Here is a 288358-nt window from a genome sequence, read left to right as displayed (position 1 = left end):
GGGTTTGTTCTGAGCATAAAGTAAGATGTAGTGAGTACTTTTAATATATAATTTAATATATAATATATAAATTGCAACATTAAGATGGTGGTGGGATTGTTTTTAGTGAAATATGAGTCTTTTATTTTGCATTTCATGAAGTTAACTTAGACTGAAGTTAACTTGTCTGACCAAGGCTTCCCTGGTGGCTCAGATGGTAAAGAATCTGCCTGCAATGTGGGCGACCTGGGTTCGATCCCTGGGTCGGGAAGATCCCCTGAAGAAGGGGATGGCAACCGACTTCAGTATTCTTGCCTGGAGAATTCCATGGACAGAGGAGCCTGGCAGGCTACAGTCCCTGGGGTCACAATGAGTCAGACATGACTAAGTGATTAGTACTTTGACTTTTCAACTTGTCTGCGTATCTGCAGCATATCTAACACTCCAGGTGCTAAAGGACAGGTATCTCTGCCCTTTACAGAGTTGCAATCCAGCAGTGACATGGTGTGTCCATGCAGGAAGGTGACTGAGAGGCCAGATAAGTGCAGTAAAGCATTTTTATTTGTTGTCACTGAGAGGCCTCACAGACTTTGAGAACATTTTTAATGAAGTCCTTCAGAAGAATGGCAGATAGTTCTAAGTTTTCTTATACCAACTATACTGAGCACAGTGGATTTTTCTTGTTTATGTTTTCTACAATGAAGGTATCTAAATGAAATTGATAAATGGGCTTCATTGTCATCTAAATATGAGACATTTGATGTTTTCACAACATTTGACATACTTGTCCAATATCTCCTTGAAACATAATCCATTTACTTTTCATGAACTCGCACTCTTCTGGCCTTTCTCCTTGTTTTTATTGTTACATAACAAATTACCCCCCAAGACATATCATCCTAAAATAACAAATATTACTTCTCAGTTGCTGTGGGCCAGGTATCTGGGTGTGGCCTACCTGGGTAAGCTCTGGTTTAGGGTTTCCTGACGTTGGCTGGCGCTGCAGTCATCAGAAAGCTTGACTGAAGCCAGAGGATCCACTTCCAGGATCATCCATGTTACTGTGGGCAGGAGAACTCAGTTCCTCGGCATGTGAGCATCTCCGTAGGAGTCACTGTGTGACATCCTCATGACATGGCGACTGGCTTCCCCCTCAGAGCAGGCGATTCAAGAAAGCAAAGTGGAAGCTGCAGTGTCTTTCATGACTTGTCCTCAGATGTCACACAGTGCACTCCACACTATGTACGCTTTATACAAGTCAGTCCTTTTCCATGTGGTATTCAGTATGGATAATGGAGGAGGAGTGTTGGGGGTCTCATCTTGGAGGCTGACCTCCACCATCTGACTCATCCTTCCTCTTCCATGAAAGGTAGCCTATATTTACAGCTACATAATTTTCTCAGCCTGCTTCCCCTTGGTAGAATTTGAGGGGGTCCAAGCGAAGAACTGGCTCCTTGAAAAAGACCCTGATGCTGGGAAAGATCGAAGGCAGGAGGGGAAGGGGACAATAGAGGATATGGCTGGATGGCATCAGCAACTCAATGGACATGAGTTTGAGCAAGCTCCAGGAGTAGTTGATGGACAGGGAAGCCTGGTGTGCTGCAGTCCATGGGGTCTCAAAGAGTCAGATACGACTGAGTGAGTGAACTGAACTGAAAGGCCTCTTTCCCTTTTGTAGTGTATCCCTTTCAGTCCTAATTATTGTGAACACTTTATGTGTCTCCTAGGAATCTCACTGCAGTCACTCTATTAGGCCAAAGCTCCACCCACATATTTCTCTGAGATATATTCTATACTGTGGGTTTCTGCTGAGACTGTTGAGGGACAAATGCCCTCAAGCTTCTTAGAAACCTTACTGTTTGAACCAGAGGCACCAGTTTAGGTCTCTAAAGATTAGGTCTCGGAAGATTGTAGCCACCAGCGTGGTCATTGCCACAATCTATGGGCTGCCCTGACTAGCCACCTCCCAAGGGAGGAAACTCTAGGATGTGAAAACCAAGAGGTGGGGTCACTGGAGGCCAAGCTGGAGCCTGCTCCCACACTTCTGCATCTCAGCAGTTTTTCATGATCAGCTTCTTCCGTGCTCAGCACTAGGCCCTTGTCTAATACCACAGTTTCTCCCGAAGTGATCTCATCCAAGCTCTTGGCTTTAATTTCCATCTCTATTCCAAATACATTGATACAATACTAAATTTATAGTTCTAGCCCCACCCATCCAACCACCTCTGCACCTCCAGCTGGATATTTCACAAGCACTTTTCAGTCAACATATCGAACATGAAATTCACAATCCCTCCAAATTCTTACAGGGTTCCTCTCCTTAATAGATGTCACCAATGTTGAATTTCTCATGCCAGAAATCTGGGATAATCTTTGCTCCCAGCTGCCCTTAAGCTGGCACATCCGATCCACCTTTAGCCCTTGAGTTTCCCTTCTGCCCATTCCCAGGGTACAGTTGTCACTGCTCTCCCCTTGGCTCCAGTAACAGCCTCTTTTCTCTTTCATCTGCGTCCACCTCTGTGTCCCTTTAACCCATTCTCCACATGCTAAGCAGAGTGGTCTTATAAAGGTGTAAATCTGTGTCATTTCCCTACTCCAAGCTCTCTGGGTTTAGGTTGAGAATCCTTAATACAACCCAAGAGACTGCCTGATCTGACTCTGCCTGCCTCTCCCTGGGTCATCTCACACCATACTGCCTTCTCTGCCCGGCTACACCAGCTTCTTACAGGGTCCCAGTTCTGAGCTTCTCACACCCCCTCCCCAACTTCCTGACCTGTGTGTTTATTTCATATCTCAGCTTGATTTTCCTCCGGAGGCCTTCCATGATCCTGACAATTTAGGGTTGGCCCTCCAGCCACAAGCCCTCATAGCACCTGCTTCTCTTGTGTAGCCTTTCTCACAGCTGTCATAGTTTGAGTCATCATGTGTCGAATGCCTGTGAGTTCCACGAGGGCAGAACTTTTCCTTGCTTACTCTTGTACCCCAACACCTAGCACACTATGGGAATTCAATCATAAGTATTTGTTATAAAAATACTTACTGAATTGATGCCGTTTTTCCTTCCAAGGGTGAATACCCATTTCTTCGCGTACATCGCTTACTGTTTGTAATCTCTTGAAAACTGGGACAATATCCAACCTACAAGAATTGTGTGTCAACTAAGTCAAGAGTAGATGAAGTCTGGTAAATCAGTAAGCTCATTCTCCATATAAATTGGTCGCGCTCCGTCCACATCAGAGCCGAAAAACCAACCACTTAAAAGAACTCAATCTATTATCTGAAAGGCAGCTCCTTTCCTTTCTAAGGTCAGGAGATACTGCAGTTAAGAAATTCCATTATTATAGGGTTCTCAACTTCCCTCCCCTTCCCTCAACTGGGTGGAGCTTCCAAACCTGCATAGAGCTATGAAATGATGCTCAGCCTTGTGCATGGCTGGGGGACGGTGGAGGGGAATCTCCTAGATGCCTGCACATAAGCCACCCAGCACTGCCACCCAAAACACTGCCTCCAAGGAATGGGTGGGCAGTTATCCATAAGCCTGTTGGAGGGTCACACCATGGGACAAAGAGCCCTGTCATGGAACCCAAAGGACATGCCAACACTGCCGGAGTCTGCAGGAAGGAAGAGGGGCCCAGCAGGCCTGTTCAAATCCTGGATTTGCTTAGTGCTGCTCCAGTCGTAGGTGGCAGGGGATGCCACATTAAGAACCGTAGCAGTTACAGAAGGGCCAATTAACTAATTTGGGCACCAAATTACCTAGGTTATCATATTTCTCAAACTATAGAGTCAGCACAGGGATTCTTTTCAAGAGAAGGTTTTATTGTCCTAAATCACATAATATGCTGATTGTAAGAAGTCCAGTATCACTGTGTCATAGATTTAATTTGTTGGCTCACAACGTTGGGGCATCTTCTACCATGTATTCTTCCAAATCCCTACCAGTTCACTGAGCCTTACAGACAGGTTAGAAGAAATAGCCTACAGAATTCTACTCCTGGCCCCCAACACAGCCATGCACCCTAAAGTTAAGAATGCCCCCTGTTAGCTGGCATGGGAAGCCGACACCAGCAGTTCTTATTGAAATTGTCACTGTTGGCTACCATCATCTCTTGCTGTGGAAGGTGACACCCACCCCCTCCCATTTCGAAACAAGAAATCCAATCCCAGCCCTTCCTTAGGACTAACCCCACAAGCAAGACCTGGCCAATCAAAAAACTGCCCTCCTTCTGACTGCGGTCATTGGGCCAGAGTGGGCCAATCAGTGTCCTCTTCTCAACTTTCCCCGCGAATGTTCAGCTTTTGCGGAGGTTGCTTCTTTGCAGGGCGGTTGAGGGATTGTTGCTGGGCTTTGGGGCTGCCATGAACTGGCGTACCACAAAGGTGAGACTGAATTCTGACAATGTTTGAGCTCCTGGTTCCAGCTGTGAGTTGAGCACAATAGGGCCATGAAATGCAGAGAGAGGAGGAGGTCCTCAAAGCCAGCCCTGTGTCTTTGCCTCCCGCCCAAGGCTCACCTCTTCCTGGACCGTGCTGTCATGTGAGTCTCAGTATATTTTGTTTTCTGCTTAGTCTTTTGAGTTGGGTTTTTTCTCCGTGACTTGGAAAAGGTCTTGGTTTATAATCTCCACTGCCCGATCCTGGGCATAGATGAACATCCTCTGTAGTTTCCAAAGGCACTCACTCTCCATTCTCCTGTGTGCCCCCTTCCTTACAAAGAGGGCCTTTTTTTTTTTTTTAGCACCCCCAGCCCCCCACCCCCAGGGAACTGAACATTTGCTGGAGTTCTTCCATAACGGACTAATTTCCTTTTCTAGAATAGTGTGTGTTTGGACTGGGCACATATTTAAACACTGTTGTTCAAACTCTTTCTCCAGTGGACCACCTTGAATGTTGAACATGGTCCCCTGGAGAAGGAAATGGCAAACCGCTTCAGTATTCTTGCCTTGAGAACCCCATGAACAGTATGAAAAGGCAAAAAGTATGACACTGAAATATGAACTCCCCATGTTGGTAGGTGCCCAACATGGTACTAGAGAAGAGTGGAGAAATAACTCCAGAAAGATTAAAGAGAGAGAGTCAAAGTGAAAACAACACCCAGTTGTGGATGTGATTGGTGATGGAAGTAAAGTCTGATGCTGTAAAGAGCAATATTGCATAGGAACTTGGAATGTTAGGTCCATGAATCAAGGTAAATTAGAAGTGGTCAAACAGAAGATGGCAAGAGTGAACATTGATATTTTAGGAATCAGTGAACTAAAATGGACTGGAATGCTGCTGCTAAGTTGCTTCAGTCGAGTCTGATTCCGTGCAACCCCGTAGACGGCAGCCCACCAGGCTCCTCTGTCCCTGGGATTCTCCTGGCAAGAATACTGGACTGGGTTGCCATTTCCTTCTCCAGGACCGGAATAGTCAAATAATTCATATGACTGTTATATCTACTACTGTGGGCAAGAAACCTTTGGAACAAATGGAGTAGCCCTCATAGTCAACAAAAGAGTCCAAAATGCAGTACTTGGGTGCAGTCTCAAAAATGACAGAATGGTCTCTGTTCATTTTCAAGGCAAATCATTCAATATCATGGTAATCCAAGTCTATGCCCCAACCAGTAATGCTGAAGAAGCTAAAGTTGAATGGTTCTATGAAGACCTACAAGATCTAGAACTAACACCCAAAAAAGATGTCCTTTTCATTATAGGGGACTGGAATGCAAAAGGAGGAAGTCAAGAAACACCTGGAGTAACAGGCAAATTTGGCCTTGGAGTACAAAACAAAGCAGGTCAACAGCTTTGCCAAGAGAACGCACCGGTCATAGCAAACACCCTCTTCCGACAACACAAGAGAAGACTCTACACATGGACATCACCAGATGTCAACACCGAAATCAGATTGATTATATTCTTTGCAGCCAAAGATGGAGAAGCTCTATACAGTCAGCAAAAACAAGACCAGGAGCTGACTGTGGCCCAGATCATGAATTCCTTATTGCAAAATTCAGCCTTAAATTGAAAAAAGCAGGGAAAACTACTAGACCATTCACGTATGACCTAAATCAAATCCCTTACAATTATACAATGGAAGTGAGAAATAGATTCAAGGGATTAGATCTGATAGAGTGCCTGAAGAACTATGGATGGAGGTTTGTGACATTGTACAGGAGGCAGTGATCAAGACCATCCCCAAGAAAAAGAAATGCAAAAAGGCAAAATGGCTGTCTGAGGAGGCCTTACAAATAGCTGAGAAAAGAAGAGAAGCAAAAGGCAAAGGAGAAAAGGAAAGATATACTCATTTGAATGCAGAGTTCCAAAGAATAGCAAGGAGAGATAAGAAAGCCTTCCTCAGTGATCAGTGCAAAGAAATAGAGGAAAACAGTAGAATGGGAAAGACTAGAGATCTCTTTAAGAAAATTAGAGATACCAAGGGGACATTTCATGCAAAGATGGGCACAATAAAGGACAGATAAAGATGGGCACAATAAATGGTATGGACCTAACAGAAGCAGAAGATAATAATAAGAGGTGGCAAGAATACACAGAAGAACTATACAAAAATGATCTTCATGACCCAGATAACCACAATGGTGTGATCACTCACCTGGAGTCAGACATCCTGGAATGCAAAGTCAAGTGGGCCTTGGAAAGCATCACTACCAGCAAAGCTAGTGGAGGTGATGGAACGCCAGTTGAGCTATTTCAAATCCTAAAGGACGATGCTGTTAAAGTGTTGCACTCAATATACCAGCAAATTTGGAAAACTCAGCAGTGGCCACAGGACTGGAAAAGGTCAGATTTCATTCCAATCCTAAAGAAAGGCAATGCCAAAAAATGTTCAAACTACTGCATAATTGCAGTCCTCTGCACTCATCCCTAGAAAAGTAATGCTTAAAATTCTCCAAGTCAGGCTTCAACAGTACGTGAACCGTGAACTTCCAGATGTTCAAGCTGGATTTAGAAAAGGCAGAGGAACCAGAGATCAAATTGCCAACATCCGTTGGATCATAGAAAAAGCACAAGAGTTCCAGAAAACTATCTATTTCTGCTTTATTGACTACGCCAAAGCCTTTGACCGGAGGGGAAATGGGGCTCATAGAAGAACCTTAAACCAAGGTGACCTCTTGCCTCCTTTTTCAACCATAGGCCCCGTGGTCTGTTGACTCACAAGCACGCCACTTCCCAGTGCTGACTCCTCCAGGCCACCTGGAACTCGCTTCCTTTGGCCCAAGGGCTTCTTCTGCGATGTGTCTCTTGGGCCTGGTTACCTGATCTTTTGGGGCACAAAGTAGCTGTTTGCTGTTGAAAATCTAACCAGAAATGGAGTCAACCAGGCCACAGCACCCCTAAATTCTGCAGATTCATACAATGTTACCCAACTCCACACACAGGGAAGATACTTCTGTTACTGAACTCAAGTGCAACCATGACCAAGGCAAAATCTAGCTCACCCCAAGAAATCACATAAAACAGAGTGACCTGGGAAAGTGTCTTGCAGCCAACAAGGGGTTGATTTGCAGTAATTTGCAATGTTTATTTTTAACAGATCTGGTTGAAGCATGCAAGTAATTAAAACATTCTTCATTACTAATATGTGGTATTTTCATCCTGGCAAATATTCTAAATATATTTTTCTCTGGTCCTCCAGGGGAGCCATATTACAGATCTAAAAGTAAAATACTTTCTTACCAATACATATTTTTAGTTTGTGTTATGAGAATTGAGTTGCCATGTGCTGTTCACCATCTCTAGGATCTGGTGTCCTGAATAGCTAATAGGGCTCTGAAATGCTGCCCAGTTTTGAAGAGGAATTACTTGTGTTGCTGGGGCAATTGCAACACCCACACTTAAGTTGTCATCATGCAACTTCTTCAGGGTTTTTTTGCTTCTAGGTATGTTTATCACTGGGATAATGATGGATGTAATCCATCACCCTCATTAACTAAGTTATTCAAAGAAGGTCATTCTCACTAGTTAATTGCTACTATTTGTTGAACATTTACTGTGTGTAAGTCTCTCTATATTTCCTAAACTCATGTAATTCTCTCAGTGCTTTAAAAAGTGGGGACTTTTATTATCCCCAGTGTACATGTGAGGAATTGGTGGTGTTGGGAGGTAAAGCATCTGGCCCAGGTCACCCAAGTCACTCGACCAGGAAGTGGCAAAGCTTGGATTTGAGACACGTTCACTTGAATCCAGATACCAAACTCTTAAAAATCACAGTTGATTAACAATGTGTTAATTTCTGCTGTACAGCAAAGTGATTCAGTTTTATATATATATATATATATATATATATATATATATATATTCATATTCTTTTCCATTATAGTTTATCACAGGCTGTTGAATATAGTGCTGTGTGCTCTAAGAGTAAGACCTGGTTTATCCATTCTATAGATAATAGTTGACATTTGCTAATCCCAACCTCACAGTCCATCCCTTCTCCACCCCTCTTCTCCTTGTCAACCACAAGTTTGTTCTCTATGTCTGTGAGTCAGTTTCACAGATAAGTTCATTGTCGTATTTTAAATTGCATAAATATTTGATATTATTTGCCTTGCTCTTTCTGACTTCACTCAGTATGGTAATCTCTAGTTGCATCCATGTTGCTGCACATGGTGTGATCTGGGGTTTTCTCATGACTGAGTGGTATTCCATCGTGTATATATATGTACTACATCTTCTTTATCCATTCTTCTGTTGATGGGCAAGTTGCTTCCATGTCTTGGCTGTTGTGACTAGTGCTGCTGTGAACATAGGGGTGCATGTGTCTTTTTTAATGATAGTTTTGTCTGGATATATGCCCAGGAGTGGGATTGCTGGGTCATATGATAATTCTATTTTTAGTTTTTTTGAGGAACCTCCATACTGTTTTCCATAGTGGCTGCACCAATTTACATTCCCACCAACAGTGTAGGAGGGTTCTGTTTTCTCCATGCCCTCTCCAGCATTTGTTATTTGTAAGTTTTTTAATGATGGCCATTCTGACTGGTTTGAGGTGGTACCTCACTGTAGTTTTGATTTGTGTTTCTCTAATGATTAGCAATGTTAAGCATTTTTTCATGTGCCTGTTGACCATCTGTATGTCTTTGGAGAAATGTCTATTTAGTTGTTCCGCCTGTTCTTCAAATGGGTTGCTTGGGTTTTTGTTGTTGTTGCTGCTGTAGAGTTATATGAGCTGTTTGTGTATTTTGGAAATTAAGTGCTTGTTGGTCCTATTGTTTGTGGATATTTTCTCCCATTCTGTAAATTGTGTTTTTGTTTATTTCTTGGCTGTGTCAAAGTTTATAAATTTCATTAGGTCCTATTTGTTTGGTTTTGCTTTTATTTCTATTGTCTTGGGAGACTGACCTAAGAAAATCTTGATACAATTTATGTAAGAGAATATTTTGCCTATATTCTCTTCTAGGATATTTTATGGTGTCATGTCTTATGTTTAAGCCTTTAAACCATTTACAGTTTATTTTTGTCAGATACCAAACTCTTGATGACCATGTCTGAGGTGGCTGTATCATTTTAACATTACACTATACACTTGCCTGGAGAATCCCATGAACGGAGAAGCCTGGTAGGCTGCAGTCCATGGGGTCGCAGAGAGTTGGACACGACTGAAGCGACTTAGCAGCAGCAGCAGCAAGGCCAAACATCGCCTAAACTCCTTTTGCAATTAAAATAAATGGTTGTATTTATTTGCGGCAAAAAAAAGTTACTGTGCATAGTGACTTTTGCTGCACAAACCCTTAATAAGTCATAAGCGAAGCATTATTTTACAGATGAATGTGCTATGTGGTGGGCCTGGGGTGTGTGTGTGTGTGTGTGTGTAGGCAGGTTAATCTATTGAATCTCATTTATTTAGTAAAGAGTATGGCATGTTAGAGCCCTAATAATCCACAAGGCATCCTCCAAGAATAAATGACTTGCTCTTGCATCTAATTACCAGCATTGGTCACATTGTACATAACCTAATCTCCTCTCCTTATTGGTATCCGAGAGCAGCGCCTACATATTACTCACTGTTGATTGATATCTGCCTTCCTTGCAATCTCTTACACCATTTTGGACACAGAGCACAGGCCTAATAAATATCTGTCAGAATAATGAAAACACAAAGTCCAAGTTTTAGACATGAGACAGGAGGGAAAGGGGCAGGACGCACATTCTAATCAATATTTTTTTTACTGAAGTGCAGTTGATTTACAGTGTTGTTAATTTCTGTTGTACAGTAAAGTGACTCAGTTATACACATATATATGTTCCTTTTAATATTCTTTTCCAGTATTGCTTATCCCAGGATATTAAATGTACTTCCCTGTGCTGTATAATAGCACCTTGTTGTTTATCCATCCTATATGTAATAATTTGCATCTACTAACCCCAGACTCCCAGTCCATCCTTCTCCCACCCTGTCTTCCCTTTGACAACTGCCAAGTCTGTTCTCTATGTCCATGATTGTTCCATAGATATGTTCATTTGTGTCATAATTTAGATTCCACAAATAAATGATACCATATGTTGTTTGTCTTTCTGACTTCACTTAGTATGATGATCTCTTGGTCCATCCATGTTGCTGCAAAAGGCATTCTTTCATTCATTTTTATGGCTGAGTAATATTAATTCCATTGTGTACTTCCCAGCTGGCTCAGTGGTAAAGAATCTGCCTGCCAATGCAGGAGATGTGGGTTTGATCTTTGGGTTGTTAAGATTCCCTGGAGTAGGAAATGGCAACCTACTCCAGTATTCTTGCCTAGAAAACTCCATGGACAGAAAAGCCTAGTGGGCTGCAGTCCATGGGGTCACAAAAGAGTTGGGCATGACTGAGCAACTGCGCACGCATACACACAATATTGTATTGTCTGTATGGACCGCATCTTCTTTATCCATTCATCTATCAATGGACCTTTAGGTTTTTCCATGTCTTGGCTGTTGTGAATAGTGCTGCTGTGGACATAGGAGTGTGTGTATCTTTTTGAATTATAGTTTTGTCTGGATATATGCCTAGGAGTGGGATTGCTAGATGGTATGGTAATGTTATTTGTGGTTTTCTGAGGAACCTCCATACTATTTTCCACAGTGGCTTCACCAACTTATATTTCCACCAACAGTATAGGAGGGTTCCCTTTTCTCCACACCCTCTCCAGCATTTGTTATTTATAGATTTTTAATGATGGCTGTTCTGACTGGTGTAAGGTGGTACCTCATTGTGATTTTGATTTGCATTTCTCTAATATCAATGTTGAGCATCTTTTCATGTGTCTCTTGGCCATCTGTATGTCTTCTTTGGAGAAATATTTCTTTAGTTCTTCTGCCCATTTTTTGATTGGGTTCTTTTTCTGTTGTTGAGTTGTATGAGCTGTTGGTATATTTTAAAATTAAGCCTTTGTCTCATTGTCTGGAAATATTTTCCCCCAGTCCATACATTATTTTGTTTATGGTTTCCTTTGCTATGCAAAAGCTTGTAAGGTTAATTAGGTCCATTTGTTTATTTTTATTGCTGTTGTTGTCTTGGGATCAGATCAGATCAGATCAGATCAGTCGCTCAGTCGTGTCCAACTCTTTGAGACCCCATGAATCGCAGCACGCCAGGCCTCCCTGTCCATCACCAACTCCCAGAGTTCACTGAGACTCACGTCCATCAAGTCAGCGATGCCATCCAGCCATCTCATCCTCTGTCGTCCCCTTCTCCTCCTGCCCCCAATCCCTCCCAGCATCAGGGTCTTTTCCAATGAATCAACACTTCGCATGAGGAGGCCAAAGTACTGGAGTTTCAGCTTTAGCATCATTCCTTCCAAAGAAATCCCAGGGCTGATCTCCTTTAGAATGGATTGCTTGGATCTCCTTGCAGTCCAAGGCACTCTCAAGAGTCTTCTCCAACACCACAGTTCAAAAGCATCAATTCTTCAGCACTCAGCCTTCTTCACAGTCCAACTCTCACATCCATACATGACCACAGGAAAAACCATAGCTTTGACTAGACGGACCTTTGTTGGCAAAGTAATGTCTCTGCTTTTGAATATGCTATCTAGGTTGGTCATCACTTTCCTTCCAAGGAGTAAGCGTCTTTTAATTTCATGGCTGCAGTCACCATCTGCAGTGATTTTGGAGCCCAGAAAAATAAAGTCTGACACTGTTTCCACTGTTTCCCCATCTATTTCCCATGAAGTGATGGGACCGGATGTCATGATCTTCGTTTTCTGAAGGTTGAGCTTTAAGCCAACTTTTTCACTCTCCACTTTCACTTTGATCAAGAGGCTTTTGAGTTCCTCTTCACTTTCTGCCATAAGCATGGTGTCATCTGCATATCTGAGGTTATTGACATTTCTCCCAGCAATCTTGATTCCAGCTTGTGTTTCTTCCAGTCCAGCGTTTCTCATGATGTACTCTGCATAGAAGTTAAATAAACAGGGTGAAAATATACAGCCTTGATGAACTCCTTTTCGTATTTGGAACCAGTCTGTTGTTCCATGTCCAGTTCTAACTGTTGCTTCCTGACCTGCATACAAATTTCTCAAGAGGCAGATCAGGTGGTCTGGTATTCAGATCTCTTTCAGAATTTTCCACAGTTTATTGTGATCCACACAGTCAAAGGCTTTGGCGTAGTCAATAAAGCAGAAATAGATGTTTTTCTGGAACTCTCTTGCTTTTTCGGTGATCCAGCAGATGTTGGCAATTTGATCTCTGGTTCCTCTGCCTTTTCTAAAACCAGCTTGAACATCAGGAAGTTCACGGTTCACATATTGCTGAAGCCTGACTTGGAGAATTTTGAGCATTACTTTACTAGCGTGTGAGATGAGTGCAATTGTGCAGTAGTTTGAGCATTCTTTGGCATTGCCTTTCTTTGGGATTGGAATGAAAACTGACCTTTTTCAGTCCTGTGGCCACTGCTGAGTTTTCCAAATTTGCTGGCATATTGAGTGCAGCAGTTTCACAGCATCATCTTTCAGGATTTGAAATAGCTCAACTGGAATTCCATCACCTCCACTAGCTTTGTTCATAGTGATGCTTTCTAAGGCCCACTTGACTTCACATTCCAGGATGTCTGGCTTTAGGTCAGTGATCACACCATCGTGATTATCTGGGTCGTGAAGATCTTTTTTGTACAGTTCTTCTGTGTATTCTTGCCACCTCTTCTTAATATCTTCTGCTTCTGTTAGTTCCATACCATTTCTGTCCTTTATCGAGCTCATCTTTGCATGAAATGTTCCTTTGGTATCTCTGATTTTCTTGAAGAGATCTCTAGTCTTTCCCATTCTGTTGTTTTCCTCTATTTCTTTGCATTGATCGCTGAAGAAGGCTTTCTTATCTCTTCTTGCTATTCTTTGGAACTCTGCATTCAGATGTTTACATCTTTCCTTTTCTCCTTTGCTTTTCGCTTCACTTCTTTTCACAGCTATTTGTAAGGCCTCCCCAGACAGCCATTTTGCTTTTTTGCATTTCTTTTCTATGGGAATGGTCTTGATCCCTGTCTCCTGTACAATGTCACGAACCTCATTCCATAGTTCATCAGGCACTCTATCTATCAGATCTAGGCCCTTAAATCTATTTCTTATTTCCACTGTATAATCATAAGGGATTTGATTTAGGTCATACCTGAATGGTCTACTGGTTTTCCCCAGTTTATTCAATTTAAGTCTGAATTTGGCAATAAGGAGTTCATGGTCTGAGCCACAGTCAGCTCCTGGTCTTGTTTTTGCTGACTGTATAGAGCTTCTCCATCTTTGGCTACAAAGAATATAATCAATCTGATTTCCATCTTGACCATATGGTGATGTCCATGTATAGAGTCTTCTCTTGTGTTGTTGGAAGAGGGTGTTTGTTATGACCAGTGCATTTTCTTGGCAAAACTCTATTAGTCTTTGCCCTGCTTCATTCCGTCTTCCAAGGCCAAATTTGCCTGTTACTCCAGGTGTTTCCTGACTTCCTACTTTTGCATTCCAGTCCCCTATAATGAAAAGGACATTTTTTGGGTGTTAGTTCTAAAAGGTCTTGTAGGTCTTCATAGAACCGTTCAACTTCAGCTTCTTCAGCATTACTGGTTGGGGCATAAACTTGGATTACTGTGATATTGAATGGTTTGCCTTGGAAACGAACAGAGATCATTCTGTCGTTTTTGAGATTGCATCCAAGTACTGCATTTCAGACTCTTGTTGACCATGATGGCCACTCCATTTCTTCTGAGGGATTCCTGCCCACAGTAGTAGATATAATGGTCATCTGAGTTAAATTCACCCATTCTAGTCCATTTCAGTTCGCTGATTCCTAGAATGTCGACATTCACTCTTGCCATCTCTTGTTTGACCACTTCCAATTTGCCTTGATTCATGGACCTGTCATTCCAGGTTCCTATGCAATATTGCTCTTTACAGCATCGGACCTTGCTTCTATCACCAGTCACATCCACAACTGGGTATTGTTTTTGCTTTGGCTCCATCTCTTCATTCTTTCTGGAGTTATTTCTCCACTGATCTCCAGTAGCATATTGGGCACCTACTGACCTGGGGAGTTTCTCTCTCAGCATCTTATCATTTTGCCTTTTCATACTGTTCATGGGGTTCTCAAGGCAAGAATACTGAAGTGGTTTGCCATTCCCTTCTCCAGTGGGCCACATTCTGTCAAATCTCTCCACCATGACCCGCCCGTCTTGGGTGGCCCCAAGGGCATGGCTTAGTTTCATTGAGTTAGACAAGGCTGTGGTCCTAGTGTGATTAGATTGACTAGTTTTCTGTGAATATGGTTTCAGTGTGTTTGCCCTCTGATGCCCTCTTGCAACACCTACCGTCTTATTTGGCTTTCTCTTACCTTGGGCGTGGGGTATCTCTTCACGGCTGCTCCAGCAAAGCGCAGCCATTGCTCCTTATCTTGGACGAGGGGTATCTCCTCACCGCCGCCCTTCCTGACCTTCAATGTGGGATAGCTCCTCTAGGCCCTCCTGTGCCCACACAGCCACGGTCCAGGTAACTCCTCTCGTCGTAGCCCCTGGCCTTGGCCTGGGTTGCTCCTCCCGGCCACCGCCCCTGGCCTCGGGCTTAGGGTCGTGGGGTAGCTCCTCCCGGCAGCCGCCCCTGACCTCGGATGTGGGGTAACTCCTCTCGTCGCCGCCCCTGGCCTCGAGCATGGGTTGCTCCTCCTGGCTGCTGCCCCTGGCCTCGGGCTTAGGGGCGTGGGGTAGCTCCTCCCGGCCGCCGCCCCTGACCTCAGACGCTGGGTATCTCCTCTCGGCCACCCCCCCTGACCTTGGACACGGGGTAACTCCTCTTGGCTGCCGCCCTTCGGGCATGGGGTCCTCCCGGCTTCTGCCCCTGACCTCGGACGTGGGGTGGCTCCTCTCAGCCACACTGTGGCGTGCCCGTCGCAGCCGCCACTGACGATCTAAGCAAACCTAGGCACAATTTATGTCAGAATATTTTGCCCATAATTTCTTGTAGTAGTTTTATGGATGGACACACATTATAGATGATGAAAAAGAGACACAGCTGTTGGGGTGCAGTAAAGATTGGCTGGAGAGGACTTCTGGCAGTTTGGTGGTTAAGAACCTGCTCTTCTACTTTAGGGGCACAGGTTCAATCCCTGGTCGGGGAACTAAGATCCTGTATGTCTTGCAGTTCAGTAAAACAAATAAAAAAATAGGCTGAAACCAGGGCAGCTTTGAGAATACTCCGGTCATTGATCTTTAGCTAATTATGTTGTTTTTGTTCAGTCACTGAGTCGTGTTCAATTCTTTGCGACCCCTTGAACTGCAGCATCCCAGGGTTCTCTGTCCATCACTATCTCCTGGAGTTTACTCAGAGTCATGTCCATTGAGTCAGTGATGCCATCCAACCATCTCATCCTCTGTTGTCCCCTTCTCCTCCTGCCTTCAGTCTTTCCCAGCATCAGGGTCTTTTCCAATGAGTCGATTCTTTGCATCAGGTGGCCAAAATATTGGAGCCTCAGCTTCAGTCCTTCCAATGAATATTCAGGACTGATTTCCTTTAGGATTGACTGGTTTGACCTCCTTGCAGTCCAATGGACTCTCAAGAGTCTTCTCCAGCACCACAGTTCAAAACCATCAATTCTTTGGCACTCAGCTTTCTTTATGGTTCAAACTCTCACATCCATACATGACTACTGGAAAAAAACATAGCTTTGACTAGATGGACCTTTGTTGGCAAAGTAATGTCTCTGCTTTTTATTTGCTGTCTAGGTTGATCATAGCTTTTCTTCCAAGGAGCAAGCATTTTTTCATTTCATGGCTGCAGCCACCATCTGCAGTGATTTTGGAGCCCAAGAAAAAGTCTGTCACTGTTTCCATTGCTTCCCCATCTATTTGCCATGAAGTGATGGGACCGGATGCCATGATCTTAGTTTTTTTAATGTTGAGTTTTAAGCCAGCTTTTTCACTCTCCTCTTTTCCCCTTCATCAAGAGGCTCTTTAGTTCCTCTTTACTTTCTGCTGTAAGGGTGATATCATCTGCATATCTGAGCCGATTATACCTTCACTGTAATACTAAAATCCACTCCCCCTTACTCCGTGACAGTTCCAAGGCCGACCATAAAAGGCCAAAAAGTGGGCAGTGGCCCAATACCTGGGAAATCCCCACCCTTCCCTGAAATAGCACGAATATGCCTCCCACTCCTTAGCCTATCAAATTACTTAATGCATAAAAACCTACAACATCCACGCCCCAGCCGGCTCTCACTTTGAGATGTCTGCCTTCTGCAGATGGAACGTGTATCTCTCTAAGGAAACTTGCTTCCCCTTTACTGAGGCTCACTCTTGGATTCTTTCTTGCACAAAGTCAAGAACCCTCTCTTGGCAGTCTGACCTAAGGATTCCTGCAGGTCCCAGGATGTGACATTTTCCTCTACTGCAACAGAGAACTTGAATATCTCTGCAACAGAGATATTTAAATTCTCCCATAGAAAGATGAACTTTTCCCAAAGCCCCTCAGGACAGAAGTTTCTCTATGCACTGGGGTGACTTTAGATCTTTGGCCCAAGTGGGTGACAGTGGATCTTTGGTGACAGGTGATCTTGGCCCCCTTCAGTGCACAAGGGACTCACACACTTGTTAGCACTTCCTAAGGCAGGATCCATCTCTAGTTTGCAATGTGACCTCCAGCAAATCTGTCCCTCACCTGTAAGATGGAGATAAAACATTCCCTGCTCATCTCACAGAGCTTCCTAGGTGGTGCTAGTGGTAAAGAACCTGCTTGCCAGTGCAGGAGACATTAAGAGACACATTTTTGATCCCTCGGTTGGGAAGAGCCCCTGGAGGAGGGCGTGGCAACCCACTTCAGTTACTCTTTCCTGGAGAATCCCATGGACAGAGGACCCTGGCGGACTATGGTCCATAGGGTCACAAAGGATTGGACGTGACTGAAGTGACTTAGCATGGCCATCTCACAGGGATCCTTCAGTGGATGAAATGTCATGGAGGCCCTTTTGTAACCTGTAAAACACTATGCACATAGATCCTTAATTAATAGCGGTCCTTCTGGGAGAGGCAGAAGAGTTTGGAGAGGGAGCTGGTGGTATACAGGAGTAGATGTGAGACCTGACAGTTGAGTTTGAGTCATTCAAATAGAATGCTCAGTAAATGATTAGCGATGTCGGACTGAAGCTTCAGTGAGAAGAACTGTCTGATCAGGTGAGGATGGTAGTAGTGAAACTATTTCATTGATTCACTGCTACAAAATCGGTGCTCATTTGGTAACTATGATTTTAAGTACCTCAGTTCACTGATGTTTTGCATTCTAAACTGAAAATAAAGAGGGGATTTTTTTTAAAGTTGCAGAGTAGATGGCACCATGCTAGAGAAAAAATAATAACCTATGCCTCTCTGCTTTAAATTTCAACTTGTTTAAATGCTCACAGTGGTGTTGAAGACACATGGCTCAGATTGGGGCTCGAACCCAGAGTATTCTAATGGCACTCCTTTCAGATGGTACTCGAACACAGCCACTCTTCAGCTGGGACTCGACCCCACAATCTCCCAACAGAAACTATTTATCTGGGCACAGAATATAATGAAGCTCAGGTTCTTTATCCCACAGCACAGAAGGAATTCACCAAGAAGGAAGAAGTAGTTTTATTAACAACAACAACAACAACAAAACTATCCTATCCAGTCCCTAATAGTGTGTCTTGGTTTTAAAGGTGAAAAGGTCATTCTTAATTCTGTGTGCAGAATACTTCTTTTTAGTTTTAAAGGTAGCTGTCTGAATAATCCACCCATGGATTTTTCTTAGAAGTTAAAACTCTGCAGATCTGGGCAACGAACCCTTTTACCAGTGTATCCCCAATTCTGTATATGTAAGTGTTGTATAGAAAATTGGCCTGTAGGCTTCTTTTCTCTCCATAATGTTGCCTTCTACTTCACATTTGTTCTGCTAGTTGTTTCTCACTAAATTGTGCATCGTGGTGATCTACTGATATTTGAATATATTCCTTTCGATGCACAATACTGGATGCTTGGGGCTGGTGCACTGGGACGACCCAGAGGGATGGTATGGGGAGGGAGGAGGGTTCAGGATGGGGAACACTTGTATACCTGTGGCAGATTCATTTTGATATATGGCAAAACCAATACAATATTGTAAAGTTAAATAAAATAAAATTTAAAAAAAAAGAATATATTCCTTATTGGCTGACGGAGGAGGCATGCTGGTGTATGAAATGGTGACTATATGTTCCAGTTTGTCCAGGACAGTTCTGATTTTACGCTTGTCATCCCGTCTTAACTTTTAATTGTTCTCTTTTTTTTTTCACTCTCATATGTGTCCCATTTTGTATTTTGAATTGTATAGTCACTCTATGTAAGATGCTTAAGTTATAATAGAAAGGATGACATATTTTCCCATAATATCTGTGTTGTAAGTTGTGAAGTGGTTTTGAGGGGAAAATATCATTTTGAATGTGTATAGTAGAATCTAGTAGGGCATCCTAAATTCTGAGTATGCAGCAATATTCTGCCAGCACTGAAGTAATTTTATGAGTGCGTGTTATTGGCCATCATTTTATGTAATCGGCAGCAGAACACATTTACTGGTGGAAGAGAAGGTAATCCTACATCGGATGGTGTAAAAGTAGACGCCGGTACTCTGTTTCACTGAATGCTGCTAACTAAAAAAAGAAAAGTCACAATGTAAAATATATTTGAAGGAATTCCTCTACTGTGCATTCAAAATAAAGTGAACAAAAATTGGTCAAGCCACGTAGCAAGCCATAATACATTTGAATAAATTCCTATGCCAGTAGCCATTGTGCATATAGAAAAATTAATATCTCAGCCCAATATTGGTACAAATTATGCAGCATAATGATACACTTGAAAGAATTCCAATATCAACCTTGTCATTGCTGTAAAATAAATTTTCGCAGAATACTACAGTATTCAAGCAAAAAGAAAAGCATTTCAATTAACTCAAATGGAACTTGATATTTCAGTAAACATAGCAACCTGAGTCCAAAAGTATTTGTAAAATGCACTTTAAGTGTTTTACTCTTCATTTTCACAGAATGTTAAAAGCCATCTGTGCTGCCTGAGTGTAGGTAATTCTCTTTATAATTGACCATCACTGTGTTAGTAAGTTGAATCAGTAATCACCTCAGACAGTGCATTGTCATTCTCACTGTTACGGTAGTTAAGTCTCCTGATCCCATCGCTGTGTCAAATTTGCGAAAGCCCGGGCCAGCCTGATAGGAATGGGTGTTCAGGTGGCGCTGCCTCTCTGGGGCTCCCCAGGTGTTCTGTGTGCACACCAGAACTTTCCCAACTCTGCTGCAGTCCGTCTGCTCTCCCACTTCCCTGCTCCTCTCCCAAGGTCGTCAGCGCGACTCACCCAGCCCTGAGGGTGGAGTCTGTGAGCTGGGCGGTCTAACTCCTTGGGTGCCTTTCTGCTTCCCACTCTGGGAATACGTGCTGAGCAGCAACATGGCTTCAAAGGAGAAGACTCAGAATGTGAGCTTGGTAGCCCTCAGCCTCGATCTCACCATGGTAATATGGGGCCACTGGATGCGTGATGCTTTGTGAGATGATGATATTATGGAACATGTCTTATTTATGACCACCATAAGGTAGTTGCACCTAACTCTCTTTAATAGCTGCTTCATGTTCTGCACTGTAAACCCACCCCTGTTAATTTAGCCATTTCCTTACGGATGCTTGGTCGCGATTGTTTCTAATTTGCCACTTTATCAAACAGCGCAGCCATCAGTTCTCTTGTACACATCTCCCTGGATACACTGGCAAGTGGGTCTCTACAGTGGATCCCTAAAAGCAGGATTGGAACTTTAATAGTTCCAATTTTAATAGTTTCAACTATAATAGTTCCAACTTTAACAGTTCCAATGTCTGCTGTATCAGACATGCATTTAGCTTCTCATTTGTTAAAAATGAATTCAGAGCAGCTTAAAGTTACAGGGGTTTGTTTTTCTCGCGTAACAGAGAGTCACATAACAGAGGTCTGGGATGGTGATGTCAGGGACTGAGCCCTGGTAGAAGTTTTCCATAAAAATTATATGGAGTTGATGACACCTGGAGGGGGTGCAGATCTTTGGCCACTATTTTTTCTTTGATTATAACTGGAGTGGTCCAACTTCTAGATTTTTGGACATGTAATCATTTTTATTTTAATATAATATTGCCTAGTTTGTCTAGGTTCCCAGGTGTTTATATTAATAGACTTGAATGTCTTTTTTTAATCTCTACTTATGGATGCTCTTTTTTTCTTCTAGTACTGATAAAGTGCTTTCTTTCCTTTTTCCCTTTATATATTTTATTAGTCTTTTTTAGAGAACTGCTTTATCAATTTTATTTAAGTTCTCTTCATTCTCTATTTCTTCTATATTAATTTTATCTTTTACTTTTGAGGTTTTTTCCCCCTACCTTCTAAGTTAAAAGTTTAACTCATTTATTTTCACTTTTTCTTCTTTTGGAATGAATGCACTTAAAGGTTTGATGTTTTTGAGCGGAAGTTTTTTCCTTTCCTGATAACATAAAAATATTTCAGAAATAGATTGTAAAGTTTTCATGTGTAAGGACTTTGGGGGGATATCTTTATTTTGTGACTTTGTGAAACAGTGAATCTAGACTTCCTACTTTTGCATTCCAGTCCCCTATAATGAAAAGGACATCTTTTTTGGGTGTTAGTTCTAAAAGGTCTTGTAGGTCTTCATAGAACCATTCAACTTCAGCTTCTTCAGCATTACTGGTTGGGGCATAGACTTGGATTACTGTGATATTGAATGGTTTGCCTTGGAAACAAACAGAGATCATTCTGTCGTTTTTGAGATTGCATCCAAGTACTGCATTTTGGACTCTTTTGTTGACCATGATGGCTACTCCATTTCTTCTAAGGGATTCGTGCCCACAGGAGTAGATATAATGGTAATCTGAGTTAAATTCACCCATTCCAGTCCATTTTAGTTCACTGATTCCTAGAATGTCGACATTTACTCTTGCCATCTCCTGTTTGACCACTTCCAATTTGCCTTGATGTCATGGATCTGACATTCCAGGTTCCTATGCAAAATTGCTCTTTACAGCATCGGACCTTGCTTCTACCACCAGTCACATCCACAACTGGGTATTGTTTTTGCTTTGGCTCCATCCCTTCATTCTTTCTGGAGTTATTTCTCCACTGATCTCCAGTAGCACATTGGGCCCCTACTGACCGGGGGAGTTCCTCTTTCAGTATCCTATCATTTTGCCTTTTCATACTGTTCATGGGGTTCTCAAGGCAAGAATACTGAAGTGGTTTGCCATTCCCTTCTCCAGTGGACCACATTCTGTCAGAACTCTCCACCATGACCCGCCCGTCTTGGGTGGCCCCACACAGCATGGCTTAGTTTCATTGAGTTAGACAAGGCTGTGGTCCTAGTGTGATTAGATTGACTAGTTTTCTGTGAATATGGTTTCAGTGTGTTTGCCCTCTGATGCCCTCTTGCAACACCTACCGTTTTACTTGGGTTTCTCTTACCTTGGACTTGGCGTATCTCTTCACGGCTGCTCCAGCAAAGCATAGCCACTGCTCCTTACCTTGGATGAGGGGTATCTCCTCACCGCTGCCCCTCCTGACCTTGAACGTGGAATAGCTCCTCTAGGCCCTCCTGTGCCCTCCTCCTTTTCATTATAGGGGACTGGAATGCAAAAGTAGGAAGTCAAGAAACACCTGGAGTAACAGGAAGATTTGGCCTTGGAATACAGAATGAAGCAGGGCAAAGACTAATAGAGTTTTGCCAAGAAAATGCACTGGTCATAGCAAACACCCTCTTCCAACAACACAAGAGAAGACTCTACACATGGACATCACCAGATGGTCAACACGGAAATCAGATTGATTATATTCTTTGCACCCAAAGATGGAGAAGCGCTATACAGTCAGCAAAAACGAGACTGGGAGCTGACTGTGGCTCAGATCATTAACTCCTTATTGCCAAATTCAGACTTAAATTGAAGACAGTAGGGAAAACCACTAGACCATTCAGGTATGACCTAAATCAAATACCTTATGATTATACAGTGGAAGTGAGAAATAGATTTAAGGGACTACATCTGATAGATAGAGTGCCTGATGAACTATGGAATAAGGTTCGTGACATTGTACAGAAGACAGGGATCGAGACCATCCCCATGGAAAAGAAATGCAAAAAATCAAAATGGCTGTCTGAGAGGCCTTACAGATAGCTGTGAAAAGAAGAGAAGCGAAAAGCAAAGGAGAAAAGAAAAGATATAAGCATCTGAATGCAGAGTTCCAAAGAATAGTAAGGAGAGATAAGAAAGCCTTCCTCAGCAATCAATGGAAAGAAATAGAGGAAAACAACAGAATGGGAAAGACTAGAGATCTCTTCAAGAAAATTAGAGATACCAAGGGAACACTTCATGCAAAGATGGGCTCGATAAAGGACAGAAATGGTATGGACCTAACAGAAGCAGAAGATATTAAGAAGAGGTGGCAGGAATACACAGAAGAACTGTACAAAAAAGATCTTCATGACCAAGATAATCACGATGGTGTGATCACTCACCTAGAGCCAGACATCCTGGAATGTGAGGTCAAGTGGGCCTTAGAAGGCATCACTGTGAACAAAGCTAGTGGAGGTGACGGAATTCCAGTTGAGCTATTTCAAATCCTGAAAGATGATGCTGTGAAAGTGCTGCACTCAATATGCCAGCAAATTTGGAAAACTCAGCAGTGGCCACAGGACTGGAAAAGGTCAGTTTTCATTCTACTCCCAAAGAAAGGCAATGCCAAAGAATGCTCAAACTACCACACAATTGCACTCATCTCACACGTTAGTAAAGTAATGCTCAAAATTCTCCAAGCCAGGCTTCAGAAATACGTGAACTGTGAACATCCAGATGTTCAAGCTGGTTTTAGTAAAGGCAGAGGAACCAGAAATCAAATTGCCAACATCCGCTGGATCATGGAAAAAGCAAGAGAGTTCCAGAAAAACATCTATTTCTGCTTTATTGACTATGCCAAAGCCTTTGACTGTGTGGATCACAATAAACTGTGGAAAATTCTAAAAGAGATGGGAATACCAGACCACCTGACCTGCCTCTTGAGAAACCTATATGCAGGTCAGGAAGCAACAGTTAGAACTGGACATGGAACAACAGACTGGTTCCAAACAGGAAAAGGAGTACGTCAAGGCTGTCTGTGTATTGTCACCCTGCTTATTTAACTTCTATGCAGAGTACATCATGAGAAACGCTGGGCTGGAAGAAGCACAAGCTGGAATCAAGATTGCTGGGAGAAATATCAATAACCTCAGATATGCAGATGACACCACCCTGATGGCAGAAAGTGAAGAGGAACTAAAAAGCCTCTTGATGAAAGTGAAAGAGAAGAGTGAAAAAGTTGGCTTAAAGCTCAACATTCAGAAAATGAAGATCATGGCATCTGGTCCCATCACTTCATGGGAAATAGATGGGGAAACAGTGGAAACAGTGTCAGACTTTATTTTTGCGGGGCTCCAAAATCACTGCAGATGGTGATTGCAGCCATGAAATTAAAAGACACTTACTCCTTGGAAGGAAAGTGATGACCAACCTAGATAGCACATTGAAAAGGAGAGACATTACTTTGCCAACAAAGGTCCATCTAGTCGAGGCTATGGTTTTTCCAGTGGTCATGTATGGATGTGAGAGTTGGACTGTGAAGAAAGCTGAGCGCCGATGAATTGATGCTTTTGAACTGTGGTGTTGGAGAAGACTGTTGAGAGTCCCTTGGACTTCAAGGAGATCCAACCAGTCCATTCTGAAGGAGATCAGCCCTGGGATTTCTTTGGAAGGAATGATGCTGAAGCTGAAACTCCAGTACTTTGGCCACCTCATGGGAAGAGTTGACTCATTGGAAAAGACTCTGATGCTGGGAGGGATTGGGGGCAGGAGGAGAAGGGGACGACAGAGGATGAGATGGCTGGATGTCATCACTGACTCGATGGACGTGAGTCTGAGTGAACTCCAGGAGTTGGTGATGGGCAGGGAGGCCTGGAGTGCTGCGATTCATGGGGTTGCAAAGAGTCGGACACGACTGAGTGACTGAACTCAACTGAACTGAATTTGGACTTGTATTGAAGCAATTAAAATAGTTCATCCTTCCCTGACCCACCACCCCCTATGGCTTGGTGTCCTGTCAAACATTTGTGAATATGCTATGCTTGGGCGAAGCAAGTATCCTCTGTGTACAAATTTCTAGTGTTTGTAGGAGCATATCTGTGCACTTGATCAAACTTGGGACTTACACTATTCAGAGTCTCTGAGCTTTTTTCACTTCCTTTAATAAGAGAGTTCTGAGATAGGTGTGTCCCTCACTGTAATTAGAAATTTGTTTTCTTTCCTAGTCTACTTTATGTTCTTCAGAGCTATGCCATGAAAAGCACAAAAGTGTGTCTGTAACACTTTGGGGCAATGTTCTTGTTAGCAATATAAAATGTTGCCCTTAGTGGTACCTACCTTGCATTGTAATTTGTCTAATTTACCAATGCTGCGCCAGCTTAATTTTTATTCATATTTGCCAGGTACATCTTTTTATATAGCTTTTATCTTCTTTCCTTTCTTTTATTTTTTTAAGTTAAATTTTAAAATAGGAAACATGAAAAAGTAATGTAATGGCATCTTCTCACTACCCAGAACTATTAACTGCTAATAATAACTATTTCTTTTAGTCTCAGTCTCCCTCTGGCACTCTCATTCACTCTGATTCCCACCCCCACCCAAACCTTTCCTTCTTCCACCTTTATTTTCCATGGTTATATATTGTTCACTTTAGGTGGTCTGCTATGGACCAGAAAGACTGAACATGCCTGGATCTGCTTTTGGTAGAGAAACCCTGCTTTAAAAAAAAAAAAAAAAAAGTAATTTAGTCAGTGTACTGTTTAGGTGCCAATTCTTTTTTTATTTAAGTATAATTGATTTCTAATATTGTGTTAATTTCTTGTGTACAGCAAAGTGACTCAGTAATATATATACACATATATATACTCTTTTCCATTATGGTATGTCATAGAATATTGAGTGTAGTTCGCTATGCTATACAGTAAGACATTGTTGTTTATCCACTCTATATATAGTTGTTTGCCTCTGCTAATCCCAAGCTACCATTCCTTCTTTCCCTACCCCACCTCTCCCTCGGCAACCTCATATTTGTTCTTTTTATCTGTGAGTCTGTCTTTGTTTCCTAGACATGTTGATTTACATTGTATTTTAGATTCCACTTATAAGTGATATCGTGTGGTATTTGTCTTTGTCTGACTTAGTATGATAATCTCTAGGTCCACCCATGTTACTGCAAATGACATCATTTCATTCTTTTTGATGGCTGAGTAGTATTTCATTGTACATATGCATCACATCCTCTTTATCCATTTATCTATCGATGGACATTTTGGTCATTTCCCAGTCATAGCTATTGTAAATAGTGCAGCTCTGAACACAGAGGTGCATGTATCTTGTGGAATTGTAGCTTTGTCTGGATAGATGCACAAGAATGGGATTTCTCTATCAAATAGAAACTCTATTTTTAGTTTTTTGAGGAACCTCTGTACTGTTTTCAGTAGTGGCTGCACCAGCTTACATTCGCACCACCAGCGTAGGAGGGTTCCCTTGTCTCCCTGCCCTCTCTAGCATTTATATGTTTGTACATTTGTTCATAATGGACATCTTGGACTGCTGTGAGGTGATGCTTCATTATAGTTTTGCTTTGCATTACTCTGATAACTAGTGTTGTTGAACATCTTTCCACACGGTTTTTGGCCATCTGTATGTCTTTGGAGAAATGTTCACTTAGGTCTTCTGCCCCTTTTTCAATTTTTTGAGTTGTTTTTGTGTTGTTGAGTTGTATGAGCTGGTTCTATAATTTGAAAATTAAGCCCTTGTGGATTGCATCATTTGCAAGTATCTTCTCCCATTCTGTAGGTTTTTTGTTTTTGTTTTTTTAATTTTTTAATGGAAGAATAGCTGATTTACAGTGTTGCGCCCATCTTGGCAATACAGAAAAGTAACTCAGTTATATACATATAGACATTCTTTTTTAAACATCCTTTTCCATTATGGTTTACACAGGATATCAAATAGTTTCCCATGCTATACGGTAAGACTTTGTTGTTTATCCATCCTGTGTAGAATAATTTACATCTGCAGATCCCAAACTCCCAGGCCTTCCCTCCCTCCCTCCTCCCTCTTGGCACCACAATCTGTTCTTTATGTCTCTGAGTCTGTTTCTGCTTTGTAGATAGATTCATCTGTGCTATTAATATATTAGACTCCACATATAAGTGATATCATATAGTCTGTGTCTCTCTCTTTATGACTTCATCTAGTATGATAATCTTTAGTTGCATCCATGTGCCTGCAAATGACATTATTTTGTTCTTTTTTGTGGCTGAGTAATATCCCATTGCAGTATCCCAAAGAGCACCACATCTTCTTCATCCATTCATCTCTCGGTGGACGTTTAGGTTGTTTCCATGTCTTGGCTATTGTGGGTAGTGCTGTTATGAACATAAGGGCGCATGTATCTCTTTGATTTATATATGTTTCCTGAGCATGTTCCCAGGAGTGGGATTGAATCCTATGGTAATTCTGTTTTTAGTTTTTTGAGGAACCTGCACATTGTTTTCAGTGGTGGCTGCAGCAACTTACATTCCCACCAACAGTGTAGAAGGGTTTCCTTTCCTCTGTACCCTCTCCGGATTTGTTATTTGTAGTCATTTTATTGGAGTGTAGTTGATTTATAATGTTGTTAGTTTCAGATGTACAGTAAAGTGAGCCTGTTGTATAAATAATATCCATTCTTTTTTGGATTATTTCCCATCCAGGACATTACAGGGTATTAAGTAGTTTCCCTGTAGTATACGGTAGGTATTTAATACCTAACTATAAAATAGTGTCTATTTTATATATAGTAGTGTGTATATATCAGTCCCAGTCTTTCAGTTTATCCCTCTCCCTCCCTTACTCCCTGGAGTTTATTTTCTACATCTGTAACTCTTTTTCTGTTTTGTAGAGGAGTTCACTTGTACCCTTCTTTTCAGATTCCACATGTAAGCAATATCATATGATATTTGTCTTCGTCTGACTTACTTCACTCAACATGACAGTCTCTTAAGTCCATCCATGTTGCTGCAAATGGCATTATTTCATTCTTTGTAATGGCTGAGTGAGGAGGGCATGGCAATCCACTCCAGTATTCTTGCCTGGAGAATCCCCATGGACAGAGGAGCCTGGTGGGCTACAGTCCGTGGGGTCACTGAGAGTCGGACAAGACTGAGCAACTAAGCACAATGGCTGAGTAATATTTCACTGTATACATGTACCACATCTTCTTTATCCATTCATCTTTTGATGGACATTAAGGTTGCTTACATATCCTGACTACTGTAAGTAGTACTGCAGTGAACATTCGAGTCTGTGTATCTTTTCAAATTATGGTTTTCTCCGGATATATGAATGGGATTGCTGGATCATATGTTAGCTCTATTTTTAGTTTTATAAGGAACCTCCATACTGCTCTCCATTGTGGCTGTACCAGTTTATATCCAACATGTAGGTGCCTTTTCTCTATACCCTCTCCAGCATATTGTCATCTGTAGATTTTTAAGATGGCCCTTCTGACCAGTGTGAGGTGATACCTCGTTGTAGTTTTGATTTGCATCTTTCTAATAATTAGCGATGTTGAGCATCTTTTCATGTACCCACTGAATATCTGTACGTCTTCTTTGGAGAAATATCTACTAAGGTCTTCATTTTTCATTTGAGTTGTTGGTTATTTGTTTTTGTGTTGTTGAGTGGTATGAGCTGTTTATGTATTTTGGAGATTAAGCCCTTCTCTGTCACCTCATCTCCAAATATTTTCTCCCATTATATAGGTTGTCTTTTTGTTTTTTTTTTCATGGTTTCCTTTGCTGTGAAACAGCCTGTAGTTTGATTAGCTCCCATTATTGATTTTAGTTTTTTATTTTTATTGCCTTGGGAGACTGAAGAAATGCAACTGGTTTCTGAATGTTAACCTTGTATCCTGCTACCTTGCTGAATTTGTTTATCAGTCCTAGTGATTTTCTATATGTATATTAATGGTACCGTGTCATCTGCATATAATGAGTTTTACCTCTTCCCTACCAGTTTGAATACTTTCTCTTGTCTGATTGCTGTAGGTAGGACTTACAATAGTGTATTGAAGAGAAGTGATGAGAGTGGGCATCCTTGCTTGTCCCAGATTTTAGCAGGAAGCTTTCAGCATTGAGTATTATATTGGTTGTGGGTTTGTCATAAATATCTTTTATTATGTTGAGATGTGTTCCCTCTGTACCCACGCTGGTAAGAGTTGTGGTTTTTTTTTTTAATTGTAAATGGATGTTGCATTTTGTCAAACACTCCTGCATATGTTGAGATAATTATGAGGGAGGGTTTTGTCCTTTGTTCTGTCGTGTTGTGTATCACATTGGTTGATTTGCATATGTTGAAACATCTCTGTGACCCTGGGATGAATCTAACCTGGTCACGGTGTATGACTTTGTGTGTGTGTTGTTGGGTTTGGCTTCTTAATATTTGGGTGAGAATGTGGGGGTCTATATTCATCAGAAAGATTGGCCTGTAACTTGTTTTCTGATAGTGTCTGTGGTACTCTTGGTATCAGGATGATGGTGGCTTCGTAGAAAGTCTTTGGGAGTATTCCTTCCTCTTCAGACTTTAGGAGGAGTTTGAGATGGATCAGTGTAAATTCTTCTTTGTAAACAGTCCTGCTTTTATATTTGTACCAAGAAGAGCAACACTGCCAACATCTTAAAAGGATAAAACAGCCACAGAGCTAAACTTACCTTTCCCTGTCTCAGTCACTGCCTTCCCCACTGACTCGATCTTTGAACTTTTAGATGTTCCTTTCAGTCCATTTTTATACCTTACCCATCTCGCTATGTGTCTGTTAGGAGTACATAGCACTGTTTTGCATGTAGTTTTAAAAACGTGTATAAATGGTATCACTAGGTGTGCATTTTTCTGCATTTCAGCTTTTCTCAAACAGTATTGTTTAAATGTACCCATGTTGTGTATGTATGCTGTTCTCCATTTCATTTCACCTCCTTACACTGTTCCATCTTACAAACACCCTGTATACCTTCTCTTTATCTGTTGTATTCCATTTTTTCCTTTGCTGTATTTATGTGTATGTAGCTCCTTTCACTCAGAGTATCATTGTGAGATTCACCTGTGTTATTTCATGCAATAGCTCAGTCATTTGTAGTTGCTGTATGTGTTCTGTTGTATAAAGACACACAGTTTAACAGTTGTGCGGTAGACGGACAGTAGAACTCCTTTCTGGTTTTGCCTAGTGTGGATAATAGTGGATAATAGTGCTGTAGTGCTGTCTGTAGACAGTCTTGTACATGTCCTCAGGAGACACAGGTATGCATGTCTAGTAGGCATATGGTTATCCTTCGGTATCTATGGGGATTGCTTCCAGGAGCTGCTGTGGATACAAAAATCTGAGGATGTTTAAGACCCATAGCCAGCCCTCTGTATCCAAGGATTTGACATCTGTGGACTCATCCAGCTGTGCACTGCAAACATAGTGCATGATCTGGGGTTGGTTGAATCCACGGATGAAGAACCTGCAGATACAGAGGGTCAACTGTATTTAGGGGTGGAATTGCAAATGGTTAACTTTAAAAGAGAGAATGAAACATCTTTACAATGCACTGATAGTTTGGTACCGATTTACATAGCCACCATAGTGCCAAGTGCTCTACAGTCTTGCTAAAATCTCAAATTATGAGGAAGCATCTTTTCACTTGTTTATCAGTCATTTGGATGTACTCTTGGGAGGTGCTTCTTCATGGAATACACCTTTCCCACTAATGGATTATCTTAGTGACTTGGAGGGGTGGAATCACATTTTCACTGAGGTTCTTTGTCCGAAAGATCATTGCAAATACCTTCTTCTGGCCTGTGCTGCCTGCTTATCCCCCTCACTGTGCCTTCTGAGGAGCAGCCGCCGTGCGCTCTAGCAGAGTCTAGTGCAGCTGCCTTCCTTGCCAGGTAGTGCCTTTGGTGTTCTGTTGAAACAACTTCTCCCTACTCTGAGGTTGCGACTGCATTCTTGAATTGTATTGTTTTATTTTTTGTTTTACGTTTTACATTTTGATATGTAATCTAACCGGACACTTGATTTTTGTGTGTGGGGTAAGGTAGAGGTCAGATTTCTTGTTCATCTTTGTTGTAAAATAAGTTTGCTGAATAAGTTTAAAATTAACTGGCAAAACATGTCAATACTCACAGCTAATAATTAACTGAGTCTTCACTAAAGACTGATATGTCCAATGAGACCACCTTTTTATTTTTAAAAAACATGATACAGTCGTTTAATTTTCACGTTAACAAGAGCCAGCATTTGTGTGACACATTCACATGATTGTGTACACACAAGCACCCACTATTCATATAAAAGACAAATTAAACTCTAATAATGAAACATGCATTTACAAATGTAGCTTTGTAAAGTCTATGGAAAACAAGAAATACGACATTTCTGAGACAGGATCACTGTGGAATCTGACTCGTCAAGAAGGAAATATTTTGTGACTGAAGGGCCTGAGACAAATCACTGAGTCATTTTCAAATGCCAGTTTTGTAATTCGCATGTTTCCTAGATCTAATGATTTAACTTTCTTTTGGCAAGAATATAGCTTTTAGGGTTGTCTTCAAAAAGCTGGATGTCACCTAAGTTGAAAGTTCAGCTACATGCCTTCTGGGAATTAAAAGAACTAGAACCTCTTTTCACCATCCTTCTTATTTCCAAACATAACTCGTTCTTAGTGGCCCTCGATTAGCCAACTTAAAATTTTATGCTCCGAGACCTCATAAGTGAATTCTGAAAACCTGTGTGTCTCCTCTTACACATTTCTACATCAGTATCTAAAATTTTTCATCCTAAATAGTTGTAGAGGATCTATGTGCCAGCCTGTGGTAGATACAGCATGTTTGGATAAATGGACATTTCCTTATAAATTTAGCCAAGAGTATCTAAATATAATAGGTGGTAAACTCTATCATCCTTTCAAAAAATGACACCAAAAAAGGCAATTTTTAATGGAAGGGAATGCCACATTTTTTCTTTTTTACACATTGAATTTGTATTCTATTCTCCCCCTCAAAATTTCAGCTGAATTATTTATGTCTTTTATATTATTCAGTTGCATATCTGTGACAAAATTACATAGGATCCTAAACTTATAAGGCTCCACATATTTTAAATTTCTTCTGAATTGCACTTGTTTAATAAACAGAGTTCACAGTTTAATAAACCACTAAGTACAGTAAAATTTCAGTGGCAGCATGTCGCTTAATGAGTTGAAGAAGGCTTCTACCTTTGATTATTCCATCTCTGTGTAGGTTACTATTATCTTTGTTAGAATGGCCACAGTACAGTATCAGTTATATTCTCCCTTTTCCATTTCACGTAGGGAAATGTTGAAGATTCTTGTCACACAGATTCATGGAAACAGAAGTACTTAGGGTAAAGCCATCTCCTTCAGAAGTACATGCTAAAATAAAGAGTCAAAAATCTGGAGTGTTCTTTCAATCTTGTTGAAAGCAAAGAATTGGGAACCACCAGCATTGTGGGAGGATTTGTATCCTGTTAAGAGGCTTTCACTTTCCAAACACTGTATTTTGAAATAGTATCTTGAGTTCTGCTCTATTGTAAGACTGAACATGGAGAAAAGACCTCTTTTCCTCAGGCTGGTGAATCTTTGGAAAGAGTGCACATAGGAAGGTGAGGATACGAAAATTGATCCACTGAAACTATTTGAGTCTGTGACTCCTTGGAAAGCTCTGGTAGACTGCTTGGGGGTAAGGCTGGCCCAATTTAAAAACCACTGGCCTTGGTAGGATAAGTGTAGATTTTACTTGTATAATATAGCATATAAATTATTAGATTATGTTACTTTCTTAATAGAGTAGCAGGTCCTCAAATGTATTCCACAGTAACTAGTCCTGTAAGATACCTCTTGGCCAAAGGGTTCTGAGATCAAACTTGGGAAATGTGACATTCCACCCTCCTCTTCACTGTGTGCATTAGAATAGCCAGGTTTTACAGCAGAGGAATTCACATTCTATAACCTAAATTTCCCATACTCACATCTAATCAGCCTCCTCCATTTAGTTTTCCACATAATAACTAATGTTCACCATTTCCCTTATTCAGTAGAATAAAGACAGTTGTGCACACAGGCAGTTGTGGCCATCTTTCACAGTGTTCCTGTCACTCTCCTGCTTGATCTGAATTGGCTGTGCTCTTTATGTGCCTGTGAAAGCACAGTCTCAGCTACGTATTTATACTCAGGTTATGTGGCTTCCAGGCAGACTCGGGGAAGAGCAGCAATGTCCTCTGTGCCCGTCTCTTTCTCTCTGTGTGTTCTCATGGAGAGAATTCCACCACCACCCAGAACCCTAGGTAATTGTGGGGAGACTGTGGTGCCAAAACAGAATCTCTAATGATGTGTTGAAGTCACGTGTTGAAGCGCCTAGAAGGAGTAGCCAGCTTTAGGGCTGAGGGTGTTTCCTAGCACCATTTGGAGTATAGTCCCCTCATTGCCTGCTCTGTCCTGCAAGGGGGTGGCCGAGTATGGATTCTACAACATAGCAGCTGAAAAGATGCTGAGCTTCTGCCTTCTGTGCAGCAAATTCTTAAATTTTTTTGGTACGGTAACTGAAAATGCATGTCAGGCAGAAAGGGGATCTTGGTCTGAACTGTATGGCTTTAGAAGGCGGTGAGGTAGGAAGGCTTAGGTCTTTGTTCTACCCCTCACTAAAAACAGGTAATGACATCAACACCTGAGCTCGCAGAGGTAATGATGGACCCCAAAGGGACTTGCAGGTAGGGTTGCAATAATTAGGCTCCACTGGCTTCCTGTCCAACAGGTAATGAGGCACTGACTGTTGTCATTCTTGCTCAGTTGCCAAGTCCTGTCTTGACTCTGTGACCCATGGACTGCAGCACGCCAGGCTTCCCTGGAGTTTGCCCCAGTTCATGTCCACTGAATCGGTGATGCCATCTAACCATCTCATCCTCTGTCACCCTCTTCTGCTTCTGCCTTCAGTCTTTTCTAGCATCAGTCTTTTCCAGTGAGTTGGCTCTTCATATCAGGTTGCCAAAGTGTTGAAGCTTCAGCATCAGTCCTTCCAATGAATATTCAGGGTTGATTTCCTTTAGGATTGATTGGTTTGATCACCTTACTGTCCAAGGGACTCTTAAGTGCCTTCTCCAGCAGCATAGTTCAAAAACATGAATTCTTCAGCACTCTCCCTTCCTTATGGTCCAACTCTCAAATATCTATGCATGACTCCTGGAAAGACCAGAGCTTTGACTACATGGAACTTTGTCAGCTACAGTGTCAGAATTCCCTCCCTGCAGTGCTCAGCTCAGTGCCTTTTCCACCTAACCTTTCTTGAAAGGTGCTTTGAACGTTTTTACCAGCAGGAATATTCATCCCTCAGTTGCTGACTGCCAAGTAAAATAGCAACTCCAACTCAAGGAAAAACTAAGTAATAAAAGCCCCATCTTGGTCAGGCTGCTATTAATGTTAGGTGTACTCCTGGCTTCATGGGAGATAAAATGCATTTTTTTTAGAAGTACATGGAGAGGTTCCATGAGACCAGGATGACAGCTTTATTCCCCTTAATATTATAAAGGCATGGTCCCTCCCAACTTGAGTGCTTGGTGTGTGGAAGTATTTGATAAACTTGTGTGGAATGAAGGGAAGGGTCTTTTGATCGCACAGAGCGTGGCTGGCTTCAATGGACTCTTCCGCTGATACAGGCACGCTAAGCTCAGGATCATACGGGGAGTGGGTTTCTAGGACCCAGTTCCATCCAAGTAAAGCCCCTAGGCTGACTGCTAGTTTGTTCCTCCCAGCACTTTTTTTTTCCTCATAGGTAAACCGCTTTTCTCCTGAGTCAGTTCTCAGTTCATTCTGTGTTGTGCCTCTTCTGACCACCCCCGCCCCCAGCCCACTACTGTCCTCACCTTGAAAAAGCCTTCCTAAAGCATCACATGTACAAATCAGTAAACAGCATCCCAGGATGTAGACAAGTATCACCTTGTCCTCGGTGGGTCTGCCCCTTCGGGGGTGGCTGCACCTGAGATTTTCTGTCGTTCCCTAAAGCTTAGCTCACTGCTCCAGGAAACGGGGTCACCCAGGGAGCCCGCCCTGTCTCACCCCGTGTGAGCAGTGAGTGAGCCCACGGCCCGTGGCTGTGCAGACCAGGGAGTGGACAGGCCGGTGGTGGTGGCGGGTGGGGGGTGGGGGCGGCGGGTAAGAAGCTGGCCAGTCCTTCACGGGACTCTGCTCTTTGACAGGCTTGTAAGTCAGAAAGCCCCCAGCTTGCCACCCTTGACCCCACTCACCCAGCAAGTCCCTGTCCTAATGGACGGCCCACCCTACCCCTCATGTGCGGCTGCAGGCGGATCCAGCCGCCAGAGGGAGTTAAAGCGCTCTGAGCTGGGGCAGGACCGGGGCTCCTCTCCGGGCCTGGTGAAGTCCAAGGCCTTCAGTGTGAGATCATTTGCCTTTTAGTTCAGATCTTTTCAGAATCTAATGAGTTAGTTCCTTACAGACCCTGCTCATCTTCCATAGAAGTCAGTTACCTGGGTCTTTAGAGGCCAGAGAAGGAATCCTGCTCACTCTACAGCTCGTGCACAGAAGGTCACTGATCGAGTTTCACTGCATTTGTTCATGGGGGCTTGGGACGTGAGAGGCCTTCCTGGTGGCTCAGAGGTTAAAGCGTCTGCCTGCATCTGCCTGCAATGTGGGAGACCTGGGTTCGATTCCTGGGTCGGGAAGATATCCCCTGGAGAAGGAAATGGCAACCCACTCCAGTATTCTTGCCTGGAGAATCCCATGGACAGAGGAGCCTGGTGGGCTGCAGTCCACGGGGTCACAAAGAGTCGGACACGACTGAACGACTTCACTTTCACTTTCACTTTAGAGACTGTAAGTTAAGAAAGTGTACAAGATGAAAAAGTTAGCAGGAAATCATCCAAACTCATGCCACTTGGGTCTCCACATATGTCAACTCGGTGATAGGCTGGAGGAATGACGACCTCACACATGAGCATGTTCCCAGGGTCAGAACAGAGCACACGCTCCTCCATGCAAACACACGCACACACGACACCCTTACACATGGACCCAGCTTCCATGGGTAAACTTGCTGTTGCTGACTCTCTTTCTCTTAACCTGAAATAAGACAGACTTCACCGTCATCCATTAGCCTAGGATTCGGGTCATGTGCTGGACTCTCCCATTTCTGTCCACATGTTTGTGGATACTCAGGGCTGGGTGTACAGGGCAGAGCTGGGGAAGTAGGTCCCTGAGAGGGTGCATAACTTTCGTGATTCTGTTTTGTCGCTGGTCGTTGTGCGGCAGTCATTGTTGACGTGCAGGTGTTGTCAAGATAATCTGAGAAGAACATGGGTAAGGAGTCTCCATGCTGTGTCCTTGAGAAGTTGCTACTGGCATTTTCTTGGAGAATGTTCTTTGTGGAGCAGCCCTCTGGCATACCTGGCTATCCCTCCTTCCATGTCGTCATGCTCAGTCATGCCTGACTCTTTGCAACCTCATGGACTGTTGCCCGCCAAGATCCTTCTGTCTTTGGGTTTTGTCAGGCAAGAATACTGGACTGGGTTGCCAATTCCTCCTCCAGGGGATCTTCCCAACCCAGGAATCCAACCTGTATTTCGTATGTCTCCTGCTCTGCAGGTGGATGCTTTACCACTGAGCCATCATGGAAACCCCCGTAACAGTCTCTAGCACAATTCAAAGCATCCTACTCTGGAGAAGGGAGGTGGGGAGAGGGATTCCACTTCAGTTTAGGACCACTGGGCGAGCCCAGGCTTGGGAGGGCGAGAAGGGCTCCTTAAACAGTAGTGGTCATTGCTTATTTTCACTCTTTCCTGGGCGTGCTCAGGAGGACAGTTCAGCTCAGGGAAGGTGCAGATGCTTGAGCTCTTAGTATAAGTAATTGATGGAGCCAAGAGAAGAGGGGTCAGGGCTCAGGCTTTCTGAAGGGGGAGCCTTGCCCTCCGCCCTGGCCCAGGCCTGACCTCACAGTGGCTGCAGGCTGTGACCCACCTACGGTTGCACTTCTCCTGGTACAGCTGCAGCTGGTTCTCGTTAACGTTGAATTCTCTGGCCAGGGCATCGTAGTTGGCGCTGCGCAGGTTCTGGTGGGTGTCGTACAGAAAGAGCTGGTTGTTCAGTTCTTCTTGCCGCCTCCGCAGCTGGCAGCAGGAGGAATACAGCTCCTCTTCACTCTCCTGGAGAACAGACGGGATGACAGCCATGGGGGATGTGCCACCTGGAGGGGAGACTGCAGGGAGCACAGGGCAGACCTGATCGTCTGCGGGGTTCTTCCCAGAAGAGCCAGGATCTGTTTTAACCAAAGATAAACTCTCAATCATTTACTCCATGGACAGCAGCAGTCTAGAAAGCTATGGCTGCCAGTTAAGGGGAGCTTTATCGTGAAACACTGAAACAGCAGCTTCATTGCCCAGTGATTCTGTTTCTTAATCCAGTCTGGTTTTCCATGGGTCTATGTCGCCTTCTGGTTCTCATCCAAATACAGAGGGCCTGTGCTCGCAGTAGACGCAGCAGGTGAGGGAGAGGGCGGCCTGGACGGAAAGCAGACTGCTGGTGGCCTGGGGTGGAGTGAGTGGAGACAGATGAGGAGCAGGAGTGGCTCTCTGGGGTGATGGAAACGTTCCAGAATTGGTAATAGTGATGGTTACTCAACTCCAAAGGGGCTAAAAAACAGTGAATCGTACAAGTGGGTGAAATGTATGGTATAAGAATCATCTCAAGTAAATCTGTTACCCACTTCCCCCTGCTCCTGCCAGAAGACCCAGGGAAACATGGGTTACACCTCTAGGGATGGGCATGTGACTCCAGCTGGTAATGTTGACTTCCTCCCCTGGCACCACCACCTCCAGGCCCAAGACCCAGGTCAGGTTAGTGGGCGGTGTCCATGGGAGTTGTTTGGTGCTCTTGGTAAAGAGAAAGTTTCTTTTCTGGTGGATCGGTGGAGAGAGTGATGAGTGTCTTCAGTCGCTAGTGGTCCTTCTGCCATCGTGTGGAGAAAGAGGGAAACAGAGCCACTGGGAAAGCGCCTGGATCCAGCCATGACCGAAACAAGCCCTGCCCTAAACCGTGCCGTTGTCTGAGCCAAAACAGCACCCCCGTTATGCTGAAAACCTTACAGGATGAGGACTGTGGATTTTAGCATGGGAGGATGAGTGTGTGTTACCTCTGATGTTTGTAGAAGATCTCTATTGTGCAAAGGACGGCTCCTCGGGAGGTCAGTCTAGTGGCTGTTACCACTGATGCAGTGATTCCAGTGAGAGACTCCAGTGCTACAAAAACATCCACTGGTAATCACAAATGTGCTTCTTTGGTCCTTTATTTTTACAAAAACTGGGCTCAGACCATACCTTGGTCCAAATTTTTTTCCCAGCTTAATGACCTAACAAACCATTGTGGACATCCCCCATGACCACAGGTAGAACTCTGACTTTGGAGCTAGGGAGAGCCACGGTGAATGTTATTCTGTTCACTGGCCAAGGTGCAAAGGAGTAAAATGATTGTCTTTGCACAAGGAGTGAAGGTAAATGGATAGTCCTTGCTAACTGATTCAATGTATTGAGTGAGGCATTGGGAAGAATCAGTGATAACTTTGCCTAAATGTTTATTCTTCCTCAAGACCAGTTTCCCTTCCTGTTAATGCTAAAGCAAAACAAGAGCCATGTTGAAATCTTAACTCTCAGCTACTAATGGTCTCCTTTTACCTTCTGTCCACCAGGTAGAAAACACCTTCTGTTGCTTTCATATACGTAATGACTGTGATCAGTTAAGGTAAGAAATTCATCTTCTCTGCTAATGCTTCTATAATTGCCTTTATTTCTGAAACCCACAGCATTTATAACTGTTACATAATTTAGTACTTAGCAGTCCATATTATGTATGATTTAACAAACATCCAGGAAAGTACATAAAACATATATATAGTTTAGTGATTAACTATAAAGCAAACAGCTATGGGGCCACCAGCAAGTCAAGAAACAGAGCGTCATCTGGCTTTCTTTGGAGTCTGAGTTAATTACTAACATATTAGTTTGTTTTTCTATTCCAAGTAGATGGTTATTTCTATTTCATAATATCTTAATAATTATTCCCACCACTGCTTTTGTGTTACATTTCTTCTTCCGTACTGTGGTCATTCTTTTAGCAAAAAATGGCCATAGTAAGGCAGTGGTGGGGGTCTAGTTGCTAAGTTGTGTCCAACTTGCAACCCCATGGACTGTAACCCTCCAGGCTCCTCTGTCCATGGGATTCTCCAGGCAAGAATACTAGAGGGGGTTGCCATTTCCTTCTCCAGGGGATCTTCCCGACCCAGGAATTGAACCCAAGTCTCCTGCACTGCAGGCAAATTCTTTACCAACTGAGTTACAAAGGGAAGCCCATAGAGTAAGGAAGCTAGCACCTTAAATACCATATCTAGCTGAAGAGAAAAGAAGACGTCAGGGGAAATGCCACTCTGAGATGTTATTGGGAAGAGTACAGTAATCAAGGGTATTTTTTTTTTAATTTAATTGAAGTATAGTTGATTAAGAGTATGGTTTTTAATGCAGTTTTAAGTCCATGCCTTCTCCACTGACAAGAGTTTCTGGAGGTTTACACATCCCTCTCTTCCTGGTATAGAGATTTCCCTCACTCTTGATTGGTAACTATTAGGATGTTAATTATCTAGACCTACAGCTGTGTGTCTAAGGCATTTTGAAGGCATACCTTATTCTCAGGGGGCGCTAGTGGTAAAGAGCTCACCTGCCAGTGCAGAAGACGCAAGAGACGAGGGTTCGATCCCTGGGCTGAGAAGATCCCCTGGAGGAGGACTTGATAAGCCACTCCATGGACAGAGCAGCCTGGTGGGTCGCAAAGGGTCAGACACAAGTGACTTATTCCTTAGGCTGCTATTGCTGTACCTGGAGGCACTGCTGCTGTGTGTCAGGCCTCTGTAGGTAATCTGTAATCTGTCTTTTCTTCTTTTGTGATTTTTCTTTTTATCCTGCTATTTCTCCACTTCCGTAGAATATGCCTGTATGTGGGTCTCTATACTGCTCTGCTTAGAGTTGGGGAATGTTTGTCTCTTCAGCACTTGAAAATCATCAACCATGAATATTCAAGATATTTTACTATGGAGCTTCTCATTTTACCTTTTTTTTTTTTTTAACCTTTTTCATATTTTTACCATGTCTTGATGTATTGGAGCAAATTGTTCAGTACAGTCTTCACAGTTATTGTTAATTCTTTCCCTAACCATACCTATTCTGGAATATGTTCTTGATTAAGTTTAAGAAAGAGTTTTTCTTTTGCGTGTAACCCTTGGGTTCCCTTTGAAATTTTTTTTAAATTTCAAAGTTATTTTCAGATTTACTGGAGTGCATTTTCTTGCCTTTTTGCTTGTTAGCTGTATTAGCATTATATTCCTTGAGGTTTAAATATTCATGTGCAAGCTCATTTAGAATGGGAAGTTTCTTTCCTCCCTCTGTTTATACATTAGCATCTGGTTTTCTTTTTTTACTTTTTATTTTGTATCGTGATATATCCAATTAACAAACAATGTTGTGATAGTTTCAGCTGAACAGTGAAGGGACTCAGCCATACGTATATTTCTGTTTTGTAAGTTCCTTTGTATCATTTCTTTTTAGATCCCACATATAAGGGATGTCATACAATATTTCTCCTTCTCTGACTTCACTTGGAGAGAGAGAGTATGGCACTCTCTAGGTCCATCCATGTTGCTGCAAATGGCATTATTTCAGTCTTTTTGATGGCTGAGTGGTATCCCACTGTATGCATGTGCCACATCTTCTTTATCCATTCCTCTGTTGATGGACTTTTAGGTTGCTTCCACATCTTGGCCATTGTAAACAATGCTGCAGTGAACACGGATGCGTGTATCCTTTCGGATCATGCTTTTCTCCAGATACATGCGCAGGAGTGGGATTGCAGGGTCATGTGGTAGTTCTATTTTTTAGTTTTTTAAGGAATCTCCATAATATTATCCACGGTAGCAGTCCCAATTTACATTCCCACCAACAGTGTAGGAGGGGTCCCTTCTCTCCACACCTTCTCCAGTATTTATTGTTTGTGGATTTTTTGATGATAGCCATTCTGGTGGGTGTGAGGTGATACCGTATTGTGGTTTTGATTTGCATTTCTCTAATAATTAGCGATGTTGAACATCTTTTCGTGTGTCTATTGGCCATCATTATGTCTGCTTTATAGAAATGTCTATTTAGGTCTTCTGCCCATGTTTTGAGCATGTTGTTTGTTTTGATGCTGTTAAGCATCATGAGCTGTTTGTAAATTTTGGAGACTAATCCCTTATTGGTCACATCATTTGTAAATACTTTTTCCCAATCCATAAGGTTGTCTTTTTGTTTATTGTTTCCTTTGCTCTGGCATCAGGTTGTCTGAATGCTCTAAATGGGGGACTCAAGGGCGGGGCCAGCACTGTTTCCATGTTGCACTGGGGCTCTAGGTTCTCTGGATACCAGTAATCCTGTCTGAGTCCCAGCCACAGGGCTGTGTCCACTTTTACCCCATTGCCTCAAGCAAACAGCTGATCCCTGGCCTGAGTCCTGGGCGCCTGCCAGGTCTCTTTTCATAAGGGGTGTTTCAGAAGAGTGATGCCCACTAGCCCCAGGCCACCTATCTGTGTACATGTTCATGTGTGTTAGCACACAAAAATGAAATACAGAAATCACCTACATAAACACAAGCAATTATAAAAAGAACAAGAGGCTAAGGAAAGACAGAGTTACTGGAGATAAACACAGAAATGGCTGAACTGATACACCCAAATATCGAGTAAATGCAAGAGCTAGGTTATTTTCTGGGAAAAACAGAGTCGTGCAATAAATAATCAATTGTCTAAACTAATCGAGGAAAGTATGAAAGGCCAGTTAGCCAAGTAAAACATAATAGGTATAGAACTACAGGTAAGAAGATGCAGAAAGAACCTATGGAATAGAAAACCAAGTGATGATGAAAAGAATAAAAATATGTATATTTGTTGTAAGGATCATATCTCCAGTATATATTAAGGTAGGTATGTATGTATTTGCTATTATAGAAAAGTAGCCCATAAGAGAAAAAAATTTATCCCGGAAGAAAATGAGAAAATTCTTATATTAGGCCCAGAAAGCTTCACGAATGGTGTCTTAACATATGTTAAATGTTGGTAGCAGTTGCCTCCAGTTCTATTCAGAATGTGCCATTGTCCTGGAAGAGAAGGCTTCTGAGTAATTTTTATAAAGCCAGCACAACAAAACCTGACCCAAAACATCAGTGAATACCAGTGAGAAAGTCCTAAAGAAAATGTTAACACGCACAGTACAGAAACACGTTAAACAATACAAGCTTACTGTATTTCACCAAGAGATTCTATTTTCCTTCTCTTAACATGACTGTGTCACACCTCTGCTCTCCCTAACCCTCCCCAAGGTCAGCCGATGGCCTTGCTTTGTCTTTTGTTTAGAAGAAATTACACGGGAAATCTTCCCATCTCGGCCCCTTACCAGCGCCCACGGCTTCCCTCCTACACTCACCCTTTCTCTGCCCTGCTTCCCTTCTCCACTACGTCGTCTCCATCAGCAGCACAAGCACATCTTCAGAAGCGCTCCCTTCACCCACCAGCTCCTGACCCACCCCTCTCGTCACCTTCACAGCCAGTGTCCTTGAATAAAAGTCATCTGTCCCCATCAATGTATCATCTACTCACAGTTAGATTCTACATTTCCAGTTTTATTGATTACATATGCACAGGATTTAAAGATCCAGAAGTACTGCTAGAATTGTTACCAAACATCCCCCGCTGTCTCCTGCCCCTTGATTCCCTGCCCCTTGATCCCTGCTCCCCAAGGTCAGCAGTTGTTTCTTTTGATCATTAACTCCACAGTTCTAACAAAAACAAACATGCTTATACTGAAGGTTGTTGGTTTTTCAGTTTTTAGGGATTATCTCAGAGAGAAAGCATTGGTTGTTTTCTTACATCCTCTCTTTTATCTTCCCCCATGGAGATAAATTCATTTTTGGTTATATCAATGTATGTTTACGTTATAATTATTATTCCCACTTTGAACCCTTGAAGCTTCTTTAACCTCTTGTATTAGATGGATGTGTGTGTGCACATATATAATTTTAAATCCTTGAATTCTTGGAAAACAGCTTTCATAATAAGCTTTCTCTGGCCTGTGACAGAATCTTCATGGAATTCTCTACCTGTGGGTTGTTTCTGCTTGTTTTCGCCCCTACCAGTGCTTTTTACCTTTTAACTTTTTTCTGTTGACATTCTAAACTTACAGAAAAGTTGCCATAACAGTTCAGCAGTTTCCATACCCTGCACCACCCGGGTCCCCAGGGTTACCATCCTGTACGAACAACCTCAGTACAACGGTCAAAACTAAGAAATCAGCATTGGAGCATACGAGTTACTAAAGCACAGAGTCTCTGTGGTTTTCACTGGCTCTCCCATCCTTGTCCTTTTTCTGGTCCACGATCTAGTCCAGGCCCCACAGCACGCCGCTGCGGTGGCTCCCAGTCCTCCCGTCTCTGACTTTTCCTCAGGGCCCCATCCACCTTCCACTGTCCATGACCTTGACCCTTTGGAAGACTGCCGGTCACTCGCTTTGTAGAACGTGCTGCATTTCAAGGGTTTGTCTGGGTTTTTCTCGTGATTTGAGGTTCTGCAGCTTTGGCCCGCATGGCGCAGAAGTGAGGTGCCTTCTCGGGAGGCATGTGATGTCACACATCACTGCTGGTGACCCTGATCATCTGGGTTAAGATGTGTCTGCTGGGTTCATCCACTGTGCAGCCTCATTTTTTTTTTCTTTCCAATTGTATTTCTTAGAGGAAGGTATTTTGAGACTATGCAAATAGCCTGCTTCTCCTCAAAGTTTGACTAATTTTAGCATTTATTGGTAGATCTTGACAGTCATATTACAATAGTGATTTTCTATTTCCTTCTCTCTTGCATTGTCTTCAGTGTTTATTCTTAAATTTATTTTTGGAAGTATAGTTGATTTTAAAATGTGTTAATGTCTGCTGTACAGGAAAGTGACTCAGTTACACACATATATACATTCTTTTAAATGTCCTTTTCCAGTATGGTTTTATCCCAGGGTATTGAATATAGTTCCCTGTGCTCTGCACTAGGACCTTGCGTATCCATCCTGTGAGCAATAATTTGTGTCTACTAACCCTAGACTCCTAGTCCCTCCTTCCCCCACCCCACTTGGCAACCACAAGTCTGTTTTCTTATCTCTGAGTCTGCTCTGTTTCATAAATATATTCATTTGTGCCATATTTTAGATTCCACATATAAGTGATTTCATATGGCATTTGTCTTTCTCTTTCTGACGTACTTTACTTACCGTGTATCCAAATTGCTGCAAATGGCATTATTTCATTCTTTTTATGGCTGAGTAATATTCCATTGTATATATGTACCACATCTTATTCATCCATCATCTGTTGGTCAGTTATTTCCACAGCTTGGCTATTGTAAATAGTGCTGTTATGAACATACGGGTCCTTGTATCTTCTCAAATGATATTTTTGTCTGGGTATATGCTCAGGCGTGAGGTTGCTGGGTCAAATTTCAGCCCTATTAAGTTTCCTGGGAAACCTCCGTGCTGTTTTCCATAGTCGCTGCAGTTTAACTCCCACCGACGGCGCAGCAGGCTTCCCTTTTCTCTACTCCCTCTGCAGGGTTTGTCATCTGTAGAGTATTTAATGATGGCCATTCTGACGGGTGTGAGGTGGTGCCTTGTTGTGGTTTTGATTTACATTTCTCTGGTAATTTGTGATGTGAGCATCTTTTTGTGTGCCTATTGGCCATGTTTATCTCTTCTTTGGGGAAATGTCTATTTAAGTCTGCTGCCCATTTTTTGATTGAGTTGTTTTTGTGTTTTTGAGTTGTTTGTATGTTTTGGAAATTAAGTCCTTGTTGGTCACATCATTTGCAAATATTTTCTCCCATGCCATAGCTTGTCTTTTCATTTTATTTATAGTTTCCTTTGCTGGTGGCTCAAACTGTAAAGAATCTGCCTGCAATGTGGGAGATCCAGTTGCAATCACTGGGTTGGGAAGATCCCCTGTAGAAAGGAATGGCTACCTTCTCCAGTGTTCTTGCCTGGAGAATTCCATGGACAGAGGAGTCTGGTGGGCCACCATCCTTCGGGTCGCAAAGAGTCAGACACAACTGAGCGACTAACACTTTCACACTTGCCGTGCAAAGTTTGTAAGTTTGATTCAGTTCATAGGTCCCATTTATTTATTTTTATTTTTGTTTTTATTGCTATTGCCTTGGGAGAATGACCTAAGGAAGCATTAGTGCAATTTATTTCAGAGAATGTTTTGCCTATGATCTCTTCCAGAAGTTTTATGGTATCATATCTTATGTTTAAATCTTTAAGCCATTTTGAGGTTATTTTTGTGCATGGTGAGAGGGTATGTTTCAACTTCATCAATTTACATGCAACTGTCCAGCCTTCCCAGCACCACTTCCTGAAGTGACTGTCTTTTTCTCATTTCATATTTTTGCCTCCTTTGTGGAAGATTAGTTGACCATAGGTGTGTGGGTTCATTTCTGGGCTCTCTATGCTTTTCTGTTGATCTATGTGTCTGGTCTTCTTCCAGCATCACACTGTTTTGATTACAATAGCTTTGTAGTATTGTCTGAAGCCCGGGAGGTTTATACGCCCTGCTTTTTTGTTCTTCCTCAGGATTATTTGGCAATTCTGGGTCTATTATGGTTCCATATAAATACTAGGATTATATATTCTCATTCTGTGAAAAGTGTCATGGGTTATTTGGCAAAGGTCGCATTAAATCTGTAGACTGATTTGGATAGTAGTGGCATTTTGAAAATATTAGTCCTTCCAACCAAGATCATGGAATATCTTTCCATTTCTTTGAATTCTCTTTAATTTCCTTTACTAATGATTTCTCAGCACATAAGGCTTTCACCTCTTTGAGGTTTATTCATAAGCGGTTTTTTATGTGATTTTAAAAGGGATTGTTTATGTTTCTGTTATTTTGTTTTTAGTGTAAGGAAATTCAGCTCCTTTCTGTATCCTGCTACCTTGCTGAATTCGTGTATCAGTTCTAGTAGTTTTGTATGGAGTCTTTAGGGTTTTATAGAGAGAGTATTGTGTTCTCAGTGCATAACGCCAGTTTTAGCTCTTCCTTACCAATTTGCATTCTTTTTCTTTCTTTCTCTTATCTGATTGTTGTGGGCAGGGCTTCCAGTATTTGTTGAAGAGAAGTGGTAAGAGTGGGCATCATTGTCTTGGTCCAGATTTTAGCTCTTCATAAATAGCTTTTCTTATGTTGAGAGATGTTTTCTACATGCACTTTTGTAAGGGTTTTTATCATGAATGGATATTGAGTTTCATCAATGCTTTTTCTACATCTGTGGGATAATCGTGTGGCTTTTGTCCTTTTGTCAATGTGGTGGATCACATTTATTGATGTGCATTATATTGAAACATCCTTGTGACCCTGGGATGAATCCAACTTGGTCTCGGTGTATGACCTTTTTAATGTGTTTCTGGATTTGGTTTGCTGATGTTTGGTTGAGAGTTTGGGGGTCTCTATTCATCAAAGATATTGGCCTGTAATTTTCTTTTTTGGTAGCATTTTTGTCTTTGGTTCCGGTATCAGGGTGATGGTGGCTTCATAGACTGTCTTTGGGAGTTCCTTCCTCTTCAGTCTTTAGGAAGAGTCTGAGAAGGATCGATATATAGGTTCCCTATAAGCAGGCCTGCTTTTACACTTGTACCGGGCAGAGCAGCACTTCCAGTGTTTAAAAAAGAAAGGAAACACACAACGGAGTTAGCACTGCCTCCCCACTGACTCAGTCTTCATCTTGACTTTCAGATGTTCCTTTCAGTCCATTTTTATACTTCTAGCTATCTATCCATATGTCTGTTACAAGCAACATACAATATTGTTTTGTTTGGAGTTTTTAAGATGTATATAAATGGCATCTCTAACATGCATTTTTCTGCATTTCACTTTTCTCGTACTATAGTGTTTATATGTATCCATGTTGTGTATATGTGCTGAGCTCCATTCCATGTCATTTGTTTATACTAATCCATGTCTCAAGCGGGGCTTCCCAGGTGGTGCACTCGTGGTAAAGGACCCACCTGCCAATGCAGGAGATGAGGGTTTGATCCCTGGGTCAGGAAGATCCCTGGAAGGGGACATGGCAATCCACTCCAGTATTCTTGCCTAGAGAATCCCCATGGACAGAGGAGTCTGGGCCGGGGGGGGGGAGGGCCACAGAGTCTGTGTCACTATAGGGTCACACAGAGTTGGACGTGACTGAAGCAACTTAGCACGCATGCACATGTCTCTCGAATATCCTGCATTTTCCTTTATGTATTCCTACTAATTTGTGGTGTTCCTTTTCTTCCCCTTTGCTGTATTTGTGTTTTCAGCTCCCTTCACTCAAATTATACTTTGAGTGAGACCCATCCATGTTGTTACGGCTTGGTCAGTTGTAGCTGCTGTGTGTGCTCCATTGTGTAAAGACAGACAGTTAACACTTGTGCAGCGTGTAGACAGCAAGACTCTCTTTCTGGCTTTGCCTAGTGTGAAACAGTACTACACACTGCCTTGTACATGTCCTTAGGAGACTGTCTCCAGGATCTGCCGTGGATTCAACACTCTCAGGACGCTTAAGTCTCATAGCCTGCCCTCTGCACTCATGGATTCACCACCTGCTGATTCAGCCAGTGTGGACTGCAGACATGGTACACAATCTGAGGTTGGTTGAATCCACGAATGCGGAACTCACAGATTACAGAGGGCCAACTGTATGCAGGAGTAGAATGCTTGCTCATAGGCTATGCACGTGGTAAACATCAGTAGAGTCAAATGTCTTTACAATGTAATTTGCTACCAAATTACACAATCACCAGTTGCTCTGTGTTCTTGCTAACAATGGATAATACTGTTAGGTTTTTCAGTTTTTGTCACTTCAGTAAAAGTTTTTGTGGTATCTTCTTGTCATCTTAATTTGCATTTTCTCTTACAAATAATGGATAGCATTTTTTCATTTGCCTACTAGTCATTTGGATGTACTCTTGGGAGGTGCTTATTCATGGAATACACCTCTTCCACTAATGGATTACCGTAGTGTCTAGGAGGGATTCACATTTTCACCAAGATTCTTTGTCAGATAGGTTGTCACAAATACCTTCTTCCGGCCTGTGCTGCCTGCTTATCCCCCTCACTGTGCCTTCTGAGGAGCAGCTGCCGTGCACTCTAGCAGAGTCTAGTGCAGCTGCCTTCCTTGCCAGGTAGTGCCCTTGGTGTTCTGTTGAAACAACTTCTCCCTACTCTGAAGCTGTGAATTCCTTCTGGAACTGTTACTGTTTTGTCTTTTACATTTTGATGTGTAATCTAACTGGATTAATTTTTATGTGTGGTGTGTAAGGGCAGGGTCGGATTTCATGTCCATTGGTGATGCTAAAATAAATTTACCTAACTGACTTAAAAAATTGGTAAAATTGGTCAGTACTCACAGCCAGTGACCAATTGAGTCTGCATTGGACACAGTTTGCATTTATAGGGACAAGAATCATTTGAATTACTCCTAGCAGAAGGTGTAGAATCAGAGATTCTGGTACCCCAAACTTGTTGTTTAAATTCTACTTTTAACCAATTATAACATTTTATTTGTTTCATTGTGAATTAAGGGGTTAAATAAATTTTTGGATGTGTGTTCACTTTATGTCTTTATGAGAGTTATGATTTATTCATTTAAAAGAATGGTACTTTACAGTTGTAATTCTTTCTTTGCTTTTTTCTTCTCTGTGCTTACCTGCTAATGCAGGGGTCTGTCACGGACGCTCGGGTTTGGGGCCAGCGCGACTAGCCCAGGCATCCGCGGATGAGGACGGGGGTGGGGCAGCTCCAGGACACGTGATGTGGCCCCTGCGCAGGACTCGGTGACGGAAAATGCAGTAACTGGCAGCTCCAGTGCCCTGTTACTGAGTTGAGAAATACAGGTATTTTTTTAATAGCATTGCCTGTCTAGCTCAAAATATTTTTCCAGTGACTGACACATTGCTAGTGGTCATGAGTTAATTTTAAAAACTTGGGCTTCTACACAGAGTGAACTTTTGCTAAGAGTAAGACCAGTAACCCAGAGAATAGAGTAAACGATAGAAAAACACATAATTTGAAAAGAACTGTACCTGTACCTATCTTGTGACAGAAGCAGTTCTTGTTTTCATAGGACGATGAAAAATTGAATGGTATTTAAAAAGAACAACAAAACAAATTCCTGGACAAATTGCTATATCCAATGAGACCAAATTTTATTAATATTTTTTTAAAATGTGATACAGCCATTTAATTTTCACGTTAACAACTGCCAGCATTTGTATGTACACACAAGCATACACTATTTATATAAAAAAATAAGCTTTAATAATAAACAAGCCTTTACAAATGCAGCTTTCTAAAGCCTATTGAGAAATAAGTATGGACATTTCTGAGATAGGATCACTGTGGAATCCGGCTCTTCAGGAAGAATATTTTGAGAATAAAAAGCCTGACACAAATCACTAACTAGTTTTCAAATGCCAGTTTCGTAATTCTGTGTACTTCTTAGTCTAATTATTACCTTTCTGTTGGCTTTTAGGGTTGTCTCCAAACTGTTAGACGTCCCCTAAGTGAATGTTTATATCTATTCCTTCTGAAAATTAGAAGAACTGGAGCCCCTTTTCACTTCAGTTCAGTCGCTCAGTCATGTCCGACACTTTGCGACCCCATGAACCGCAGCACGCCAGGCCTCCCTGTCCATCGCCAACTCCTGGAGTTTACTCAGACTCACGTCCATCGAGGCAGTGATGCCATCCAACCATCTCATCCTCTATCGTCCCCTTCTCCTCCTGCCCCCAATCCCTCCCAGCATCAGAGTCTTTTCCAATGAGTCAACTCTTCGCATGAGGTGGCCAAAGTACTGGAGTTTCAGCTTTACATCATTCCCTCCAAAGAAATCCTAGGGCTGATCTCCTTCAGAATGGACTGGTTGGACCTCCTTGCAGTCCAAGGGACTCTCAAGAGTCTTCTCCAACACCACAGTTCAAAAGCATTAATTCTTCGGTGCTCAGCTTTCCTCACAGTCCAACTCTCACATCCATACATGACCACTGGAAAAACCATAACCTTGACTAGACACAGACCTTTGTTGGCAAAATAATGTCTCTGCTTTTGAATATGCTATCTAGGTTGGTCATAACTTTCCTTGCAAGGAGTAAGTGTCTTTTAATTTCATGGCTGCAGTCACCATCTGCAGTGATTTTGGAGCCCCCAAAAATAAAGTCTGACACTGTTTCCACTGTTTCCCATCTATTTCCCATGAAGTGATGGGACCAGATGCCATGATGTTCGTTTTCTGAATGTTGAGCCAATTTTTTCACTCTCCACTTTCACTTTCCTCAAGAGGCTTTTTAGTTCCTCTTCACTTTCTGCCATAAGGGTGGTGTCATCTGCATATCTGAGGTTATTGATATTTCTCCCAGCAATCTTGATTCCAGCTTGTGCTTTCTCCAGCCCAGCGTTTCTCATGATGTACTCTACATATAAGTTAAATAAGTAGGGTGACAATATACAGCCTTGACGTACTCCTTTTCCTATTTGAAACCAGTCTGTTGTTCCATGTCCAGTTCTAACTGTTGCTTCCTGACCTGCATACAGGTTTCTCAAGAGGCAGGTCAGGTGGTCTGGTATTCCCATCTCTTTTCAGAATTTTCCACATTTATTGTGATCCACACAGTCAAAGGCTTTAGCATAGTCAATAAAGCAGAAATAGATGTTTTTCTGGAACTCTCTTGCTTTTTCCATGATCCAGTAGATGTTGGCATTTGATCTCTGGTTCCTCTGCCTTTACTAAAACCAGCTTGAACATCTGGAAGTTCACAGTTCACATATTGCTGAAGCCTGGCTTGGAGAATTTTGAGCACTGCTTTACTAGCGTGTGAGATGAGTGCAATTGTGTGATAGTTTGAGCATTCTTTGGCATTGCCTTTCTTTGGGATTGGAATGAAAACTGACCTTTTCCAGTCCTGTGGCCACTGCTGAGTTTTCCAAATTTGCTAAAAGGAGCCCCTTTTAGCCATCCTTACTACAAAACACAACTATCCTTAGAGATCCTCAGTTAGCCAACATAAAATTTTATGCCCAGAGACCTCATAAGTGAAGTCTAAAATTTTTCATCTGAAATAGTTGCAAAGGATCTAAGTACTGGCATGCATAGATACTGCATCTTTGGGTAAAATGGCTACATTTCCCTTTAAATTTAGCCAAGAAATTCTAAATACAGTTGGTGCTAGACACTATCATCCTTTCAAAAAATTACACAAAGAAAACAAATTTTAATGGTAGGAAATGCCACACTTTTATTTTTTACTCCCTGAATTTGTATTTTGATTCTACTTCTCCCTCAAAATTTTAGCCTAATTATTCTTGGCTTACATATTGTTTAGTTGACTGTCTGTAACAAAATTCCATATCATCCTACCATCATAAGGCTCTACATATTTTAAATTTCTTATGGACTGAGTTTGTTCAATAGATAGAGGACAATTTTAATAAACTACTAAACACGTAAAATTTCATTAGCAGTGTATCACTTAATGAGTTGAAGTCTTCTCCTCCCAATTACTTCATCTCTGTATGTTACTATTATTTTTGTTAGAATGGCCACAGTACAGCATCAATTCTTTTCTCCCTTTTCAATTTTATGTATGGAAATGCTGATGACCCTACTTCAGACAGACAGATGGAAACAGAAGGAGTTAGTGATAGCAGGGTAAAGCCATCTCCTTCGGAATTACATGCTAAAATAAATACTCAGAAATTTTGATGTTCCTTCAATTTTGTTGTAAGCAAGGAATTGGGGACCAACCAGCATTGCAGGAGGATCTGTATCATGTTACTGTGCTTTAATTTCCAAACATTATGTTTGGAAATTGTATCTTGAGTCCTGCTCTACAGTAAGACGCATATGGGAAATGATCTGCTTTCATCTGTAATGGGAAAAAAGGGCATTTTCTCTGGCTGGTGAATCTTTGAAGAGTGCAATAGAGAGGTAAGGATCTAAAAATGTATCCCCTGAAACTGTTTGAGTCTCTGACTCATTGGAAAATGCTGGTAGATGTAAGGCTGCTGTTGTTGAGTTGCTAAGTTGTGACCAATTCTTTGCGACCCCCAAGGACTGCAGCACGCCAGGCTTCCCTGTCTTTCACCGTCTCACAGAGTTTGCTTAAGTCCATTGATTCGGTGATGCCATCCAACCATCTCATCCTCTGTCACCCCCTTCTACTCCTGCCCTCAATCTTTCCCAGCATCAGGGTCTTTTCCAATGAGTTGGCTCTTTGAATCCAGTGGCCAAAGTATAGGAGCTTCAGCACCAGTCCTTCCAAAGAATATTCAGGGTTGATTTCCTTTTGGGTTGACTGGTTTAATCTTGCAGTCCAAGGAACTCTCAGGAGTTTTCTCTAGCACCACAGTTTGAAAGCATCAGTTCGTCAGCCCTCAGCCTTCTTAATGATCCAACTCTTACATCCATATATGACTACTGGAAAAATCATAGCTGTGACTATATGGACCTTTGTTGGCAAAGTGATATCTGCTTTTTAATATGCTGTCTAGGTTGTCACAGCTTTGCTTCCAAGGAGCAAGCATCTTTTAATTTCATGGCTGCAGTCACAATCCATAGTGATTTTGGAGTCCAAAAAAATAAAATCTGTCACTGTTTCCACTTTTCCCCCATCTGTTTGCCATGAAGTGATAGGACCAAATGCCATGATCTTAGTTTTCTGAATGTTGAGTTTTAAGTTAGTTTTTTTTTTTTTTTCACTCTCCTCTTTCACCATCATCAAGAGGCTCTTTAGTTCCTCTTCACTTTCTGCCATTAGAGTGGTATCATCTGCATACCTGAGGTTGTTGATATTTCTCCAGGCAATCCTGATTCCAGCTTGTGTTTCACTTAAGTCTGACAGTTCGCATGATGTACTCCGCATATAAGTTAAATAAGCAGGCTGACCATCTACAGCTTGCCGTACTCCTTTCCTAATTTTGAACCAGTCTGTTGTTCGTGTCTGGTTCTAACTGCTGCTTTTTGACCTACATACAGGTTTCTCAGGAGACAGGTGAGGTGGTCTGGTATTCCCATCTCTTTAAGAATTTTCCATTTGTGATCCACATAGTCAAAGACTTTAGCATAGTCAATGAAGCAGAAGTAGATGTTCTTCTGGAATTCCCTTGGTTTTTCTGTGATCTAACAGATGCTGGCAATTCGATCTCTGGTTCCTCTGCCTTTTCTAAATCCAGCTTGTACATCTGGATATCCCAGTTTAAAAACTACTGGCTTCAGTGACTTAAGTTTAGATTTAACGATGCTTTCATAAATCATAGAAATTATTAGATTATGTCACCATCTTAATAGAGCCTCTTGTCCTTAAATGTACTCTGTTGTAACTAGTCCTGTAAGATGTTTCTTGGCAAATGGGTTCTGAGATCTGTCTGTGTCTTTTGGTTGGTGCATTTAATCCATTTACGTTTAAGATAATTATGGATATGAATAGACTGGGCAGATGAGAACATGTGCAAGTACGCACTTCCATTTAGCACGTCACTCTGCTTAACCCCCAAATTAAATGTAATTATTTTTTAGGTTAGTCATGTTTGGATTATGGCTTGCAATTGTAATTATCTTTTTTTTTTTAGTCAGGCTATTGATTGTGAAAACAGACATCTTTTACGATTGTAATTATGTAACTATTATTTGGAGAAGGCAATGGCACCCCACTCCAGTCCTCTTGCCTGGAAAATCCCATGGACGGAGGAGCCTGGTAGGCGGCAGTCCATGGGGTCGCTAAGAGCTGGACACGACTGAGCGACTTCACTTTCACTTTTCACCTTCATGCATTGGAGAAGGAAATGGCAACCCACTCCAGTGTTCTTGCTTGGAGAATCCCAGGGGCGGGGGAGCCTGGTGGGCTGCTGTCTATGGGGTCGCACAGAGTCGGACACGACTGAAGCGACTTAGCAGCAGCAGCAACTATTATTTAATACCATTGCATCATGATTTTTAGCAGAACCTTACTAGCATGGGAAATGAACACAATTGTCCAGTAGTTTAAACATTCTTTTGCACTTCCTTTCTTTTGGATTGGAATTAAAACTGACTTTTTCCAATCCTATAGCCACTGCTGAGTTTTCCAAATTTGTTGACATACTGAGTGCAGCACTTTAACAGCATCATCTTTTAGGATTTGAAATAGCTCAGCTGGAATTCCATCACCTCCACTAGCTTTGTTGGAAGTAATGCTTCCTAAGGCCCACTCGACTTCACACTCCAGGACGTCCGGCTCTCAGTGAGTGACCATACCACTGTGATCATTTGGGTCATTAAAACCTTTTTTGTACGATTCTGTGTATTCTTGCCACCTCATTTTAATCTCTTCTGCCTCTGTTAGGTCCTTACTGTTTCTGTCCTTTATTGTGCCCATTCTTGCATGAAATTTTCCTTTGATATCTCCAATTTTCTTGAGGAGATCTCTTGTCTTTCCCATTCTATTGTTTTCCTCTGTTTCTTTGCATTGCTCATTGAATAAGGCTTTCTTATTGCTTCTTGATATTCTCTAGAATTCTGCATTCAGTTGGGTTTATCTTTTCCTTTCTCCCCTACTTTTCACTTCTTTTCTTTCCTCAGCCTTGTAAAGCTTCCTCAGACAACCACTTTGCCATCTTGCATTTCTTTTTGGGGGGATGGTTTTGGTCAGTGCTTCCTATACAATGTTACAAATCTCCACCCACTCTATCACATCTAAGCCCTTGAATCTATTCATCACCTCCATTGTATAATCATAAGGGATTTGATTTAGGTTATACCTGAATGGCCTAGTGGTTTTTCCTTGCTTTCTTCAATTTAAGCCTGAATCTTGCAGTAAGGAGCTGATGATCTGAGCCACAGTCAGCTCCAGGTCTTGTTTTTGCTGACTGTATAGAGCTTCTCATACTGTTCATGGGGTTGTCAAGGCAAGAATACCGAAGTGGTTTGCCATTCCCTTCTGCAGTGGGCCACATTCTGTCAGAACTCTCCACCATGACCCATCCACCTTGGATGGCCCTACACAGCATGGCTCATAGATTCATTGCATTAGACCAGGCTGTGGTTCATGGGATCAGTTTGGTTAGTTTTCTGTGGTTGTAGTTTTAAGTCTGTCTTCCCTCTGATGGAGAAGGATAAGAGCCTTATGGAAGCTTCCTGATGGGAGAGACTGACTGAGGGGGAAACTGGGTCTTGTTCTGATGGGACGGGGCCATGCTCAGTTCAGGGCAGTTCAGTCACTCAGTCGTGTCCGACTCTTTGTGACTCCATGAATCGCAGCACGCCAGGCCTCCCCGTCCATCACCAACTCCCGGAGTTTACTCAAACTCACGTCCATTGAGTCGGTGATGCCATCCAGCCATCTCATCCTCTGTCGTCCCTTTCTCCTCCTGCCCCCAATCCCTCCCAGCATCAGAGTCTTTTCCAATGAGTCAACTCTTCGCATGAGGTGGCCAAAGTACTAGAGTTTCAGCTTTAGCATCAGTCCTTCCAAAGAAATCCCAGGGCTGATCTCCTTCAGAATGGACTGGTTGGACCTCCTTGCAGTCCAAGGGACTCTCAAGAGTCTTCTCCAACACCACACTTCAAAAGCATCAATTCTTCGGTGCTCAGCTTTCTTAACAGTCCAATTCTCACATCCATACATGACCACTGGAAAAACCATAGCCTTGACTAGACGGACCTTTGTTGGCAAAGTAATGTCTCTGCTTTTGAATATGCTATCTAGGTTGGTCATAACTTTCCTTGCAAGGAGTAAGTGTCTTTTAATTTCATGGCTGCAGTCACCATCTGCAGTGATTTGGGAGCCCAAAAAAATAAAGTCTGACACTGTTTCCACTGTTTTCCCATCTATTTCCCATGAAGTGATGGGACCAGATGCCATGATGTTCGTTTTCTGAATGTTCAACTTTAAGCCAACTTTTTCACTCTCCTCTTTCACTTTCATCAAGAGGCTTTTGAGTTCCTCTTCACTTTCTGCCATAAGGGTGGTGTTATCTGCGTATCTGAGGTTATTGATATTTCTCCCAGCAATCTTAATTCCAGCTTGTGGTTCTTCCAGCCCAGCGTTTCTCATGATGTACTCTGCATATAAGTTAAATAAGCAGGGTGACAATATACAGCCTTGACATACTCCTTTTCCTATTTGGAACCAGTCTCAGTAAATATTTAATACAATTTTATGTTGATGAATGGGGGGCTGTGTTCCCTCCCTGCTATTTACCTGGGGCTAACCAGTGGCTCAGAAGGTAAAGCGACTGCCTGCAATGCGGGAGATCCGGGTTCGATCCCTGGGTTGGGAAGATCCCCTGGAGAAGGAAATGGCAACCCACTCCAGTATTCTTGCCTGGAAAATCCCATGGATGGAGCCTGGTAGGCTACAGTCCATGGGGTTGCAAAGAGTCGGACACTACTGAGCCACTTCACTTCACTTCAAACTATGGTGGAGGTAATGAAGATAACGGCGACCTCCCTCAAAAGATCCCAGGCATGCACTGCTACACTCAGTGCCCCCAACCCTGCAGCAGGCCACCACTGACCCACGCCTCTGCCGGAGACACCTGGACACCCACAGGCAGGTCCGGGACAGTCTCTTGTGGGGTCACTGCTCCTTTCTCCTGGGTCCTGGTGCACAGGGTTCTGTTTGTGCCCTCTAAGAGTCTATTTCCCAGTCCTGTATAAGTTCTGGCAGCTCTATGGTGGGTTAATGGCAACCTCCTCCAAGAGGGCTTATGCCATACCCAGGTCTGCTGCACCCAGAGCCCCTGCCCCGCAGCAGTCCACTGCCGACTTATACCTCCTCAGGAGACACCCAAACACAGTCTGTCTCAGTCTCTGTGGGGTCCCTGGGTCCTGCACACAAGGTTTGTTTGAGCCCTCTGAGCACCTCTGGCAGAAATGGGGTTTGATTCTAAATGCAAATTCACCTCTCCTACCGTCTTTCTGGGGCTTCTCCTTTGTTCTTGGATGTGGGGTATCACCTCGCGGCCTTGCCAGTGCCACGCAGCCACTGCTCGCCGCTCCAGCGCATGCAAGTTGGACCATAAAGAAAGCTGAGCACCGAAGAATTGATGCTTTTGAACTGTGGTGTTGGAAAATACTCTTGAGGGCTCCTTGGACTGCAAGGAGATCAAACCAGTCCATCCAAAAGGAAATCAGTCCTGAGTATTCATTGGAAGGACTGATGCTGAAGCTGAAACTCCAATACTTTGGCTACCTGATGCAAAGAACTGACTCATCTGAAAAGACTGTGATGCTGGGAAAGATTGAAGGTGAGAGAAGAAGGGGACGACAGAGGATGAGATGGTTGGATGGCATCACTGACTAAATGGACATGAGTTTGAGTAAACTCCAGGAGTTGGTGATGGACAGGGAGGCCTGGCGTGCTGCAGTCCATGGGGTCACAAAGAGTCTGACACAACTGAGCGACTAAACTGATAAAGCTTCTCCATCTTGAGCTACAAAGACAAATAATCAACCTGATTTTGGTACTGACCATCTGGTGATGTCCGTGTATAGAGTCATCTCTTGTGTTGTGGGAAGAGGGTATTTGCTATGACCAGTGCATTCTCTTGGCAAAACTCCGTTAGCCTTTGCCCTGATTCATTTTTTTAAATTTAAATTTATTTATTTTAATTAGAAGCTAATTACTTTACAATGTTGTATTGGTTTTGCCATACATCAACATGAATCCGCCGTGGGTGTACACATGTTCCCAATCCTGAATCCCCTTCCCACATCCCTCCCCATACCATCCCTCTGGGTCATCTCAGTGCACCAGCCCCGAGCATCCTGTATCCTGCATCGAACCTGGACTGGCGATTTGTTTCATCTTAGAGGAGAACATAGGCAAAACACTCTCCGACATAAATCACAGCAGGATCCTCTATGACCCACCTCCCAGAATATTGGAAATAAAAGCAAAAATAAACAAATGGGATCTAATTAAAATTAAAAGCTTCTGCACAACAAAAGAAACTATAAGCAAGGTGAAAAGACAGCCTTCAGAATGGGAGAAAATAATAGCAAATGAAGCAACTGACAAACAACTAATCTCAAAAATATACAAGCAACTCCTGCAGCTCAATTCCAGAAAAATAAACGACCTGATTCATTTTTTAGTCCAAGGCCAAACTTGCCTGTTACTGCAGGTATCTCTTGGCTTCCTACTTTTTGAATTCCAATCCGCTATAATGAAAAGGACATCATTTTTGGTTTTAGTTCTAGAAGATCTTGTAGGTCCTTGAAGATCTTGTGGTTCTGTGAAGAACTAGTCAACTTCATCTTCTTTAGCATTACTGGTTGGGGCATAGACTTGGATTACTGTGATGTTGAATGGCCTGCCTTGGAAACGAACCAATATAATTCTGTCCTTTTTGAGACTGCACTCAAGTACTGCATTTTGGACTCTTTTGTTGACTATTTCTTCTCAGGGATTCTTGCCCACGGTAATAGATATAATGGTTGTCTGAATTAAATTTGCCCATTCCAGTCCATTTTAGTTCACTGATTCCTAAGATGTCAATTTTCACTCTTGCCATCTCCTGCTTGACCACTTCCAGTTTACGTTGATTCATGGACCTAACAGTCCAGGTGTTATGCAGTATTGTTCTTTTTTTCTTAATACATATATTTTACTGAAGGAGAGTTGACTTACAGTGTTTCAGGTGCACAGCAAGGTGACTCAGTTATCCACACACATGTACATTATTTTCAGATTGTTTCCCTTCATAGGTTATTACAAAATATTGACTGTAGTTCCTGGTGCTATACAGTAAACCTTTGTTGCTTATCTGTTTTTTTTAGTTAGAAATCGAGCATTCTATTCATGCTAAGTCAAACAAGTGGAATCAAAATGTCATAAAATTTTTAGTTAGGCAAAAATTCATAAGTTTTCTAAAATATATATATATATATTATGCTATGCTGTGCTAAGTCACTTCAGTCGTGTCCGACTCTGTGCGACCCCATAGACGGCAACCCACCAGGCTCCCCCATCCCTGAGATTCTCCAGGCAAGAACACTGGAGTGGGCTGCCATTTCCTTCTCCAATGCACGTATCACTTTTCACTTTCATGCATTGGAGAAGGAAATGGCAACCCACTCCAGTGTTCTTGCCTGGAGAATCCCAGGGACGGGGGAGCCTGGTGGGCTGCCGTCTATGGGGTCGCACAGAGTTGGACACAACTGAGGCGACTTAGCAGCAGCAGCAGCATATGTATACAAAAGTTTTTCTACTATGCTTGATAAAGGCTTGAGAAGGAACATAAAAAAAAAGAGATGGAGAAATTGGAGAACATAAGCTAAATGAAACGGGAGCACTGAATATGAAATAGAAAAAGTGAAAATAACCAGATAAAAGTAAAAGATGCTCATATAGTCCAGTTGTTTTTAAACACAGCTGCTCATTAGAAACACATTTGGAGCTCTGGAGAAAAAAAAGCGTTTTCTATTTTTCAAAAAATTCCAAGATAATTCTGATATGATCTGGATTTTAAAGTGATGACAGGATTTTCTATTAAATGTTAGTTTTCTTGATAAGTCTATTTTTTTGTTGTTGACAATCATGATACAATGCTATTGAGTGAGTAATAGTTACATAATCACAATGGTAAAAGATGTTTATCAGTTTTCACAATTGATAGCCAGACAAAAAATAAACGATAATTACAATTGCGAGCCATAATGGGAACATGATTAACCTAACAATATAAAATGCTGCTGCTGCTGCTGCTGCTAAGTCACTTCAGTCGTGTCCGACTCTGTGTGACCCCATAGACGGCAGCCCACCAGGTCCCCAGTCCCTGGGATTCTCCAGGCAAGAACACTGGAGTGGGTTGCCATTTCCTTCTCCAATGCATGAAAGTGAAAAGTGAAAGTGAAGTTGCTCGGTCGCGACCCCATGGGCTGCAGTATAAAATAATTGCATACAATTTGGGGGGGGGGGGATCAAGCAGAGTAATATGATAAGTGAAAGTGCATATATGCATATGTTTTCATCCGCCCAGCCAGTCAATGTCTTTTGGTTGGTGCATTTAACCTATTTACATTTAAGGTAATTATCGATACATATGATCCTATTAGGGCTTCCCTCACAGTTCAGTTGGTAAAGAATCTGCCTGCAATGCAGGAGACCTGGGTTTGATCCCTGAGTTGGGAAGATCCCCTGGAAAAGGGAAAGGCTACCCACTCCAGTATTCTGGCCTAGAGAATTCCATGGACTGTATAGTCGATGGGGTTGCAAAGAGGTGGACATGACTGAGTGACTTTCACTTTCACTTTCATTTTCATGATCCTATTACCATTTACTTATTTGTTTTGGGTTTATTTTCTGTAGGGCTTTTGCTTCTCTTGTGTTTCATGCCTAGAGAAGTTCCCTTAGCATTTGTTGTAAAGCTGGTTTGGTGGTGCTGAATTCTCTTAGCTTTTGCTTGTCTGAAAAGCTTTTGATTTCTCCATCAAATCTGAATGAGAGTCTTGCTGGGTAAAGAAGTCTTGGTTGTAGGCGTTTCTCTTTCATGAGTTTAAATATATGGTGCCATTCCCTTCTGGTTCATAGAGTTTCTGTTAAGAAGTCAGCTGATAACCTGATGAGACTTCCCTTGTATGTTGTTTGTTGTTTTTCCCTTGTTGCTTTTAATATTTTATCTGTCTTTAATTTTTGTCAGTTTGATTACTATGTGTCTCAGTGTATTCCTCCTTGGGTTTACCCTGCCTGGGACTCCATGTGCCTCCGGGACTCGGTTGACTATATCCTTTCACATGTTAGGGAAGTTTTCAGCTATTATCGCTTCAAATACTTTCTCAGGTCCTTTCTCTCTCTTCTACTTTGGGACCCGTATATCACGGATGCTGGTGTGTTTAATGTTGTCCTAGAGGTCTCTTAGTCTGTCTTCATTTCTTTTCATTTTTTTTTTTTTTCTATATTCTGTTCTGTGGTAGGGATTTCTGCCATCCTGTCCTTCAGGTTATGTATCTGTTCTTCTGCCTCAGTTATCCTATTGATTCCTTCTAGTGTATTATTTATCTCTGTTTGTTTGTTCTTTAGTTCTTCTAAGTCTTTGGTAAACATTTCTTGCATCTTCTCCACTGTTTTCCCAAGATCCTAGGTCATATTTACTACCATTATTTTGAATTATTTTTCTGGAAGGTTGCCTTTCTCCACTTCTTTTTGTTGATTTTCTGGGGTTTTATCTTGTCCCTTCATCTGAGACATAACTCTCTGCTTTTTCATGCTGATTCAGTCCAGTCCAGTTGCTCAGTCATGTCCGACTCTTTGCAACCCCATGGACTGCAGCACGCCAGGCTTCCCTGTCCATCACCAACTCCCAGAGCTTACTTATGTCCATTGAGCTGGTGATGCCATCCAACCATCTCATCCTCTGTCGTCACCTACTCCTCCCGCCTTCAATCTTTCCCAGCATCAGGGTCTTTTCAAATTAGTCAGTTCTTTGCATCAGGTGGCCAAAATATTGGAGCTTCAGCTTTAGCATCAGTCCTTCCAATGAATATTCAGGCCTGATTTCCTTTAGGATTGACTGGTTGGATCTCCTTGCAGTCCAAGGGACTCTCAAGGGTCTTCTCCATCACCACAGTTCAAAAGCATCAATTCTTTGGCACTCAGCTTTCTTTATAGTCCAACTCTCACATCCATACATGACCACTGGAAAAACCATGGCTTTGACTAGATGGACCTTTGTCAGCAAAGTAATGTCTCTGCTTTTTAATATGCTGTCTAGGTTTGTCATAGCTTTCCTTCCATGGAGTAAGTGTGTTTTAATTTCATGGCTGCAGTCACTGTCCACAGTGATTTTGGAGCCCAAGAAAATAAAGTCTGTCACTGTTGCCATTGTTTCCCAATCTATTTGCCATGAAGTGATGGCAAATACTGCCGTCATGCTGATTAACTTTCTGTAATGTGATTTTTGTTCTAGCTGCTGTGCGATTGTGATTCTTCTTGCTTATTCTGTCTGCCCTCAGATGGAGGAGGCTAAGAGGCTTGTGTAAGCTTCCTAATAGGAGGGACTGGAGGTGGGAAAAACTGGGTCTTGCTCTAGTAGGCAGGGCCTTGCTCAGTAAAGCTTTAATCCAGTTATATACTGATAGGTGGGGTTCCCTCCCTGTTAGTTGTTTGGCCTGAGGTGACCCAGCCCTGGAGTCTGCTGGGTCTATTGTAGGGATAATGGCACCTCCAAGGGGGACCTTCCGGGACTGCTGCTGCCAGCACCCCTGTCCCTGTGGTGAACCCCTGCTGACCCACGCCTCCACAGCAGGCCCTCCTACACTGGCAGGTGGTTTGGGGTCGGTCTCCTGTGGGGTCACTGCTCCTTTCCTCTGGGTCTTGGTGCATGCAACATTTTGTTTCTGGCCTCCAAGACTGGAGTCTCTCTTTCCCCCAGTCCTGTGGAAGTCCTGCAGTCAAATCCCACTGGACTTCAAGGTCTGATTCCCTGGGATTCCTAGTCCCTTTGTCAGATCCCCAGGCTGGGAAGCCTGACGTGGGGCTCAGGACCTTCACAACAGTGGGAGAACTTCTTTGGTATTACTGTCCTTCAGTTTGTGGGTCACCCACCCAGCAGGATGTGATCGGGATTTGATCTTATCATGATTGTGCCCCTGCTACTGTCTCGCTGCAGCTTCTTCTTTGTCTTCGGAGGTGGGTATCTGTTTCTGGTGGGTTCCAGCATTCTCCTGTCAATGGTTGTTCAACAGCTAGTTGCGATTTTGGTGCTCTCCACAATTGTTCTTTATAGCATTGGACATTATTTTCACCACCACACATATCCACAACTGGACATTGTTTTCGCTTTGGCCCAGCGGCTTCATTCTTTCTGGAGCTATTAGTAATTGCCCACTGCTTTCCCAGTGGCTGAGACAGTAAAAAAAAAAAAAAGCAACTGCAATGCAGGAGACCTGGATTCCATCCCTGGGTTGGGAAGATCCCCTGGAGCAGGGAATGGCTACCCACTCCAGTATTCTTGCCTGGAGAATTCCATGGACAGAGGAGCCTGGTGGGCTATAGTCTATGGGGTCACAAAGAGCTGCAGAGGACTGAGTGACTAACACTTTGACTTTCATACTTCCCCATTAGCACACTGGACACCTTCCAACCTGGGGGACACATCTTTCAGAGTCGTATCTTTTTGCCTTTTTATACTGTTCATAGGGTTATTGTGTCAAGAATACTGGAGTGGTTTGCTGTTCCCTCCTCCAGTGGACCACCTTTTGTCAGAACTCTTCACTGTGACCCATCCGTCTTGGGTAACCCTGCATGGCATGGCTCATAGCTTCACTGGGTTACACAAGCCCCTTCACCACGACAAGACTATGATCCAGGAAGGGACTTCGGGATAGAGTTTGGTGTATGGAAGTACTTGATAAACTTGTGTGGAATGGAAGGAGGGGGGTCTTCTGACCACACAGAGCTTGGCTGGCTTCAATGGACTCTTCTAATGATACAGGCACTTTAAGCCCAAGATAATAAGGGGAGGGAAGAATGCGTTTCTAGGACCCAGTTCCATCCAAGTAAAGCCACCAGGCTGACTGCCAGTTGGTTCCTCCCCAGCGCAGTCACTTTTTTCCCATAGTTAAACCTCCTCTCTCCTACGTCAATTCTCAATTCATTCTGACTATGTTGTGCCTCTGCTGACCACCCCCAACCTCATATTTTCGCTTTGAAAGAGCCTTACTAAAGCATCACACTGTAAATCACATCATCAGTCAGTAAATAGCATCCCAGGATGTAGACGAGTATCATCTTGTTCTTGGTGGCTCTGCCCCTTCGGGAGTGGCTGCACCTGAGATTTTCTGTCGTTCCCTAAAGCTTAGCTCACTGCTCCAGGAAACTGGGACATCCAGGGAGCTCACCCTGTCTCACCCCATGTGAGCAGTGAGTGAACCTGCAGCCCCATGGCTGTGCAGACCAGGGAGTGGACAGGCCAGGGTGGGTAAGAAGCTGGCCAAGCCTTCACGGGGCTCTGCTTTCTGATAGGCTTGTAAGTCAGAGAGCCCCCAGATTGCCACCCTTGACCCCACTCACCCAGCGAGTCCCTGTCCAAATGGACGGCCCCGCCCCGCCCCTCATGTGCAGCTGCAGGCGGGTCCAGCTGCCAGAGGGAGTTCAAGTACTCTGAGCTGGGGCAGGACCGGGGCTCCTCTCCCAGCCTGGTGAAGTCCAAGGCCTTCAGTGTGAGATCATTTACCTTTTAGTTCAGATCCTTTTCAGAATCTAATGAGTTAGTTCCTTACAGACCCAGCTCATCTTCTATAGAAATCAGTTACCTGGGTCTTTAGAGGCCAGAGAAGGAATCCTGCTCATTCTACAGCTCATGCACAGAAGGTCACTGATCGAGTTTCACTGCATTTATTCAGGGAGGTTTGGAACGTGAGAGGCCTTGTGTGAGCACATTTTGGGATCCTCTTTAGAGACTGTAAGTTAAGAAAGTGTCCAAGATGAAAAGGTTACCCCAACTCATGCCACTTGAGTCTCCACATACGTCATCTCAGTGACAGGCTGGAGGAGTGACGACCTCACACGTGAGCATGTTCCCAGGATCTGAACAGAGCACACACTCCTCCATGCAAACACACGCACACATGACACCCTTATACATGGACCCAGCTTCTATGAGTAAACTTGCTGTTGCTGACTCTCTTCTCTTAACCTGAAATAAGACAGACTTCACTGTCATCCATTAGCCTAGGATTTGGGCCACAAGCTGAATCTCACATTTCCCTGTGCTCACAGTTGCAGAATATTCAGGGCTGGAGGGTACAGGACAGAGTCAGAGAAGTGGGTCCCTGGCAAGATGGGTAACTTCTGCAAACCTGCCTCCTCACTGTCCATTGTCCTAGGCTCACTGCTACTGTGCAGCTGTCGCCAAGATGAAGTGGGAATAACGTGGGGAAGGCATCTCCACGCCGTCTCCCAAGGAGGTCACTACTGACATTTTCTTGCAGATGGTTTTGGTGGAGCAGGACTCTGGCATACCTGGCCATCTGTCCTATGTGTCGGTAGCACAACTCAGAGCACCCCTTGTTGGAGGTGGGGAGATTCTGGTCAATAGGACCCCTGGTCTAGTCCATGCTTGGGAAGGTGAGAAGGGCTCCTTAAAGAGTAATGGTGATTGCTTATTTTCACTCTTAACATGGACGTATCCTTCTCGTGAGGACAGTTCAGTCCAGGGAAGGTGCAGATTCCTAAGCCTGTGTGGGTGCTCAGTTGCTTCAGTAGTGTCCGACTCGTTGTGACCCTGTGGACTGTAGCCCATCAGGCTTCTCTGTCCTTGGGATTCTTGAGGCAAGAAGTGGGTTGCTGGGTCCTCCTCCAGGGGATCTTCCCAACCCAGGGATCGAACCTGCATCTCATGTCTCCAGCATTGGCAGGCAGGCTCTTTACCACTAGTACCACCTAAGCTCTTACTGTAAATAATTGATGGAGCCAAGAGAAGAGGGGTCAGGGCTCAGGCTTTCTGAAGGGGGAGCCTTGCCCTCCGCCCTGGCCCAGGCCTGACCTCACAGTGGCTGCAGGCTGTGACCCACCTGCTGTTGCACTTCTCCTGGTACAGCTGCAGCTGGTTCTCATTGACGTTGAATTCTCTGACCAGGGCATTGCGGTTGGCGCTGTGCAGGTTCTGGTGGGTGTCGTACAGAAAGAGCTGGTTGTTCAGTTCTTCTTGCCACCTCCGCAGCTGGTGGCAGGAGGAATACAGCTCCTCTTCGCTCTCCTGGAGAACAGACGGGACGACAGCCATGGAGGGATCTGCCACCTGGAGGGGAGACTGCAGGGAGCACGGGGCAGACCCGATCGTCTGCGGGGATCTTCCCAGAAGAGCCAGGATCTGTTTTAAGCAAAGATGAGCTCTAAATCATTTACTCCATGGACAGCAGCAGTCTAGAAAACTATGGCTGCCAGTTAAGGGGAGCTTTATCGTGAAACACTGAAACAGCAGCTGCATTGCCCAGTGATTCTGTTTCTTAATCCAGTCTGGTTTTCCATGGGTCTACATCACCTTCTGGTTCTCATCCAAATACAGAGGGCCTGTGCTCGCAGTAGACGCAGCAGGTGAGGGAGAGGGCAGCCTGGACGGAAAGCAGACTGCTGGTGGCCTGGGGTGGAGTGAGTGGAGACAGATGAGGAGCAGGAGTGGCTCTCTGGGGTGATGGAAATGTTCCAGAATTGGTAATAGTGATGGTTACTCAACTCCGAAGGGGCTAAAAAACAGTGAATCGTACAAGTGGGTGAAATGTATGGTATAAGAATCATCTCAAGTAAATCTGTTACCCACTTCCCCCCGCTCCTGCCAGAAGACCCAGGGAAACATGGGTTACACCCCCAGGGATGGGCATGTGACTCCAGCTGGTAATGTTGACTTCCTCCCCTGGCACCACCACCTCCAAGCACAAGACCCAGATCCGGTTAGTGAGCAGCGTCCATGGGAGTTGTTTGGTGCTCTTGGTAAAGAGAAAGTTTCTTTTCTGGTGGATCAGTGGAGAGAGTGATGAGTGTCTTCAGTCACTAGTGGTCCTTCTGCCATCGTGTGGAGAAAGAGGGAAACAGAGCCACTGGGAGAGCGCCTGGATCCAGCCATGACCGAAACAAGCCCTGCCCTAAACCGGGCCGTTGTCTGAGCCAAAACAGCACTCCCGTTATGCTGAAAACCTTACAGGGTGAGGACTGTGGATTTTAGCACGGGAGGATGAGTGTGTGTTACCTCTGATGTTTGTAGAAGATCTCTATTGTGCAAAGGATGGCTCCTCGGGAGGTCAGTCTAGTGGCTGTTACCACTGATGCAGTGATTCCAGTGAGAGACTCCAGTGCTACAAAAACATCCATTGGTAATCACAAATGTGCTTCTTTGGTTCTTTATTTTTACAAAAACTGGGCTCAGACTGTACTTTGGTCTGAAATTTTTTTCCCCAGCTTAACAACCTTAACAAACAATCATGGACATGCCCTGGGATAATGGGTTGAATGAACTCTGACTTTGGAGGTGGGGAAAGCCCTGGCAAAGGTTATTCTGACCACTGGCCAAGGTGCAGAGAAGTAAAACAATGACTGTCTTTGCGCAAGGAGCAGAGGTAAATGGACAGCCCTTGGTAACTGATTCCGTGCATTGAGTGAGCCACGGAGAAGAGTCAGTGGTCACCTGCCTTAAATGTTTGTTTTTCCGCAAGGAGACCAGCTTCCTTTTCTGTTAAGACTAAAGCAAACAAAACAAAAGTACGTAAAAGTCTTAACACTGTACTACGAATCACCTCTTTTCATCTTCTCTCCACCTAAAAGAAAACAACTTCTGTGGCTTTCATATATATAATGACTGTTTGTGATCTGGTTGGGGTAAAAAATTCACTGTTTCCACTAATGCTTCGATATAATTGGAGGCCTGTCCTCCTGTTCTGAATCCCAAATCATTTATAGCTGTTATATAGTTCAGTCTGTAGTACTGCATGTCTATATAGAAGAAACATTCAGATAAGTACATAAACATATATATAGTTTAGTGAATAACTATAAAGCAAGCAGCCATGGAATCATCAGCAAGTCTAGAAATAAAGCATTGTTCATGCTTCGTACCCCTCCCGATCAAGACTCCCTCTTCCCTTTTAGAATTTTGTGATAACTATTTCCTGGCTTTCTTTTGAGTCTGAATTGTTACCAAAAATTTTAGTTTTATTTTCTATTCCAAGTCCATGATTATTTCTGTTTTGTATATATATATATATATATATATATATATATATAACTAATTTTTCTTACCATTGCTTTTGTATTGCATTCTTTCTTGCTTACTATGATCATTCTTTAAGCAAAGTTTATTAGTACTAAATTATCTGTCTTTGGATGTCTGAAAATACTTCCATTCTTCCCTCTGTCTTAAAAAGCAGCTATTAGGATATAAAATACCTAGACCTACAGCTGTGTGTGCAAGGCATTTTGAAGGTATCCCTTACTCTTGAGGCTGCTCTTGCCGTACATAGAAGCACTTCTGTGTAGTGTCAGTCGCCTGTAGATAATCTGTCTTCTCTTCTTTTACAATTTTCTCTTTATCCTGATATTCTTCCACTTCAGTAGAATACGCATGTATGTGGGTCTCGATACTGCTGTGTTTATAGTTGGAGGATGCTTGTCTCTGCAGTGCTAGAAAATTCTCAGCCATGATTTCTTGTTGTTCAGTCAGTCGTGTATGACTCTTTGCAACCCCATGGACGGCAGCACACCAGACTTCCCTATCCTTCACTATCTCTCTGAGTTTGCTCAAACTCATGTCCATTGAGTTGATGATGCCATCCAGCCATCTCATCCTCTGTCACCCCTTCTCCTCCTGCCCTCAGTCTTTCCCAGCATCAGGGTCTTTTTCAGTGAGTTGGCTCTTTATATCAGGTGACCAAAGTATTGGAGCTCTAACTTCAGCATCAGTCCTTCCAATGAATACTGAGTGTTGATTTCCTTTAGGATTGACAGGTTTGATCTCCTTGCAGTCCAAGGGACTCTCAAGAGTCTTCTGCAACACCACAGTTCAAAAGCATCAATCCTTTGGTGTTCAGCCTTCTTTATGGTCCGACTTTCACATCTATACATGACTCCTGGAAAAACTCTAGCTTTGACTATATGGACCTTTGTCAGCAAAGTGATGTCTGATTTTTAATACTCTATGTTTGTTGTAGCTTTTCTTCCAAGGAGCAAGCGTGTTTTAATTTCATGGCTGCAGTTACCATCTGCAGTGATTTTGGAGCCCAAGAAAATAAAGTCTATCACTGTTTCCATTTTTTCCCCATCTGTTTGCCGTGAAGTGATGGAACCAGATGCCATGATCTTAGTTTTTTGAATGCTGAGTTTCAAGCCAGCTTTTTCACTCTCCTCTTTCACCTTCATCAAGAGGCTGTTTAATTCCTCTTTGCTTTCTGCCATTAGGGTGGTGTCATCTGCATAACTGAGGTTGCTGATATTTCTCCCACCAATCTTGATTCCAGCTTGTGCTTCTTCCAGCCTGGCATTTTGCATGATGTACTCTGCATATAAGTAAATCAGAAGGGTGACAATATACAAACTTGACATATTCCTTTCCCAATTTTGAACTAGTCTGTTGTTTCATGCCTGGTTCTAACTGTATCTTTTTGACCTGCTTCTCATGAGGCAGGTCAGGTGGTCTGGTATTCCCATCTCTTTAAGAATTTTCCAGTTGTTGTGATCCACACAGTCAAAGACTTTAGCATAGTCAATTAAGCAGAAGTAGATGTTTTTCTGGAATTCCCTTGCTTTTTCTATGAACCAGTGGATGTTGCAATTTGATCTCTGGTTTCTCTGCCTGTTCTAAATCCAGCTTGTATATCTGGAAGTTCTCAGTTCACGTACTGTTGAAGCCCAGCTTGAAGGATTTTGAGCATTACCTTGGTACCATGTGAAATACACACAACTGTGCAGTAGTTTGAACATTCTTTGGCATTGCCTTTCTTTGGGATTGGAATGAAAACTGACCTTTTTCAGTCCTGTGGCCACTGCTTTTTCCAACTTTGCTGGCATACTGAGTGCATCACTTTAATAACCTCATCTTTTAGGATTTGAAATAGCTCAACTGGAATTCCATCACCTCCACTAGCTTTGTTCGTACTGATGCTTCCTAAGGCCCACTTACTTTGCCTTCCAGGATGTCTGGCTCTAGGTGAGTGATCACATTGTTGTGGTTATCTGGGTCATTAAGACCTTTTCTGTGCAATTTTTCTGTGTACTCTTGCCACCTCCTCTTAGTATCTTCTGCTTCTGTAGGTCCATACTGTTTCTGTCCTTTATTATGCCCATCTTTGCATGGAACATTCCCTTGGTATCTCTAATTTTCTTGAAGAGTTCTTTCCCATTCTATTGTTTTCCTCTATTTCTTTGCATTGTTCACTTAAGGCTTTCTTATCTCTCCTTACATTGGCACATTATCTCCCTTATTTCTCCTTTTTTATCTCTCTTACATTAGAACTTCTCATTTTACTTTTTTTTACCATTTTAATATTTATTTTATCTTGCTATATTAAGACAAATTCTCCAAACACAATCTTCACATACATTAATCCTTTCCTTAACTGTACCCATTCTGGAACTTCCCACTTACTAAGGTCTAAAAAAATTGTTTCAAGACTTTTCAACTCAGAGTTCCAGAGATTTCTCTCCTGGTCCTTTCATTCCTGCATCTTGATTGGGTTTAAGGAAGGTTGATCTTTTTAAAATGTGTGTATCCAATTGGATTCTCTTTTTTTAAACTTTTTTGCAATTTCAGTGTTATTTCCTATGCACTGGAGTCAGTTCTCTTGCTTTTCTGCTCGCTAGATAGATTAGCCTTATAGTCCTTGAGGGTTAAAATTTCTGTGTGCAGCTCATCTGGAATGGAAGTGCCTTTCCACCTCTGTGTGTACAGCGGCATCTGGTTGTCTGGAAGCTCTCAATGGGGGACTCCCAAGGGCCAGGCCAGCAGTGTTACCGTGATGGACCGGGGCACTAAGTCCTCTGGATGCTACTAATCCTGTGTCCCAGCCGCACAGCTGTGTCCACTTTCTCCCATCCTGTCAAGAAGCAACTGACCGCTGGCCTGGATCCTAGGTATCTGCCAGGTGTCTTTTCTTGAAGGGTATTTCAGAAGAGTGATGCCCACTAGCCCCAGACAACCTAGCTGTGTACAGTTCCATGTGCATTAGCACACAAAAATGAAATAACAAAAATCACCTAACCAAACGCAAGCAATTATAAAAAGAACAGGAGGCTAAGGAAAGACTGAGTCACTGGAGATAAACGATAACCACAGAAAATGGCCGAATTGGTCAACCCAAATATCAAATAAATGCAAGAGTAGGTTGTTTTGTGGGAAAAGCACAAACACAGAATCAGGGAAGTAGATAATCCATTATCTAAACTAAACCAGGAAAGTGTGGAAGGTTAACTTGACAAATAAAACCTAACAGGTATAAACTAAAGATAAGGAGATGTGGCAGGAGTGTATGAAGTAGAAGACTGAGTGATGATGGAAAGAGTAAGTACCTGCGTGTAATTATTTTAAGGCTCTTATGTCTTCAATATATATTTTAGATATGCACATACATAATAGCTATTATAGAAAAGTAGCCCATAAGAGATAGTAAATTGTTTTATCCTAAAAGAAAATGAGAAAATTCTCAGGCCCCAGAAGCTTCACAAACGATGTCTTTGTTGTGTGTTGTAGGTAGGTAGCAGTTACCTCCAGTTCTAGTCAGAATGTGCCATCGCCCTGGGAAAGAAGGCTTCTGAGTAATTTTTATGAAACCAGCACAAAACCTGACCCCCCAAAAAAATCAAAGAATACCAGTGAGAAAGTCCTAAAAACACAATAACACATATGTTATAGAAACACGTCAAACCATACAATCCTACTGTATTTCACTAAGAAATTCTTTTCTCCTTCTCTTAAGATGATTGTGTCACACCTCCACCCTCCCTGAGTGTGCACGCTAAGTTGCTCAGGCGTGTCTGACTCTGTGTGACCCCATGGACTGTGGCCCGCCAGGCTCCTCTGCCCATGGGAGTCTCCAGGCAGCAACACTGGAGTGGGTTGCCATGTCCTCCTCCAGGGGATCGTCCCCTCTCAGGGATCAAACCCGCGTCTCTTAGGTCTCCTGCACTGGCAGGCAGGTTCTTCACCACTAGCGCCACCTGGGAAGCCCTAACCCTCCCCAGGGTCAGCCGATGGCCTTACTTTGTCTTTTGTGTAGAAGAAATTACATGGGAAATCTTCCCATCTCGGCCCCTTACCAGCGCCCACGGCTTCCCTCCTGCACTCACACTTTCTCTGCTTCCCTTCTCCACTACGTCGTCTCCATCAGCAGCACAAGCACATCTTCAGAAGCTCTCCCTTCACCCACCCCAGCTCCTGACCCACCCCTCTCGTCACCTTCACAGCCAGTGTCCTCGAATAAGTCATATGTTCCTCATCACTGTATCATGTACTCACGTTCTGCATTTTCAGTTTTTATTAATTATATATATACAGAGTTTAAAGAGCTACTAAATACTCCTTGGAAGAAAAGTTATGACCAACCTAGATAGCATATTCAAAAGCAGAGACGTTACTTTGCCAACAAAGGTTCGTCTAGTCAAGGCTATGGTTTTTCCAGTGGTCATGTATGGATGTGAGAGTTGGACTGTGAAGAAGGCTGAGCGCCAAAGAATTGATGCTTTTGAACTGTGGTGTTGGAGAAGACTGTTGAGAGTCCCTTGGACTGCAAGGAGATCCAACCAGTCCATTCTGAAGGAGATCAGCCCTGGGATTTCTTTGGAAGGAATGATGCTAAAGCTGAAACTCCAGTACTTTGGCCACCTCATGCAAAGAGTTGACTCATTGGAAAAGACTCTGATGCTGGGAGGGATTGGGGGCAGGAGAAGAAGGGGACGACAGAGGATGAGATGGCTGGATGGCATCACCGACTAGATGGATGTGAGTCTGAGTGAACTCCGGGAGTTGGTGATGGACAGGGAGGCCTGGTGTGCCGCAATTCATGGGGTTGCAAAGAGTTGGACACGACTGAGTGACTGAACTGAACTGAACTGAAGAGCTACTAGGATTATTACCAAAAATAACCCAGCTGTCTCCTGGGCACCACCCCCTGCCCCTTGACCCCTGCTCCCCAAGGTCAGCAGTTGTTCCTTTTGATTATTAACTCCACAGTTCTAACACAAAAGAAAAACCTGCATTTATACTATAAGTTCTTGGTTTTTTCGATGTTAGCAATTATCTTCAAAGAGAAAGATCTGACTATTTTCCCCACTATTTTCCCCCTCTTATCTTATTCCTTGGAGGTAAATCCATTTAGGTTATATCAATTCATGTTTACATTGTGATTTTATTATTATTACCAACTTTGAACTTGTGAATCTTCTTTGACCCCTCATTTTAGATTGAAATACAAAACAATCCTTGTGTTCTTAGAAAACACCTGTGGTGAGATGTTTGCTCTGGCCTGTGACAAAATCTTCGTGGAATTTGCCATCTTTGGTTTTTTTCTCTTTGTTCTCTAGCACCAATGCCTTTCCCTTTTAATTTTTTATGTTGACATTTTAAGCTTACAGAAAAGTTGCAGTAAGAGTTCGGCAAGTTCCATACCCTGGACCACCCAGAGTCCCCAGGGTTACCATCCTGCCCAACCACAGTCCAGCTGTCAAAGCTAAGATGGGGCATTGAAGCCATGTGAGTAACGTGCAGATTTTATTTGGTTTTCACTGGCTTGTCCACCCGTGTCCTCTTTCTCGTCCAAGCCCCAGTCCAGGATCCCACACAACACGCAGTTGCTACGGCTTCCAGTTTCCTCCAATCCGTGGCTTTGCTTCAGTGCCACTGCCACCGCTCCCCACCCCGCCGCCCCGCCATGTATGGCCTGAACACTTTTGAAGACTGCTGGTCATTTGCTTCGTAGAACATCTTGCATTTCAAGGGTTTGTCTGATGATTTGTTTGAAGTTGGTGGCTCATACAGTAAAGAATACACCTGCAATGCAGGAGACCTGGGTTCGATCCCCTGGAGAAGGGAGTGGCTATCCACTCCTGTATTCTTGCCTGGAGAATCCCATGGACAGAGGAGCCTGGCAGGCAACAGTCCATGGGGTCACAAAGAGTCGGACGTGACTGAGCGACTAACACTTGCACAGAAACGAGGTACCTTCTCAGGTGTGTGATGCCACGGCGGTGCCACTGATCATTTTTGGTGTGATGATATCTGCTAGGTCCATCCACTGAAAGCTCCTGATTTTCTTTTTACAATTTTATTTCCTAGAAGAAGGTATTTTGAGACTGCAAATAGCCTGCCCTCCTCAAACTTGAACTAATTTTAGCATCATGTGTAGACCTTGACAGTGGGGTTCTGGTGGTAATCTGTTTCCCTCACACCTGTGTTTATGCTTTTCAAGGTTTATTTTTTATTGTAGTTTATTCTTATGCAAGTGTAGTTGATTTATAATGTATCAATTTCTGCTGTACAGTAAAGTGGCTCAAATATACACACACATATATATTCTTTTCAGCACGGTTTTATCCCACGATATTGAACATAGTTCCCTGTACTGTAGGGATCTGGTTGTCTAGCCATCCCATATGTAATAATGTGCATCTACTAACCCCTAACGTCAACATCATCCCTCCTCACCCTCCTCCCTGCTTGGCAACCACAAGTCTTTCTGTTTCATAGCTGTGTTCATTTGTATTGTTTTTGATTCCACATGTAAGTGATGTCATATGGTATCTGTCTTTCTCTTCAACTTATTTCACTTAGTATAATAATTTATGGTTGCATCCATGTTGCTATAAATGGCATTATTTATCATTTTTAATGGCTAAGTAATATTCCACTGTATACATGAACCAGTGAAGTTGCTCAGTCATGTCCAACTCTTTGCGATCCCATGGACTGTAGCCTACCAGGCTCCTCCATCCATGGAATTTTCCAGGCAAAAGTACTGGAGTGGATTGCCATTTCCTTCTCCAGGGGATCTTCCCGACCCAGGAATTGAACCCAGGTTTCCCACATTGCAGGCAGATGGTTTACTGTCTGAGCCACCAGGGAAGCCCTTGTATACATGTACCACGTCTAATTTATCCATCTTCTGTTGATGGACATTTAGGTTTTTCCAAGAGTCATGTCTGACTCTTTGCAACCCCATGGACAGCAACATGCCAGGCTTCCCTGTCCTTCACTATAACCCAGAGTTGGTTCAATCTCTTGTCTATTGAGTCAGTGATTCCATCCAACCATCTCATCCTCTTTCAACTCCTCCTCCTCCTGCCATCAGTCTTTCCCAGCATCCAGGTCTTTTCCAATGAGCCAGCGCCAAAGTATTGGCACTTCAGCATCAGTCCTTCCAATGAATATTTAGGGTTGATTTCCTTTAGGACTGACTGGTTTGATCTCCTTGCTGTCCAAGGGACTCTCAAGAGTCTTCTCCAACACCAGAGTTTGAAAGCATCAACTTTGTGTCACTCAGCCTTTTTTATGGTCCAACTCTAACATCCATACATGACTACTGGAAAAGGCTCAGAGGTTAAAGCGTCTGCCTGCAATGCAGGAGACCTGGGTTTGATCCCTGGGTCAGGAAGATCCCCTGGAGAAGGAAATGGCAGCCCACTCCAGTATTCTTGCCCGGAGAATCCCATGGACGGAGGAGCCTGGTGGGCTGCAAGTCCACAGGATCGCAAACAGTTGGACACGACTTCACTTTCACTTTCACTTTTGACTGTATAGACCTTTGTCAGCAAAGTGATGTCTCTGCTTTTTAACATACTGTCTAGGTTTGTCATAACTTTTCTTCCAAGGATCAAGTGTCTTTTAATTTCATGGCTGCACTCACTGTCCATAGTGATTTTGGAGCCCAAGAAAATAAAGCCTGTCACTATTTTCACTTTTTCTCCTTTTATTTGCCATGAAGTGATGGGACCAGATGCCATGATCTTAGTTTTTTGAATGCTGAGTTTTAAGCTAGCTTTTTCATGCTCTTCTTTCACCTTCATCGAGATGCTCTTTAGTTCCTCTTTGCTTTCTGCCATTAGGGTGATGTTTTCTGCATATCTGAGGTTATTGATATTTGTCCTGGAAATCTTGATTCCAGCTTGTGCTTCATCCAGCTCAGTATTTCCCATGATGTACTCTGCATATAAGTTAAATAAGCAAGGTGACAATATACAGCCTTGATGTACTCCTTTCCCAATTTGTAACTGGTCCGTTGTTCCATGTTGGGTTCTGACTGTTGCCTCTTGTCCTGCGTGCAGGTCTCTCAGGAGGCAGGTCAGGTGGTCTGGCGTTCCCATTTCCAAGGCTGGGCTGTTGTAAATAGTGCTGCTGTGAACATAGGGCCACATGTATCTTTTCAATTTATAGTTTCGCCTGGGTATATGCCCAGGAGTAGGATTGCTGGATCAAATGGCAACTATTAGAGTTTTTTGAGAAACTTCAATACTGTTGTCCATAATAGCAGCACCAGTTTACATTCCCACCAACATTGTAAGAGGTTTCCCTTTACTCTACACCCTCTCCAGTGTTTTTTTGTGGAATATTAAACAATGGCCTTACTGACTGCTGTGAGGTGTTGCCTCATAGTCGGTTTGATTTGCATTTCTCTAAATAACTAGTGATGTTGGGCATCTTTTTGTGTGCCTGTTGGCCGCCTATATATCTTCTTTGGAGAAATGTCTATTTAAGTCTTCAGCCTGTTTTTCTACTGAGTTGTGTATTTTTGTGTTGTTGTGTGAGCTGTTTGTGTGTTGTGGAGATTAAGCCCTTGTGGGTCGCATCATTTTCAAATATTTTCTCCTGTTCCATAGATTGTCTTCTCATTTTGTTTGTATTTTTCTTTTGCTGTGAAAAAGCTTGCAAATTTGATTAGGTCCCATTTGTTTGTTTTTATTTCTATTGCCTTGGGAGACTGACCTAAGAAAACACTGGTATGATTTATATGAGATAATGTTTTGCCTGTGATCTCTTCTAGGAGTTTGATGGTGTCCTATCATAGGTTTCTAAGTCTCTAAGCCATTTTGAGTTGACTTTTGTGCAATGTGAAAGGTTGTGTTCCAACTTCACTAATTTACCTGCAGCTGTCCAGCTTTCCCAGCACCACTTCCTGAACTGACTTTTTCTCATTTTAAATTCTGCCTCCTTTGTGGAAGATGGATTGACTGTAGGTGTGTGGGTTTTTCTGAGCTTTCTGTTCTCTTCCATTGATTCATTTGTCTGCTTTTCTGTCGCATTGCACTGCTCTGATTACTGCAGGTTTGGAGTATCGTCTGAAGTCTGGTAGGGTTATCCCTCCCGCTTTGTTGTTCTTCCTCAGGATTACTTGGGCAATTCCGGGGCTGTTATGGTCCATATAAACATAAGGAGCATTTGTTCTAGTTCTGTGAAAAAAGTCATGGGTAATTTGACGGGGATAGTATTAAATCTATAGATTGATGTGGGTAGTACTGTCATTTTAAAAATATTGATTGTTACAATCCAAGAGCATGGGCTCTTTCCATTTTGGGAACCCTTTAATATCCTTCATTAATGTTTTGTGCTTCTCAGCATATTCATCTTTCACCTCCTTGGTGAGATTTACTCCTAAGTTTGTGTTTTTGTTTTGATGAGATTTTAAAAAGGATTGTTTGTTTACCTTCCCTTTATGATATTTCGTTTTTAGTATAAAGAAATGCAACTAATTTCTGTATGTTATTCTTATATTCTACTACCTTGCTGAATTCCTTCATCAGTTCTAGTATCTTTTTGTATGGCATCTTCAGCATTTTCTATCTATTATGATGTTGTCTGCATATTATGACGATTTTACTCTTTTCCTACCGATTTGAATAACTTTTACTTCTTTTTTCCTCCGATTACTGTGGGTAGGACTTCCAGTAGTGTGTTGACGAGCAGTGGTGAGAGTGGGCATCCACATCTTGGTCCAGATTTTAGCCAGAAAGCTTTCAGCTTCTCAAGGTTGAGTCTATTGCATATGGTTTTTGTCATAAATAGCTTTTCTTGTGTCGAGATATGTTCCCTCTGTACCCACTGTTGTAAGGGTTTTATTGTGAATGGATGAATTTTATCAAGTGCTTTTTCTGCATCTATGGAGAGAATCATGGGCTCTGGTTGATGTAGTTTATCACATTGGTTTACATATGTTGAACCATCCTTGTGACCCTGGGATGAATCCAAGTTGGTCATAGTGTATGACTTTTTTTGGCAGGAAAGTAGGGTTTATACAGGTGGGCATGAGTAAGGAGGGGACAGGCCCAAGGCTCTCATGAGTGAGTGCAGGGCCCACCATTTGTTCTGAGGGCATGATGAGGGATGGATGTGACCTCACCGCCATCTGGGATGAGCCGCTTTTCTGCACCATGTTTTCAAATTCATCCACATTAAACTTAGTAAATCTCCAGTTCTTGGAGATGTGGCTCTTCTGGAACTTGAACTTGGCCCCCTGTGGAGGGCCTCAATCACAGGTACCTTGTTCTGTAGCTTGGTGCAGATGGACATGATGAACTGGGCAATGTGGACCCTGGCCAGTGTGCCCTGGGGCTTTCCAGAGGCAGTGTGCACACCTGTCTGGAGTCCAGCCTGGGGACAGCATGCCAGTCATGCATGTCCACCAGAAAGGGCGGTCTCCAAGGCCCCTTAGGGCAACCGGAGCAGGCCATCAGGCTGCATGCCCTTCTGAGGCTGCCGTGTGCAGCCATCGCACACTGGGCCCCACGGGGAAAAGAGTACAGTCGGCTACATTGGCTGCCGTGGTTTATGGCCTTTTCTGTGTATTGTTGGATTCAGTTTGCTAATACTTGGTTGAGATTTGTTGGGTCTGTAGTCAACAAAATGACTATCCTGTAGTTTTCTCTTTTGGTGGAGTCTTTGGTTTTGGTATCAGGGTGATAGTGGCTTCACAGAAGGTCTTTGGGAGTGTTCCTTCCTCTTCAGTCTTTAGGAGGAGTTGGAGAAGGATCGGTATAAGTTCTCTGTAGGCAGGCCTGCTTTTACATTTGTACCGGCCAGACCAACACTTCCAGTGTTTAAAAAAGAAAGGAAACACACAACAGAGTTAACACTGCCTTTCCCTGTCTTGGTCACTGCCTCCCCACTGACTCAGTCTTTGTCTTGACTTTCAGATGTCCCTTTCAGTTGTTTTATACTTCCACTTCTCTGTTCCATGCAACATGCAATATTGTTTGTTTGCATTTTGTAAAATGTGTATAAATGGTGTCACTGAGTGCACTTTTCTGCATTTCACTTTTCTCACACTGCAGTGTTTGAATGTATCCATGTTGTATGTATGTGCTGAGCTCCATTCTGTGTCACCTTTTTATACTAATCCATCTCTCAAATATCCTACATTTTCCTGTATATCTGCCTAGTAATTTGTGGTTCTCCATTTTTTTTTCTTTGCTGTTTGTGCTGTTAGCTCCCTTCACTCAAATTATACTTGTGCGATCCATCCATGTTGCTTATAGCTCAGTCATTTGAGGTTGCTGTGTGTGCTCCATTGTGTAGACACAAGGTTAACACATACAGGAGAGGGACAGCAGGACCCTTCTGGTTTCGCCTGGTGTGAAACGGCACTACAGACAGTCTTGTACATGTCCTTAGGGGACGCAGGGATGCGCTTCTAGCAGGCACACTGGTGTCTCGCAGTATCTGTAGGGGACTGTCTCCAGGATCTGCCTTGGACTCAAAACTCTCAGGACGCTTGTCTCAGTCCGCCCTCCGCACTCATGGAGTCACCACCTGCTGATTCAGCCAGTGTGGATTGCAAACGTGGTACACGATCTGAGCTTGGTTGAATCCATGAATGCGGAACTCACAGATTACGGAGGGCCAACTGTATGCAGGAGTAGAATGCTTGCTCATAGGCTATGCACACGGTAAACATCAGTAGAGAGTCAAATGTCTTTACAATGTAATTTGCTACCAAATTACACAATTACCAGTACTGTTAAGACTTTGCAATTTTTGCCACTCCAGTAAGTGTGTTAGTGGTATCTTCTTGTGGTCTTAATTTGCATTTTCTCTTACAAATAATAAGCATCTTTTCATTTGCCTATCACCCATTTGGATGTACTCTTATGAGGTGGTTATTCATGAAATACCTTTTACCCTAAAGGATGATCTTAGTAGCTTGGAGGGGTGGAGTCACATTTTCAATGAGATTCTTTGTCAGATACGTTTATTGGAAATTCTTCTTCCACCCTGTGGTTTGCTTTTTTTATCATCCTTACTGTATCTTTTGAGGAGCAGCAGTCGTGAGCGCTAGCAGAGTCTAGTCTCGCTGCCTTCCTTGCCAGGTGAAGCCTTCGGTGTTTTGTTGAAACTTTTCCCTACTGTAAGGCTGTGATACTGTTTGATCTTTTACCTCTTGATCTGTAATCTAACTTTGGTTGATATTTGTGTGTGGTATAAGGTCAGGGTCAGATTTCATGCCTGTGGTGATGTTAAAATAAATTTGCTCAACAGATTAAAAAAAAAAAAAAACTAGGAAAACTGGTCAGTACTCAGAGCCAGTGACCATCCCGTCTTCACTGGACACAATCTGGGTTTCTAGGGATAAGAATCATCTGAACTTCTCACAATGAAAGGTGTAGAATTGTTAATCAGGACCACCAGGTAGCCTAACCACGTGTTCTTCTTTGAATTCTCCTTTGAACCAGTTATGACATTTTAATCATTCCATGGTTAATGAAGGGGTTAAATAAAATTAGACAGGTGTTCACTTAGTATCTTTATGAGAGTTATGACGTTATCCACTTTTAAAAAGTGACCTTTCAGCAGTTTTAATTCATCCTTTGTTCTTTTCTACTCTCCGCGTCTCTTCTGCAGGGCTTTGTCACGGACTCAGGTTTTTGGGCCAGGGTGACTAGTCCAGTCATCAGAGGATGAGGATCGGGGTGGGGCAGCTCTAGGCTGCACAGAGTGGCCTCCTGTGCACAGGACTTGATGACAAGAAAATACAATGATTGATAGTTCTGGCGCACCCTCATGCTTAGTTGAGAAATAACAGGTGTTTTTACTAACATCATTGCATGACTAACACAAAGCATTCTTCCAAAGACCAACAAACTGCAGAATTGTCACGTATTAACTTCAGAAACTTGGGTTTCTACATGGAGTGAGGTTTTGCTTAAAGAAAGACTAGTAACTGAGGGGGAAAAGGAAAGGATAGAAAAGCGTTATTATTATTTTTTATGGTAACTGTGTCATCGCTGGCAGGCCTATATCCTATAGAAGAACAAAAAATGTGAATAGTTTTTAACAAACAACAAAAAATGATTCCAGACAGACTGCTAGTAATCTGTTGAATGAGATAAAGTTTTATTTTTTCAAACTGTGATACAGCCATTTAATTCTCACATTAACAACAGCCAACATTTGTGTGATACATTCACATGATTCTGTGTACACACAAGCACACACTATTTATATAAAAAATAAATTAAGCTTTAATAATAAACACACGTTTACAAGTGCAGCTTTTTAAAGCCTAATGAGAAATAAGTATGGACATTTCTGAGACAGGATCACCATGGAACTGGTTCTTCAGGAAGAAAATATTTTGAGAATGAAAAGCCTAACACAAAATCAGTGAGTAGTTTTCAAATGCCAGTTTTATAATTCTGCATAGTTCTTAATCTAATGATCAGCTTTCTGTTGGTAAGCTTTTAGGGTTGTCTCCAAAAAGCTGGATATCACCTATATGGAAAGTTCATCTACACGTCTAGAAATTAAAAGAACTAGGCCCCCTTTAACCATCCTTCTTAAGTCCAAATAAAACTCACCCTTAGTGGCCCTGGATCAGTCTTCTTAAAATGTTATGCTCAGAAACCTCCTGACTTTGGAAAACTCGAGGGTCCCCTTACACATTTCTACACTGATGTCTAATAATTTCATCCTGAATAGCTGCAAAGGTGCGTGCGGTACATGGTAGATATTGCATCTTCCGGTAAAATATTTCCATTTCCCTTTAAATTTAGCCAAAGGTTCTAAATACAATTGGTGATAGACACTACCATCCTTTCAAAAAGTTCTACAAACAAGGGAATTTTTTAAAATGGTAGGAAATGCCACATTTTTTTTTTACTCATTGAGTTTATATTTTTATTCTACTTTATAAAATTGTAGCTTAATTATTCTTGGCTTATATATTGTTTAGTTACATATCTGTAACAAAATTACACATCATCCTACCTACACAATCATTTAAAAAGGCTCCACATATTTTAAATTTCTTCTGAACTCAGCTTGTTTAATAAACAGAGTACACATTTAATAAAGAACAAAACACAGTAAAATTCCACGGGCAACATAATGAGTCAAAGAAGGCTTCTACTTTGGTTCTTTACTCTCTGTGTAGATTACTATTATCTTTGGTAGAATGGTAATGGTACAGTATCGACTCTGTTCTCCATTTTCAGTTTTACAAATGGAAATGCGAATGATCCTTTTTCACACAGACAAATGAGAACAGAAGGAGTTAGTGGTAGCAGGGTAATCTCAGGATACTCAGAAATCTGGGTATTCCTTCAGTTTTATTGAAAGCAAGGAACTGGAAACCACCAGCACTGGAGGAGGACCCGTATCCTGTTAAGAGGCTTGCACTTTCCAGACACTATACTCAACTGTATCTTGAGTCCTGCTCTAGAGTAAGACTGAATGTGGGGAGAAGACCTACTTCCTTCTGTAAGGGGAGAAAAGGGCATTTTCTCACACTGATGAATCTTTGGATAGAGTGCAACAGGAAGTTGAGGATCTGAAAATTGATCCCCTGAAAAAATGAGTCTGTGACTCCTTAGAAAGCTCTGGTAGACTGCTAGGGGTAAGGCTGGCCCAGTTTAAAAACCACTGGCCTTGGCTTAAGTTCAGCTCTAACTACATCGTAAAGCATATAAATTATTAGATCATGTCACTGTCTTTAATAAAGAAGCAGGTCCTCAAATGTGTTCCTATGTAACTAGTCCTGTAAGATGTCTCTCGGCAAAAGGGTTCTCAGATCAAACTTAGGAAATGTGATATTCTAACCCCTCTTCAGTGTGCACGTTAGGATAGCCAAGTTTACAGCAGAGAAATTAACTTTCTCCAACCTAAATTTCCCAAACTCAAATGATCTAACCAGCTTCATCTATTTCGTTTTCCAACTAATGTTCACCATTTCCCTTACTCAGTAGAATAAAGACAGTTGTGCACACAGGCAGTCGTGGCCTGACTCCATCAGTGCTGCTGCCATCTTTCACAGCGTTCCTGTCACTCTTCTGCTTGATCTGAATTGGCTGTGCTCTTTACCTGGCTGTGAAAGCACAGTCTCAGCTAGGTATTTATACTCAGGTTACGTAGCTTCCAGGCAGACTCGGGGAAGAGCAGCGATGTCATCTGTGCCCCTCTTTCTCTCTCTGTGCATCCTCATGGAGAGACTCCTAACACCAACTTGACCAGATTCATGTGTTACCCTATCATGGGGAGAATGGTGGTACCAAGGCAAATACCCAGTGATGCTGAATCGACATCACTGTAGCACCTGGGAGGAGGAGCCAATCTTTTGGGGCAAGGGTTCTTCTCAGCATCGTGGAGAATGTCAGCACCCGCCTCAGCTGCTCTGCTCCACTCCGCTCTGCGAGGATGTGGCTGGGTGTGGATTCTACAACACAGCAGCTGAACAGATGCTGAGCCTTCTGTCTTCTATGCTGCTACTTCATCATTCCTTTGACAAAGTAGCAGATAAATGCATTTTAAGCAGAAAGGGGAGCCAGATCTTAGCTTTTGAGCTTTTAAATGGAGTGAAGTGGGAAAGTGTTATGTCCTTTACACACCCCAGGCTGCAAATAGGTAATGCCATCGACACCTGAGCTTGTAGGGAAAATGACGGAGCCAAAAGCAGCTTGAGCTGAGGCTCCACCGGCTGCCTGGCCAACAGCTAACAGGACACTGCGCACTGTGGCTGCCCTGCAGCGCCCAGCTCAGTGCCTTTTTCATCTGAGCGTTCTTGAAAGGTGCTTTGAACATTTTTATCACTGGGAATACTTGTCCCTCGGTTGCCAATGCCAAATAAACTAGGAGCTTCAACTCGGGAATAACTAAGAGCCCCACCTTGGTCAGTCTGCTCTCGGGTGTGTTCTCCTGGCTTCATGGGAGAAAAATGCATTTCTTTAGAAGCACATGGTGAGGTTCCGTGAGACCAGGATAATGGCTATTTTTTCCTTAACATTTTAAACACATGGTCTCCCCTGACTTTACTGCTTGCTGGGTGGAAGTCCTCAGTAAATTTGTGTGGAATGGAGGAGGGGGTCTTCTGATCACACAGGGCAGGGCTGTCTTTAATGGACTCTTCAGATAATACAGGCTCGCTAAACTCAGGATCATAAGGGGAGTGGGTTTCTAGGACCCAGTTCCATCCAAGTAAAGCCCCTAGGCTGACTGCTAGTTTGTTCCTCCCAGCACGATCACTTTTTCCCCATAAGTAAACCGCTTTTCTCCTGAGTCAGTTCTCAGTTCATTCTGTGTTGTGCCTCTGCTGACCACCCCGCCCCCAGCCCACTACTGTCCTCACCTTGAAAAAGCCTTCCTAAAGCATCACATGTACAAATCAGTAAACAGCATCCCAGGATGTAGACGAGTATCACCTTGTCTTCAGTGGGTCTGCCCCTTTGGGGGTGGCTGCACCTGAGATTTTCTGTCGTTCCCTAAAGCTTAGCTCACTGCTCCAGGAAACGGGGTCACCCAGGGAGCCTGCCCTGTCTCACCCCATGTGAGTAGTGAGTGAGCCCGCGGCCCTGTGGCTGTGCAGACCAGGGAGTGGACAGGCCAGGGGGGTAAGAAGCTGGCCAGTCCTTAACGGGGCTCTGCTCTTGGACAGGCTTGTAAATCAGAGAGCTCCCAGCTTGCCACCCTTGACCCCACTCACCCAGTAAGTCCCTGTCCTAATGAATGGCCCACCCCACCCCTCATTTGCGGCTGCAGGCAGGTCCAGCCACCAGAGGGAGTTCAAGTGCTCTGAGCTGGGGCAGGACCGGGGCTCCTCTCCGGGCCTGGTGAAGTCCGAGGCCTTCAGCGTGAGATCGTTTGCCTTTCAGTTCAGATCTTTTCAGAATTGAATGAGTTAGTTCCTTACAGACCCAGCTCGTCTTCTGTAGAAGTCAGTTACCTGGGTCTTTAGATGCCAGAGAAGGAATCCTGCTCACTCTACAGCTCGTGCACAGAAGGTCACTGATCGAGTTTCACTACATTTATTCAGGGAAGTTTGGAACGTGAGAGGCCTCATGTGAGCACATTTTGGGATCCTCTTTAGAGACTGTAAGTTAAGAAAGTGTCCAAGATGAAAAGGTTACCCCAACTCATGCCACTTGGGTCTCCACATATGTCATCTCAGTGACAGGCTGGAGGAGTGACGACCTCACACGTAAGCACGTTCCCAGGGTCTGAACAGAGCACACGTTCCTCCATGCAAACTCACACGCATACACGACACCCTTACACACGGACCCAGCTTCTATGAGTAAAACTTGCTGTTGCTGACTCTCTTCTCTCTTAACCTGAAATAAAACAGATTTCACTGTCATCCATTAGTCTAGAACTCAAGGATACATGGCAGACTTGGGGAAGTGGACCCCAGGCAAGAAACCTCTACAAATCTGTATCCTCACTGGTCTTTGTCCTGGGGTCACTGCTGCTGTGCAGTGTCGTCAAGATGAAATGAGAATAACATGGAGAAGGCATCTCCATGCTCTGTTCAGGGAGGTCACTACTGACATTTTCTTGGAGATAGTTTTGGTGGAGCAAGACTCTGGCATACCTGGCTGTCTGTCCTTATGTGTCTGTAGCACAACTCAGAGCACCCCTTGTTGGAAGTTGGGGGGATTCTGCTTTAATTTAGGACCCTGGACAAGCCCAGGCTTGGGAGGACAAGAAGGGCTCCTTAAACGGTAGTGGTCATTGCTTATTTTCACTCTTTCCTGGGCGTGCTCAGGAGGACAGTTCAGCTCAGGGAAGGTGCAGATGCTTGAGCTCTTAGTATAAGTAATTGATGGAGCCAAGAGAAGAGGGGTCAGGGCTCAGGCTTTCTGAAGGGGGAGCCTTGCCCTCCGCCCTGGCCCAGGCCTGACCTCACAGTGGCTGCAGGCTGTGACCCACCTGCGGTTGCACTTCTCCTGGTACAGCTGCAGCTGGTTCTCGTTAACGTTGAATTCTCTGACCAGGGCATCGCGGGTGGCGCTGCGCAGGTTCTGGTGGGTGTCGTACAGAAAGAGCTGGTTGTTCAGTTCTTCTTGCCGCCTCCGCAGCTGGCGGCAGGAGGAATACAGCTCCTCTTCGCTCTCCTGGAGGACAGAGGGGACGACAGCCATGGGGGATGTGCCACCTGGAGGGGAGACTGCAGGGAGCACAGGGCAGACCTGATCATCTGCGGGGATCTTCCCAGAAGAGCCAGGGCCTATCTTATTCAAAGCAAAAAATGGTGCTTTTAAAAGATCTCTAAGGGATAGCTACTTAGGAGGTCAGTCTAGTGCTGTTACACCGATGCAGTGGACCAAGTGAGAGACTCCAGTGCCTCCAAAGCGCGCGTGGATATACACAGGTGGGCTTCTGCTGATGCTGATTTCTACAACAAGTGGACTCTGACCATACATTGGTCTGAAATATTTTTCCCAGGTTAACGACCTAACAGACTGCTGTGGGCATCCCCGCGAGCAAACAGGCAGAACTCTAACTTTGGAGGTGGGGAGAGCGAGGGTGAAAGTTATCCTGACCACTGGCAAAGGTGCAGTGGAATGAAATGGTGATTGTCTTTGCACAAGGGGTAAGGATAAAAGGACAGTCCTTAACTGATGCAACGCAGCGAGTGAGGCACTGAGGAGAGTCAGGGACGACTTTGCCTAAGTGTCTACTCTTCCTCAAAGACACCAATCTTCCTTCCTGCTAATACTAAACCGAAACAAAGCAAGAGCCATGCTGACGTCGCAACACTCAGCTACAAATGGTCCCCTGTCAGCTTCTCTCCACCTGGCAGAAAACAACTTCTTGTGACTTCATATGTGTAATGACTTTTGTGATCTGTTTGTCAGAAATTCATCTTTTCTGCTAATGCTTATATAATTGGAGGCCTTAATCTCTGTTTCTGAATCCCAAAGGATTTGTAGATGTTACATAATTTAGTCATTAGTAGTCCATATATACGTGATATAACAAACATCCAGGAAAGTAAATAAAGCATATGTGCAGTTTAGTGAGGAACTTAAAGCACACAGCGGTGCAGCCACAAGCAAGTCAAAAAGTAGAGCGTCATCCACTCTGCGAGCCCCTCCCAATCAGGGCTCCCTCTTCCCTCTTAGAATTTTGTGACAACTCCTTCCTGGCTTTCTTTGGAGTCTGAGTTATTTCCAAAAAACTTAAGTTTTTATATTCTAAAGTGAAAGTGAAGTCGCTCAGTCGTGTCCGACTCTTTGCGACCCCATGGACTGTAGCCTACCAGGCTCCTCTGTCCATGGGATTTTCCAGTCAAGAGTACTGGAGTGGGTTTTCTCCAGTGGATCTTCCTGACCCAGGGATGGAACCCAGGTCTCCCACATTGCAGACAGACGCTTTACCGTCTGAGCCCCCAGGCAAGTCCATTGTATTCTCAGTCGATGGTTATTCTATTTTGCCATACATATATCTTGGTCACCAGTGTTTGCACTGCATTCCTTCTTCCTTACTATGGTCATTCTTTTTTTTGTTTTTGTTTTTTTTTTACTATGGTCATTCTTTTAGCAAAGTTTATTAGTAGTAAATCGAGTCTTTTTTATCTGAAAATACCTTCATTTTCCCCCCACTCTTGAATGGAAGCTGCTGGATGTAGAATCCCCGACCACAGCTGTGTCTCCGGCCTTGCGAAGGTGTCCCCTCAGCCCTTAGGCTGCTGCTGCTGCTCATGGAGGCACTGCTGCTCCGTGCCAGTCCTTGCAGGGATCTGTCTTTTCTCCTTTCCACACTGCTGTGTTTCTATTGGAGGATGTTTTTCTCTTCAGTGCTAGAAAATTCTCCACCCTGAATATTTCAAGTATTTTATGTTGGAGCCTCTCATTTTACCCTATTTTTTCCCCTTTTAATATACTTTTCTTGTTTTGCTGTATTAAAGCAAATTCCCCAAACACAATCTTTACATTTATTGTTTCCCTTAAAGGTACCCATTCTGGAATTTCCCACTTACTAAGTTTTAAAGATTCCCCCCAACCCAGGATTTTTCAATTTGTATGTTCCAGGATTTCTTTTTTCCCCCAAACTTGAACCTTTTTATTTTGTATTGGGGTCTAGCTGATGAACAATGTTGTGGTCGATTCAGGTGAACAGCGAAGGGACTCGGCCGTACATATATTAATACATGCATCCGTTCTCCCCCAAACCCCGCTCCCGTCCAGGCTGCCACATAACATTGAGCAGAGTTCCCTGTGCTGTATATACAACAGGCTGCAGGGATTTCTTAACTGGTCATTTCATTCCTACATGTTTTTGATTAAGTTTTTTGAATGTATGTATCCACTGGGTTCTCTTTTTACAAAGTATTTGTTTTCAGTTATTTTCAGAGTCACTGGAGTCAGTTCCCTAGCTTCTGTGCTTGCTGGCTGTGTCAGCGTTATTCTCCTTGAGTGCTGAGACGCTCCCGTGCAGGTTCGCCTGGAATGGCAAGCTCCTCCCTCCCTCAGGCTGCACACTGCCCTCTGCCCTCTGCCCTCTGCCCTCTGCCAGGCCCGGAAAGCTTCTGTGTCTTAATGTGTGTTGTATGTAGGTAGCAGTTACCTCCAGGTCTATTCAGAAGGTGCCATCGCCCTGGGAAAAAAGGCTTCCAAGGAATTTTTATGAAGCCAGCACAAGAAAACCTGACCCAAAACATCAGTGAGTGCCAGTGAGAGTGCCCTAAAGAGAACGGTGACACGCACAGCACAGACGCTCGTTAAACAATCAAGCCTACTGTGTTTCATTATGAAATTCCTTTCTCCTTCTCTTAAGCAAGCAGACACGCCCTTTCTCTGCCCTGCTTCCCTTCTCCACTACGTCATCTCCATCAGCAGCACAAGCACATCTTCAGAAGCGCTCCCTTCACCCACCCCAGCTCCTGACCCACCCCTCTCGTCACCTTCACAGCCAGTGTCCTCGAATAAGTCATATGTTCCTCATCAGTATATCATGTACTCATGTTCTGCATTTTCAGTTTTTATTAATTACATATACGCAGAGTTTAAAGAGCCACTAAGAGCTACTAGGATTATTACCAAAAAAAAAAAAACCCAGCTGACCTCTGGGCACCACCGCCTGCCCCTTGATCCCTGCTCCCCAAGGTCAGCAGTTGTTTTTTAGTGATTAACTCCACAGTTCTAACAGAAACAAAAACAACACGCTTACACTGCAAGTTCTTGGTTCTCCAGGTTTTAGGGATTATCTTCGGAGAGAACGATTTAGCTATTTTCTGCACACATTCTCTTATCTTCCCCCATGGAGATAAATCCATTGAGGTTATATCAATTTATGTTTACATTGCAGTTTTATTATTATTCCCACTTTGAACCCTTCCATCTTCTTTTACCCCTTGTTTTAGATAGATTGTGTGTGTGTGTGTGAATTTAGAGTTTAAAAATCCTTGAAATCTTGGAGAACTCGTTATTAATAAGCCTTCTCTGGCCTGTGACAGAATCTTCATGGAATTCTCTACCTGTGGGTTGTTTCTGCTTGTTTTCACCCCTACTAGTGCTTTTACCTTTTAACCTTTTTCTGTTGACATTCTAAACTTACAGAAAAGTTGCCATGACAGTTCAGCAGTTTCCGTACCCTGCACCACCCGGGTCCCCAGGGTTACCATCCTGTACGAACAACCTCAGTACAACGGTCAAAACTAAGAAATCAGCATTGGAGCATACGAGTTACTAAAGCACAGAGTCTCTGAGGTTTTCACTGGCTCTCCCACCCTGTCCTTTTTCTGGTCCACGACCCAGTCCAGGCCCCACAGCACGCCGCTGCAGTGGCTCCCAGTCCTCCCGTCTCTGACTTTTCCTCAGGGCCCCATCCACCTTCCACTGTCCATGACCTCGACCCTTTGGAAGACTGCCGGTCACTCGCTTTGTAGCACATGCTGCATTTCAAGGGTTTGTCTGGGTTTTTCTCGTGATTTGAGGCCCGCATGGCGCAGAAGTGAGGTGCCTTCTCGGGAGGCATGTGATGTCACACATCATTGCTGGTGACCCTGATCATTCTGGGTTAGGATGGTGTCTGCTGGGTTCATCCACTGTGCAGCCTGTTTTTCTTTCCAATTAAATTTCTTAGTTCGAGGCACTTTATGTAAACAACCTGTTCCTCTCAAAGCTGAACTTTAGCATCCGTTGATAGATCTGGACAGCTGTGGTCCCATGGTGATTTTCTGTTTCTCTCATCTTGCATGAATTTTTTTTCAGTGTTTATTTTTTTTATTCTTAATGGAAGTATAGTTGATTTACAATGTTCATAGGAAGAGACTCATGTGTTCTTTTCCATATTCTTTTCCAGCATGGTTTATCCCAGGATATTGAATTCAGTTCCCTTTGCTGTACAGTAGGACCTTGCTGTTTATCCATCCTGCATGAAATAATTTGCATCTACTACCCCAGACTCCGTCTCTCCCTCCTTTGCACCTTGGCTACCACGAGTCTGTTCTTTTTCTGTTTCTTAGGATCACTTGTGCCATATTTTAGATTCCACATGTAAGTGATATCGTGTGGTATTTGTCTCTTTCTGATTGACTTCACTTAGTATGCTCATCTCCAGGTCTATCCATGTTGCTACAAATGGCATTATTTCATTTTTTTTTTATGGCTGAGTCATTGGAAGAACTGATGCTGAAGCTGAAACTCCAATACTTTGGCCACCTGATGCAAAAAACTGACTCGTTGGAAAAGACCCTGATGCTGGGAAAGATTGAAGGCGGGAGGAGAAGGGGACAAGAGGATGAGATGGTTGGATGGCATCACCGACTCAATGGACATGAGTTTGAGCAAGCACCGGGAGTTGGTGATGGACAGGGAGCCCTGGCGTGCTGCAGTCCATGGGTCGCAAAGATTCAGATACGACTGAGCAACTGAAATGACCTGAATATTCTGCTGCATGTGTGTGTGTGTGTGTGTGTGTGTGTGTGTGTGTGTATACTACATGGTCTTTATCCATCTGTCCATGGACATTTCATTTGCTTCCATGTCTTAACTATTGTAAATAGTGCTGCTATATGATAAGGGTGAATGCATCTTTTTGAATTAAGAGTTTTGTCTGGATACATGGCTAGGAGTGGGATTGCAGGATCATATGGTAACTATTTTTAAAGTTCTTGAGGAAGCTCCGTACTGTTCTCTATAGTTGCTGCACCAGTTTACACTCCCACCAGCAATACAGGAGGTTTCCTTTCCTTCACGTCGTCTCCAGCATTTACTATTTGTAGACTTTCTGATGCTGGCCATTCTGACTGGTGTGATTTGCATCTTTGTGGTTTCGATTTGCATTTCTCTAGTGACGTTGAGCATCTTTTCATGTGTCTTGGTCACCTGTATGTCTTCCCTGGAGAAATGTCTACTTAGATCTGCCCATTTTTTGGTTGGGTGCTTGCTTTTATTTTTAGCTGTATGTCTCTCATTGTTAAATACTCACACGTCCGTGGGTTACAATCTAGCATCATTACTTTGCTACTCAAATGGTCCCAGCTTTGGTCTCTGAGAGGTTTTCATGTGTCACCATCCTTTCTTGATCTCTTCTTAACTCACTGAAATTTCAGTATAATCCAGGCTCATATTCTGTCTGTCCCAGCTTTCAGAGTAACCATTGTCTATGGAGCTCTGATTTCTTTTACTGGAGAATGACATTTAGAAAGGAAGATGTGGGTGCTTGGATGTGCTCGTTACTACTGGGGTGTCAGTTGTTCTAGAGCTTGGGTATGTATGCACATACGTATAGTTACTAATGCAAACGTGTTCATTTCTCTATACCTGTGTGTGTGTGTATTTTGAGTTTATACTGAAACTGGTGATTTCCATCAAACAAACATTAATTTTGGAAGGGTTGGTATATGTTTCTGCTTATCAGGTTGGGTTATGTCTTCCAGTAAGATTTCATGCTTTTCCCCCATAGGCCCTATACTTTTCTTATTTAAATTCCTTCTGCCATGTGACAGTCTTTGTCAGTATCATGAGTGATGTTTCCTAGCTGTCCCTACCTCCCATCCCATTTTTCCAACTGTTATTACTAGAATACAGTGACTTAATAAATACACAACAAAGAAACAAGTCTCCTTAAAATTGGGGTCCTTTTTAAAAACTATATAGCCATAGTTTGTGAGCAGAAAATATTATCTCTTTACCACACTTTATATTGTTTCTTTTAATTGGTTACATTTGTTGTATCTAAATATTATTTTGCTCTGTTGCTATCTATGCTAGTGATAAACCATCCTTGCATTATCATCTTTGCATTCTTTACTTGTAATATATTGTTCTTCCAGTAAATAGCTGGAAACTACTAATTTTTTTAGAATTTTAGTCTGTATTCATAACTGGCATTGATCTATGGGTGGAGGAGGCGGCGTACTATTTCCAGTTTTGATATGAAAGTTCTACAACTTCAAGACAAGCTAACGGCAGCACTTCTGGTTTTCTGTTGACTTCAGCAGATTAAAATTGGAATTGTGTTATTTAAACCCAGACTGAATAGAGCTCTAACACCATCCACTACCTGATAGGTGCTTTATTACCCTCAGGCATTTTCTATAGGACTTTGTAGCCAAGGTTTCTACTGCTTCTTGACACAATTTTAGCCCATTCTTCAAGGCAGTCACCCATTTGCCCTAGGTTTTCAAACTTATTTGTCTTACTCTTTGGGCTCAGTCTCCTTTTCAATATTTACTCTTGTATGTTTTTGCCCTTCCCTTGTTCCTTTTTATTAAGCAGGCAAAGGGTTTATTTAATCGATCTTTTCAATGAATCGGCATTTGTTTCATTCAGTTGACTTATCTTTACTCTTTTATTTTAAATATTCAGTCTCTATGCAGTTTCAAGGCAAGGACTTTCCTAAACATACTTACGGCATAAAATGTTTTACTACTTTTGGGTAATCTACTTGATTTACTTCATCTCAGAATTCCTTATTTTCAAATAGGGAATATTTTGACCCTCTTATTTCCATCTTATTATCTTTCCAACTTTATCAGGTTATAATTTATTCAGGCTTTGTGGCCAAGAACTCAGTCAAGTTTGAGAAACAGAAGAAAACAACGTACATTACCCCCGTGTAGGACCTACGTGTGTACCTCTTAAATCCAGCTTGTTAGCCATTAGTTTGATCATCTGTCCTTGGTGATTTCTTTTATATACTAGACATCCAAATTCTGAAAGATGTTTTGAGTCAGGTGAACTCTTTTATTATATGAGCTTTAGTTTTCCATGTTTAACACAGTGATGATGGTTTCTAATTAAACATCTATGACTTTTGCATCCTTTTTGGAAACATTCTGTCCTTATATATTGTCCCTCTTGATGCTCTTTAGCACTTTCTCCCTTAAATTCTACTTTGGCATTAACTTTTTCTTCACAGTTTTTCCCAGTAACTCTTCATTCCTGTTGTTTGTTTGTTTGTTTTTTGGCCGGGGGGGGGTGGTAACCTTTTTTTAGACTTACTTCTTTTAAATATCACACTGCTCCATTTCTTTGCTTCTTCTCTAATAGAATCCAGGCCATTCACCTAATCAAAGATGTTATATCCATTCCATTTTAATTATTATATTTTTCTTTAATTTCTTTCATCGTTTTGTATAATTTTTACTCTCTTGGTCAAGTTTCTATTTTTTTTTTCTCCTCCTTTGCTTTTCAATTCTTATAATGGTTGCTTTCAGTTTCTTAACATTTCCTTTGTACATCACAGTATCAGAATTAACTGTCCCTGGCAGGATGCCTTCTCTGCCTACTGACCTCACAGGCATAAATGTTAAAACCTTTTAGGATGCCTGTATTTTAATTCCTGGGTGTTGCTGATACATTTGATTATTTTCGGTTCTAGACTATCATGAAATCAGGCTCTCTCCTGAGCGGGACGCACACTGTGTCTGAAGCCTCGCATGTCCACAGATCTGTCTCTATTGCCTTGATGTGTCCAGAGTGCAGCACCCCCTGCCCATCCTCCAGGAGTGTGCACCCCGTTAGCACTTCTCCAAGGGCTACGTGTGAATCCACACATCTGCTCCAGCTGAGCCTCAGCGGGAAGCACAGATCCTGGTCTTTCCAACAAGGCCACCCCACCCCTGTACCTTTGCTCCACCCAGTCCACCCGGGGATCCATCCTGAAAGGTCCCGGGGTGGCCAGTTTTCTCAAGCACACCCTCTAGCTACGGACATCTTGCCCATGGATGATGATTAGGGTCACTGTTCAAGATTCCATGCTGTCTCATGCCCATGCTTCCGAATCTCACACGTTTAGCTCACTTGAGTGTAAGAGGCCCTTTTCAATTAACAGCAGGATTGGAGATCATACAACTGAAAAGAAACTATTCCAGAGAACAAGTTGACATGGATCCAAAAATATATGGTCTTTTCCCCGCCCCCGCTCTTTGAGCTGTTATTCCATTACAAAGAGCTAGCCTCAGGAAATAATTTTTAATCAATGATATACGAAGATCTTCATTATTTATAAAGTAAAAAAGAAAAGTACAGAACAATGTACCTGTCCATCAGTGGGAGAAAGGCTAAGTGAATTAAGGACTTCTACCCGATGAAATAGGGATTTAATAGCTTTGACAATCATAGTAACATGGAAAATTTATTAGCATCATTTGTGAAGTGGAAGAAGGGCACATATTCATACATATTATATGAATCCAACTATGAAAATATCATGTGGAAAAAAACGGCCAAAGGAAGGACACCAGAATGCCAACAGTAGTGATGTGCAGGTGGTGTGCAGCTTTCCCAACGTCCCCCTTTCTTCCTTTCCCTATTTGTCAAATTAAACATCAGAGGTAATAAAATGGTGTCAGAAATACTTTTTGTAAACCATGCATATAGCTAACAGAGTAACAGACTTGATAAGTGATTGTGACATTTAAATGGCTTCTTCAGAAAAGGGCTCAGTGTGCTTACTGACAGTTTTCTGGGGCTTTAAACTCTCTACCTCAGCCAATGTTTCATGAGTAAACTCCATCTCAGCTCTGCTGGATCAATCATTTGCTCAGACAAAGCTTTCTTGTCCTTGGGCACCCAGAACGCCCAGGTCTCCCAAACGCACCCCTCGTCAGTGTGGGCAGAGACAGCCAGTGGTGCCCATGAGTGCCTTACAACCAGGTGACACATGGAGTTAAAAGCTCGGGAACCCGCAGCAGCGATGAAACCCGCACCTTCTCAGACAGCTTTTCCCTGGGAACCCCACACAACGCCCCTTCTCCCCCCTGCTCCCCTCTCAGGGACCTCCACAACAGAAGCTTCCCTCACCAAGGGTCAAACCTGAATACACACACTTTCTTTTAAATATACTAATTTTACCTGCTGCCAGCGATGCCTAGCATTTAAATTCTTTACAATGCTTCCAGATTGTTTATGACAGCTTTGCAGAGCAGGGTGCACACAAATGCTCAACAAGGACCACCAGGAAAGGAAGGACTTGAAAACTTTCCTGTCCAAGCATTTCTATCACTTAGAATCATGAAAGGTGATTTTTTTTTTTTGATCCATAGTTTAAGGCTCAAGTGAAAACTATAATTTTCATATAAACAGTACATTTACTTTGACAGAGTCTAAAACACTAACACTTAAAATTTGTTTCAAAACGGAAAACCTTCCATTATCCATCCCTTTATCCTTTTCAGACAATTTCATCATCATGAGCTTATTTTATACCAACAAACTGTCACTGAGGTTCTCTGGCCCCTCCCTACTGTGCTTTGTATTTGTCATCCTCTTTCGTCTTGATACTTCTAAAATGCTTTGAAGTGGAAAACTCTCAAGGTTGTAAAAACTGAACGGAAGGCAAACAGGTACGCAGAAAGCCTGGCGTTCTCTCTGAGGTTTCGCCGTGTGGGCGGCGGCTCTGGCTGTTCACAGGCACCCCGCCCCTGCCGTCCCCCCCCCACTGGACCTGCTCAGCTCCGCAGGCGCACCTGGGAGACCGCCGCAATAAAGCGAGTCACACACACTTTCTGGTTTCCCAGTACATACAAGAGTCACCTTCCCACCATACTATATAGCCCATTAATTATGTCTTTAAAAAATATATACTTACCTTCATTGAAAAGACTACACTGCTAAAAAAGAAAAAAATGCTAACTGTCATCTGAGCAAGGCACAGTATCAGTGGTTAACAGCCAAGGTCACTCATCACCGTAACAAGTACAACAGTAAAGGGGACTGTGAAATAAGAGAATCATCAAAGCGTGACCCAGACACGGAGAGAGAGCAAACGCCGCTGGAAAAACGGTGCCAACAGACCTGTCACAACTCTGCAATTTGTTTAAAAAAAAAACCAAAAGTGTGATAAAACGAGGTAGAAACACTGACCAGGTTACCCCAGGAGAACTGGGGTGGCCGCAGACTCACCTGGCCCATCCTGAGTTTTGTGGGAAGGGAATGGAAGGGTCCTGTGAGACTGTAGTGGCCACACGTGGGCCCTTGTGGGTTTCGTTTTATAGGAGCGGCCATCGGGAAAATTCCGAGGCTCCAGAATCACCATTCGTGTGTGTATGCGCTCAGTCACTCAGGCGTGTCCGACTCTTTGTGATCCCACCAGGCTCCTCTCACCATGAGATTCTCCAGGCAAGATTACCGGAGTGGGGTGCCATGCCCTCCTCCAGGGGATCGTCCCGACCCAAGGATCAAACCCGCATCTCCTGCACTGCAGGCGCATTCTTTACCACTGAGCTACCGGGGAAGCCCCCAGAATGACAACACACACCATCAAACCCAAAACCTGAACTACCCACTGCTTAGTGTTACGTTCTTAACCTTTTGTCCAACCAACCTTATCTCATCCTCTTTCATAGTTCAAATAGGCCAAGCCCTTTCCACCAAACCAACCCAAACTGGTTCATCAGCATAGAGATTGTATCTTCAAGACCTCAACAAACCAAAAGAACCAAGAAGGCAGGCTCCACCAAGAGCAAAAAGAACCACAATGGGAGTGCCACTCCCTATGGGAAGCTGACGCCTGTGAATTTCCTTCCGCAGGACAAGCCATAAAAAGACTCCATGGGACACTTGCAGAACTCTGGAAGGAAGTACCAGAGTACCAGGTGGAGGAAAGCACGCGGAAGGGCAAGTTTACCCAGAAGAGCATTGTCTTGCCCAGCTCTGGCTGAAATGAAAGCATGGAACTTCCAAAGAGCTTTCCTCTTTCCAACAACACAACCCTATTCACAGACCCGCCCAGCACCCTGCAAGAAGACAGGCTACTGGAAGGAAAACCCGAGGACCTCAGAGGAAATCTGTAGCTAAAAGGAACCCTCCTTTTACGGTGTGGCGCGTTTGGCTAGATGATTCTCAAATGTGTTCCAAGTCCTTCAGCCACACTCAGTGGTCGTCTCCACCTCGCCCCCGCTGCAGACGTGGCTCTGCGAGCACCCACTGGAGTTTCTCCACTCACCAGGACTGGCCGCATCTCACAGAAAACCAGGAGGGATGCCAGCTCAATGTCTTCGCTGTAGCCGTTCTTCAGAGGAACAGATCTAAATCCTGCAGGTCGGAAAAACAAACCAGTTCACGTCAGATCTCTGCTTCTCTTGCAGTACCCAGGGATCACGTGCCCAGTGCATGGACCAGAGAGGTCAGGGCCCCATGCTGGGGGGCTGACTTCCTTTCTGGGGCCCAGAGGTTCCCCCCTCCACCCCCCACCTGATGGTTGGGGAGTGGGGCTGCAGAACACAGCCCTGACTGCCAGGTCCAGCTGGAGAAATGAAGTTGAAAAAACCTGCCCTCTAGAAATGCAGGTGACTCGGAAGAATTAAAGCCCACAGAGCACCGCACACTGAATTCAGACCCTCTACAGCTGTGGTTTCAGTCCCTTAAATATTCTTGAGCCCAAAAGACGCAAAGGAGCGATGAATCCCCATGTCCATCTTCTTCACTCAGCCCTGTACAAAGCTTGGGACGAGCAAGTGTTTTTAAAGATTTCCAGTGGGAAGAAGTCTTTCCGTCCCTTGGCAGTTTTCCCTGTTGATCATCCTCCCCTAAAAGCCATTCCCTATTTGTAGTGAGGACCTGTGTCTGCCAGTCATTTAAATGTTTCTTTTTATTGAGGGAGAGGGTTAAGATGGGGCTGTATTCCCCCCATCCCTCCCCAGTGAGTAATGTCTAAGGCAACACATCTTAAAGGTTGGTTGTTTGGCTTGTTTTGATAGAGTAGTAGAACTGAATAGACAGCAGAAATTAACGTCTCATACCACCCACTCATACCTCGTATTACAGAAGGAACCATTGTTAACGGCTTTCCAAAATCATCTATGCAGTGTGTTTCCCTTAAAATCACAGAGAATAGTACCCCAACCGGCCATTCTGAATCTTACAGGTTCCCTTGAACCCTCTATCTTAGGGATTCACTGCATAGCCCTAGTTGACTTGAAAGCTCTTTCTTAAATGGAGACATAGTAGACGTACCATGTAACATTAGTTTCCAGCGTGCTGCACGGTGATTCGACATCTGCCTGCGCTATGAAATTACCACAGTGACTCCAGTAACCATCGTCCCGAAGTAAGTACAGTATTACCACACTCCTTACGCTGCTACACAGGACATCCCTGTGGCTTATTAGTAAGTAGAGATTTGTGCCTTGAGAGCTTTATATTTGCCTTCTATCTACTGATTTTCTGGGACAAGTGACGCATAAAGTGCCTTCTGCCAGTCAGGTTTTGGCTTGTTTGATGATTATCCTTCTATCTCTTAGAGAACCTTTTAGTCTGTTAGCTGATTTATCATCTTTAAATAATACCTATTGACTCTCTCTGTGCCACTTACGTTGAGGACACTGGCATGCTATAGCATCTCTCCCTTTCCCTTCCCCAGTTGGGTAAACTGTATTATTATTTCTACACTGACATAGTATGTAATATTAGCATTCCATTTTGTAACCATAATCTTCCCACAAAGAGAGGCTTAGTTTTCCTTAGTTTCCTTAGTTTTGGCAAAAGCCAAAAAAATACAGTAAGGAACGCTTGAACACCCACAACCTGAATCTCACATTAACCTTCCACTTACGCTTATCCACCCACTAATCTAGCGGGTGATACTCACTTCCTGTTTCAAAGAAAGATGAAGGCATCTATACACTTCTTCTCTGTCAGCATGAATCTCATGAACAAGAACTCCGTATTTGTTCAGTGTCCTTTTTGTGATGTAAAACTTACACACAATGATTTTTTTTCAATGTCCAACGCTCACCACCTCCTTACTGACCTGACCTTTTTCCATTAGGTATTCTGGCTGGCTAAAGTTGTCTTTTGAGATCTTCAGTACGAGCTCATGGAGACATATAATCCCTAGACTGTGCCTGTTTGAACATATCCATCCTTTGATTTTACACTTGAGTGGGCACAAAATTCTCAGGTCACACTCTTCTCGCTGAAGGATTCTGGGGGACCCTGCTCTCCTTGAATTCCGCTGTAGAGAGTTTTCTGAACTGTTTTCCCCTTATACGTGTTGGGAATTATGCTAAGATGTGAATCACCTCTGGATCTTGTTAAGATGCAGATGCTGACTCCAGAGGCCTGGGACGAGGCCGAGGTTCCGCACCTCTACGGAGCTGGTCTCTGTGGAAGCTGTCGGTGTAGGTGTTGATCGACTGCCAGAACGCACTGCAGCGCCGAGTGCCCTGCCCACGCACCCAGAGCGGGCCCGCCCAGTGCCCAGCGCGGCCTCCCCGTTTGGGGCAGTGAGCTCCGCCCCTCCCGAGGGACGACTCCAGCTCCACAGACGTCCTGCCACCGCCCAGGTCGCGTTGCTACCTGCAGCCCTTCATGTGGACGGGCCTGAAAGGTGCTGGCCAGTTTCACTAGAAACTGATGCCACTTTTCTTCTGATTGACACAAGCAAGACCCGAGAGGAAAGGGAAACGGAGACACCGCTTGAAGCAGCATCAGTGTTTGGCTGGTCAGGAGTCGCGGCGGCCCCGAGGGTGGCCGGCAGAGTAAGAAGAACATGGGGTTTGAAGTCAAGCCGGGTCTGAATCCCAGGCTCTGGCCGGACAGGTGTGTGAACCCTGAGCTAGTTAATTAACATCTCTCGGCCCCAGAGTGCTTATATTTAAAAAGCGGAGATGATAAAACTCCTTTCACAGGACTGCTGCGAGGATTAAAAGAGAGTTTTGAAGCGCCGAGCACAATAAATGCTGTTTTCCCTCTTTGCTGAGCTCCAGCTGGCTTAAAGGCTTAAGTGCATCCCTGCTAACAACGGGCAGGGTTTATTTTCGAGTTCAGAAGGCCCCGAAGCCTTATGCACAAAGGCATTGTTATTCTGTGGCATGCCCTCCATGAATATGGATGTCCCAGGCAGGAGGGGGAGAGAAGGTCTTCCTGGGAGCATCTCACAGCCAGTCACATTCTGTATCATCCTTGAGATGTTCTTTGTGTTCTAAATGCCCCCAAGCTCAGTCACAGCGTTTTGGAGAGGAGTCCACACAGTTAAGGCTGCAGCTCTCTCTGAGTCCTGGAGAGGCTCCAGGGCTCCGTCAGGACCCCGTCTGGAGGGGACATGGCAGAGCCCCTGCACCATGTGGGATGCGTCCGGGGGGTGCCGTGTCCAGAAGGGGAGGGCACAGCTACCACAAAGAAATCCGACACCACCTGATGCGAAGAAGTGACTCATTTGAAAAGACCCTGATGCTGGGAAAGATTGATGGCAGGAGGAGAAGGGGACGACAGAGGATGAGATGGTTGGATGGCATCATCGACTCAATGGACATGAGTTTGAGTAAACTCCGGGAGTTGGTGATGGACAGGGAGGCCTGGCATGCTGCAGTCCCTGGGGTTGCAAACAGTCGAACATGACCGAGTGACTGAACTGGAACTGGAATCCCCTACAATGTGGATTTTGTGTGTGTTTGGCAGCTCTGCACTGCACGTGTGATCTTAGTTCCCTGAACAGGGATCAAACCCATGCCCCCCTGCAGTGGAAGCATGGAATCCTCGCCACTGGACCACCAGGGAATGCCCCTTACAATGTTCCTGTCTATTTACCCTAATACTCTTATAATTTTTAATTTACGAACATTGTTGCCACATTATTTGTTGCAAAAATATACATTATTGTTTATGGGGGAAAAAAAAATCCGTTGTAAGCCTGACTGACTTGGCTGATGTGAAGGAGGTGAATTGCAGAGTGAAGAAGGCCTGCGGCTAACTAGCTGAGTTTAATGTCATTTGCTGGGAAGTGGGGGCAAGTTAACCCAGAGGACTGGCAAACATCAGGCCTCTCAGACTTACGAACGAGTATGCACTGCCTTTCCCAGATGAGGGGAGCAGTGTGGCATTTCTAGACAGGCCAGTGTGTCTCCGGGGGGCGTGTCCTCAGAGGGGCAGCCGAGGCCTCGCTTGGTCTTCTCCAAGTGCCAGCTGAGCAGCTGGCTCCACGTGCAGCTTCCTGGGCCCCGCCCCAGAGGGGCTGAGGGAGGACACCGTGGCACAGGCCCAGGAACCTGCATTTCCCCCCCATTTCCCCCCACCCCACACACTCACCTAGTTGTAGAAATGATCAAAGGCAGATACAAAGAAAGATGCAGAAATTTAGGGAGTATCTGATATGTTTCCAAGTTGAAAAGAATTAAAAAAAAAAGACCCAAGGTTTTCAAGCAACATCAAGAGAAAAGACTATCTGTGTATACAAATTACTAAAAAGAGAGTGGTCTTTTTCTCTCGAAAAAATGATCCTTGAAAACAGGGACCAGTGACCTCATAAAGAATCCAGAAGGATCTGTGGCTGTTTTTCTCAGAAATACAGGGCCCTTTTCCAGGTACGCAGGGGGTTGTGTTTTGCTCAGCATGGGAGACAATCAGAAGTGAATCAGCCCACCTCAGAGAAGAGGCAGGTGAGGCTCTGACAGCCCAGATGACTTGCCCAGGATGAGGAGGGGAGAAGGGACCTAAGACCGTGGCTCTGGGCCTCGTCCTCCCCTCCAAGCACCTAACCAGCCCCTGAGCCTGCCTGAGGAGAGGCCAACAGAGTGTAAGCTTCCAAAACGAAATCCAATTACAGTGCCAAGTGGACCATCAGCTAGTAATCCAATGTTGGATGCAGGAGCCCCCCGGAGCCCCCAGCCCCCATCCTGCCCCCCTCCCCTGTCTCTGTCCTGCTCACAGGACTCCCATGAGGACCCACTGCTCAGCCTACCCACGAATGAATACAAATCAAAAGGCACCATTCTTTCCAAAAGCCGGCAACGCAAACCAAAAGACAATGCCAAGAAAAACTGAACGCTGTAATTAAAACGGGCCTTACCTGACTTGATTCCTTTAATGGGGTACGTGGCATGGGCCAGAAAGTTGGGATCGCTGAACATATCTTCCTCATAAACCACAAAGCGCAGAAACGCAAGGTTGGGGTCATAAATCTCAAACGTCACCTTCTCCTGCGTTGGGGTCCAAACAGGGCTGAGGCCATTGTCATCTGGAAGAAGATCCAGGCTTTCAGGGGCCCCATTTGTCCTGCTCCCTCTCAGTTCACCATCTCTACACCCATCAGCTTTGGATCTCCTTAGCAGCCGTGTAAATACACATCTAGGCCAGGATCTGATCCTTTTTTTTTTTTCAGTGGCATCACAGACCTGACCCTCAGTAAGCAGAGGGGATGGGACCACCTCTCCTTAGACTCTCCCATCTCAACTCCCTGGGATGTGGGAGGGATGGGAGGTGGACCACAGAACAACAACAGATTTGTAAGAAAGAAAAGATGAGCTGGGGGCCACGTCGCTCGTCTGATGGGGGAGGTGGGCCAGGCTCTGAACAGGAGGTGGGTTCTGGAGTCGCTGAGGAGAGTCACCCAGGGAGCAGGGAAAAGAGGCAGCCGCCACCGGCCAGTCCGTGAGCTGCGTATCCGGCTGCCTTTTGCCAGGCGCCAGTGATCCCAAGCCTAGAAAGGCCCCAGTTCGGTTCTTCCCAGGCTTCAAATGGCAGAACAAGCCATTTCTCTGGGCCTCCCCGCCCGCTGTGGGATCAGATCACCCAAGTTTGGCTGCAGCCTTGGGGGCGGGTCAGCCGCATCCTCTCTGAGCCCTGGACTTAGGTGGGGGCTGATACATAGAGGGGACACCCCGGAGTGATGGGCACAGGGCACTGCAGCCTCACCCAGGCCTCCTGAGGTGGGTGACAGGCTGAGAACCACCACAGTGGGTCCAGCTCTCAGGTCCCGCGGCCCTCCGTTGCCCCTCCGAGCTGCCCACAGAGGGCAAGGGGGATGAAGGGAAGGACCTGGCCACCAGCGCCTTAGTGAAGCCCCGCTGACCAGCATCTCCAACATGCGGCTCCGCTCGCCTGAAGTCTCAGTGAGGAAAGGACCCAGGCAACTTACTCACAACCGTCGTCTTAAACTTGTTGCTGTCGTACTCCGCTCCGCATATCTCCACCTCCACAAAGGGGCACGCGATGCTGCGGCCGGGCTTGGGAAGGTGACGGGCCCCCAGCACCTAGGGCCCCAAGAGCCAAGTGTTAGAATTCTGCCCGCCCGCACTCCCTGGGCAAAGCTGGAGAGTGCTACATGGGTGGGCTCTCGTGTCCTCATCATTGGTGAGGTGCTACACCCTCCAGGAGCGGACACCCCCACCACTTCCCTGTTGTGGACGAGGAAAATAGTTTCCAAACAGGAGAAAACAGAAACTCTTAACAGAGACAACGCAATGTCTAGAAGTTGTGTCAGTTTTAAAACGCTTCCACCCCTCAAAGTGGCCATTGCAGGAATAAGCCCTCTCCTCAGTAAAGAGCAGAGAGCCGTGTGACCAGATGCTGACCCTGCTGAACCCAGCAAGAGGTGGATCTGTAACTCGCCCCACCAACAACAAGGGGAGGTGACCACGATGGACCTGGGGAGACGCCCTCCTGCCTCTATACCCCTGCAACGACCCTGGCGGGCACCACAGTGAAGACCCTCAGCTGCGTCTGGGTGCTGACGGTTTACACAAGGAGCCCAGGCAGAGGGTGGGGCCTTACCTTGACCGTCAGGGTCATCTGGATCTTCCTCTGGGACTCGGGTGGCATGGGGTCGTACTTCTCCGCCCTCATGCTCTCAGGCTGCAGGACGTAGCCCGTCCGCCCGTTGAGGGAGAACAGGGCGTGGTTCATCTGCATGTACTTATCTGGGGAGGAGAGAGCTGCTGCTGAGAGCGGGGCAAGAAGGGGGCCAAGGGGCTGGGTAGGGGAGGACTTAGACCTTCTTCCAGAAGTAACGTGAGGCGCACCGACAGATGAATGGATAAGGAAGATGTGACACACGCATACAACAGAATACCACTCAGCCATAAGTCAGGAACGAAACTGCGTCATCTGTCGCGAGGCGGATGGACCCAGAGTCTGTCATCCAGAGTAAAGTAAGTCCGAAAGAGAAAAACGGGCATCAGGTATTGCTGTACTCCCCATATATGCATGTGGGATCTAGAGAAATGGTACTGATGGCCCTGGGCCAGGAACAGAGACACAGACGCAGGGAAGGGGCACGTGGACACTGGGAGGCCAGGGCTGATGCCCGCTCCCTGCCATCTATAAGACAGACACTAGCGGGAACCTGCCAGGTAGCCCGGGGAGCTCTGCGCTGACCGGGAGGGCTGGGACGGGAGGCCCAAGAGGGAGGGAGGGATGTACACGGAGCTGACTCACCTGACCGTACAGCAGAAACTAGCACAACATTGCAAAGCAACTATACCCCAATGGAAGATAAAAATAATGTGAGGTGGCTGTGAAAATAGGTATCTGACTTAAAACTATGGGTTTAAAAATTCATTGGAAACTCATGTTATTGGAAGAAAATTGGATTTAAAAAAAATTCACACTGGGGACAACTTTCCGAGTATGACACAAAGTCCAGAATGTACTCAAAGCTAAACATTTTTACACAGGACAAAATTTCCATAGAATCTGACATGCTTTAGAAAAATCTGTTTCACTCCACTGACAGGTAACTTTAACCTGTTAAGAAATCTGATATCTGTTTGCTGAGAATACCTACACCCCCTTAGAAACATAAGAAGCACAAATATAGTCTGCAGAAAAGAAAATGCCTGTGTTTCTCAAGGATATGAAAACCTGGTTCACTTCTCTGTTACTCAGAGAAGGTACCAATAAGGGAAGCTCCGACTACAGTGTGACACCAGTTTTCAGTATCAAAGACTGAGGCGCTTGCTGAAACTAAGTTGGTGAAGAGAAGCCAGGAAGAGCTTCACCCATTTGCATTCCTGCCCAGTCTCCATGGAGTGCGGTCTGGCGGAGTATCTTGGCCCGACACTCCCGGATACAGGGGTGCAGTGGTTTCGCTCGGGGCCAAGTTGGTCAAAGCTGTTGGGTCCGCCCTGCCCCACAGGTGCTCCCACGTGTAAAGGGAGGTTCACACAAGGCTACGGGGAGCAGCGCCGTCTGCAACAGCAATGCAGGGAAGTCACCTCGGGCCGCCGCAGCAGGGCGCCAGTTGAGGACATGATGGCCCCACTCAGTGGAGTCTGACGCAGGCACAAAGACGATACACAGGAGGCAGCACTGGGGAGCAGGCCTCCAGAGAGGCTGAAAGAACCACCACGGCGCCTCTGCGCCGGGCACTGTAGTTAACACTGCCCTTTGCACGAAGAAGTTGGGCATGCTGGCTTTTTCCAGCAGAGGATTATCTCCAGAAGAGAGCCCCAGCAGAAAGCCACCAGAGAGGGATGGCCCCAAAGAGGAGGGGGCCGACATAGCCACTGGACACCTGGATGCAGCTGTGCCTGAAGCTCCACTCCTATACTTTTAAATTACGGGAGCAAATGCATTTCCTTTTCTCTCTGAAACCAGACTGACCATCTCTGTCACTTACCATTGAGAAGCTGCCAAACGCAAAGGTCTGGGTGCCCAGTGGTCCCTCCACCGCACCATTCAAGGGATGGGACCTCATGCTAGCATGCTGGCTGAACTCTGACGGCTCCTAGGAAAAACTACGTGCTCCGGCCTCCACATTGCACCGGTGGCCCCAGAAGAATGTGCCTGGAATGATGGCCCAGCATAGATTTACTGGCCACAGTCGGCCCCCTTTACCTGGAGTCTGGAAATTGAGCGCCACCATCTGGGAGCCGCACAGCCAGAGGCGGAAGGGGTCATAGTTGGACGAGTCCACCCGCTGTCCTTTGGGGTACACACGGGTCAGGCCCTTTTGATTGTATTTCAGGAGATCGCTGGGCTTCTGTCTGACGATACTGTCAGCCTTCGTCTCCACAAAGGAACGGATTTCTCGGAAGTCAGGGTTTTCTGCACAAAGAGAGGGAGTCAACTTTTATCCTGTGTCTTGCGAGTTTTTCTTAACGCCACCGGCAGGATGTGCAGGTCATCAAAGGCAACCCAGAACCTCTCTTGGAGAAGACATTCAAGTGGTTGTGACGGTCCCGTCGTAACTGGTTCTGCAGTGGGCTCTTGCCCTCTGCAGAAGTCTCAGAGATGAAAAGGCAGCCCAGGGTTCCCATTGCCTCTTCTAGGATTAATGTAATCTGCTTTTTTTGTTTAAAACTACCAGCAGCCTTGTGCAGGAAACCACCAAAGCGATACAGGATACAGTTATAGAAAGGTGTGGTGCAGGAAGGGGTCAGCAGGGAGGAGATCTGAGGAGTGGAAGACGCAGACAGGGCCCTGGCTTCCTCAGCGAAGGTGTCGCAGGCACGAGATGAGTGAACCCAGCATCTTGATGGAAGGAGAACCGCCCACCCGCAGGAAGCGGGGATAGAGAAAGGAGACGGGGTGCCTGTGGAGGGACAATGAATGGGAAGCAGCGTAGAGGGAAACACAAACAATAATTGAACTGTTTGGATAAAGCTCTGCTCTAGGTAGGACAGCTCCTAAACACGCCGGGCCTGGCCGACTCTGGTTAAGAGCTCCAGCCTCTGGCCCTGGACATCGAGAGGTGCCCAGGGACCAGCCTCCCGATGACCACGAACTCCGGGGTTTAGGACTGCCTCTCTCTCTGCCCTGGAATTACAGGTTCTCTGGTCTGCCCTGGAATTACAAGCAACTACAGGAGCCGCTTGAAAGGGGAAAGAAAATATGACTAGGACCATTCTTAGCACAAAGAACCTGCTGCTTTGGAGAATGTGGTCAAAGATCCACTTTTGAATTCTCCTGCAGCAGGCCTCCAAAGATACCCAGGTCCTGACCTCTGGAACCTGTGACTATGTTCTTTCAAGGGGACTTGGCAGATGGCGGGCTTGCAGTGGGGAGATTACCTGGCCCTAAATGAAACCACAGTCTTTGTACTGGCGAGGGTGAGGGAGATGGGACTACAGAGAAGAGAAGGCAACATGACCACAGAGGTGGGGACTGCAGTGACATGGCCAAAAGCCAAGGAATGCCAGCGGCCACCAGAAGCTGCCGGAGGCCAGGACCAGATCCTCTGGAGGGAGTGGGGGCCCTGCTGACACCTTGATTTCAGCTCAGTGATACTGACTTAGTCCACAACTACGAGAGAAGAAACATGTTGTTTCTGCCACCGAATGTGTAGTGATTGGTTACCTCGGCAGAAAAAAAAAAAAATCCACCCTTTAAGAGGGTTTTTCCTCCTAAAGCTACCAGGAGGGCCTGCTTCACCAGCGGCCTGGCCCCGAGGACACTCTGACGGGGAGGCTCCCACTTGGCAGGCGGAGGATGAGCAGGAACCACCGTCACCATGCTGCGTGACAGTGCCAGGCTCGGAAAGGAACCCGTGTTCACCGAGGCGCGGAGGCGGGGTGACGGCAGACGGTACCGAGGTTGTCCTTGGTCTTGCTGGTTGGCTTGCAGTAGACGACCAGGTCCGAGAGCTCGATGGCGATGGACTGGTTCTTCTCCCAGTACTTCATGTTGTTCTCCTGTGTGGAGCCAACCGTCTTTAGTTTCAGCTCTCAAGCTGGCCCCTGGGAAACCCCATTCTTCTAGCTCACCTGGCAGGCGCCCTCCTCCTCTTGAGTCTCCCCCCGCCCTGTCTTTCTGCTTGGCCCTCGCGCATGCGCAAATTGCAGTGGTGGAGAGTCTCCCACCCCCGACCCCCGCCCGGCTCCCTGCTTCCTCTGCCTGTCGAAATTCTCCACCACGCCATCTGGACCCAGGAGCACCGTGGAGCTCAGTCTCCAACCGCGGCTCTCGAGAATACCAGGGACAAGGGCTCTTCTTTATCACCGCCTCTCTCCTTAACCCTCTTGCTCTCACCCGCTGCCCTATCCAGCCCACTAAAATCACTCTGTCACAGCTCATCCAAAATTCTAGTTGTCCCAGTTCGGGATCTCTGTAGACCATGGCAGCTTTGTGCTCACTCGCTGTCCCCTGAACCATGCACAGCTCTGTGCAAAGGGCTCTCTGGGGACCAGACTACACGCCGTGGACTTGGGAGCCATTCGCCCCTGGAGGACCCCACAGCCAAGTCCATCCCCATGTCACAGACAGGCCACTCCACTCCAAACCAGGCCTCCCTCTCAAGCCCTGCCAACCTTGGACTCATCCCCCCAGGGGCCACGGTGGGGACGGACCCCCCGGGAGGATTCCCATGCACAGGTGACAACGTTCGGCACAGGGGCGGGGGGCTGGGGCTGCCTGGCCCCAGGCGTCGCACACTGAGAGCTTGACGGACACTGCCTAAGCCCACCCATCCCCGAGAGGAAGCCTGTCTCCGTCCTCCAAAGACCCTGCAGCACAGACAGGGTGAGTGGCTGACCCCAGGCCCCGCAGCAGGCCAGAGGCCCGAGCAGCGGCCTCACCCGCGTCACCGCCCTCGGCGCTTCTGCAACCCCGGCCACCGGGTGCCGGAGGAGACCTCCCTGCAGCGCCCCCAGGCTCACAGGCCGGGTCCCCCTGAACCACAGCGCCGCCTGTCCTGGCCCCTCGCCCTCCTCCCTCCTCGGCAGGCCCGTGGGTCCCTCTTCCTCTGGACCCCCCCCTCCCCCACCTCACTCCTCCAGGATGCCTTCCTGGAGACCTCCATCTGGGACTAGGAAAGAGACACTGCATCCCCCACACCTTCCAGAATGCCCATGGCCTCCCCCAGCCTTGCACCGTCCCTCATCTGACTGTCCCACGCTGGTACCTTTCAGCATGAGTGTCCAGACCCGTATCCCCCCACCCCACCCGAGACAGGTCCCTGGGAAGCAGGACCTCCCGCTGGTGGCGAGTCCTCAGGTGACAGGTGGTGACAGGAGCGTCACGGCGGTTACCCGGCGGGGACTGGACTCGGGGGCGGGTCTGAAAGCTGGCCTGAGTTGCTGGCTTTGCCCAGTGGGCCAGCCATCGAGCCTCTCTGCCTCAGTCTCCTCATCTGCACGATGGGGCTAACCTGAGTCCCTCCCTGCTGCAGCTACCATGCTAATTCAAGAAGGAGGCCTCTCCCCTCGCTGGGCACAAGAGAAACAAGGGTGCCACGGATTGCCCCAGAGACGCCTTTCCAGGCCAAGGACAAGTGCGTCCATTTTAAACAAGTGGGGGAGGACACCCAAACTCTTCTGTGAGAATGCCTTTGCCTAGGACTGCTGACAAACGTCCCAAGGCCCCAGTGAACCCTAGCAGTGACCAGCAAACGAGCCTGTCACCTGAGCTCAGGCAGCAACCACCTCACTGGGGCAGATCGGAACGTGAAATTTGCCAGAGTTCATCTAAGCACACCAGCTTCCTCCAGCCGCTCCCACATGCCCTGAATCCCCTAGGCACCAAACAAGCTGCAGCAGTAAGGCTCCAAGGGCTGGCACGGAGCAGGGAAGGTGTCGGTCAGTCCGCGACCAGTGCTTCAGGGAGACTGAAGCCTTGGCTAAGCTCAAACCCCTGGTGTGCTCTCCTGATCCCTGTGTCAACATCTTCTTGGTGCACAATCTTCACCACAGGCTGTTTGGGGAGATGAAACCCTGGCAACGACACAGCTCACTTCTAATGACGATACGACGGCTTTAAAGTCCTGGTGGGGTGAGGCAAGCCACACCTGTGTCACAGGGTGGGGACCTCTGGCCTCACAGAACACAAAGCAACCAAAGATTATAGAGCATGACTTTTTTCTCAACTTCAGCAGAAAGCAGGATGAGTTCAAGATGAAACACCAGCTGCTACTTCAGAACTGTGCAGCAGCTCCTTTCCAGACCCGCAGAGCTTTGTCCCAGAGTCTGGCATCACAGTGCACTTCCTTGGTCAGGCTCTGGAAACTAGACAGACCTCAGTGACTGGTCTTTTGCCATTGACCAAAGGAAGCCAGAGAGGATGTAAAATTACAGGGCCCCAGGCAGGTTCTCAGGGCCTCGGCGAGGAGCTCCTAGGAGTGCGCTGAGGGCACAGTGCATGTTGGTTTCCCGGTGGCACCAGCTGCTCCCACAGCTGGCTGTGCCCAGCACAGAAACTTGGTCACTTCTGCTGCCTCCTGTGTTTTGGTTTTGTTTTTTGAACATTCATAATCATATGAGAAGGCTCCTCTGTCCATGGAATTCTGGACTTCTCCAGGCAAGAATACCGGAGTGGGATGTCATTTCCTTCTCCAGGGGCTCTTCCTGACCCAGGGATCGAACCCAGGTCTCCTGCATCGCAGGCAGACTCTTTACTGACTGAGCTGCCAGGGAAATCACCATGAGAGAACTTAGCAGCTGTAAAAGCTAATTTAAAAGGAATGTAGATCAAAGGCAAGAACAGCAGGCTTGAAGAGCTAGGCTTAGTTTCAAAACCCTTCCTGTGATGGGGAATGAGGGGGACAACCTTCCAGCAAAGTCACGTTTTCCTCCAGAAGAAATGGAGAGAGCCAGGGGCTTCCCAGGTGGTGCTAGTGGTAAAGAACCTGCCTGCCAATTCAGGAGACCTAGGGGACACGGGTTCGAGCCCCTCGTTGGGAAGATCCTCTGGTGGAAGGCGTGGCAACCCACTCCAGAATTCTTAGGCCTGGAGAATCCCTGTGGACAGAGGAGCCTGGCAGGCTACAGTCCACAGGGTAGCAAAGAGTCGGACACGGCTGAAGCAACTTAGCACGCGGGAAGCACCCAGCCAGAGGGTGTCACTGCCATGCCCTCTGCCCTGCCAGCCCCACACTCGGAGCAGGCTTGAGTGCCTGAGAATCAGTCTGCAGGGAACGGTGGCTAAACGCTCTCACTAGGCTGCTTCTCTGTTCTCAGCTAGAGGGGCCCAGAACGTCACACACTAGAGCATGCTCAGGAGGACCATGGCTGGCAAGTGGTGCCATCCAGAGCACGGTGATACCACTCAACCTACACTGAAGAACACACCTGGAAGGAGACGGCGGAGACCCTCTCTCAGACGAACCGCGGACAGCGGGCCCCACCCGGAGCCTCGCACTGGAGGCGCGAGAGTGCAGATGAGATGGCCACGCGGAGGCGGGGCAGCCTTGCCGGCCACAGGCTCGCGGGCCATCCCGAGTGACTGATGTGATGGCGTGACAAGCCTTACAGAGAATAAGGACCGTACGTAAGGCCTCGTGACGAGGATTTGGGATGGGAGGAAGATGGGAGGCATGCCAGGGAAGGTGCCCGTCTGAACAGCCCTCAACACAAAGTCTTGAAAAGAAGAGGACTTTACTCCGGGGTGTTGAGAAGATGAGTCCCGGGGCCTCTGGTGACCAGAGACTGGCCAACTGTGAAGTCGCCCCCAGTGCGGGGAAGAAAAGGTCAGGCCAAGTACACTGGGAGGAGGGAGACTCGTCACCTGTAAGCAGAGGTCAGAGGGGTCCAGGAGAACCTGAGGAAGTTCCCGGTCAGTCCTTTGGGTCAGGATCTGCCTGAGAAGCAGCCGGGCACATGGGGAACCTTCCTAAAGCTGCTTCCCGGCTCTGCGGCCACAAGAAAGAGCAAACAGCACCGCGCTCCATCACCCAAGAGACGGCAACACCTCCAGGCCCTCCAGGCACGACAACAGTGTGGTGGTGACGTCCCACCGTGACTTCAGGCTCTGCTGAGCATCAGGCGTGGCCTGTGGTGTCCACCACTCCCACTTCGTCCTCACCGCACCCTGGGACTTAGGTACCCGGCTCCCCGTTTTACTGACGAGGAAACCGAGGCCCAGAGGAGTGTGGTTACCTGCCCAGGGTCCAGCCATGCCAGGAGGCACACTCCAGTCGGCCTAGTTCTAACCCTCCTGTTCTTACCTAGAACCTCACCCTTCTCAGAAAACCACCAGCGGTTAGGACTCTGCTTCCAGTGCGGGCAGTGTGGGCTCAACCCCTGGCCCGGGATCTAAGATCCTACCTGCCGTGGGGGGCAGCCCCCAGAATAAAAACTGAAACAAAATAAAGACCTTTCAGGATAAATCCCCAAAAGCTCATGCCCATCTGGAGTGGACGTTCCCCCACAAGAACAGAAACTTCTGGAAGGAAGGGGCTGGGTCTTATGAATTCCAGTACACCCAGGGCCCTTTCCAGTCCAGGGAGATGAGCTCAGTGAATGCACGGGAAGGATCCAGGCTGCTTGGGATAGTATTTAGAGCAAGATAACATTTAAAAGAGGACGGCAAAGCTTTGTTGTTAAGATACACGTGGCTGGACAGGCCTCAAACATCAAGGGTCACTGCGCACACACTGAACCTTCAAAGGTTTCACACGAGACGCAGCCCCCCCAGGAAGACCCAGCACCCCCTTCCTCTCCACTCCTGCTGTCTGAGCTCCCTCCCTGCCCCGCCCCCCAAATTCTCTGTGGCTGCAGCCTGGACCCACCCGCACCTCGGCAGAGGACCAGAAGCTGGAGGACACCAGGCTCAGCGGAGCCCAGGTGCCCAGGCTTACCTTGGTGTCCATCTTCCAGGTGATCTCCCGGATGCTCTGGAACCACTCAAACAGCTCCTCCACGCTGTCCGTGGCAAACTCTACCGGAGGGTCGCCCTGCTTCTTGGGCTCCAAGATAAAGACGAAAGGCTTCTGGTTCTTCCCATGTGGGGCTTTTACTTTGGGAAAAGGATAACAAAAGTCCTGATCAGCCTGACAGAAGGCCAAGACGACCAGACTTTTAGGTCCCAGGCCACTTCTCTTAGGACCCCAAGCCGACCATCACTGTGGATGTTGGCACTGACTGGAAAATCTACCTTGGATCAGGTAGTGGTCTGGGTTTTAATGCGTGTCTTAAATGTGAATGTGACCTTATCTGGAAATGGGGGTCTGGGCAGATGTACAGAAGGATCTCAGGAGATCATCCCTGCCTTCCAGGTGGACCCTAAACCTGAGAACCAGTATCCTCATCACAGGAAGGAGAGGAAAAGGGAGCCCGAGACACTGGGGAGTCAGCTAGCCATCGAAGATAGAGACAGACTGAGTGATGGGCATAGGGCACGCATGGCCGGCAGCCCCAAGAAGCTAGGCGTGGAATCAGTTCTCTCTGAGGAGAAAGTATGTTCTAGACAGAGAAAATGATGGCTACAAGAGGAAAAATTATCCGCCAAATAATCCCCTCAGCTAAGATCTCTGGGCTCATCTGCTAGGCGGTGCTCTAAGCAGATCACATCCCACTGTATCTTATTAATCCTCGTCGCCGCTTTCTGGGGTGCTACTCCCGTTCTGCCCGTTTCACAGGAGAGAAAACAGAGACTGGTTGAGGCGGAGTAGCCCATGGAAGGTCACAGAGCTGGCAGTGGCCAAAGCTGAGGCTCAATTCAGACCTGACTCCCCTCCCCACTCACCACCCTGAGCCACAGGCCTGTGCTCTGAAAATGCAGTGCAGGGTGATACAAAGGGCGAGGGAAGGGAGGACAGAATGCCCTAGATGCAGTGGAGCTGCTCGATCCTGTCCAGCTCTTTGTGACCCCGTGGACTGTAGCTCGCCAGGCTCCTCCGTCCATGGAATTCTCCAGGCAAGAATAGTGGAGTGGGTTCCATTTCCTTCTCCAGGGGATCTTCCCGACCCAGGGATCGAACCCAGGTCTCCTGCATTGCAGGCAAGATTCTTTACCATCTGAGCCACCAGGGAAGTCCTGGATCCAGCCCATCCCATAACTCGCAGTGGAACCTCGGGCAGCTCCTGTGGTCACTACGGGGCTTTGTTTTCTCATCCATTAACTGGAATGAGAGTCGTCCTCCCACTTGCTGAGCTGATGGACTGATGGGCTGCAGTGGGGTGGGGGTCGAGGTGGGAGGGGCAGAGGACACGGAAACCAGCTCTGGAAACTTGGGCAGCCCCCGAGAAGTGAGCTGCTCCGGCTTCCTGCCCGAGAGCCTCTCCTCACTGCCCCCAGCCCTTCCATCTTACAAGACCCAGAGAAGCAAGCTGCTCCGGCTTCCTGCCAGAGAGCCTCTCCTCACTGCCGCCAGCCCTTCCATCTTACAAGGGCCCAAGAAGCCCTGTGCAGATCACACCCCTGCCACCACAGCCTGCCCCAAGCTCCAAGGGGGAAGCCAGGCTTCCTGATGCCCAGCTGAGCTGAAGGCAGCTGCAGCCTCGGGGGGGTTATGACAGACGCAGGGTCTCGCAGGGCCTGAGAGGCAGAGCTGGGCTAAGAACCAACACCCCCAACCTCACACTCCACTGCACGGATGTCTCGGCTCCTCCTAGAAAAGCCCGGGGAACCCAGGCGGGCCCCTGAAATAAGGATGACGGTGTTGGGAGTAACAGCAGCCCATGCCCGTCCAGCACCTGTTATGTACGCAGCAGGCTGTTTTCTCACGGTAGAGATGTGAATAGCGTAGCAGTCTATGAGACGTAAGATGAAGTCATTGACCAGCCTGGCCCCAGTACTCAGCTTCAGTACTCAAGCTGAGGCTAGAAAGCCCCACCCCCTGCCTGGGGCGGTCCAAAGGCCAGGCTCTGGGGGTGTGGGGGTGGGGTGGGGGGACGACTTGGGTGGGAATCCAGGCTGAGACCACATGTGCACATACCAACATTATAGATGTTGAGATTCAGGATTCCTCTGCAAAGGGACCCTAAGGGATTGTCTTCAATAATCTGTGAAGAAACAGGACATAACTCATGTTCGTCTTAACGGGAATAATAAAAAGATAACCAGTTTCCAAAGCACACCGTTTAGCTGAGACACTGCCTGTGGAGCTGTTTAAAATGCCTTTCCCTACATCCGTGGGGAGAGAGCCAAATAATGAAGCCTGTTGCTGACAGGGACCCAGCGGCGAGTAGGTGCCAGCAGGTTCAGCGTTTCATTTCCCACCTGTAAAACCGCGCCTTGTGCTGTCTAGAGCAGGTTTCAAGGTGTTTCTGCAGATCCGGTTTCAAAAAAACACCCTAGACCCTTTCTTGTGATGTTATTATGAAATGGGACTGGCCTCCTTTTCCAGCCCAGCTCCAGAACCTTCTGTGGCTCCCTGTGTCCTATGGAACCCACACCTAAGGTCTGCAGTCTGGCCTCCGGGCTTTCTGCTCCACCTGCCAGCTCTTCCTTCCACTGCACATCTGAACCATCCCAGAGGCCAGAGGAGATGGGAGTATCTTGGTCTCTGAAAAGTTGGTAGAACTGTGTATCTGCCCACTGCATGGACTCATCCCCACCCTCCACCGGGCTGATGCTGACCGTGGGTAAAGGGCAACATGGGGCAGACACAGCTGGGAGGGCCACGTCTCTGCCTCAGGCCGAGCACAGTGAGCTGTGTTTCCACCACCACACTTTGGCTCAGGCTGTACCTCCCTCCTGGAATTCCCTCCTGCCGGTCTCTCTCTGTTGAACTCTAACTTGACTTTTAACGCTCAAAGGCCCCTTCCTCCATGCAGCCTTCCCAGACTGCCCCAACTCTCTTAGAAGAAGGTCTATGGTCTCAGCCTCAGTGCTGTCGCCTGGAAAGGAGCTGCTCTTCAAGCTTTCTGAGTAAGAGGCAGTGCGCAGACACCAGGTTTGCAATGTCACCAGAAGAGCCTCCCCCCCACCCCCCACGTGCGCCGCCGGCTTGCTCACTCACACCGAGCACGTTCTGAACGTCTGGCTGGCCAAGCTAAATGTGTTTCCTCTGCAAGCTGGTTTAAGCAAAGGACAAATTCCCCGTCTGGCCGTTTTCACTCTGGAGGGAATCCTCCTGTATATGCAAAGCCTTCTGGCCCAGCACAACCTGATTTAAACCTGACTATCTGGTCACAGTGACTTTCACCCACAACTCGGGGACAGTTCTGATTTCCCCATCCCTCTGCTGTCCCTGGTCCAGAGCTCAGGGCAACGTATGCAAAAAACGTGTCCACGGAGCTGGCTCGGCAGAGCCCTCAGAACAGGATCGGCGGGTCCCTCCCTGCAACAAACCATGGAGACTCACCTGCTTATCCACCTCCTCCCCTTCTGTTGGTGATATGTCCTCAACGTAATTGGACGGGAAGTACTGCTGGATTCTGGTCCCATAGTCTCCTTTCCACCTATGGAAACACAGAAGGCACTGTCAGGGGGCCTCGGCCGAGCGCTGTTAACCCTCATCACTGCTCACTAGCTCCCTGCTGCTGGGGCGGGGGAGAGGCCGGTGACCGGGCCAGGAACTCCTGACACCCCCGCAGGGTCCTCTGCTGTTTCCCCCGGCAGTGACTGCTGGGGCTCGCCCTGCCCTGGCCGTGACCCTCGTGTTCGGCAGAGCCCCCGAATCCACAGTTTCAGTGCTTTAAGTGGACATCAGATACCACACAAGACAAAAGCTTGGCTCCAGCGGAGGCCCAGGCCCTTCAGGGAGGGCTGTGAATGTAGAGACGGGGGTGGGGGTAAGGGAGGGTCTGCCGTCAGACGGCCTGGACTCGAGTCCCAGCTCCTCCACCAACCGCACGGGTGCCCTGAGCCTCAGACCCTCCGTCTGGGTGTGGGGGCAGTCCCCGTGTCCCCCTCTAAGGATATCACTGGGGCCATAGGAATTAACATCGTCTTGCGTTTACACATAAAGCACTCCACAGTGTTAGTTCTTGTTATTCAGCTAAAACTGTGCCCCCACCCCTGACCTTCCCACCTTGGTAGCAACACTAATAACATGAGACATTATCGACTTTGTACGTGTCTTGACTCAAACAAACTGGCCGCACCTCCAAGATGCCCCCAAGTCTGATGCCTGGACTGGATCCTTCTCTGAGCCCTCCCGTGGCCCACTTCCTGCAGCCAGGGGGCTCCTTCCAGAATGCTCTTCTGACCCCACCACACTGAGGCCTTCAAAATCAAGCCAAAACTGTGTAGCTTGGCCATCATAATGCTCTAACCCAGGGACCTCAACTCCTGCCTCTCTCTGACTTGAACCTGATATTCATTCCAGACCGCCTGTGGCCCACTCCCCACATGGCCCTGCCATGCCTGTCTACCTTCTCTGCCATACTCTATGCCCTCTATACAGCCACCTAACAATGTAAGACTCAGCCGGGGTCTTCCTCTTCCAGGGAGCCTTCCCTGACTGCCACCAGGCTGAGAGCTCTTCCTCTGTGCTCCTTGGCATCTTTCCCCACAGCTGTCAAAGCAGTCCACACCTTACATTAACTTACAGTTACCCATCAGTTTCCCTTCTACATGTGACCTTCCTCAGTCTTAATCAAATCTACACTCAGGGGTGCTTAACACATTACTGACTGGAAACATATTAACTCCACAGGCATTAGTTTCTGCAAAAATTCCCTGGTCAATAATGTGTTAACAAATGTTTGCTGGCCTGAATAAGCAGAGAGGACTGACTGTCCCACGGCCTGGTGGAAACAGAACTGCCAGCTGTGAGCCCCCGTCACATACAAGAGTCCATTTCTCCAGCCCCATCTCCAGCAAAGTCTGGCTGTACGGGCAACTGTATGGACCACGTGCCCAGAACTGGGTAGTTGACACCTGCGGCCCAGGTGTAATTATTAACTATGCATTCCCTTCACTCTCAAATGCATCCCGGTTTAAACAAAAACGATGTGGTCCTCTAATCTGGAAGGATGCAAAAAAAAATGTGGTTCAAAGCAGGCATCCCACTAGGTGGCGATACTGAGACCAGGGAGAGAGTAAGCAAGGAGGGCGCCTCAGGAGGGCCTACGGTTTACCCGAGGTCCCTCGCCAACAGCACTCACTCCAGTCTCTCAACCCATCTTGAGACAAAACCCTCTGCGGATCCAGGTAAGCAGTGGGTTTGTTAAGAGGGTGTTCTCCAAATTAAAAAAAAAAAAAAAAAAAAAAACTGGTAAACCTCTGGATCTAGCACATGAGTGAGTAGAGTGTGGCCCCTTGAGTCAGAAGGCCTAGCTTCAAATCTCAGGCTGCTATGTGACCCTGGACAAGTGACTGCTTCTCTGTGCCTCACTGTCCTCACCTGTGAAATGCAGGGGAGAAAAGAAGCAACCTTACAGGGTCACTGTGTGGATCACATGAATGCTTTCAAATGAAGTCCTTAAGATGGAGCTCGGCACTGCTCCATGGGAGTCACTATTCAGATCTCTAAGTCAGGTCCGGCTATCTTCCAAGAGGAAGAAGCACCAGTTTTGTGAGGTGCCTGAGTCTCTGCAAGGGCTCGTGGTCATCAATCCTTACTAACAATCCTGACTGCTCTAAGATAGGAACCATCCCATGAAACCACCTGCTGAGGGAACCTATGGGTGGGCAGAGAATTCTTCTCCCTGGGTGATAAAAAAGGGGAAGAGATAACTCAACTGTCACACAGCCAGGTGCCTTTGGCCTGGGTGCACCTCTTTAATTAAATGCACCTCTTTAATCCACGTCGGGGCCACTGCACAGGGCATGGGGCTATGCAATGGCACAAGAATTTGAATTTAAAATGCACAGGCTTGCATAATGGGAAGAGCCTGTGGTGTTCAGTCGCTGAACTTTGGAAAGCCTCATTCACTGCATCTATTGCCCATGGGATTCTCCAGGCATGAATACTGGAGTGTGTTGCCATGCCCTCCTCCACGGTATCTTCCCGATCCAGGGATCGGACCCACCACATCTCTTATGACTCCTGTGTTGGAGGCAGGTTCTTTACCACTAGCGCCACCTGGGAAGCCCACATAAAGCAGAGATAATCACAGTCAAAACCCTGCAGGGCTGTAACAAGAATTTGCTTAGATAATGTATGAAAGCAATTAGCATAGTGCTTGCCACACAGTAAGACCTCAATAAATAGCAGCTATTACAATGAAAATAATATGTAATATAATATATATTAATAAATGACATTATCATAATTGCTATTGCTCTTTACCCACTTTTGCAAGGAGAGCATGTATAGGTCACCTTCCCAGAGAAAGCATGACAGGTCAAAGCCAGGCCAGAACAGGAGATAAAGGGGTCAGGGTTCAGCCAGCACTTGAGTCTCACCACTAGAAAAGGACAGGTCGAAGGGCCAAGCTCCCCTTAGCCTTACCAGCCCCCAGGCTCCTTGGAGACGTTGTGGATGAGGGCACCGCGGCAAAAGCTCAGCTCGTCACTCTGCTTGGCCCTGTAGTCATACAGAGCTTTCACGGTTCTCTGAGGCTTTCAGGGAAAACAAGAAGGTAAAGGGTCAGGCCAGGCAAAAGAAGAGGGAGGCGGCTGCACTTTCTGGCATACTTGGTTCTTCTCAAAAGAGAGGGCGGCTTTAGTCCATGATTATGGCGCCATCTGGTGGCGAAGGGCTTGCATTGCCAGGGAGCCACAAGGGGAACTGGCCTAAATCAGAGCCTAGGTTTTTCCAGTAGTCATGTACAGATGTCAAGAGTTAGACCACAGAGAAGGCTAAGCACTGAAGAATTGATGCTTTCAAACTGTGGTGCTGAAGACTCTTGAGAGTCCCTTAGACAGCAAGGACATCAAATCAGTCCATCCTAAAGTAAATCAACCCTGAATATTCGTTGGAAGGACTGATGCTGAAGCTGAAGCTCCAATACTTTGGCCACCTGATGCAAAGAGCAGACTCTATTGGAAAAGACCCTGATGCTGGGAAAGATTGAAGGCGGGAGAAGAAGGGGATGACAGGATGAGATGGTTGGATGGCATCACCGACTCAATGGACATGAGTTTGAGCAAACTCTGGGAAATGGTGAAGGACAGGGAAGCCTGGGGTGCTGCAGTCCATGGGGTCACAAAGAGTCGGACACTACTGAGCATCTGAACAACGAAGGGCGCCTCAGAGAGAGCAGGTATTTCCTCAACAGGAAGGACACGCCTTTCAGGCGAAACCACGCCCACCATCTCCCAAGTCCTCACTACCCATATTCACCAACCCGCTCAGCAGTTCAAGCTCAACACTGTTTCTGGCGGCCCCCGAGCCTCACCAGCATTTTCACTGGTGATGCCCTGACATGCCCTGGGATGCTGGCATTCTGCAAGTGCCCGAGGTGCTCCTCCATGAAATCACCAAGTGCGGCCTCTGCACTGGCAGAAACAAGATAGAACTGAGGGCAGAACTCCTCCTCCGTGATTTGCTGCTGGGTGAGCACAAGTCCACCGCAAGACGAACACCCACACAGCAAGCAAACGCTGAACAGGAAAGCCTCCAAGACTGCCAGCCTGCTTAGATCAGCAGCAGCTCCCCCTCCTCTGACACAAGGAAATGGGAATGGGGCTTTTCACAAGGAATCCATAAAACTGCTCCTCAGGAGCACGGGGCTCTGGAGTCAGACACGTGGCTCAAGTCCTCGGTTTGCCCCTTCTGTACAAGAGCTATATAATCTTGAGGCTCTCTCAGCCTGTTTCCCCATCTGTGAAACAGGAATTAAAACACCACATACTTCACAGGCTCATTGAGACTACTGAGTGAGCTAACACAAGCAAGGATAAAAACGACAACAGCGAGCATTTCTTCAGTTCTTCCTACAGTCAGAGTCCTGTTTTAGGCCTTTTACCTACAGTATCTCCTCTAATCCTCATAATCCTAACAGGCAGGGAGTAGCGATGGTACCCCATTTTACAGATGAGGAAATAGAGGTCCAGAGAGATGAAGCATCCTTGGCCAAAGTTAACTACCTGGCAAGTGGCTGAGCAGAGGAAGACTCCATTAATATGAGTTACCACCATAGTCTGTGATGCTTCCAGTGTGGGTTCTGTGAGCTTTGCCACGGGAACTCCAACTGGAGCTTTTGACCTGGACTCCTCAACCTGCAAACAGAGCCAGCTCTTCTGCGCATCCTGCTTCAAGGGCAGACCGGACAGAGACCAGAGTTGTCTCCCCATGAAACTCTACAGGTCGCTGCCAGACTCCAAGGCCATGAGGAAGGTACAGCCAGTGGCAGACGGGGTGGCACGTAGTGGCGTCTACAAGGAGGAAGTCTCCAGCCTGACGGATGGCAGGAGAGGTCCTCATGCCACGTCCCTCATGGACTAGAGAAATGAGCCACCCATCGCATGAGCACACAAGCGTGTGGCACCGCAGAGTGGCCACAAGTGCGTGTCTGGGAGCAGCCAAACCCTCGCTCCACACTTACGTCATCATTCAACTACTGTGCACAGTTGCCTCATCTGTACAGTGGGCACAAAAATGGTGCTTAATGCCTGGGGCTGTTAGAGGACTCATGAGCCATCAGGCGCTTAGCCCAATGCTCGCTATGTGGTCATCAATATGTGTTACCTGTTATTACTGACCTCGTCACTCCAGTCCTAAGCACTCACCCAAAGGACAGAAAGTGAAAGATACAAGACCTCACAGGTGAAGAAATTCATTTTAGCGTTAACGAGAAGAGCACCACCTAAAGAAAACCCAAATGGCCATTGATGGAGACACAGCTAAAGGGCCCAGTCACCTAGAATATTCTACAGCATAAAAAATATTCTCTCTTTAAGTTACAATTCCAGTCCAGGTTCAGTTCAGTTGCTCAGTCATGTCAGACTCTGCAACCCCATGGACTGCAACACGCTAGGCTTCCCTGTCCAGGTACCCAGTCCAGGTACTGCATCGAAATTGCATGGCCTACCAGGTTCAACAAAAAATGGTCATGAAGATCAGCAGTGAAGAAACTCACTCATGGCCGAGTGGCAGATGAACAAAGAATAGAAATGGCAGGTGCTGGGGTGGGGACCGTAAAACACATCTCCCCGTGGACAAGGACCAGAGGGGACAGAACGCCCACAGGTGCATATGGCTACTGCGTCAGGATGGTGAGCCCAGGGCGGATTGTTTTCCCTGCTTTTAAAGTGTTTCCCTTTTCAGTGTTACATCATTTTTTAATCACAAGAATAATAATTGTATTTTGAGGTACTCGCCATGGTCTGGCAGCTTGCACTCAAACTCCTCATACGATCGTGTTTTACTTGGCTCACTGACTATAGGGAGACTTCCTCCAGATACCTTGGCATAGTGACCAGGGTTTAACAATGGGGAGATTTCACATCAAACATCCAGATTACTGGCTTGTCTTGAGAAATCAGAAGACCCCGCCTGGGCTCTGAAACAGCAGCTGCTGACAGGGGTGGCTGCTCTCGAGATGAGGCGTGTCCTCGGTTTACCATGATCTCCACCATCCCCGGACATCTGCCTGACATGAGGCCGCGTCATTCTCATAACCAAAGCATCTGTCAGTTCTAATAAATGTTTGTTTGTTTGTTTTCCTATTTGGCTAAGTCCCCTAACGCACTTCACACCCGGTTCCATGCACCCACAATTTTTCAAGACTTCAGTGCTTGCTGAAAGGGATTTGCATTGGCCAAGGATTATAAGTTTAAAAGAAAATCTCCGGATTTTTACAGAGCCCACCAGCAGGGTGTGCCTTCCAAAGTGAGAACTGTACACCAATCACAGAAAGACGGCCCAGCCAAATGGAAAACTCGCCAGTACTGGTCCTCTGCAGGCTCCAGCTAAATTTAAGATGAAACTGAGAGCTTCAGGCTCACAGTCAAATCCAGCCCTACCTGCATGAAATGACTCAGCAGCCAGGGTGGGAATACGAGATAGCGTGCGCACGGCAGAGGGGTCGCTGAACCAAATGGAATTTATAAACACCACAGGCTCAGTCAGTGAGCAAGGAACATTTGAAAGACTTTTAATTAGAAGCTGTTGGGCCCAAAGGTGGTTCATCAAACTTCAGAATTTTAGCAAGGCTCAGTCACATTTGGATGGAATTCTATTAACCTCTTCCCTGAAACTCGATGTCACATTGTCAATCGTCATTTCTTCTGCCCTCCAAGAATTCTTTGGCCGAGTTTCCAAAACATTCCCTTGCCCTATTTTAACTGGGGGTAGACCCTATGTCAATCTGTTTGTTTTTGCTTAATCGCTGTGTCCAGCTCTTCTGCGACCCCATGGACTGTAGCCCAACCGGTTCCTCTGTCTATGGTATTGTCCAGGCAAGAATACTGGAGTGGGTTGCCATTTCCTTCTCCAGAGGATCTTCCTGACCCAGGGATTGAACCCACATCTCCTGCATTGGCAGCCAATTTCTTTACCACTGAACTACCTGCAAGATCCACCCATGTCAGTCTAGTGACTAAGTAACAGTGTGAATCGGAAGTTTGCACTGTACCATTGAAGGATTGATTTCACTGGGATCCACATACATCCTGCTGACATCATAGAGGGAGTTTATATCTCTTTCCTGTAAAAGAAGAGAGAAAAATAAATGGAGTCATTCGAGCTCCCGGGACAGCCCTAACTTAGAATGAGGATTCTAGGCATCCTCATGGTTTCCTGCCCTCTAGCAGAAGAGCTGAAGCCTCAGTTTATTCACCTTGTATGTCGAGCCAGTAAGAAGCTATTAAGAAGTTCCCCAAAACTTGGAAATCTTACCCCAGGATCAGAGAGGACCCAGCGCGGGCCTACCCCATGCCAGGCGCCATCCTCCTTTGTCAACACACAAGCCCTGAGAGGCACGGGTGTCCTGGAGCAAGCTCACCACCCTTCCTGACCCACCTTCAATGCCGGCAGCTTGAAACTGGCCACTGCAGGCGTACTCAGAGCACAGAAAGTGGCAAATGCCACAAAGCAGGGCTTCTTTCCGCAGAGCGGGCGGTAGAGCTTCACCAGCGCACACTGGAGACCCCTCCTACCCTTCCCAGGCCCCCACTGGGCTGCAGCCCCAGCCCACAGTGCAGTCCTGCGCCCGCCTGCCCCCACCACCTTCACAGCTCCCCAGCCGCGCCGCCCCCCGGCTGCCTTCCCACCCTCTGCAGGAGGCCCGCTCCCAGCTCTCTGGCCCCCGTCTAATGCAGTGCCCACCCCACAGCGCCCCATCCTGTTCTCGCCTGCCTGGGGGCATCGTATTTACGTGGGTATGTGCCACCCACTCCCCCTTCTAGAACCTGAATGTGCCAAGGGCTGACGGCGCTCCACCGTGCTCTCCCAGCATCTACATGCGGTTCCTGACAGTGCACAATCTCCTTTCAATAACATACTGAATCTATCTGACAGGAACTGGGACATGGTAATCAGATTGGCTCCCTTCACCGCTCAGAACCCCACAGCGGGGACTTCCCTGGTGGTCCAGATACCACTTCCACCGCAGGGGCTGCAGGTCTGATCCCTGGTCAGGGAACTAAGATCCTGCGTGCTGCATGGCATGGCACCCCCAAAAAAACAAGAACCCTCCAATGGCTCAGAATAAAAGCCGCTGTGTGTGGCCCCACTCCATGCAGTTCCATTCTTATTTACCTCTGCCCCAACCCTGGACCACTCAGGTCCAGCCATACCAGCGTCTCCTCTTTGCCTCCACGCACGCTCTCGCCTCAGGACCTTTGCAGTGACTGCTTTCTTCCTCCTCACAGCTGCAGGCTGTCTCCTCCACTTCCCGTAGTGTCTGCCCACGTCTCCTAGTCAGCAAGCCGCCCTGAGCACCCCTGAGAACTGCAGCCCCTTCCCCATCATCTACCCACTTATCCACCCGGCTCAGCGTGTTGTTCTCTGTAGCACTTATCATCCTATCAGCTGACACGCGCTCTGATAGTTCTTCATTTCCTGTATCGTCTGTCTCACCCACACTGGGCTGTAAGAGCACAGGGGCAGAGTCTGCGTCCACTCGGCAATTTTGGACCCAGAGCCGTGTGGGACGCATGTACATGCTCGATACAGGTCTGCTCAATGAACCAACAGGTGAATGGTAACCTCAGACGTGCTATCCCGCCGTGTCCCGGGCGGGTCAGCCACCCACCATGTTGTAGCGCTCCAGGAGCTCGGGGGTCACGGGGTAGCGCAGTTTCATCTTCCGGTAGAGCGCGTGCTTCTCGTAGTAGCTGACCAGCTCCACAAGGCTCTCGAAGTAGGCGGAGGTGCCCAGCACGAAGTGCCGGCCGTCTCGGTTGATGCGGCAGTGCTTCACCTTGCCCCTGGCCCTGGGGGGAGAGCACACGGGGCTGACATCCCGCAGCCGGGTGACAGCCACACAAGCCCACAGACCACAAACAGCCCAGTCACCCATCCTAGGGCACCAGACAGACAGACGTGGTGGGACCTCCCTGGTGCCCCAATGGGCAAGCTCCACACTTCCAACGCAAGGGGCACAGGTTTGATCCCTGGTCAGGCAACCAAGATCCCACATGCCATGCAGTAAGGTCAAAAGAGTATTTGCAGGGACTTCCCTGGACTTCAGTGGCTAAGACTCTGCACTCCCAACACAGATACCCTAAGTTCAATCCCTGGTCAGGGAACTAGATCCCACATACTGCAACTAAGACTTGGCAAAGCTAAACAAATGAATAAATACTTTTTAAAGTATTTGAAAAAAAAATTAATTTAAAACTAAACAAATAAAAATAAATAGGTAAGGCCCTGAAGGCAGCCCAGTGTCCAGAACATCACCTGGGAACTCAGTCTTTGGCACCCAGGACTCCACTACCATCACTAAGAACACACAGGGGAGCCCTGCAGATGGGGAGATGGAGGGGCAGTTTGATGAATGGGGTCTGACCCTCCCTCATACTGCTTTCGGTGGAAACTGGAGGACTCAGGTGTCTTGGGGTAGAGAATCACGGCCCTGAGACGGCTGGTCGACACGGCCTGCCCACTGGCAGTCAGTGGCAACGGTGGATGGGAGGAGACCGGAGCTGCATCACCACCCATCTGGGTTGCCAGCGCTGCTGGGGTGCAAACTCCAGCTCCACTGCTAACAGGCTGCATGTTTTCAGCAGGTTGTTCCATCACCCTGTGCCTCAGTTTCCTCCTCCAGAAAGTAGGGGTATGGGTCACACTCACCCCATAGAGTTTTGGGAAGATTAAATGGACTCATGTAAAGCACATTACTCTCGGGAATGCAGAGCAGGGCCCGGCATGCTGAAAGCACACGTCAGCGTCTGCCCCTGCTCTCACTGTCACTATTACCGTCCCCATCACAGCTGACACTCTGGACAGAGGACACCAGGCTCAGCGCCCACCTGCAGTTCCCGCTTTCTTCTCCCACATGCCCTGCCCAGGTGCCCCTGCAGAGTGAGAAGTGGCTGCAGCCCAGATACTTACCTGAAGGTGATGGCGTAGGAGTCGGTACCTTCCCGCTTCCGGATCAGGAAGGCCCCGTCCCGGGGGATCCGCATCAGCATGTCCTCCGCTTCTCCACGGCTCAGCCCATCGTAGTACCACCTGCAGCACAGGCCCGGGGAAATGGCCAGGGGAGAGGTTGCTAAGACCGGCAGCGGAGGAGGACATGGTGGGTCCCCGGGAGGCCTGAAATAGGACCCTGGAGCCCACCACGGAAATTACACAGCCGGCCTCCCTACCCGAAATCCCCTCTAGAGACGGCGACTTTGAAAACAATCACCCAGACACAGCTCGGGTGAAGCATTCGTGTAGGGAGTCTGCTTGGAGCACAAGAGAATAAATCAACTTAAATCTTTTACCCCCTCCCAGACCACTGACCCAAGCATCAGAGCATGACACAGCCACTGCGGTGCCTCAGAAAATCAGAGGCAGAAAACACACAGAGCGGGGTTTTAGAGGGGCTGGGAGTTAATTTTAAAGATGCAAAATAGCACATTTTAAGGCCATCCACTTGAATACAGACAAGAAAAGTAAAAATCCCCCAACTGTCACAGCTATGTGGCTTCCTCAGAAAGGTGCACTTGAGCAGGCTTCTACTTAAAAATTACTCTTCTCTTTTTAGAACTAGTTAACCCTTTGCAAGGCCTAACCGATATTCTCTTTACAATTATTTTTGTTTTTTTGCTTTCAGACTAACAGGAATGAGCTCTGATGAGTAGAACGGTAACACCAGGTCAGAATTAGCCTCTGAAAAATCAAAGCCTAAGACCTCGGGACTCTAAAGACAAAGCAGAAGAAAGGATGGGAGGGGTGGAGGGAGAGGCGGGAGGAATGGGCAGCAGGTTTCTGGACAGCGGCCGTCCTGGGGAACTCAGAGAGACCCCGCCGGGCGCAGGTGAGGAGCCTCGTGCGAACGCAGGCCCCAGCCCACCCGCAAGGCTGGCATTTCCGACTCGCGCCCCCAGAGCACGGGCACACGTACGGCTTGGACTCGTGCGGGTTGGGATTGGGCACGGGGTCGGTCAGCCGGAGCTCGAACTCGGCGCAGCGCAGGTGTGTCTCGCGGTAGTGCTGGATGAGGGCGTAGATGCTGGTGAACATGAGGTTGTCGGTCAGGTAGTACTTCATGGCCCCGCCCTCCATGGTGGAGCGGATCCGGCAGTGCTGCACGCGGCCCGACCGCCTGCGGGGAGGGGAACCCCGTCAAAGCCGCCCAGCGGGCTCCTCCTGCGCCCGGGCAGCAGAGCACGCAGGGCGGGCCAGAGGTGCCGCTGCGGCCCCCAGGGTGGACGCTGTGCGTGGCCGCACAGGCCTCCCTCTGCTCTGTGAACCCACCAGGGCTTCCACACAAGCTACCCCTTGAGCCTGGATTCCAGAACATTCCACCTACTTCCTCTGCCTGCTGTCCCCTTTACCCACATAACTGCCCCTCTGGACCTAGACAGCCTGGGCTCCAATCCTGACTCTGCCTCTGATGAGCTAAGTGACCCTGAACAAGTGACTTGTCCCCTCTGAGCCTCCCTAGTGGTCCAACAAGGATAATGGCAGTATCTGCCTCACAGAGGTATCCTGAGGATGAAACAAGATCTCACACACACACACAATGTGCCTGGAGTGCTGCCCGGTACATGGTAAGCATCTTACCGGTGTTAGCTCTCACTATTATTTGTATGTTGTTAATATTAGAACTTTTATCCTTCGGGTCTCAATTTAAATACCACTTCTTTCAGTGGTATTTAAAATCCACTGAATAAATCCCAAAATGCAGCTCTGTGGGGGGTATATCCTGGGCCACAAAGCGAGGAGAGGCTTCTGAAAACCAGGAAGTCTTCCCTGATTCTTCTCCCAACATCACACCAGATCCTGCTCTCACTGAAGTTCATAACGTCCTGCATTTTTTTCATTGCACTTGTCACAACTAGAATTATGTATTATTTGCGTGATTCCTTTTTCACTGTCCATCTCCATTCTCAGACCCTAATTTCCAAGAGGACAGGGACCGTGTCTGCCTGGTCACTGCTAAGTCACTGTGCCTAGCACTGAGCAAGTACCCCCAAAATAAGTATCTTTTAATGAATTAGTGTAGATGAGCTCACTATAGCCTCACCACAGTTCTGTAAGGTTACTTTACAATATTTGATATTGCACTGAAATATCACTAATGTTGATGACTACGTTTCGGGGGCTTCACTCAACCCAAGTCTTGCCCCCCAAAACTCACTAAATGAAGTCTGGGTTTCTAGCCCACGCGTGCTTGCTAAGCCACTTCAGTCATGTCCGACTCTTTGTGACCCTATGGAGCCCACCAGGCTCCTCTGTCCATGGAATTTCCCAGGCAAGAGTACTGGAGTGGGTAGCCATTCCCTTCTCCAGGGGATCTTCCTGACCCAGGGATTAAACCCGTGTCTTCTGTGGTTCCAGCACTGCAGGCGGATTCTTGACCATTGAGTCACCAGGGAAGCCTCGGTTTCTAGCTCAGCTCCACCCAAATGCAGCCTAAGCTGGTACCACTTGCCACATGGCCCCTCGATCCCACCAGCTGTGGGGAGAAGGTGGCCATGGCCCAGACAGAGAGGCATTACCAGAAGGACAGGGTGTAGTCGTTGGGGAAGGTCTCACTCTCCCGCACCAAGAAGGTCCCATCCTTGCCCCCTGTCTCGGCGCAGTATTCCTGCAGCAGCTTCTCGGCACTTGTCCTCTTCTCCACCTTCTTGTGGAACCACTTCTCCCCAAAATGCAGCTCTGTTGGGGGTATATCCTGGGCCACAAAGAGAGGAGAGGCTTTTGAAAACCAGGACCAGCATCACCAGACCGGTCCATCTGTGCATGCTGCTTCAGGGGACTGGGTAACACACCAAGGATGGCCTCAGCTTGCCTTCACTCCAAGAGGTCTGGGAAGCCAGCCTCTACTGCCCTCCCCCCGCCAGCCACCTACTCCTGACAGCCCCCATTTGTGGTGGCCTCCTGAGTCACGGCCCAGTACAGCCTCAACTCTATTGTACAGGAAGTCTGAAAGCTACAATACCCTGGGGGCTGCACTCAAGGAACAGCACCAAGGACGGTCAGCAGCCCAGGGGCAGAGGGCAGGAAAGCCAGGAACTAAGTCAGTAAGTGGGGCTGAACAAAGCATCAAATGTTCTCATCCTCCCCAGGTAGCACAGGCCAATCAAGCCTTTCAGAGAGCAGGAAAAACTCTTACGCCTCAATGGCTAAGCACATGGGCCAGCCAACCAATCAGAGAAGAGCCAGGCAAGCCTTGGTACCCAAAGAGGCAGCTCCATGGATGGGCTGAGCATGTCCAGGCCTGAACCGGATGAAAGGAGCAGTATAGGAGGTCTCCACCTACCAGGGGCAGCTCCTCTTCCACCGTCTGTTCAATGTCATCACTGAAGGACAGCTTGGCATCAGCAACGGCACAGTAGTGCCGAGTCCATTTCTACAAAGTAAGATCAGCATTAGGTCTCCCCTCAAAACCTCTGCTCCATCAACTCTGAGGCCCAAGGCTCCTGCCTGGCGTCACCCCGGGGACTTGCCTTTCCCACTTTTGTAGCCATTTATGGTGGTTTCACTGAACTCAAGCCCCTGTGAGATGTTTCCTTTAAAACACCTATTATTCTGGGGTTCTTTTAGCATTTTGAGGACTTCTTTATTCAGTATGTCTACAAGTAGACACAATGCGGTATCATAGTCACTTAATTTGAAGCCTTTTATGAATGATGGGATTGTTTTCTCTGTGCATGTCTTCATGACTGTCTTTTTCTATCTCATCTACCTTTTAAAACTTTCATGATTTCTCAGCCAGTCTGCCTAGAGACCCTTTCTTCAACATTTAAATATGACTTAATTCTTCATTTAACCATTTTTAAGATTTCTAGGCTATAAGAACAGATATGTAAAAAATACTCAAATATTTGCAGAAAAACAAATATTACATATATATATATGAAATCTATAATAATCACTTTGCTATACACCTGAACCTAATACAACACTGTATATCAATTACATACTTCAATCAACCATTTGATCAATACCTACTCAAATGGATTGACATGTTAGATTAAGGGATATGAGAAGTGGCATTAACATTCAAAACGCCTCATTTTTATCAAAAAACAATGTTACTTTGGGAATTCCCAGGCAGTCCAGTGGTTAGAACTCTGTGCTTCCATGCAGGGGACCTGGGTTCAACCCCTGGTGGGGGAACTGAGATTCTGCAAGCCGTGTGGCACAGCCAGTAATAATAATAATAATGTTCCCAGTGGAACTGTCTCAGGTTGGAGGATACTAAGGAGTCAGACAACTAATTGCAGTATTGCATCCCTTGGACCAGAAAAAGGACATCAGCGGACAGACTGGAATAAGGCCCGTAAGTTAGTCTGCAGTAATGTAGCTAGTGCCCCACTTCCTGGTTATGGCAATCACACTCTGGTTAGAGAGGATGTTGGTATTTGGGGAAACTGGGTGAAGGATGTATGAGGAGTGTGTGTGTGTGTGTGTGTGTGTGTGTGTGTGTGTGTGTGTGTATGCGTGTTGGGGAAAGGGGTGTCAGTATGTGTCTTTGTGTCTGTGTGTGTGTGTGTGTGTGTGTCTACATTTCTGCCTGGAAATCTATAGTATGTTACACTGAATATAAAATTATTTCAAAATAAAACATTCATAAGGCCAAAAAAAACACCATTTCCTAAAACTGGCCAGTTCACGTAGAGCGAGCTGAGAGTGAGACAGGACTGGCCTCGCGCGGCGGCGGCGGGCGCTGCGCTCAAGGCCCTGAGCAGGGGCGCGCGAGGCCGCACCTGGTCGATGGGGTCCCACATGTGCAGTTCGCCCTGCTGCTTGTGCTCGTCCTTCTTGTCCTCCATGTTGACGTCCACGTCGCCGCGGGGGCCCAGCTTCTTATGCTGAGGGAAGAACACACAGAGCCCGTCTCCCTGAGCCCCAAAGTTAGGATGGTGGGGCCGGCAAACCTCCACCCCCGTCAGCGCAGCATCCTCTGCACCGACCCGCCTCAGGGCCTTTGCATGCCGGTTCTCTCTGCCTGGCTTCTCTCTCACCGCCTTCAGCTCTGCACTCGGTGTCACCGCCCCAGAGGCGCTTCCCTTGTCTACGTGACATTAAATTGCCCACAGGCTCCTTTCCCGCCCCTCTCACTCTCAAGCCCCTGGATATAATTAACCCTCATACTCTTTAGCAAACTTTCATACCCTTCAGCCCTGTGTGTAGCTACGTATCTAACTGTCCTCTGTCTTCCCTGCTAGAATATAAGCCCCATGAGGGCAAGGACTTTGCTTTGTTCCCTGTTGAATTTCCTTAGCTAGTTTAGCAGATAGTGATTGCTTGATAAATATTCAGTGAATCAACAACACGCCCACATTCTCCAGCACACAGAGGGAAAGGCAAGGCCACAGTGCATCCGTGGGCACAGGCTATGCAGGGCAGGGGCGGGCACACTGGGGACATAGGCTGAGAAGACCTGGGCGCAAACAGCCCTGCTGCTGCTTCATGAGCTGTGTGACCCAGGGCAGGTGGCCAGGCCGCTCTGAAACCTTCGTGTCCATCGGCAAGACTAAGAGGGCAATCAAGAAGACCTGGGTGAGTGCTGACCACCCACATCACATGCACAAGCCTTGGGAAGCGGCGGCCTGGTGGAGGGGACTCTGGATGGAGAGTCAGACCCGGGCGTGAATTCCGGGCCCATCGCCTTCCACACTGGGTGGCCTTGGGCGCATGACAATCTGTCTCAGTAACTTCCCCTGTAAAACGGGGCTGACAGAGCCCTGCCCGGTCCTGTAAGGCAGTGGCCAAGCGAGACACATGCCATGGCAGGACGTAAACGCCCCATTTTAACAGCCCTGAGTGACATCTTTGGCAGGAACCGTGTACCCTCCACCGAGTCAACCTCTGCACCTGTGGCCTCCCCTGTTGAGGGGGCTGGGGGCCCAGATGACCCATCCTGTGGGGCTGTCATGAGACTGAGTACCATCTATGAGTGGGAACCAGCCCAGTGTGCAGCACTCACTGACTGGGTCACAGACGCTATTTCCACCCCCTTTCCCTGAAATTGAGAGCGGTGAGCCACGAGGAAGCATGGGTGAGTCCATGACCGCTTGTAAAGGGCTGTGTGCTACTTCACACGGTGAAAAGAGAGCCAAGAAATCCCTGGAGACACGCGGAGAGCTGTCCTAATGGACACAAAGGGAAGTCATGGAGAGAGCCAACGAGGCCCCCTGAAGAATCACCGACCAAACCTGAGAAGCCATGGACGCTCCCCGGTCAAGCCCCCTCTGCCTCTCGTTCTACTGGAATGTTAGAAGGTTCCCTGGACGTCTCAGGGAAATCTACCCCAAAATCTCAGCCAATTCCTCCAAATATGCTACTGCTCTGACCCAAGGGCACACCAGGGTCCTCCCCTCTGGATGGGCCTCAGCTGAAGCCCCCTCACTGCTCGGTTCTCCTCCGCTTAGAGGTTGGTCTCCCCACCAGACTGTGACCTCCCGACATGTAGGGAATGTCCCCAGTGCGTCTTTGTGGCCCAGTGACAATCTAAGGAACACACCACGTGCACCCCGAACCTGAAGGGCCTTCCCCCTTCTCTGCCTGGCAAACCCCTGTCCATCCTTCCCACGGACCTGCTGGCTGTCACCGAAATCCACGTCGCTTCTTCCACCGATGCTTCCCTGCTGGTATCAGTGCCCCTGCAGGCGGGGTGGGCACGTGACCAAGTTCTCAGGCCAGGCCAGGAGAGGCCGGGCCTGTCCCACTGACGTCCCGCCTGCCTACCAGGCATCCCTCGCCCTGGACCCCTCGCATTCCCCTTTCTGTGAGCCGGATCTCCATGTGCCTGCGACCCAGCATCGACCACACAAGGACAGTGCCCTAAAGGCAGGCTTGGCCAGTTTTGTGCCATGAACCTCACCTCTGAAGTCTGGGGAAGAGTACAGATCCTTTCCTCAGAACAACATTCATAATGCGCAAAATTGTAAGAGAAACCATGATGCTGAAATACAACTCTTAAGACAGTAAGTAAAAATCCTTGTAACATACTAATAGACATGACTCTTTATTAACACCTCATATAATATCTAGAGGCAGATCTAATAACCATTATAATTTCAACGTCGTGATGAGCACACATTACTTTGAGATGTTTGCAACAACTGCAAATGTGATGTGAAAATATCCCTGATTTCTGCTGGTGAAAAAGCCCCGCGTGGCTTGTTGCCAATACTGATAATGGGAGGAAAGGCTAAGTTTTGCTTACGTGTTAACAAAGAGGCAACATTTCTGCCCCAAGTTCACATGCCACCATGCCATCCCCCCGAATTCTACCTGTGGGCTCTTGGGGGCTCTGCAGGCCTTCACCTGAAAACCTCTTCCCTGGGAGAGCACAGAACAAGGGGAGAGGGTCCTGGGTCCCTGGACAACCTCATGGAGCAGAGTCCACTCTCCCGCACACAGGGCTTGAACTGCCATGCTTTAAGCCACTGTCCATCTGGTCTCTTGACCCAAATGTCACCCTTTCCATGGTGCTCATGGCTGTCACTCATCCCCCTCCCACAGCACCCAGCTTGCCACCCCCATCACCCCTGGTGCACACAGTCCTTTGGGGGCAGCTGTCCACCTCCAGTCCACCTCCCGAGCTACCCTGGGAGCTCCCGAGGGCAAGGACAGAGCCTAGGTCTCACTGGAACAGCCCCAGCACATCACGAGGGCCTGATAGAGAGGAACGTGGTAAAGAGCTGCCAAGAAACGAGTGACACTGAGTGAATGCGTCTGGGGCTCTGCTGTGGGGCAGGGTAGTTCCACACACTCCGCACACACTCTTCGCATTTGTTCTCACAGCACACTGACAGTGTGAGTTCTATCGTGAGCCCCCAGACAGCGAGGACACAGAGGTGCTGGGAGGTTAAGTGACCTTGCCCGGGTCAGCTGCGGAGTCAGCGAGGAGAACGGCGAGCCCGGGACCCCAGCCCCCTGCGCGCATGACGCCCCGAGCCGCTACCTTGATGATGATCTTCCCGCGCAGCTGGCTGGGCGACGGCAGCTGGTCGGCACTGGCCTCCTTGGGTTTGGTCAGCAGCAGGTCTCCAAGCACCTCCTTGAACACCCTGGCCATGTGGCGCTGCTGCTCCACACAGCAGTGCTCCTCGATGGACAGGATCACGGGGAAGCTGTGGGCGGGCAGGCGGCAGGGGTCAGCGAGGCGGCAAGGTGTCAGTGTGTGTGTGTGTGTGTGTGTGTGTGTTGGGGAAAGGGGTGTCAGTGTGTGTCTGTGTGTGTGTTGGGGAAAGGGGTGTCAGCGTGTATGTGTGGAGAGTATGTGTCTGGGTGTGTGTGGGGTGGGGGTGTGTCTGTGTCTGCTGGAGGGGTATCTGTGGTGGGGTATCTACTCAGGGTGTGTCTATGTGTGCTGCGGGTGTCTGATGTGGGGGGGTGTATCTGTGAGAATCTATGTGTAGTGTGTGTGTATAAGTGTGTGCACTGGGGGGAAGGGAGTGTCTGTGTGTATCTGTTGGGAGACAGTATCTGTTCCTGTGTGTGTCTATGTGGGGTGCATCTGGGGTGGTGGAGAATGTGTGTGTGTGTGAGTGTGTGTGTGTGTCTGGTGTGGTGGGGAGTATGCATGCGTGTATGTGTGTCTGTGGTGGGGTATGCCTGGTGTGGTGAGGAGTGTGTGTGTGTATGTGTCTGGGGGGTGGGGAGTATGACTGTGTGTGTGCATATGTGTCTGAGGTGAGGTGTGTCTGGTGTGATGGGAAGTGTGTGTGTGTGTCTGGGGGGTGGGGAGTATGCATGTGTTTATGTGTGTATGTATGCAGTGGGGTGTGTCTGGGGTGGTGGGGAGTGTGTGTGTGTGTGTGTGTGTGTGTGTGTGTGTGTCTATATGGGGTGTGTCAGGGGTGGGGAGTGTGTCTGTGTGTCTATGTGGGGTATCTGGGGGGTAGAGAGTATTGTGTATATGTGTGCTTCTATGTGGGGTCTGACTGGGAGGTGCAGAATGTGTGTGTGTGTGTGAGTGTGTGTGTGTGTGTCTATGTGGGGTGTGCAGGGGGGTGGGGAGTATGTCTGTGTGTCTGTCCACCCAACCCCAGTGGCCTCCCCTTGAAGGTGAACCACCAGGAAATCAGCTGCCGACCTGGAGGTGACAAAGGCATGGTCTTTGATGGCCTGCACAACGTCGTCGAACTTGATCTTGGTGGTCCGCGTCCAGCCGTGGTAGATGATGGGCTTGCCATCGGGCCCATCCCAGCAGTCCACTGCAGGCAGAACCGGGAGTCCTGAGCTCCCGCCCATCTCCCTCAACCCCCAGTCCACAGCTGTGCCAGCCGTGCCAGCCGTGCCCCGCCCCCGCCCCAGCGCCGGCTCCATCACCTGGACACCGGGGCCAGATCGGGGCCACCAGCCTGAGGACACGCCTCACCTGCGTGCACATGTCACCTGCGTCATTACAGAAAGACTGGGTGGCCTAATTAAAGGTCCCTTTGTAATGCCACACATCCGTCCAAAAGACACTAGTTCAAATTTTTTTAACAGAGATTCATCGTGCGTTTTATCTTGATTTGACTTGTCTAAACCCTGGCTTGCTTTCTCTGCTACAGGGAACATTACAGGGCAGTGAGAGATTTATTTTTCGAGATTCATGGTGAAATGTTCAGACAGAACTAGGTTACATAGAAGGTGAACAGCCTCTGTATTTTTAACCCGCAAAGGAGACAGGAGCTGACAGTTTCAAACTAAATTTTTTTCACATTTGCTTTTTCCCTAACAGGGAAAAAGGCATAAATTAGGCAGCACTCTGTAGGAGGAATTGCCATTAAGGTTTGATACTGTGATGAATGTTTCTGATTAAACTGGAGCCGACATCGGTGCTCTGGGCCTTTCCTCAGCCTGGCACAGCCATGAGCCTCTGGCACTGAGTCAGCCTGGGGGGTCAGGAGGAAGCACCCACTCCCAGCCACGTCCGGGGGCCTGGAGTCGTCTATGTGGGGCAGCTGCGGGCACGCAGGCACAGGCGCTTAGGGACCCCTGCTGAACCGCGCAGGGCGCCCTCCTGCCTCTCACAACAGCCCCGAGGGATGGCAGGACAGGAAGGCCATCTTTGCGACGGGCCTCCCAGCTCCTCCGCTGTATCTGGACACCTTCCGGACAAGAAGACCACTGCCCAAGGTGCTGTGGCTCCGACCTGGCCAGGCCCAACGTCCCTCCTTGCCGTGGGGGACCCCGTCTTCGGGGGAAAGCCCCCCGGCTGCTGGGGGCCGCCTCGCTCACCCCAGATGCTGAGGGTGCCTGGCTCCGCCCCCAGGCTGCCCCGCCCATCCCCACCATCGGGCCCCCACGTGAAGCGTCCGGCGGGCGGGTACTCACGCTCGATGCAGCGGCAGCCCATCCGCAGGCAGCGGATGTAGGCCTCCGTGGACGACTCGCTCCGCAGCTGGTCCCCCGTGAGGTACCTGCAGGAGAAGAGGCCCTGTAAGGGCAGGCCTGCACCTCGGGGCACCCCTGGGGAACTTCTCAGCCTGAGCCCCCAATGCCCTGAGTTCTTCCTGTCTCAAAAGATCCCCCCCCACCACACCCCCCAGTTAGGATCTGGGCCAGACACAGGCAATCGTGTGGCAGACACAGTCAGGAGCCTCAGACTCAGGCTATGGTCTTGGGAGGTGAAGGGGAACCATGCTGGAAACCAAGGGTTGGGTGGAGAACATGTGTCCTTATGAGGAAAACGTGGTCGAAGGGAGTCAGGAGCGAGACTGACGGACAATGATAAAACCCACGACCCCCGATGGCTGCCCCCCAGGCTACACAAGGCAGAGGTGGGCCATCATTCACATCAGGGCCCCAGGCCGGGCTCAGGATAAATGGAACTTGCTACCCCGTGAACTATGTCCACCAAAACTGATGCAGAAAGACCAATTTTTACCATTCTCCTCCTTACCACCCATGTCCCCCACTTTAAGAGTCTGTGTTGCTCAGCTATCTTCTGGGTTTGGCAGGATTGGCCATTCTAAAACACGTACTCAAATCAAAGGTAGGAACGAGAACTATGAAGTCCCTTTGCCCCTGAATAGGAAGGTGTCTTCCAAAATGCCTGGAGACAAACCTAAGGGCCTTCTCTCCAACTCCTGTCTGGACCGACACTCGGGAAAGTACCAGTCAACAGCCCAGGACCAAAGGCCTCCACCCTCTCACCTTGTACAGCAGACAGAGGATGAGAGCCTGAGTGGCACATCTGTTTCTCCCTTTCTGTCTGCCCTTTTTTTTCAATCAGGGCAAGCTCCCAAAGAGACACATTTGAGTGTGCTGTTCTCCAGCCTAAAAGCCATCAGTGGGGACTCCCACTGCCCTCCCTGCTGCTTCAAAGATTCCACTCAAGCCGACTCTTCCTGGCCTCGTCTCCTGCCACTCTCCCTCCCAGGGTCTGTGCTCTAGTCTTACTAGACTCTGCTCAGTTCCTCCTACCCCCGGACATTTGCATGTGCTGTTCCTGTGTCTGAAGCCCTCTTCCTCCTCACCTTGCCACCTGTTCTTCTCTCACTAACTCCCACTCATTGCTAAGACTCAAAGGAGGCCCTTTCCCCCTCCAAACACAGAGGACAGGGGCTGATCCTGCCCCCAGCCCCATTTTTTCCTATTTTTTGGCCCCACTGTGCAGCATGTGGGATCTTAGTTTCTCAACCAGGGATTGAACCCATGCCCCCTGCAGTGGAAATGCAAGCCCAGGGCCTGGCGCAAGGTGAATCTCAGTAAATGTCAGTTCAGTGACTAATTCAACTGCCTTCCTAAGAGCTGGACCATAAAGAGGCTGAGCACCAAAGAACTGATGCTTTCGAATTCTGGTGTTGCAGAAGACTCTTGAGAGTCTGAGGGACAGCAAGAAGAACAAAGCAGTCCATCCTAAAGGAAATCAACCCTGAATATTCACTGGAAGGACTGATGCTGAAGGTGAAACTCCAATACTTTGGCCAACTGATACAAAGAGCTGACTCACTGGAAAAGACCCTGAGGCTGGGAAAGATTGAAGGCAGGAGGAGAAGGGGATGAGATGGTTGGATGGCATCACCGACTCAATGGACATGAGTCTGAGCAAAGTCAGGGAGATAATGAAGGACAGGGGAGCCTAGCGTGCTGCAGTCCTTGGGGTCACAGAGAGTAGGACATGACTTAGAGACCCAACAGCAACAACTACGAATGAGATGCCCAAACTGCAAACTGGCTTTGTCGACTTGCTCCTTAGGGCCACAGGAAAAGGATTACTATGGCAATACCAACTAGGAAAGACAGAAGCATCTCCCGTCCCCTCCAGAAGCTTCCATATATCTGAGTCTGAGCAGCGAGGGCCTGCACTCTGCCCACTGCCCACATGCTCTGCCGGAGCAGCGCCACAGAGCGCCCTCCATACCACCGTTCTCCCGCCCGACGTGCCGCAGGCTGGCGGGGAGACTCACGTGTTGTGAGACGAGGAGATCCAGTAATGAGACAAGGGGTTGTTCATGTCCTGCATGTCCACCACGTCATACTTCTCATCCCAGATGCTATTCTCCCGGGAAAACAGGTACGTGAGGAACTAGGAGAGTCACAAACACAGGGAGGGATCAGCACACAAGGCACGGTGGCAACTGGTTCTTATGGGCCTGTGTCAGCTCAGGGAGACGGTACATGAAGATTCAACACACGGCCCCCTGGCCTCAGTTACCCAAGTTGCTAAAGCAGAAAACTTGGATTGCAACAGGCTGTATGAACACACGCTTTGCTGACCTATACAGTTAATTTCCTTTGCAATATGTATCCTTAAGTACTGGAGGCTACAAGAGTACATGCTGCCCATATACAAGTGTTTAGGGACGATAATACCGTGAACATTTGTGAATGCACCATCCGAGGTAAGGGACAGAACATTACCAGTGTCATGAGACCTAAAAGGCAGGAAATTTCATATGCCAGTTCCCGACCCCTTAAAAAGGAAAACAGAAGCCTGAGTGACACTCTGCTTCCTGGGAACAACCCTGCATGGGGCGAGCGGCGCTCCCCAGCTCCCCTCTGCCCCTGCTGCCTCACGCAGGGCCAAGTGCACCCATTTCCACATCTTGCAAGAGCCACATAAGCCTCGGAATTCTAGTGCTGTGCTTGTAATGGTTTAAGGCTCACTGGCAGCAGCTCCCTCTAGCGGCAAAAGAGAAGATTTCACCTACGTGATCAAACACAGGAGGAGGAAAAAAATCAAAGGCTATGATGGTTTAGGACCGGAGGGAAAAAACAGCTCTTGACTGAGAGAGTCAGTCTAGGGACATCTAGCAGCAAAGCCCTCCAAGGGAAGAGGCCTAGAAAATACACTTCGGAGGACAACGATGTGAATCCGAAAGCCATGCGCACAGGACAGGGAGCTCACTCACCTCATCCACAAACAGGAAGGGTTCAGCAGTTTCCCTCATGGTGTCGTCAATAAACTTCGTCATCCGCTCACGGACTTTGTTCAGATCCTGAGCCCAAAGCTCCTTAGAATGATAAAAAGAACATGAAATCATCAGAAAGAGGACTTTGCAAAATTCTTTACCTCCCAGGACCCGGTTTTAGTCAAAGACTGAAACATGGATGCATTCTGGACACGCATACCATCAAGGCCTCACCCTATGCACAGCACATTTTCCCTAAAGGACCACAGAGTAAACATTGTAGGCTTTTGGCCACAACAACTCAATTCTTCTATAATAGTGCAGAAAGAACCACAGACAACAGGCACACAAATGACCATGGTTGTGTTTATAAATAAAACTTTATTTGTAAAAAACAAGCTGTGGGCCACATGCGGTCTGTGGTAATAGTCTGCCAACTCCTGCTCTAAGCCAGTTCCTTACACTTGCTAGCATGAAGAGGAGGGGAGCACAGTTATGTCAGACAACTACGGTCACTCCCCAGGCTGATGGTGGGCAAGTCACAGACCCTCTCTGAGCTCCTGGTCCGTTACCTGGGAATAATGATACCTAAGCACACAGACTGTGAAGGACTGGATGAAGTAAAAGTTCTGTGCTTAAAACAGCACCTGGTACACAGAAGGCGCTCCAATCACAGCAACATGACTGGTCGATTGTCATCCTCCTATGACATGTCATCCTGTCTAGACAACTCTGCAGGTCACATACTGTGACTGTCATTTTAGAGACAAGGACACAGAAGCTCAGAACATCACACGATCCCAACTTCACACAGCTAGTAATTTGGAGAGCTAGGCTTCCAAATAACTAAACTTTGGAAAACCAACACAGAATCAGTCAAGATCAGCAAAGTATTGCTACTCAGACACCAATAAGGTCTGAAAGATACATGACCAGTTCAAAAACAGCTTCTGCACAGTCTCAGAAATTCAGAAGCCCTTTAGAAAAAAGTATATACAATGTAAAAGAACTTCACTGTTTTCAAACCCTAAATCCCCAAATATTCCTAGACAAAAGGATAAAGCATGACCCAGATATTCAGTTTTGGCTCATGTTTTCTGGATTCCTAGTACTCTAAAATCTCTCTCTGTAGGAACAATAAAACCAGGTGTGCTGCCGGCGACGCATGGTTGGATGGGAAGGTCAGAACAGGAAGTCTGAAAGAGGTAAAGCATACGGGCAGACACAAATGAGGTAGGTGCAAGGCAACAACAAGCCTCACTGTTGATTCTTGCAAATCGCCTTGGATGAAGGACACCCAACACCCCGGAGCCAGGGGAACAGCTGGTTCATTTGCGTACAGGGTGTTACAACCTTTGAATACCAGAACAGGAAACTCAAATTGTAGGATACTGAATGCAAACACCTTGCCAGGCCTAGATGCCCTGCAAAGGCCAGAAGCTTCCTGCTTCCTTCTCCTGTAGAGCTTTTGCATAAAAAATCATGGGTACTGAGCCGACATAACCTGGAACTGAAATAGCTGTGAATAAGAAATCTTCTGCCTAAAGGAGTTTAAAATATGAATATCCTAGCGGGTTAGTAAATGTTTCTACTTGGCGGGACTTCCCTGGTGGTCCAGTGGTTAAAACTCCACCATTCTAATGCAGGGGGCACAGGTTTGATCCCCAGTCAGGGTACTAAGATCCCACATGCCACATGGCCAGAAAAGGAAAAAAATGTGTCTCTGTGGCGTAGGGTATTGTGCTGGGCAACTGCAATAATGGCAATGATGAGACTGTGAGGAGAGAAGTAACTGCGGTGAGGTGGTCTGCGCTGGGCAGGGGCGGCATGCCAGGCTCTGCCCTCAACCTTGTCAACCCTGAGCCTCAACCTTGTGGCTCATTTTGAATTCACATAAGCCCGGGAGATACGTATAACATTATTCTCCGGTTAAATAAATAAGAAAGCTGAGGCTTCAGGTCATTAAATAAGCTGACCCAACAGTGAGTCCTAGACCAACCCAGACACATCAGGTTCGGGTCAGTTCATGTCACCTGTCCCTCCCAGGGCTGGACTGCAGCCCACCTGACCAGCCCCCAGATGGAAATTCAGATGGGTTCTCTGAAATCCTCACATCTATTAAAATGCTGCCATCACACCAACTTGTTAGAAACGATGAAGACGATGGATTTCCATGTGAAAACTGTGCCAGGAACAGAAGTACCAGGGCACAAAAACTGGAAGAGTCTTCCCTGTCCTTCATGTACAGAATGAATGTAAATGTAAAATCATAAAGTATGATCCCGCAAAATACTGCCACAACTTAAAGAAGATAGGGGAGGATTTCACAAATGCTGTCCCTGTATCCAGCCTCACTTGGGAACCGGAAGGAGAGAATGATCCTATGAGTAAGAAACAGTGATAACTCTCTGCCTTTCACAGCCCTGCCAAGAAGACAATAAAAGTGCAGAAGAATGAGGGTTCCGCTGCATCTCTAACCATGAGATCAAAACCAAGTAGTGTAACAGAGAGTCCACATTTAATACAACAATTTGCACAAAAACCACCTCATAATCCCATTACCTCCTAAATCACCTTCTACAACTGATGATGATCATCAGAAATTTTAAAATGTATTTTTTCAGACTTCTGGTTTAGAAACTACCAAAAACAGAAATAGCATATTTGATGATGATATTGATTCTGAAGATGAATTAAGACTAATGATTGCAAGACAGGAAAACAGAGAAAACGACATGGTCCTCCAATGAATTTGAAAATGATCCCTTTGAAGTTGTAAGGGATGATTTTAAATCTGATTTTCACAAATTTCATACTTCAACAGGTTTAGGCCTCAGAAACAATGTCTCTTGCCTCAACAGTGAAAATAACTTTATGGAAAATGGTTGTGACTCTGATTCAGGAGATACAGATGAAATCATTGCAATGAAAAAAGTTCTGGTAAGATCAAAAACAGTGTGGATTTTTCACAGATAGAAAAGTCTATGAACAAGAACACTCATTTGAAAAACAGAAAAAAAGGATGATCTTTCTGATGACTGTATTAAAGTACAAAAAAGAAAAAACAAAGTCGAGATAGCCCTGAGTCACAGAGTTAAGGCTCTTAGTTGTAAATCTCTGACTGAGTCCAGTAGCAGTGAAGATGCTGATTCCGTATCAGAATCAACAGAGTCTGAAGGCGGTAAGGAGTATAACATCTTAATGGAAAACCGTCTCCGTGTGGATCTGACTTCGGCTGATTTGGAACAGTCGGCTGGCAGTAACCGGGAGGCTCCAAAAGAAAAGACTGAGAGCAGTGGCCAGGAAACCACTGCCAAGCGTGACAGGGCCTCCAAGAGCCAAAGGACTCCAGGTGACCTCCGCAGAGGCCAGCAGGGTAGTCATCCCAAGGAGACTGTGGCTTCTCTTTTAAAAGGAAAAGAGAACCCACCTGGAAAACAGAACCCAAAGGAAAATACCTTAAAGTCAAAATTTCAGGCCTTCAAAGGAGTGGGCTGTCTCTATGGAAAGAAATCAATGAAAAAATCCTTGCAAGAGAGTGTCACCTCTAACAATATTAATAAAGATCAAATTTCCTTGAAACTTGAGGAACCCAGGAACATGTCCATGGAAAAATGGTCCCTGTGTGCTGATGGCCCATCAAGTGAACAGACTCCTTTCCAACATGCAAAGGAGGCAAATGTAAAACCAAATTCAGCCTCAAAAGAGACAGGCTTCTTTTGAGAGCCAGGGTCACAAAGCAGGTGTCCCCTAACAGTTCAGAAAAGAGAAAAATAGAAACAGGAATCCTATTTCTAGTCTGTTGCCACTAAAAGATAAGAAATCTTTAAGTCTTGGTGCTAAGACTCGCAGCAGAGGCCTTGATGAAGACTGTTGCCACAGGACTGGAAAGTCAGGAGAGGGCTCTGATCGGAGGCCTGATCTGTGCAGCTCCAAGGCCCCTGAGAAACCACCAGAGGTTTTCTCAAGGAGAGACTCCCAGGGGAGCAACACTGACTTCCCACTTTCTGTTAATAATTCATCAGGTGTCAGTGCTAAGGATACGCATGCTGAAGATAATCAGAAACATCTGGCAGCCTTAGAGGCAAGGCGGAAAGCCAAAGAACTCCAAAAGAAGTCGGTTCACAATGCTCTGGCAAATTTGGACGGTCATCCAGAGGACAAGCCGACGCACATCATCTTTGGTTCCAGTAGTGAAAGTGAAAGAGGAGACATTCACTCAGGAGCAAAGCCACTCAGGAGAGGAACTGGTAAGAGTCCACGGGTAGAGCCTCTGGGAAGCTCTTTGACAGCAGTGATGACGAGGAATCTTGTTCCGAAGGTGACAACAACAGGTTCAGAATTAAACCTCAATTTGAGGGCAGAGCTGGACAGAAGCTCATGAATTTGCAGTCTCACTTTGGCACTGACTCCCGATTTCTAGAAAGTGATAATGAAGAGGAACAGAAAGAAATAAATGAAAAGAAAACTGCTGAGAAGGAAGAGCTTGCTGCAGAAAAGCTGAAAGCCCTGAATGTTGTGCAGAGCATTTTGCAGATCAGCTTAAGCAATTCTACAAAGAATCAGTAGCTGCAAAGAAATTTAAGGACATCATACATTATGATTCAGTGAGGCATGACCATGCCACTTATGAAAGAAGGCAAGATGATAAACCCAAAGAAAGTAAAGCAAAACAAAAGAAGAAAAGGGAGGAAGCTGAGAAACTACCTGAGGTGGCTAAAGAAACATATTATAACCTTTAGTTCAGTCGCTCAGTCGTGTCCAACTCTTTGCGACCCCATAGACTGCAGCACGCCAGGCCTCCCTGTCCATCACCAACTCCCGGAGCTTGCTTAAACTCATGTCCATCATGTCGGTGATACAATCCAACCATCTCATCCTCTGTCGTCCCCTTCTCCTCCCGCCTTCAATCTTTCCCAGCATCAGGGTCTTTTCAAATGAGTCAGTTCTTTGTCTCAGGTGGCCGAAGTATCGGAGTTTCAGCTTCAGCATCAGTCCTTCCAGTGAATATTCAGGACTGACTTCCTTTAGGATGGACTGATTGGATCTCTCTGCAATCCAAAGGACTCTCAAGAGTCTTCTCCAACACCAAAGTTCAAAAGCATCAATTCTTTGGCGCTCAGCTTTCTTTATAGTCCAACTCTCACATCCATACATGACTAATGGAAAAACCACAGCTTTGATTAGATGGACCTTTGTTGGTAAAGTAATGTCTCTGCTTTTTAATATGTTGTCTAGGTTGGTCATAGCTTTTCTTCCAAGGAGCAAGCATCTTTTAATTTCATGGCTGCAGTCACCATCTGCAGTGATTTTGGAACCCCAAAAATAAAGTCTGTCACTGTTTCCATTGTTTCCCCATCTATTTGCCATAAGTGATAGGATTATAACATTGCTACGGATTTAAAACAAATATTCCAGACTGTAAAAGATACCAGTGTAAAGGAAGACAACACACCTTGGAATGTGGACCCTGATGGAGAGAAAGCTGAGGTGGTCCAGGACCCTACAGCTCTGATGATTTGGGGTGAACAAACCGGCGGGTTCACATTTTCCTTTTTTGAGTCTGACGCCAAAGATGAAAAGGAAGAGACCTATAGAGTTGAAGCAGTAAAACCTGGGAAGATGGCCTGGCAGGGAGACCCTAGTTTCCAAGACAGCAGTTCAGAAGAGGAAGATGTTACTGAAGAGACAGATGACAAAAATCACAGCCTTGAAGAAGTATCATTACCTGAGAAAGAGACTACTAGATTTTTCTTTTTCCCTAAGAATGATGAGAGACTTCAGGGTTCCAACTAATTCTGGAGAGAAGTGGGAAGTAGTATTAGTGGGAACTCTTGGGAGATCAGAACAAACAACTTGCATAATGGACTGTTGGAAGAAATGTGAAAACACCAAAACGAGAGTGAAACCAAAATAATAAATGTCATCATTAGTTTTCATAACGAATGTAAAGTCTCACCATGGAAACTGGAGTGATCTAGAAAAGATTTTAACTGGCAAAGAATTCAGAGCAAAGGAATATTCAAAATCTTATCTGGTGGATATCATTCTGATTGCTTTCTTTTTCTGTAGATTTCCTATCTGTTCTTAACTAATTACTTCAAACAACCTGAACCTTTGTTTTAGTGAAGCATAAGATAGTCCCTCAAAATACTTTTGTATATAATCTCTTTGCCCTCCATCTTCAATAACGAATGGGCATTTCCTGACATGAGGATTACATAAAGCTTTTTAAAATATATGCATCATAGCACTTATATTTTCCAAGTTACGTTTCATGTAAATTATACTTGAAATATTTCTGATTGTATTAAATACACCTTACCTCCAAAAAAAAAAAAAAATGCTGCTGTCATTTCTTAAGGATAAGTTCCTAGGAGAGCAATTATTAAAGTACAGAAGGCTGTTTTCCAAGTTTTCATATTAACTGCATTTTGCCCAAAGTGTTTTCTAAAACATTTGTGTTAACTCACATACCAAGTGCTGCAGCGATTATTTCACATATGAGCCTCCAGGCCCTGGGTCACTGGTTCAGCGTCCCACAGAGCACCGGGGGCTGAGACATTCAGGGTCCACCGGACTGACGGCCAGGGCCCCACCCCGGCCTCACCCCTTGTTCCCGCCACGCACACTCACATGGATGCATGCAGGCTGCCTGCGTCCTAGTTCCCAGATGTGGGATCCTAACTCCCTGCACTTTGGTGCTGGCCCGTTACCCTGACCTCTGAGGGCAGCCCAGTGACAGGGCCAGTGTGGGGAAAGCACACAACTCTCCCAGGAATATCATTACCCTGCACGAGGCGGTGGATCCAGGATACATGGTGAGTTGCCCCCAGGAGTTTAACCATTTAACTCCAACATCTCCCTACAAATTCAGGGAGTAATTCAGTGCAAGGAAGAGCACAGAGAAAAGCAGGCAGCACGGGTGCCTCTCTCTCGGCTTCAATCTCTGGGCAGCTCAGCACTTTACACGTAACTGGGTCCGAGAGACTTCATCTATCCCCTCATTTCACCTGCCCTCGGTCACAGTCCCAGGTGGGTAAGACCTCTCTCGGTCACTCCCATGCACCCCAGCATCCTGATCACCATTCATCATGAACCACTGCCGCTACCCGCTCTGCCTGGACCTTCCTGCAGCCAGCCTCATCCAAGTGTTTCTGTTCATCAATCTCCCTACAACCAACGACATCTGAACACCGGATGGGTGCTGACACTAAGAAGTTAGTGCTGGTTGCGAAAGGGGTTAACAGGAGTGTTATGGTCCTGTTTTGTTTAAAAAATAAAAAAATAAAAAACTCCATTTCACAAGAGAGACATACTGGAGTATTTACAAATGGAATGATACAGAGTCTGGGGTTTCCATTAGAATTTGCCAGCAAAGAAATGAAGAAGGAGGGAAGGAAAGGGAGACACGTGGGTGTGGGGATGGAAGAGGGATGAAATGAAAGTGGCACAACGTTCATAATCCTGTAATCTGAGTGATGGGTCCACGGGAGTTGATGATACCAGCCTGTCTACTTTTGTGTATGTTTAAGATGCTGTACAATACCAAGTATTTTTTAAAGCAAATGAGCTGACTATCATTATGAATCTAAGGCTGCCCATAAAAAGTCTATTTAAAAAAAACAAAACAAAACAAGGGACGTCCCTGGCAGTCCAGTGGTTAAGGACTTTGCCTTCCGACACACAGGGTGAGGGTCCTGGTCAGGGAGTTAAGGTCTCACGTGCCTCAGAGCCAAAAAATACAAAATCCAAACCAGTCGCAGTATTGTAAAAATTCAATAAAGGCTTTTAAAATCTTTAAAAACAACTGAAGAGAATAAAAGTACATGAAACTCCAGTGATTAGAAATAACATTCTTGAATAGACAACGTGACTATATATGTACGCACACCCCCACACATACAAAGAACAACACTATCTTCTCTGAACCCCATAATTCTGAGAGGCAGGGCTCTCATCCCATTCAAAGAGGAGGAAAGAGGGGCACAGACAGGTCGAACCACCTGCCCAAGGTCACAAGCCCGTGACAGGATGGCAGGCTTCTCTCACTCTAGCTCGGCGTCTCCACTGAGGCACTCCTGACACGCGGGGCTGGGGAACTCCTTGCTGCGGGAATGGGGCGGACATGGGGTGTGGTCGCCTCGCAACAGCCCTGGGCTCCCCACACTAGATGCCAGGAGCCCCGACCTGAGTCTGCAGCGCCTGCCTGGACGGCCCCATAAAAAACCACTGCCCGACATGAACTCCTACTCAGCCCCCAGCTCAGGGCCCACATGCAAACACCCTAACAGACGTCCACGGGTCACCTGTTTGAGGACAGCGTGCGGCCTTATCCCTCAGAGGACCCACAGGCTCGTCCACCTGAGTCCCATCCTCCCTGAGCCAGGGATGGCTTCCTGTGGAAGGGCCCCCCGAGATGAGCCGGAGTAGGGGAGCAGAGGCCAGCAGGTGAGGGCCCCACCCGCCCCGCAGTGTCCCCATCGCCCCCTCCTCCATCTGCGCCCGGGTAAGGGGCTGCTGCGAGGCCAGCCTCATTCCAGAGCCTCAGCCCCCAGGCACCGCTGGGCAGGGAGACGATTCCTGTTTCCTGGCGGCAGGTGCCAACAAGGTGACTAACTGCGGGCACAGCGCCCCTGCCCACCCAGCGCCCCTGCCCTGCTATCCCCTCACCTGCTGTTCATGCAAGAGAAACCGCTGGAAGTCGTGCAGATGGACAGCAGAGGCGTCCGGCCGGTCGGTGTTGCTGCCCTCGGGGAAAGAGATGGTGTTTAGAGGGGGGCAGTCAGCAGTCAGGAGGCGGTCCCCGCCAGCAGACACCTGGGCGCCCGGGCACCCAGCCGAGCCCCCCACCGCCGCCCCCTGGGGTTAGGTGTGGGCTGGCCGACGGGAAGACAAAGTCACCCAGATGACACCCCTGACCCAGAAGGATGCAAAGAGGGGCCCTGACACCAGAACCCAGGACAATCAGGCCCTGGAATCCACACCCAGCTGCTCCTAGCTGGTCCCGCAGGGGCAGGGAGGGCGGGCAGGACAGCAGAGGCCAAGGTGGGGCTGGCCGTGGAGTGCATTTAGGGGGTGGCGACGCTGGAGAAGTGACCCCAGAGCCTGCTCTGAGGCAGGAGAGGGGCCTGGATGAAGCCCCGACTCTGGGCGGGCAAGGAGAGCCCACTGCAATATGCAAGACCAGGGCCAAGGAGTGAGTGGAGGGCCTCTGCTGGGAGAATCTTCCACCTGAGAAAAGGGAGATTCCTGCTTGGCCAGCAGCCTGCTGGCCTCCTGGAGAGGGTGCTCAACTGGACCAAGAACCTCGCTGGTCCAAGCAACCGCGAGGGCTACACGAGGTACGTCCTGTGAAACAGGGCTCTCCAGGGAAACGCATACTTTTCCCTGAGCATCTGCAGTGTGAGTGGGAGGGTGTTTTTTTTTTAAATACAGGAGATAAAACATGCTTTAAGTTTTCTCCCTTTACTAAACACTCAGGGTCCAAAAGTCTACTGTCTCTGAGTGTATTTCTAACCTTCTTTCTTAACAGCCTCATGGTCCAACACTAATCTTTTCAGCAAAATACTGCAAACAAATCAGATTCATTTAGATGAATGAATACTTTGGAGTTTTCAGGTTTCTGGTTTAGAGCTCAACAGAGGAACAGTTGCCAAGGCATCTTCATCAATGAGGGCTGGTTCTGAAAAGCAGACCCAGGTCAGCAGGCCACAAATCACATTCTAGGTGCTGTTAACGCCACAGGGAACCTTTCTCCCAGGGAGACAGGCTTGGGAGACACAGCACACTATAGACCTCCCACCTGGGGAATCAGTAAGTTCAGTAAAGGGCCTCACAAGTCCTGCAGCACTTAAGTTTTAGCATCACACCATCACCAGTGTTTATGAGCCTTGCCATGCACCACATAAAGCACTTTATGTGCTTCGGCTCATTTTAATTCCATTCAACCTGCTTAACCAGGACGTCCTGAAGCAAGCAGGCTTCTCTACAGGACCTTCTGGGCCATCCTCCCAACACTCCACAAGCCCTGCTGCTGTGCACATTTATTCGTGGCATTGGATTGACTGGAGTCCATGACTCAATGGACATGAGTTTGAGCAAGCTCCAGGAGCTGGTGATGGACAGGGAAGCCTGGCATGCTGCAGTCCACGGGGTCGCGAAGAGTCGGATGCGACTGAGCAACTGAACTGAACTGAGTGTCAGGATAGTCAGTTCCCCAACAAGGGGAGCCCGTCTCTGTGGAGACCAGTGCCTGCCAGAGAGGTGACCTCCTGGAGGTCAGGTGGCCGGGCTGGGAGGACCCACAAGGGCGCCATGGCTGGCACAGCCGCCCAGAACTACACCCAGCAGAGGCGCCTCACCCCAAGAGGAACACAGAAGAATCCTTTTTGAACTCGTCAAGGATCTGAAATAGAAAACAGAACACACACACAAAGCAAGAAAATTAGACACGTCGAGACAACGAAAATAAACAGTTTTTGTAAAAAAATTACTATGGTCATTTATGTGACTTGTAAATATTCAAATATTTACATCTTGACGCAAAAGGTGGAAGTCTTCCTCGCCTCTTTCACAGCCTGATCCCTGAGAAGCAATCACTCATAATAATTTGGCAGTTCTCCACCTTGAGTTCATTTCACGGATATTCAGTTAGTTGTATCTTATCAAATTATATCTTATTGTCTTATGTTACATCTATGTCTTCCAACTTTTCTGCTGTTGTTTCACGCTTCAGCTATTATTTAGCAACTTCAAATCGCCCTGCCTCACTACTTTGAAAACCCACACTGTATTCCATGTCTGTCCTTCAACTTTCTGCTCATCGATCCAGCATTACACAGAATGTTCCCACATATCTGTCTTCGCCCACTTGTGCCCGCATTTCCGCGGGGTGGATTCCTGGGTGGGAAAGTGCCTGGACAGGAGGTGTGCACAGCACCGTTGACAGATTCACCAGAGTCCTCTCTAAACAGGTGCCCGACTGGCACGCCCAGCAGAAAATACACACCCCTTTCTGCGCCCTCACAGCTACATTTCCAATCCTTAATATTTCAATGGGCTCATTGCTCATCCTTGAATTCAAGAGAAAGAAAAATATCGGGAGCTCTAGTCCAAGGCTTCATGGCCTGCTTGTACTGCAGCTGTTGATGAGGGGTTAGGGACACCCCCGCCCCCAGCCGCCACTGCACCAGCTCCCTGGCCAGGCATCTTACACACACATGGGCATGGATGCACAAACACCCACATGCCACATACACACATGCACACCCACACCGTGTCCATTTCCAGTTAGGCAGTATGACTGGAACAGTCTCTAACGACACTGTGATTGGATCAGCATTGGAGTAACTCAGGACACAGATGCAGCTCCCGGCAGGTTATAAATGCTAACAATCTAAAACGACTCCTGCCCTCGATGCCCTGGTCGTCTTGCCAAACAGCCTGCGCTCCAGGATGACATGCGGAAAATCAGTGTTCTAGAAAAGGTAGCCACTGGCCCCCGGGAAGCCTCAGGAGGTCTGCAGAAGTCTGTGCGTGTACTTTTTTTTTTTTTTCCTGGAAAGATGGTCCGTAGCTTTAATCGGCATCTCAAAGAGGTAGGTCACCAAAAAGGGTTAGGAGTCACTCTTTTAGAAAGACTTAGAAGGACTTCCTTTCACGTACATGTCATTTACAGCAGCGGTCCCCAACCTTTTTGGCACCAGGGAGCAGTTTTGTGAAAGACATTCTTCCGAGGACTGGGGAGGGGAGCCGGTTTCTGGATGATTCAAGCACATCACACTCATTGTGCACTCTACTTCTATTACTACTGTACCAGCTCCACCTCAGATCATCAGGCATCAGGCCCCGGAGGCTGGGGAATCCCTGATTTATAGCATGGCTATTTATTTTTTTTTAAGCAGGAAGGATTTTAGGGAGGGCATGCTGTTTGCCATCTGGACTCATTCGGCCCTTACATCGCTGGGTCAACTGGGGCGTAAGGCCAGATCCTCTCAAACCCAAACCCCGAGACTGGATTCCCCACATCTGGAGGAAGGCCACCTGTGACTCCCCTCCAAGTGTTTCCACTCCACATAGTCCTTACTTAAAGCCAGCCCCTTCCTAGCCACGCAATGAAGCAGAGAAAAAGCTCCACTCCATTCCAGCCACACGGGGAGCCAGGATGAAGGAGGGGGGGCCTCTACTTCAGAGGTGACTCCAGAGCCAGGAAAGACCAGGAGACACAGCCCAGCTTCCCGGTCCCTCTGCCTGCTTTCTGTCTCATGTCACCCCACTTTCTGAACCCCAGAAGCCTGTGCGCAGAGGCAGAACATGTTTGTAGGAACCAGCCCCTTGGGGTACAGAGAAAGGACCAGACTGAAAGCAAAGGGGTTTGTTACACTATTATCTCTGCCTGTCTATGTTTGAAATTTCCCTTAACACAAAAGTTTAAAAAATTATAAAGTATCAATGGGAGGGGCTTCCCAGTGGCCCAAATGGCAAAGAATCTGGCTGCAATAACCCAAATTCCATCTCTAGGTTGGATCGGGAAGATCCCCTGGTGGAGGGAATGGCCACCCACTCCAGTATTCTTGCCTGGAGAATTCCATGGACAGAGAAGCCTGGAGGGCTACAGTCCATGGGGTCACAAAGAGTTGGACACGACTGAACAACTAACATACACACACACACCCCACCGGGGACCACTGGTGGTCCAGTGGCTAAGACTCCACTGCAGGGGGCCCACGTTCCGCCCCTGGGCAGGGAACTAGATCCTGCATGTCGCAACTAAGGCCCAGCAGAGCTAAACAAACAGTAAGTATTTTTAAAATAATAAAAAATAAAAAGAAGTATCAGTGGGTGGGCAGTGAAGCTGAGCAAAGGAGAACTGAAGCTCTAGCTCTGCAGTAGCCACCTGACCTCCAGCAAGTGACCTCGCTGAGTGTCAGCGTCTTCGGTCCATAAAATGAGGATTATAAGAGTTCCTATCCTTCAGGGTCTTGAGGAGAATTAAATCCATGTAAGACATATAGCACAGTGCCCGACATAGAGTTTACACTTAGCAAATGTTAGTTGTGATCTTTTATTCGTAACACCGTTATTACAACCTAGTCTGAGATATACCCCTCTCCCAAGGGAGGACATACATGAAATTTTAAGTTCTTATCCTCCTGCTGCTGCCAAACTTTTGGAAGCTTCGAGGCTTGAGTGCAGCAATGTAAGGAGGTAGTTAGACAGGAGGAGGAACTGGCAACTTCAAGTTGGAAACCTATAGCTACTGGTAAGCAGGATTCCACTCCCTGGACTTAAGTCTGGGAATCACCAACCATCATGAACAGCTCTGTCACCCCAAGGACCCCAAGAAAACCAGCTGAACCCCTAAGAGCACCAAGGTAACACTTTTCTCTGCCCTGAGCTTCCAGCAAGGCACTCAGGAAGTAAATGATATGCTGACAGCTGGAAAGTGAAACTGAAATTCTTTGCAACCCCTTCTACTATCCAGTCCATGGGATTCTCCAGGCCAGAATACTGGAGTGGGCCGCCTTTCCCTTCCCTGGGGGATCATCCCAACCCAGGGATGGAACCCAGGTCTCCCACAATGCAGGCGGATTCTTTACCAGCCGAGCCTCAAGGGAAGCCCGCTGACAGTTGGGGGAGAGGCATTTACATACACAAGAGCAGTGAGGCTTCTCAAGTGGACCAGTAACTATCTATAGAGCCTGGGGCTTTGTTAATCAAATTCCAAGTCACTGAATTAAAACATGCAGTGGCCAGACAGGACAGTTATACCTGCCAATGAAAGAGAGAAGAGGCTGTTGACCCAAAAAGTCTTAGGGACCAGGGAGGTGACCCTAGCCCCTAAATTCGTAAAGAGAGCTGCATGGGGGTGGGAGGCAAGGCTAGGACAAACCAGAAAGCCTTCTTCCCTCCACTCACAGGTTGCCAAATATAGCCAGAACGTGGTATTTTTTCCCCAAGAGAAGCAAAAAATCTGGATCTTAATGAGAAATCTTCCAAGTTTTAAATACAGGCAATTCATTTAAAAAAACATTTAGTTTATGGCCATACCACCGTGAACACGCCTGATTGCATCTGATCTCAGAAGCTAAGCAGAGTCGGGCCTGGTTAGTACTGGGATGGAAAAAACATTTAAACCACTAGGCTAAGTACCAACCGAATGCCAGCTGAACAGGGTATTCTGGCCACCAGGGGTAACCTCTGATAGGTACAGACATTTCCCAAAAAAAACTGGCCATCTAGGACTCATGGACTATGCAGAAATTTGACTTAAATTTCTCTCTCCCTTCTCCCTCTCAAACATACAAACATTCGCTTTAAAAAGAACCACAATGAAAAGTTCTCTTATGTGGAATTTGATCATGGTGGAGACTATCAGTGGGTGACCTGTACTGGCAGGTACGACAGCTTTTATGCAAAAACGTATTCCTAAGCGTCGCCTGCCTTCCATCTGATGAGACAGCAGCTTGAAATGTCACAGCAAATGATAGGTACTGTGTTTTTTTGCAACTGCTTATCTTGAGTGAATCAACTTTTTCTCAGTCCTGGCCAACTGCCTAAGACAGCAATTGACATTATTCTGGACTTCGTTTATATACTATGATCACAACATTGTCATTGCTCTCAAGAACTGATTATAAATGAAAGTTGCAGATTTAAATCTGAAAAGTGTTTTGTTTTTTTTTTTGTTTTTTTTTTTAATTTTATTTTATTTTTAAATTTACATAACTGTATTAGTTGAAAAGTGTTTTGATCAGCTTTTAGGCAGCAGAACTGTCTTAAGGTTTCCTGTAAAAAAGAAGAGGGGGTTGGATAGTTTAAAAAGTTGTATATTATCTGGGCCTCCCTACTATTTTTTCCCCATGAACTCTGTATGACTTTTAATATGACTTTCCCATGTACTTTTACACTTATTTCTCTCTGATGGATTTACTTCACTTGGCAAAAGTGTATAATGAACCTTTGATGATTAAAGTAAGCTCCATTTGTTATCAGTGTGATAAATTAAAAAAAAAAAAAGTTGTATAACCGATGACCTGATTTAATACTTTCATTTTATAGAGGAGGTTGAGTGATGGAGCAAGACGGCTTCCCCCCAAACCACCTGGGGGCTGGAATTTAACTCTTTCAACTCCCAAAGTCTACCATTTCTTTCTACTCTACTTGGCAAACCAAGCACTAATTACTACATGGGTAAAAAAGTGAACACGCTGCAACTCAGTCTTTTACTCTATACAGTCATGTATTTTTCCCCAATCTAGGCAGACAAGAAATGCTTCTTCCATTTCTCTGCCTCCGATTCGTCGAAGTCCCACAGCCAGTGGTCGCCTATCAAGAGGTGTGGCCCTGTGGCCAGTCTGTCGTTCCATCTTCCCCAGAGCCCGGTGGGGTGAGACTCATCACCCCCACTGCATGGATAGGAAGACTGAGGCCAGGAGGGGTCAGTGGCTGGCCCAAGATCACACAGAGTCCTACCCATTCTCTGCTCCGGACCCACCTCGGCCGCCTGCAGAGCCCTGTCCCAACAGCAGCGGCCACCAGCAGGCACGGGGCTCCGTGCACTGCACCAGCACCCCCCTTTTTATACCTTATGCTTAATGGGACTTCTTTTTTTTTTCATTGCAAAAGTAGCGTGCTACTTGGAACAAGCTGAAGAAAACTGAGGGATGCAAAGAAAAATTTAATTATCTCACCGGTACATTTTCCCAAATCCCTCCAGGACATGCAGAAAATCAACATTAAATGTGAGGTGTGTGTACTCTTCTCCTTGTTCATAAAAGCACATGCAAACGTACACAGGAGGATTACTGTTTGTTACCCAGAAGTCAGACCTGGCTCCTCATTTCTGCTGCTGGTTTTCCTCACAAAATACCATCAACAGCCCTCCAGAAGGACAGAAACCCAATGAACTCAGGCTTCTTAATCAGCTGCAGTGTCCCATAGTATGGCTGGACCATAACTGACCCGGCTATTACTCTCCTGAGGGGCATTCAGATGGCTCCCAGGTATTTGGCCAACATAAGTAATGCTGCAATAAACGGCCTGGTGATACATTCCTAGGCCTCAGTGCTTTCATTTCTCTAAAACAGAGCCCCCAGATGCCACTGTCAGGTCAAAATGCAGGCACATCCTTATTTTAAAATAGCATATTATCGTAATCAAAAAACATTCTCATTATAGGAACAAAACTGTAAAAAGAACAACACACACACACATAATCCCTCAACCCAGAGGTAGTTAACTATTAATACTTTGATAAATTTCCTTCCAGAACAAGTTGACACAGTAGAGTTAGCTGAAACTTTTTACTTTAATAGTCTCAGACTAAATTCCAATCAAACCGACAGGCACTCACATTCCCACCAAGAAGGTAGGAGATGGTCATTTCCCCACCCTGTCCCCTCAACTCTATCCTATTCAAGACCTTTGCCCATCTAACAGATGAAAACAGGACGTCACTGTCATTCCCATTGTATATTTCCTGGACTAGAAGGGAGACTGAACGCTTCTCATGGGTCTCTTAGGAACGGACCAGACTTCGAAACCCAGGGGAAACAGAAGCATCATTTGATCGTTTGCTTAGGAATCGTCTTACCCCTAAAGATGGCTGACAGGCACAGGAAAAGATGCTCCACATCGCTAATCATCAGGGAAATGTCAATCAAAAGCACAGTGAGGTATCACCTCAAACTTGTCAGAATGGCCATCATCAAAGAGAACATGAATAACAAATGCTGGCGAGGATGTGGAGAAAAGGAAACCCTCAGATACTGTTGGTGGGAATACAAACCGACCCAGCCACTGTGGAAAACAGCATGGAGGTTTCTCAAAAAAACTAACCACAGAGTTACCACATGACCCAGCATATCCACTCCTGGGCATATATATCCAAAAGGAGCAACAGTACTAATTAAAAGAGATACATGAGCCCAATGTTCACAGCAGCATTATTAATAACTGGCAAGATACAGAAGCAACCTAAATGGCCATCAACTGATGAATGGATAAAGATGTGATACACACACACACACACACACACACACACAATCACAATGGAATACTACTCAGCCATAAAAAGAATGAAATATTGCATTATTTCTTTGAAATACTGCCATATCCAACATGGATGAACTTAGAGAGTATCACGCTAAGTAAGATACGTCAGAGAAAGACAAACACCGTATGATATCATTCACACGTGGAACCTAAATAACCATAAATGGAGTATAACCTTTAAAAAGCGCATACCTGTAATTTATATAACATTATACATCAACTATACTTCAATTTTAAAAAATAAGGTCAAACAAGACTATCAAAACCTTCAAAAAATGAATGGGGAAAAAGAGAATCATCTTACCGATTTTTGCTGTTCAAACATAAGTTTTTTATAGAAGAGATGGAACTGTTCAAAGCTGAGTTCATCTTTGTGTGCGCCTATTTCCTGTAAATATAAAAAAAAAAGTGACCACACAATTTTTGGTGTCCACCACAAGAATGCCTCCTCCCTGTTCACAGAAATAGCCAGCTCTGCTACATTGGCTAAAAGCAAACTTGCATTCCTCTGAACCCAACCTCTCTGCTTGGAGAACATACCCACCAGGGACCCCAGGTAAGATCCTTCAGCTCCCCAAAAGGGAAGGGTCTCAGCCAGAATTCCAACAGGCATAATGCAGAACCCCTCCTTTTGGGGCAGGAGACACTTTCAAATCTAGACATACTTATAGGGTATGTACACACAGGTCATTTTTAAAAGCACAGCTTCCCAGGTGGCTCAGATGGTAAAGAATCTGCCTGCAATGCAAGAGACCCAGGTTTGATCCCTAGGTAGGAAAGATCCCCTGGAGAAGGGAACAGCAACCCACTCCAGCATTCTTGCCTGGAGAATTCCACGGACAGAGGAGCCTGGCAGACTACAGTCCATGGGGTCGCAAAGAGTCAGACATGACCGAGTGACTTTCACTGTACTTTAAGAAAAAGTACCGAGCCTTTAGAGTTAATAGAGCTCAATTCCAGTCAAGGCTTGTCTCCTGAATTGCTTCATGGCTTCCCCAGTAGCTCAGTTGGTAAAGAATCCGCCTGCAATGCAGGACACCCTGGTTCAATTCCTGGGTCGGGAAAATCTGCTGGAGAAGGAATAGGCTACTTATTCTAGTATTCTTGGGCTTCCATTGTGGCTCAGCTAGTAAAGAATCCACCAGCAATGTGGGAGACCTGGGTTCGATCCTGGGTTGGGAAGATCCCCTGGAGAAGGGAAAGGCTACCCGCACCAGTATTCTGGCCCGGAGAATTCCATGGACTGTATAGTCCATGGGGTCACAAAGAGTTGGACACAACTGAGGACTTTGCTTCACTTTGTCCCCATACACTTAGTTCTCTCGGACCCTCAGGTCTTCCTCTGTAAAATGGGAGAACCACCACTACCCCACTAGGACTTCCCTGAAACCAAACCAGGTAACATTCACATAGCACCTGCTTGGTAAAGGCATGATAAGGGACAAAATCCCAATTACGGGGTGGCCAGTGGTAAATGCTTCTCCCATCTCTCTTCTCTCAATCCCCACCCTTCTCTGGTTTTGCCTTCTTGGACTAGTTGAAATGATGGGGGTGGGCCAAAAGATGGCCAGATATGCCATAAAATGGGTTAACTCTTCTGGGAACTCATGGGTACAAAATGAATGAGCTTTCCTAAGCTGAGGAATCCTGTGACATGGCCCCAAGAGCCTCCAACTGGGACTGCTGGGATGGAGTCCTGTTGGGGTCCTTGACAAGAGTCCGGACCTCTGTGAAGGCCAGAAAGGATGCCCAAGGGTCATCTCCATCCTACACCCTTCAGAAGAGCCCCACCCGACCTACACTATCCCCTCACTCATGGAACAACCTGCCCCAGATCTACCAACAGCCCTAGCTACACAGGAACAGAAATGAAATGATGGCAGAAGGAGGGATGGAAGGAAGGATGGGTGGGTGGAGGGTGGGCTGGAGGTGGGGAAGGGCAGAGAAGAGCCAACTCCGAGAGCTCCACTGTCAGGGCCTGCATACAAAATGCCACCTCCCTGGCAACCTGCATAAGGAATCGTTCATAATATTTTCCAAATGAAACACATGTGTTCATATTATTAAAAGAAAAACAGGCTGTGGGCTGGTGAGGGAAAAGGAAAGTTAGACTGATGGAAAAATTCTGAGCCAAGCAGCTCGGTAAACATGGTCTTCCTGGATGACATCCTCTGTCGGGATGGAGAACGGGGGCCTAAGATCTTCACATGATCCCTCGGTCCGGACTAAGACGGATGAGTCTGGAGGCAGAGGGCTTTCCTGAGCACACCACGCAAAAGTGCTTGAAGGCGTGCGGTGGCTTCAAGGGGAGGCAAGCATAACCCCAGGTTCAAAAAATTGCCAGGCTGAGCCATGAAACTTACCAGGAACTTATCTTTGAGGAACTTGGCACTGCTCACTTTGAAGTTGACCAGGGGCAAGATGGTCTTCAACTCCCGGAGGCTGATGCTGCAAAAGAGGGGGACCCCAGCTCCGTCAGCCTCGAGGGGTTTCAACAGTGGAAGAAGGTCTGGCTACTCCCACCAGCTCCCACCTCAACGAGAAGACCTGCCACCAGATCTGAGCAATTGGGGACAGAGAGCCTGAGGTCAAGGTGGGGGTGACACCCCGTGTGCAAGGATGGTCCCTATCGTCAGGGGATTGGCCGTGGATGTGGGTCATGCAGGAGATGCAGAGTGGGCGGAAACACTGCAGATGACCTTGATAGACAGGAAATGTCACCGGGGTTCAAACCAAGAGGAGGTCACTGAAGCCCAGAGATGAGGAAGGGAAAGAGGCAACCTTATCTGAACACCTACTATGTGCCAGGCTGCCCTGGGCACCTCCAAGGAATGATGTCACCTTGCCCCTCGGTACACTCAACCCTCAGGATTCAGAACAGGCAATGAGGGTGGGGGCCGGGACACTCAAGATCAGAGCTGCTCTAAAGACCTTAGAAGGCAGATATCGTAATCACCAATATCACAAGTCCATCCTAAAGGAAATCAACCCTGAATATTCACTGGAAGGACTGATGCTGAAGCTCCAATACTTTGGCCACCTGATGCGAAGGGCTGACTCACTGGAAAAGACCTTCATGCTGGGAAGGACTGAAGGCAAGACAAGGAAGGGGGCAACAGAGGATGAGATGGTTGGATGGCATCACTGACTCGATGGACATGAGTTTGAACAAACTCCGGAAGATGGTGAAGGACCGGGAAGCCTGGTGTGCTGCCGTCTGTGGGGCTGCAAAGAGTGGGACACGACTTAAGAGACGGAACAAGAACAACCGTTATTATTCTGCATTCCAGGTGAAGAAACTGGGGATCAGAGAGGTTCGGTGCTGGTATGTGGGAGATAAGACTGCAGAGGAGCTGGCCTCTGGGTCTGCCTGTAAGCGCTGCATTTAACTGTCTCTCAGGGAATGGCAGGAACAGAGACAGGGGAGGAGGTGGTCGAGGGCACGTGTTCCAGAGTCTTGTGGCTGCAGAGCTGAGTGCCCAGCAGAGCAAGCAAGGGTGGTCCTGCGGAGCCTCTGGCTGTGGCCAAAGAAAACTGTGCAGTGTTCTCAGAGACGTCAGACCAGACAGGGGCTGTGCACGGCCAGGAAGGAAGTCTGCCCAGGCTGTGGGCAGACAGCGGCCCCACTACCCCTCCCCCCCCCCCCCCCCGCCCCGTCTACTCGCCCAGAAGGAAGGAGCACATCCCAGCCAGCAGCCACCCCCGGAGACGGCCAAGCGGCCTCCTGGCCCCACCCCCAGCATCCTTGCCTCTCATCTAACGGCCTCCCTGACGCCAGAGACCATCATATACCTGGTGCCCCCCTATGCCCCCTGCTCCCAGGGCTGGCACCCAGGACTTCCCCCAAGAGATGGCAAGAGCCACACAAAGTCCCCAGTGGGCCAGGCAGGGCTAGCCGGGCAGAGAAGTGAGCAGACTGGCTGAGACCCCTTTCCCACCTTGCCCTGGGGTGTCCACGAAGAGCCTGCTGGAGTAGGGTGAAGGGAGAGGAGTTGGAGGGCTTGCTGGTGCTGCAAAATGAGGCAGGGTGAAGGTTTAGCCAAGACGGTGACCCCGGGGGCTCATCCAGGACCAGGGAAGAAGGCAGAGTCCCCTACGGAACCCAGAACTTCCAGGCAGAAACAGGGCCAAGAGATCCTCCCATAACAGGGAACGGAGAGACTGGGGAGCCGGGAGTCAGGGCAACTGCTGGGGGGCCAGGGAAGCAAACAGCCTCCAGGGGCGTGAGAATCTGAGCACTGGGACATCCGATCCCGCCTGCTCCAATGGGCCCCCTCAGAGCAGAACAGGTGAGCCTCCAGGGAAAGATGGGGCCCGAAGAGCTCCTCAGGGCTCCCGTGCAGGGACCTCTCCCTCCCTCCCCGTCCTGGGCGTGTGGTCAGGCCCCACCCGACCCCCAGCCAGGACTGGCACTCGGATTCCCAGCCACTGGAGGGCAGGAAGCTAGCAGCTCCCAACTTCACCCCTCTCCCCGTCCAGGACTTGTCTTCAAAGAAAGGGAGGGCCTCGGCCACCGTCACGTCCTGCCCTCTGGCCTGCATTCGGGGCAGTTCTGCAGGGCCATCCTGGAGCTCCACTGGGGGCCAACTGAGGCTGCGGTTGTAACGGCATCCAAGCCCAGCAATCCCCTGGCCTTCACTCCATGGGTGCGGGGCCCCTACACATTCCATAAGCTTCCTGCACACAAACCCACACCTCATGTTCTGCTTCCTGCAGGCTCAGCCTGTGAAGCGGGCTAGGAACTGGGGCGATTCCTTTGGGGAGAGATGGCAAAAAACGATTCCTTGCCCTAGAGGCAATAAACAATCAGGGCCCCTCCCCTTGTCAGGCTGGCCTGGTCCCAGATCCCACCACACTGCACCCCGGGGGCTGATGGCCCCAGAAAACTTCCCCGCCACCCTGAGGCTGATTGCCAACAGGCCCACCTCCCTGGCTTATGGTAACAATGGTGGGGCAGACAGTAAAGAGCCTGCCTGCCACGCGGGAGACCTGGTCTGGATCCCTGTCAGGAAGATCCCTGGAGAAGGAAATGGCAACCCACTCCAGAATTATTGCCTGGAGAATCCCACGGACAGAGGAACCTGGCAGGCGACAGTCCACAGGACCGCAAGAGTGGGACACGACTCAGCGAATAAACCACCCCCACACCCACGATCGCAAGCCAGGCACTGGCCAAGCACTTTTCACATACTAACCCACTGAATCCTCACACCAATCCCAAGAGGTAGGAACTAGGATCTCTTTCACAAATTAGAAAACTGAGGCACAGGGAAATTGAGCCATTTACCCAAACTCATCAACCAGTAAGGGTGAAGAGCTGAGATTCAAACCTTAGTGCTGCCCAACAGCATGTTCTCCGTGTTGCAAATGTTCTAGATCGGAGCTGTCCAAGGCAAGTAGGGTGACCAAGGAATTGAATTTTTTTAATTTTATTTAATTGTAATCAATTTAGATTTAAATAGTGACATGTGGACAGTGCAGCTCTAGAAGCCTGCTCCTCTAAATAGGGTCCCTGGACCGGCAGTATCAGCGTCAGCTGGAAACCTGCTGGAAATGAAAATCTGTGATCCCCACCCAGACAGAGAAAAGCAGAGTTACTGTGGGGCAGGCCCAGCCCCCTCCAGGCTGTCCAGTGCTGGAGCCAGGACTGCTGACCACAGGCAACCTATTTGCCTTCCTGTTGAAGACAGAACCGGACTACACACCTGTGAGCCTGCCCCTTCCACATCCCGAAGGCCCGGGTGAGCAAGAACAGGAAGTGCAGGCTCGGCTTATGCAAAGTCAGGGTTACAGGCCAAGGGGCAAGGGCAAGGTGGAAAAGAAACGTCCACAACCCTGAGGGCTGCTGGCCCCACCACAGGACCCGCCCATGAGCCCCACCCTGAGGAGGAATGCAATTCCAGCGGCCATCCCAGCAGGTCCAGGGGCTTTCTCAAAGGGTATTTTGACAGAAGTTTTCACCTAAAGCACTGACCTTAGAAACCTAATTCCCAGGTAAGAGGCAACTAAACTCCACAGATTCAAAAAGAGGGGGTTTCTAGAAATCTGGCCAGGATGAATGTTAAAACATTTCTGCCTTTGACCCAATCTCCCCAGGCCTGGAAATGTCATAAGGAAAGCTTCCAAAGGGGGAATGATCTAGTCGTCTGATGTTACATGAAGGAATGAAAAGGGAGGGCCTTTCGTTTCATCTGACCAACCAGCCAGATCCCTGACCTCAAGGAGCCCCTTCAACGTGAACAGCAGCAACGAGGACGAAATTCTCAGAAAGCAGACGGGACCGCGGAGCCTGGCACTCAGGCCAGAATCCCACAGTGACCCCAGAAGTGCTGCTCTTGAGGGGCACTTCCTACCACCTTGTACATCCACTGTGAAACACGAGACACAAACCAAATGACAAACGAAAGCCAACTTTTCAAGCGAGATATCAAATCCCATTGGTTGAATTATAATGTAGGCATTGATACTGGTCTGAAAAGAGTTACAAGGAAATGTAAACATGTTATGATTTAAGGGGAGGTGAAAAAACAGTTTGACCCCCTTTCACATGGGCTGGACTTAGTGACTGATTCCCAGAAAACAGAGTGGGGGTGAGTGGGGGGCAGGGGGGCAGTGAAGGGGGTGGAGGTCATTGCAAAGGAGAGATCTGGAAGACACCACTTTGGCCAGATGGTCAAGATTTCCATCACCCTCGACAGACCACGTGAGAGCAGACACCCCTTGACTGAGGTGAAGAGAAAGAGCTTCACCTCCAGGACGCTCACCTCCATGAGCGCTTCCCAAACACAACCTCAGGTTCCCCTGAACTCCGGTCTACCCATGACGAAAATGCCAGATCGCCACAGATGGAGGGGCATGCTACAGAGTGCCCGAGACCTACTCCTCCAGACTGTCAAGGTCGGGACTTCTCCAGTGGTCCAGGGGCTAAGACGCCACACTCGCAATGCAGGGGGCCTGGGCTGGATCCCTGGTTGGGGAACTAGATCCCACATGCTGCAACTAAGAGATCACATGCTGCAACTAGAAGAAAAAAAAAGATTCTGCACACAGCAATGAAGACCATGTTACGTGCAGATCGTGGAACATCACTCAGCCTTAAAAAGGAAGGAAGTTCTGACACCCGCTATAGTTAACATATCTGATCCCCAAATACATCACACTAAGTAAAATAAGCCGGTCACAAACACAGCATCCTTCACTCAGAGGTAGTACCCGTAGGAGGCAGATTCACAGAGACAGAAGGAAGAATAGAGGTTGCCAAGCGGCTGCAGGGGGGGAATGGGGTAATGGTTTGATGGGTAGAGAGTTTCAGTTTTGCAAAGATGAGAAGAGCTCTGGAGACAGACGTTGATGGCAGCATGGCAATGTGAATGCACAGAAATGTCCCTGAAATGGTAAGTTTTATGTTACATAGTTGATCACAATGAATGAGTAATTATCAGTCACAGGAAGTCGCGGCAGAAAGAGATTTCTGCCTTTTACCAGCTTAGTGATCAATAAGCCACGGCTCACTGGCTGGGTTGCTCTGTTCAAATGACAACCTCTCATGGCCTCAGCATCCTCATTAAATGTCCCAGGGGATGCCTAGCTGCTCAGTCTGCCAGCATTCGTTCCATAACCTCTCCCCAGCTTACTAAGTCCAGAGGGCGCTCAGAACAGCGGCTGCTGCAAAGCCGCTTCTCGACAAACGCCAGCTGCTGCCATCTGGCCCCTCGAAAGGTTGAAAAGTGAAACACACGTTCAGGCCAAGGAAAACCTGGGAGCGGGCACTGCGGAGCCGGCCCTCCCCGCCCAGAGGACGCTTTGCCCCGCTGCTGTGCCTTTGTTTTCCTCCAGGAAACGCGATTAACGTGGGCGACAGGAAAGGAGGGGAAACTGGCAGGAGTCAAGAGCCCTTTCACGGGCACCTTAGTCAAAGCCCCTTTGGAAAAGCTCCCTCAGGGCCGCACAGAGCCATGTGAAAGGAGGGATTTTCCACGTGTCGACAGAGCAGCAGGACTCAGCCCACAGGGAGGGAGGGAGGGATGTCGGCGTGGGGCAAGGACAGGGAACAGGGAACAAGGCATCAAGGCCAGAGACAGACTCGCTCCCTGCCAAAGGTTCTGAAAAGCATTTCTCAATGAACGACTTTCAAGAATCGTTCCGAGCAGAGAAAGCCGGGCTTCTGTTTCTTGACAATACAAGACGGAGAGCAGACTCTGGAACCAGACCAATGATGCCATACACCCCACCTCGTGGAGACAGGGCCCTGGTGGGCTCCCTCCGTCCACTCTGTGCCAACCTCAGCTCTGAATCACCAGGCAGCCAGAGAAGGGAAATGGTCATGGGAGGCTCCACCCTGAGGCTGAAGGAGCCCAGTGTGTACAAAGGCCCCCTCGTTTGATCTGCCTCTGAAACACCAGGCCCAAGACCAGGGTGTGGGACCACAGAGGATGCTGGCAGGAGAGGAGGAGGAAGAGGAGGAGGAGGGAGGGAGGGAGGGAAAGGCAGATGGAAAGACACAGAGAGATGCTGGCTGACCTAACAACAGCAGTTAGCTCTCCACCTCTTCCTGGTTACACCGTTTGCAAATCACTCCTCAGGGCATGTGTACAAGAGACCACTTGAAATTGACAAGTGATGGGTGACACTGGCCTGACACTAAAATGCCTTAAAGATGGAAAGCCTTTCAGGAACAAGCTGGGTAGGGACTTCCCTGGTGGTCCAGTGGTTAACACCCTGCACTTTCAATGTTGGGGGTGTGGGTTCAATCACTGGTGGGGAATTAGCTCCCATGTGCTGTGCAATACAAGGGGAGCATCGCAAGGGTTCCTTGTTGCCTCGTGTATGAAGCTGACATCTCTTAATGGAGAATGGAAGGAAGGAAAGACATTTAAAAATGCTGAAAGAGGTCTGATGTGAGGCTAAAATGATACAGTGATTGTCAAGTGCTGAGGACAACGCCTGCCATGCTAGGCGCTCCATAAATGGTGGGTTTTATCATTACATTATTAACAGGAACTGGATCATAACCTAAAAAAAAAATTGATGAGAGGATGTTCAACCTCTCCCTTAAATAAAGAAATGCAAATTTAAGCCAAAAACCCACTGCTGCTTCTCACCCATCAGATTAATGAAGGTCGAAGTCTGGTGAGACACAGTAAAGAAGACGCCTCTGAACTGCTAGTGGAAATATAAACTGCTACCACCTCTCTCAAACTGTCAGACCCAGTGACGCCTGGCTTCTGGAATTCCTCTTGTGGGAACTTATCCTGTTCGTATCTGTGTCCCACACATTTACAAAAAAGGAGGCCCAGGGACGTCTCTGGTGGTCCAGTAGCTAAGACTGCACAGTCCCAATGAAGGGGGCGCAGGTTCGATTCCTGGTTAGGGAACTAGATCCCACGTGCTGCAGCTAAGAGCATGCATGCCACAGCTAAAGACTCTGCCTGGGCCACGAAGATGGGAGATCCTGCAGACCTCAACTGACACCCGGCCCCACCAAAGAAACAAATAATAATAATAATTAACAATAACATTTTTTAAAAGGGAGACCTAAAGGTTTTCATAGCTTTATAATAAAGAAACAACCTGATGTTCATCGAGAAGGAACTGGTTTCCCATCCATATGGCAATTACATCACGTCTATCCAAGGACCAATCACGTGTTCCAAAAATGTGTGGCATAGAGCCTTGTATATGCCAAGAGGGAACCACTCCAAGACGTGCTATTAAGCGAACCAGTCAGGGACACTGAATTACAGGCTGTCACATCGCCTGCCTCGTGTTCACCCAGCTCTTGGAAGCATCGCCCCCTAACTGGGTTTACTTCCTGATGGTCAATCTCCACCACAAAGGATGGGCGGGCACCATGGGGCTCCTGTTTCTCCCCGGGACACAGAAGAACCTCAAACGCAAAGGCCTAAGTGACGTGATCTGAGTGCTTCACATAGCAGAGAAGTCCTCCCCGCAGATGGGGTGGCATTGTCCACTGCAATGAGACCCCACATGGGTAGAGATTTTTATCACCACGACCCACACCACTGAGCACTGCGTCCGCCGCCTTGTTAAGTCAAATCTGATTTCACGAGGACCTTTCCACAGCACAGAACTCACTCCAACCCCCCTGGGATATTTCAAGAAAGAATGAGATGATCCAAAATGTGGAAGGAAACTACAAAAATGCAAGCGAATCTTACCTGTTTCTCCTGGTTTGATCCACAGAATAAATCTGCTTTCTCAGCCAGCTGGGAAGAGAAATGAGACAGAGAGAAAGAGAGAGAGAGTTAGAAAATCAGAAAGCTCGACTCACAAGTCCAAGGAATTTCTGTAGGATGGGACACAGAGCCTGGAAATGAAAAGGAAGGTCTTCCCACTTTCTAACACCAGCAACCTGGGAAGAAGCAGCTTCTCTGTGTGGGTGAAATGTCGTCCGGCCAAGCCAAGCAGCCCCGTGGACTCACAGAGGCTGGATTCTTTAAATCCCTCTGGTGCTCTCTGTTAACCTCCCAAAAAGCTGGTAAGAGAAACGGTCGAGATCAGAGGGCTCTGGTTCGCTGGATGGACAGCAATTCATACACGAGTCCCACCCCATACCCATGACACTGATGGACAGTCCTGAGAAGGCCCTCGTCAAGCGAGAGCGAAAATCCCAGACCTCGAGCCCGAGGTCCTCCCATCAGACAGCTTAATCTCTTCTTAAATCCTCTGAGAAATAAGCCTCGGGCCCTCCCCTCAGACCCAACACCAGGACGAGTTTCTGTCTCAATCCCAGTGCACTTCTCACCCCGGAAGAACAAGGCCCAAGGAGATGGGAGGCTCTTCTGGGAGATGTTGGAGTGTCCACAGCCACTACTGGACACCTACTGCATACAGGGCACTCCAGGAGCCTCCAAGATGAAATGTCTCCTTTTCCTTTCTTTTGCCATACCGGCTAGAGGGAGCAGAACAGATGCCCGAGTGAGCGAATACAGAGAGAAACAGGCAAAGCCATTACCTCTCGATGATGGTGGGGGTGGGCGCGCCCATCACTTCCTGGTGTAAGATCTTCAGGCCAGACAGCCACTTAGTTGCATCCTCCTTCGAGTCGGCTGGAGACAGGAGGGGCCAGAAATGCTGTGTTACTCCCTGGGAAGATCTCTGCTTGGAGTCTCCCTCCCCACACAGACCACGGGGATGGGAGGAACCTGTGTTGGTTCCTGGGACCTGCTTTTTGCCCATGGTGAGCCTCCTACACCAGGAGTGACAAGCCGGTAGAGCTTTAACTTTAGTCCTATACTAACGAACAAGAGGCAGAACTCAGGACAACTTGGACCACAATCCTGAGAGCCCTCGGCACCTCCCCTGTTTCCCATCAAGGCCAGAGAGAGGGCCACCGAGTAGGTGAGGCTGCTGCCTGTAAGGGAAGCAGCAATGAGTGGTGGGTAAGAGCTTGGCATCAACCCCAAGGCCCACTGTAGCGCTTCAGGGCTGTGTGATGTTCAGCTGGTTACTTCACCTCCCTGTGCCTCATTTCCTCATCATAAAATGCAGTTGGCAATGCAAACGCCTGGTCCCGCTATTAAACATCTTTTCACACCGCCAGGGGCCTTATTAGCCTGGAGAGAGCATGCCGAGGTCTCTGCTCTCATTCTTCCCGGCAGATGAAGAAAAAGGTATGGCTAGGAAGGCTGAAGGGAAGAAGCCGGGATCCACCCATCAAACTGGCATCCTGGGCTACACATCTTGCTTGGGATTTCACGGCCTCCCTACCAAGAAGAGCAACCAGGCCTCAGCCTGCAGCCAGGCTAAGTGGACAAAGCTCTGAAGGTTCAGGGTCATGGACCCCTCTCTCCTGTCCTGTCTCTGCCTCCTGCCACACCCCCTCCATCAGACATTCACCCATCACTTCCCACATCCGGCTTACTATTGCCCTCCTCCAAGCCTGGCACATGCAATGCTCTCTCCCTGGACCATACTCTCTCTTTCCTCACAACTCCTACTGATGCCTCAAAACCCAGTTTAAAAAAAGTCACCTCCCCAGCAAAGCCTTCCAGGGAGTTACGCACGGTGTATTCCTCCAGCACGCTGTATTATGTTTGGACTACGGCTCCTATCAGAGAGAACTCTAAGCTCCTGTCCACACGTCTGTCTCCCCAAGTAGACCGTGAGCTCCTTAAAGGCGGTAACTGGGTCTTATGTCTCATTACAGCCCCACGGACATCTAGCACAACCCAGAACAGAGCATATGCTCAAAAGATGCCTGATGAAAGCATGAATGAGCAATTAAACCAATGAGAGTCCTCAGGCCTGAAATTAAAAGTCCCTAATGCTACTCAGCTTCCACAGTTTCCACCCACTTTGGTTTACTTTTAATGCTACTTATTTTCTCTCTTGTCCACCATGATTTTATATCAAGTTCTAAGTCAAGAAATTCTGGGGTTAGACCTGGAGGTAGCTATAAGCTCTGCCCCTGAGCCAAGCGCCTGAGCTTTTTCAGTTCTTCTCCCGGCCAAAGGCCCCTTTGACTTTCTGGTGGATTCACAAGGAGGACCAGACATCGCACCTCCAGACCGTGTCTATGTGTGTGCACTGCGTGTGTGCACGTATGCGTGTATGAGACAGAAGATTTCAGGATCGTTCCTTCAGATCAGCTAAGCCAAGTAAATGGTGCAGGCCATGCTCAGCTGGACAAAAAAATGTAACCTGCCTTCAGTTCTCAGCACAGCATGAGCCAAACGGGCCCTTAACGTAATCCTTTCAACCTCTCCACAAGGTCAGCACGAGGATGAACTGGGTCCTGTTTTACAGCTGAGCAAACCGTAGCTCAGAGAGGCAGAGTCGCTTACTCAAAGCCACACAGCTAGAAAGAGGCAGGGTCAGGATTCGAAACCGAGATGCCCCAAACACGCATTAGCAGGGGGGCAGGGGTGAGCATCCCGCTGGAGCGCTCTCTTGGAAGGAGACCCAGGCGCAGGGAGGGGAAGCGCACACGGCGGGCACCCACCTGCCAGGCTGAGCGTGCTGAGGATAAACTGGGTGCCGTACAGGACAGTGAAGCAGCACTCTTCCTTCTGGCGGACCGCTTTCGCGCGCTCGAAATCCTTGGAGCTCTTCCCTGGCCGGATCTCCTTTATCTCCATGATGTCCACTGAAGGAAAAGCAACAGCAGCCGGTCAGAAGCTAGACGTCACCACATCTGAGGCTGCCGCCACGTGCCTGCACCCCAGAGACACCCCGCCCGGCTCTTCACTGTCCAGAGTGAAGACAAGCTCGACCAGCCCCGAGGCCCTACCCGTTCACAGCTTTATGTGCAAATAATGAAATGCGTGTGGTTCTCAGGCACTCGGTGCTGGGAGGGCTGTTGTGCAGCAATGCTGAGAGTCGCTCAGCCGCGTCTGACTCTTGGCGACCCTATGGACGGTAGTGTAGCCCACCAGGCTCCTCTGTCCATGGGATTCTTCAGGCAAGAATACTGCAGTGGGTTGCCATTCCCTTCTCCAGGGGATCTCCCTGACCCAGGGATTGAACCCAGGTCTCCCACACTGCAGGCAGATTCTTTACTGAGTCATTGGGGAAGCCCTAGATGACAGAAAAAGAGGAAATTCACCCTCCCTAGAACCCCAGCCACAGGACTCCGATTTTCTCCTAGGCAAAGGTCAGGATGGCCCCTGACTCAAAGGTGAGCCCCTCCCCTCACAGGATGGCTGTTTGTTGCATGAGGGACCCTGCTCCTATCTCAGGAGGTCCAGTGAACTAAGGAGTGTCACAAAGAGACAAGTCCATCGATCCCTTCCTCCTTTTCTTCTGTCAGAAAAGTACCTTTTCCTGGGATGGACCCGCTTCACACGCCTGAGATGAAGATGGTCCACCCCTCTCCCACCACTACAGGCCAAGGAGGGGCCCAGGGTCCCAGAAATGACCAAGGCATCCCACCTCATGGTCAGGATTCAGGGAGGAGCGCACGGCCTAAGCTGGGCCCGACAGCATCCTCCCAGGACTTGCTTGGCCAAAGCCATTCATCACGTTTCTCCTGCTGCTGCTGCAGGCTGAGGAAACATGAGTCGAGGGGTAGCAGGGTCCATGCTGCTGGGCACACGGAAGGCAAAATGACTCAGCCCTGATGCACTATCAAACTCCTGGGTCCGTTTGGGCTTGAAGCCTCTTCTGCATTGGAACACGCTATCTATGTGACCTAATCAATTCTTTTTTGCTTTGGTTAGTGGGAAATTTCTGTCGCATGCAACCATAAGAATCCTGGGACATACACCTCCATTATTGCACTGAACAGAGATACAGCAAAGAGAGGTATTCCTGGAAATGAGAGGGTAGGAAAGCGACCTCAGCTTTGACCTGGAGTCCAAGAACCAAACAGACCCAAGTGAACCAGGGCATTTTAGAGTCAGAGTTGAAGTAGCAGTAAAGGTTCATAGCTGTTCACACGTAACAATGAAATGAGATGTGTGTGTGCTCAGTCATGTTCGACTCTTTGCGACCCCATGGACTACAGCCCACCAGGCTCCTCTGTCCATGGGATTCTCCACTCGAGAATACTAAAGTGGGTTGCCATTTCCTCTTCCAGGGGATCATCCCAACGCAGGGATCGAACCTGCATCTCTTGCATCTCCTGCATTGGCAGGGGATTGTCTACTGCTAGTACCACCTGAAATGGTATAGTTTCCTTCTTTTTTTGTGGCTGACTTGTCAGGCCATCATCAATTTTCACCATTTTTTTATATGGCCTCAATTTTGGTTTCTTTTGTTTCGGCGTACAGTTTTGAGGAATTTTATCACATGTATAGACTCATGAAGCCACCACCGTACACAGGGTGCAGAAGAGGTGAGACTACTTAAATTAGGGGAGGAAGGGGTGGAATGAACGAAAGGCTTTCCACTGTCTTACCATGGATCTAGCCAGACTGAAAGCAGTTTGGGGGACAAGAGTCATGAAGTAAAGTGAAAAAACTTTAAATAAACAGTATTTATTCTGCACTGTGTGTGTGGTGGTGGTGTACATGTGATAAAATTCCTTAAAACTCTTCACTGAAACAAAAACAAACAAAAACTGAGTTCACATTAAAAAATGATGAAAACTCATTATGGCCTGACCACTCAGCCATAAAATAGAACAAAATTATACCATTTGCAGCAACTTGGATGCAACTAGAGATTAGCACAGTAAGTGGAGTAAATCAGAGAGAGAGACAAATACTACATGGCATCAGTCACATGGGCTTTCTCAGTAACTCAGTGGTACAGAGTCCACCAGCTACGCAGGAGACACTGCACAGTTTGATCCCTGGGCTGGGAAGATGCCCTGGAGGAGGAAATGGCAACCCACTCCAGGATTCTTGCTTGGGAAATCCCATGGACAGAGGAGCCTGGCAGACTACAGTCCAGGAGAGCTGCAAAGAGTCAGACACGACTGAGCGACGGAGCACGCACAGATCACATACATGTGAAATCTAAAATATGACACAAAGGAACCTCTCTATGAAACAGAAACAGAATCAGGGACACGAGAGAACAGACTGGGTTGCCAAAGGAGCGGGGTGTGAGAGAGAGCTGCACTGGGAGCCTGGGGTTAGCAGATGCAAACTGGTAACACAGAATGAATGACCACAAGGCCCTACTGTAGAGCGCAGGGAACTACATCCAGTATCCTGTGACAAGTCATAGTGAAAAAGAATGTATATACATGTATAAATGAGTCACTCTGCTGTACAGCAGTAACTGACATAACAGTGTAACTCGATTACACTTCAATAAAAGATGAAAAAATAACTAATTATGGGGTTTTTTTATTTTATTTTTAAACTTTACAATATTGTATCAGTTTTGCCACACATCGAAATGAACCCACCACAGGCATACACGTGTTCCCCATCCTGAACCCTCCTCCCTCCTCCCTCCCCATACCATCCCTCTGGGTCGTCCTAGTGCACCAGCCCCAAGCATCCAGTATCGTGCATCGAACCTGGACTGGCGACTCGTTTCATATACGATATTATACATATTTCAGTGCCATTCTCCCAAATCATCCCACCCTCTCCCTCTCCCACAGAGTCCAAAAGACTGTTCTACACATCAGTGTCTCTTTTGCTGTCTCGTATACAGGGTTGTCATTACCATCTTTCTAAATTCCATATATATGCGTTAGTATACTGTATTGGTGTTTTTCTTTCTGGCTTACTTCACTCTGTATAATAGGCTCCAGTTTCATCCACCTCATTAGAACTGATTCAAATGTATTCTTTTTAATGGCTGAGTAATCATTGTTAATTATGGTTTAAGAACATTTTACCAGCTTAGTTTCCTGAGTTTGATAACTATGGTTATGAAAAATGTTTTCATGGGGGGAAATTAGGTGAATGGCACACAGAAACTTCGTGTTATTTGAATCTACAATTTTTTTCAAGCCAAAAAAAAGTTTTTGAGACACTTAGCAATTATGAATGGCCCTAGTATTGGGGGGTCTTTAAACCTTGTGGGGTAGAGAGGTGGGAGGTATAATCCCACCCTTCACCCAACCCTGAAACCAGGGAATCTTATCTTTTCTTCTTATCCTCATTCCTCAAAAGCCAACAACAAAACACAGAGACTTTGTGTGCGCTCAGACCCACCACCTTCTGAGAGGTCAGATCAGCAGGGCTGATCTACCTGCTTTAGCGGTTATCTGGGAACATCTAAGGTATTAAGGTCTGTTCTCAGAACCCATCCAGCCAGTCAAGAGTCTAGCGACTTTAAGCAAATACTCTTTTTTTCCCCCCCTAGTTAGTCTAGCAATGATTATCTAACCATTCTCTTTCCCCATAAAATATTGCTAAGAGGGAATTTCTGAACTGGCCTACTGTGAGCTTTTTTCCTTACAGCAAAATTATAATAAACATATGATTGTTAAAAGGGGAAGGGGACAGGGACTTCCCTGGCAGTCCATTGGTTAAGAATCAGCCTTCCAATGCAGAGGGCACTGGTTCGATCCCCGGTCAGGGAACTAAGATCCCACATGCCACATGGTATGCCCAAATAAATATTTAAAAAAAAAAAAAAAGAGGAAGGGGAGAGTGATGGGGACGATGGGACAGACCTCAAGATGGGACAGAGTGGGAGACCGAGGGAGACAGACACGCACAGATATGAATACACACAAACAGGGTCAACCAGGGTCAGGGGCAACCACACACAGAGAGAAGACAAGCTACCCAGATGAGGAGGGAGAGAGACGGCCACGCAACATACAAAGAGAGAAAGAGGGGCTTCCCTGGTGGGCCGGCGGTTAAGAATCCGCCTTCTAATGCAGCGGGCACTGGTTTAATCCCTGGTCCGGGAACGAAGATCCCACATATCACAGAGCAACTAAGCCCATGCCCTCCAGGGTTCATGCACCAAAATTACTGAGTTCACAGGGCTGCGACACAGAGCCCACGTGCCACAACTAAGACCCAGACAAATAAATATTTTTTTTTAAGATAAAGAAAACAGGAAATGGGAAGAGAATGAAATACAACAGCTACTCTGATGACATAAACAGCCCCAATGACCCCTACACCACCGCCCCTCACTTCACTGCAAGCGAGCACCCTTTGGAGGCCAGCTCTGTCCCAGGAGAGGGCTGCAGGTGTCCGCCCTCATCGGCAGGACTGGACACCTCCATGACGTCATCCTGATCGCTCCCCTCTTTGCCCAGACAAGTACTGGCCTATTCATCATACTTCTGGTAAGACCATGCTTTCTCCACTGGAGCCTCCCTTCCGTTATCAAAGGTCAGCTGACTATTTGTGTGGGTCTATTTCTGGTCTCTCTCTTCTGTTCCACGGGTCTATTATTTCCCTGATTGTCCTGATAACTATGACTTTACTGTAAGTCTCAGAGTGAGGCTGCAACCCCCCTGACTTTGCCCTTCAACACTGCACTGGCTGTCCCAGGTGTCCTGCCTCTCCATATGAACTTTAGGATCGGATTGTCACTACCTACAGAAGAACCTGCTAGGATATTGACGGAGACTGTGTTGACTACCCTTGGTTGCAGAGAACTGACATATCGAGTCTTTCTATCCATGAAGGTGGAATATTGATTCATCACACTTTGTCAGTCAATCCCCTGAATGTACATAGTCCTGGCCCCCAACGGTCTTAGAGACACACTGAGTTCAACCGTGAGAATACAAATCCAAGCAATGATAATTACATACAGCTCTCACAGAGCACACACTATAACGCCAGGCACACTGCCAGTGCTTTGCAGAAGTCATCGGTCGGTTCCCTGGAAAGCTCCTCACCAGCACCATCTGCAATCACAGGTTCATCTGTTTACTGCCCATCCGCTCTCCCTTCCAAGCCCCAGCAGGACAAGGGTCGTGTCGGTCCTGTGCACAGCCACCTGTGTCAGAGCCTGGCTCGGAGCAGAGACTCAGACTGCTGCACAAGAAATGAGAAGGTCTCCCAGGTGGCTTGGCTTGGCTTCCCCCAGAAGCAGATTCTGAGACCGCGATTTGAGCACATGCAGTTGCCCTGGGAGCAGATGCCAGGAAACACCAGCAGAGGCACAGGGAAGCAAGACAGTTGCTATGTTATCAAGCTGGTACCCCAGAGGCACTGGGAGCTGAACCCACGAGGATTAAGAGCCCCCTTAGAGGCTGTCCCATGGAGGAGGGAGGGAGCTGGGGTATTTATCCCCCGACCTCCATCTGCTATTGGTCGGTGACTGCTTCTGGAGGCCTTAACCCCCCCAGGCCTTGAGCAGAGGGCTGCAGTGTTCAGAGCAAAGTGCCTTCAATGTGCATCAGTGACCACTCTAGCATAAGGGTCAGCCCACAGCATCCTCTGCTGAGTCAGCTTATCAATCCGGTGGTTTCTGCGCTGTGTGTGCTCAGCCGCTAAATCGCGTCCAATTCCTCACAACCCCACGGGCTGTGGCCCGCCAGGCTCCCCTGTCCATGGAATTCTCCAGGCAAGAATACTGGAGCGAGTTGCCATTTCCTTCTCCAGGGGATCTTCCTGACCCAGGGATTGACCCTGACTCTTCTAAGTCCCCTGCGCTGGCAAGCAGATTCTTTACCACTGAGCCGCCTGGGAAGCCCGTAGTTTCTGTGCTACCCTCGCGGAACTCGGGGATCAGATGCATCAAAGTTGCAGCGTCTCCAGTTCAGGCAGAACAGTGGGGGATGTGGACAGGCCCCAATTATTGACAAGAACAGCGTCTCTGGGCTCCCCGAGTGGAGCTGCTGCGTGGAGACAGGACGAGATGTTAGCACTTCTATACATTTTGCAGCCCTGAAGGTATCCTGAACTATAGAAATCAGTGTGCTCTCTCACTCAATCTCTTTTAAAATAACAGCTTTTTTAAGATATAGTTCAGGACTTCTGTGGTGGTAGAGTGGTTAAGAATCCTGCCAACGCAGGGCACAGGAGTTCGATCCCTGGTCTGGGAAGAACCCCCAAGCCGCAGGGCAACTAGAACCACGCGCCACAACTCCCGGGCCCGTGTGCTGCGGCTGCCAGACCGCACGGAGCCTGCGCGCAGCCAGGGAAGCCAGCAGTGGAACCCCGCACCACAGGGGAGGCGCCACGGGAGAGAGCCCGCACACGGCAAGGAGACCCGGCACAAGAGAACAGTTCACGTGCCATGCTTCACATGCCATCCACTGACAGCGAACAATTCATGGCTTCTAGTGGATTCACAGACCCGTGCAGCCACCGGAGTCAACGTTAGAATGTTTTCATCTCCACGAAAAGAAGCCTATGCCCTTCAGGCTCCACATCCCCACCCATCCCCACCATCCCCTGGAAACCACTCATCCACTTTCAGTCTACACACAGTTGCCCGTTCCGGACGTTACACAGAAAAGGAATCATAGGGTACACGGTCTTCTTTCTGGGTCTGGCTTTTCCATTCACCTGGCAGGACATCTCAGTGGTCCCTCCGTGTTGCAGCACGTGTCATTCTTATGAATGAAAACATTCCATCATATGAATCTTTTCTAACCATTTATCCACTGATGGACATTTGGGTTGCTTCCGCCTTTGGGTTGTTGTAAACACTACAGTTCTGAACATCTGCGTGCAGGCTTCTGTTCAACACCTGTTTTCAGTGATCTTGGGTGTCTGGTAGCAGCGGAAACTGGTCCCCTATCGTTTACACCCTCAGGGCCGCAAGTGTAAAGGTGACGCGCCCCATTCACACCACGAGGTTGACCAGCCGCCAACCCGGGGCAGCAGCGGCTCATACGTAGGTGGACAGTCACCTGTCTGCATGGGCTGGTGGCTGGGCCTCCGTGAACCAGCACCAAGCCCTTCAAAACAGGCACCACCACCTTCCAGGCATTCTGGGCGAGCAGGGGCCACCTCCAGAGACACAGGGGTACCCACCGTCTGGCCACCCCTTGAATACCAGGAGCCCCAGGAAGGAAATCCCTGACCAGTGCGAGCAGCTTTCTATTGGTGATCTGCAGAGGCTGATTCTTAAAGAGATAGAAATATCAGACCACCTGACCTGCCTCCCGAGAAATCTGTATGCAGGTCAGGAATCAACAGTTAGAACTGGACATGGAACAACGGACTGGTTCCAAACAGGGAAAGGAGTACGTCAAGGCTGTATATTGTCACCCTGCTTATTTAACTTATATGTAGAGTACATCATAAGAAATGCTGGACTGGAAGAAACACAAGCTGGAATCAAGACTGCCAGGAGAAATATCAATAACCTCAGATATGCAGGTGACACCATGCTTATGGCAGAAAGTGAACAAGAACTAAAGAGCCTTTTGATGAAAGTGAAAGAGGACAGTGAAAAAGTTGGCTTAAAACTCAACATTCAGACAACTAAGATCATGGCATCTCGTCCCATCATTTCATGGCAAATAGATGGGGAAACAGTGGAAACAGTGTCAGACTTTATTTTGGGGGGCTCCAAAATCACTGCAGATGGTGATTGCAGCCATGAAATTAAAAGACGCTTACTCCTTGGAAGGAAAGTTATGACCAACCTGGATAGCATATTCAAAAGCAGAGACATTACTTTGCCAACAAAGGTCTGTTTAGTCAAGGCTATGGTTTTTCCAGTAGTCATGTATGGATGTGAGAGTTGGACTGTGAAGAAAGCTGAGCAACGAAGAATTGATGCTTTTGAACTGTGGTGTTGGAGAAGACTCTTGAGAGTCCCTTGGACTGCAAGGAGATCCAACCAGTCCATCCTAAAGGAGATCAGCCCTGAATATTCATTGGAAGGACTGATGTTGAAGCTGAAACGCCAATACTTTGGCCACCTGATGTGAAGAACTGACTCATTGGAAAAGACCCTGATGCTGGGAAAGACTGAAGGTGGGAGGAGAAGGAAGGGGATGACAGAGGATGAGATGGTTGGATGGAATCAACGGACATGAGTTTGAGTAAACTCTGTGAGCTGGTGATGGACAGGGAGGCCTGGCGTGCTGAAGTCCATGGGGTCGCAGAGTCAGACACGACTGAGAGACTGAACTGAACTGAACTGAAGAGGCTGCAGGAGCCCTTTGGGCATTTCTGTTGACATGCCCAGCACTTGATCTTACATCACACGGGGCAGCGGGGCACCTTCCTTATTGAAGGGTGGTCCCATTGACTCAGGGGTGTGAGACAGCAGGGTGGGCAGTGCTGGCTGCACTCGGCCAGGTTAATCCCAGAGTGCCTCTCTGCCCTGCCACTGGGAATAAACCCCAGTGCTAGGCATGCAAATCCACATGTTCCCGAGGGCCTCCCAGGTGTGGGAGACTTGTGTGTGGGTCCACACGTACGTACACACGTGCGCATGCACATACTGCATACAGGTGCCTGCTGTTGCTGCTAAGTCACTTCAGTCGTGTCCGACTCTGTGCGACCCCATAGACGGCAGCCCACCAGCCTCCACCATCCCTGGGATTCTCCAGGCAAGAACACTGGAGGGGGTTGCCATTTCCTTCTCCAATGCATGAAAGTGAAAAGGGAAAGTGAAGTCGCTCAGTTGTGTCCGACTCTTAGCGACCCCATGGACTGCAGCCCACCAGGCTCCTCCATCCATGGGATTTTCCAGGCAAGAGTACTGGAGTGGGATGCCATGGCCTTCTCCGATACAGGTGCCTATTGCTATTCAAATGCTCACACATGAGTATCTACTCTATGACCCAGATGCTGGGAAAGACTGAGGGTGAGAGAAGAAGGGGGCGACAGACAATGAGATGGATGGATGGCATCACCGACTCAATGGGCATGACTTGGAGCAAACTCCAGGAGATGGTGGAGGACAGGAAAGCCTGGCGTGCTGCAGTCCATGGGGTTGCAAAGAGTCGAAAATGACTTAGAGACCGAGCAACAACAACATACAACCTTTCACCAGAAATGCACCACGGGGACCGCACACACCTGCCAGAGGGGCTCACGGGCAGGCACCTGTGAAGGTGTCACTGCGCACCCGTCTGCCTTGGAGAGGAGCACAGCCAGCGCTCCTGGTGGCGGAAATCGTCGTGCAGCAAACCAGTGCCCTGCCACCCCAGTCCACCGCAAGCCAACTCCCAACCAGAGTCCAATTTAGATACTCTCTTTGGTATTTTTAACAGGCGATTTCATGGTTGCTTCTATTAAGTTCCAAAGTAGTTACACGACAGAAACAAAAAAATCAAAATTCAGAACCAATACTGTACAGCATCATATACAGGAGTAACAAGGTCATCAAAGCATCAAATCATTAGGTGTTCGCTGCTGTCAAGGCTCTATATTCTTGCAGAAATATTTGACGGGCTGGTTTTTAGGTGCTTAAGGGTGTTAAGCAATACTGCGGAAATGGGTTGGGTTTTTTTCAAGCTGTTGGTGACGCGCCACCACTTGTATTCGCGTAATAGGACATAACACACCGTCCCAAGAAAGACGCTCTCCATTGTGTCTTCAGGGATGCGCTAGGCTCGGCTAAGCAGAGGTGCTTTTATTTGTATGTGTGTGCGAGTGTGTGTAAAGTGTGAGAAGAGGTTTAAAAAAAAAGAGAGAGGTTCCCACCAATTTGCTGACAGTAGGGGTGACTCACGGGAAGGGTGATGGGCAACCGGTGGCCGGGGGACCTTGACCTGCGTGGGCGGGCGTTTTGGCCAAGGGCTCAGGCAGAGCGCAGACTCGACTACCGAGTGGGCTCCTGGGGCCGGGGGTGCTCGTGTGGTCGGGCTCTGCAGCCGCGCTTCCTGCTTGAAGAAGCGAGATGACACAGCCACAGAGGCGAGGTCTCTGCACAGCCCCCTTCCCGGCATCACCCCGGGTCTTCCCCAAGTCCGGCCACCATTACCAACCCATCACCTGCAGGCGCGCACTTGGGGTTTTTGTGCCCCATGTCTGTTGTCCCCATGACCCTGCTTTTTGACTCCTGTTTCCTTCCTCCTCTCACTCTTGACTCTGGGCCGCTCTCAGGCTGCCTCCCATGCCTGGAACCTCCTCCTTCCCTCGCCTGGCCTTCTCCCCATCTCCTCACCCGACCTCAGTTGGCACCAACCGCCATTGAGCTTAACAGAACACCTTCAAGGAAGCTCCAGGTGTAACCGAGGGGAAAAGAGACAGACCAGGCTCAGGCACCTCCCTGCACATGCCCACCATCCCCCTTTCCATCTTTCAGTCATTCAACCAACCGGGTAGGGAGTAAGCAGCCAGCTGAGTGCCAGGGAAGAAGCCAACAGGCACGGTCCCCGTCCTCAGAAACTCTGAGGCTGGAAAGAGGGACAGACCCTGAGCAGATTGGCACATGAGTGCGTAAACCTCCCGCTGAGCTAAACACTGCAGAGGAGCAAGATCAAGTCTACACGAGGGCTTCGGCCCAACAAGGGGAAGAACGGCTACTCTATGCTGTGAGCATCCCTCCTGAGTTCTGAAGGCTGGGGTTATCCTGTGAGGGGGTTGGGGGGAAGCCCTGGGAGGAGTCTGGACTGCAGAGACCCCGGTTCCAAGCCCAGCTCTGCTCCCCAGTGACACCTGCGAGCCTGGGCGAGTCACCTCCCTTCTCCCTTCAGCTGCACGCACGGTGCTACCAGCAGGGCCTTCCCTGAGCTGCTCTGCAAACGAGATGAAATGGCAGTCAGCAAACACCGTGGTGGCCCCCGGAGGTCTCAGAGCCGGGGTTAGCTGAGCTGCTGGGATGAGCGTTCTTTCACGGCATCTCTCAACAACACCGTCGCCACCGCTGGTGGTTTCGCTTTGTCTCAGTGTTGCTCTGTCTCAGTGAAGGACCCTGCTTTAGAAAGCCAAAGGGCATGGGGTTACTTGGATAAATAACCAAGATGCACCACGGAACACGCAGTTACAGGAGGTGCACGTGGGGTGCAGGAAGAGTCCAACTCCACAAAAATCGAGGTGACATGGCTTCAGCTTCCACGCTGTCACCCCCAGCTATGCACCTGGGGAGAAGTTCCTTTATTCTGACTTGGCCTCTACCTTCTCATGGGTGCAGTGGGGAAATAACATCCATCCCATAGGTAGATATACCTGAAAGAACTTGGTAAAATGTCAAAAAGATGAGTTTTTGATATTAAAAATTATTTTGGGATCTTCCCCGGTACAGTCCAACGGCTAAGACTCTGCACTCCCAACGTCGAGGGGCCCAGGTTCAATCCCTGGTCAGGGAACTACAGTCCGCATGCCACAACTAAGACCCACCACAGCCAAATAAATAAATATTCAAAAAATTGTTTTAAAGGCTAGAGACGGGGAGTGAGGGGGGCTGCTCTCCTCTTCCTTGTTGAAGAAAGCAGCACGCAATGAATGAGACGGCGCTGACATCCAGCTGAGGACATTCGCCTCCTGCTTCCACAGAGACTTTTCCAGAAAAACAACACTCAAACATCAAGCTGTTCACGGAAGGCTCTGCATCCATGCAGGAATGTTTGAAGGGCCGATTTATGGGTGGTTTAAGAGTTTGAAGTGATCCTGGAGAAACTGACTGGCCTTTTCTTACCCTCGGGGACTCCCTCTCCCCGAGAGATGAGGGAACGCTCTCCGTCAGGAGAATCTGGGAGAAGGAACCCGGCTTGCCCAACTCAGGCTGCTTATCCAGCTCTGGTCCAACCCACCCCCTAGGAACCACACGCCCGGCCCCACTCTCTGTGGCTCGGAGTGGGCATACAACGGTGCCCAGGGTGAGCAGGTCAGGGGTGAGAGAGCAGTGCTAAGCCAGGTTCTCGGGGCAGCTCAAACACAGAGCAAATCTTCCCATAGTCCGTTATGAGTGATCTGGGTGTCAGTTCTTAATCGTGTTCGAACTCAGAAGAGGAGGACAGAAAGAGAAGCCTTATGAACTGGCCACCAAAACATCAAACACCAAGCGTCAAATACAGTTCTCTCAGTATTCAGTTTTAGTGTCACTTGAATTTGACGTCTCCTCTCTCCTGCTGAAAGTGAAACGAGAATGATCCCACATGTGTGATGTGGGAGATGACTTTAACAGTATCTACATTCTTTTTATGTCTTAACTGGGATGTGTATTTTTCCAATTCATATTGAAACACATCTAGCAGCCTCTAAACTGTGAGCTCAAAGTTCCTTCTATACAAATTTAAGTTTGAAAAAGTTGATTTTAAAATATGTATTAGGTATAGAAAACAGGTGGTATGCAGATACGACAAAAATTATTAAGGCATTAAAAGGAAGGACTCACTCCTTTATGTGTGCGTGGCCTAATCAAATTTTAATTTTCTTTGCTTTAAACCCAGTACTGGGGCTTCCCTGGTGGTCCAGTGGTTAAATTTTTGCCTTCCAATGCAGGGAGTGGGGATTCAATCCCTGGCCAGGAAACCAAGATCCCACATGGCCAAAAAAGCCACATCAAACAACAGAAGCAATATTGTAACAAACTCAATGAGGACTTTAAAAGTGGTCCACATCAAAAAGAATCTTAAATAAACCCAGCACTGTGAATCAAAATTGCATAGAAGGCCTTGATTGTACCAAGACTATCTACAGATCTTTCCCCTCATTGCACTGACCAACTTGGGGTCTGGAGCTTTTTGGAACCGTATGTGCTTCGGACACTATTTCTCAAATGCCATCTGATAAGTCTGCCGTATGGCATGGTGCTGGTACCGTTTGTCTAATATTTACCTTTAAATCAACTTGCCTTTTCATCTGAGTATTCTGAGTTTATGTCTTAGGTAAAAAGAAAACCAGTCCCATCCAATGTATATCATGGTGGTAGTAGTCGCTAAGTCATGTCTAACTCTTTTTCGACCCCATGGACCTCCAGGCTCCTCTGTCCATGGGATTTCCCAATCAAGAATACTGGAGTGGGCTGCCAATTCCTCCTCCACGGGATCTTCCCAACCCAGGGATTAAATCCAAGTCTCCTGTACTGGTAGGCGGATTCTTTACCACTGAGCCACCTGGGAGGCCCTTGTATATCATAGGAACTGTAAAATAATGCAGTCAGTTGAAATGGGACAATATTATTAAAATTCTGCCCTCTTACACCCCCTTGGGTGCTTCTGAGTTATAAGAGGCCAGAGCAGTTATTAGACTGCGTGAGGCCAAGTTCACCATAGTCAGACTCACAGAAGGACACAGAAGCAGAGCAGTGGTTACCTCATGGGGACAGTGACCACAGAGCTGGACACGTGTCAATTTGAGCTCATGCTCACCTCACTTGCATTTTTTCCCATAGCTAAGTTATACCTTATTGAAGAAAACTTACGCCTTTCAAAATGAAATGTGTCAAAATTTTAGAAATGGAGGTAGGTGTGGTTATTAAGAGGCAAGCTGATGGCAATGAACTTCAATATCTTGTCTGTGGTAGGGGATGCAGAAATCTATCCATGGGATAAAACTGTAGAGAATTAACACATAAATGCATACAGAGTATAAGCAAAACCGGAGGACTTCTCTGGTGGTCCCGTGGCTAAGACTCTGTGCTCCCGATGCAGGGAGCCCAGGTTTGATCCCTGGTCCGAGAACTTGATCCCACATGCCGCAACTAAGACCCAGCACAGCCAAACAAATAAATATTAAAAATAAAAGGGAAACTGGGGACATCGGAGTGAGACGGGCCGAGAACTGATCAGGGCCAGCGTGCTGGTTGTGACGTCGCATTACAACTTTGCAGGATGTTATTAGCACTGGGGGAAACTGAGTACAGTCCACACACAGATGATCCTCCGAAGACCTCAATAAAAGCTTCAGTTAAAAATACAGAGTATTAAGAAAGAAACAAACCAACCGTGCTAGTACCACACAGATGTTCTCCTTGACGTGCTCAGAAAGACCAGAAAAGAACTTTGGAGGGAACGGTGTTTCCAGCACCAGCTCCCGCCCCCGGGGCCTGAGTCGGTCTCCCGGGGGCGCTGCGGACAGCACCCCTCACCCCTCCCTGCGGACTGCTCCTCTCTCCACCAGGATCCATACTATTTCTAGCCAGACCACAAATAGAGGCACATGGGGCTGCCTGATAACCAGTCACAGACCCAGAGGAAGTGGCCTGCAGGGGCCCGCGACGGGGCCCAGCCTGGGGACCCGCTCGTTCTGCAAAGGCCGAGGACGGCTGACAAGAACACAATTTCAGTGAACAAGGAGCCCGAGCACTCAGCACCTGCGGAAGGACAGCGTGAACTCCCCTGTGACAACAGCCTCTCGTCCCATCACCCCTCCCTGACCTCAGTCCAACCAGCGTGCACGCACGCTCAGTTGCTCCGTCGTGTCTGACCCTTTGCGACCCCATGGGCTGTAGCCCTTCAGGCTCCTCTGTCCTTGGGCTCAGGCAGGCAGCACTGCATATAAACACACACTCACCCTTTGTGTCAGACGGTTCTTTTCTTATCATTTTTTTTTAACAGGAAAAGAAAGGTTCTGAGAATACACAGCTATCTCAAATTTGACCACTTTGTGTAGAGAAAATTCTCGAGGTGGATTGATGTTGAATCCTCCAGTGGAAAATGCTGGCCCTCATCTTTCTACCAGGGATCTCTTGGCTTCGGTGGAAATCCAACAGGCACAAAAGGACAGGAAAGCCACATTCACAGAAACACCAAGTACAGCTGGCTAGGCACCACACCAGAGATTCTGACACGTGCGTGTGAGCAGAGATCGTCATCTGTGTTCCAAAGATGGGGAAACTAAGAGATTCATGACTTTCTAAGGCCACCACCAGGCTTCACATGTGGCCCAGTGGTAAAGAACCCACTTGCCAAGCAGGAGACACAGGTTTGATCCCTGGGTTGGGAAGATCCCCCGGAGGAGGGCATGGCAACCCACTCCAGTATTCTTGCCTAGAGAACCCCATGGACAGAGGAGCCTGGTGGGCTACAGTCCATGGGGTCGCAAAGAGTCAGACACGGCTTAGCGACCAAACGGCAGCCAACGAGGTCACCACCACCCTGGTGCAGCCAGGACTTGAACCCTGGCAGTCTGCCTCCCAGCAGGTGGTCTTAACCACTCCTCAGGGAAGGCCAGCTCCTCTCCTGGGAAGACCCCCTGCCTGCTCAGATCTCCCCCAGCCCAGCTGTGTCCCTCGGGGTCCTTCATCTCAGGAACACCCTTGCTCGGATCCCAGCTCCGAAACCCCTACATATAGGCAGCAGCAACTCTGACAGGCCACCGTCCACCAGCCACCAGCCACGGATAACACTCGGTATCCGCCACCTCAGAGGTGCCTCCTGCAGCCCTAAGGGGTGAGTAGCCACTGTTCTCAGCACCCCCATTTTGCAGAGGAGGAAGCAGACTGGCAGGTTGGGTGACCCGGGTCCAAGCCCTGCCAGTCCAGCTCCAGCACTACCCAGGCAAGCTCCCCAATTCCACCAGCAGAAAAAGGGAGCCCTGCCAAGGTCAAGACCCAAGGTCAAAACACCTGAGCTGGACAGTTAACAGACAGGACCCTTCTTATGAAATATTTATTAGGTGCCAGAGCTGAGCTCACCGGCTCCTTAACCCTCCCAACCCCAGGAACAAACCCCCATCTTCCAGACTCAACTTGGGAAGGTGAGGTCATCCCCTCACGGCCACCTGGCCGGCCGGACCGCAACGTCAAAGGCAGCAGGGTATGACAGGGCATGACCCCCCACGTGTGAAATGGGGGTGTTGCACAGAGAAAGTCCACCGCCCAGGGGAGCCTGCCTCTCTCCTCTCCCCACTTCTGTTTCGGGGGGTGGGCTGCTCCCACGATGGTCTCTAGGAAAACCTTTAGGGTGAACAGGACAGATACTGACTCAAGGGGGCTCTTTGAAGACAAGCCTTGGCGGGCTTTGGAGAGAGATGCCAGAAGCACTCAGGGCTCCTGATGCCAAGCTCAGCCCCTGGAGGAGATGGCAGAGACCCCTTTACACCCCGCTGTTGATCAGGACAGGCCAGGGGTCGCCAGCAGAACACTCTCCCAGTCTCCAGCAGGGCCTGGGCCATGTTGGCGACAAAAAGGGCTCAGATGCCTAGGGACCTGACTGACAGAGCCACGGTCAAGGGGAAGGGCCCCGAGGGACGTGGGCAGCCTGCAAGGGAAAGCCCGGCTCTTCCCAGAGCCGACCCAGGGCCCCAGGGGGTGAACACAGCCCGGGAGCAGGAAACGGCATTCATCTGGCTGGGCCCCGAGTAGATGGCCCCCTCCTCCAGGAGGCCTTCCCTTCCTCTTCTCAACTTCCCCTTTCCTGGTCCTCACTACACTTTCGGTAATGACTCGCTGCTCTGCTTTACGGCTACGGCCTTGACCCGGGCCCTGGCCCCAGGAGAGCTGGGCCCCCCGGGAGCCTCCAGAGAGTTACTGGCAGGGACGCCGGACCTCCAGGCGCGGGGGTGTGGGGGTGCTCACTAGGCACCCGTGGGCTCCCCTGCCAGTCCCAAGGCGGGAAGCCCAGCTCTGCCTCCTTGCTCAGCTTTGCAGGCAGAGGTCTGACCCTCACAACGCCCTCCATTGAATCGATGTCAGACTCCCCGTGAAGTCTGACTACACTGGCCAGGTCTGCTCAAACAGGAAAAGGAAATCGTGCGTCAGGAAATATTCCTTTACCCCCTGGTTGCTCCACCTGAGGATTATTCCTAAAAAGCAGCTACCGCGTGGAACGCAGGCCAGGAGAGGGGTGCCCACTGTCTGTTAGCACCCCAGGAATGATGCTAAGAGCCCCCCAGGAGGAACAGGGTGTCAGGCACTGCGTGCATCTCCTCCTCTAAGCAGCCATTGGACCACCACCATATTATGATTACTCCCGTTGAACGGAGGGGAAGACTGAGGCTGCAAGACAAGAATGCCCACAGTCTGTTAACTATCTCAAGGCTCCCAGGCCCCATGGTGGGACATGACCCGCCCCAGCAAGACAGCTGCCTACAGATGTGGGTCCCTTCTGCAGGGGCAGAGAAGGGGCCTGCAGCCCCTGCTTTGCCTTTGCAAATGAGTTTTCACTGTGGTTAGCGAGCCAGCCCTTCATTTCCCCACTAGGCTCAGAGTTTTGCAAACCAAGGCTGGGGGGGGAGGTGGCAGTTCCTGTTACAACGAGCTAAAAGGTGAGAGTCTTCCTTCCCCTTCGGAGAGGGCAGGATGGGGGCAAGAGGGTCCCCCCAGCACTCCAGACCAGGCAGGTTCACCCGCATCCTCCTGGCACAAGGATCCCATGTCCAGCCTGGGGCTATGAGCACTTGTCTGACTTCACAACCCAGAGCGGAAACCCACAGCCTGCCTCCTCTTTGCAGCATCTGCCAGGGAGTCAGCCTGGGCTCCCAGCTGGAGCTTGAGTCAGCGGATGGCCAAGTCCCTGCCCCACAGTTACGCCACCCACACCCCCACCAGCTCCCAACCCCCCGCAGAGAAGAGACACCATTAAGTTGGGTCGGGCTCATGGCGGGGATGTGGGGATTGAAGGAGAAGACAGCTCATGACATAGAGCTGCATCTGACCCAGTCATCTCAGGTCACCCCAGCAAGGGGAACACCCAGCCACTCAGCCCGTTGGCAGAGGTGCCGAGGGTCTAGGGCCCAGCACAGGGTGGGGGCTGGAGATCCAAACAGACCAAATCCCTGCCCTCAAGGAAGGACATTCTAAGGAGGTTGACAGATAAATCCACATACATTATATCTGCCATCCAGGATGGCATCAACAGATCAATGGACATGAGTCTGACCAAACTCCAGGAGATAATGGAGGACAGGGAAGCCTGGAGTGCTACAGTCCATGGGGTTTCAAAGAGTCGGACATGACTGAATGACTGAACAACAACATTATGCCTGCTAGTGAGAAGGGCTACAAGAATTAAACCAAAGCAGAGTGAGGCCCAGGGCTTCTCAGATGGCACGGTGGTAAAGAACCCACCTGCCAATGCAGAAGACGCAAGAGACATGGGTTTGATCCCTGGATCGGGAAGATCCCCTGGAGGAGGGCACGGCAACCGGCTCCACCCAGTACTCTTGCCTGGAGAATCCCATGGACAGAGGAGCCTGGTGGGTTACAGTCCATGGGGTTGCAGTCAGTCAGACACGACTGAGCACACAAGCTCAGAGTGAGGCCTGGTGGGTGATGGGCAGCAGAGAAGCTTGAAGGAGATGCCCTCTAAGCTGTGGCCCGAAGGAAGCGAGGGCAGATCCGTGCGGACGTCCAGATTAAGCAGCAGGGGGAAGGATGGGGGGATGGGATCATTAGGGAGTTTTGGGGATGGACATATACACAATGCCATATTTTAAATGGGAAGCCAACAAGGTCCCACCGTAGAGCACAGGAACTCTGCTCAATGCTATGTGGCAGCCTGGGTGGGAGGGGAGTCTCGGGGAGAATGGATACACGTATACGTACGGCTGAGTCCCTTTGCTGTCCACCTGAAACTATCACAACATTGTTAACTGGCTATACCCCAATATAAAATAGAAGTTTAAATTAAAAAAAAAAAAACAAAAAGAGCAAACAGAAGCACTAAGGAGCCAAGAGGGAGCTGGGTGCGTTTTGTCCTGCACGCCACCAAGCTCTTGACGTGAGGAGCAGGAGGGTGCTGTGGACACATGGCCTGTGCCCCCGGAGCCCCATGGCCCCCAGTGCCTGCCCACCTCGCCTCCCCCGCCTGGACAGGCCGATCACACCAGCCCTGCCTCGGTACAGTCGGTCAGCCCACCTGCCCGGAGCACACACCTGCATGGTCTTCGCACCTGCCTGGAGCCCCATCCCAACACCTTTCTCAGCCCTCTCCACTGTCCATCCAGCTCTTCTAGGGTCCTCTGGGGTCAGCTGCGACCCACACTGGTGGTCTTGCCATGATTTATGGACATCTACTAAAAAGCTGTCTCCCTCATTTCTGCATCCACAGCTTTCAGTGCCTGGCACCAAAAGAGGGAACTCAACCAAGAGGCAACTCAACCAAGAGGCAGAACAAGGACCCTGGAGAGTGACCTGGCAATCAGCGATCACACTAGAAACACAGGCTCCCTCCCACCTGGCGATTCCACCTCCCTGGGTCCATCCACCTGCACGAAACCCCACCTGTGCTGAGGGCAGTGTGGCTCACAACTGCAGAAGGGAAAGAGAATCAGTGCGTGTTCAACACTGGAAATACGAGCAAACGGGCTCTCATCATCAATGGATCCCTCTCCATCAATTAAAAAACAGACCTACACACAGCAATGTGGGTAAATCAAAACAACTCAATGCAACGGGCTGCTCTGGATGGATCCTGGAACAGAGTAAGAACATCTGTGGAAAAGCTGGGAAGATCCAAATAAAGTCTGAAGTTAACAGTCATTCACTGATGTTAATTTCTTGGTTTGGGCAAATTCATCACACAACAGAAGGTGGGAGCCTGGGAGAAAGGCACCTGGGAACTCTGGATCTTTGCAACTCCTCTGTAAATCAAAAAATATTCCACGACTTCCCTGGTGGTCCAGTGGTTAGGGGTCCTACCAATGCAAGGCACATGGGTTCGGTCCCCGCTCCAGGAAGATCCAACATTCCAAGGGGCAACTGAGCCTGTGTGCCCAACTACAGAGCCTGAGCTCCACAACGAGAGAAGCCCCTGCAGTGAGAAGCCCGAGCCACACTAGAGAGCAGCCCCCACTCGCCGCAGCTGCAGAGAGCCCACAAGCAGCACGAAGACCCACACAGCCATAAATGAATTAAAAACACATCCTCAAAAAAGTCATTCCAAAAGCTTAGTTTCAAGAAATGCTGAGCAGGGAAAAGGCTGCAAAAGTTTGAAATTTTATACAAATAGTAATGACTCATTTAAAAGACACAAGTCAATTGTCATGGGTGCCTGTGATTCCAGTTACCCCAAGGTATAGAAAGTTAAAGACATAAAAGGGTACCCACCATCACAAAATGGTTATTTCTGGGAGAACTGACAGAGGGATTTACAGCCCTTTAACATTTAATAAAAAAGCATCTCCATGCTCCCAACGCGGGGGGCCAGGACTCGATCCCTGGTCAGGAACCAGATCCCACATACTGCAACTAGAGATGCTGCATGCCACCGCTAAGACCCAAGGCAGTCGAATAAATAAACAAATTTTTTTTTAAAAACTCAAACATGTATTTATTAAAATAATTAAACCAAAGCTCATGAATGAATGGGAAGCACAGAAGCAGGAAAAAGGGCAGAGCTAAGCCACGTGCCTCAGCATCACTAAAACCCAGATTCTGTGACGATCTATTTCTGAGTCTAGACACCGTTAAGAGATTCAATGTTCATAGTAGAGAATTCCCTCTAAAACCAGGCTACAGCTGGTGAGAAAATATGACACGATCTACGAAAATGTTCAATGTGCACGCCCAGGAATTCCACCTCCAAGAACCCATCCTGCAGAAAGAGTAGCACAGGTGCATGAAGATGCTGGTACGGGGGTTTCTCTTCTGGACGGCGCCCTCCTGTCCACCAGCTGGGCATGTGAGTTAAAGAAACGACCGCGCAGCCACTGTCTGGAATACCAGGCAGCCGTGAAAGGAGAATGGAACAGATCTGCGTGGACTGACGCGAAAGCTGCCTAGCGCATGGTTAAGGGAAACAGCAAGCCGCAGAGAACAGGCATCGTGTGGTCCTACTTCTGCTTAGAAAACGGTACATAAGCCTATGTCCAGAGGTTGAAAATCCACCTTGAAATGCAAGGGACGTGGGTTCAATCCCTGGCTGGGGAATTAAGATCCCACATCCCGTGGAGCTGCAACTGCTGAGCCCATGCATTCCGGAGCCGCTCGCCACAACTAGAGAGTCCATGCCCCGCTCTGGAAGATCCTGCATGCCACAGCTAAGACCTGACAAAGCCAAATAAATAATTTAAAATTCCTGTGTACATAAGTGTGTATATGGACACATACACACATAGGAAAGACATAAAAAATTACACTAAATGGTTAATACTGGTTATCTCCAAGATGCAGGAGAAGGACAGCACATTTTTTTCCTCACTTGCATTGTTTGAGCTTGGCTGTAAGCAGGTAAGGCTTTTGTACTAATACGGCCCCTTTATCTCAACATTTACAGTGGCTAGTGGAAAAAACAAAAACCTGACCACATAGTAATGGTGGAGGAGTAGGTGCTTACCTGTGGTTCCACCACACTGTGGGCTATTATGCAACCAGTAAAAAGGGCATATTAGACTGCCAGTGTCAACTGAATTGGAGATTTCCTGAGCTATTATTCAGTGACAAAAGCAAAAATAAATAAATAAATTTAAAATCCCACTGTATACATAGATGGTCAAACTATGCAGAAAAGTGAAGAGCTAGTTGGCAAGGGAGGAGGGGTGATTGGGACAATACACAGGAAACTTCTCGGAAGCACAGTGTTCTTGGTCTCAGTTTGACTGATGGTGACATGGTAGTTCGTCTTGTAATCATTCATTATACTGAATGATTAATTTGTGTTATTTCCAATTGGAGAAGGAAATGGCAGCCCACTCCACTATTCTTGCCTGGAAAATCCCATGGACAGAAGAGCCTGGCGGGCTACAGTCCGTGGGGCCGCAAAGAGTCGGACACGACTGAGAAACGAAGCAACAACAACAATTTCAAATATAAAAAATTTAAAAAGCTTACAGGACTTCCCTGGCAGCACGGTGGATAAGAATCTGTCTGCCAATGCAAGGGATACAGGTTCGACCCCTGGTCTGGGAAGATTCCACACGCCGCCCATTCCAACTAAGCCCATTCGCCACAACTACGGAGCCTGTGCTCCTCAACAAGAGATGCCACTGCAAGGAGAAGTCTGTGCACCACGATGAAGAGTAACTGCCACTCACTGCAACCAGATAAAGGCCACTCTCAGCAACAAAGACCCAGCGCAGCCAAAAAGAAAAAAAAAATTTTAAAGCTTAAAAACACATAGTTGACACAGAAGGGTCTCTATAATGGCCACAAGCCCATAGCTCACTGACCTCACTTCCAGCCACTCCAGTCCTCATCAACACCCTGCCCTCCTTGCCCTTTTTGTATTTAAACACATCCAATTTATACTAAAAACCTGGCCATGGGACCTTGGCACCTGCCAGGATTCAGAATCCCTTCCCTTGCAGCGATCACTCTTCCCTTTAGACCACATTGCCACGGGCATCACCAGACCCAGAGCCAAGCCTGAATAAGAGCAACACACACGACATGAAGCCCACACAGAGGGTCTCAGGCGACTTGCAATGTCCCCCTGAAAAGAGGTCTCTAGTGAGGAACCAAAAGGGCTCTGGGCCACTGTGGGCTCCTTGGTTTAAAAATCTTAATCCAAAACTTGGAAAAGAAAAGGAATGCAAATGGCTGGGAAAGACATCCACTTTTATTGACACCTTCTATGTAACACACCTTTCTCTAAAAAGCATGCAAGTTAGACTGTAACAGCAGCTCTGGAAGGCTGCTGTTGTACAGGCCAGCCGAGTCTCGGAGATCTGTAACTTGCTTAAGGTCTCACCAGCATGTCTTCCCAGGCTCCTCTGTAGACCCCAAGAACACACTGATCAAAACTGTGGCTGAAATAAAGGAGGCGGCACCACCTGCGTGAAACAGTAAAAACTGCGAAAAAGCTGGCTTAAAACTCAGCGTTCAAAAAACTAAGATCATGACATCCAGTCCCATCACTTCACAGCAAATAGATGGGGAAACAGTGGAAAGTGACAGCCTTTATTCTCTTGGGCTCCAAAATCACTGCAGATGGTGACTGCAGCCATGAAATCAAAAGACACTTGCTCCTTGGAAGAAAAGCCATGACCAACCGAGACAGCATATTAAAAAGTAGAGATATTACTTTGCAAACAAAGGTCCGTCTAGTCAAAGCTATGGTTTTTCCAGTAGTCATGTACAAATGTGAGAGTTGGACAATAAAGAAAGCTTAGCACCAAAGAATTGATGCTTTTGAACTGTGGTGTTGGAGAAGACTCTTGAGAGTCCCTTGGACTGCAAGGAGATCAAACCAGTCCATCCTAAAGGAACTCAGTCCTGAATATTCATTGGAAGGACTGATGCTGAAGCTGAAACTCCAATACTTTGGCCACCTGATGTGAAGAGTTGACTCATTTGAAAAGACCCTGATGCTGGGAAAGATTGAAGGCAGGAGGAGAAGGGGACGACAGAGGATGAGATGGTTGGATGGCATCACCGACTCGATGGACATGAGTCTGAGCAAGCTCTGGGAGTTGGTGATGGACAGGGAAGCCTGGGGTGCTGCAGTCCATGGGGTCGCCAAGAGTCAGACAGGACTGAGCAACTGGACTGAACTGAACTGACCCTCAACAGTCTAAAACAGAGTTTATATTCATTGGCTGGGGGCTGCATCTGGCTGCAGACATGTTTAGGTAGGTCAAGACCATGCTGCTTATTTATTTGTTTAAATGAGTCGGCACTTTTTAAAACTGAGCTGACCTCGCAGTAACGACCAGCATTTTCAGCCGCAGGTCTGTCGACCCTGAGCCTGCAGCACTGGGCGTGACCTGCCCACCTCACAGCCCCTGCACCACGGTTCCCACCCGCCCTCACGTCTCCGCAGCCCAGGCATCCTGTCACTCACCCACTAGACCCTGTCCCGTTCTCTCATGTAGGTCATCTGCCCAGCCTCCCACAAGCAGATGAGTTTCTGGTTCCCCCATCGGGAATGGAGGAGGTGGAATTTTAAAAGAATAAATGCAAAGTTCTATTTTGGGGTCTGAAAACTTAATTGACACAGAAGTACAGAAGTAGCCAGAGTTCCCAAACAACACAGACCCTTTCTAACTGCAGTAGACGTGAATTCACCAGGCTCCTTCCCACACTTCTCATCTATGAGGTCCCGGAAAACATCCAGTGAGTCTGATTTCAGCACAAGGTCACAGGGGAATGCATCCGGAGACCTCACGAACATGGTGACAGAGAGTCTGTAGATTACGAGGCTATTCCTCAAGGCAGCGGTCCCCACTGCAAAGGGAAGCCCACGCACCGCAACAGGAGAGTAGCCCCTGCTCCCCGCAACTAGAGAAAACCTGCACAGCAACGACGGGAGTGCCGCCCCTCCCCCACCAAGATAACAACTAAATTAACAAGAGGTTGGGGACTGCTTTCTTCCGGGACTGAGGAGGTGGCATCTAGAGAGGAGTTCAGGGCCAAGTTCCCTGGTGTCGGTTAACTGATCCACAGGAAGCAGGAGCCTGGTTTTGCTCCTCTCCAGTAGTAAGATCCAGACTTCCAAGTGGTTACCGGAAGAAACCTTCAAAAAACCCAAGAGGTTCTGAAAGTGGTCCCAGGCCACACTGAGACATACTGGAAGAGATCACAGCAGAGTTTTACCAGCTAAGTGGCTTCAGGAAGGTCATGCTACTCTGTGAGACTCAGTTTCCCCACCTGTGAAATGGGGAGGCTTTATAAAGGCACGATGAGGGAGGATGCAGGCACCGAGGACAGAGGTCGTAAGACCCCTCAGAAGACAGTCAGAAAGTGGCTACTGCTGTGAGGATTTTCAGTGCTTCTCCACCATTTATGGAGGGTGTCATTCTGAGTGCTTTCTGTATTTTAACACATTTAATTCCAAGACATCAGGACTGTTTTTATTACCATTTTATCAGTGAGGAGACTGGGGCACTCGAAATGAAGTGATTTGACCCCAAGAGCACATTGCTGGGCTTCCCAGGTGGCGCGGTGGTAAAGAATCCACAGGGGACGTGGGTTTGATCCCTGGGTCGGGAAGATCCCCTGGAGGAGGGCATGGCAACCCACTCCAGTATTCTTGCCGGAAGAATCCCATGGACAGAGAAGCCTGGAGGGCTACAGTCCACGGGGGTCGCAAAGAGTCGGACACGACCGAGCAAGTGACTACAAGCACACTAAGTGCAGAGCTGGGGTCTCAACCCGGGAAGCCCGTCTTTGGGGTCCACCCTTCTGGCCATGACCCTTGGGGCCTCCTGCTACCTGATGAGGGAGGCAGGCCGTACGGGAGGTTTTTCTCCATTGCCTCCATCTCAGTGCTGTGCAGCTGGTGGGAGGGGAAAGGATCTCCAGATGGGGACAAACCCACAGCCCTCGGGGGCAGGTTTGGTGTCGGAAGCGAAGGCGAGAGCAGAATCAGGGGGACTCCAGTTGTCTGGTGTGGGCCGCTGGATGGGTGTGGTGAACCTCTCACCAAGGTGGGGGAAGAAGGAGTAGGCTTTAAAGAAGGAGGCCTCAGGACTCCGCCTTGGGATAGGAATCCACCTGCCAATGCTGGGGACGTGGGTTCGATCCCTGGTCCGGGAAGACCCCACACTTCCCACAGCGCACAGAGCAGCTAAGCCCTTGTGCCACAGCTACTGAGCCTGCACTCCAGAGCCTGAGAGTCACCATTACTGAGCCCACGCGCCGCAACCACTGAAGCCCACGTGCCTAGAGCGGGTGCTCTGCAGCAACCAAAGTCACTGCGATGAGAAGTTCACCCACCGCGACAAAGTGTAGCCCCCACTCGCCACCACTGGAGAAAGCCCATGCGCAGCAACAAAGACCCAGTGTAGCCAAAAAGAAATAAATAAAAGAAGGCAGCCTCAAGTTGGTTTTTCTTTTTTTTTTTGGTGGCAAATTCCATCTTGAACAGTTTCAGTTTAAAAGACTTAACTAGATGTCCAAGTAGCGATAACCAAGAGATGACGGGACATTTCTAGAATTCCTACTCCGAGTTCAGGGATTCTCCCGATGACTCTCACCAGAACTCTCCCATACCCCCGTCCCCAGGGGTGGTTCCATGTCTTCCCCGACAATTCCAGGGCACCCTGCACACAGGCGTTATCAACTCTTGCCCATCTCCCCCGCTGACTGTGAATCCCTGAGAGACAGGATCCTGCTGTATTCAACCTGCTCACCTCGATGCCCAGCAGAGTGTCTCAAACATGACTGATAAATCTCTACCAAGTGGACCAGTCTGAAAAAGCTTGAAAGGAGATGCGTATTTGGGAGTGTATTCACTTCCTGTTACTGCTCTAACAAGTGACCACAAACTTGGAGGCCTAAAATAATGCACATGTATGATCTCACACTTCTACAGACCAGAATTCCAAAGCAGGTGTGGCCAGGGCTGCCCCTCCTGGAAGCTCTGGGCAGAATGCTCACCTTTTTCAGCTTCCAGGGCTGCCTCATCCCTTGGCTCTTCACCCTTCCTCCATCTTCGAGGCCAGAATCTCTCAGCCTCTCCCTGACTCTGAACCTTCTACCTCCCTTTTCCACCTTTTACAGATCCTGATGATGGTACAGGCCCACGGGGATTGTCCAGCATCATCTCCCATCTCAAGTGCCTTAACTTAATCACACCTGCAAAGTCCCTTTTGCCACATCAGTCACGTATCCATAGGTTCCGGGGATTAGAACCTGGACATCACTGGGAACCACTATTCTGCCCACTCAGGGGCGGGGGCAAGGGCAGGGGTATCCTGGAAAGGACCAAAAGGGCAAAAGGTCACAAGATGACCATCCCACAACCAGTGAGATGACCCAGCCATGGCACGTGCCTCATTTCTCAGCCTTGGGGCTGCTCCTTCATTAGAACGATGGTCATTACATTGGAATGCCCACCACAGCCTAGCACCTCACACAAGCAGGACATCAGGAAAAGTGCCAAGACCGCCCAAGACTGACCCGAACAGGGTCCCTGCAGAGAGCTGCGGCCAGCTCTGCAGCCCCACTCCTGCGCCTCCACAGAGGCTGGCGGTGGCCTTGACACTCACACCTCCAGGGGCCGGGTGGTGCCACATCACAATAAAACAATCATTTAAAAGACTACACACAGACCCACACCGGGCAGAGAGAGGCGCTCACGTCAGAGGACACCGGAGTGTGCCCTCCCACCCCACCTGGACCCCGGCGCGCCGGCGGGCGGAGGCAGCACACAGGAAGCCTGGCCCCCGACGCCGCTCGGCTCGTTTCTCTTCCTGCTGGAGAGAGGAAGGCTGTCTGCAGCAGCTCCCCCAGCTCGGGGAGGGGGGGCTCGCGGCTGCCTGACCACAGAGGCCAAGGCCGGGCCCCAGAGAGGCCGGAGCATCTCAAGTCCCACAGGCCCGACCAAAGCAGTCCATCCGAGTCAGAAAGGGAGACGCTTACACACGGGCACAGGGGCCACCACCTTGGAGGCCGCCTTCCTATAGAACCATCACAGCACGAAGCCGGCGGGCTGTTCAAGTCTCCCACGGCTGCTGTAACAAATGGCCGCAGATGGAGCGGCTTGCAGTGACATACATTGACTCTCTTTCTGTCCCGAGGTCAGGATCAGCCTCACTGGGCTAAGGTGGGCTACCCAGGTATAGGCAGGGCTGGTCTCTTCTGGGGGCCTTCGGGGAGAATCCATCTACGCACACTGTTCTCAGCATCCAGGGGCCTGGCCGTCTGCACTCCTTGGCTCGTGGCCCCTTCCTCCAGGACATCTCTGCAACCTCTGCTTCTCCCACATCTCTATGAACTCTGACCTCTCGCTTAGAAGGACCCTTGTGATGAGACTGGACCCCCATCCCCACCGCGCCGTAGACAGATCGTCTAGAATGATTCCCACAGCAAAATCCTTAACTCAAGCCCATCAGCAACGTCACTGCTACCACAGAAAGGAACACGTCCACATGTTCTGGGACGTCTGGGCCACAGTTCAAGCCCCGCCTTTCAACTCTTCCTATCAGTGACCTGCAGAGGAGGAAGGTATTATTTCAAAGGCACCCTTGCAAATACTTTCCTAGGAAAGCCAAAGCTTACCCCTCCCCCTCATGCCTACCACATTTACAGACACCAAGGCACAAGTGCTGGGACACTTTTTTTATTGTTTATCAAAAAGAAAAAAGGATACTTTCTATTTGCAGCAGCCCACCCCGTGTCAAACACAGGGCAAGGTGCTCTGCTTACACACTTGAGAGTCTGGTCTCATCGTTGCCAGTGAGCACAGAGGAAAAGTGAGGCTCATAGAGGTTAAGGAACTTGCCCAAGAACCCACAGCTTGCGAATGGTGCATCTGGGATTCCAATTCAGGCCTCTCACTCTGGGCTTCTCAGAAAAAAACTTCGATCTTCTTGAGATTTTTTTTTTTTTTTCCTTTTGGTCCCAAAAAGTTGTTCACAGTAAAAACCTTTCCTTTTGGGTAGGAAATTATGCAAAGCATTCACCACTGCCTCCACTGGCTTAGAGACTGAGCAGAGAAAGATCTATTTTGGGGCTTTGCGCTCCAGTGATCTGCTTTCTTGGCCTAAAGCTCACCACCACCCGCTGCTTATACGTTTTTTTGTTGTTTTTTTTTTCCTACAGAGGCCACTTCCTGAGGCCCAAATGAGGCAAGCTGGTGGGTCGGCTCAGCAAGGCCAGAGCCAGGCTCAGGGCAGGACACAGGGCAAGAAGCAGGGCCAGTGTTGAGCAGATAAGAGCCCCCAGGACCCATCTCCAAACAAAACCCGCCCATGTTCAAAGTGGCAGCATCTGCCTGTTAGCCTGTCACCAAGATGCACACTGATTTTATTCAATCGTTCGTATTATTCAAAAGAGCCTCAGACTGAAAACGCCCCCAGTGTCTATCACTCAGTTTTCGGGGTAGTCTGTTACAAGCAACAGGTAACTGAAACCATCATTACTCTCAGGAACAACCCCTGTCATTTAGCGCTTGCCATGGGCCAGGCGGTCTTCTCATCACCCACAGGAATCATTAAATCCTCACAGCAGAGTGAACCTATTTCCCCCCATTTTACGGAAGGGGAAACAGAGGTGCCCAAGGTCATCCATCAGAGGGAGGGTGGAATACCATTCATCAGTAGAAAAAGACAGGCCACTAGGACCTGCGACGACAATGCATGAACAGCACGCTGGGTGGAAGACGCCGACCACCGAAGAGCACGTCCCATAGGATTCCATTTACGTGACATTCTCACACGCACAAAGCACGCTAAGGATGGAAGGACGGCAGACGAGGAGCTCCCTGGGGCGGGGGTACTGGCGGCACAGGAACGAGGGGGAGCTCTCTGGGGTGATCTGGCGTGGTGATTACACGTGGACACGTGTGTCAAAAGTGCACCAAACCATATACTTAAAATGGGAGTACTGCATTGCATGTAAATTACCCCTCAATAAAGTTCATTTTTTAAATACCAGGCACAACTATCTCCCAGGAGATCATAACCCTTAGAGATGAAACATCATATCTTCACAGAAAAGCAACCAAATACCAGCTTGGTTCCTGAGCGGACGCCTAGATCGTAGGCAATGGGAGATATTCTTCTTTTATCTGTGTTTTTCTGTATCTGCCAAAGGTTCTACAATGAAGATTTCTTCATTTGTAATGGAAAATAAATCTATCCTCAGTGTAATTTTTTAAACTCAAGTGGGAGGTCATCCAGCCTTCCTGAGATGACTCGGATGACTGCCTTCCCCAAGGAAGCGTGGAGAGGAGTCAGGAGGTGTCCCGGGTTCAGTCTGGAGCTTCCTGGACGTCTTGGGCCTGATCCTTAATTTCTGTGAGCCTGGCTCTACAAGGGGACTCATGTGAGACCCTCCTGACAATTCTGCCCAACCCTCTGCTCTAAAAGGGCCACAGATCACACTCCACGCATCCCCAGAAGCAGCCGTGCACCCAGAGAGGCCTTTGCGCTCCACACGGAAGCCCTGCCGTCCCCCACTAAACCCCAGGGGCAGGCCAACCAGGAACTGGATCCCACCTCTGCCAGCCGCTGAATGTGTGGCCTCCAACAAGTCACTGGACCTGAGCCTCAGTATCCTCATTCGCAAATCAGAGGAGTTATTCCTGCTTATGAAAGGGCTGGAAAAATAAAATGAAACAGTGATGGTACGGGGTATACCCTAAATTCCCACTAAAAAGCTGTGCTTGTTTTCACTTTTATTTTTAATTTATTTATTTAGCTGTGCGGGGTCTTACTTGCAGCATGCAGATCTTCAGTTGCAGCACGTGAACTCTTAACTGTAGCATGTGCGATCTAGTACCCCAGCCAGGAATCGAACCCGGGCCCCCTGCATCAGGAGCTCGGAGTCGTAGCCACTGGACCACCATCAGGCAAGTCCCTGTTTTCACTTTTGATTCAAAGATTCCCCTACAAAAAAAATTCAGTGAGTCCCCACTAGTTTATGGAAAGGGAAGCAAATCTCCCCCATTCATGCTTCAGCTAAACACCAACTCCATCCTCCTCCCTTATGCCAGGGTTGACAAGGTAGGCAGCCCTCAGTTTCCATGGAAACTCATGACAAGGGGCACCCTCATGGTAAAGCCACTTCCTTCTGCCTGTGAGTGCCAACCAGGCTGATGGAGGCTGGGTCCGGATGGGTGGCTCTGGCCTGGCTCTCATCCAGACCACAGAGGCCTGCAGATACAGTGCCCTTGCTGGACAGATGGTTCCTGAAGCTCGGGCCTCCAGAGCTTCATTTCACTGCAGCGGAAGGGTATCCCCAGGCTGGGCAGGGAAAGGATGGCATTGACCCACTCAGATGATGTCTATGGTGCAGCTGGCGTACGTTAGTCATCGTGGCACACGCTGCAGCGGTGACCAGAACAAGCACACCCCCTCCCCACCAAGGCCTAACGCAAACGGAGGGGGCAGAGAAATAAGGAGTAACTATCAACAATGTCGGAGAAGGCAATGGCACCCCACTCCAGTACTCTTGCCTGGAAAATCCCATGGACGGAGGAGCCTGGTAGGCTGCAGTCCATGAGGTCGCTAAGAGTTGGACACAACTGAGCGACTTCACTTTCACTTTTCACTTTCATGCATTGGAGAAGGAAATGGCAACCCACTCCAGTGTTCTTGCCTGGAGAATCCCAGGGACAGGCAGCCTGGTGGGCTGCCGTCTATGGGGTCGCACAGAGTCGGACACGACTGAAGTGACTTAGCATAGCATCAACAATGTTGACAGAGCTCCCCAGCAGGAGGCCACGGTGCAATCAGAAAGGACAACGACGAGCTGGGCCCACAGAGGAACGAGAGACCAGACGGGGAGGCAGGAGGTGAGGAGTCAAATGAACTCAGGTCCTCTGAGTCAGAAAGGCCCTCACCAATAAGGAAACCAAGGCACTGCAGGTGGAAGTGGTCAGAACAACTCGAAGAGCTTCAGACACCAGCTCACTGAATCCTCACCACCGCCCGACCAAGGGTGGCAATCGTCACTTGACAGATGGAGGGCTCGGGCTCGCGGAGAGGAAGTGCCTGGGTGCGGTCACGTGGCGGGAAGGGGCAGTGGGGGGATGACCCCCAGCACTCCGCGTCTCACCCCTCCCTCCCAGAGCCTGACTTCTCCTTTCAGGCTGGCTCTCAACCCCGAAGGCTCACTGACTCTCTTTCCTTCCCTCCCCTCAGAGTAAGGGATACCAGACTCAGTGCTCCCCAAGAGCAGGGAGCTTGGCCCAAGCCTAGGCTGTCAGAAGTACTTAAGAAGTGCGTCAGGGGAAAGAAGTACCCCCTACTCTCTGAAATGGTGCATTCATGTCTAGACTGTTCTAGAAGAGCAGGTGCAGCTTGAGAACCTCACTGTGAGCAACTGTATTAACTGAAGCTGTGGTCATGCAACACGCAACCGGTGACACACCCGGACGAGGGGGCAGACAGTGGCCCTCAGGGTGGTGATCGTGGGGAGAGGACTCCATGAAGCACGGCCCACCTCACAGCTCCTCCTGCCAAGGAGTGCACCCCTCTCCTTGAATCTGGGCCTCGTGACCTGATCAACAGGACAAGACAGAAGTGACACTGTGCAAGGTCCAGGGTCGAGACCTCAAGAAACCTTGCCACTTCTGCCTCTCAAAACACTTCTCTGAGACCGCCACGTGAGGATCGGGGCTGGGCCTGCTGGAGGATGAGGCCACATGGAGAGCAGAGGCCGGGAGCCAGGACCACCTGCCAGCCACGTGAGCAAGGCCCCAACAACCAGCAGAGGAGCAGCCTCAGAACCAGCAAAACGACAAGTCGTCGCAGGTTTAAGCCACTGAGCTTTGGGGCTGTTTGTTACAGACCACAGCTAACTGAAACCATCGTGACCACTATCAGCAAAAACCACGGACCATGCAGGAGTTACTACGTGCCAGGCAGTCTTCTAATCACTCATACATTAACTCATTTAATCAGGCCAACATTCGGATAAGGTGGGTAATGTTTCCCCCTACTACACATAAACGGGAAGCTAGGGAGTCAAGAGGTGAAGTGACTTACACCAGGTCACCCACAGTGACCACCTGAACTCAGCTCCTCTGATTCAAGCTCAGGATCTTAATCCCCTACAACTAGTAACAGCTTACATTTCTTCAGCCCTCTCTGGGTGCCAGCAATTCAACAAAACACTTTGTGTGAATTAACTCACTAAAAATTCATCATGATCGGCAAGGCAGTTCTGATTATCCTCACTTTACAGATGAGGGAAAAGCCCAGAGAGGTGAAGCTACGTGCCCCAGGTCACCCAGCTGAAGAGAGAGCATGCCAGGATCTGGATAGACTGCGTGCTTCCAGGGTCCTGGTTCTTAACCACTCCCGGCAATGGTAACTGAAAAGCCACACCACCGTCTGTCTTTTGATCAACACCGCCCACTTCTTTGTCAAATATGCTGAGGGCACGCTCCATGTACCACTCTGTGACACAGCTCATGCCCAAGCTTCAGAAACAGGCCGGAACACACTCCTGGTCTTTGGGCATCACACACACACACACACACACACACACACACACACACACACACACTCTCTCTCTCACAGTCACACACTCTCTCTCAGGTTTCCCAGGAGAAACACTAAGACTCCTCTCTAGCATAACAATAAAAATATTGATACCTATAAAAGCCTTCTGTGCTTACTCAAGGGGTAGATGCTTAGGTCGTAATTCATTCTATCTTTGCAGCTGCCAAGAATATGGATGCTAATACTCCCATTTTATTTGTGGGTTGGCTGAGACCTCAATGTCCTCAGAGAGGGGTCTTCATTGGCCACCCCCACCGTGGGCGGCCTCACAGCTCTAATGAACGAGCTGCCTCCATTAGAAAGGACGGGTCTTGGTCTTCAGTTCATCACCCATCTCTTCCCACCAGCCTACAAGAGTCACGAAAAGGACCCTGTCACTGCCATTTGCCCATTCACCCAGCGTCCAGTACACCGAGTGCCTCACCTCCCAGGCTCTAAGCAGGCAGCTGAGCAATGGGTACAGAACCGCAGAACCCGACTCGGAGGAGACGCAGAGCCCAGCTGACAAAACCAGCACACGGCCCCGGGCGTCCGGGTCCTGCCCTACACGTGGTCTCAACGCGTCCACAGCTCTCGGTTCTCCGTTCTGGAGCCCCGTCATCTTGGGAGTGAGTCGCCGTCTCTAACAGGGACAAGGTCCCCTTCTCAGACCTGTCAGGTGGCCCTTTCATACCCCCAAACCGGGTTTTGCCCAGCAACTCGGGAGACAGGGATCCCCCCGAGGAGGCGGGATCCCCAGGGGCTCAGACCCAGAGCTGCTGGAAAGGGACCAGTGTTGCAGGTGGCTCCGGAGCACCCTTCACCTTTGGAAGAGCCAGGAGAACCCCCGAGCAACAGGGTGAGTGGGCAGACCCCACGCAGGGGTTAGCAGAAGGCCAAGTAGCCCCCGACCGTGGCAATTCTAAAGAAACAAATCAGGCAGCCTTGGGGGCTGGCCTCACAGTCCCCAGGCTTCCTCCCAGAGGGACAGGTCACCCTGGGGCTGCACCTTCTGATTCTAGGATTCCCAGGGCCCAGCTGAGCACTAGCAGCTCGCTGTCCTGGGTGGCCCCCCCTGCTCAGGCCGAGACCCCTTGGGGAGCGCTGGGAGGCTTGCCAGCTAACCTGGGCAGCCCCCCAAGGGAGAGCCCCCTAGCTGAAGAGCCCCTCGCCTCTCCCCTCAGAAAGCCTCCCTTCACTCACTCTCAGCAACCAACCAGTGCCCGTCCTCAGCACTCCTTTGATAACTGGGGGGGAGAAGAACTTAAAAGTTAACCTCAGCAACAAATCACCCGGAAGGCCATCTGTTGGGCTGGCACGACTTCTGAAGCAAGCAGTCCCGGCCACGGCAGAGGTAAGTGCGCGCTGGCAGGACCCTCGGGACAAGCGTTCACGGAGCACCTGCTCTGGGCCAAGCCCTGGGCTGCACACCCAGCACGCATGAGCACACATGCCAACCCCTGTGCGGTGGGCGCCACGAGGATCCCCACGGAACACAGACAAAGAGTCTGAGTTCAGAGAGGGTAAGTCTACGGCCCATGGCCACACCGCAAGGCAGCACGGGGCCCTGACAGGAGCCGGGGCCTCTGTTCTCCAGCACCTCCCTGCGCCTCATCTCCCACTGGGCGTCCTTCAGCCAGACCCCCGCTTTACCCTACCTCGCAGACCTCCCCAGGCAGGTCCTCCACTCCCGAGTGCGCTGACCTACAATATACCCGTGCCCCCTTTCCACCTCACAGGCAGATCCCTGCCTAAGACTTTATACCCGCCCAGAGGAGCAGCACCATGAACAGTGGGCAGAAAACAAACAGCAAAGAGCCAGCCCACCCTCCCTCCCTGGGGAGGAGGCCCTCTAAGGTAAGGTAAGGTAAGTCACTTCAGTCGTGTCCGACTCTGTGCGACCCCATAGAAGGCAGTCCACCAGGCTCTCCTGTCCCTGGGATTCTCCAGGCAAGAACACTGGAGTGGGTTGCCATTGCCTTCTCCAATGCATGAAAGTGAAAAGTGAAAGTGAAGTCGCTCAGTCGTGTCTGACTCTTAGCGACCCCATGGACTGCAGCCCACCAGGCTCCTCCGTCCATGGGATTTTCCAGGCAAGAGTACTGGAGTGGAGTGCCAAAATACCCCCTTATGAGAGATGCCCCCGGGACACCCGGGTGCATCCAGGGTCAAGGCCCAGAAATGCAGAGAGACTCCCTGGCCACTATGGTGGTTCTCTCTGGGGGTTAAAGACGGCCACAAATTTACAGCCCTTGAGGGGATAGGGTCTACTTCCTTCCCCTTGACTCTGGCTGACCCTGTGACTTGCTTTGACCAGGAGAACGCAGCAGAAGTGACACTGGGCCAACCTTTGACCCTAACCCTGAAGGTGACCCCCAGTTCCCTCTCCTCCTTGCCCCTGTCCACAGGAGCCAGTCCAATGGAAGAAGTTCAACTACCGCGAGACCACCATGCTGTTAGGAAGCCCAAGCTAGCCATGTGGAAGGAGAGAGGCAGACAGACAGATGGACTGCAGGGAGGAGTGTGGAGAACACACACCAGCAGAGAGCCCCCTGGGAGCTTCCCGCATCCCGGTGAGTCCAGTCAACCCCCAGGAGCAGAACCACGTCCAGCTGAGCCCTGCCCAAAGTCCTGACCCACAGAATTCAGGCCCTGAGTTCAGATAAGGCTTGTTACACAGCGATAGAGAAATGAAGCAGGATTCCCAAACTGGTCTCCAGGCTGGGGGGGTGGGGAGGAGGGGGCAGAGGCCATATCACCTTCTCAGGAGACTGACACCAGGGAAGACTGTCCCCGGTGTGAGTCCTGGACCCTGGGTTAGCAAAGCCATGCCCTACTGATGACACGAACAAAAGCACCCAATTAACCCCGAGCAAAAGGCTCCAGGAAGCGACCTCTGGTCTGCACACCAACCCACGAGGCAGGTACCACGGCTGTGCACATTTCACAGATGCAGACCCTGAGTCGGGAACTCACACAGACAGAGCGGCAGAGCCGGGACCCAAGCCCAGGCTTGAGTACTCCAGTACTGCTCTTACATGTGATGTCATGTGACCTCCTGCAGCCCAACAACCAGCCCAGTGGCACCCCTGTGTGATGTGTGATGTGTGTGAGTGTGATGTGCACTCTCACAGCCCTCTGGGACACAGGGCAGACTTGGGCTGGAGCCATGGCCACAGCCACTGGGACCAGACAGGCCACAGTGGGCTCAGTTCAGCTGCTGTCTCCTGGGCCCCGAACAGACATAAAACCTCCCAGAGTCCCTCCAAGAAAGTGTCAGAACTTACCTCCATTTTCATTACAAACGTGTTCATGTGTATGTTCCACCAACGTTTGCCCATCCTCCAAAACAATAATGCCCATGTCATTAAAGACCATGTCTATTTCAATCAGAAGCCAGTTTCCCCATCCTTGGTAGATGATCAGTACATGCTGCGCTGGGCTGAGTCACTCAGTTGTTCCGACTCTCTGTGACCCAATGGACTGTGGCTCACCAGGCTCCTCTGTCCACGAGATTCTCCAGGCAAGAGTACTGGAGTGGGCTGCCATGCTCTTCTCCAGGGGATATTCCCCACCCAGGGATCGAACCTGCAACTCCTGTATCTCCTGCATTACAGGCAGATTCTTTACCTGCTGAGCCATTGGGGAAGCCCAACGATCAGTAAGTAGTTATTAAATGAATGCATGATAAAAGGAATGAATTCAGCAATGATGAATAAAAGAGGTGACCGGTTGGCTGGTGGCCTCTCTCCTTGACCAGCCTTCAAGAGCCATGGCCCAGATGTGTCCTTGAGACCAAAAAGCTTTCACAACCTTGCAATAGAAAAGGCTAATTCTAAAGAAGCAGACCTTCTCCCCTCTCAGACCTGAGAGACCTCAGATCTCCTGTGGCTGTGGGAAGAGCAGGCAGAAGGTTCTAGAAAGCAGGATGGGGGGCTGAGTTTCACATTGAGACTCCCAGTAGGTGGCTTTTGTGGCAGGAGACATGCTCTCAAGCCCAGGGAAGCGGCAGGCACACGCTCCCACCCGTCGTCCTCTGGCCTCTGGTGACCCTCTTCTAGAGTTCACGTCAGGTGGGGAGCCCAAGACAAAAGCAGAACCAGTCCTGTGTTGACATATAGGGGCAAGTCTCCGCTCCCACAACCATTACATTCTGTAAAGTCACTGTCAACACTGAATTGGCAAATAATGAACCATCACCCCAGGGGGGGACACAAGGTAGGTTCCTGCAAGCCTCTGGTCACAGCATTTTCCTCAATCAATCAACACAAAACCTTGGTCTTTGGGGGGAGGGAAGTGAATTGGGAGACTGGGATTGATGTACATACACTACTGATGTGCGTGTGCTGAGCTGCTTCAGTCATGTCCGAGTCTTTGTGATGCTATGGACTGTAGCCCGCCAGGCTCCTCTGTCCATGGGGAGTCTCCGGGCAAGAACACTGGAGTGGGTTGCCAGGCCCTCCTCCACAGGATCTTCCCAACTCAGAGACTGAACCCATGTCTCTTAAGTCTCCTGTGTTGGCAGGCCAGTTCTTTACCACTAGCACCACCTAGGAAGCCCTATACACTGTGGATTTGTTGTTGCTGTTCAGTCACTCAGTCATGTCCAATCTTCTGTGATCCCACGGACTGCAGCACGCCAGGCTTCCCTGTCCTTCACCGTCTCCCAAAGTTTGTCCAAGTTCATGTCCATTGAGTCAGTGATACCAGTCAACCATATCATCCTTTGTCATCCCCTTCTCCTCCTGCCCTCGATCTTTCCCAGCATCAGGGTCTTTTCTGATGAGTCAAGTCTTTGCATCAGGTATACTGGAGTTTCACCTTCAGCATCAGTCCTTCCAATGAGTATTCAGGGTTGATTTCCCTTAAGATTGACTGGTTTGATCTCCCTGCAGTCCAAGGGACTCTCAAGAGTCTTCTCCAACACCACATTTCGAAGGCGTCAATTCTTCCACTCTCTGCCTTCTTTACAGTCCAGCTGTCCCAAACATACATGATCAATGGGAAGACGATAGCCTTGACTAGACGGACCTTTGTCCGCAAAGTAACATCTCTGCTTTTCAACACGCTGTCTAGATTTGTCATAGCTTTTCTTCCAAGGAGCAAGCATCCTTTAATTTCATGGCTGCAGTCACCATCCACAATGATTTTGGGGCCCAAGGAAATAAAGTCTCCCACTGTTTCCATTGTTCCCCAACTATTTGCCGTGAAGTGATGGGACTGGATGCCATGATCTTCGTTTTCTGAATGCTGAGTTTTAAGCCAGCTTTTTCACTCTCCTCTTTCACCCTCATCAAAAGGCTCTTTAGTCCCCCTTCGCTTTCTGCCACAAGGGTGGTGTCATCCGCATACCCCTAGGGGTAGCTGGCAGCCAAATGGCAGGCAGAGGGGCTTGAGCAGACCATTCAGAATGGAGGAGGCACTTCCAGGGTTCTGTGAAGAGATTCACTATGTATCTCTTCTCCACTAGGGAAGGGCCCCACTTGGCTCCCTGGGGCCAAGGCATTAAGTCTTGACGTGAGAGTAAATCTGTGCTGACTTTGAACATTTACTAAGAAAGCTAAGATGAGCTACCCCCATGAAAAATCGGTCCTTTGTCCCCCCCAAAGCAGAAGTAATGGTTAAAATGTATGGTTCGAGACTAAAGGCAGGAATAGCACCCTGATGTCCAGTATTCATCCACACGTGCTCCACGCTAGCCTTTTCAGAGTCTCCTTGTCCACCTGCCCTGTAGTAATAAGCACCCAGATGGCAATGCCAGACCCCAGGCAAGTGAAAGTAAGACTGGATGCTGCCGTGGAAGGCAAGCATTTGATGGGAAAGCACTGCATCAGCTCAAAAGTACACCAGCTCCATTCCAGTACAATCAGCTCCATTTAAAATAGAACAATGAGCCATCAGAGAAATGCAAATCAGAACCACAAGGACAGAGGACTTTACCTCCACCAAGAACAGAAGGCTAACATCAAGAAGACAGACAGCAGGGGCTTTCCTGGCGGTCCAGTGGCTAAGAGCTCCCGACGCAAGGGACCCAAGTTCAATCTCCGGCCAGGGAACTAGATCCCACATGCCACAACTAGGTGATCGGCATGCTGCAACTTAGACCCTGTGCAGCCAAGTACTGGAAGTGTCAGTCCCTCAGTCCCGCCTGACTCTGCGACCCCGTGGACTGCAGCCTGCCAGGCCCCTCTGCCCATGGGATTCTCCAGGCAAGAATACTGCAGTGGGTAGCCGTTCCTTCTCCAGGGGATCTTCCCGACCCAGGGATTGAACCTGGGTATCCCACACTGCAGGCAGATTCTTTCCTGTCTGAGCCACCAGGGAAGCCCAAATAAAGAAATATTAAAAAAAAAAAAAAAAAAGGAGACAGTAACAAGTAGTGGTGAGGTTGTGGAGAAATTGGAACCCTCATACACTGCTGGCAGGTATATAAAATGGTACAGCCACTTTAGAAAACAGCCTGGCAACTCCTCAAACGACTCAACAGCTACGTGTGACCTGGCAAATCCACTCTTAGGGATACATCCAAGAGAATGAAAATATAGTCACACAAAAACTTGTACACAAATATTCACAGCAGCACTATCCATGGTAGCCAAAAAGTGGAAAAAACTCCAATGTCCACGAAGCAATGAACAAAATACAGTCTGTCCTTACAGGGAGTATCATTCGGCCACAAGAAGGACACGTGCCACACGTGCAGCTGGCGCACGCCACAGCGTGGATGAACCCGACAACGCGGCATTAAATGAAAGTAATCAGGTGCAAAAGGCTAACATGGCTCATTTCTGTTGTTGTTTTTTAGTTGCTAAGTTGTGTCAACTCTTTTGCCACCCCGTGGACTGTAGCCCACCAGGCTATGGAATCACCCAGGCAAGAATACTGCAGCTCTATTTAAATAAAATGTCCAAACTAGGCAAGGCTGTAGAAGAGAAAGTAGTTCCTCCCAAAAAAAAGGACCTCCCTGATGGTCCAGTGGCTCAGACTCCACATTCCAAATGCAGGGGCTCGGGTTCAATCCCTGGTCGGGGAACTACATTCCACATGCTGTAGAGAAGAAGCTCACAGGCCACAATTAAGAACCCCTCATGCCTAAAGACTGAAGATCCTGGCGCAGCCAAATAACTAAACAAATACAAAATGTTTCAGTGGTAGCTCATAGTGGAAATATTCACTCAAGGGCACACATTTAGCGAGCGCCTCCTGACAGAACTGGTGGCACAAGCTAGAGTTACAGAGATCAACAAGACACACCCCACCCCAAGGAACCGGGGTCCAATCTTTTCATTCCAGACTCAACTCTGGTCAGCAACTCTGCACAGCCATACATTTTTGGAACCAACTTCAAAAGGGGAGGTCATCCAACGCCTTACTCTCGAGACAGGAAAATGACACCCAGCTCACGTCCCAGAATACAGCCCACCCTGCTAGTAGAGCGAGTGAGCTGAGCAGTGAGAGTAACTGGAACTAAATCCCTGCTGTCAACCTTGGAAAGTTCCTCAGCTTCCCTCAACGCCACATTCTCTCTTACTAACTTCACGGGGCTATCGTGAGGGCCCGTCAGCAACTCTGGCCCACAGGATGGGCTCCTAAGTTTTCTACCACCATCTGAAGTGGTCCTGATGACGTCAGGATGAGACCCACGGCCTTCAGCCAACAGGGAATCAAGCTGCTGGTGTCAGGTCCTGGGACAGAACAAATGCAAACCAGGAGCAGAAGGACGGGCACCCAACACTCAGGATAACACTTCATCGTCCTGTGAATTTCACAAAAGACGTGAGAGCCCACGATGTCCACCACCTGGCAAGGGAGGTGGGTGTACATACAAGTCGGTGCAGCTTTCCTGGGGACAACTGAACTCTGTGCCCAGAGACTGTGACGCGGCCTGTCCTTCCTCCCAGAAATTCTTTTAGAAATGTATCTTAGGGAAATTACCAGGGATATGCTTAACAGTTAGGTATGAAAATGTCCCTGGGATTACTGTTTGACGTGGCAAAATAATAAACTATGAGATGTCCAAAAATAGAAGATTGATTTTAAAAATTAAAAAACATTAAGAAATCAGGTAGAAAACCATAGCTATTTAAAACAAAACAGGGGATTCCCTGGTGGTCCAGTGGTCAGGACTCTGAGCTTCCATTGAAGGGGGCACAGGTTTGATCCCTGATTGGGACACTAAGATCCCATAAACCAACAGTGACAAAAAATAAATGAAACCAGATGGAAGGCATATACTTGGAATGCAAAGATTTCTGCAATTGGAAACAACCTAAATATCCATAACAAAAGGACTGGGGAATGTATCAAGATGCGCTCACAGAGCAAAACAGCCCAGGGCAGGTCAGATAAAGTTACTGACACAAGGAGCTGTACGAACTGCAGGCTCCAATGTTTTAAATAAGGGTAAAACATATCCACAAGAGCGACAATTATCAAAGCATGCTACTGGTTTCTCCAGGGAAGGAGGGGTATACTTGAGGACTTAAATGTAAAACCTTATTTCTTAAAAACAAAAGAAAAAGACCCAAACCAAATAATAAGATGTGTCTAGTTTGGGGAGAAGCGCATGTTCATTTCCTACTGCTGCCGTGACGATTTACCACAAACTCAGTGCTGCCGATTATTGCCGGAGTTCTGGAGGTCAGAAGTCAAAACTGGGTCTCACTGGACTAAAATCAAGGTGTCGACAAGGCTCCCTTCCCTCTGGGGGCTCCAGGGGGAATTCGCCTCCCTGCCTTTTCCAGTTTCTGGGAGCCACCTGCATCCCTGGCTCGTGGACCCCTTCCACCTTGCAAGCACTGACGTCCTCACTCTGACCTCTGCTTCCATCATCCCACCTCCTCTGACTCTGACCCTCCTCCCTCCCTCTCACTCTTAAGGACCCATGGGATGACATCAGGCACCCCAGACAATCCAGAATAATCTCAAGATCCTCAACTTTATCACACCTGCCAAGAGCCTTTGGCCACACAGGATAACAGAGTCGCAGGTTCTGAGGCTTAGAATATCTGGGGGCGGGGAGTATTCTGCTGACCACAAAGTACATAGAAATAATAACAGTACAGTAGCAGCAGCTAGCTGTTACTGAGTGATCTGGGCTATCTGTGAAGTCCTATCCCAAGAGTGCTACATAGCTGGTTCTCCTAACCCCCATGAGAACGTGGTGAGGGAGGCATTACTATGGCCCCATTCCATAGATGGGAAAATGAGAGGCTAAAAAACTTGTCCATGGTCACAAAACTCTAAGTGGCAGAGCCAAGATCTGAACCCTGGTAGTCGGACCCTAGAGGACATGCTCTTAAGTACAAAGGCGTCTCTATGCCAATCACAACATTCTAAATAACTCAAAAAGAGAAGGTGGTCACAAAACAGCACAAAATAAAAAGGCAAGTAACTAAAGAGTATTATGAGACGGTTACATTTTGTAAAAATGTATCTTATGTCTTGCAAGAAAAAAAATCTTGACGGGTTATACCAAGTGTGAACACACATTGCTCTGGGGGCAGGTGGGTAACCCTCACTGTAGAGTTTAAAATCTTTCCACTGATGGACACATGTTGCTGCTTCAAGGAGACTGGCTTAATTAGGGGAAATAAAACCAGGTCAGACAGAAAAGCCTGGCTCAGGGCTCTCTTCAGCAGGAAACTGGTGTAGCTTTTACCATCAGCCACCCCAGCTCAGGCCTCCCCAGGTACACCGGTCCTTCCCCAGCCAGGTACCTGCTAACCACCAGCAGACGCTGGCCAGGCGTGGTGGGCAGGTGACAGCGGCTGGTAAACTCTGATCAGAGAAGCTGATGCAGGAAGATGCCAGCGGGCCCCCCAGTCCTGAGGCCGGCCTGGCCCCATGCTCTTGGCCCTGCTGTGCTGACTTCGCTAGTTTCCACCCTATGGATCAACAAGCTCCCATACTTTTCTTTCCTAGAAAACAGTCCTTCACACACAGACAATTCACCCCCCAACATTCACTCCCACCGTGGCCGCCAGCACACCATGCAAGATGAAGGCATCTTCCCGCTTCTTCCCACTGTGCAGGGAGCATGGAAGAGGGCCCCCTGCTCTCAGCTGGCATCCGCACTGACTCTGTTTGCAAAACGACGTCACCGCTGCCCTGCAGACGCTTTTCCTCCAAGGCCAGGCCTCCCCAGGCTTGCAGAAGGACAAAGCCAAGGATTGGGGCTGCCCACTGACACTCGGGCTCAAACCTAGGGCCTTAACCTTGTAGGGACCCTACCCATGTGCACCAGAAGAGTGCACGCACCCCCAGTCAGACACAAATGCACACAGACAAGCTATATCAGGCACACACTGTGAACGTCAGATGCACTTACGAACATAGTCCTCGCTACCATCCTGCAAGGCAGCCCAGTCGCCACCCACCTCCCCGAAGAGAAAACTGAGGCCAGCACCATCACATGTGGTTAAAGCAGGGGTCATAAGAGGAAAACACAGGCAGTACCCTCCTTGACACACATCACAGCAAGATCCTCTGTGACCCACCTCCTAGAGTAATGGAAATATAAACAAAAATAAATAAAGGGGACTTCATTAAACTTAAAAGCTTTTGCACAGCAAAGGAAACAATGAATAAGATTAAAAGACAGCCCTCAGAATGGGAGAAAACAATTGCAAATGAAACAGCTGACAAAGGAGTGATCTCCAGAAGACTAAGCAGCTCATATAGCTCACTATCGGGAAAACAAACAGCCCAATCAAAAAGTGGGCACAAGATCTAAACAGACATTTCCCCAAAGAAGACATACAGATGGCTAAGACGCACATGAAAAGATGCTCAACATCGCTCATTATTAGAGAAATGCAAATCAAAACTACAGTGAGGTATCACTTCATGCCAGTCAGAAAGGCCATCATCAAAGTCTACAACAATAAATGCTGGAGAGAGGGTGTGGAGAAAAGGGAGCCTTCTTGCACTGTTGGTGGGAATGTAAACTGATACAGCCACTATAAAAAACAGTAAGATTCTGTCAGAGATTCTATAGAGATGTCCTTAAAAAACTAGGAATAGAACTACCACATGATCCAACAATCCCACTACTGGGCGGTACCCTGAGGAAACCAGAACTGAAAGAGACACGTGTGCCCCAGTGCTCACTGCAGCGCTGTTTACAGCAGCCAGGACATGGAAGCAACATATGTCCATCATCAGATGAATGGATAAAGAAGCTGTGGTACACACATACAACAGAATATTCCTCAGCCATAAAAAAGAACACATTTGAGTTAGTCCTAATGAGGTGGATGCACCCGAGCCCATTATACAGAGTGAAGTGAGTCAGAAAGAGAAAATCAAATATCATATATTTGGAATACACATAATTGGAACCTAGAAAGATGGTACTGATGAGCCTATTTGCAGGGCAGGAATGGAGACACAATGGAAGATCCCCTGGAAGAGGGCATGGCAACCCACTCCAGTATTCTTGCCTGGAGAATCCCATGGACAGAGGAGCCTGGCAGGCTAAGGTCCATGGGGTCACCAAGAGCTGGACTCGGCTGAAGTGACGGCACATGGCTCAATGGAGACGCAGACATAAAAGAACAGACTTGCAGACACAGTGCGCGAAGGAGGGGGGGCAGCGACCTGAGAGAGCAGCCTGAAAACACACAAATTACCACGTGTGAAAGAGCCAGCCGGTGGGAAGACGCCATATGACGCAGGGAGCTCTAATCAAATGCTCTGTGACACCCCAGAGGGGTGCGGAGGGGTGGGAGGTGGGAGGGAGGTTCAAAAGGGACACACGAATACCTATGGCTGATTCATGTTGATATATGGCAGAAACCAACATAATACTGTAAAGCAATTATTCTCCAATTAAAAAGTAAAAACAAAAAGAAATACACAAGCAAGAAAGAGAAGTCACAGAGCTGCCCTCCCTTAAGCGTAGACACTGCCGTCTCTGGGGAGAGGAGGATACAGAGGCTGAGAGGGGGGTTCGGTTCAGTTCACTTCAGTCGCTCAGTCGTGTCTGACTCTTTGCGACCCCATGAATCGCAGCACGCCAGGCCTCCCTGTCCATCACAAACTCCTGGAGTTCACTCAGGCTCACGTCCATCGAGTCGGTGATGCCATCCAGCCATCTCATCCTCTGTCGTCCCCTTCTCCTCCTGCCCCCAATCCCTCCCAGCATCAGAGTCTTTTCCAATGAGTCAACTCTTCGCATGAGGTGGCCAAAGTACTGGAGTTTCAGCTTTAGCATCATTCCTTCCAAAGAAATCCCAGAGCTGATCTCCGGTAGCCAGGGCCTTTTCCTGGCTCGCCAGCTGACCGCTCTCTAGGAAGCACCAATGACAGGTCAGGTGTGGCCCGTGGGACTCCTCCTGGTGGGCAGAATCGATGGGTCCCTGCCTCTGGGAGCTCACCGCCTGGGGTGACAGCCACCGGGGGCCTGGCTCCAGGGCCAGGCATTGCTGGGGGACAGGGACAGTCGATACAAAGATTTCTGGCTTCAGCTTCAACGTGCACAGTGCTTAGGTCTCTCCCAAGATGAAAAAAAGACACGTTACTTCGTCAGCCCGACATGTGAAAATGTTCACTTACAGCTAAGCTAGACCGAGGTGTGGCAGCAGGAGGGTCTTTCCTGAAGGATTCAGCAGAGGATGGCTTCTAACAGCTCCCTCTCCTAGTCTGACATGCATAAGAGATCCGGGATCTGCCTTCCCAGGGCTTGGCCCTGCCCTCAGCCGCTCCCGGGGCGGCCTCGGGCTTCTCAGGACAGATATGTCCACAGCCCAGCTGCCCCCTCCTCCTGTCCTCTCCTCTCCAACAGCCAGATGGACTTCTGGCGGGGACACTGAGATCCCCAACAACCCAGAGGGAAAGAGAATCCCGGCCACACTCCCAGGGTGTGTGTGGGAGAACTGGATGTACCACAACTAACCAGACATGCGCAGCGTCCTCTGGGGTGGGGCTGGGGGCTGGTGACTTGAAGGACAGACTTCAAGGGATGTGCCCCCAAGAGAAGAGGAAGGTGCGTGAGCCACTGACAACAAGAGCAAAGCACACGGGGCGCTCCCCCTTCTGACCTTTCTAAGTGCTTCACCTTCAGGAGCTCATCTGATCCTCCTGAAGACCGTCGAAGCTGGGCGCTCTCGTTCTCCCCATTTTACAGGTGAGGAAGCTGAGGCACAGAGTGGGAAGTCTCCAGCCCAAGCCACAGGGTCAGGATTCAAGCCCAAGGAGGCGCTCCAGTCCCCGCGGTTAACCAGGATACAATGCTGCCTCTCACACCCTCACAGCCGGGAAATACAATGACACTTGGAATAGAAAGTGAGGGCTCTTAAATTCCTTTACAACAAAGTCCAGCTTGTCCATGGTTTCTGCGGCCACGTGGACACATCAATTGCCAAGCTGGCCACTCTCCCCGTCCCTCAGGCCCCTTAAAGGGCAGTGAGTTGGTACACTACGGCTGCTGCAGCAAAATGGCCCCAACCAAAAACGTACTGTCTTCCACAACAGGAACGGACCGTCTCACGGCTCAGATCAAGGAGTTAGCAGGGGTGGCTCCGTCTGTGGCTGTGACAGGGAAACAACTCCCCAGTTCCCCCCTGGCTTCTGGTGATGCCAGCAATCCTCAATGGACTCATGTCCACTGAGTCCGTGATGCCATCCAACCATCTCATCCTCTGTCATTCACTTCTGCCCTCAGTCTTTCCCAGCATCAGGGTCTTTTCCAATGAGTCAGCTCTTCACATCAGGTGGCAAAAGTATTAGAGCTTCAGCATCAGTCCTTCCAATGAACATTCAGGGTTGACATTTAGGATTTACTGGATTGATCTCCTTGCAGCAAGGGACTCTCAAGTATTCTCCAACACCACAGTTCAAAAGCACCAAATCTTCGGTGCTCAGCCTTCTTTATGGTACAATTCTCACAATCATTGGAGAAGGAAATGGCAACCCACTCCAGTATTCTTGCCTGAAAAACCCCATGGACGGGGTCGCAAAGAGTCGGACACAACTGAGCAACTTCACTCCGTCACTCACTCTCACATTCATATGTGGCCACTGGAAAAACCGTAGCTTTGACTGTACGGACCTTTGTTGGCAAAGTGATGTCTCTCAGCTTTTTAATACGCTGTCTAGGTTTGTCATAGCTTTTTTTCCAAGGAGCAAGTGTCTTTTAATTTCATGGCTGCAGCCATCATCCGCAGTGATTTTATAGCCTAAGAAAATTAAGTTTTTCACTATTTCCACTGTTTCCCCTTCTATTTGCCATCAAGTGATGGGACTGGATGCCACGATCTTAATTTTTTTTTTTTTAATATTGTGTGTACATCCTCTTAAATTATTTACTTATGCCTGTGCTAGGTCTTCCGGAGAAGGCAATGGCACCCTACTCCAGTACTCTTGCCTGGAAAATCCCATGGACAGAGGAGCCTGGTAGGCTGTAGTCCATGGGGTCGCTAAGAGTCGGACACGACTGAGCGACTTCACTTTCACTTTTCACTTTCGTGCACTGGAGAAGGAAATGGCAACCCACTCCAGTGTTCTTGCCTGGAGAATCCCAGGGACGGGGGAGCCTGGTGGGCACAGAGTCGGACACGACTGAAGCGACTTAGTAGTAGTAGTGCTAGGTCTTCATTGCTACATGCTGTCTTTCTCCCGTTTTGGGGAGTGGGGGCTACTCTTTGATGTGATGGGTGGGCTTCTCACTGTGGAGGCTTCCCTTGACGAGACGCACAGGCTCCAGAGCTTCAGGAGTTACGGCTCGTGGGCTCCAGAGGGCGGGCTCATCCGTTGTGGCGCACGGGCTCAGTAGCCCCACAGCGTGCGGCTTTTCCTAGACCAGGCATCACACCCGTGTCCCCTGGCCTGGCAGGCGGACCCTCAACCACTGGAGCACCAGGGGAGTCCCGTCCTCTTCATACAAGGACACCAGTCGCATGGGATCAGCGGCCCACTCTGTGCCAGTAAGACCTCATCTTGGCTAATCACCTCTGCACTGACCAGATCTCCAAATAAGGCCACATTCAGAGGGCCTGGGGGTTAGGGCCTCACCACCTGAATTTGGAAGGGAGACACAGTCCACCCATAACAGGGACCCACCTCCACCCAGAAGCCCTGAAGCCAGACCGTGTTCTCCAGCAGAAGACCCACCTAACCCAGCCTCCACATCGAAGCTGACCAGAGAGGACACTGTTCTCAGAGGCAGCCAAGCCTCATGCACTGGCTCAGAAGACCCAGCCATTGGACGCCTCGCTCAGGCATCCATCACGGGAGGCTGGGGAACCTAAGCCTTCGCTGATGGGGCGACAGAGTCAAGGTGGAGGGCTTTGCTGGGGACGGTCTAATTGTGGCTCCAAGGAAACCGAAGAGGGCTAACGAGGCCCGTCTGTACAGGTAGACGTCATCACCACAGTGGTTCCACCACAACGGGATGGGAGAGACCTCAATGCCACCACCTCCCGTTCCCAGGAGGCCCAGTGCAAAGGCTCTGCACGCCCCCTGAATTCCTGCAGGAGTCCCTAAATTGCTACAATCATTCTACTCTTGAGCCATCTGTGGGGCTACAGCCACGTCTGCATCCTCCAAAATGAGGGGCCATGAAGAGCCTGGGTGACGCCCACCACGCCCACGTCCATTCTGCCTGGCACACAAGGGACCACATTTCCCAGCCTCCTCTGCAGCCAGTCCCATGCTGAGTTCTGGCCAACGGAAGGCGGGAGGGAAGAGGCACACTGCTTCCCGGCCTGACCCCCTAGAATGTCCTAAGCCGTCCTCCACTCTTCCTCTTAACCCACATGCTGGCCACACAGAGGGTCCTGCAGTGGCCTCAGACGCCTTAGGGGATGGTGGTGTCACAAGACCCCCAATCCCACTAGATCACGACTTGAGTGAAACATTTATATCAGGAAGGCATTTGTCTACACAAGCGGCTCATGCAACTCAATACCAGAACAACAAACAACCCAATCAAAAAGTGGGCAGAAGACCTAAAGAGTCTTTTCCCCAAAGAAAACATACAGATGGCTAAGACACACATGAAAAGATGCGCAACAGCACTCATTATCAGAGAAATGCAAATGAGGTACCACTTCACACCAGTCAGAATGGCCATCATCAAAACATCTACAAACAATAATGCTGGAGAGGGTGTGGAGAACAGGGACCGCTCTCGCACTGTTGGTGGGAATGCAAGTTGATAGAGCCATTATGGATAACAGTATGGAGATTACTTTAAAAAACAAGGAATAAAGCTGCCATCAGATCAGATCAGATCAGTCGCTCAGTCGAGTCCGACTCTTTGCAACCCCATGAATTGCAGCACGCCAGGCCTCCCTGTCCATCACCAACTCCCGGCGTTCACTGAGACTCACGTCCATCGAGTCAGCGATGCCATCCAGCCATCTCATCCTCTGTCGTCCCCTTCCCCTTCTGCCCCCAATCCCTCCCAGCATCAGAGTCTTTCCCAATGAGTCAACTCTTCGCAGAAGGTGGCCAAAGTACTGGAGTTTCAACTTTAGCATCATTCCTTCCAAAGAAATCCCAGGGCTGATCTCCTTCAGAATGGACTGGTTGGATCTCCTTGCAGTCCAAGGGACTCTCAAGAGTCTTCTCCAACACCACAGTTCAAAAGCATCAATTCTTCGGCGCTCAGCCTTCTTCACAGTCCAACTCTCACATCCATACATGACCACAGGAAAAACCATAGCCTTGACTAGACGAACCTTTGTTGGCAAAGTAATGTCTCTGCTTTTCAATATGTTATCTAGGTTGGTCATAACTTTTCTGGCAAGGAGTAAGCATCTTTTAATTTCATGGCTGCAGTCACCATCTGTAGTGATTTTGGAGCCCAGAAAAATAAAGTCTGACACTGTTTCCACTGTTTCCCCATCTATTTCCCATGAAGTGATGGGACCGGATGCCATGATCTTCGTTTTCTGAATGTTGAGCTTTAAGCCAACTTTTTCACTCTCCTCTTTCACTTTCATCAAGAGGCTTTTGAGTTCCTCTGCCATAAGGGTGGTATCATCTGCATATCTGAGGTTATTGATATTTCTCCCGGCAGTCTTGATTCCAGCTTGTGCTTCTTCCAGCCCAGCGTTTCTCATGATGTACTCTGCATATGAGTTAAATAAACAGGGTGACAATATACAGCCTTGACGTACTCCTTTTCCTATTTGGAACCAGTCTGTTGTTCCATGTCCAGTTCTAACTGTTGCTTCCTGACCTGCATACAGATTTCTCAAGAGGCAGATCAGGTGGTCTGGTATTCCCATCTCTTTCAGAATTTTCCACAGTTGATTGTGATCCACACAGTCAAAGGCTTTGGCATAGTCAATAAAGCAGAAGTAGATGTTTTTCTGGAACTCTCTTGCTTTTTCGATGATCCAACGGATCTTGGCAATTTGATCTCTGGTTCCTCTGCCTTTTCTAAAACCAGCTTGAACATCAGGAAGTTCACAGTTCACATACTGTTGAAGCCTGGCTTGGAGAATTTTGAGCCTTACTTTGCTAGCACGTGAGATGAGTGCAATTGTGCAGTTTTTTAAGCATTCTTTGGCATTGCCTTTCTTTGGGACTGGAATGGAAACTGATCTTTTCCAGTCCTGAGGCCACTGCTGAGTTTTCCAAATTTGCTGGCATGTTGAGTGCAGCACTTTCGCAGCATCATCTTTCAGGATTTGGAATAGCTCAACTGGAATTCTATCACCTCCACTAGCTTTGTTCGTAGTGATGCTTTCTAAGGCCCACTTGACTTCACATTCCAGGATGTCTGGCTCTAGGTCAGTGATCACACCATCGTGATTATCTGAGTCGTGAAGATCTTTTTTGAACAGTTCTTCTGTGTATTCTTGCCATCTCTTCTTAATATCTTCTGCTTCTGTTAGGTCCCTACCATTTCTGTCCTCTATCGAGCCCATCTTTGCATGAAATGTTCCTTTGGTATCTCTGATTTTCTTGAAGAGATCTCTAGTCTTTCCCATTCTGTTGTTTTCCTCTATTTCTTTGCATTGATCGCTGAAGAAGGCTTTCTTATCTCTTCTTGCTATTCTTTGGAACTCTGCATTCAGATGTTTATATCTTTCCTTTTCTCCTTTGCTTTTCGCTTCTCTTCTTTTCACAGCTATTTGTAAGGCCTCCCCAGACAGCCATTTTGCTTTTTTGCATTTCTTTTCCAGGGGGATGGTTTTGATCCCTGTCTCCTGTACAATGTTACGAACCTCATTCCATAGTTCATCAGGCACTCTGTCTATCAGATCTAGGCCCTTAAATCTATTTCTCACTTCCACTATATAATCATAAGGGATTTGATTTAGGTCATACCTGAATGGGCAATCCCACTTCTGGGCACATGCCCTGAGGAAACCATAACTGAAAAAGACACATGCACCCCAACGTCCGCTGCAGCACTGTTTACACTAGCTGGGACATGGAAGCAACCCAGATGTCCATCAACAGATGAGAGGATAAAGAAATTACGTACGTATACACAATGGAATATTACTCAGCTAGAAAAATGAATGCACTTGAGTCAGTCCCAATGAGGTGGACAAACCTAGAGCCTATTATATAACGTGAAGCAAGACAGAAAAAGACAAATATCATATATTAACACACATAAACGGAATCTAGGGAGATGGTACTGATGAACCTATCTGCAGCACAGTGATGGAGACACAGACATAGTGAACTGACTTGTGGGCCCAGAGGGGAAGGAGAGGCTGGGATGAACGGAGAGCGCAGCAGAGGCACACATATAGCACCACAGGTCGTGAGACAGACAGATGGTGGGGATTTACTGTGTGACTCAGGGAGCTGAAACCAGGGTTCTGTGACAACCAAGAGGGGTGGGATGGGGCAGGAGGTCCAAGAGGCAGGGGACACATGTGGCTGATTCACGTTGATGTATGGCAGAACCCAACACAATATTGCAAAGCAATTATCCTGCAATTAAAAATAAATTTAAAAAGTAATTTTAAAGAAGGCATTTGTCACTGCCATTCGTCTACCCAGACTAATATGGAAGCTTCATTGCTGTGCCCTCAGCCAGGAATGCTCCCCCCAGCCCCCGGCCAGAGCTTCCCACGGCTCCCTATCACTTTCAAGTCTAAGCTCAGGACACGCTTCCCTGAGGCCTGACCTCCTAACACTGCGCTCTTTGCTGGTTACTCTTTGTCATGTGCTCTGCTTCTTCCTTCCCTGGTATCCCACACAGTCCTGAATGCTTAGTCTGGCCTTTTCTGTCTTTCCTGTGACACTGTAAGCTCCTCTGGGGTCCCCATCATCTCACTCACCAGGTGTTCCCAGTGACAAGGCTCATATCCAACACACACCAATCCTCTGGGTATTTGCTAAGTCAAAGAAGGGACCAGGGACTTCCCTGGTGGTCCAGTGGTTAGGACTCTGAGCTGCCAATGCAAGGGGCACGGGTTTGGTTTCTGGTCAAGGATCTAAGATCCCATATGCCACACAGCATGGCCAAATACATTTAAAAAAAATAACAACAAAGGGATGAATTCTAAGGATGTCAAGTGATCATCACCCAGGACAGAAGACAATGCTTGAATGGTCACAGAAAACAATTCCTCAGCTGAATGGCAGATAGGCAGGTCTGTATCAGTGTCAGGGATAAAAACACCAGTTCTGTTTCTCACACCAGCAGGCTCCACTTGGACAACTGGTACCTGGGAAGGGTAGCAGGACGACCCATGTGGATGCAGGAAAACAACGATTTCATTATGTGAACAGACACTCTCACAGTCCACCTCATCCTTTCCACGATGCCATTTCCCTTTAAGTCTGATGCTGACAAGAGCAGTGACTACTTGAGCACCTGTCTCCTCTGTGTGACTGAGGGCAGATTATAGGGATTATTTTGTTTAATTCTTTAATTACTTCATTTAATTCTTTAATTCCCCTACACAAACACACACACACACATTCACATACACAGACACTCACAGACAGACAGACAGACAGACAGACAGACACACACACACACACACACACACACACACACACACACAGGAATACTACTCAGCCATAAAAAAGAATGGAATAATGCCATTTGCAAATAGATGGTGAAACAATGGAAACAGTGAGAGACTTTATTTTCTTGGGCTCCAAAATCACTGCAGATGGTGACTGCAGCCATGAAATTAAAAGATGCTTGCTCCTTAGAAGAAAAGTTATAAGCAACCTGCTGCTGCTGAGTTGCTGCTAAGTTGCTTCAGTCGTGTCAGACTCTGTGCGACCCCACAGACGGCAGCCCACCAGGCTCCTCTGTCCCTGGGATTCTCCAGGCAAGAACACTGGAGTGGGTTGCCATTTCCTTCTCCAATGCATGAAAATGAAAAGTGAAAGTGAAATCGCTCAGTTGTGTTCGACTCTTAGCGACCCCTCGGACTGCAGCCCACCAGGCTCCTCCATCCATGGGATTTTCCAGGCAAGAGTACTGGAGTGGGGTGCCATTGCCTTCTCTGATGAGCAACCTAGACAGCATATTAAAAAGCAAAGACATTACTTTGCCAACAAAGGTCCATCTAGTCAAAGCTATGGTTTTTCCATTAGTCATATATGGATGTGAAGAGTTGGAATATAAAGCAAGCTGAGTGCCAGAGAATTGATGCTTTGGAACTGGGGTGTTGAAGAAGACTCTTGAGAGTTCCTTGGACTCCAAGGAGATCCAACCAGTCCATCCTAAAGGAAATCAGTCCTGAATATTCATTGGAAGGACTGATGGTGAAGCTGAAACTCCAATACTTTGGCTATCTGATGCGAAGAACTGACTCACAGAAAAGACCCTGATGCTGGGAAAGATTGTAGGCAGGAGGAGAAGGGGATGACAGAGGATGAGATGGTTGGATGGTATCACCGACTCAATGGATATGAGTTTGAGCATGCTCTGGGAGTTGGTGATGGACAGGGAAGCCTGGTGTGCTGCAGTTCATGGGGTCCCAAAGAGTTGGACATGGCTGAGCAACTGGACTGAACTGAATGGCATTTGCAGCAACATGGATGGACCTAGAGATTATCATACTAAGTGAAGTGAGACAGAAAGACAAGTATCATATGCTATCCCTTATATGTGGAATCAAAAAAATGATACAAATGAACTTATTTATAAGCAGAATCACTGACACAGATGACAAGCTATGGCTATCAAAGGGCAAAAAGAGGGTAGCGATAAATTAGGAGGTTGAGATTAATACTATACTATATCAACAAGGACCTACAGTATAGCACAGGGAGCTATAACCACTATTTTGTAATACACTGGGAGTATTGGCTGAATCTTATTTCTGATGGGACACTTGACTGATGGAGCTTGGGAACCACTTTCAGACAATGGATTTTGTAGATGGAAAATGCCGGTGAAAAAACACCTGCTCCACTGTTTCAAAGACACATTGTTAAAATAAGAACTTTGCCAAATACTCATTTTTTTTTAATGGATAAGTAGCTCAAAGATGGATCTCAGAAGAAGGCAAGATAGAGGACAAGCCCATTTCAGCGCCCCTGTTGGGTCCACACTCGTCCCCACTGTAGGGGCTCCAGCAGGCACATCTGGCTCCCAGCTAGCCAGGCACCTCTTAAGCGTCCTGCCCTTGGCATCTCAGCACCGGGCAGGGCACGTCCTCTGTGAGAAGAAGGGATCAGTGCCTTCCCTCTTGCTGTAACAAAGGCTGAGCGAGGCTGTCCTCCTTCGGTCTGCAGCAGGGTGCCCCACTACCCCATACAGAACTCAGACATCTCTAAGATCACACAGGAGGAAAAGGCAACGCAGAACAGAAGACATGAGACTCCAAAAGACAGGTAGAACGAAAGCAAACTGGGGCGCTGCCTTGGTCATGTCACCGAGTCTCCCAGGACTCAGTTTCCTCATAAATAAAGTGGGTATGGTTCCTGCTCACAGGGTCACTGTGAGGATTTAAAGAGCAGTGACGCGTGATGTATCCACACAGAGACTAGGACACGGAAAGCACTCAGAGGCGGCCCTCATCACCAACATCATCATCACCATCGTCATCATGCACTTATTATTAGGCAGGCAAGCCAAGAGCCTAACACTAGGGAAGCAGATCAGCCCCTGTTTGTGAGCACCCCTCACTCACAGACAGCCACCACTTGCCAAAAATAAGCAGATAAAGAAAATGTGCACATGCAGAAGTGAAAGCCTGAGAACTGAGCCCATCCAGTCAGATGGACATGGTCCACGCCTCACAGCTGGCTCATCACACAACCAGCCCCGTCCACACCCCACGGGCAGGCGGCACCACTGTGGCTCCTGGGACACGTCCCAGGCCACGCTCCCAAGCGGACAAGGTACCAGTGGACCCCAAAGTTCACCTCAGCAAGGTGCTCCGGCGGACTCCCTTCTAGTCGGAGTCTGCTCCCCTAGCGCCCGGAGGGAAAGAAAAACCAGAGAGGCAGGACTTCCAGCACAAGCTCCCACCCCACACCCAGAGACTAGCAGGAGGCCCACACAGGAGGGAACCCAGTGTACCATCCTGCCCAGCGGCCTCGGAAAGTCAACAGGAGAAGGATGGCCAAGACGTGAGTGTCCGGCTGAAGTTCATCTTCTTTGTCAGAAGCCAGGCCTTGGGACTCCTACTGTTTCAAATATGCACCTTTTATATACAGGTAAAATATATAAATACATACAAAAACATACTTAAATAAAATCCACTGCTTCTCACCCTTATCTCATTGACTGCCATCTCACTTGACCAATAAAGAAACTGAGGCACAGACAGGTCAAGCAAACCTGCCTCGGATCACACAGCTCCTAGGAGGTGGTGGAGCGGAGATCTGAACTATGAGCCTGGACCCAGAGTCCAGGTGTCCTCGTGGTCGTTTGGCACCAAGGCGGCTCCTGTCAACTTTCTCCCCACCTGAGCAGGTCTCATTTTCTCCAAGAGGAGATTCCCCATTCTTTGAACCTGAGCTGGCCCCGCAGACCTGAACAGGTGACTTTCTCAGGCTAGGTCACAAGAAGCCCTGTGACTCTTGGAACACACATCCCGGGGGGACACCAGGCACCGCGTAAGGAGCCCGATGACCCTGGGACTGCTATGCAGTAGGTGCTCAGCCAACATTTTCAGCTGAGCCCGGGCTACCGGCCATCATCACCACAGCACCAGACACAGAAGCAAAGATTCTGGAAACTTCCAGACCAGGGGCCATGCCAGCCGAGTACCACCTCAGTCCAGGCCACAGAGAGAAGAACCACCCAGCTGTTGTTGCTGATGTTCAGTCACTAAGTCGTGTCTGACTCTTTTGCCACCCCACGGACTAAAGGCCACCAGGCTCCTCTATCTGTGGGATTTCACCTGTTTCCCCCAGAACAGGGACCCCATCCCTTCCTCCTCTCTCTTAGCAAAACTGGGGGCCCGGTATGATGGCAAATATGGGCGTGGCACTGCACACGGAACAGCTCCGTCATGACACGGTCCAAGGGGGAATGTGTGACATTTTACGGTTCTAAGCAAAGCAAACACATGACTTCAGACCAAGGTTTTTTTAATTTTTCAGGAAGAAATACACTTTTTCTTCTTCCTTTTTAACAGTTTTTTTATTTTATATGGCTGTGCCAGGGCTTAGTCGTGGCATGTGGGATATAGTTCCCTGACCAGGAATTGTGCTTCCCAGGTGGCTTAGTGGTAAAGAATTTGCCTGCCAACGCAGGAGACTCAGGAGATGTGGGTTTGATCCCTGGGTGGGGGAGATCCCCGAAGAAGGAAATGGCGATCCACTCGAGTATTCTTGCCTGGAAAATCCCAAGGACAGAGGAGCCTGGCAGGCTACAGTCCACAGGCTTGCAAAGGAGCTGGACACAGCTTAGCAACTACACAACAACGACAACCCCCGCATTGAGGTGCAGAGTCTTAGCCACCGGACCACCAGGGGAGTCCCCAGGCCAGGTGACTAACCTTATAATTCTATACTGGATAATTATTTGGGGTGGGGGCTGTCCTATGCATTGTAAGATGTTTAGCAGTACCCCTGGCCTCAACCTGCTAGATGCCAGAAGCAACCCCCTCCAAATAACCAGGACTAAAAGTATCTCCAGGCATTGTCGAATGCCCCCGCATGGGTGGGACGGGATCGCCCGGCACAGTGAGACCCGTGGGCGTCTGCCTTCACCCAGGCCCACACAGGAGGCTGTGACACCTGGCCAGAGGCCAGAGGCCACCTGCCAGTGACCCCAGAGCCACACACGGGTGCTGTCTTCTGCAGACCCCACAGTAACCTGCAGGCTCCTGCTGACTCAGACCCCTAAGGCAACACTATAGCCAGGGCCCCCAGGACACCACCTCTATATCAAGAGGCTGGAAATGAGGTGCTGAGTGGCCCCGTCCAGGGCTCAAAGGCCTGTTCTCTCTAGGTGGTCAGGGGAGCACCTTTTTAAAGCAATTTACCCCCAAATCGGCTTCTGTGTCACTTTACAAACACGACACAGCCATCTCACATAGGCTCGCGAGTGCAGTTCAAAAACACAAAGGTGTTCACACCACCCCTCGGCTGAAAACCCTTCAGTGGAGCCCTACTGCTCTCCAGAGAAAGTCCAAACACCTAAGCAAGACTCTGCTGCCCCGGACAGGCTGGCCGCCGCTCGTCACCCACAACAACGGCAAAAGCAAAAGCAGCACTTCGCACCGGTCCAGGGCTGCGCACCGTGCTCAGCCTTCTGATCCAGCGACTCACCTGTTCATTCGCAGCGGTGACACTGTGCGTGGACAGCAATATCGTCCCCGTTCTGCAGACAGGAGAACCGGATCTCAGCAGGGGATGGAACGTGCCTACGCTCACGTGGCCAAGCTCATCAAACCCTGCTGGGGTCAGGCTCCACGCTGCCTGTACCTAATCCAACAGTGCAGGCTCTGTGAGGACTGGGGCTAACTCAATGACTGCCGTATCTCCAGCACCTAGAATAGTGCCTGGCAGAGCAGGCATTCAAATGTGGATAGATGGAAGGAGGGAGGGAAGCTACCGGTGAAGAAAAGCAGGAAGGCTGGAAGGAGGGGAGGGTGGAGGGGTGGGAGGACGAGGAGTGGGAGGACGGGCGGGTGGGAGGACAGGGGGGTGGGAGGACGGGGCGAGGGGTGGTGGGAGGACAGGGGGTGGGAGGAGGGAGTTGCTAGCGCAGTACCTACCAAACCTGGCTAGCTACCAGGATCACCTGGGGAGCTCATTAAAATACTGAATCCCAACCACCCTGGTGAATGACAGTCATCTTCAGCCACCCCAAGGAGGAGGAAGAACTGCTCTTAGGGATAACCGGGGAGAACCATAGGGTGTGGATTTCAGGAAGCAAAACCGTGTCTCACAACCATCAGGACCGTCAGGAGAAAGCTCCAGAGGCCTGCACACCTTCAAATGCCCCTCACCAGGTGTTTATGGCGCTCGGCCAGCTGGCCGACAAGGGCCGGCCATCCGCTCTCAGTGCAGCGGGGCACCTGTGTTTACTGTTGGGTCCGTCCTGCCCCTGCAGGCCCCCACCCCCGCCCCAGCTGCCACAGGTCTCTGGGCCACCTGGGAGGTCGTGAGTCCAGTGTAAACAAAATCAGGGGGAAGGTCGGGCACTGTCAAAGCAGGCCCTCTGGCTCAGTGCTGTTGGAGGTCATCTTGGCTCCAGAGTCAGGAGAAACCTTTTGGGAAGCTATTTAGTCTCGCTCATGATAAAAGAAACCAAACGAAGAGCCATGTCACACTATCAGAGTCCACCTGTGAACCACCAGGTTCAGAACCCCATGGCAGTGTGGGAGGAGATGTGGGGAACTAGAGGGGCCCCCACCACCTCAGGAGCTTCTACGGGATGTGATCCAACCGTCCTTTAAAGTTAAAAATAACTCGTGCCCTCTAACTCAGAAATTACACATGGAGGACACTGTCCTTCAGATAAACCCAACCTGCGTGCATGAAAGAATAAAGCAAAGGTGACCCCCACACACAGCTGGTGGAAATGTAAAATAGTGTGGCCACTTGGGAAACAGTCTGGGGGGTTCCTAAAATGATCAAACAAAGTTCCTGCATTGGCTGAGGAGCAGCCCTACCCCTGGGCATACACCCAGGAGAAACGAAAACACACAGCCGCACAAAAATTCATTCACGAAAGCTCACAGCGGCAGGATTCATACCCGCCAAGAAGAGCAAACAACCCAAATTTCCATCAGCAGATGAACGGGTCAACAAACTGTGGAATATTTGTAGAACGGAATATTACCCGGCCACGTAAAGGAATGAAGTCCTGAGACACACACAACACGGATGGATCGTGGAAACGTGGGAAACGCTCTGTTAAGAAGCCAGTCGCAGAAGGCCACACGCTGTGTGATTCCTTTCATAGGAAGTGTCCAGAACAGGAAAATGGAAAGGAGATGAGAGGCTGCTTAGGGCAGGAGAGGAGGAGGAGGGCCAGATGGATGGCTGCAGGGTACAGGGCTTCTTTTAGGGGTGATGAAACGCTCTAAAACTGTGGTGGCCGCACATACCTGGGAGTATATCAACCTGTGAATGGATGAATTATAAGGTATGGGAATTGTATCTCCATAAATCTGCTAGCAAAAGAAGAGAAGAATCCATGTACAGCTAATAGCAAAAGACTGGAAAAATCCAAAGCGTCCATCTCTAGGGGTTAAACTGTCACGCTGTAGCCAGAATGCTATGTGGCGATGAAAGGAAAAGGCAGATCAATATGCTGATAAGAAACCACCTCAATGGTTAACTACCAGGGGGCTTCCCCTGGTAGCTCAGTGGTAAAGAATCTGCCTGCCGGTGCAGGAGACACAGATTTAATCTCTGATCCAGGAAGATCCCACGTGCCTCAGAGCAACTAAGCCCGTGCACCATACCTATACAGCCTCTGCTCTAGAGCTGGGGGCCACAACTACTGAAGCCCGTGCCCCAGAGCCTGAGATCCACAGCAAGAGAGGCCACTGCGAGGAGAAGCCTGCACACCACGGCTAGAGAGTGGCCCCAGCTCGCCACAGCTAAAGAAAGGTCCAGGCAGCAACGAAGACCCAGCACAGCCAAAAATAAAGAAGTAAATAAAAAATGTTTTAAAGAAAACTATTAAATTAAAAAAGAGATCGAAGTGCAGAAGTATGTGCAGTAGGTACTTATTTGTGTAAAAAAGCAACAGACAACATACACATCACACAAGCACAGAATACATCTGGAAGACCACAGAACCTGGGCAGGAGCTGGCCTCTGGAGCCTGGGGTGGGACTGGGGAAGAGAGACATTTATTTCTGAATTGTCTGATCTTTCCCCAAGTGTAGCTGAAACTCCAGTACTTTGGCCACCTCATGCAAAGAGTTGACTCATTGGAAAAGACTCTGATGCTGGGAGGGATTGGGGGCAGGAGGAGAAGGGGACGACAGAGGATGAGATGGCTGGATGGCATCACTGACTTGATGGACGTGAGTCTGAGTGAACTCCGGGAGTTGGTGATGGGCAGGGAGGCCTGGCGTGCTGCGATTCATGGGGTCACAAAGAGTCGGACACGACTGAGCGACTGATCTGATCTGATGCTTTAATTTCTCAATTTAAAAGAAGTCAATAAAAACTCATTAAAGCAAGTCTCTGCAACTGTACATTGCTTAAGTCTCCAGACTCTGAGGGAAAAAGGGGGCTTAGGAACTTGAGGATCTGAACCCACTGCCCAATGTAAGGGGGAAGGAAAAAAGAAGCCGCCTCCACTCGGAGCAGAGCTTCACTGGAGGGCTCCACACACTGAGCGATGTGCTCCGTCCACATGGAGTAAAGCACAGGCCTCTCGCTCTGCTGTCTGCACTAAAACACACATCTGGCTACCAAGCGGTGACTTTCCACAAGCTCTGGCCAGTGAGCCCTCAAGAGGGCACACAGCTTGACCATCAACGCAGACCGAACGGTCCCCGACGCCGTGAGATGGTGCGCTCAGCCCCCAGCAGCCCAGGCGAGCTGTCTGGAGGTCATTTCCAAGCTGGCCCACGCACGCCTCCGCTCCTTCACCAGAGCTTTCCTGGCCGACATCCCCCACCTGCCCCAAACCCCATCAGAGCCCCAGACAAAGCGACGCCACTTTTCCTTTTCAGAAGAAGGTGTCGAACCAACGAGAGCTGCAGGCCCGCTGCCCGGGCGGGGAGGTGAGAGGTACTCACGGAAGCCCTCGATCTTGTCGGCCGTCTTGCTCCAGGCCACCTGCCGCGTCTCCATGATCACCTGGACGGTCCTCCGCTCCGGGGTGGACTTGCGGAAGCTGAACACGGTCATGACGGTGCCCAGCTCCAGGGCCCGCTTGATCTGACTCTTCTCGTACTCCGGGAGGGTGTCCACGTTGGCCATGGTGCTCGCCGTCGTCTGCTGCCCAGCGCGGGAGGCGAGAAGGAAGAGGGTGAACAAGGAGGCTGGAGGGAGGAAGCAAGGGGGAACTGGTTTCAGTTAACTGAGCGGGCTTCAGTTAACAGGAGGAAGCTTCAGAAGCCAAAACCCCGTCTCATGCCCATCAGGATGAGCTTGGGGAGAAGGTGCTGGCGGCAGGGGGGATCACCAGCTGCTCAGACGTTTAAATGGAAGCAAGGTGTGGGTGGAGCCCTTCATCTCAGTGACCCAACCGTTATCCCGGCTTTGAATAACCAAATCACCCCAACCTGGCCGCCACCTCTCCCTCCCCACGCTGCTTTATGCTGTAGAATATTTGAATAGCCAAAGAAGCCCAGGCTGGCTCCTGTCCCCAACCCTGACACCCCACCCAGAGACTTCGAACCACCCCTTTACTTCCCGAGTGGAGCCGGGAATAGAGAAAAAACCTCCCAAATGGGTCCGTGGAGACCTCTGCATGGAAATGGAGCAGAAAGGGCAGAACACAGCAGGGCCCGGCAGTCCTGCGTGGAGGCTCCCGCTGACCGTGTGGCCCTGGGGAGCCCGACTCTGACCAGGACAGTCAGGAAGCCACCAGCGAAGCACCTGGTGTGCAGCTTGGCTTCCGGGGGTGTCCCTGGTGACCCCTCATCCTCCTGAACAGTCAGAGCTTCCCAGAGAGGTGCCTGGGCCCCAGATCTCAGAGCCTCCCTTGTCTGGCTCCTCTCACGCCCGCATCTAGCCCACCAGCAAACCCAGAAAGCAGTGGGTCTCCCTGCTTCCCTGCTCCCTCCAGGGATGTTATACACGTGGGTCACTCTGGCCGCCTGCTCCCACCCCAGACCCTGGAGTGAACTCTCAGACCAGGAATCAAAAGGATGCTTTAAGAAGAAGAGTGGAAGGGGACGTAGGCATACCTACGGCTGATTCATGTTGATGTATGGCAGAAACCAACACAGTATTATAAAGCAATTATCCTCCGATTAAAAATAAATGAATTAAAAAAAAACAAAACAAAAGTGGGACTTCCCTGGTGGTGCAGTGGATAAGACTCCACCTGCCAACGGAGGGAACACAGGTCAGGCTTAGCTCCTGTTACTGTCCACCGTTTCCTGTATCTTTTCTCCCCCTTTCCCACTCAGTCTTCATATATATATATATATTGGAGTATCACTGGTTTACAATGTTGTGTAAGCTTCTGCTGTACAACAAAGTGAATCAGTCATGCGTGTACCACACACTGGAGGAGGTGGCGAGCCATCCGGTGTTCTTGCCTGGGAAATCCCATGGACAGAGGAGCCTGGCAGGCTGCAGTCCACGGGGTAGCACAGTCAGACAAGACTGAGAAGGCACAGGTGTGCATATACTGTGTATCCGTGCCCTTTAGGCCCTCCCTCCCACCCCCTACCCCACCCCAGCCCTGGAGGCCAGCACCGAGCTCAGCTCCCTGTGCCCCACAGCAGCGTCCCACGAGCTGCTCATTCCACGCGTGGTAGGGTGTGTACATGTCAGTGTCGCTCTCTCAGTGCGTCCCACCCTGCCCTTCCTCCCCCGTGCCCACAGCCATTCTCTACACCTGCGTCTCTATCCCTGTATCTTTCTTATCTCGTCCCCACCTCCAAACCCCTTTAGGCTCCCACAGTTCTTACTTTGCAGAGAAGCCGGGTGTTCAGCCAGGGCTGCCTGGGCCTCCCCACAGCCTCAGTGCCAAGCTGCTCCAAATCAGGGCCTCAGTTGTTTCAGCTGTATAATGGGAATAACACCACCCTCGAGGGGCGCTGGATGGACTAGACCCCACAATGTTTGTACAGCCCCCAGTCAATCCTATAGGAAATCAACCCTGAATATTCACTGGAAGGACTGATGCCGAAGCTCCCAATACTCTGACCACCTGATGTACTGAGCCAAGTCACTGGAAAAGACCCTGATGCTGGGAAAGATTGAGGACAGAAGGAGAAGGGGATGACAGAGGATAAGAACTTGGACGGCATCACCAACTCAATGGACATGAGTTTGAGCCAACTCCAGGAGATAGTGAAGGACAGGGACACCTGGCATGCTGCAGTCCACAGAGTGGTAGAGAGTTGGACACGACCGAGTGACTGAACAACAACACAAACAGCATCTAGCAGGGCCTCCGATGATATTAATCGGCCAGCTGATCAAAGCGTTAACCAAGGGTCACCTCCACGACAGGCACAGAGAGTGGACTCGCACGCAAACGAGGGGTGAGGCCCAGGCCCGGGCCCTGTCCTTTGCCCCCTTTTCCCTCCACCCACAGCCAGGGGCACCTCCCAGGTGTGCTGACAGCCTAGCAATAAAGTCATGAATTACACCTGCTCTCCACCCATCAGGAAACACCAGCTCCATGATTCTGCAGAAGCAGAGACGTGGGGGTCTCAAGGGAGCAGCAGGAAGGGGTCCCCAGCTGAGTCTAAGGTGAGGCTGGGAACTTAACAGTGCTCAGAGGAAGCTTCTAGGGGAAGACAGCATCTGAATCCAATCTTTAAAAGAAATGAAGCGGGAGGGATGGTGCTCTAGTCCGAGAAACTGGCTAAAACAAAAGCCCGGGGGCCAAGGGTGTGCAGGAACCCTGCCTGATCCAAGCCTCCCGCCTCACCACCCCCTATTCCAGGTCAGGGGACGAGCAAGGGGCCTGAGGCCGGTCTCCGCCCTGGAAAACCTGCTGTTCATTGGCCCTCCCGGGTGCCTGCACCTGCCGTATCGGATTCATCTCATTTATCTTACAAATACTGGCGCTGCAAACTCAAGGCCTGGGAGGTGAAATCACGTGATCAAGGTCAGGGAGACACGTGGCAACATCAGGATGGGAACCCCGGTCTGAATCCCATGCCCCTGCTCCTTCGGCAACCCCCTTCTGGAATTCACAATCTGGTCAGATAGTAACTAACCACACAGAGATGTCAAAGGACTCGTCCAAGGTCACACAGCTGCAAAGTGTCAGAAGCAGGACACAGCTCTTGAGTTCCCCACTCCCAGGTGCAGCAGGGCGCAAATAGGAAACACACCGCCTCTCACAACACTGCCACTTAAACCAGCCGACCTGGAAGCACAACCCTTGGTTCTTTCTGACTCTGGGAAGGCCCTGCACTAACCTTCCCAGGATTCTGGTCACTCCCCATTCAGAAGCCCAGTGGACTGGCTCAACCATAAACATCAAGTCTCTCATGTCCTTCTCTAAGAACCAGGAAAGCATCCTTACGGCCACAAGATCCCTGGAGTCAACTACTAAAATCCACCAGCTCCCAACTCAGGCTTTCAGGGTTCAAGGCTTCAGCAACTAAGACAAGGTCTCCAAGACCTTGACCCCAGAGGAGGGCACTAGCCATCACCGGCAACTTCTATTTTGCTTCTGCTTTCAAAAAAAAAAAAAAAAGAAATAGGCTTGAAATCCCTTTCTTGTTCCTGTTTCTCATCCTCCCTGGGTAATTTTATAAAATGACTTATGGTGTTAAATACAAATGAGGCCGAGATTTAATAAGATCCTACTTTTCATGTTCTCCTCTTTGAAATAAACTTCTGGGAAAGACAAATTATCATATGACATCGTTTTTATGTGGAATAAGGGACAAATGAAGTCATCTACAACGCAAATAAAGAGTCACAGATGTGGAAAACTTATGGTTCCTGGGCAAAAGGGGAGCATAGATTGAGACTGGTATTGACACACACACACTACTATACATAGAGGAGGTAACTAATAAGGACCTACCGGATAGCTCAGGGAACTCTACTCAATACTCTGTAATGACCTCTACGGGAAAGAATCTAAAAAAGAGTAAATATATGTGTGTGTGTGTGTATATATATATATATATATATATATATATATATATATATATGGGCTTCCTCAGTGGCTCAACTGTAAAGAATCAGCCTGCAAGGCATGAGACATGGCTTCGATTCCTGGGTCGGGGAGATCCCCTGGAGGAGGGCATGACAACCCACTCCAGTGTTCTTGCCATGGAAAATCCCGTGAACAGAGGAGACTGGCAGGCTACAGTCCATAGGATGGCAAAGAGTTGAGACAACGGAAGCGACTGAGCACACGTAACACATGTGTATATATATAACTGATCCATTTTGCTGTACGGCAGAAACTAACACATTTTAAGTCAACTATATTCCAATAAAGATTAAAAAAAAAATAATGCAAGGACCCAGAACCAGGAAACAGAAGAGTTTTCTTCTCTTCAAGGCTCTCTGCACACGTCAGAGCAGGGCAGGATTTCATACAAAATCCCACAAGACAATTCTCTTGGACATCCGGCACAGTCGCACCCCTGAGATGACAGCCCCTCTGAGGGCAGGAGGGGTGTTATCACTGATGTCACCCCACCTGCAGAAACAGGGTGACTCATATTCTCACTGGAGGAACTCGGCAGGGTCAGCCATGGCAGGTACAGGTGTGCCTTAGTTGCACTTTTTTTTTTTTAGGGCAACCTGCGAGCATCTATTAAAACGTAAAACATGCATCTGCTTTGATCCAGCATTGTGCTGAAAAATGCACAAAAATATCTATAAGAGGAAAGAACAGGAAACAATTCAGCTGCTCATGAATGGGTTGGGGGGGGCGGTATCCCTTACATGACGGGACACACACGTTAAAGAATTGTTGTTTAGCTGCTCAGTCGCATCTGACTCTTTTACGACCCCACAGCCTGTAGCCCGCCAGGCTCCCCTGTCCATGGGATTTCACAGACAGTAATACTAGAGTGGGTTGCCATTTCCATCTCCTGAGGATCCTCTTGATCCAGGGATCAAACTCATGTCTCCTGAACTGGCAGGCAGATTCTTTACCACTGAGCCACCCGGGAAGTGAAGTGAAGTGAAGTGAAGTGAAAAGTCACTCAGTCGTGTCCAACTCTTTGCGACCCCATGGACTGTAGCCTATCGGATTCCTCCGTCCATGGGATTTTCTAGGCAAGAATACTGGAGTGGGTTGCCATTTCCTTCTCCACCAGGGAAGCCCACAAAGAATGTTCAGTAGCTACTGAAAAGGAGGAGGAAGATTTACAAGTACTGTGATCTGGAAAGATTTGTGAGGCAGATGAAAAAGAGTTATAAACTAATAAATATTATTACATGTTTAAAAAGGCTGTCTGTTGCCATATGTGAAATAGATCATCAGTCCAGGTTCAATGCATGAGACAGGGTGCTCAGGGCCAATGCACTGGGATGACCCTGAGGGATGGGATGGGGAGGGAGGTGGGAGGGGGGTTCAGGATGGGGGACACATGTACAACCGTGGCGGATTCATGTCAATGTATGGCAAAAACCACTACAATATTGTAAAGTAATTAGCCTCCAATTAAAATAAATAAATTAATTTTTTAATGATTTAAAAAAAAAAAAAAGGCTGTCTGCTTATAAACCTAGGAGGAATGGTTATTTTTGGAGAGTCGGAGAAGGTAAAGGGTCTGACCATCAGCTTATGACTGATTTAAGTGCTAACATAATGGATGAGCTTTTCTGCTTTGAGTTTTTAGCGTTTTCTAAGTGAAGACACAGTTTCAAAAGTTTTCTCATCTTCAATTTTCTACCAATTCCACTCAGCCCAAGGGCTATTTATGGGGGTCCTGGCTTTGCCTCCTCCAGAGGAGTTTCACAAGCTTGGGGGGAAGGGGGTGGGTATCATTAGGCAATTTGAGCATCAGGGAACCCTGCAGTGGTACACACTGGGCATTCGTCTCTAATAAAAAGAACTGCCTAGGATGGCCAGGGACTCAAGACTGCCTGCAAGGCTGTATCGCGGATGCTGGCCAGGGCCCCCACGCAGGGCCCTTAACCAGAGGGTCAAGAAGTGGCAGATAAGCCCCAACTCTGCATATAGCCCTGGGATGCAGGCCTGGGTGGCCCAAGTATCCAGGGGAAGAAACTGGGGCTCAGAGAGTCTTCGACGTGCCCAAGGTTACACAGCTGGAACCGAAATTCTAATTACGTTGACTGACAAAGCCACCTGTTTCCCTTGCGCGTCACCCCCACCCGCCCACCCCACACTTTCTTACTCTAGTTCAAGATCAGGGTGCTAGAAGAGCCATCCCAGGCCCCCTCTGGAATCCAGCTGCCAACACCCCCTCCCCCGGAGTGCACACCGGGCTGTCTTTCCCTCGAATTCTTCCGCTGTGGGGGTAACCACCTCTCCACGATTCCACAACATAACCAAAAAAACGCACAGTCGCACAAACATAATTATGCACACCACTGTGTGGCAGGACAGGGAACTCTGGATCCCCCGAGAACTCTGCAATCTCTCAGGGCAAGGGGCTGCGCCTTCCTTGGTATCGCTCGCCACCCACCCAGCCGCAACCACCTGTGTAGTGCGAGGAAGTGCCAGGGGCCGGCCGGCGCCTGGAGTCCACAAGCCCTGGGCACAGAGGTAGCCAGGAAACACGCCCGACTCCACGCGGGACCCCCCAGGGCCACCGGAGCCTAGAACTCAGGCGCTGGCGCGAACCCCCGACCGCAAGCCGCGCCGCTTCCTCCGGTTCCCATTCAAAGCCGGGCTGCCCCGGGGCATCAACCGACCGAGTGGCGCCGGTCCGGGGTGAGGAAGTGGCCGTCCCCGCCCGGACGCTGGGCACAGAGAGCGGGGGGCCGGGCGGCGCGCCCCACCCCTGCCCGCGCCAGCTGCGCCCCACGCAGGACCCCCGCCCTGGACGCGGCTTTCCGGGCGCGCGTGCCCCGGGCGCACGTCCCCCGGGCGCCCCCGCCCGACCCGGCCACTCACCTGGCCGCGCCCCCGCCGCGGGTCCGGGCTCCGGGTCCCGCGCGCAGCCGCCCGCTGTCCAGACTCCGGGTACTCCCTGCCGCGCACGCCCTCCGACGCGGGCGCTGCTACTTCTCCTTCGGCCGCGGCCACGCGCCACGTGACTCCTCCGGGGCCGCCCCCTGCGCCCCGGCCCGCCCCACCCCCGGCCCCGAGGCGGGCCCAGCGCCGCCCTTTGCTCAGAGCACCCGGGGCGCCGCGTGCTCCCTCCCCGAGGGCGGGCCAGCCTCGGGACCGCGCCTCCGCGGGCCGAGGAAGAAACTGAGGCTGCGGGAGGGGATCCACCTGCCTGCCCCAGGTCCCTTGCAAGGTGGAGCGACAACGTCCAGAGGGACCAGCATTTATGGAGCGCTTACTGCACACGTGTGCTTACTGCACACATGCATTCAATATGCTCCCCTGTAATCCCCGTGAATTGGCAGTTCATGGTCCTACTGTGAGATCGTCACTGAGTCTGCGCAGGTGTCTGACCGCCTCTTACTACATGGAGCAAACCACAAATACCCTAAGCTCAGCTTCCTCATCTGTCAGACAGGATCAAAGTCCCAAAAGTTTGTTCTAGGGAACATGGAATACCAAGAGAACGGACCTCTCGTTTTCCCAATGAGAGATTATTTTATGGCACACTCTATAAACTTCTAAGCATATAGATGACACCATCAAGTGCCTAGTGATGGGATTTAGTTGATTCATTGAGCTACACCAAGCCTATTTCAAGTCGCATATTGTATGATGTAACATATTCTTTGAGAAATATTGCTCTTTTCCTCTTTCCTGTTTCATGGAGCTGTTTCATTCAGATCTTTCATATGCATCTTGGACGTGTCCGTTGTGACGAGAGCCAGTCTTTCTATCACCTATAGAGCTGTCAGGACACGTCAGGTTCTACTCCTGAGCCACTTGACTTACAGCATTTTTTTAAAATCTATGAATGTTGCTCTGGCTGAAAATATGATCTCTAACGCCACAGGGCTCATATGCTGACTTTAGGCAAGCTGGACTCATTTTTCACTGCTCCTAGCCCAGGGGTGTACACTTGCTATTTCCTATAGATCACTTATTGCACGGCTTTTTAAAGAAATCCTTGAAACCACTTGAAACCATGGGGCCACCTCCCCAGGAATGATAAATCTGGGTTAAATTTTTTTGCTTTTTTTTTTTTTAAGAACTTCAGTTTGTATTTCCATCAATCCTTTTTATCATTTCTATTTTGGTACATGTTACCTAATGTACATGATATAGTGGTACAACCGCATATGTGTAGAATTTATTATTACAAAGTCCATGTGTATAGTGGACCATGTTAAATTTCTTGCTGATCAGATGAAACTAAAGGCAATTGGCTTTGGAAACCACTGTGGGAAGCCCTGGCTCCTCTTCTCGGTCCAGGCAGGTGCTGATTGGAGATCTCCCTGGTTCCCGGGAATCAAGCAAGAAAGAAGAACACGGAGCACCTACTTCAGCTTACTTTTCTTGTGAGCCTACAGCATTTTTGGAGTTAAAATGTCTGTTGTGTTTGAGATGGCAGTTTGATTTTTTTCATATTTGTAATTGCTTTTCCTCTTTTTCACGGTTTTCACTTTTTCAGGTGAACAGCTAAAGGAATCCAGTGCGATGAATGGGAGTGTTTGGGGCTCCACATCGCCTCTTTTTCTGCAACTCGTTTGTTCAAAATAAAGTCACTGAGATAGTAGCCCTGGTTCTGGGAAGGCTCAAATACAAAATGACATTTCTTCTCCAAGGCATAAGGGGTCGGGGGAGAAGCCACCCTGTATATTCAGATATACATATGGTGGAAAGTCCCCATCACAAGTTAGCTATTCTAGGGCTCAAGGGCATAAATGGGGGCGGGGGGAGCGGTAGAAGCAGAATTTGAATCCGAGTCTGTCTGGTGCTGGAGCCCATGGGCGCACAGGCCCGTGACCCATCCCCGGCATTACTAGGAGGAATGCAGGCAGGGAGAAGTGCCACTCCGCTTAGATTCACAAATGGGTCAGGAAGTGACCTCAGAGGGTGGAGGGAACTTTCTTTTCCTTTTCATATAAAAAGAAAGAAGAAGGGGGAGGGAGGGAATAATCTGAAAGAAAACTGTGTTTTAATCAGCATTGTCTGGACTTGCTATTCTGTCCCTCACCAGTCCTCAAGGATGATCGTGTTTTTCTTCATAACCCTCTTCCATGTGCTAGCAGCCATGGTGTATGGGACCATTAGCACCCCCCACCCTGTGCCTCAGTTTCCCTCTCTGCAAAAATGGGTATAATAACTGTACCTACCTCCCAGGGGTGATTATAAGGATCAAATGAGACAACAAAGCGATAAAACAGGCAAAACAGTTCAGCCATCAGGGTTGACTATTTTCAGTATTGTTATTGGAAGGAAGAAGAAAAAGGCCCATGCTGCAGTGAGAAAGTGTGGATTTGGAGGACATGGAGATCTGGGTTCAAATTCCAAGGCCACTTCCTTAGCTGTGTGACCTTAAGCTGGTCAGTTACCCTCTCTGAACCTTCAATTTCCCCATAATTCAATCTACTTTTGGGATACTGAGAACAGGCAACCTGTAGGGATGGAAAGTAGATTAGTAGTTGCCTGGGACTGGGGGGAACATGGAGGGGGGGTCTTGGAAGGGGTATAGGGTTTCTCTGTGGAGGGATGAAAATATTCTAAAATAGATTGTGACACTGGCTGAGCAGCTCTGTGAAGATACTAAAGGCCACTCAACTCTAGGCTTTAGATGGGTGAACTGTATGTGATATGAATTATGTCTTAATAAAGCTATTGAAAAAGAAAATAACCTACCTTAGAAGGCTGTTTAAAGAATGAATGGCTAACACAGCTTAGCACAACACAGCCTTCAATAAAGTAGCAGTTGCTCACATAATAATCATGATTAGAGAGTAGGTCTTCTGAACCTGGCCCTCCTCGCCCTGCCAGTGGCCGCAGTGGCCAGGCCAAGGCCCACTGCCCTGCCCCAGGGCCTTGCCAGCCTCCTCCCTCCACCCCCACAGCCAAAAACAGCCGAAAACCCCTGAGAGGCTTTGAGTTTGGCTTCCTTTCCTGATATTGTTCACAGAGGTGCATGTCCCCTGGGGACAAGCCGAGTCTCAGCTGCTGGGTGGCAGGACTCTGAGAGGAAGTACCACCCAGAACTGGCTTCCAGACCTGGTCAGGGTCAGGCCCGACACAGAAGCTTCTGCGTGGGAGTGGTCAGACCCCCACACCCCATTTTTTCCCAGCTTTATTGAGGTATAATTAGTATACAAAAAAAAAAAAAAAAAAAACCTGCACACAATCAAAGTACACAATCTGATGAATTTGGACTTCTGCATACACCCATGAAACCGTCAGCACATTCAAGGCAATAAATACCCATCACATTCAAAATTTTCTTATGGATTTATTATTGCTGTCATGTTTTGGCCATTTTTAAAGCTGGTTCTTTAGGTTTTGTTTGCTTGGTTTTTGCTATTGAGTTGTAGGAGTCTGCTATTCAAATCGGGGGCTGCTTGGAAAAACCTCTGTTACTGTAGTTTTAATTTGGGCTTTTCAAAAAATAGGCAGGAGACCTAAATAGACATTTCTCCAAAGAAGACATATAGATGGCCGACAGGCACATGAAAATATGCTCAACACCTCATTATCAGAGAAATGCAAATCAAAACTACAATGAGGTACCACCTCACACCAGTCAGAATGGCCATTATTTAAAAGTCAACAAATAACAAATGCTGGAGAGGGCATGGAGAAAAGGGAACCCTCCCACACTGTTGGTGGGAATGTAAGTTGGCGCAGCCACTGTGGAAAACAGTATGGAGGTTCCTCAAAAAACTAAAAACAGAATTATCACATGATCTAGCAATCCCACTCCTGGGCATATATCAGACAAAACTAATCCAAAAAGACACATGCAGCCCCATGTTCACAGCAGCACTAGTCACAGGAACCAAGATGCAGAAACAGCCATCAGCAGATGGATGCGTGGACAAAGAAGATGCGGTACATATACACAATGGAATATTACTCAGCCATAAAAAAGAATGAAATAATGCCATTGTCGGCAACATGGTTGGACCTAGAGATTATCATACTAAGTGAAGTTAAGTCAGACAGACAAAGACAAATATCATATGATGTCGCTTACATTGTGGAATCTAAAACATGGTACAAACAGGGGACTTCCTCGGTGGTCCAGTGGCTAAGTCTCCACGCTCCCAACGCAGGGGCTCAGGTCCAATCCCTGGTCAGGGAACCAGACCCCACAGGCCGAAACTAAGAGATACTGCATGTTGCAGTAAGCCCCGTAACAGCCAAATACATAAAATAAATGTCAAAAATAATAAAAAATAACACAGGACACCAATAAACGTATTTGAGAAACAGACTCATGGACACAGAGAACAGACTTGTGGTTGCCTAGGAGGAGCCGGGGGTAGGGATGGAGCGAGAGCTGGGGTTAGGAGATGCCCACTATTATCTATAGGATGGATAAGCAACAAGGGCCCACCGTATGGCACAGGGAACTATATTCAATATCCTGTGATGGGCCAAATGGTGAAGAATATGAAACAGAATGTGTGTGTGTGTGTGTATTTAGGTATGTATATGTATATATATTTATGTGTATATGTAGGTATAACTAAGTGAATTTGCTGTGCAGCAGAAATTAATGCAACATTGTAAATCAACTATCCTTGAGTAAAATAAATTATCAAAAACTATAAATAAGATTATAACAAGGCTGTTTGGGCAAAGCTGATCAATGCCCTTGGAACAGCGGTTCTTGCCGTGTTGTTCTCAGTTTCAATTTGGTGATTAACATGAGGTGGTCACCCAGTGAAAATGTATTGGGCCTTATGCTTACAACCTGTGCAATCTTATGTTAGATCTCAAGTAAAAAATTAGCATTTTAAAAGGCTGTTCAATTTGTTAACAGGCTGTCTCTATGCTTCTGCCTTCCGTGTTTTCAACATAAGCTTCACTGAGCACATCTTAGCTATACTAGAAAAACAAAAGTGTTGCACAATCAAGGCCGTTACAGTCACAGGTCTAGCAGAGGTCGATCTGGAAGGCGGTTGATGAGCGTGAACTGAGGGGAGCCCCAGGGATGTGGCCACGTCCCGTTTTGGTGGGGCGCTGGCGTCACGGATGAGTTCTACGTGTGAGAATTCACTGAACTGTACACTTGTCTTCAGTGCACTTTCTTCATTATGCTGCGCATCAATAAAAACATTAAAATATAAGGCCGTTAGCTAAAGGGAGAAGGAAGCATTTAAAATCTTTGCAGTTGACCAAAATCGGTAACATTTATTGAATACCTACCTAAAACCAGGACCCTTCACACAGTACATGCATTAAGCCCTCACAGCAAACTAGGAAGCTCAATGATTTTCACATCCATTTTACTAATGAGGAAACTGAGGCTCAGAGGCGACAGATGACTCACAGAGGTGACCCAGAAGCTAGCGGCAGAGCTGGACACTGAAACCAAGTGCCTGCGTCAAGATCTGGGGTTCTTTCCACCCCCACCAAGGACTCCTGCTTCTCCTGGGGGCTCGCAGGGAGGTCTAAGACACACCCAGGGATGCCACGAGGGTAGGGCCTGGGGAATCTGCATTTTAGCCACCCCAGTCCATGACTCCTCTGCACCCTCTAGTGTGTGCATCAGTGCATTCTGCTGAAACAACAAGGAAGAAACACATCGTGGAGCCAGTGACGGGAGTGCAAAACGGTGCAGCCTCTTCAGAAGCCAGCCAGGCAGTTTATTCTAACAAGTGAAATACACACTTACTATATGACACAGCAATCCCATATCTAGGTACTTACCCAAGAGAAATGAAAACATACAATCATGCAAAGATCTGTACCCTAATGTTTATAGTAGCTTGGGCCACGCTGGTCATTCAGACGGTAAAAACTCTGCCTGTAATGCAGGGGACCCAGGTTCGATCCTTGGGTTGGGACGATCCTGTGGAGAAGGAAATGGCAACCCACTCCACTATTCTTCCCTGGAGAATCCCATGGACAGAGAAGCCTGGTGGGGTCCACAGGATCACAAAGAGTCGGACATCACTGAGTGACTAACACTGTATAACCAATAACTGGAAACAGCACTAAGGTCTTTCAGCTGGTGAAGGGATAAACAAACATTCATACATGGAAATAGCACCCATGGATAAAAGAGAAGAAAACACTGCTAGACGTGAGACCAAGGATGAGTCTCCAACGCATTCTACTCAGTGAAAGACCACTCTGTCACTCAACAGAGATTAGCCAAGCACTCGCCACTTGCCAGCACTGTTAACAGAAGCTGGGGAGACAAGAACGGGCTGAAACTGCCCTGTGTCTCTTGCGTTCTGCTGGTGAAGTGGCACGTGCTTGGCTAATGCCTGGGAGCGACAAAATAACAAATTACCTCAGCCAAGGATGTCTGCTGCTGCTGCTCAGTCGCGTCAGTCGTGTCCGACTCTGTGCGACCCCATGGACGGCAGCCCACCAGGCTCCCCCATCCCTGGGATTCTCCAGGCAAGAACACTGGAGTGGGTTGCCATTTCCTTCTCCAAAGCATGAAAGTGAAAAGTGAAAGTCAAGTCGCTCAGTCGTATCCGACTCTTCGCGACCCCATGGACTGCAGCCTACCAGGTTCCTCTGTCCATGGGATTTTCCAGGCAAGAGTAAGGATGTATGATGGTAGGCAAAGAACGTCTGGATAGGCCCTCCCACCTTTAGCCCAGACCCCTCATTCCACCCTACTGCTTGACAGTGAGTTTTCCAAACCAGAAACCAACAAGGTCATTAGAAAGTCCAAACGCCTGAGCAAGACTGAGCGGGCCCTGCAGGAATGGAGCCAGGCCTGCCTTCCCCTCCGGGCACATCCAGCTTTCAAATTCTGCAGAACTTAGTGGGTTCCTCTGCCTGAAATCCCACCCTCTCTCCTTTCCTCCCTGTTCAAGTTCAACAAACACTCGTCCTTTCTCTAGTCTCAGTGTGAGGACCACCACCTCCAGGAAGACTTCTGGATCCTCGCTTCCCATTTCTTCCCCAAACCTGCACTAATTATTCTTGGCTTCACCCTAGGCCTTATCACTTGTAAACATCTTTTTTTTTTTTTTTTTTTTTTTTGAGTAAAATACTATTTACACTCAGTAAAACTCATCCTTTTGGGTACACAGTTCTATGAGTTTGGGCAACTTCATTAAGTCCTGTAACTCCACCACAACCGACAATAAAACGACCCCACCCGACTCCCAACCCTGCAAATTCCGTTGTGCTGTTTATAGTCAATCCGTCCCCCACAGAGCCAGGGTCCCACTGATAGGAGATTCTCGAAGAGGCATGAGGACCGCTTCCAACACAGGACCCCAGGTTCAAGTCCCAGTCGTGGAACTGAGATTCCCACATGCCCCAGGGGGCAGCCAAAAAATATAAAGAAATAAAAACAAGGAAACACAATAACAAGGTCACTGCAGATGACCTTGGGGTGAAAGGAGACGAATAAAATGGGGGAGGTGAGGGCGGTGTTAGATGAGGCACACAGAGGCCTCTCAGGGGAGGCAATGTCTGAGCCGACCTGCAAAGAGGAGTGGCTCCAAGAGGAAGACGCCCCATTGCTTCCGAGGGTCACACTGGGGCTCAGGATGTGGGAGCCCTCCCTCAAGCCCCGGGGTGCGTCTCCATTCCTCGGTATTTTGGAGAATAACGAGGCCCTGAGTGTGAGCGTGGAAGCACAGCCTGACTCCACCAGGGCAGCCGTCCTCCCGGCCCTGAAGGTCACAGCCGTGGCCACTGTAAACAGAGCCTGTGTTGACAGAAGCCGGGCCACTCCAGAGGCGGGAGACGCGGAACGCACCTGGGAAGGCCGAGCTGGATTTTGATGGTTAGAACATAAGAGACCGGAGCAAGCACACACACACCAGTGACTCGTGCGTCACCTGAGTCCCTTCCGTCCACAGAGCCAGCGCCGCCCTCGTGTCTCCTGGCCCGTGACCTCCTTCAGCCACACGGCACAGTGTCCCCAGGCCTCATTCCTGCACGTTCTGAGCCTCTGCATCAGGTCGGAATTCAGCCGCCAACCAGCCTGCCAGACCCTCAATTTGTCAGGGGATCGAAATGTCACTGTCCAGTGCATGGGTCTCCTGGGTTTGCCGTAACAAACCTCCAACCGGGGAGCTTAAAACAACAGGAATGCGTTCTCCCACCGTTCAGGAGCCAGGAGTCCGGACTTAAGGTGTCCGCAGGTGGTTCCTCCTGCAGGCGCTGGGGGCAGATCTGGGCTGAGCCTCTCCCAGTCCCTGCGGCTGCCGACCGCCCTTGGAGTCCTGGGCAGCTGGATGCATCCCTGCAGCCTGAGCCTCTGTGGTCACGTGGCTTCGCCCTGTGAGTCTGGGTCTGTACACTATCTTTCCTCTGTGTCCTCTTTTTATTTTTTTCAATATTTATTTATTTTGGCTGCGCCGGGCCTTAGTTGCAACATGAAGGATCTTTAGTGGCGGCATATGGGATCTAGTTCTGACCAGGCTTGAACACGGGCATCCTGCACCGGCAGTGTGGAGTCTTAACCACTGGACCACCAGGGAGGTCCCTCCTTCTCTTCTTTCCGTAAGGACACCAGCCACCCAATTTAGGGCTCACCCCAACCCAATATGATCTCATCGGAACTTGATTACACAGGCAAAGACCCTGTTTCCTAATGCAGTGACCTTCTGAGGTTCCCAGTGGATGTGGATTTGGGATGGACCCTACTCAACCTAGCACAGGAGGTCACAAGCCAGATGGAGAGAACAGGGCTTGCCACCAGGTTCCCAGGGAGCTGGAATGACCAGAGAGCTCAGCTTATGGCTGAGAAGACAACCACAGGGGGTGAGGGTGAGACCCCCACCGCAGGGTAAGCCCTGGTGGCTACCCTGCCCTCCCGGGACATGGCGGTTACCCAGAAGCCACCTGGGGACGACTGTTTTCCATCCCGCCTGCTCTTCCACAAGCTGACACTGACTTTTCTCCTCTGGGAGGTGGCGTCCAGCTCCCCTTCCCTGGAACCTGGCCAATCTTTGTAACTGCACCCCAATAGAAGGGCGCAGAAGGGACAATGTGTGAAGCTTCTGCCCAGCTCAGGACACACACCTTAGGAGCCCCAAGCTGACTTAAGAAGACCAGCACCCCTGAACTCACCATGCTGGAGAGTCTGCAGAGACTGCACCAAGATGCAAGGGAGCCCCAGCTGCCCCAGCCCCACTCTCCCAGCCTCAGTCTCCCCAGCCCAGCACCAGATATGAGAGTGAAGCAGCCTTTGAGATGGTCCCCAAACAAATCAGCACCCACTTGCTGTTGCACGAGAGACTCCCCACCCTAGACAGAAGTGCCCTGCCTCTCCCAAATCCCTGACCCACAGTGACTGTGACAGATGATCAATGAGCATTGTGATTCCAAGCCGTGGGGACTTTGTTATGCAGCAACATATAACTGGTACAAGGGGTCTGCTTCGCTGAATGGGGCTAAGAAGTCTGGGACAGACCAGAATTGTCTGAGACCATGGAAGCAAGGCAGGGCTTCTGGACACCGGCCTTGTGTTCAGAAGCTAGGGGTGGGAGAAGCAGGTGTCAGAGGGCGCGTACCTGACAAAGGCAGCAGCAGAGACACCCAGCGCTCAACAGCAGCAGGTCCAGAGGCCAGAGCCTCCGAGCCCAGGGCATCAGCTGTGCAGTCTGTGCCTGACCCTGGCGGGGGCAGCCCATCCTAGTTTTGCTTTGCTTCCTGTCATGTCGATTCTAGACCTGGATCTCTGCCCTTCCAGAGAGTCTGCAAGCCACCTATTATCCTTCCATAAACGCCTTGGTGTTGCTAACACTGGACTGGGTTTGTCCTCCACCTCCTAAAACTAATGGATACACTGTATCATCAGGATAACTCCTAACTATATAAGGAAAACTATGTAGAGCTGGAAGACAGGAAAGGAGAAAAAAGACTGGACAAGTGCCAGGTGTGAAGGCCGATATACTATGCAGTTTAAGGGGAAATCGACATGTATATGTCTATATGCATAGACCAGCTCCAAAAAAATCACCAAGAACACGGTAACAGTGAATGTTCCTAGAAGGAGTTTGGGTGCCTAGGGCTCAGGGCAGGAGACTTATTTTAAACCTTTAGAAATTACTTGTGCGAATATTACCTGTCAGAAAATAAATACATAATTGATTAAAAGGATAAAGAAAAAAGGAAGCATTGGAATGGTTATTTCTTCACCTCTTTATACATTTCTCCATCTTTTGAATATGTTAGCATGAGAACGTATACTTCAGTAGTCACAAAATAAGATATAATGAAAAAGAACTGAAGCCCACAGAATGGAAGAAGATCTCTGAAAATCATATATCTGTATCTTGTATCAATAATAATAAGACCAATAACCCAATGCAATCTCAAAAGCGACAGAATAATCTCTGTTTGTTTCCAAGGCAAACCATTCAATATCACAGTAATCCAAGTCTATACCCTGACCAGTAATGCTGAAGAAGCTGAAGCTGAAGTTAAACAGTTCTATGAAGACCTATGGAGAAGGCAATGGCACCCCACTCCAGTACTCTTGCCTGGAAAATCCCATAGACGGAGGAGCCTGGTAGGCTGCAGTCCATGGGGTTGCTGAGGGTCGGACATGACTGAGCAACTTGACTTTCACTTTTCACTTTCATGCATTGAAGAAGGAGGTGGCGACCCACTCCAGTGTTCTTGCCTGGAGAATCCCAGAGACGGGGGAGCCTGGTGGGCTGCCGTCTATGGGATCACACAGAGTCAGACACGACTGAAGTGACTTAGCAGCAGCATGAAGACCTACAAGACCTTTTAGAACTAACACCCAAAAAAGGTGTCCTTTTCATTATAGGGGACTAGAATGCAAAAGTAGGAAGTCAAGAAACACCTGGAGTAACAGGCAAATTTGGCCTTGGAGTACGGAATGAAGCAGGGCAAAGGCTAATAGAGTTTTGCCAAGAGAACACACTGGTCATAGCAAACACCCTCTTCCAACAACACAAGAGAAGACTCTACACATGGACATCACCAGATGGCCAACACCAAAATCAGATTGATTATATTCTTTGCAGCCAAAGATGGAGAAGCTCTATACAGTCAGCAAAAGCAAGACTGGGAGTTGACTGTGGCTCAGATCATGAACTCCTTATTGCCAAATTCAGACTTCAATTGAAGAAAGTAGGGAAAACCACTAGACCATTCAGGTATGACCTAAATCAAATCCCTTACCATTATACAGTGGAAGTGAGAAATAGATGTAAGGGACTAGATCTGATAGACAGAGTGCCTGATGAACTATGGACAGAGCTTCGTGACTGTACAGCAGACAGGGATCAAGACCATCCCCAAGAAAAAGAAATGCAAAAAAGCAAAATGGCTGTCTGAGGAGGCCTTACAAATAGCTGAGAAAAGAAGAGAAGCAAAAAGCAAAGGAGAAAAGGAAAGATATACCCATTTGAATGCAGAGTTCCAAAGAATAGCAAGGAGAGAGGAAAAAAGACTTCCTCAGTAATCAGTGAAAGAAATAGAGGAAAACAATAGAATGGGAAAGACTAGAGATCTCTTCAAGAAAATTAGAGATACCAAGGGAACATTTCATGCAAAGATGGGCTCAATAAAACATAGAAATGGTATGGACCTAACAGAAGCAGAAGATATTAAGAAGAGGTGGCAAGAATACACAGAAGAACTGTATAAAAAAGATCTTCATGACCCAGATAATCACAATGGTGTGATCACTCACCTAGAGCCAGACATCCTGGAATGTGAAGTCAAGTGGGCCTTAGGAAGCATCACTACGAACAAAGCTAGTGGAGGTGATGGAATTCCAGTTGAGCTATTTCAAATCCTAAAAGATGAGGCTGTGAAAGTGCTGCACTCAACATGCCAGCAAATTTGGAAAACTCAGCAGTGGCCACAGGACTGAAAAAGGTCCATTTTCATTCCAATCCCTAAGAAAGGCAATGCCAAAGAATGCTCAAACTACCGCACAATTGCATTCATCTCACACACTAATAAAGTAATGCTCAAAATTCTCCAAGCCAGGCTTCAGCAAAACATGAACCATGAACTTCCAGATACTCAAGCTGGTTTTAGAAAAGGCAGGAAGAACCAGAGATCAAATTGCCAACATCCATTGGATCATCAAAAAAACAAGAGAGTTGGCAACCCACTCCCATAATCTTGCCTGGGAACTCCCATGGACAGAGGAGCCTGTGGGCTATAGTCCATGAGGCGGCAAAGAGCTGGACACGATTGAGTGACTGAACAACAACAAAAAGTACCAAGTGTACAATCCTACCTAGCTCGCTGATCATTTAGAAGTTGAGCGTGTCAAAGCCACAGAGAACCTGTCTGTTAGAGCTCATTCAGTTAGTAACCTTTATTGAGTCCCATGTATGTTTGTTAAAAATAAAATAAAATTGAAAGCCTTTGTATAAAAAAAAAAGAAAAAGCAAGAGAGTTCCAGAAAAACATCTATTTCTGCTTTATTGACTATGCCAAAGCCTTTGACTGTGTGGATCACAATCAACTGTGGAAAATTCTTCAGGAGATGGGAATACCAGACCACCTGACCTGCCTCCTGAGAAATCTGTATGCAGGTCAGGAAGCAACAGTTAGATCTGGACATGGAACAACAGACTGGTTCCAAATCGGGAAAGGAGTACATCAAGGCTGTATATTGTCACCCTGCTTATTTAACTTATATGCAGAGTACATCATGAGAAACGCTGGGCTGCAGGAAGCACAAGCTGGAATCAAGATTGCTGGGAGAAGTATCAACAACCTCAGATATGCAGATGACAACACCCTTATGACAGAAAGTGAAGAAGAACTAAAGAGCCTTTTGATGAAAGTGAAAGAGGAGAGAGAAAAAGTTGGCTTAAAGCTCAACATTCAGAAAATGAAGATCATGGCATCCAGTCCCATCACTTCATGGCAAATAGATGGGGAAACAATGGAAACAGTGAGAGACTTTATTTTGGGGGGCTCCAAACTCACTGCAGATGGTGACTGCAGCCATGAAATTAAAAGATGCTTACTCCTTCAAAGGAAAGTTATGACCAACCTAGACAGCATATTAAAAAGCAGAGACATTACTTTGCCAACAAAGGTCCGTCTAGCCAAGGCTATGGTTTTTCCAGTGGTCATGTATGGATGTGAGAGTTGGACTATAAAGAAAGCTGAGCGCCAAAGAATTGATGCTTTTGAACTGTGGTGTTGGAGAAGACTCCTGAGGCTGAGAGTTCCTTGGACTGCAAGTAGATCCAACCAGTCCATCCTAAAGGAGATCAGTCCTGAGTGTTCATTGAAAGGACTGATGCTGAAGCTGAAACTCCAATACTTTGGCCACCTGATGCGAGGAGCTGACTCATTTGAAAAGACCCTGATGCTGGAAAAGATTGAAGGTGGGAGGAGAAGGGGATGACAGAGGATGCGATGGTTGGATGGCAACACGAACTCGATGGTGATGAGTTTAAGTAAACTCCAGGAGTTGGTGATGGACATGGAGGCCTGGTGTGCTGCGGTCCATGGGGTCAAGAAGAGTCGGACGCAACTGAGCAACTGAACTGAACTGAACCCAATTTAAAAATGAGCAAAAAAAATTCAAATACACATTTTTCCCAAGAAGATATACAAATGGCTGATAAGAGCATGAAAAGATGCTCTTCATCATTAGCTATTTGGGAAATGCAAAGTGAAATCACATGAGATACCACTTCACACCCACTAGGACTGCAGATGTAAAAAAGACAATAACAAGTGTTGGCAAGGAAGAGGGAGCAATTAGAACCCTCATACACAGCTGGTGGGAATGTAAAATAGTGTAGCTGCTTTGGAAAACAGTCTGGCAGTTCCTCAAAAGGTTAAAAATAGAGTTACTATATGACTCAGCAATTCCACGCCCAGGTGGATACCCAAGAGAACTGAAAATGTATGTTCACACAAAAACTTGTACATGACGTTAATATAAGCATTATTCATAATAGACGAAAGGTGGAAATGACTCAGATGTCCATCAGCGAATGAATGGATCAACAAATTGTGGAATATCCACATGATGGAATATTTTCAGCAATAAAAATAAATTAAGCACTGATACATACTACAACATGAATGAACCTTGAAAACGTCATGCGAAGTGAAAGTCAGTCATAAAAGACCACCCAGTGTGTGATTCCTTTTACATGAAAGGGCTAGAATAAGCAAATCTATAGACACAGACAGTGAATTTGTGATTGAAGGTGGTTGGGGAAAGGGGAAATGAGGAGTGGCTGCAATGGGTGTGGGGTTTCTGTTTGGGGTGATTAAAAACGTTCTAAAATTGATTGTGGTGATGGTTTACAACCCCATGAATACACTAAAAGCCACTGAATATACACTTCAAATGGGTGAATGGTACGGTATGTGAATTATATATCAATAAAACTTGATGGATGGATGGATGGATGGATGTGGTGGCCAACCTCCTAGATGGCTCCTCTGATCTCCATCTCCTGGATTTATGACCGACCTTATGATGCCTCCCCCAGCACTGAACAAGGGCTGCCTCTGCCTTAGCAGAATCCCGTGGGAGGGACAGTGTGTGACGTGTGAGGCTAGGTTATGAAGGCATGGTGGCTTTTGCTGTGCTCCCTTGGGCCACTCTCTCAGGCCCAGCCACTATGTTGCAAAGACACTCAAGGAGCCCCTGGAGAGGTTCCTGTGGAGAGGGACTGAGGCTTCTCACCAACAGCAAGCACCTGACAGCCGCTCCTGAATTCCTGACTCTTGGAAACCACGAGACAATAAATTACTGTTGTTGTTTACACCACAAAGTTTTGGAGTCAAGAAGCAATGGATTGCTGCTGCTGCTAAGTCACTTCAGTCGTGTCTGACTCTGTGTGACCCCATAGACGGCAGCCCACCAGGCTCCCCAATCCCTGGGATTCTCTAGGCAAGAACACTGGAGTGGGTTGCCATTTCATTCTCCTACTAATAAAGATTTGTAAAGGATGGATAGACGGATGATGGGTGGGGAACAGATGGAAGGATGGATGAGTGGGTATATGGGTGGGTACATGGATGCATGGATGGCAGGATAGGTGACTGGTTGGATGAATGTATGTGTGGGAAGAAGGAGGGATGAAGTTGGTGGAGCAGTGGGTGGATGTGTGGATGGGAGAAAGGATGGATGGGTCAGTGGTGGATGGATGGGAGGGGGACAGACAGAAGGCTGGGTGCATGGGTGGGTGCATGGATGCATGGATGGAAGGATGGGTGACTGGTTGGATGAATGTATGGATGGGAGGAAGGAAGGATGGAGGGTGGGTGGATGGATGGATGGATAGATAGCAGGATGGGTGAGTGGGTAAATGAGTCAGTGGATGGGTGGGTGAATGGATGGCTAGATGGAAGAAAGGACAGGTGGGTGGCTGGGAGGATAGATGGAAGGATGGGTGAGTGGGTAGATGGGTGATGGATGGTTGGAGACTGGAAGGAAGGACGGATGGGTGGGTGGACAGAATTTTCAATTCAGGTCCCTCCTAGAGATTTCCTTTTTCTTTGACTCCCACACAAGTAAAGATGCAATACTCCAACATGATTCTCATTTCAAAACTCTCCATTTCAGCAGAGTTCAGGCTCAGGGAAACATCCAGGCACCAAAGATACGAGGTCACTACACTTCCTACCATGCTTCCTCTTCCTCGCCCAAAGAGGCAGCGAGTTGAAACGCCTGGGATCTTGTACATGATCTCAGAAAACATGTGTAGGTTCCTGGTGTGTCTGCTCCAGGTCCAGGCTTTCCAAGAAGGATCAGATTTGGTACAGATGGCCAAAGAAGCAAGACAAAGTGGCGGGATAGGGGAAGGGGGGGTCACTGAACAAGCCACACATCTGGTTCAGATTGCAGCTCCCTTGCTTGGGCGACTCACTGAGCCTCCCTGCGCTCCCAGTGCCTCATCTATGAGAGCCATGACACCCCTTCATGAAGTCGGTGACTCTTCAACACCAATATTAACAGAGATTCGGGTGAGACCTGGGTGCTAGGACTTACCTTTCTTCTTTCCCTGCCTTAGCTCTCTGCTTGTCCCTCCTCTGGCCCGTGACAGTTATGGCATGGTCACCAGCTCTGGCTTCAGATGACCTGGGCTGGACTCCAGGCTCTGCTCCTCCCCTGTGTAAACTTGGGTGCAATACCAAACCCCTCTGTGCCTCAGTTTCATCATCTGTAAAATGGGGATGGCAATGGCAATTGCCTCACAATTTTGCTGTGAGCATTAAAGGCGATAATCTTATAATCACTAAGGTGGATGACTTACACATAGCATGCTGAGCGCTGGCAGTAATAATACAGATGACAAGAACACGGCACATCACGCCCACCCCACCGAGCTCTGTCCAAAAGGCAGGACAGGCGGTAATGAGTTATCTGCTGGGCCCTCCAGGGACAAAGCTGCCATCCACCCGGCCTCCCTGACTGTCCTGGACTTGGCCACCCGACACTTCACCCTGATGGAACAACAGGGGCTCCACCTCTCAGCTGAGCACCACCCTCCTCAACCTCTGAAACCTTAAACAAAAAGCTCACCTTTCCTCCCAGAATTGCTGTCTCCTTCCCTGGTCTCCATGGAAACAAATTCCATGGACCACTCTGGAGTCAGGGTAGCATTGGGATGACTAGGGGCATCATCCCGCCCTCACCCAGGGGACCAGGGGAATGACTGTCTTTCCATAGACTCGGAGGAACATTCTTTTCCAGACAGGCTGGAGCTCCGGAGGAGAGCCCCATCTTAGTGTCCTTGAGAGGTGTGCTCTGAGCTTGCAGATATGGCTTCAGGAGCTTGAGGGCAGGTGCTCCAGTTACAGGCTCAGGCTGGGCGGGTCTGGATGCCCACCTCCCTGCTTGGCGGGACAGTACCTTCCAACTTTTGCCAAGACTGACCCCCAACCCACGAGAAGCAGGAGAGGGCTTTTCCGGCCTCGCTTTTACAGATCAGGAAACGGGGGCTCAGAGAGGCCAGGCGCCGTGCCTGAGGACGCACAGCTGACTCTTTCCTCCTCCTCCACGTCCTCTCTTTGTGATGTTGCAAAAGCACAAAAAAGAGATGGACAAAAAAGAGATGGACGACCTTGAGGCGTCACCACTGCTGGGCCAGGCTGGAAAGTCAGCTCGGCTCCCAGGGCCGAGTGCTCACGCTGCAGTATACCTGGGGTAGAGTAGGCGTGCGGCAAACATTTTTTTAAAAACACCCCCTTTTTTCACATAATTATTTTTAAAAATAACTGATTCAAAAAAAAAAAAACTACAATGCAGTAACTAGGCAGCTTCTACATGTTATTCTGCTTAATCTTCATGGCCTATTCTATTTACTACCCCAGAGCAGGTATTAGTAATACCTGCTTTGTATTAGTAATCCCCCTTGGGGATTTCTGCAAGTATTTAAGACAGGCCTGGTTTTGACAAAGCTAACGAAAAGTGTGTGGAGGGGGAGGGGTCCCCATTAGTAAGATCCGCCAGAGGGCTGTGCAAAGAGTCACTCACTGAAGCAGGTCCTGAGTGCTGACTTCTTACAAGGGCCTGGACGCAGGTAAACTGTGGATGCACTGCTCTGGGAATTTCCAAAGTACCTCCCACCCGGGAGGAGGTGACAGGCAAAGACAAACGGAGAGGAGAGAGGATGCCGAGGAAGGCAATGGGGGGAAGGGGAGGGCAGGGGGTTCCAGAGGCTTCTCTGGTCCCCCCTATTACAGGTGAATGCGGCAAACCTACAGGGGGGTCCCCAGGACCTGGCTTCCCTGAGTCAACTCCCAGGCAAGGTCTCCAAGGACCAAAGTCCCCGGCCTGCCAGGTCTGGCCATTCCTTCCTCCTGGAATCATGCAGGTCAGCAGGGCCGTGAGGGGGACCCAGTGCAGGCCTGCTGGCCGGGCAGCGCCCTCATGCCAGCTTAGCCTCCAGCACAGGTGGGACTGTCCCGGCCCCGACCACCTCCTCTCCCTGCCCAGCCACTGCCCACCACCCGAGCCCCCCAGCTAACACTCCTCAGGATGAGGCTCCAAACCAGCGCTCCTTTCATGTCCCGAGCGCCTCTTCCTGTCTCTGCCACCCTGGCTGTGGCCTGTCTTCATTCATCCTCCCAGGTCCCTTGTGCCCTCCCAGACTCAGGGCTCCGACTGGACCTGGGCATGGAGAAGGATACGGTCCAGGTTAAAGGGAAGAGAAGAGGGCTCCTCCTCACCTGCGCCAGGGCCCGCGTTGGTCAGCACAGTATCCCCTCTGGGTCCCCTCCAGTCCTGGCTCAGGCTCTCCCACACGTGGTCCAAGGCACTGTTTTCTGGCTTTTGCCTTAAAAGGGTTAAGCCACGGCCAGGGAGACAGGGACTCCCTCCAGATAAAGAGAGATCCCAGGAACCTGGAAATGGGGAATAAGAAACCTGAGTCCTAAGGAAAGACAGAGCATCCCCCTAGGGATGCTCCACGGAGGAACCAGGCTGGTGCAGTGCAGCGGAAGCAGTGAGCCTGCAGGACTGGATCTCAGCAAGCACACAGATGCACCAGTAACCAGAGCAGATGGTTACTAGCACTTTCTGGGTGCCAGGCACCATTCCAAGTGAATCCTCTAGCCATCATCACAGCCCACGAGGCAGCGCCGCACATCCCAGCTACAGGAGAGGAAACTGAAGCACACGGAGCACAAGGGACCTGCCCAAGGCCACTGCCCTGGTGGGCAGCAGAGGCAGGGCTGGTACCCACCTCGTCAGACTCCTCCTGAGTCCACCCTCTGTCCTCAGTACAGCTAGAGGGGCCTCCCCAGTGACTGGGTCTGAATGAACACCTCAAGACTTTGGGCAACTCCTCAAAAAAGAGAAAAAATCAATACCATATGTCCTGGCCATTCCACTTCTAACTATACACCCCAAAAAATCAAAACGGGATTAAGAACAGATATTTGCACAGCAGCATTAGCAGTATTATTCACAATTAGCCAAGATGTAGAAGCAACCCAAGTGGCCTCTGATGAATGAGGGGATAAGCAAAACGTGGTCTAGACATAACATGAACATCATCCAGGGCTCCCCTGGGGGTCCAGTGGTTAGGAATCCACCTTGCAATGCAAGGGACATGGGTTCGATCCCTGGCCTGGGAGGACCCCACGTGCCGCAGAGTAACTAAGCCCTTGCACCGCAACCACTGAGCCCACGCACTGCAGCTACTGAAGCCCAAGTGCTTCACAACAAGAGACGCCACTGCGCTGAGACATTCACACGCCGCAACAAAGAGGAGCCCCCGCTCGCCACAGCTAGAGAAAGCCCGCACGTAACAATCAAGACCCAAGCACAGCCAAAAACAAATAAATCTTTTTAAAAATGTATTTTAGAAATGTTATCCAACCACAAAAAGGAGAGAAATTCTGACACCTGCCACACCACGAATGAACCTTGAGGACATTATGGCAGTTGAAATAAGCCAGTTGCAAAAGACAAAATACTGTGTGATTCCACCTATACATGGCACATAGAGCAATTAGATTCGTAGAGACAGAACACGGAAGGGTGGGTGCCAGGAGCTGGGAGAGGGGGCTGGGGGGTTAGCGCTTCCTGGGGATGGAGTCTAAATCAGGGAAGATTAAAAAAAAAAAAAAGTTCCAGAGACGGCCCGTAGAGCCATGTGAATGCACGCGATGCCACAGAGCTGTACTTAACAATGGTTAAGATGCTGATTTTATGTTTTGTAAATCTGACCACAAGAATTAACGTCTTCCCTGGTGGTCCAGGGGTTAAGAATCTGCCTGCTAATGCAGAGGACACAGGTTGGTTCCTGATCCGGGAACAGCCCACATGCAAAGAGCAACTAAGCCCATGCGTCAGAGCTACCAAGCTCGATCCCTAGAGCCCGTGCTCTGCAACAAGAGAAGCCCCTGCTGAAAGAAGCCCACGTGCTGCAATGGAGAGCAGCTCCTACTCTCCACAACTCGAGAAAGCCCGCACGCAACAACAAAGACTCAGCGCAGCTGTAAATAAACAAACTTAAAAAAAAAAAAAGAATTAAGATAGATCCCGGGCTTTGGCACAATACTGGGCTGGACACCCCAACAATAACTGACATTGATCTTTTTCCAGACTGGCTAGGTGGGGCTGAGATGCTGCCAACCAGAGAAAGGTGTCCTTCTTGTGGACCTGAGCTTGAGGCTGTACCGGCTCTGGGAAGGAAGCCAGGGCAGCTTCACGGGTGGGAGTGGAGACAGGGAGGCCATGAACCGGGCCGATGGCTGTGACTAGTGGGGCGGGGGGCATCCTGAGAGGATCAGGCCAGCTGCAGGCTCTGCCTAATAATGGGGCTTCCCTGGTGGCTCAGATGGTACAGAATCTGCCTGCAGTGCAGGAGACCTGGGTTCGACTCCTGGGTTAGGAAGACCCCCTAGAGTAGGAAATGGCAACCCACTCCGGTATTCTTGCCTGGAACTTTCCATGCACATAGGAGGCTGGTGGGCTACAGTCGAGGAGGTCGACCTTTCTCTGACTGTTAATAGCTGATACCATTATTAAGAGCCTGCTGTGTACCGGGCTCTGTACTTAGCACACTGTACATGTAGTGCCTCATTTACTTCCTACTACAACTCTTGAAGGTGTTATTTCTGTCCATTGCACAGATGTGGAAACTGAGGCTCCAAGAAGAAAAGCAGCCTGCCCCAGGCCCCCAGCTAACAAGTGGCCAAGCCAGGCCTGTGTCTCTGGGTGCCCACTGTCTTCCCAGGCTGCATCTCTCTGCCTCGGGGGGCGGCCTTCACTGCCGGAGAGCCTGGTGCTGCGCCTTCACTTCTGTGGGTATCCCTTGGGTGGCGGGGATGTCTGGCTGCCGGGCAGGGGTCCTGGACTTGGGCCACATCCTCCACAGAAGCTGCTTGGAGCGGCTTCAGCCCAGGCAGAGCCTGAAGGGAGGGTGGGCAGCCCTGGGTCGGGGTTTTTGGTCCGTGAGGGAGCACTTGGGGAGCCCACCCACCCTCCACTGCTCTGGGGCTCAAGGCAGGACCCCAGAAGTGAAGGCAGAGAAGACCCCTAGCCAGCAGGAGGGCCCTTCTAGGAGCGCCTCCGAGGCCACTCTCTGGATAGCTGCCACGAGTGTGGTCACAGCTGCCTCCGCCCCAGGGCAAAGAGGAAGTGGTCAGAAGCAGCGAGAGAGGAAAGAGAGAGAGAGCCCTAAAAGAGGACGTGTCCCAACCCGCCCCGCCCCATCCCCTCGGAGGAAAAGGGGCCACGCTGGCCCAGAGCTTCTTGGAACCTCTGGCCAGCCAAGAGGAAACCTGCTTTAACCCCACTCCGATGTCCTGAAGACACTCTAGAACCCTCCGGCCCTGGGGCGCCCTGAGGTCCAGGGACAGAGGACCATGGGAGTCCCAGGGCCAGTGCCCAGCAGCCAGCAGGCTCACGGCCACAAGAAGGGAGGATGGGCATCATGGGGTTCTAGGTTCAAATCCTGCTCCCCCTTGTTGGCTCTGTGGTCAGACAGGCTGTTTCCTCATCAGCAACCTAGAAACAACAAGAGCCCCCAGCTTGTGGTGAGAATTCAGTGAGGCTTGAGATACCAAGTGCTAAATGCCATGCGTGGTAGGCAGTGAAAGTCTGACCAGTGTCAGCTCTTGTTTGGGTTTGGTTTTGTTTTGTTTTGTTTTTTTTATAAACAGCAAACATTTATTTTTCACAGTCCTAGAAGCAGGTTTATCCAAGATCAAGGCACCAGCAGATTTGGTGTCTCCTGAAGTCCACTTCTTGAATCTTAAATGCCAACTTTTCACTATGTCCTCACTTGGCAGAAGGGGCAGAGTATCTCTCTGGACCCTCTTGAATAAGGCGCTAATCACATTTGTGAGGACTCCACCCTTATGACCTAGGCCCCTCCCATACACTCCACCTTCTAACACCATTGAAGTGAAGAGAAGTCGCTCAGTGTCTGACTCTGTGAGACCCCATGAACTGTAGCCTATCAGGCTCTTCCGTCCATGGGATTTTCCAGGCAAGAGTGCTGGAGTGGATTGCCATTTCCTTCTCCATGTTTGGGGGTTTTTTGGCTGCACCAGATCTTCGTTGCAGCACGCGGGATCTTTAGTTGCGGCACGTGGAATCTAGTTCTCTGACCAGGGATCAAATCCGGGCATGGAGGAGTCTTAGCTGCTGAGCCGCCAGAGAAGTCCTGTGTTAGCCACTGCCATCTCAGGGGAATCTCTGAGGCCTGCAGGTTGCCTCTCCTCTCTGGGAGGCAGGGCTGAGGGCTGGCAGCAGGCAGAGACTGCGCGTGGGGTGGGTCCAGAGAGAGGTAGCCATGCTGCTACCATGAATAGAGAAAGAATCAGAAAAATCTGAGGGACAAAAACGGATGGTTTCCATCTCTCCAGAGACCTACTCTGAATCCCCTCCGAAGCACAATCTAACCCTGCACACCTCCAGACAACATGCTGGTATCACTCAACACGCCGAACGGCAGAGCACAAGGGTTCTGGGGCCCCATCTCGGGAGCTGAGCCCAAACTCTGTAGCCTTGACCTGCAGGCAGAATGAGCTGTGTCTGCGCCCCCCACCACAGTGAATCCAGTTGAGCAGAAATGCTCAGCACCACCGCAGCCCTGAGTGAGGTAGCTGACGACAGATGGTTCGTGAAGTACCCAGGACGGGCCCCCAGGAGTGAGCCCCTCCTTACCCTTTATGTCCTGAAATTCTCCAACTCCTGAAATGTTCACTCTCAGGGTGGACCCAAGGCCGCTTTACTCACCCACCCTCGTCTTGACCTTGGTCATCAATCTCTAGTTCCCCTCACGCCTCCCTCTTTCAAACAATCCAACCACCCCCACGGTCAAACGCTGCATCAAGAACGCCGTAAAATTAAAAGGAAGAAATAGGAGCAATGCTTTGGGCAGAAAGCTTCCTTATCTTCCAGAGCCGTTCATTTCACAGGCTAATTCATCACATTAAGATGGAGAGTGCCCTCTACTTCAAGTTCAGAAACCTCTTTTCCAAAATACCCTCGTGAAGGAAGCACTGGCCACCTAAATAGAAACTCTTATGAGACATGGTACAGAATTTCACACTATTTGTATGTGACTGAACAGCAAGGGACAGTAACATTTCAGCAGTTCACACAAGAGGAAACACAATTGGCCAACTCAAAAAAAAAAAAAAAGATTAGTGAGGTCAACCTCACTAATCAATGAAAATAAAATGCCATTTTTACATTCCTGTCAAATAATTTGCTTTCTAATCTTATAAATTGTTTTTTATGTTTATTCAGCCACATATAGCTCTGTGTATATATGCTTTTAGCTGGCTTCCCCACCCCCCCCAAAATGAGGTCATTTTTTAACTCACTATATTGAGGACCTCTTTCTGGGCCAGGAAACACAGCCAACTTCATGATGCTTTGCTTTGTTTAGTTTTGTGTTGAATCACCATGCCACTTGTCATTCCCTTGCGTGGATGGAGACCCACTGTGTTTAGCGGGTTGCCTACTGATGGGCTGTTTACAGTTTTGGTTCTTTCTTTTATAAGCAATGCATCTTTGCACGTGTATGTTTGAACACCTGAGTGAGGATAATCATAGAAAAAACCAACATCCATAAATTCTGGCTCATATAGCAAAACATATATTTTATATCTATAATATATAACACACATATATGACATATATATAATACATAACTTATAATCTATAACATATATATATGTGTGTGTGCGAGCATTTGAAATTTTGACAGAACCAAATTGTCCTCTAAATACATTACTGCTGAATTGGTAACAACATCCATCTAATACTTTAATTTTTTTTTTAATAAAAAGACCACTTTAAGATTTAAGATTACAGAGATGGTAAAAACCAGCCCAGATGGGCTCAGGTTTGAGGTTCTTTGGCTGAGTTAGCAGAGGTCCCCCAAATAAACCCCCAAACCAGTAATGCATGAACATGTAAATGCTTTGGACGCCCAGCATCAACTTCTGTTTCCTGCCTGGAGAGCCCCGTGTAAAAGCAGCAATGGGAAGGCAGCTGGGCTGGCGTGCAGGCTCCACCCTGGGCCCTCTCCTGCCACCCCCAGCCCTCAGGGCTCAGACAGGTACCCTGGGGGAGGAAGGAGCCAGGCTGGGTCACTAGAAAAGACTCTGTTTCAATCCCAGCTCTGGCAGTGGCCTACCAGATGACTTTGCACCAGTTGCTAAGACTCTCCAAGCCTCCGTTTTCCAGTTTGTAAAATGGGCCCAAGAAAACCTGCCTGGCTCACTTGTGATGAGGGTTAGATGTGGGAAAGGATGTGAAAGTAACTGGTTTTCCTTCCTTCTGTTTCGGGTTTGCTGTCGGGTCTACAGCTGGGGAATCGGGGAGCCCAGTCTGGGGTTTTCTGACCACAAGTGCTTTCCCAGAAACAATCTTCTCTGAAGTTGTTAGTTTTTTTTTTTTTTTTTTTAATCTGAATAGATTATACATGCAATACAAAATTCAAAAGATCTAGAAGGCTAAATGTGAGAAACATCCCTTCCCCTCTCCTGCCCCCTCACCCCCACTTCCCCTTCCCAGAGGCAGCCTTTGCCACCTCTTTCTTCTGTTTTCCTCTGGGGTCAGTCTTTGTGCTCTTTCACAAAAATGCAGCATTCTACATCTATTACTCTGCATCTTGCTTTTTAAAAAGTTCACCAACATTTGCTGAAGCTTTTCCCCTATCAGTACATATGGCGCTTCCTCTTTCTTTTTCCTCCCTACTTTCTACTTTGAAATATTTTAATGCTATAAAAAAAAAAGTTTCAAGAATAGGAAAATAACCAATCATATTTTTAACTTCTTGAGAGAGTCCCTTGGACAGCAAGATCAAACCAGTCAATCCTAAAGGAAACCAACCCTGAATATTAACTGGAAGGACTGATGCTGAAGCTCCAATACTTTGACCACCTGATGCGAAGATCCGACTCACTGGAAAAAATCCTGATGCTGAGAAAGATTGAAGGCAGGAGGAAAAGGGAGTGACAGAGGACGAGATGGTTGGATGGTATCACTGACTCAATGGACATGAGTTTGCGCAAACTCCAGGAGATAGTGAAAGACAGGGAAGCCTGGTATGCTGCAGTTCCTGGGGTTGCAGAGGATTGGACGCAACTTAGTGACTGAACAACAGCAACAATTATTAATACAGGCCATGTTTGTTTTATCTTTCTTTTTTTTTCCTAAGCTATCCAAGAGTTAGTATTTCAATCCTAAATATGTCATCAGGTATCTCCTAAGAAGAAAGGTATTCTCCTCCATAACCACATTATGATGATCACATTCAGAAAACACAGTATCAATACAATGCTGTCATGTACTATACTGCCTATAATCACACTGCCCCAGGTATCTAATTTAAAAAACCTTTAAAAATACTCAGGCTTCAATGAAAGATTTCCCATTGCATTTATGGTCATGTCGCTAAATCTAGAACAGTCCCAGCTTCTCCAGTCTTTTAGAACATTGACATTTTTAAGTATCCAGGCCAGTTTTGCAAACTATCCCTCAATTTGGATTTCCCCAAATCCTTCAGGACATTTTTTTTTTTTTTTTTTTGCAGAAATAGTACATAGCTGACATTACACCTCATTATTTTTTATGACAACAGAGTACCCAGTGTATACAAATTGTATAGCTAGTCCTCTATCCAAAGATGTCTAGATGATTTCCAATAATTTGTCTTATACAAAATGACACAATGAACATTTTTAAAACTGTCATTTTGGAAGTTTCTGAGTATAGAGTAGGTCTATAGGATATATACCTAGAAGATAAATCACTGTACTTACATATATATGCATTTGTAATCCTGAACGTTATTGCTGAATAGCCCTTTACAGAGGATATATTTATTAATACTTCCACTTACACTGTGAGGATGCTTGCCCCTGAAGCTTGTCATACTTTCAAACTTTCTCCCTGTGTCCTGGCTAGTAGGCCTCGCAGCCTTGCTGAGCCACTGTCTGACAAGATTTCCTTACATTTTCCCCTGTGAGTTTGGGCTACAATCCAAAGAAAATCCCATCTTCCAAAGACAAAGCCCAAAGACTTCTCCTGGAGCAGAATTCTTGATCTTTGTTAGAAAACACATGTTTGTTAAGTAAGCTGCTAAGATTCAAAATGAGGGGTTTATTAAGCAACGCCTGATATATGTCTGTGAAGTGTGCATTCTTAACACGCTCATTTTACAGATATGCAAACAGCCTCAGGAGGTCAGGCAGCCCGGTCACTGCAGTTTGTGTGCTCAGTCGCTTAGCTGTGTCTGACTCTTTGTGATGCTCTGAACTGTGGCCTGCCAAGCCCCTCTGTCCATGGGATTCTCCAGACAAGAATACTGGAGTGGGCTGCCACCCCCTCCGCCAGGGAATCTTCCTGACCCAGGGAGAAAGCCTGCATCTATTTAGACTACAGTTTGAGCGAGGAATAACCAACCCAGACCAGTCTGACATCCCAGAAGTGAGAATAGCCTCCTTGGATGTTGGGAGAGGTGGACAGATACAAAAAAAAAAAAAAAAAAAAAAAACTCAACAATGTAACTCCAAATCCAAATTTGCCGATCTCTGGCCGAAGCTTTCTGCTCAGATGATGTCATGTTGGTTTTCACCTTCCCGTTCTCAAGCTACCTGAAAACTACCTTCCCCAGAACGCATCACTCTCAGGGCTCTTTCGACCTCTGTAGACTACACTTCCCAGAATACAGAGCTGCCACATCCGCCGGCACGCTTCCGCTTCCGGCCCAGGTGTTTTCTGGGAGTTGTGGTCTCAAACAGTACTGGGGTTGAAGAGGTTGGAAAGAGCCCTGGCGGTAAGCCCACGTGGCACAAAGACTTGGGGTGGGAATAGATACTGTCTTTATAAACCGGAGGCACCAAGCAGGCCTAAAATCACTTTCCATTTCCCTTTATTCAGCAGACTGGCTCTGTGACCACACCACCCTGGGAATCTATCGGTTGCGACTACCTCTGACGGACTTCAGGGTCAGCAGAGGTTCGTTTAGGAGGATCATGGTATTCATTTCACTGCTGAGTCTTCTAAAGGCCCTGAGGTTCGGTCCTTTGGTTCCTATGGCATATTTCCTCAGAAGCGCACCCTGTTTCTTCCTCCCTGAGACACCCGCACCTTCTAAGCAGAGAAGAAAAAAAGAAAAAAAGCACCTTTTAAAAGTTATCTGGTTCCTTCAGATAGTCAAATAGTTGTATTACAGGCAGGAAGTTCAAGAATAAAGTCTGGCAACCTCAGTCTGCTTCTGAATCAGTAGCTGAAAGCAGAGTTCTCAACCTCCTCTTTGTTAAAACCCACATGCCCATGCCAACCGAGATCCGCTGAATCAGTCTGGACTAAGCTGAATCCATTTGGAGAAAGCTCCTCACATGAGCTGCAGCCAAGGTCAAAGCCTCAGGTTTACAGGGGAAATACTAGATGCTTATATTCTAGATTTACCTGCATTTTCTTAAAGAAGCTACCAGACTGCCTGATTTGAGAGCAATAAATGTATGTGATTTATCACTGCATCCCCAGGACCCAGCCCATGCTGTCCTTGGGGTTGATATGCAGTTGGCATTTACCAGATGGCCAGTTGTCTGTGTAGAAGGCACTGGCGACCCACTCCAGGACTCTCGCCTGGAAACTCCCATGGACGGAGGAGCCTGGTGGGCTGCAGTCCATGGGGTCGCCAAGAGTCAGACACGACTGAGCGACTTCACTTGCACTTTTCACTTTCATGCATTGGAGAAGGAAATGGCAACCCACTCGTGTTCTTGCCTGGAGAATCCCAGGGATGGGGGAGCCTGGTGGGCTGCCGTCTATGGGGTCGCAGAGTTGGACACGACTGACGTGACTTAGCAGCAGCAGCAGTTGTCTGTGGCCAGTGGCCATTCATACTTCAGTGCTCGAGTCTTCCTGGACGTTGAATATTTTGCATACAGTTCCTAAAATTATATTCATCGTTTTGAAAGGGGGTGTGTGTGTGTGTGTGTGTGTGCACAAGCACACTTCAGGGGGTGTAGGTGGAATTCAAGAAAATTCAAGCTGGGAGAGTCAGAGAATAGTCAGAGGCAGAAATATTTGATGGCAACACTCAGAGAATACTGGAACTCAGAGAAAACAAAGATCTATGCAGCCACAGGTCATCATGGAAGGCTTCTGGAAACCCTACCTACTTCTCATAGGTCAGGACCAAGGAGATGATCAGCTCATGTAATTAAGAGCACATGTCCAATCAGTGGGAAGAGGATGAGGAATGTCATTTTGGCTTAGACCAGCCAAGATTCAATCTCTGCAGCTGGACACCCTGGCATGGGGTCGCAACAGAAGCAAGGGAACCTCTGACACCAAGTGTAACTGAATACAGCCCCTTCTCTGGGGTTCATTTACAACAAGCATTTAACGATTCCTATATTCTTCACCGAATGTTTATGGAAGGATGGAAAGTTCCACTGCACAATTGTTTTTAAAATCCACAATAGTGTTGGGGTTAAGATTAGACCTTTTTGTTCTAGAAAAAGCAGCACTTTTTTGTATCTCCCCTTCCTTCCCTTTCCAGCTCTCCACATTTCTCTCAAAATTTAAAATTCCTTTTCCCGTCACCATTCAGAGCAATTAAGGTCTTTTGCAGCTCCTTTTCCACACCTGCCTCATCACCCCCACCACTACCACAGGTGACCCTTTAACAATGAGAGGCTTCTGGTGCCGACCCCCTTGAAGTCAAAAATCCGCCTATAACCTCAGTCAGTTGCACCCCACCCCACAATCCCAGGTTCTGCATCCAGGTTTCCAACCAACTGTGAGTTGCACAGTAAGTACATATTGACCAAAGTCAAACCCATGTTGTTCGAGGGTCAACTGCAGCACTTATGGAGACTACTGCTGTGCAACTGGAATCTTCTGCTTGCAAGTGAGAGAAAATTCAACTAAACTGGCTTGAACAAGAAGGGAGGTGATCAGCTCATGTAACTAAGAGCCCAGGCCTGTGGTCACAGCTGGACCCAGGAGGTCAGACGACGTCATAATACGCAGCCTCTCTCCATCTCACCCTGTCATTTCCCTTGATGGGGACTTTGCCCTCAGGCAGGTTGTCTCCCACAGTAGCCTCGGGAGCTCCAAGTTTCCCTTCTCCCAGCTTCTCATCCACAAGGAAGGAGAGCTCCTGACCCACCAGATCAAGTGAAAGCCCTGAGCCCAAGTTCTCATCAGCTCCCAACGTGGACAAAGTGCCCCTGCCTGAGCCCGCTTCTGAATGGAGATGGAACAAAGGGACTAGCTTAGGTGGGATCAGATGCTCACACCTGTGATCATCAGGTCAGGGACAGTCCGCACCATCAACCCACGGACCTGCAGTGTGTGCGAACTTGTTCCCTCAAGGCAGGTGGGAGACAGACCGCAGACAGGAAGGTGGATGTTGGGTTAGACCGTGCCTGTCTGCTAGCATGCACACTGGGTGACACTTCACACAGATGAGCCAGTTAATCACCCATGAACACGACCTCCACGGTGGTCCAGTGGCTAAAATTTTGTGCTCCCAATGCAGGGGGCCGGGGTTCAATCCCCAATCAGGGGATTAGACTCCACATACCACATCTAAAAGACACCATATGCTGCAATGATGATCAAAGATTCCATGTACCTCAACACACAGCTGGCACAACCAACCAAACAAACAAACAAAAATACTCACCAGAGGGATTATTACCCCATCGAATTGATGAGTAAACTGAGGCTAGTAGGGAGACAATGAGGTTTACACCCAGGCAGCCCTAACTCCAGAGCCAGGTGCATTTGGGTGCTCAGCGAAGGGAAGGGTCTTCCAGTCAACAGGACACCATCCCCCAGCAGGCAGTTTAGTGGTCGCTGCCACTTGAACATAACTTCAGGGGTCCACCTTCCACCCTAAGCAGCTCAAGAAAGAGTTTCTAATAAACATACAGGCCCTTTTCACTAGAACAGTTTATTTTGAAGATTGTGGTTAAAGGGGTCCATGAATTTGGATGCTATTTCTGATGGAAGTCTGTGTGCCTCTGATATCCTCCACATGATACTTAAGCGGGGGGTGGGGGGGTGGGGGGGGGCTTTGGGAGATGATTATAGTTAAAGGTCAAGAGGGTAGGACCCTCTATCATGGGATTAGTGCCATGTTGGGACACAGTGATAAAGCAACCATTTGACAGCCAGGAAGTGGGTTCTTAACCAGGAACTACATTGACCAGCATCTTGATCTCAGGCTTCCAGCCTCCAGCACTATAAGAAATAAATATCTGGCATTGAAGCCATTCAGTTCAATTAGATCAGTCACTCATCCTGTCTGACTCTTTGCGACCCCATGAAGTGCAGCACGCCAGGCTTCCCTGTCCATCACTAACTCCCAGAGCTTGCTCAAACTCATATCCATCAAGTCAGTGATGCCATCCAACCATCTCATCCTCTGTGGTCCCCTTCTCCTCCTGCCTTCAATCTTTCTCAGCATCAGGGTCTTTTCTAATGAGTCAGTTCTTAGCATTAGGTGGCCAAAGTACTGAAGCTTCAGCTTCATCATCAGTCCTTCCAATGAATATTCAGGACTGATTTCCTTTAGGATTGACTGGTTTGATCTCCTTGCAGTCCAAAGGACTCTCAAGAGTCTTCTCCAAAACCGCAGTTCAAAAGCATCAATTCTTTGGCGCTCAGCTTTCTTTATGGTCCAACTCTCACATCCATACATGACTACCGGAAAAACCATAGCCTTGACTAGACTGACCTTTGTTGGCAAAGTAATGTCTCTGCTTTTTAAGATGCTGTCTAGCTTGTTGGTCATAGCTTTTCTTCCAAGGAGCAAGTGTCTTTTAATTTCATAGCTGCAGTCACCATTTGCAGTGATTTTGGAGCCCAAGAAAATAAAGTCTGACACTGTTTCCATTGTTTCCCCATGTATTTGCCTTGAAGTGATGGGACTGGATGCCATGATCTTTGTTTTTTGAATGCTGAGTTTTAAGCCAGTTTTTCACTCTCCTCTTTCACTTTCATCAAGAGGCTCTTTAGTTCCTCTTTGCTTTCTGACATAGGGTGGTGTCATCTGCATATCTGAGGTTATTGATATTGACTGAAGCTACTCAGTCTATGGTATTTTATTATGGCAGCCAGGGCTGACTAATACAGATGTGGGGGAAAATGACACCTTCATGTACGCTGACCTTTAACTGAATTTCACATTTCCTTCCATGACGACTGTAGGCAAAGGACACAGGAGTATCAGCAAGGCCTGTGACTTCCTCACTCTCAGAAACTGCAGATGTCTTCACACCACACATAGTTGTTGCCGACATCTGAAGATATCATCGATGCTCATCACTTCTTGGAAAGTCTAACATTATTAGACTGCTTGCTAGAGCTGGTTATTAAATATGTTACTAACAAGCATAGAATTATTATATCACAAATTTGGATGCTTTTTATCTTAACTGTATTCAATATAACCAGCGTCCTCAAGACTCCTTGAACTCTATTTTATACACTTAAAAATACTATTTGAAGAGGTTCCCTGATGGTACAGTCATTAAGACTCTGCCTGCCAACGCAGGGGACAAGGGTTCAATCCCTGGTCCAGGAGATCCAACATGCTGCAGGGCAACTAAGCCTATGCGCCATAACTTCTGAGCCCTCATGCCTAAAGCCTGTGCACCGCTAACAGAGAAGTCACTACAACGAAGAGAAGCCCATGCAACTGGAGAGTAGCCCCCACTTGCCACAACCAGCAGCAATGAAGACCCAGTGCAGCCAAAAATAAATACACAAATAAGTTTAACAAAAATGGTTTTAATTATTTGAAGGACATTATTATTCTAGGTGTGGGCCTAGAAGCCTGGGGAGTAACTGTTCTCTTCCTTGTTACGACGTCTCATGGAAAGAACCACTGATGGACTCACAAGGTTCTGCCTAAAGCAGATAAGCCCTGGGGACATCAGGGCCGCCAGCAAATCCCCAGGGATAGTTGCAGTTAGGAGCGAGGGCCCAAGATGGGGGTTACAGGAAACAAGCTTGGGGTTCCCACAGGCAGACTGCTCACCATCGGAGAGACCCCACCCTGGAATGGACCTACTCCCACTCCTGCCCCCTCCAGTGAGGTAGGCTCCTCTAATAAGGGAGGCTCACTGTTCCAAGGCAATCCTTTGGAAAATAAATCGGATCATGTCACTCAGTCACTTGACACTTCCGTGGCTCCACAGCGCCCTCGGGATCTCATTGAGGCTCTGTTCCACAGCCCACAAGGGCCAACCCGTGCAGCCTCACCTTGCTTTGTCACCCCGTCACTCCTCCTGCGCCCTCGGCTTTGGGACGTGCCTTGCTCCCTCCAGCCTCAGGGCTTCCGGCCCCGCAGGCGCCTCTGCCTGCACCATCTTCAGCTCCTTGCCAGCTGACGCGCTTTCCTCTGGCGTCACCGAGACTCCCTCCAGGACACCAAAAGCACCCTGCTTCTTTGCTCAGAGACACTGTGATGGGACTGCCAGCCAGGGGTTGCGAACCCAAAAGACAACACAGGGACGATGAGGTACTGTGGGCTAACCTGACCCAGGGCGGCCACCACCCCCGGGGCAGGAGGAACACGGGAAGCAGGTGATGATGACAACGTGGAAGCTTAGAGGCGGTCTCGGAGCTGGGCCCAGGCCTCGGAGGGGCCGGCCAGCTTGGGAGCTGCAGTTGGAACATCAGCACCCTGGAGAGGGGTCCTGACGGTGGCGGCGTCCCTGCCCTTGAGGATACTGTCACAGGCGGTAACCTGGAGTGCCCGCAAGCAGGGGTGCACCTGCCCTGTCTCCCCTCCAGACCCCCAGTGATTCGGCCGTGTTGTGCCAAGTGGCCCCCACCCTGGAAACCTTGCCAACAGTCATTCCTCAGGGACGGTGTGTCGGAAGCTCCTTTCCTGGCTGGACTGGGTGTCTGCCAGGTTATCTAAACTCTCCTTGATCTTTTTTGGGGGTGGGGTGTGGTGCTTGTGGGACTTTAGTTCCCTGACCAGGTATCAAATACCCATGGCCCCTGCAGCAGAAGTGCAAAGTCTGATCTCAAACCTGGGCTGGGACTAGAGTGTCCAAGCTAGGCTGCTGGCACAGGATTTGGGGTGGGGACACCTTGGGGTGGGGGGGCTGTGCAGGTGCAGGGTCAACCCTGAGAAGGAGTGTCACCTTAAACTCTTCACCTGAGTCCTCTCACAGCCTCATCTTGAATGCTGAGCCCTGCCTTGGACCCCGCCAGACACCTAGGAGGGGCCCCGTAACGTATGTTGCATGAATGAATGAGCCCAGGCCTCCATTCTCCAGGGGCACCAGCCCACCGGGAGTAGTGAATTCTCTACCTCATCTTTTGGTATATCTGCCTTTCAAAATCCCCTCTCTTAGATGGTGAATTTTATATTATACATTTTTTAATGGGAAAAAAAATGCCCCCACCAATAGTAAGCCGCTGGGTGCTGTGAGAAGTACCCCTGCTTTGGAGCCAGACTGCCTGGGTTCAAATGGAAGGGATTCTACTTCCTTACTGTATGGCCATGGGCAAGTTACTGCACCTGTCTGAGTCACAGCCGCCTCAGCTGTAAATACAACAAAAGCCCCAGCACAATATCTGGGGCACGGTAGGTACTCTACACAAGTCTGTTTCCTTTTGTTGTGAGCCCTGATTGCAGCTCAGACACAGAAGACCTACCTCTTTGAGTGAGCAAGAGCGACCCAGTGTGGGGCTGGATCAAAACCAAGACTGGGGACCCTAGCCCATGGGAGAAGGGGACTGTCCTGCAGAAACCCTTTATGTCCTATGGAGCAAAGAAGGGATATGGATCAGAACTCTATTCAAACTTGTTTAAACAAAATAAGAGCATTAGTCTTACATGTTGGGAATCCCAGGGAGTACACGGGCTTCATGTTAGGCTGGATCCAGGGACTGAACTAGACCTTCCTCAGGCTGGTCTTACTCACTAACCCAGCGACTTCCCTGGGCAACAGGGTACAGTGATTGGTCTTGCCTGAGTCAACATACCCCTTAGAGGAGGGCTGTGACTGACAGCCACACCGAATCAGCTCCCTGAGGGATGGAGGCTTGACATCACAAGAAGGGGTAAAAGTTAGATAAATAGTAAACCTTCCTACCTGCCACATACTGTCTTAAGCACTCATAATCGTTAAGCCATTGAATCCTTAAAACAGCCCTACAAAGTGGGTACCATTTTCATCACTCCCATATTACAGATGAAGAAACTGAGGCCCTGGGTGCCTCAGGTCACAGTCAGGGAGAGACAGTCAGTCTCCAGCCCCAAACCATCTGGCTCCGGACCCATGTGCGTCTCCACTTCCCCAAGTCACTTCTCCCCATCAGACAGAAACAAGAGCTGGTCATCACAGGGACAGCCCCAGGAGGCCCAGGGCTCCCCTGGAGTAGAATGAGGGGGCAGCTGAGGACCGCAGGGGGCCCAGCCTCGGCATGAAGCCTGTGTTGAGTGCCTCTCGCTGTGTCTGAAAATGCCTGGAGCTCCTAGAGAACTTACCAGAAACCAAGGACACTCCCAGGCTCCACCCAGGGGCAGAAGGCCTAGCCCCTAGCTTTGCACCACCACAAGCTGGCTGTGTGACTTGGGGCCAGTCACTGCCTCTCTTTGGCCCGGTTCCTTCCTCTTGCAAGTGAGTAAGCTGGACCTGAACCTCCGTCACTGAGGGCCTGGCTCCCCCTGGGGAAGAGCTGGGGGTGCGCTGCTCTGATCTGTGGTCGGCCACAAGCTGCCCTGCCCCCAGCAGCCCCCAGTGTGGGAAGCAGGGCGGTCCCTCCCAGCCCGGCCCTTGGTGTGTCACTGAGAAGGCCCAACCATGAACCCAGCTTCAGCCTCGACGGGGGCCCCTTGGCCTGGGCTGACCGTTGCTGGGCGCGGCCCCAGATGGCACCCATGGTGGTCTCAACCCAGTTCCACCCAGATGCAACCTCCCCATCTGGCATCTGAGCCTCCTAAACAGTTATCAACAGCTCGCCAGGATGGGGGCTCTTGAATGGGTGATTCTGTCCCCAGGTAGGGTTTCCTGACTTAACAAATAAAAACGCAGTCTTTGCAAAATGATTGCACTAAAAAGTTATAAGCTTTTTATCTGCAATGCAAATGTAACTGGGAAACTTGTATTTTACCTGGCAACCTTGTACTCGGGGGACATCTGTCCACATTTGGAGACATTTTTGAGGATCACAATGGAGAGTTCTATTGGCAGCTAGTGGGCGGAAGCCCAGCAGCTGCTCAACACCCCACCACGCCCAGGACGGCTCCGGTACAGGGAACGACCCAGGCCCAAACGCCCAAGGTGGACACACCGGCCCTGGGTCCTTCCGGAGGCTGATACACATGCCCACCAGCGATCTCAGGGACTCGTCAGAGGAGTGGTGGTGGTTTTCCTCACGTGAAAGCCTGGGAAACCGAGGCTTGTTCAAGTTCACCCAAAGTGGAGTCTTCCGCCTGTCTGTGTCCTCTCCTCTCTAACAACCCCCTCTGTCCCTCTATACATGGAGCCACGCAAGGCCAGCAAGGAAGCACAGTGGGGGGCGGGGGGACAGGTCGAGTTCTGCAGGTCCCCAAGCCCCCGGGTAGGGCTGGCACTGTGGGCTCCCAGTGGGTGGGCAAGCCTGTCCTGGAGAGCGAGGCGCCCAGGAATGCTGTCAGTTGTGCCACCAGGGGGCAGCAGAGACTTGGAAATGAGTCCACACACCTGCACCTTCTATCACTGGAAGGAAGCGGGTGTTCATCTGGACTCCTGGGGTCCACTTAAGAGGCGCTGCCGCTGAGCCAGGTCTGTCTGCATGGGCACCAGCATTGGGTTTGTGGGGGTTTTTCTGTCTGTGTTTTACAGCTCCCAGGTAATTCTAATGGGCAGCTGGGATTGAGAACGAAGGCCCTCGTTTTCATGCCTACTTTCACATCAGAATCAATCTGGAGCTTTTAAAAAATATCAATACCGATATGGAAACGACCCAGATGTCCATCGACAGAGGAAGGGATAAACGAAATGTGGCATATACAGCGGATATTACTCTTTCATGAGAGGAGTGAAAGCTGACACCTGCTACCTGCATGGAGCGGGAACACACTGTGCTTCCTGTATTAATAGCCGGACACAAAAGGACAGATACTGTATGACTCCATTTATGTAAGTTTCCCAGAGCCGCCAAATTCACAGAGACAGAAAGCAGAACAGAGATTATCAGGGGCTGGTTAAAATGCACCCCGCTATGTTCACTGCACCACTGCTCACAACAGTCAAGACATGGAAGCAACCTAGATGTCCATCAGCAGAGGAATGGATAAAGATGTGGGGGGTGTCAGAGCGAGTGGTGGTGGTTACCCTCCACCACTGTGTGTGTGTGTATGAGCCGAGTCATTGGAAAAGACTGATACTGCAAAAGACTAAAGGCAAAAGAAGGGGGTGACAAAGGATGGGATGAGTAGATAGCATCACTGACTCAGTGGACATGAAACTGAGCAAACTCGGAGACAGTGAAGAACAGGAAAGCCTGGCATGCTCCAGTCCATGGGCTTGCAGAAGTTGGACATGACTGAGCAACTGAACAGTAACAACAACATAACATATATAATATGTAAGATACATAATACGTAGTATATATAATGGAATATTACTCAGCCACAAAAAAGAATGAAGTAATGCATTTGCAGCTACATGGATCAACCTGAAGATTATCACACTAAGTAAAGTCAGTTAAGTTCAGTTCAATTGTGTCCGACTCTTTGCAACCCCACGACTGCAGCACGCCAGGCCTCCCTGTCCATCACCAGCTCTCAGAGTTTACTCAAACTTATGCCCACTGAGTTGGTGATGCCATCCGACCATCTCATCCTCTGTTGTCCCCTTCTCCTCCCACCTTTAATCTTTCCCAACATCAGGGTCTTTTCAAATGAGTCAGCTCTTCGTATCAGTAGTCAAAGTATTGGACTTTCAGCTTCAACATCAGTCCTTCCAATGAATGGTCAGGACTGATTTCCTTTAGGATTGATTGGTTGGATCTCCTTGCTGTCCAAGGGACTCGCAAGACTCTTCTCCAACATTGTAGTTCAAAAGCATCAATTCTCTGGCACTCAGCTTTCTTTATAGTCCAACTTTCACATCCATACATGACTACTGGAAAAACCCACAGTTTTGACTAGATGGGCTTCTGCTGGCAAAGTAATGTCTCTGTTTTTTAATATGCTGTCTAGGTTGGGCGTAGCATTTCTTCTAAGGAGCAAATGTCTTTTAATTTCATGGTGAAGTCACCATCTGCAGTGATTTTGGAGCCCCCAAAAATAAAGTCTCTCACTGTTTCCATTGTTTCCTCATCTATTTGCCATGAAGTGATGGGACCGGATGCCATGATCTTAGTTTTCTGAATGTTGAGTTTTAAGCCAAATTTTTCACTTTCCTCTTTCACTTTCATCAGGAGGCTCTTGGTTCTTCTTTGCTTTCTGCCATAAAGGTGGTATCATCTGCATATCTGAGGTTATTGATATTTCTCTCAGCAATCTTGATTCCAGCTTGTGCTTCCTCCAGCCCAGCGTTTCTCATGATGTACTCTGCATGTAAGTTAAATAAGCAGGGTGATAATATACAGCCTTGATGTACTCCTTTCCCAATTTGGAACCAGTCTGCTGTTCCATGTCGTTCTAACTGTTGCTTCCTGACCTGCATACAGATTTCTCAGGAGGCAGGTCAGGTGGTCTGGTATTCCCATCTCGTGAGGAATTTTCCACAGTTTATTCTGATCCACACAGTCAAAGGCTTTGGCATAGTCAATAAAGCAGAAGTAGATGTTTTTCTGGAACTCTCTTGCTTTTTCGATGATCCAAAGGATCTTGGCAATTTGATCTCTGGTTCCTCTGCCTTTTCTAAAACCAGCTTGAACATCTGGAAGTTCACAGTTCACGTACTGTTGAAGCCTGGCTTGGAGAATTTTGAGCATTACTTTGCTAGCACGTGAGATGAGTGCAATTGTGCGGTTTTTTAAGCGTTCTTTGGCATTGCCTTTCTTAGGGATTGAATGAAAACTGACCTTTTCCAGTCCTGTGGCCACTGCTGAGTTTTCCAAATTTGCTGGCATATTGAGTGCAGCACTTTCACAGCATCATCTTTTAGAATTTGAAATAGCTCAACTGGAATTCCATCACCTCCACTAGCTTTGTTCGTAGTGATGCTTCCTAAGGCCCACTTGACTTCACATTCCACGACCCCATGGACTGTAGCCACCAGGCTCCTCTGTCCATAGGATTCTCCAGGCAAGAATACTGGAATGGGTTGCCATACCCTTCTCCAGGGGATCTTCCTGACCCAGGGATCGAACCTGTGTCTCCTGCATTGCAGGCTGATTCTTTATACCTCTGAGCCACAGGGGAAGCCCTGAAGTCAGACAGAGAAAGACAAATACCATATGGTATCACTTATGTGTGAAACCTAAAAAAAGTGATACAAATGAACTCATTTACAAGACAGAAACAGACTCACAGACTTTGAAAACAAATTTCTGGCTACCAAAGGGGAAAGGTCAGGGGAGGGAAAAATTAAGAGTCAGGGATTAACATACACACACTACTACATACAAAACAGATAATCAACCAGGACCTACTGCACAGCACAAGGAACCCTACTCAGTCCTCGGTAATAACATGTATGGGAAAGAATCTGAAAGAGAGCTAGTATATGTATATATGTAACTGAATCACTTTGCTGTACACTGGAAACTAACACAGCATTGTAAATCAACTACAATATAAAACAAAAATTAAATTAAAAAATGGTTTAAATGGCAAATTTTGTGTTGTGTATATTTTACCACAATAAAAAAACCCTACCACATACACACAAAAAAACCCATGTAGTGGGAACATAAATGCTGGGTTTCGTGATTAAAGTTTGTTGTTTTTGCTCAGTCGCTCAGTCGTGTCCAACTCTCTGCGACCCCATGGGCTGCAGCGCACCACGCTTTCCGGTCTCTCACTACCTCTGTGAGTCTGCTCAAACTCATGTCTATTAGTCGGCGATGCCATCCAACCATCTCGTCCTCTGTCACCCCATTTTCCTCCTGCACTCAATCTTTCCCAGCATCAGGTTACAAAACAAAACACAAACGTCCACAGGTTTCATCAGACTAATAAGATGGTCAGGGGGTTGAGCCCTGAACACTGATATGTTCTAAGTGTTCCAGATGAATTTAACATATGGTCATGATCGGGGGAGAGTGGGGGCATCCCTGGTCTAAGATTATTCGAAGACTCCAGCATCCAGGAGGACGAGTGGGCATGCCAATCCCTCTATCTGTTGTGATGGTTTTAAAATCTGTCCCCAAATTCTCTGATGCCCTTCCTTCAAAAGATGAAGCCTAATTCCCCTCCCCCTGAGTGACTTGCTTCTAACAAAGAGGAAAAATAAATAAGAGGAGGAGTGATGGTGATGGAGAAATAGGCTGTCCACCAACAGCCCCAAGAGGGAGTCATCACGGAAGCGGAAACTGGGACTTCCCTGGCGGTCCAAAGGTTAAGAATCCACCTACCAATGCAGGGCAAGCGGGTCTGATCCCCGGTCAGGGAACTAAGATCTCACATGCTGTGGGGGAACTCGGCCCTGTGCGCAGCCAGAGAGTCTATGTGCCACAAGTCCTGAGCCTGGGTGCTCCAGAGCTGTTCACCACGAGAGAGACCCACGCTCCGCAACGAAGACCCAGCATGGCCAAGAAAGACAAAAGAAAATAAATAAGCGGAGGCTGCAGTCCCAGTCAAATCCCATCTGACACTCTGGTTGCAACCACAGGAGTGATCCTGAGTCAGAACTACCCAGTTAAGTTATTTCCGAATTCCGATCCCACAAAAGTGGTAAGACAGTGTCTGTTTGAAGCCAATAAACTTTGGGATAATTTGTTGCACGACAGATAGTAAACACATGCATTCAGGAGTCACTAAACCAACCCCTTATGGACAGCTTCCATTTACCGACCCGTCCACTCCCCTACCTGTCCATTCATTTTTCCATCTGTCTATCCGTTGATCTGCCTAGCTATTCATTCATTTATTCGCGTACACACCTACCCATCCATCCACCATCCTAGAACACAGGGCCTAGCACCTAGGAGACTCATATCAAGTGAATGAATAAACGATTTCTAAATGCGTCCTGTGTGTTAAGGCCTGAGATGGGCCAGAGGACTTACCGAGAAACACGACTCTCAGATCATACGTGACTAGTACCTGGTCCTGCTGGACAAGCCTGCACCACCCGGGAACATACGCTGGCAACCACAGACGGCTGCCCCCCTCGTGGGGAGGGTCCTGCCCAGCTGAGCCCGCCAGCCTCATTTCCTCCTCTGAGAACCACCCCCTCCCTCCCCACAGGAGAAGAGAGCTGGCGAGAGGTGCCAGGATGTAGGAGGTCACCACAACAGGTCAGGGACGCGGGAGCTTCTGGGAGTCCCTCGGGCACCAGGAAGCCAACAGGGCCCGAGACACTTTCCCAGCGTCATTCCACAAGGAGACCTCTGCCCCCAGCCCCAGGAGGGAGACAGGCCGCAGGGAGAGGGGGCCGCAGGGGGCCCTGTGGGCTCCCTCACCTCTGCCCACACCCACACGTGTCCCCCAAAAGCACACACCGGGGCAGCCCAAATGTGTGCTGCCCGGTGACAAAAACAGGGACCCGCCATTTCAGTAAACAGAGAATGTGCCTGCCATTCTGAGACAGGGAATGTTGCCAGTCATCAGGCCATGAGCCACGGCAGCAGACCAATGGTACACCCAGAGGGGATTCAAGATGGGAAAACACAGGACACTGGCCCTAGCTAGCTAAGTGCGTGTGAAGTCAAGGTGTTTGACTCTACGACACTATGGACTGTAGCCCGCCAGGCTCCTCTATCCATGGGGAGTCTCCAGGCAAGAACACTGGAGTGGGTTGCTACACCCTCCTTCAGCGGATCTTCCCGAGCCAGGGATCGAACCCATGTCTCTCAAATCTCCTGCATTGGCAGGTGGGCTCTTTACTACTAATGCCATCTGGGAGGCCCCAAGACAGCTAAGATGCCTATCAAAGGAATTATTCCAATGAGCCTAGACACCCGCACTTTTCCATACATAGACGCTAAAATCATTAACTTGAGATGTCTGCTTTTGTGGTTAGCAATAACCTTCTGTAGTCTTTCTACTTTTCCCGGCTAAAATGCCTATAAGTCCTGGCTCCTCCCTCTTTTCTCTGGAACAGTCCCTCAGAGCAATCTGAGAGGCTGCCTGTGTGGGCTCTAGTTCTCATTAATGTCCTCAAATCAAACTAATTCTCAGCTTTTAGCTGGTGTTTTGTTGTTTTTTTTTTCACTCGACAGCCCTGTGGCCACTCAGAGAAACAACAATGACCAGACAAGGACAATGGTCCCTCTTCACCTTCACCCCACCCCGGGGAGGAGGCAGGGACTCAGAAACCAGAAGAGGTGTGAAATGAACAGGGAGTTAATGGGAGGCTGAAGTTCTCAGCTAGCTTGGGCATTTTGCCACTGAAGGTGTCTTTTAGAAACTGCAAAGAAAGATTTCAGAGAACAAGGTTTAAAGACAAAGGAAACACCATTTCATAGGTGCGCTTGCACCTGCTGCCCGTGAGCAGGCCAGCGTCCCTCGCTGGGATCAGAGGAGCTCACAGAGCATCTGACATGTGGAGGGCTCAGGAAACGGTTGAATGAGGAGGGATCTGAAACACAACAACGGAGCTGGAGTGTGGCGGTGGGAGGGGTCAGTAGAGGGAGCACACTCCACTCCCTCCCTTCCTCGGCTGCTAGGGGGAAAGGGCACAGCCTGAGCTGTTTCATACCAAGGCATCTCTCAGACTGCAGCAAAGGAGCATGTCGGGGGACCTGGCCACCGGCCGGATGGAGATCTGGAGGGTCCCCTCCAAGACTGGCACCCCTGCCCTCTCGGGGACCCCGCTCAGGGGCAGGGCCGCAGGCCGGCAGGGTCCTGCTCTTTTCTGCTTCCCTCCACCCTGCCAAGCCTTCCCTGCCCGGGGGTCTCCTGCAGCTGCAACACGTGCTGATGGAAGCAGGGGTCTCCATGGCAACACTGACGTCATGGGCCTGGAGTCCTGGAACGCTGTCTCCCGCCCCCAGCGCCTGGTTCTGCAGCAGCCCGGGGCCCAGGGGCGTCAGAGTGGCCACCCTGCCCTCACTTGCCCTGGCCACCAGAGGCACGCAGGTGTGAACTGGGCCGGCCAGGCCTCACCTGCGGCTGCCTGCCCGATCCTCGCTTCCTCAGGCCTCTCTATCCCAGCCGGCTGCTAGCTAAACAGACCTTACTTCCTGTTTCATGAACAGGAAGCCCCCCTCCCTGGGAGAAAGCACATCTTAATACAATGTGGGAGGTGAGGTGCCGGCCCCTCCCGCCTCTACTGCGTCTGGGGCCCTTGGTCCATTGCACAATAAAACCCGGGGATTCTGTCCTCCAAAAGGATCACGTACCCCCCTTCCCCCCACTGCCCAGCCGCAGGCCCCAGCGCTTCCCACGCAGGAGGACAAAGACCTAAGGGGCCTGGCCTGTCTCTCCTGGCCCCATACTTCCTCCTCCTCGGCCATTCCAAGTGCCAGGCCTCCGGGGCCTCTGCCCTCGCCCTTCCCTCTGTCTGGAAGGCTGTTCCTACCTCCCTGTCTCCCAGCAGGGCTGGTCATTTCCAGCTCCTCCGGCTCAGCTCTGTGCTGCCCGGTCCTGGAAGGTGCTCCCCCCTGCCTGCACGTCCGTTTAGCTCTATACACTGCCCTTGTGAAAAAGATGTGTGGGATGATTTGTGTAGTGGCTGGCTCCTCCGTCAGACTGTATGTGGTGGAGGACTGTGTTCACTTTTATCCACTCCTGAGCCCCTAGTTTACCTGGCACACAGTAGGTACTCAATACATATATATATATATATATATATACACACACACACACACACACACACATATTTAAGTAGGCTATTGAGATAGAATTCACATACAATACAATCCATCCAAGTAATTTGTATAATTCCATGGTTTTTAGCATATTTACACAGCTGTGCAGACTTTACCAGAGTCAATTTTAGAATATGTTCCTCACCAAAAAAAAAAAAAAACAACCCTCTCAGGACTTCCCTGGTGGTCCAGTGGCTCAGACTCCACGCTTCCAATGCAGGGGGCCTGAGTTCAATCCCTGGTCAGAGAATACAATCCCACATGCCACAGACCTGGTACAGCCAAATAAATAATTTTTTTTTAAAGAAACCTCTTCCCTTCAGCTCTCACCTTCCTGTCCCCCATCCCGTCCTCCCTACCCCCATCCCTCAGCCCTAAGCAGCCATCAGTCAACTTTCTGCCTCTCTAGATTCCCCTGCACCGGACGCTCAGATGGCTGGACTTTGGCTTATTTCACTGGGCAGTGCTTCCAGGGTTCAGCGTACATAAATTTTTGCTCAAGGAATGAATGAATGAACGGGTGACTGAATGAATGAAAGGCCATGGATAGCAAAGGTAAGGCGCTCCTCTGGGTGGACTGATGGGCAGTGGGAGGAAGAACCTGGGACTGTCATGGGATCCACAGCTAAGAAGGGACAGACTCTGAATGCGTCTGCAGCCTGGTTGCCCACACACACACTTCCTCGTCTCAGCATGGAGAGTCCAGTCTCGCTGCCCAGCTCCTGACGTAAGATGTAGGTCTGAGGCCCACTGCCCCTCATTGGCACAGGCGCTTTCTGGTCTTCATATTGAAGTTTTTCACTCATTCATTCATTCATGCCACAAAAATGCATAGCTATGTTAAGGGAACTGCTGACCAAAACTGCCCGCCCTGGCCAGACAGGATAGTCACCACCTGTATGAGTTATCTTACAACAGGAGGTCCTGGTAAGGAATGCAGAACTAACAAGCTACCAGCATCTGGAGGAATTCAGGAAAGGTCAAAAGGGGAGAGGAGACACCGGTCCATGTGTCCTACCGACCTCCCAGAATCCTCGCTGGGATCCATCTTGGCTGCGCGCACCACCAGGAAGGACCCTGAGTCAGAATGACTGGCCAGAGACAACCCGGGACTGACCCCATTACCATAAACCCCGAGACTACGAGCCACAAGGCTGGGCAGTTCTCCTGGGCCCTCTTCCCAGCAAAGGCTCTTGCTCTGTCAGCACGTGTGTCTCCTCGGACAATCCATTTCTGAGAGTTAGACAACAGCCCACTCTCGGGCTCTGGAATGGGGTCCCCCTTCCTGTAGGTTATCATCTAAGTTTTTTTCTTGTAAATGAATATATGTTTCTTTCTTAAAAAATCAATTGAAATAGATGCTTGCTTCCCAGGGGGACTTAAGATCAGACCCAAGAACCTGGCAGCTCTGGACATCAGTTCTGTAGGATTCCCAAAGTGGGTCCAACCCGGCGCTTTTCATGAGGGGCCTTGGAACTGAGTGGGACCCTGTGGGGTCCTCCCCTCTCCTTCCTTGGGTGTAGGAAATAGGCTTCATTCAGCCTCCTTGACCTTCCCTGCGTTGGAGGGCAGATCCAAACAGTGTCGGGGAAGGGAGGGGATACAGAAACAAGGGAGGAGCCATCAAGAAACAATAGTCCAGGCTTGGGGCAGGGTCCTGGTTCCTCCTCAAGAAAGATATGTAACAATCCCTTTGAGTTCTTCTGCAGAAACTAAGGCCCCACCCAGGTGGAGGAAGGTAACTTCAGCTGGGGGCAAGATTCCTGGAGCAAGCCAATCAAATGAAAGTCACACACCCTACAGCTCTCCTCTCACATTTTGCCTATAAACATTTCTCCCCCGACCCGAGCCCAAAACCATCAGGGAATATGGGGTTTCTGAGTGCAAGCTGCCCATTTTCCTTGCTGGGCCTGCAACAAACATTTCTCGGCTAGTCTCTCCTCGCTGTGCATTGGGCGCACAGACTTGTGTTCCGAAACAGCTTCTCAATTCACACCACCTCAGTAAAAGCCACGTATGGGTGTGTAAGTGCTGGCTCAAGTCCTGTCTTCCTGCTGCTCTCCCCACTTCCCACCAAGGTGCCACTGCCCCACTCCTGGTTTATGGAAACTCTGGAAACATGCTGTCCACACAGGAGCCACTGGCTGCTTAAGGCTGCTGCAGGGCACTTGAACATGACTGGTCCTGACTGAGATGCCCTAGAAGGGAAATTATACACCAGGTTTTGAAGACTTTGCATATTGGGGGAAAAAAAGAATGTAAAATATCTCATTAATAATTTTTATATTGATTGCATGTTGAAATGATAATGTTTGAGATCCCCCGGAGAAGGAAATGGCAACTCACTGCAGTATTCTTGCCTGGAAAATTCCATAGACAGAGGAGCCTGGTGGTACTGTCCATGGGGGTCGCAAAGAGTTGGACAAGATTGAGTGACTGAGCATTGATTGACTTCATTGAGTATGTTAGGGTAAAAAAATATATGCTATTAAAATGAATGTGGCCTGTTTTCCTTTAACTTTTTAAAATGTGGCTATGAGACCACTCCACATGTGTGGTTTGCAGTCTATTTCTCTAGGACAGCCGTAGTCTTGAAGAGACACCCACCAGGGAAGACAGCCCCTCATCTCATAGTTGTGGACACCACGAGAACTTTGGGGCAGTGAAGGGCTTAAGATGCATTGCTGCTGTCCACAAAAAACTCACCTCCCACCCCAGCAAATCCCCTGCAGCCAGTGGGGGTGAGTCATGGGAGAGCCCCAGACAAGAGCTGTTAGGACCCAGCGGGATGGATGGACCTTGTGGGACTCCTGGGCAAAGAAGTCTTTCTGTGGGGTGGGTGTGTGTGCGTGTGTGTATACGCGTGTGTGTGCTCAATCACTCAGTCATGTCCAACTCTTTGTGACCCCATGAACTGTAGCCCGCCAGGCTCTTCTGTCCATGGGATTCTCCAGGCAACAATACTGGAGTGGGTTGCCTCGCCCTTCTCCGGGGGATCTTCCCCACCCAGTGGTCAGACCTGCATCTCTTGCATTGGCAGGTGGGTTCTTTACCACTGAGCCACTTAGGAAATCTTTACAGAACTGAAACCCCCAACAAATGGAAGATGTAAGCATTCTTTATTCCGGAGAAGCTCATCAAGAAGTCACCTGAGGCCAGATCAAGGGAACCAGAAAAGCCCATCAGGAGATTGGTCACCTGAGACCCTGATCCTTATCAGCAACCCAGCCCTTGAACCACTGCAAAAAAAAACTCCCCACCAAATCCTCCCAAGTTGGACACAGTTTTTTAGGGCACAGACCTGCTGTGGCCCCCTTTGCCTGGCAAAGCAATAAAGCTATTCTTTTCTACTTCACCCAAAACTCTGTCTCTGAAATCGGATTTGGCACCAGCTTCACAGAGGCTGAATTTCTGGCATCAGCATGAGGGGTAAGGTGTGCCCAGCACAGAGCCCTCTTGGCTGAATCTCCTTCCCACTGGATCCCACAGCCCCTTCCCCTCCCTGGCAAATCCTGGCAAGTCAGAGATGAGACACAGCCCAGTGTTTTAGGCATGTTTTAGGCTCGTTGTCCCTACAACAGAGAAAAAACAGCCAAGATGCCTGTGGCTAGGAGCTTGGCGGAGCCTGAGAAATGGAACGTTTCCTGTCAGTGATTGCAGCCACAACAGAGGCAGGTAAGCCTGAGGGAACTTGGGAAGGAAAAGAATACCTGAGGTCCAGCAGACTGCAGCCACTCCCTCCGGTGAGCCCGGAGGACACTGTAAAGGCAGGATGCTGGCCCCAGAGAGGCGAGGGGCCTATCAAAGGCAGTAAAGAATCTGCCTGCAATGCAGGAGCTACAGGAGACACAGGTTTGGTCCCTGGGGCGGGAAGATCCCCTGGAGAAAGGCGTGGCAACCCACTCCAGTATTCTTGCCTGGAGAATCCATGGACAAAGGAGCTTGGCGGGCTACAGTCCATGGGGTTACAAAGAGTCAGACATGACTGAGCGACTAGAAAAGTAGAAATAGGAGACGGAAGCGACTTAGCACGCACATATCAAAGGAATGACTTCAGTGAGCCCTGAGTTTTCCCATACACAGAAAAGCACTTAACTTGGAATATGTTTTTTTCTTTGATGTTCTGACTCCCTTTGTTACAAAAATCTATATAACCTGCCTCCTCCCCTCACCTCCTTGGATCAGTTCTCTCAGGGTTACTGGAGATGCTGTCTCCTTGGCTTGAAGTCCTAAAAATTCTCACGGAATAAAACGGAACTCCCAGCTTTGAGAATGTGAATACTTTTAAGTCCACAAGACCTTCTAGCCCATTCTCAACCCCCTGCTTCTGTGATGACCAGAAGTGCCCTGGGGAACGTTTTCGTTTCTGGAGGTGGCTCTGAAAGGCAGGTTTCAATGTACTGATGAGTGAACTAGGGACCATGTGGATTTCATCTCCCTGACAAACCTGGAAGAGGCTAGTGTGGAACAGAGGGGAGCTCAGCCTTGAGCTGCTCAAGGGCCCATTCAAATCTGGATAGAGTACATTGAGAAACAGAGCCAAGTCACCTGTCCCGCCATGTACAGTGCAGAAGAGCAACACATTGAGAAGTATGTATGTCTATTATACAAACCTGTTTGCTATGATAATTTCCAGCAGATGGCAGTAGAGAGTCTTTTGAGGCGGGGACACAACCATTCACCAAGAGGCTTCATAAGGATGGACAAGTATGGCTCTAACAGGCAATGTCATGGTGGCATTGGCATTGCTGCTGCAAAAATAGAAAAGAGGTTTTCCCTCTCTTGAGAGCAAGGAAAGTAAAAGGAAGAGTGAACAGGCTAGAGAAGGGACAGGAGTTAATCGGAGTGAATCGCTCCTAGTTTAACTGTTGCTAATCTATAGTGTCTGTAACTAGAACTGTCCTTCACAAAGGAAACGTATCACCCCTGATACTATGTACATTACACCCTACATTCTCTTGTAGAAAATCACCCCTTAGAATTGTTTGCATTTCAGAAAGAAGGTCGCAGGCCAATAACGCAGACACAAACGGACAAAGCTGCCTAATGCCAGCTGTTACTGCTTTGAAGTAACGTGGGAAGAAGAAAAATGCAAGATGCTGATTACTTGACTCCTTACCATTTACTCTAAGCCTGAGATCCAGGCTACATAAAGCCTCTCAGTTCTCCTAGGGAGGGGGTACAGTCCTAGAGTCGCTGGTCTGCTGTGTCCTCCCCTCGCCCAGCAGAGGACTAAAGCCATCCTTCTATTTCCTCCAAACTCTGTCTCTGTATTTTTATTTGGCGTCGGTGGACAGGGAGCCAAGTTTTTGGCAACGGCACCCCTCGCCGTCCCCAGACCAGACAGAGCAGAGACAAGCAGCAACCACCTCTTCATTTAAAAAGTTCTGTTTTGATGCTGCTTTTAAAAAACTGGCACAAAATTAAAATTCAAGATATCACTTTAACATGGCATTTCGAACATTTCACCACGTTCTGCCATCACCACCTCTTATCTAGTTCCCAAAATGTTTCCTCGGCGGTGGGCTGCACCCCTCAGGCCTAAAAGGTTCTACAAGGCCCTACACCCCGCAGGCCCATAAGACCTGTAAGAACTGAACTTAAACAAAAAAACCCTGCACTTGCCCAGCTTTAAAACAAGACGAAAGAGCCGGGAGTCAGCAACAGAGACGTGAAAAGTTTAGTGGATGGGGGAGCTTACCTGTCTGAAGTAATGGTCCTGGAGCAACACCCACCGTGTGCAGAGGTTGGAGGCAGGCAAAGCACGGCGGCAGGCTTTGCTTCCGGGGTCAGGGCGAGGTCACCAGTTCCTGGGGGAATTGGTGTCAGGTGGGTACCTTAGCTACCAGGGAAAGCAGTAGCAGAACTCCTCACGGCCCCTTTGAGAAGCATAATCACCAGCTGGGGCCTGGGGCAAGCGTGTAGGAAGGCAAGTTGTGTGTGCGAGCTAATGGTGAAGCAGGCCCGGGCCGAGCAGGGCAGGTGGAGAGAGCGAGGGAACCGCCATCGTGGCTGGCCTGACCATAGGACAGCCCCCACATAAAACCCCACACCCATTCAGTGGTCACGCCCCAGGTGCTCGTAAATCCTAATCTGCTTTCTGTCTGTAAAGACGTTCCTGTTCTGGATATTTCAGATAAACGGAACCATACAGTGGGTGGTCTTTTGTGTCTGGCTTATTTAACATACTGATCTCAAGGTTCATCCATGTTGGAGCACGTAGCGGTGCTTTATTCCTTCTTACGCTGGCTGAGTCCACTGTGAGTATGCATCCCAGTTATTTATCTGTTCATCTATGAATGGGCATTTGGATTGTTTCTACCTGCTGCTGCTGCTGCTGCTGCTAAGTCGCTTCAGTTGTGTCTGACTCGGTGCGACCCCAGAGACGGCAGCCCACCAGGCTTCCCCGTCCCTGGGATTCTCCAGGCAAGAACACTGGAGTGGGTTGCCATTTCCTTCTCCAATGCAGGAAAGTGAAAAGTGAAAGTGAAGTCGCTGAGTCGTGTCCGACTCTTAGCGACCCCATGGACTGTAGCCCACCAGGCTCCTCCGCCCATGGGATTTTCCAGGCGAGAGTACTGGAGTGGGATGCCATTGTTTTCTTCTTCTTCTTCTACCTGCTGCTACTTTTTAAAATCTGATGTTGAGGAACTTCCCTCGTAGTCCGGTGGATAAGACTTCACTTTCCAATGCACCCCATGCAGGTTCTCCCTGACCCCTGATAGGGGAGCCAAGATCCCTCATGCCTCGAGGCCAAAACACCAAACATAAAACAGAAATGATGTTGTAAAACAAATTCAATAAAGACTTCAAAAATGGTCCACATCAAAAAAAAAAAATCTTGAAAAAAAGAAAAAGTTGATGTTGGGATTTGCTAGTGGGCCAGTGGTTAAGATACCATGGTTTCACTGCAGGGGGCACAAGTTTGATCCCTGGTTGAGCAACTCAAATCCCACTAGTTACACGGCATAGCCAAAAAAAAAAAAAAGCTGATGTGTAAATACGCAGTAAACTACACAAGTCTTAAGTGTAGAACTCCATGTGTATAAATATTTGTGTATTGAGATGCAGCGTATTTTCATCACCCCCAGAAGATTCCCTCCTGTCTTCCTGATCAACAATGCTCCCCACCCTTGCAGAGATACCACTTCTGTGACCTCTATAATTACTGATGATCTGTGGCTGTTTGTGAACTTTATATAAATGGAATCACACGGCAAACCCTCATTTGTGTCTGCCTCCTTTCGCACAACGTAACGCCTGTCCAGTGCGTTTACCCAATTGTGTGTGTCTGTCGAGTCATTTTTGCTGCAGAACCCCATCATACGGATGTGTCATGGTATATTTACTCTTCCTCCCGTCGATGGAGGCATTTGCGTTGTCCACTGTGTATGTGTTCCACAGCTAGTTTATTCATTCTCCTGTGAGTGGACATTAGGGTGTTTCCACTCTGGGCTATTATGAATACTCTGCTATAAACATTCTTGTTTGTGTCTCTGGTGGACATGTGAGCTCAGCCCTCTTGGCCATCTCCCCAGGAGCACAGCTCCAGGGTCATGATGTTGACAGATGTTTAGCTTTAGTATTTATTAGATACACTTCCCAAAGCAGTCAAACCGATTTCTAGTTTCACCAGCAATGTCTGGGAGCTCCCGTCAGCTGCCACCCCCACCTCTCAAAATGGGTGCAAGTTGGTTCTGGGGACCCTAGCTGCAGAGCCCTTCTGGCAAAGCTCAGCCGTACCTGTGTCACCAAGGACGGGGCAGGAATACTGGGTGACCTGGTCCCCTTGGGAGGGATTTCTCAGTCTGTCATGGAGGCACTCCCCTCCATCCTGGCCCTCTATCCCCCAGCACGGTCAGGCACTCTAAATTCAGGGCTTCCCCAGAAGTTGCCTCTAAAACAATGATTTACTCCGGCTCAGGTAAGCTTATGTGGGAAGTGACCCCAGAACCAGAAATGGAACCATGGGAAAGTGAGAGGAGAAGGGTAGGAAGTCTTAACAAGCAAGAGAACCCTGGGGGCAGCTGGAGATGAACCCCAGGGAAGGACTCCAGGGAAGGACAGGAGCCTTGGAGCTCTCCGCCCCCACCAGGACCCAGAGCTAGTGTTCACACACTAGCCCTACCTGCCACGAGGGCTGCTGCCCAGCAGAGGTACAATTCTGGAGCTCACAGGGCTTCAGGAAACAAGGCAAGAAATTGAACTTCTTCCTTCGCTCCTTGCTGGCCCTCCCTCCATACCATCCCCACATTCTGCAGTTTTACTCCTAAGCTTCTCTTGAATTTGTTTCTCTATGTGGTCTAAGCTCCAGCCTCAGCCCCATCCATTCACCAGCCAGC

At 48.2% G+C, this 288358-nt stretch overlaps 1 protein-coding gene, 1 long non-coding RNA gene, 1 other non-coding gene and 1 pseudogene across 4 annotated transcripts; 1 reads left to right on the top strand and 3 right to left on the bottom strand.

The window, feature by feature from the left end:
- Positions 1 to 77828: 77828 nt before the first annotated feature.
- LOC129632673 (small nucleolar RNA SNORA70) lies at positions 77829 to 77960 on the bottom strand. Its single transcript, XR_008704657.1, has one exon. It is a non-coding gene; the product is annotated as a small nucleolar RNA SNORA70 (small nucleolar RNA).
- Positions 77961 to 80507: 2547 nt separating this feature from the next.
- On the bottom strand, positions 80508 to 237169 carry PLCG2 (phospholipase C gamma 2). The gene is made up of 34 exons (XM_055551481.1): positions 237035 to 237169; positions 230085 to 230330; positions 168990 to 169133; positions 167001 to 167094; positions 166204 to 166251; positions 159964 to 160035; positions 158389 to 158473; positions 156330 to 156413; positions 149332 to 149375; positions 147641 to 147713; positions 138968 to 139069; positions 138023 to 138141; positions 135945 to 136030; positions 134716 to 134836; positions 133582 to 133750; positions 130376 to 130480; positions 128926 to 129015; positions 128162 to 128337; positions 126562 to 126762; positions 125562 to 125681; positions 124261 to 124441; positions 122641 to 122712; positions 118572 to 118681; positions 115536 to 115632; positions 114165 to 114231; positions 112086 to 112243; positions 107106 to 107208; positions 105413 to 105622; positions 103349 to 103494; positions 102714 to 102828; positions 101646 to 101813; positions 96804 to 96892; positions 85335 to 85519; positions 80508 to 84736 (listed from the first exon to the last, which is right to left on the bottom strand). The coding sequence occupies exons 2-34, from the start codon at positions 230266 to 230268 to the stop codon at positions 84694 to 84696; spliced, it is 3861 nt and encodes a 1286-aa protein (XP_055407456.1). The 5' UTR covers positions 230269 to 230330; positions 237035 to 237169; the 3' UTR covers positions 80508 to 84693.
- On the top strand, positions 141122 to 144884 carry LOC129632055 (nucleolar protein 8-like; annotated as a pseudogene).
- A 3278-nt stretch (positions 237170 to 240447) lies between the features above and the next one.
- On the bottom strand, positions 240448 to 286847 carry LOC129631423 (uncharacterized). Of its 2 annotated transcripts, XR_008704034.1 has the most exons (5): positions 285718 to 286847; positions 284630 to 284767; positions 255314 to 255487; positions 253131 to 253302; positions 240448 to 242280 (listed from the first exon to the last, which is right to left on the bottom strand). It is a non-coding gene; the product is annotated as an uncharacterized LOC129631423 (long non-coding RNA). The 2 variants fall into 2 exon arrangements; XR_008704033.1 differs by lacking the exon at positions 253131 to 253302 and having other exon boundaries at positions 285718 to 286839.
- Positions 286848 to 288358: the final 1511 nt, after the last annotated feature.

This window comes from Bubalus kerabau, chromosome 17, assembly GCF_029407905.1.
Source record: "Bubalus kerabau isolate K-KA32 ecotype Philippines breed swamp buffalo chromosome 17, PCC_UOA_SB_1v2, whole genome shotgun sequence".
Classification (NCBI taxonomy): domain Eukaryota; kingdom Metazoa; phylum Chordata; class Mammalia; order Artiodactyla; family Bovidae; genus Bubalus; species Bubalus kerabau.
This window is presented reverse-complemented; position numbering and strand designations above follow the sequence as displayed.

Coding starts and splice junctions, on each gene's coding strand:
- PLCG2 (XM_055551481.1), bottom strand. CDS start 230,268: ATGGCCAACGTGGACACCCTCCCGGAGTACGAGAAGAGTCAGATCAAG. Junction 103,495..105,412: donor GCTCAATTTCCAGACTCCAG/GTAAAGGGGGCC, acceptor TCTCCTCCCCAG/ATAAGTACATGCAGATGAAC. Junction 85,520..96,803: donor GTGAGATGCGGCCAGTCCTG/GTGAGTGGAGAA, acceptor TCTGTCCTCCAG/GAGAGCGAAGAGGAGCTGTA.